At 44.3% G+C, this 255,418-nt stretch overlaps 7 protein-coding genes across 10 annotated transcripts in view; 3 read left to right on the top strand and 4 right to left on the bottom strand.

Moving 5' to 3' along the window:
* The window catches only part of EXOC2 (exocyst complex component 2), a 70,821-nt gene extending 35,689 nt beyond the window's left edge, over positions 1-35,132 (top strand). Inside the window, exons 11-25 of the mRNA XM_083749550.1 lie at positions 394-462; positions 1,130-1,287; positions 2,039-2,160; positions 2,676-2,737; positions 3,436-3,516; positions 3,821-3,880; positions 4,760-4,821; positions 6,338-6,404; positions 7,403-7,519; positions 10,687-10,828; positions 27,529-27,584; positions 28,345-28,467; positions 30,749-30,810; positions 32,439-32,498; positions 34,441-35,132. Of these exons, the coding sequence (XP_083605676.1) occupies positions 394-462; positions 1,130-1,287; positions 2,039-2,160; positions 2,676-2,737; positions 3,436-3,516; positions 3,821-3,880; positions 4,760-4,821; positions 6,338-6,404; positions 7,403-7,519; positions 10,687-10,828; positions 27,529-27,584; positions 28,345-28,467; positions 30,749-30,810; positions 32,439-32,498; positions 34,441-34,534 (1,335 nt within the window). The 3' untranslated portion in view covers positions 34,535-35,132. The remainder of the gene's footprint in view (positions 1-393; positions 463-1,129; positions 1,288-2,038; positions 2,161-2,675; positions 2,738-3,435; positions 3,517-3,820; positions 3,881-4,759; positions 4,822-6,337; positions 6,405-7,402; positions 7,520-10,686; positions 10,829-27,528; positions 27,585-28,344; positions 28,468-30,748; positions 30,811-32,438; positions 32,499-34,440) is intronic.
* A 14,918-nt stretch (positions 35,133-50,050) lies between these two features.
* Positions 50,051-78,001, bottom strand: IRF4 (interferon regulatory factor 4). 2 transcript variants are annotated; one of them, XM_083747356.1, is made up of 9 exons: positions 77,874-78,001; positions 70,553-70,826; positions 65,668-65,854; positions 65,154-65,242; positions 63,612-63,753; positions 59,897-60,004; positions 58,100-58,453; positions 56,481-56,593; positions 50,051-53,942 (listed from the first exon to the last, which is right to left on the bottom strand). In XM_083747356.1, exons 2-9 carry the CDS (start codon positions 70,784-70,786, stop codon positions 53,799-53,801), a joined length of 1,371 nt encoding a protein of 456 aa, XP_083603482.1. In that variant the 5' UTR covers positions 70,787-70,826; positions 77,874-78,001; the 3' UTR covers positions 50,051-53,798. The 2 variants fall into 2 exon arrangements, with proteins under 2 accessions (XP_083603482.1, XP_083603481.1); XM_083747355.1 differs by lacking the exon at positions 77,874-78,001 and having other exon boundaries at positions 59,897-60,007; positions 70,553-70,899.
* A 34,639-nt stretch (positions 78,002-112,640) lies between these two features.
* On the bottom strand, positions 112,641-185,185 carry DUSP22 (dual specificity phosphatase 22; the record flags this gene model as incomplete). Of its 3 annotated transcripts, none has more annotated exons than XM_083747396.1 (7): positions 112,641-114,239; positions 121,300-121,471; positions 122,516-122,590; positions 129,532-129,581; positions 138,601-138,683; positions 146,175-146,208; positions 184,712-185,185. In XM_083747396.1, 7 exons carry the CDS (start codon positions 185,183-185,185, stop codon positions 114,051-114,053), a joined length of 1,077 nt encoding a protein of 358 aa, XP_083603522.1. In that variant the 3' UTR covers positions 112,641-114,050. The 3 variants fall into 3 exon arrangements, with proteins under 3 accessions (XP_083603522.1, XP_083603523.1, XP_083603524.1); XM_083747397.1 differs by lacking the exon at positions 184,712-185,185 and adding an exon at positions 152,078-152,515; XM_083747398.1 differs by lacking the exons at positions 112,641-114,239; positions 121,300-121,471; positions 122,516-122,590; ... (1 more) ...; positions 138,601-138,683; positions 146,175-146,208 and adding exons at positions 182,361-182,574; positions 183,717-183,802.
* On the top strand, positions 185,078-211,017 carry RIPK1 (receptor interacting serine/threonine kinase 1). Its single transcript, XM_083747266.1, has 12 exons — positions 185,078-185,211; positions 190,378-190,580; positions 192,951-193,104; positions 194,068-194,205; positions 195,789-196,017; positions 196,355-196,504; positions 196,913-196,989; positions 198,909-198,999; positions 201,100-201,714; positions 204,117-204,185; positions 205,661-205,807; positions 210,504-211,017. The coding sequence occupies exons 2-12, from the start codon at positions 190,429-190,431 to the stop codon at positions 210,797-210,799; spliced, it is 2,118 nt and encodes a 705-aa protein (XP_083603392.1). The 5' UTR covers positions 185,078-185,211; positions 190,378-190,428; the 3' UTR covers positions 210,800-211,017.
* Positions 211,018-215,386: 4,369 nt separating this feature from the next.
* BPHL (biphenyl hydrolase like) lies at positions 215,387-229,892 on the top strand. The gene is made up of 7 exons (XM_083747427.1): positions 215,387-215,555; positions 217,364-217,467; positions 219,934-220,100; positions 222,671-222,824; positions 225,421-225,552; positions 228,335-228,458; positions 229,505-229,892. Exons 1-7 carry the CDS (start codon positions 215,440-215,442, stop codon positions 229,590-229,592), a joined length of 885 nt encoding a protein of 294 aa, XP_083603553.1. The 5' UTR covers positions 215,387-215,439; the 3' UTR covers positions 229,593-229,892.
* Positions 229,893-229,990: 98 nt separating this feature from the next.
* On the bottom strand, positions 229,991-235,466 carry LOC310848352 (tubulin beta-1 chain-like). The gene is made up of 4 exons (XM_083747368.1): positions 235,246-235,466; positions 234,363-234,471; positions 232,772-232,882; positions 229,991-232,229 (listed from the first exon to the last, which is right to left on the bottom strand). Exons 1-4 carry the CDS (start codon positions 235,300-235,302, stop codon positions 231,169-231,171), a joined length of 1,338 nt encoding a protein of 445 aa, XP_083603494.1. The 5' UTR covers positions 235,303-235,466; the 3' UTR covers positions 229,991-231,168.
* Positions 235,467-239,808: 4,342 nt separating this feature from the next.
* On the bottom strand, positions 239,809-245,861 carry LOC310848351 (tubulin beta-1 chain-like). Its single transcript, XM_083747367.1, has 4 exons — positions 245,654-245,861; positions 244,752-244,860; positions 243,577-243,687; positions 239,809-242,783 (listed from the first exon to the last, which is right to left on the bottom strand). Exons 1-4 carry the CDS (start codon positions 245,708-245,710, stop codon positions 241,723-241,725), a joined length of 1,338 nt encoding a protein of 445 aa, XP_083603493.1. The 5' UTR covers positions 245,711-245,861; the 3' UTR covers positions 239,809-241,722.
* Between the last annotated feature and the right edge of the window lie 9,557 nt (positions 245,862-255,418).

Genomic DNA, 255,418 nt, shown 5'->3' with positions numbered 1-255,418 from the left:
CAACTTCTAGGAGACATTTGAAGGCAGTCCTGTATTGGGAGGTTTTAAATGCTTGATGTTTTTATTAGGTTTTTAGATATGCTGTAAGTTGCCCAGAGTGGCTGTGGAAACCCAGTCAGATGTATAATAAAATTGCTACAGCTTCTACTACACTACTACATTAGTCTTCTTTGATTTATTAATTTGCGAAAGTTTTCTGGCATGTTGATATGTTTGATCTAAGCATGAATTTTCTACTGTTTCTTAAACTAATCAGACTTTGTCTATTAAGAATTAACCTGAACATATAACATTACTAGGATAGAATTCATAGACCTGCTGATTTGTTCCGGGTGAATGTTTGCAATGGCTATCAGCCGTAGTATCTCTGTTGTTGTTTTTCTGTTTCCCAAGACTGCCGAAAAATCAGGCCAAATGGAAAGATCAAAGAAGAACGCTAGACAAAGGCAGAATGATTTCAAGGTAAGTAGGTGTGCAGCCACCCAAAGTGGAAGGGTGTAAAACCTTTGAAGACCAGCAGAGCTTTATTTTTAATAATATTTTGTAATGGGATGGCCTAATAAGACATACAGTCCTCCGTGCACTCAAACTGCTACCACCCGATCAAGAAGATACTGGCTTTAAAGCTCTATGAGCTCTCCATCCTTACTGGGCCTAGCACCATGCTTCAACCATTTGTTTGCCCTTCAGATAGCTGGTGCAGTTAGGCAGGGCAGGAATTGGCTCTCTCTGACGTGGCAGATCTGCAGTAGATTCTCTGGACATTCGCATATTATACACATAATAGCCTTTCCATTGTCTATTTATTGCACGTTAGGTATAAGTTAAATAAAACTGGAGGAGAGGATGGAATGAGCAGGAGATACCCCAGTTATGGTCTGTTGTTGTTTTAGTTGATATAAGCATTGAATTAGAAATAAGTAGAATAATTTAGCAGTTAGCTCACCATGAATGTCTCCCTTGTTCTCTTTTAATGGCAGTGGTACTGATCTGAGAGTGCTGGAACTGAGTTCCAGTGAGTTCCGCCTGAAAAAAGCCCTGGTCTTATGAATTAACTGGTTACATAAAACACAACTTGTTACACATGTTCCGGTGTTTATCCACGAAATGTTTCCTTTTCCTGTTGTAGATGATGATTCAGCAAGTGATGAAGTCCCTGGTCAAACTGATCCGTGGTGCTTTGCTTCCATTCAGCCTTGGAGAAAGTGAACTGAGAGAATATGGTGGCTGGGAGATGAAATCTGAACTTTCTGGCCAATGGTTACCTCATGTCATCCAGACAGTTAGGTAAGTACTGTGGTAACTCAGTAGAACACCTGTGTGCATTGGGATAAGTGGCATGGGGTTAAGCTTCAGTAAGCTCTGCTCTCTGACCCAGTCGTGGGTCCTGTGTGAAGCCAAACAATTGGGAGTCATGGTGGTATGACAGCTTGGCCCTGATCCAGATCAACAACCCAGGGAAATGGATGGCTGAGACACGGAGAGCAAAGGCAAGAAGGTGTAAGCAGTATTTAAGCAGTGCAACTATCCAGGTGTCCGCTCAGTACCTTTACTGGAGTAGATTGTTGACAAATAGTATTTATAGAAATTATGGCAAGTGGGAAGCACTCAAAAGATGGAATCAGGCATCAGCTTGTTAGCTGGGGGTTGGGGAGAAGATGGCTTACAGCGTTGCCTAGCAACCGTGATTAAAAAAATAAAACAAAACCAGAGTGTGTTATCAAAGCATCAATATTGTCCCCTCTAGGCTTCTTGGGACCATGTAGTGACACACACACACACACAAATAGGAGAAAATATTTATTTATTTGGAATGCTTAAGTATTAGTTTATAGCTCTTAAAAGTTCTTCAAGTGATTCTACCCAAACAGGAATGGAAATTGTTACATCCATATGAAACCAGGGTGGAATCTACACACATATAAAAACGCTATGAAAATGCTTTTTAAAAAAAGTTTAAAAAGTTAAAAAAAGACTCCCCTTAGCATCTGAACTACATCAAAAACTATAACTTCACATTCTTTCCCTCATTTTCCAGGCTTAGTTATGAATCTCTTGCTGCGCTTGAAATACCAAATGATATGCTTCAGATCATCCAGGATCTTATTTTGGATCTCAGAGTTCGTTGTATAATGATCACATTACAGCATACAGCTGAAGGTAGTAAAATACACTTTTTTATCTGTCTTGTTGGGTGTATATCAACACGAGTGTCCTTCAATCCTCTTTGTGATTTTTACCTTCATATATGTCAAGCGTACCATTCAATGCTCTTATTTTCAAGTGTTTTAGTAAACTGGGTGTATGGCTGTGTCATATTAAAAGTAAAAATGACAATTCAGCAAAGGGTTACAGGTATTGGTCTTCACAACAGTCATTTTCATTCTTGTGGCTTCAATATGCTGCATTAGTGTTTTATCATAAAACAACTATTTCATACATAATCTCTGTGACACAGCATGCTTTATATCCAACCTGTTACATGCCTATAATTAGGTGACTTGCCTTGCTGTAAGCATGTTTGGTGCGTAATAAAGCTGCTGCTGTCTTTTTAAGGTACCAGTGGCAATGTATTTGGATGACAAATCACTACAGTGATACAGAGAGGGCTTTCCTCATTTTTAAATTTTTTAAAATAGAAAAATAACCATCTAAAAACTTGTCTCCTTTTGCAGATGTAAAGAGATTAGCTGAAAAAGAAGACTGGGTGGTGGACAATGAAGGCTTAACCAGTTTGGTGGGTATGCTGCTATGTCTTTAGGCATCTGTATTGAATGATGGATTTTGTAGTCTAAGTCCAACTCCCTGCTCACTATGAAACTGGCTGGGGGGTCTTGGGCCCAGTCTTCATTTCAGCCTAATATACTTCAGTGGGTGAGTTATGAGGATATAGTAGCTTAACTCCATGCATGAGTTGCTGGTGAAAAGTAGCCTCATTTCTTCTTACTCTTCTGTGAAAATCCCACCCTTTTCTATCCCCTCATATCAGTGAAAACTGATAGATGCCCTAGTCATCTTGTCCTGATAAGCCAGGATCAATGTTAGCAAATGCAATTACATTTATTTGAATTTATACATATATCAGTATATGGAGAGCTAGTAAAATATCAGACTAGGATCAAGTTCCCACTCAGTCTTGAAGCTTGCTGTGTTACTATTTCTCAGCCTGCGATTTGTTAAGGAGAGAGGAGAGCCCTGTATTGTTAACTGAATAGATAAGGTATTTTTAATAATGAGATTGCAACATTGACTTCCAATTAACATGGCACTATAGCTGTTACACAATATAACAAACATATAAATCCCAGTATGGTCTGACTGGACATTGAGAGCGGGAGCTTTAAATAGATGGTTGATTGGAAACCAGGACTGTTCCATTGCAGTCATGATTTCTAGGTTTCAGAAGTAATTTCTTGTTTATTCTCTACCTTTTAGCCATCCCAGTTTGAGCAGTGTATTGTGCATTCTCTGCAGTCACTTAAAGGTGTCCTGGACTGCAAACCTGGAGAGACCAGCGTAAGTCATGTCAGGTTGTGTTTGGGGAAATTCAAGGGTATGAATAGCATGATGGACACTGAAATCATCTCAACCTATTACGTGTATAGAACAATAATCTGTTCCTGCCTGTGCATTTTCTTCATTCTAACGTAATAACCAGGAATGGCATGAGAAAGAGCGAAGAGGAAGTTCTAAGTCTGGCCTTAAGATTTTACTGTTCTACTCTAGCACCATAATATGCTGTCCTCATTTTTTTGTCTTATTAATTTAAAAGGTTTTTCCCCTGCTTGCTTTTTTCAGTTACCATTTTCTGTTTCTTTAGGTTTTTCAGCATCCAAAAATACAGGAAGAGGTGTGCCGACTGAGCACTGATATTATGCAGGTAATCTAAATGTGTGGCTTAAGGCAGTTCTCTAAGCAGTAAATGTGTGTCTGTTGAATTCTACATACTTGAGAAATCGAGGAGAGCATTTGCTTTTCATACAGTTAGCATATAGTCTAATTCTGTTAGGGGTGGGTTAGAGGGTTCAAGAGTAGGTAGCTCAGAATGTGAACTCTTCCCTCTCAAATATGAGTTTGTGTTGTGCAATGCTCCCTTAGAGCTAGTCCTGACTCAGAATTGCATGCACCCTGCCTCTTGCATGTACAACTGGAGATCATGAGTAAGAGGGAGGCCTGGCTGCAAATGACCAAGCCATGTAGCTGAACAGAGGGGTCTGAACTGAGGCCTGCAGGTTTGAGAGAGGGAGGAGTTCACATTTCAAATACACAACTACTTTGTGCAACCAAGAACAGTGTGGTGCTGTTTAAAACCTGCTTCAGGATTAAGCAACTTCTTCCACTGATTTCTTCCTGCAAGTCTATCCACTATCTGCATTTGGCTTATGAACAAAAGACAGAGCTGGGGTGTGTTTTCCTCATAATGTGGAGTTCCTGCTTTTAGCAACAGGCACAACTGAAACATGAAGAACTGCAACCATTGGTACAGGCATACACTTATTATAAAAGTGTGGGTTTGTTGTCATAGATTATACCTTCTATTAGTTTAATTTCAGCTCTCAAGTGGAGAGGTCTGAGTAATAAAATACAAAAACTGTGATGACACAGGACATTAAAATTTGGTTAAATTGGAGGTTGTGAGAGTGAAGGGGGGAAATGCTATGAATATGTGGTTTGAGAGTTTACCATTGGCTAATGATGTTCCTAACAATCAAAGTAGTGATGTTAAATAGTGATTTCCCCCTCTGTTCATCCTTCACAGGTATTCATTGACTTTCTGGAACAGCTAAGTACCAAGCCTGATAGTGATGTAGATAATACACAGTAAGTAAAATAATCTGCTCGTGGTCTTTTTGGCAGTAATCCATGTTCTACTTATTCCAAAGTTCAACAAGTGGTTTCTGGTTGTGTTACTGCAGGCTTCTTCACCCTCTGCCCTCCAGATGTTTTTGGCCTACAACTCCCATGATCCCTAGCTAGCAGGACCAGTGGTCAGGGATGATGGGAATTGTAGTCTCAAAACATCTGGAGGGCCGAGGTTGAGGAAGCCTGCATTACTGGTTGATGTGCATGCAAAGAGTAGAATACCATTTCCCCATGGAGAATGGTGCCATGCTTCTCATTAAGGGAAATCATCTGAGGCACAGTTCCTGCTCATTCCCTCATTGTCTCTCAACTGCCAACACTAAAGCATATCTATTCAGCAGCATCTTTAGCTCGTCTTAGTTTATTGGTATTCTTCCAATGTTCTGGTTCTTGTTTTTGGAGTTGTTTCTGTGTTGTTTTTTTTAATTTAGATATTATGTTTCTGAACAAACGACTTTAAAATGCTGGCTTAGGCCAGAGAAGGCAAACCTGTAGTCCTCCAGATTGTTATTGTATGACAACTTCCATCATTCATGGCTGTTGGCTATGCCAGCTGGAGAAAATGGCAATTTAAATCTGACATCTGCAGGGCCACATGTTTTCAGTACATGACTTAGGCCGAGATTGTTCATGAGCCGTTAACTCCAGAGGTCCCATTGTATTCCAGCCATACTCCAAAAGGTCTAAGTCAGGCATGTCCAAAGTCTGTTTCAGGGGGCCTAATCTGGCCCACCAGTCGATCTAATCCCCGTGGCAGTATATGTCCTGGGGTAAAATCCTAAAAGAAGCTCACCAACTTTGGGGTAAAATTGTAAAAAAAAAGCTCAACAACTTCAATCCTGAAAAAAGCAACAACCTTGGTCGGCCCTCACGCATGTTCACTTCATCAATTCCAGCCCTCCTTGAAAAAAGTTTGGGCATCCGTGGTCTAAGTGCATGTCCATAATACTGTTAAACAGAATCATTCCTTCCTTGGGAGCTGCAGTTCTGTGAGGGAGGTTAAGAATTCTTACAGACCATTCTCAGCACCTTTTCTGAACTACAGGTTCTTCTTTGTGGGATCTGTGCAGTCTCATATAGGGGGTATGTCTTTATATTTGAAATAAGGCCTAGCTCACTCCCCACCCACTGAAAGAGAGGGAACTGAAGATCCCTACAGATGCTGCCTGTATGACAGTGAAGAAAAAGAATTTGAACAGGAAGGTGAAAACCCATGCCCTTTGAGGTGTGGGAGCAGGCTTCCTACCAAAACCTTTTATCACCAAGCTCTCAAAAGTTCTTTAACGGCGCTTTGCATGGTCATAGATCCCATACTGCACAGATGACCACTTGGAACAACCGCAGTTACAAATAGGCAACCTGTTTCTCTTTGGGTTTAAGTAGCGAAAACCCAATTTGAGTTAGTAACATAGAGATACATTCTTAAGTATTTAGAACAAGTACTTCACCAGTAACTTCTTACAAAATCTTTCAGTCTTTCAGCTGATGTTTCATCTTCAGATCTATTTGGAAGTATCCATGAAGACTCCAGTTTGTCTTTGGTAAGTGTAACTTACCTTTACATACACATACGGACAGAGTAATCCAAATGATAGGAAGCTAGCATCATATGTGCCAGTGTGAATTATGCTGGTGTAACAAAAAGCTGCATCACAATCCAGAAATCAAAGTTGTTAAAATTAAAGCAAAGGAATACTTACTAGGAATCCATGTGAGTGGCATCGCTCTTACCTTTTCTGAGCCCTTCATTTATCTACTTAAATGTTGGTGTTGAGTCTGAATTGGTTACTGGCCTGAAGGTAGATTAAAAAAAAAAATCAGAATTCCACGTTTTTTCATATTGCTCCGAAGATCCAAAAGGAGTTCTCCATGTTATTAAATTTTCAGGTGCATTATTTCTCAGTCAGGTATTTGGGCATACATAGAACAAAAATCTAAATATGTATTTTTTTATCATTAAGTATGGCCTTGCGTGGGATCAAATAAATAAGGCTTTGTCCGGGTGGAAGCTCAATCTTGCTATTATGGACAGATTAGTTGCAATTAAGATGAAAGCCTATCAAAAATTATATTTATGTTCCAAACTCCCCTATTTAGACCTCTGGTAAACAGCTTCAGTTATGGCAAAGAGAGATTAGCAATACATTTTGAGGAGTTAAAAATGGCCTCTACCTTATGGAAGTGGTAGCCAAATAGCAATGATACAGAAACTCCACTGCCCAATCAAGGACAGGTAGGCAGTGTTGCAGCAAGAATCTCATGGTTGGGGACAATGCTGTATAACCAGACTTGCTGGTTCACCTATGCAAATAGGTTGGCAATTCATCTGAATACTGTGTTGTTTGCCCATATTAAGGTTACACTAGTCTTTCAGACAATTCTATTTTGAAGTCTCAGTATTGCCCCGTGGTCATAATTTGTAACCTTAGCGTGATTCCTGCCTTAGACAACAATTGCTTTCTTCTTAGCAAAATTGTTTCCCTGTGTGCCTCTCTTGTACCATTAATTCATTTTTTTGTTGAAATCTTCCTTGATTTAGGAGCGGAGACTTTTAATTGTGCTTAGCAACTGCTGCTATCTAGAACGTCACACTTTCCTAAATCTAGCTGAACACTTTGAGAAACATGGCTTCCAAGGAGCTGAAAAAATCACTCAAGTAAGTATTTGATCTCATTTCTTTCAGTCTCAGTTTTCAGTAGGCTCCCAAAATAAATTATAAATAAGATTAGCACCACTGAATAGAAATTTAATCTGCAATTGCTCAGAAGCACATATACTGTAGTTTGTACATCTTGTTCCTAAACTCTATTTTTTTGTTTTAATCTAGAGAATTTGGTTTTGTTGTTGTTTTTAACTTTCATTGTTACCAAGTTGTTTTTTGAAGTATTCAGTCAGATTTCATATCTGGGACTTACAACTTTAGATTTATTTATTTTTAAGTACAATAAATGCACTACAGTACATCCATAGTCTGGCATATTCCACATTGATAAAGAAATATGTAGATTGCCATAAGAACTGCCTTGCTAAATCAGAGCAAAATTTAATTTAGTCCGGTATTCAGTGACAGCAGTCACAATACCTTAGGAAACTCATACGTAGTGTATGCTGAGCACTGCCATTTACTGTGTGGCCTCAGCATCTGGTAATCAGAAGTATACATCTTCTGCACTTGGAGACTACATTGTCCTGAATTATAGCTGGAAGTTCCTGTAAGATTTGCTATCTGCGAATTTGTCCAATTCTTTGTAAAAAAAAATTGAATCAATGACTAGTGTTGCATCATTGTAGCAATTCCTTAAATACATTGCATGCTGTGTGAAAAGGTAAAGTTAGATGAGTTTCAGGCAAATGCACGTAAACCGGAGTCTCTAGCCACATCCCTGCAGAATGAAGCCAAAATGCTCTGTTGTAAACCGATCTGAAACTACAGGACTGATAAAAAGACACAGAAGCTGGTCAGGAAAATCTGTGTTGTTTCTGTAGATGGCAGCTGGACAGCAACCAGCCTGGAGACCTAAACTAGCAACCCTACTGCGGAAGCAGGTTGGACTTAGGATGCAAAGCCTACCAGCCTATTGGGGTCCAACTGTTGGGGTCCATCGGTTGATAAGCAACAGGCTAATGCAATAGAAAAAATGGGGTTAGAGAAATCTAGCCTACGGACTGGATTATGACATTTTCTTTTGCTTGTTCTGAACCTGCTGCTGGAAATGTATGTTAAGTGGATGCTTTTTTTGTTACTAATTGGATAAACCTCTTTTAATTTCTCTCCCCTTCCCCCCCTTTTTGCTCTAAATGAAAAAGGCTCAGCTTTTTGAGCTCATGATAGGGAAGGTGTCTGCATTCATGTTCATCCGTTTATCAAATTTCTATGAACAATTTTAGTCAGTGGTACATAGTTGTAATAGTTTTTTGTGGCATTAAAAAATTCCAAAGGTATATAAAACATTTTTAAAAAAATATTACAGGTAAACTCCACAGCCAAGTGCTGGTGTTTTGCTTCTTAACAAAGAAGAGAAATGTCAAAAGTGGGCGGGAGATGATGTCTCATTGTTCTGACTTTTTGTAAATTGATAACTTTTTAATCTCTAATATTTTGACTTATTAGGACTATACACTTAGTTTCTTTCGCAGAAGTGTGCATACTTTTCATAGTAAGTCTGTTTGACATTTTCTAGGACACAACACAGGTGTATTTATGGTGGCTATATTTTTGTAAAATACATTTGTCAGGGAACTGCCATCGGAGAGTCAGGTGGTGGAAGGGCTCAAGGAGGCTAAGAGACCCTCAGATGCTGAGGAAGGAACCAGCAGGGGGAGAGGGAGAGTTCCTGCAGAAACTCAGGCGGAGGGATGGCTCCAAGATGCTTCCAGTGAGAACAGCGGGGAGGGCTCAGGACCTCCGCTGGGGACGCCCACTCCGCGCAGGAAACTGTCATGCAGAGAATCCAGACGTAGAGTTTCCATTAAGGAACTCTTATGTTGGCGTAAATTCCGGAAGCGTCCACTGACGGATTCTGCCAGCGATTGAGGGAGTCATGCTTTGAGGGCTCCCGTAAAGGCAGAGCTTTGAGACCTATGCAAAGCTCTGAGGGATTCATCTTTTACGCACAAGCAGCTCATTATCCCATCACAACATTCAACCATTCCTTTTCTTCAACCTTAACATTTGCCCTTCACTTGGGTAAGTCGAAGTTGCCCCCAACATGCAGCCAAGTAGCAAAACATACCTACCACCCATCCTTTTGCTCCACCCTGCTCACATGTACCATCACAGCTCTATTCTTGGAGCCTGTTCCAGCCCTTTGGAAATTAGATGTGCCAGAAAAATAACATAGTGCAGCACTATGGCACCTGCATGCAGAACTCTCTCCTTTTTTTTGAGCCCTAGTTCTCTGTGCTAAGGAAGAAAGACAGGGAATGTGCTGGCATGAGAGGCAAAATGCAACCATCCCATCAGTATTTATATTTGCCAGATCTCTATTGTATTTTACTACTCATAATTTGTACTGCTGCATGATTTTTAGCTATATTAGCCAAGTCTTACTTGTCCATTGGTTTGACTAATGTTGGTTAAAACCTAAATATCACTATCTATCCTGCAGTGTCCTTTTTGATAGAATCCTTTAATCTTTGCTCCTTTCACACTTACAAAGTCTGATGGCTAGTCTTTAGGACTCAAAATCATACCATATAGACATCTGTGATGTTACAATTTTGTTGTTACTTATTATTCCATTCTTGTTTCAGCACAGCTTCACCTGCATTGAATATAATAAGGCTTTGATGCACATCATCCATAAGTGCCCAGTCCAATATACTTTTAATTTTGCCCTTTGTTTGTCACAAATTTATTCCCGGTGCCTTCATGCTGGGGAAGTATTGGAGCCAATGTCCTCTGTTGTGCATTTTGAGAGCCTCCCTGTAAAAGGATTTCTTAGCTGTCCTTCATCTTACTACCAAATTCCTGGGTCTTCACTCAGTCAGGTTTCTATAAAAAGAAGAGAAATCAATAGGTAGAAGCTTTTCCGCATATCCTAGCAGGCAGGACAACATCTCAGTCCAAGTGAATGATTAAGGAATATATAATATTCTGGCTGGCAAAAAATACCATCCATCTGACTTTGAGGAATCTGCCAGCTTCTTATGAAGCTTCTTGGCTCTTTGTTCATTTTTAAAAACAGAAATATTGGCTTCCAAAATATACATTGTATAACATTATAAAAGTATTAGATGCCTGGCTTTCTTTTAGTAAATGAGAGGAGATTTACACACAATAATACTATTGTAAATAATCATATTTGTACCTTTTTGTTTTAGGTTAGCATGGACTCACTAAAAGAACTTGATCAACGACTGTTTGAAATGTACATTGAACTAAAGGCTGATCCGATAGTAGGCTCATTGGAACCTGGCATTTATGCAGGTTATTTTGATTGGAAAGACTGTCTTCCTCCAACAGGTAGGAATCTTTAAGCCTCTGAAACTGTAGTAGAAACAGATATGATTTAAAAAAAAATAAAATAAAATTAATTATACATCACTACTTAAAGCTTTTTTCCTTCAGTGGATCCATTGTATATAATTCTTAGAATGCTTTTCAAATAACCCATATAATTATAGCATCTTCTATCAGTGCTAATCTCTCTGAATTGTTGTTTTTGTTATCATCCACCTTCATTTTTCATACATTTTTGAATAGTTATGAAAAACAACTTTGCTGTTGTTTTTTTACAAATCCATTATATAAAATCTGGTCACTTGTGTATGATACCAGAATGCCATTGTGTAAGAAAATGTGTAAGAATAGCACTTTTAAGGGAAGCTTGACCTGACCCACTCCCTCAGATGATAAAAGAAACTTGTATAAACGTGTTTAGGTATAAAATATGTAATGGGTGTTATTTTCAGTATCATTATTTTTAAAGATCGCTATTCATCAAAGCATATATTTAACAAGCAAATTATCTGTGCCTACTTAGAACTGAGTTTCGTTTAAAAATATGAGCACTCAAGGATCTTAAAAGTTATTTAAAGTTTGGTACGTTGTAGTCTAGTGATAGCATCTCTGCCCAGTCTGGGCGCATGCTGAGGCATGCCTGAAGTTCCTGCAGCTACCACTTTGTGGCAGCAGGGAGCAGAGACTGTGAAGCAGGAACAGTGTAATGTGCCAGAACCAGCGTGCAACTTATGTGCAGTTTTGCCCACCGTGCTGATCCTGCTGTTGCCATAAACTTCAGGGATCCTGAAGGTTGCTACATTGGTGGATCTCTCAGTGCAGTTCCTCCTCTCACATTGTTAGCTAATGCCATTCTCAGTTTGCAGCGATATTTTTTAGGCTGCAGTTTTGTCCCCACTTACTTAGGAGTAAGCCCCATTGAGCAGAGCAAGAGTTTCTCCCAAGGAAACAGGCTGCATGTGTTATGAAACTGAGTGTTCCAGAGTGTCCAATAAGCATCTCTTTGGTCAAGATACTTTGGCCAACATTGATTTTAAGGCTTGCTGAGTACACATTGACTTCCTGCCTCAGACAGAGGAACCTATTGAGTGCTATCTGGCATTGCACAGGAGGCTTGCTACTGGAGATAGATTTTCCCTCCAAAATCTACATATGTGCATTGAGGCACATGTACACAGGACTCTTGAAACAACGTATCACTTTTTACCTCCTTTCTACATCCATTGTCCACACTAATTTTCAAGCATATTCAATGTAACATAGGTCCAGGTCTACAGGCATTTAAGTTGTGCTTTGCTGAAAGTAGTGGCAAGAGTCAAGATGTGTGAAGGTTTGTGTATGCATATGAACAGCTTGATTACTCAGTACTTTCGGACGTGCCGCTGCTGTCCTTGATCAAATGAAGTGTGGTACATCTGTATTTCACTTTCTGCAGTAGAGCTTCAGTGTTTGACCTAGATTAGATGGCATACTTAAATCTATAGCAAACTGTTGCTTGGCTAAGTAGGGCTTAGGAACTGTTGCCACAGATGGTACCATGGGCTGGGCGTTGGGAATAGACCAAGGAAACAGAAAATCAGATCCCTTCTCAGCTATGACACTTAGGGTTGTATTCAGTGAAACCATTGTGCTAGTGAAAGCCAGTACAATGATCCCCGCTAGTGTTACAGGATATTAACAGAACTGTTTTTCAAATACAAATTAATGTTAATTGTAAAAACAAATGAAGTCCTTATAGACACCAAAGTCTGAAAGACTTAAAGTAAAAGTGTTTATTACTTGAGACGTCTTCGGGGAAACCTTTTTTCTCTCTTTAGGATATTGCCCCTGTGTCTGCTGAAGTAGCTTTTACCTATGAAATTTTATGTCAGAAATGTATTAGTGTTTTAAAATACCACATAGCTATTCCCCCCCCCCCCCCGTTTTTTTACTTATAGACAGTTTTCAGATCGGTATACAAAATCAGATGCAATCAGGTATCGAGGGAATCAACATACTGGAAAGCAAAAGGGAGGGCAGAAGAATAGGGGTGAAAGTTGTCATACGGTTAGCAGGAGTTCTTGGACAGACTTATGTGAATATTTCAGTAAGTTGTAAGATGAGTTCATTCCAATAGTAAATTTGTGATCTGTGATAAGGAGTTGTTATTTCTCACTTGCCTATAATTACTAAGCACTGTGAGCAGATTAAGAACAAGACTGTCCCTGTCCTCTGGTTTTCAGTCTAAAAGTGAAGACCCCCAAAAGAAAAAGTAATGGAGACAAAAGAGAGAAACTTGGAAACTGGCATCAATCCTTTAAGTTGTGTAGGAATAACCAGCTTGATTCGAAATGGTTCAGAGAGGTGAGGATGGATGCAGTTGAGGGAGAGAAGGAGCCAAATGGCAGCTGATCAGTTGCCCTAGCAGAGTTGTCCTAGTTAATCTAGTAGGATCAGATTTGTGTCACCTTTTTCATAAAAAAATTGATGAGCAAGTTTGTTCCCCTTGGTGATGTTTGTCCCAGAGTCCCTTATGCACACATCGGTATGGTCATCGACTTCCAGTGACATGCCACTGTTGCTCTAACTGTTACCAAGAGATTTAGAATCAGAAATAATAATGTTGGTTAGTTGGTTGGTTGGTTTGTATACCCCATCCTTCTGAGTGGGTCGCCCCAGCCACTCTGGGCAGCTTCCCACAAAAATACAGTCTAGCAGCTGCATTCTGGTTTAATCGTAGTTTCCAAGTTACCTTCTACAAGGTAGCCCCATGTAGAACGCATTGCAGTCATCCTTGAATAATATGTGGTTTTGCTCTGACAGGCAACATACCCAGAGGTGCTAGGCAAGGGATGGCAAGATGGATGGTTTAGTGCCTGTCACTGAGCAAACACTTTGTTTTAGAAACTTGACACAACAGGCTACGTTGAACTTTACAACTCCTGTACCTGTCATTAAAATTGGGTTTACTGGGCATTTGAGCTTTCATTGCCACCAAATCTCATCCTTAAAAGGGTACCCCTTGCACCTTTCCACTGATAAGATTTCAGTGGACAGGAGAGTAGGATTTAATCCCGTTAATATAGAATTGCGTAGGGTTGCCATATTTCTAAAAGTGAAAATCCAGACAGAGTTGTTGAGGGTTTCTTTTTTGCATTTTTGAGGGGGGGTAGACCCTGCCACCTTCCCATAGCCTGCCTGATTTTGAGAAAGCAGTGTAAGGGCTCTTGGATGCTTCTGCAGCCCTGGCACTGCTTTTCCAATGCTCTGTGGAAGCCCTCAGAGGGAGGGTAGAGTCTGGAAAGCAGAGAAAGGCAGAGAATGGAAGAAGGAGGTGGATCCTGGCAGAGGGAAAGAGGGAAGGAAAGGAAGAGGGTCCAGAGGAGGGGGAGAGGGTACGGGGTGGGGATCCAGACAGGAGGCGGGAGGCAAAGGACTGAAAAAGCCATGCAATGGAGAGAGGCTGGGATGGGGGCAAGGGAGTGCAGCAGCAGAGAAAGCAAGGGCGAGCATCAGAAATCGCAGCAAGAGGAAAACACTTCAAAAGCAACTTAAAATTTGCACAAGTTTTGCCATCCCAGCATCCCTATGTATGTGGGATGCCATTATAATTTTCATTTTACAGACTGAGAACATGATAACTGGTGACTTGCCCAAGGCCACATGGGGTTGGTGCTGTATCCACAAGAGGGACAGAACCATAAATGGTTGAAACAGTTGTAGGTGTGGAGGAACCTAAGAACAAGTCTTTCTGCTCAGATCCATTTGGCACTGATTCTACTTAGGGCCAGCCAGTCAGTATGAGTCATGGTGGCTCAGGTGCACAGAGCAGTGGCATAACTATACCATTGGATGTGCAGCTTGCTAATGGCATGGGGCCAAGCAACCCTAGTACCCACAGAAAGGAAGTCTCACAAATCATATGAACATACTTGTAGTGCAAAGGGCATTGCTTTCTCCCAAACCAAGCTCCACTGCACTGCCATCTCAACAGTTTCTCAATATCCAGGATCAATAGTGGGCAAAGACAGTGAAATTTTGGTCTTATGGCAGTCCCCTGCACACAAAAAATATACTAGGCTTAACCACCATAACTCAGAAATTTTTGAGAGGTGATGAGTAAGAAAAGAAGACAGAATATAGTATTCTTTCATTTTGAGGTCATGTTTATTTGGAACTTAAGTTCCTTCTTTCATTATGTGTGCTAATATAATATTGGTTGTTTAAACCCTTCTATCTAAGATTTAAAATGTTGTGTAAATATATAACCCTTGCTTTTATTAACAGGCAGTTGCATGGGCCCAGGGATGTACAATTACCTTCCAGGTATTGACTAAACACTTCACCATGGTTTTTATTTTATATTATATTCTTTATTGAAAAACAAAAAGTACAAAATTACAAATGCACAGGGTAAGAAAAAACACAAAAAGAAGAAGAAACAAGAAATAGTACCCATGAAGAAAACAAAACAGAAAAAGATATTGTGTACCAAAAAAAGAGGGAAAATTGTTACTGTAGCTAACCAGACCTTAACCTAAAATGGTATTTATAAAAATGAATTCCAAATATAGTTAAATTTGTCCTTGGCAAATCTGTGTTTGTATGCAACTTGTTCATGTGTAGCGAGTTTGTACATATCTTCCGGTTCATCAATACCAGTCATTTTGCCATAGAAAGGACAGAGAGTCCATTCATATTGTCCCTTTGTTAGATTCCTTGTGTTGGGTATATAATTCGAAAGGGTGGTATGGGATGAAAAGAATAAAATGTACGGGTCAGATCCAGTATCATAGACTTCCCCTGTGCGATCTTGGTCCCCATATTTTCTCATTGCTTTCCACCCTGCCAGATAGAATAATAGTAGGGACGTGGGTGACACTGTGGTCTAAACCACTGAGCCTCATGGGCTTGACAATCAGAAGGTTGGCGATTTGAATCACTGCAACGAGGTGAGCTCCTGTTGCTCTGTCCCAGCTCCTGCCAACCTAGCAGTTCAAAAGCATGCCAGTGCAAGTAGATAAATAGGTACCACTGCGATGGGAAGGTAAACGGCATTTCCGTGCGCTCTGGCACTCGTCATGGTCCTCCGTGCGCCAGTAGCGGTTTAGTCGTGCTGGCTACATGACCCAGAAAGCTGTCTGTGGACAAACGCCAGCTCCCTCGGCCTGAAAGTGAGATGAGCGCCACAACCCCATAGTCGCCTTTGACTGGACTTAACAATCCATGGGTCGTTTACCTTTACCTTTTTACCTAATACAATAGTCCATGCAGCTCTTCTCCACCTCCCAGCTTGTGTGATGATTATGGTGCACAGAATCTGAAGACCTGCAGGCAAGTTGAGTCAAAAAGATTTTGTAGCAGAGGGGGGAGTATTGCACAGCTGCAAAACCTGATTGACCAGAGACAATAGCACCCTGGACTTCTGGGAAGCAGAGGTGAGATATAAATGCAAATAAATAAAATTAACAATTTACCTGTAGGCAATTACTTTTTTTCCTGGATGGGCTACCTTGAAGTGACTGCTAAGCTTGACATTTCCCCCCATAAATAAATAAAGAAATAAAATGAACTGTTTGAATCTTTGTATTGAAGCACAATCATAGCAGTGAACTCCTTTACTACATCAGAGTATTGTCAGGCACTCTTCAGTTTACAGAGTTAGGTTCACCAGTAAGTTAAACTATGAAAACTGTTTATTGGTGGGCAACAGGAAAAGAATTTGGTTTGTTTTGGGGGTTTTCCTCCCAACACGTGACTTTAGTAGCTTTCAACATAATGTTTTTCGATCCATAATTTTTTTGGTGGAGTTTTAGGTTTAAAAAAACCTTGGCTGGTGAATTGAATGTAAACCTTAGTCTGGAGCCAAGCTGTAATATTGGGAGATCGAATGATCCATTAACCAGTATAGCAGGGCCATTGTAATAGCAAACATTTCATTATTTTAAAATTTCTCTACACTCTGCTTAGCAATTTCAATTTAATGAAACACTTCACAATTTTATTAATGTTTGGATGAGATTAGAGCTCTGGACTTGTTCTGTAGCTTGGAGTGATTCAGAATTATTAAACCCTTAACTTTGAACTGTGAAAAATCTTCAGCTTTCCAGTTCTTTACTTCATTCATAAGGTTAGATAAGTTCCAAATGTTGAATTTTGAGCTGAGTGCCATAGCTCACACTAAAAAAACAAATCACTTTCCATTCTGCCACTCTCCCAAGTATATAAGATTATGGTTCATTTTGATGATGATTCTTTGGAAGTAGAAAATGAAGCGTGAACTGCTAAAAACATTTAAAGGTGTGTACTAGAAAAGTTTTGTAGTTTCCCTCTGAGTGGAGTAAATAGGAAGCTACTTAGAAACCATGTAGCACATAGTGTGTAAAAGTATCCCATTTTTATCAAAGTTTGCCAGTTCAAGCCTTCTAAACTGCAGTTTTGTCTTATTACCTTGTGGCATTTAATTAATTGTTTGCATCTCATTGGGCTCGCTATTAAAATCTTCAAACACATTGAGAGATGACATTCTTTTCAGGAAGCATAATATCTGAACATGCATAATGAGATCTTAATAGGCTGCCAATGTTTTCGCAGACTTTAATGCATGCAGCAGTCTTGAGACAAGGATGGGTGTTACAATTTGACTGCAAACTGAGGCTGCAATCCTAATCCTACTTACCTGGGAGTAAGCCTCATTTAATTCAATAGTAAACCTGGGTAAACCTGATTAGTATTGTGCTGTAAATAACTGAACCCATTAATGCACACAGAACACATAAACTCCCATGGCCCAGTTCTCTCTTCCCCGAGATTCCTTGCACATGTGATTCCATGCAGACAATCTCCTTTGGACTGGAAATACATGTGTGCGCTCTTGAGATTGAGCCACTGCAGTTGAATTTCTGTGATCCCACACACCACATACGTCCTTTCTGTGTGGGACAATCTATTGGGCACATATATATTCCATTTGTGCTTGTGGTGCAGCTTATTATGCAGAAAGTATGTACATGTATTTGCTTGCTTCCATTCCTGGCCCCCATGATCTTCCCATTACTTTTCTGAAATAGAAGAGTAAATAGAGTTTTGACATATACTCATATATGTGTCTGTTGTACTGTATACTTTACATGCAGTGGCAGAGTGTTTGACATTGTGCATATGGAATTCACAATTTCATCAGCACAAACAGTATCCTTGGCACTGTCTGCATTACTTTGTTTCACAACAGGTATATACCATGCGATTGTGAGCAAATCTGTAGGCAGTTTGCAGAAATTCGAAGTGGTTTACAAAAGTCCACCTTTAAAAAAAAAATCCCTAATTCATGTTTGTTCAGATCTCGGGATGTCCGAAGCCTTCATTCTATGTTTGAAATACCTCTATGCACCTAATACCTAGAAACCCACTGTTTTTTAATGAATCCAGTTCTGCTCCTGTACCAGGAACTGATCTTTTAACATTTGTGTTGCGTCTACACACACACAGTCCTGAGTGTTCAGCAGCGGTAGCATGTATTTGGTTATGAGATGCCTATGAGAACCCCAGGGCATGAGAGGAATAGCCCTCACCAACAATTGCTTCTGAGCAACTAGCATTCAGAGGCCTCCTCCTCTGATCCTGGACCAGTAACCATTGATGATCTTATCCCCCCAGAAATTCCTGCAATACTCTTTTAAGGCTGTCTAAGTTGGGTGACCCTCACTACCTGGTGTGGTAGGAAATTTCATAGTTTAATTATGCCCTATATGAATAAGTGTTTCCTTCTGTCTGTTCTGAATCACAGCATCCAGTGCAGCGGTGTGGTTTGAGCTAGTACTGGGAAGACCAGGGTTCAAGTCAATTAGGAGCCTCACTGGGTGACATTAGGCTGAGAGATAGTGACTGGCCTAACCTGCTTCACTGGGCTGTTGTGAGAATTAAAGAGAGACAAGGAACCATGTGTGGCATGCCAGCTTGAACTCCTTGGTCCATTTGCCCCTTTGGGTCTATGTCTGCTAATGTTAGGGAGATTAATTTGAAAGTGGTCCACCACAGGTTTTGAACCCTGATCTGACTACCACAAATTGTAGTAGCTATTTCCCCCTTATGCTAGCAGGCTTATATGGTACAAGGAACATACTGGCAGATGTAACTGTGTACACAAGTTCTGGAAGCAGATTGTAACAGAAATTAGTATTATTATTGGCACACAGGTAACCTTGAACCCCAAGTTATATCTTTTAGTGGGGTGAGAGAGCTGAAAATAATGCCAAATATATTTCACATTGGGCAACTAATGTGCCCCTTTGGTTTCAGATAGCACATGGGTAGACAATAGCCTGAGACACAAATTTTCACGTCTACGGCCATACTACCCTGAACACGCCCAATCTCGTCTGATCTCGGAAGCTAAGCAGGGTCAGGCCTGGTTAGTACTTGGATGGGAGACACAAATTTTCACAACCTTCTAGCGCATGGGTAGGCAAACTGAGGCCTGATCTGGCCCAATTGCCTTCTCAATCCAGCCCACAGACAGTCTGGGAATCAACGTATTTTTACATGAGTAGAATATGTGCTTTTATTTAAAATGTATCTCTGGGTTATTTGTGGGGATAGGAATTTGTTCATTTCCCCCCCAAAAAATATAGTCCAGCCCCCCCTACAAGGTCTGAGGGACAGTGGACTGGCCCCCTGCTGAAAAAGTTTGCTGACCCCTGATCTAGCAGCTGTGGTGGCTCATTTACCAGAAGTAATGTATTTAGCATTAACTCGGAAAGTGTATTCTCAAAGTGTATACTCCTTATAGGCTTAGTTTGGTCAGAATCAAGAACAGTCATACCTTGGAAGTCAAACAGAATCTGTTACGGAAGTCCGTTCAACTTCTAAAACGTTCGAAAACCAAATTGCGGCTTCTGATTGGCTGCAGGAAGGGCATTCTCTGGGGCAGTGCCCAAGTTGTGGAACCCCCGACAGAAGTGTATCTGCCAACTTCACTTTACTGTTTTGGGTGAATGATGAAGACACACCTCTTTACTCTGGTCTTTGGCACTTGAGATGTATATTTTTAAAACCCGCCCTACTTTTGCAATTGTGATTTGTCTTAAACTGTTTTTAATGTTGCTGTTTTAATTGTAACTTGTTCTAGGACCTTAGGTTGAAGGGTGGATAATGGTGTTGTTGTTATGTAACAGATGAAAACCTAGGCTGCTTGAGGATTCTCATTTTTCACAGACAACTCGTAATACAATAAAAGAGACAGAATGGTTGCCCAGTTAGCCAGCTATTCTGACTTGGTTGCCTATATTGAATTTTCCAATTTTTTTGCCCCAAACCCAATGCACTATAGCCCTTGTCTCTCATCAAAGGTTTTGGCATTTTTATGGCCATGCAAGGAGAAGACAAGTATTTCAGAGAGAATTAGGCTTCTGTAATCTCCATCACATTCCAGGCATTTTCCCCCAGATGAAGTCCTTTTTCAGATCAATGGATTCATTTTCTTATTTTTCTAAAAAGTAATATTCATAATGTTTGAGTGACAACCAAACTAAATTCATAAACATTGCATATCTCTAAGCCCATTCTTCATTTGCAAAATTGCTGTCATTTCATCTTGTAAAGGCTATGACAGGTTATTATTATGGCAACAGCTAACAGCTTTATGGATTTATAAGCACCTATCACTTTTCAGCTAGTTTGTGTATTGAAGATTTTCATAAATTTTTTTATAAAATCATAGTGATGGGAGGGTTTGGAGAAAATAACACCTTGCACCCAGTGGATGGTTTATGTTCATAAAAAGAAATAGTGGATTAAATGCCCAAACACTAAAGCATTATTTTTTGTTTTGTTTTGGTGGGTGGTACCTTTTTTAAAATAAAAAGTGGGTTTAAATTAAGATGTACCTATTATTGATATGTTTATGAATAAGCACTCTGCTTATAGAGTGGTGTTGTAAAGTGGATATTTAAGTAACTTAGTTTGTCTCTTTCAAACCAATGAAGACTGCTGATAGCATTAAAAAAATTGAATAGAGGCACCAGATTGGGGGAAAGAGGCATAGTTAAGCTCTTTGCATCTTCCATAGAGGTGTATATCAAGAGAGATGGGTCCTCCAGCTCCTCTTGCACCCATTCCCAGATTAAACCATGCCAGTGGCTTAGCCGGTGGTAGAAGTCAGCCAGCAACCTGCATCTCATATGGTTTGCACTTGGGTGTCTACTTGAGAAAGCAATTCCTGCTATTGAAATGTTGCTTGCGCTCACAAAATCAGAGTGTTAGATCCAGCCTACGTGTGTGGGTAAAATTCCTCCCACAGGACTTGTGCTGGCAGAAGCGGGAAGTTGGTTTTTACTGGCTTTCCCTACATTTCCTGTCGGAGGACCATCCAGAACTTTGTGACGGGTGGTGCTGGGGGTTTGGGAACTCTGCTGGAACTTGGTAGCTTTTTGTGCAAAGTAGGTACCTTTCTGCTTTGAGGAGAGCAATGAAAACCCCCTTTTTTAAAAAAAGCTCAAAGCAAGGAGAGAGAAAAGAACCCCAGGATATTTATAGCAACTGTTTTCTTCAAGTTATTTTTGTCAGGTTACAACTACGTTAGAATTAAGGAGTTAAAAACAGGAAATGTGATTAAAGTGGTGGGTAGTCCCTCCAAAGACTTTCCAGAGCTGGCCTACATGTTCACATTTTATTTTTCTAGCTACTATGATATCAAAGCAAAGTGATGCAGAGCATCTTGAGATCCTGCTATGATCAGTGGAGGAATGTTTCCATTAAAAGCAGGAAATGGCTCATAGAAGAAAATACTTCCTTCCTCATGCAGATGATCACCATTCACTTCCAGTAAATGTTTTAAGCAAACTGTAACCTCTTCATTCTGGATTTCTGTGCATGTTGTTCAGGTTCTAAATTACAGTCAGGGTCAACCTAAACATGGCCACTCTAAATCTGTTTTTTTCCTTTGCTCTTGGAAAGTTTATTCTCTTGAAGAGGAACAAAATTATAATCAAGGGTCTGTGAGCATAAATATGGAAGGCAGTGGCCTTACATTGCAATTATTAGTTTTATTCATGTGGCACCAGTTTACAAATAATTGGCATATTCATAAAATCCCGATTTTGATTGTTCCATTTTCCAAGAAATTTAAAGAAACCCTTTTAAGGTTTTATAGTGCGGTCTTTCAGCCGAAGACGTCAGTGAGGTTAGTATCACAGCCTCAGATTTGACAAACTGCTTCCTCTTTGACTTCCAGAGGCTGTACCAGTTGAAATTGTTGACACTTCAGAAAATCACATGTTCTTACTCTTTACTTGATTGGAACATGCTTGGTCCTTGTTCTCACAATCATTACCATGGATTTGAATCAGCACCCCATATGTTAAATGCTGAAGTGCACTTGATCATTCAATATCCTTTCAATGTGTGTTTAGAGACATTTCTCCAACTTCCTCTTAATCCTTGGCTGATCCAGCATTGGTTGGCAAGAGTACCACAAATTTGCAAGGGTGTCCCAGTCCGTTCCAAGCATGGGGAACTGTTTAGTGAGGTCTCTTTTGTGCCCCCATTGTGCAGGAAAGCACAGGGAAGACCTGCACATTGCAGTTTTCTAGCAGCTGGTTAAAGCTAGAATGATTGCACAGTCACTGACATGATCAGGGTTATCCTCCAAGCGTTCTTTGGAGTAGTCTATTCTCTTTTGCCTTTGCTCAGCATTGCAGTGAAAGATACGGTCCTGGGGCAGATCCTGCCTTCAGTCCCCACCAGGCAAGACCAAATGCCCCTGGAAACGTGACCTTGTTGAAGCCCATGCACCCTTACCAGCACATCCCAGTGTGGTTTAGAATGAGCTGCTGCTTTGTCTTTGTATATATTTCAAAGAACTCCTGCTGTTCCTCTTCAATAGTCAATGTAGAATTACTGCATGGATTCCTCCGCAAGGAAGATTCTTGCAAAGCCATGGAGCATGCAGTCATGCTGGCTACAGGCCAGCACCAAGCAGGAATAAATCATTTTTTAAATAAAACACCCTTTAAAAAAACAACAGAGCATTAGCTTTGCACCCAAAATGGATTTATGGCCAGATCTGGGTCAGGTCAGTTGTTCCCCAGGTCAGCCCTGGTCATGGCCCTGATGTCTACAAATAATAAATGCTAGACTGGGAGACCCAGAAAGTCAGCACAGGCATACAGTCAGTGCCCATGGCAGAGGAGAATGCTGTTGTACTCAGGTCGTGCCTGCAGACATCCCATAGACATCTCCTTGGCCGCTGTGGGAACAGGATGCTGGGTGAGGTGGGCATTGATTTGATCCTGCAGGGCTGTTCTTTCAACCGTTGGGATTTAATCTGATTTTGCTAAAACCTGCATATGTATAGTTCAGTTTTGCTTGTGGCTGGATCAGGAGGCTGGCTGGTTGAGAAAAGGGTTCTGGATAGTTGAACGTTAGCCTGAACCTACAGGACCATTCTAATGTAATGCCATGCTACCTGCCCAGCCAGTAGTGTGGTATCTTAGTGAAGAATCAGGTGTGTTTTCCCCCCTTCTCTCTCTATCTCATCCATTTTCCTACTCAGTCGAATACAGCAGTCTGTTTTGTGTGTCCCTGGGGAATTTCCCAGTCAGACTTCTACCTTCTGCTAAACGAGTCAGCAGGCATGTGGGTGGGGACAGTTCTGTCAAATACCATGACATCAGATCTGCTGCCTATGTCTGTCTTTGCATTTAGAAGGTTATGGTTTTTATAACTTGCACCTTCATCAGAAATACCTTGTTCATCACCGACTGACAAAAAAAACCCACTTGATTTACAAGGCTTCCTTTTCTTTTAAGGCAGCTAGAAAGACTTGATAGAAACCCATGTCACAAAGCACAATAGTCACAGGTTTTTTCACTGACCTGCACATTAATTGGGAGTGGTATTCAACTATGTTTTACTCAGAACAAATCTGTTGAATTTGATCTTAGTCATCTTCATTCATCACCATGGGGTCTACTCTGAGGAAATAGCACCCTTTCTGCACCTTAAGGTGTGTTGCCTCCACCTCCGTTTATTTTCTTCTTTTCTTTCGTTGGGGGCGGGGAATGGAAAGACTCATTTTCACAGCATAATGTGATCACTGCTCCTCTTTGATGAACTGGGGAAATGGCAAGGAAAGAAGTACTCCAACTGAAGGCCATACCTAGGAGCAACTTGGTGCGGCATTCCTCACACATCTTATCAAATTTGGCAGGCCTCCACCTGTAAGAAGTAAGCCATCACATGAAATTGACAAGATGGCTTTAGAGCTCTTAGGGCCATGAAGAGTAGTGTGACAATAATATGCACCACAGAAAGTACCTTAAGAGGTACTGTGATGCCACAAAAAACCCTCTCACTTTCCTCCTCCATTTCAGCTCTGGAAGGGACTTCTGCTTGGAACCCATCATCCCCAGCTCATGGGGTCTTTGTGCTCCCAGCAGTGTGGTATTCCAGTTTTATGGGTGGTGCTAAAAAAACACACACCCTGCCACATGTATGATGTGCATTTCATGAGCTGTATATATGGGACAGATTTGGACCGCACAAATTTGACATAGACTTTCCTCAGAGAAATGTTGGAGGGTATGGTGACGCTCATGCCATGGGCTGGGGACAGAAGGCCATAAAGTGAACCAGGCTTCTGAGACTAGTTGAAAGAGAATTGGAGAAGGTTTTTATTTTTCCCTTCAGAAGCACACAGCTCCCAGCCAGACTAGGATAGTGAATGCAGAAAGGGCTCTTCTGCTCCTGAAGCATCCATAACTCAGTGCGTTTGAATAAAACATAAGTCTTTTGCAAATTGGCAAGCAGTGCTATTTCACTTTTCAAAGTGGTTTGAGGGGTTTTGGTCTTGGATGTGTGGGTAAACTACGGATCTCTTGTCAAAGGGAAGTGCAGGTTGCACTTCCTAATTCAGCCAGCGTTGTTCATCATATCTTCAGACTGGGCAAACCTCAAAGAGCTTAACATACAGGGAAATTGAGTTGAAAAGGAATTCTTGCTTTTCCTGCTCTCTTGGCAGCATTTAACTCCGTTCTTTGCGCTCTTTGTTCTGGAGGGGGTTATAGCGTTTGAAGTTCATGCCCTCTTTGAATTCATCCCAGGTTTCTGTTAGATGTGTTTTGGCATTTGAAGGTGGTAATTTGCTGGAATTATTAGAGGAAAAGTTCTTACACTCCCAGACTGCCTCCAATAGTCCCATGCTTCGGATGGGGGCTGCAAGAGAAACTTTAATTAACCTTCTAACATAAATCCGTCTCACCCAATAACCCATTTCTGATACCTCAGAGCACAGCGAAGAACACAAAACTTGAGAGAGCATTCCTTCCCTGTGCCCTAACCAGGTACTCACTTCAAATAATAAAACATCCAGCCTTTTATGCAATGTGATTTTGTTCCTACAACTATTCTGTGGAGCCTACTTCAGATTTTTACTCATTTCTTAGTTCTTTATCAGCACAAAATGGTCTTCCAGGCTTAGCTTAAATCATAGTACTGTACCATTGTGCCTATGGGAGTACATTGGGGTTTCTTTACCATGGTTAAACAATAGGTTTTGTTGCAGTTAAAGATAATATAATGAACACCTGTAACTATGTGTTTGCGCAGTCAGGAGCCTCCAGCATATAAAATGCTTTTTAAAATAAGAAGGCAGAAAGGATGCTGTCTGAGCCTGGCATCAGACCCATTGGGTGCAGCATGCTTGCGCCAAGCTGGGTGCTGAAGACAGGCCTGTTGTTTTCTACTGCTCTGAAGTGCAGAGTGTTTGAGGACCAGGACATTCGCAAGGAAACCAAAATGCTTGTTTACAAAGCTATTGTACTACCAACCTTACTGTATGCTTGTGAAACATGGACCAAACACCATCTCCAACTTCTTGAAAGATTCCATCAATGGTGTCTCCGAAAAATCTTACACATCACTTGGGAAGATAGGCCAACTAATATCAGTGTACTGGATGAAGCAAAGATCACCAGTGTTGAAGTAATGATTCTTCAACATCAACTTCATTGGACTGGTCATGTTGTGCGGGTGCCTGATTATCGTCTTCCAAAGCAACTAACTACTCTATTCCAAACTTAAAAATGGAAAGCGTAATGCTGGTGGTCAGCAAAAGTAAGTTTAAAGACTGTCTCAAAGCAAATCTAAAAAAAATGTAGTATAAACACCGACAACTGGGAAATACTGGCCTGCAAGCGCTCCAGTTGGAGAACAGCCTTTACCAAAGGTGCCATGTACTTTGAAGACACTCGAACTCAGAACACAAGGGAGAAACGTGCTAAGAGAAAGGCACACACCGTGATCAACTCCCGCCCGGAAACCAATGTCCCCACTGTGGAAGGACGTGTGGGTCCAGAATTGGCCTCCACAGTCACTTACGGACTCATTGCTAAAACCATGTTTATGGAAGACAATCTTACTCAGCTACAAGTGATCGCCAAAGAAGAAGAAGAAGTTGGGGTCTCTCAGGGTGTGGCACCAGTGATTTTGGCTCTTAAAAATATATTTCATCTTTTTTTTATTTTGATTTAGTTTACTCAGACAACCAGATGAAAGACTGGTTATGAAATGTTTATCAGAGAAGGTCCTATATATTACTAAGTTCATGTCTAGATCAGCTAGTTGACTGTGTTACCTAAATGGAACAAATAGTACAATATTCTTGCTTCTCTTCCTTGTCAATTGTGCTCTGTATTTGAACAGGTCATATGACTATAATTAAAGACTAACTGATTCACAGTTCATCTTAGTTTCTGCTTTCCCCAGAATAATATCTTTCCGTTCTATTTATAAGCCATCACTGACGTTATTGTAGCACGTTTTATTTTTCTCATTCTAAACTTGGCTTATATCCCTGCATTGTAAAGAACCATTTGAATGCTAAACAAACCCATGCGCTCTCAATGCATTTCACCAAACTCAGTTTAAAATATTCACAACAGAGCTACAGAAATATATGTACAGTATAAGCAAATGTGAATAAATATATTTACTATGTTAACACACACATCCTGTTTGTTTCAATATTTTATTTATTTATAAAACAGATTGCCTGTCTTTAGAAAGCTCAAAGTGGTTTATAAGCTTTTTCTTTATATTTATTGGTAACAAGTAAAATATTGGTTCTGTTGAAATAAATGCTGAAAATTTAATAGCCTTTCTTTTTAGCTTGATTTCACTGTACTTAGTGCCACAAGATTTTTGGGCTGTTTGATTGCAGTTGTCTGCTCAGCCTTTGTCATGAGTTACATTTGAAGCCACCAGCACAGAAATGAGATGCTTGTTATTGCCAGTGATTTCTGCAATCCTGTTTTCCAAGCTCATATTTCTCTTTAATAACGGCAAGATCTATTTAATAAGACAATCACAGATGAAAGCTGCCTTTTATTGAATAGTATTTAAAAGAATGACCAAAAAAGCAACAATAACCACCCCTTGATGCTATTTTGAAGAGGAGGGAACAAGGGATGCCAGACGAGACTAGGAACTTCTGGCTTCTTTAACCTTTTGTGTAAGGAAATGTGCCTTTCTCCATTTCACTTTCAAAAAGGAAATAGATTTTAGTGGTGTGGTTGGGAGAAGTTTTCATTTTCTGTATGCTGGTATCATAGTCAACGTTGTACCTGTTACAGGATAAAAAGGCCTTCATGGCATGTCAAGTGATATTTCAGCATAACAGAATGAAAATCACCAACTATTTTGTTGTATTATTTTTTTTAAAATTACAGGTGTCAGGAACTATCTGAAGGAAGCCTTAGTTCACATCATTGCTGTGCATGCCGAGGTAAGGCTCTTTCAGACTATCTATGATGAGTGTTGATGTGTTCAAACCAAAACATATCAGTGGAACTGGAAGTTCAAGAAAAGCAGGCCTTTTTCAGTGCCAGAAAATCGTTCCAAATAAATATTAGCCTGGACTATGCTCTGTTGGTATTCAGTTTGTGACTTGTGAGCAGGCCCTGGCCTTTGGTGGGCTTTGACAGTAGCACTTCAACCATATTTTAGAGAGAGTTGGAAGAAGAAGGCCTGATCTGGATAGAATAGGAGCACTCCTTTTTGAGACTGGCATGACACTGGTCATTGCAAGTGCTCACTTTCCTTTTTTAAATACCTATTTTGGATCACTTATGGTTGGCATGTATTAGGCTGCTTCTACATGACCTGTTCATTGAGCGTTTATCCCAACTTGTTTGCAGGGAGACCAGATGCCGATGACAATTTAACAAGCATTCCTTCTTATTTGTGCGGAGGTTGGATGGTGCGGTGTCAAAGCAAGGGTTAATCCCACACTTTCCAGGGCATTTCTCCATCACTTTCCTTACAGCAAAAAAAAAGTCTTTTAGGGAAGTTGGTTTGTTGCAAAAGACCTCCCAAGCAGCTATAATCATGCAACACAAATTTGCCACTATGCGATTGAGTCCCATCCAAACATGGGTGCACCTTTAGACAGGAGAAAAGGTCTTAATGCTGGCAAGGCTTTCAGAGGGAAAAAGCAATTCCAGCTTTTTGTATTATGTTGTATTATTTTAATTTGAAATCTGCAGGTATTTGCCATCTCTAAACAGCTCGTACCCCGAGTGCTGTCGAGGATTGTCGAAGCAGTCGCCGAAGAACTCAGCAGGCTAATGCAGTGTGTTTCATCCTTCAGCAGAAATGGTGCTTTGCAGGTAACTCAATTCTACGAGTGGCGAGCAAGGCGGGGGGGGATGTAGCTTTTTTAACACAGTTAAGACCTGTTCAGATGTTTGTATATTATATCCGTGGAGGGGGCACTCCCTCTACCCCCAACCAACCTGCACTGAGCAAGAAGTTCAGAAGGAGGTTGTAAGTTGGGGTTGTCATACGTCCATACATGTCTGGGATTCCAATGATGGAATTAGCGTCTGGGGGAATTTCGGGAAATCGGCAAAATGTCAGGATTTTTGCGTTCGGATTTGTACTTCTTGAAATACGGCAACCCTATTGTAAGTGCATTTAGCTGAACATGGTTACAGTCCTTTTCACAATCTGAAACCCTGCTTGATTTGCAACCACAGATTAACCACAGGTTAACTGTGTGCAGCTGAACACACACCACTCCTTTAAGACCTTTTCTTGCTAAGTGGAAAGGTCAGGAGTTTGAGGAGGTGTGGGCAGCCTCCATCCCCTGCACAGATACAAGGATCTCACCTAGACATCTTCACATCCCCACCAGTTGGGAATTCCAAAAATTATTTCGGGGTAGCCATGACAGTTAAACTGCTATGAAATGAATGCACATTTGCAGTACATGTAAATAGACATGTCTTAGAAGCCTGCAACGAGCAAGTCAATGCAAAAATGAACAAGTGTAGTCTCCAGGATGGAAGGGTGCTGTAGATTCATTTCTGAAGAAGTATTGGTGTGTCTGACACCCACACAGAGTTACTGCATTGTGACGTGCAAATTATTGTTTTTCTAAGTGTATCAAACCATGTCAGACTGCCTGGGGAGATGGAACTCTTTCTATGATCAAATTTTGCTCTCTAACAATTTGGATTCATTTGTGAAATTCAAAGAATATTTAGCTAAATATTGTGATATAAATAGAAAATTCTTGGAAGTAACAAATAGGCTTAGGGGTAGAATAAGAATATGTGATAGCAAATATTAAGGATTAGAATATCAATAAAGGAGAAGAGATTAGTAAATGAAAGGAGTTAATTTTATTAGAAATATGAACTTGGAGAACTGTTATACAGGAGATATAATGAAATTCAGTTAGAGGGGACTCGAGGAAGTCAGTTATCAATGTGATGAGAGTTGGATATTTGAAGAGATATTCTTTTTTGTGTGTATTTGGTTTGTTGTAGTGTGGTGTGTTTTTCTTTGTTGTGTGCTTTGTTATGTTATTTTTGTGATAAATGTTGAAAATCAATTTTAAAAATTGGAGAGAGAAAAACAATTTGGATTCATTTAGTCAGAGCTCAACTTTCTCTGTTTTCTTGATTCGCTCACATCCCAAGGAAGTTAGGAATCTAAACATTTTTAATAGCATATTGCAAGTTGCGGAGAAGATAGTGAAGCCAACCTCCTTCTTACTTCATGGGCTCCAATAGAACTAGACTATCTAGCTGGAAGAATATAGCAGTGTGGTATTTGCTGATACTTTTAGTTTAACAGTAAGCGCTTAAGCGCACCACAGTTTGTCACCTTTTGTAATTACATTACACATGGTTTGGATATGGAAGAGGACTATGCAAGATCCCACCCACTTTTGACTCTGGCCCCGCCCACCACTGGCATGAACCTACTATAGGTATATAAGGCAATTTATCCCTTCATCCTTCCCCAACCTAGTGCTCTTCTGATGTGCTAGACTACAACATTCATTAGTCCCAGCCAGTGATGGTCAGGGATGATGGGATTTGTAGTCCAAAAACATCTAGAGGATGAAGAAGACTGACATAAATGAACTTCTTAAAATCACTGAATGTAAAGCACGTGAAGGGGAGCCTTTTGTTCTTGCTACTGTTCAGCAGCCAGAAAGTAGTGGGGGAGGGAGAGAACAAGATGCATATTGACAGACTTCACCCTTTTGCACTTCCTTCCTCTTTGGTGGCACTGTATATTAAGAGACCAGAACCTCCCTGGTAAGAATAAATGCTAGCACTTTCCAGGACTTTTACTTTACATTTACCGGGTGGGGGTGGGGGACTTTAAGAAACTATATTTGCGAACTTTTCCTGATAGTCAGATTTGGTTTAATTCATTTCCAGAAGTTCCCAGATCTCCTGTTGGCTTTACAGCTGTTTCAGGACTGATGTTTCCAGCACAGGAAACAAATTTTCGGTGAAGTTCTCTTAACTTTTTGCCTCCTTCTGCTGCACCAGCAACAACATTGTTTTGCTTATGCAGGCAAACCTTGTGAAATCAGATTCTGAAGCTATAAATACTCTGGCTTTACGTTTGAACATTTATGTCCTTTAGGCCCGGCTTGAAATCTGTGCACTGAGAGATGCAGTGGCTGTGTTCCTCACATCTGAAAGCAAGTAAGTGCAAAAGTTGGAGGTTCAGCAAATGTGCACAAAGGTAACATGAGCCTATGCTGTTGTATTATCACCTCCTGAGTAGCATAGAAGAGGAAGAAGAGTTTGGATTTGATATCCCGCTTTATCACTACCGGCGGAAAGGTAAACAGCGTTTCTGTGCACTGCTCTGGTTCACCAGAAGCGGCTTAGTCATGCTGGCCACATGACCTGGAAGCTGTACACCGGCTCCCACGGCCAATAAAGCGAGATGAGCGCGGCAACCCAGAGTCGGTCACAACTGGACCTAATGGTCAGGGGTCCCTTTACCCTTTACCTTAAGGAGTCTCAAAGCAGCTAACATTCTCCTTTCCCTTCCTCCCTCCCAACAAACATTCTGTGAGATGAGTAAGGCTGAGAGACTTCAAAAAAGTGGGACTAGCTCAAGGTCACCCAGCAGCTGCACGTGGAGGAGCAGAGACGCGAACCCGGTTCACCAGATTACGAGTCTACTGCTCTTAACCACTACACCACACTACACACTAACAACAAGGGTTGAGCCTCTTCCTGGGTAGCAGACAGGCTTCTTGAAGCAATGACATCACCCTTGGGGAGAGGTTCCCCCTTGCCACATGAGCCACTCTCACTAGGCAAGATTTTTGAGAACTCCCAACCAAGGGATCCCCAATCAGTCATCTGCTTCATTTAGAGATTACACAGATGCTCTTGGTCCAGAGGAGTTAGGCTCTAGCTGAGCTCTATCATTCCTTTTCTTTTTCGTTGATTGCTACCACACATTAGCAAAGCAATGGGAACTGCAATTTTGAACCAATTGTGAGGTCTTGTTGGTTAGGTAGAGTTCCTGGAATTGAAGTTTCTTGTCCAGGCAGCTGCTCCTCTTCTGCAGCAGAACCACAAATTACACTGTGCTAAGGGCTATAGTTTCAGGCAACGCACATAGACTGTTCGTAGCTGAGTTTTGTATAATTTTGAAAGTGTGTTACCTTTTACCCTGCTCTACAAATTAAAAATTACTTGGCATTAGCTGAAACAGTCGGCAGTATGGTTCCTATTAGGCTCCCTTTCCCACACATCCATCAAGAACAGGAACGAGAGAGCCTGTGCGTTCATTTGTTTTGACCAGTTGGGTGCAACTGTTATGAACTCTTCTCTCCCATGAAAGCAGGAGCCTTAACATAGCGCCTTCCTGGTTCTTTCTGTGAAGGACCCCTGCATGTTATTAAAATAATAATAATAATCTGTCATTTATTAAAAGGATTAGATGTGGAGGAATTAATAGAGAGCAGCTAGTTTTCAAAGCAAATAGAGAAAAGGCTTCATAATAAAAATAACAAATGAAACAGGGAGCGGGAAACAGCTAAAGTTTTAAGCGAAATGCAGTCTCATGCATGCACACATCTGCATTTGTACATGTGCACTGAATGCTAGCTACACGCTGGAAAGTGTTGTAAATTGAGGCATTTTATTGTGATGTTAATTTTAGAGTGTAAATGCTTGTATTGTGGAAATGCATAACTATACAACAGGCATAATCGAAAAAACGAGTCTATGCTTAAAGCATGGATATAGGTTGGGAATAAAAAGGTCATTGTAGATCTGAGATACAATCAGTGTGTGTTTTAATGTTACAGCTCAAGCTTTAAGCAAGCTTTGGAAGCCTTGCCACAGCTGTCAAGTGGTGGAGATAAAAAGTAAGTTCATAAGTTAGAAAATGTGTTCAATGAACAGTAGGATGGTTAAAATGTTCCATGATGATAAATGATATTTCATAAGGTTGGTTCAAGAAGTAACCACCTTGCTGGTGGTTAAAGTGGTGATGTCTTCTCTTATGACCCTTTTCTGCACACACGTTCAATACTATCGTGATGCCGTTCGTCTTTGAATGCAATCTGTGAGGCAACTTAGTCGAGGGCAGAGTGGGAAAACTGGAGACCTGGAGAGCTACATTTGGGCCTCAGGCTTAACATCCGCCACTCCTGACCTGCTAATTTAGTTCAGCACCACACAAGCAGTATCAGGAATATGATCTTGTCCTTCCCACATCCGAACGCGACACCCTGTCCTTTTAACCAAACTGCCACCAAAAAGCCCGTATCTTTTTAAATTTTCCCGTTGCTCCTAAGTGATGCCAAGAGGGAAGTTTCCTTTTAGATGCTGGGAGGTCAACACACTTACATTTCCAGATGTAACTTTGGGATTTGGTTTGCCTCCAGCAGCTTCAGTGCTGAACTTCAAGCAGCAATTGGCATACAAAATTGCTTGAGTTTCTTCCATAACGCAGCTGGCAAACTTAAGGGTTATATTCCCTCTTCCTTATTATTTGCCCTCATACACTGCTGTTGCATCTGCAAGCTCGCTGCACACTTCTTGTAATGAATTCACATTTATGGAATGATTTAGACCTGTTCGTGTTGCCAGTGACATATTATATTTAATATTGACTTATTAAGTATTTGCCTGTGTGTGGCTGCCCTGCTAGTACCTTTTCCTGCAGGGTGTTATTGAGGAAGTAGATACTGACATGTTTATGTCTTTTTCTTGCTGGCCCTGGCACAGATTATACAGCTGTGGAATTTACTGCCGCTATTAAATGCTGCGTTTTTTTCAAAAGGAAATTGGTGGTGGCTGCCTAACGACTAGCTCAACCTTTTTTTAAATACAAAATTATGTGGTTTCTTCCCTTTTCTTTCCTAGAGTTTTGAGGGTTTTATTGATCCTTTAAAAAATGCACACACAATTGTGCACGCGCGCGCACACACACAAATTATGCTTACCACCTAAAGGCTTGGCTTTATCATAGGTATCTGGCAATCTGAGAATGTTTATTGAATCTTTGATTTAACTAATGAGTAAACATTGCAATCAAAGAGAAAGGAGCCCAAACAACAGGGTTTCAGTTTCTGGTTGTGCCACACAGTGAGGTTATGTAGGCTAATCCCATTGTCTGTCTGAATTTCCTCAAGCTGTTGCAACTTCAAACACACACACACATGCTAAAAAGATCTGTGAGCCTGCAAAACGAGACATAAGTTCTATGACAGGAATGGGGAATATGTGGCATTCCAAATGGACCACAGTTCCCATCATCCCTGACCATCAACTTATGCTGCCTAGGGCTGATAGGAGTTGGAGTCCAACAATATCTGGAGGACACAGGGTCTGCACCACTCATTGTGATTCACTTCAGTGTAAGAATCAAGGACACTATTTAAGAACCCAGAAAAAGCAGCCATTTTGCCCAAGTTTCAAACCATGGGTTATACTATACTATGGGAGAGGGGGGTTTCCATTTTATTGTGAACACATCAGAAAACAGGTTATTGAACCTTGCTATGAGTCTTCTCCCATCGAGAAAACTGTGTGTGTATGTCCCATGAAACTAAACTAGCACTCCTAGTAAGCATACATAGCAGATTAGACATATTCTTATATGTGTGTATGCAATGCATTGCGTTCTTTACTATTTAAATTTATACTTCATACTCCAAAGGAGCCCACGGGCAGCAATTTGTGACACAATGTATTTCTGTTTCTACCTTAATTCCCCCTGTGTATGAAGTTTGTTGGTTCTGTTCATGACCAAAATACTGCGCAAGCCAGTCAAAACCTTAAAAGCATTTTCCTTTCGAACAGGTTGCTAGAAGAGCTACTGAATACATTCAAGTGTAGCATGCAGCTGCAGCTCACCTGCTTTCAAGCTTCTTCTTCCACAATGGTGAAGACATAAGGCAACTCTGAAATGTAATCGCGTTAGGAAAAGGAAACAGTATCAGTCCCAATAACTGCTTTTTCTTCTCTATGTGCTACTGTATTTTAGTTGCCAACAAGTAACTATGTTGGTCCATTTGTGTCCCTTGAATCCGAACTCCAGAGGTTAAAAAGATTTGCCAGCCTTTCATTGCCAGAAAGAATGCCTAACAGAAGCTTTTGTAGTTGGGGGTTTGTCTTGAAAATATGCCAATTGCAATTTTCTGTATGGTAATTTACCACAGCACATGTGTTTGGCCAGCCAATTATCCTATCAAACAATGAGAATTTTCCAGCTTCCCCGTGTTTCTAATTAACTACAGAAATGTGGTAAAATTCTCCAGTTTATTGACTTACCAGGTGACGACATGCAGATTGTGGTTGTCATCTATATTCACCAACAGTCCTCTCGGTTTTACTTACCCCATTTGCCAGCTTTGTAATGATCTGTTTCAACCAGAGAACATGCTGCGACTTTTATGTCAGCAAATGATCAAACAGCTTTATTACCCAGGAGTTGGAGGACCAAGAATGTACTGAAATGTTACTGTCTAATAAATATAAGTGTGTACTCGTGATTGAATGTGTGTTAAAGTTAGATGGCGGGAGTAAAACACACGCACACTCGCATAGACACTTATTTTTCCGAAGTTAAAAATATGGACGAAACTCCAGAGGCTCAGTATGGAGGTTACACATCTTCCACAAACTACAGCGTTGCTTTCAGGCCTGGATGATACCGAACCATTTGCCAGAACCCACCGGGTTGAGGCAGCTGCTAGCCTCTCCCTCACACTTAATTCATGAGCAGTGGTGGCTCTATAATGGGTTAGGGCGCTGGGCCTTTGCTTGGTTTCCCCATTCAGTTACATTCTGGAGAGTTAGGCACCATTTTGCATGAGTCAAGCTTACCAGGCAGAGGAGACTGTGGAGCTGTAACTGGATAGGAGAGCCAAGCAGTAAGGGTGTACCTAGTTTTTCACACATGGCTTCTCCATTTTTGGCTCTCACTTTTTTGTTAAATAAGCCACAACACAGTGTAGTATGTCGTGTTGTTGTTCATCTGAGATTGTATTTACCTAATTTCAAGACCTTCTAAGCCAGGCATAGGCAAACTTGGCCCTCCAGATGTTTTGGGACTACAACTCCCATCATCCCTAGCTAACAGGACCAGTGGTCAGGGATGATGGGAATTGTAGTCTCAAAACAGCTGGAGGGCCGAGTTTGCCTATGCCTGATTCTAAGCAGTAGGTGATTATTACCATATTGGCCCGAATATAAGCCGCACCTGCAAATAAGCCGGTGGCTCAGAGGTTTGTGAGCCGCGGTCAGGACGGGCGCCATTGTCCCATATCCCCAACGGCCCTTGTGTTGTAAGGTTACACATATAAGCTGCACTTTAACTTTTCACAGTAGGAATGGATAGGGGAGTACAGCTTATTTTCAGGCCAATACGGTATGTAAAATCATGAGATTCAAAGAATTTCATGAAATTGTGGCAATCACACAGGGTCCCCGGACGTTTCACCATCTATTGATCCCTGTGCCACCACTTTATTTCTCGCTGCCACCACCCAGGCCCTACCTGGTACAATACTGAGCCCAGTCAGAGTTAAATTGGAACATAAACTTCTGTTTATTTATTGCAGTTTAACAAGCGTGTGGTTTCATAAACGGTATCAGTCAGTTACAATCATGGGATGCCTATCCAGACCTATATCTTCTGCTACCTGCTCTCACTAACTAAACCACCTCTCAGATATTTACTTGTCTTCCTAGCCCCTAACTGTACCTGACTTAGCTTATTTCGCTACACGAACTCAACCTACCCACAGACTCTATCCCAATTCACTCCCACTCCAACCAACCACCCAACTCCCAATGAACTTTCCCCTTACGCCCCTCCCAGAGCTGGTTTTATAGTCCCTCTGACTCCACCCCCTGGGTTCTGATTGGGTAACCTGTTTAACTATTTCACCTTCAGCACACTCCTATGTTACCATCACAGGTGTACTTTCTTTTCCCCATGACTCTACCTTGCATTTCTGCCCACCATCCAGAATGAGAAATGGAGAAGGCAGCTGTTTCCTCTCATTACCTACACCACCCCTGGCATAAAGTTCTGCAGGTGTGTCAGGGGAACAAAGGGCTTTGGATCTGGTGGATCGTGTCCCTAACACATCCAGTCCTCCCCTCCCCTGCCTCAGAACATCTACACCAACAGTCCTCTCCAGAAAGGTAAGTGTCATCCCACAAGCAGAGCTCCCTCTCTGGCATAAGAGCAGCAGCACTTGCACTACTTCCTGAAGTGCTTCCGCTGGCTGCCTGGGTTGGGGAGGCTCATAGCTTGAAGCCAAGAAAATCCCCAACACCTCTTCCCCACAATGATAGTCTATTGGCAACAGTTATATTGTAGTATAAGGGTGCCCTACATGCAGATTCACAACAACCAAAGCCTGTCGGTTACTGGCAGCCTAGTTGATGGGAAATAACATTACAGTGCACCCGAAAGACTGAAAAGAACTCTAATTTTACTCATCTTTTTGAATGGTATGATTCACAGTCCTGGAAAAGGTCCTTGAGATCATTAAGTCCATCTTCTGCCCTAAAACAGCATCCTGCACACACGACTCCTATATTAAGCATGATTGCTCTCATCATGCCATCTCACAACATGGATTTTCTCCTAGTTTTATTAACACTAGAGATGATTAAACGCATGTTAGGTCAGATTCATACTGTAAGTGAAGTCCTAAATGTTAAGTACTAAAAAGTGACAGAATCATTCAATCCTTTTCTGTGGATTTGTCTGATTGCGTCCTGCGAACAAAACTATAAATAGTTCACACATTCCTTTTATGTGCTTTTAACAGTAAGGCCAGAAACAGAGCTGCCTCTATTAGTCTTTTCTTATCCCAGTCCTAAAATGTAGCTATCTAATTCCTCCTCTATTCCCAAATTTCAAAAGCAAGTTATGAGAGTGTGTGTGTGTGTGTTAGTTTCTGGAGTACTTTAGAGTCTGCCAATTTTTTTTTAAAAAGGGGCTAATAATGGATTTGTTGCTGACAAACTTGTATGTCAGGGCAGAGCTTGAAAAGTTCATTTTTAAAAGGAACTTGTTCAAGTTCAGTGCATTCAAAGAAGAACTAGTTCCAGTTCATTTTTGTCCATTTACAAAACAAACAAGTTTGTTCAGTTCAAGTTCAACCTTTTGGCAAAAGATTTTCAGCGTCCCAAATACAACAAGGAGTATAAAATATACTTAAGACAAAGAAAACACCAAAACACACAGGGAAAGGTGAGTTTATTTTTCTTCACAATTGCTATATTTTAGCTTCAAGGCCCAAATACAAGTCAAAAGCATAACAAACACTCATAAGAGAATGAAGTTGAAGATGAATTAGAAATCGTTCTGCCCCCAAGTGATATTAATTCAAGTTCCATTCACCTGGCAATTGTGGAACCTACTTTCAGGGGTAGTTTTGAAGTTTTTCAATGGATCCAGTGAACCTTGTTAAACTGAACTCAGTCATTCCATGCGCTGGTCAGGGGTGGGGAACCTGTAGCCCTCCAGATGTTGGCCTAACAGCTCCTATAATTCTTGACCATTGACCATGCTGGTTGAGGCTGATAGGAGCTGGAGTTCAACAACATCTGGAGGGCCACAGGTTCCCCATCCCTGATATATATGTCAAGATGTGCACCAACACAAATCATAAAATACGACAAACGTTTTAATTGGTTCAGAAGAATGTAATTAATTCACAAAATACATGCAGTACACTTATCAGCAAGAATGTAGTCAGTTCTTTAATTACCGTATATTTTCGCTCCATAAGGCGCACCTGACCATAAGACGCACCTAGTTTTTAGAGAGGGAATTCAAGAAAACAAATATTCTTTAAAGGGAGCGCTGAGCAGAGCCTGTATGCATCCCAGGCTCTGCTCAGCGCTCCCTTTCACGAGCCGCGTGGAGTGTGTGTGTGGCTCTTGGGGGCTTTTCCCACCTGCCTCCCCCCTGCATTCGCTCCATAAGACGCACACACATTTCCCCTTACTTTTTAGGAGGGAAAAAGTGAGTCTTATGGAGCGAAAAATACGGTATACTTTGTTCAACAAGAAGGGAGTCCTATAACAGATCCAGTTTCATAATAAATCATCAATTTTTGGTGAGCTTACAAACCTCTGTTCTCTGTACTTACCCTATTTTTGCTATCATGGTACACCTTTGGTCTGGTGGCCTTTGGACTGATCCATCATGGTAGTTCTTAGGCAGGCCGAGAAATTTGATTCATGGGAGATGTGGCTATCAATGCCTACTGGTTGTGATGACTATATTCTACTTCTAGTTACTGCATAATAAAATGGGAGAGGATTTGTGGTCTTTATAATTTTTGCTTGTTGGGCATCTGGTTGGCCACTATAGAAAACACAATGCTGGGTTGAATAGCCCTCTAATTTTCATCTTCTATTCCATTCTATTTTCATCTTCTATTTCTACTTCATTGAATTCTGGGCATTATCATTTTCTGGCACCTCAGCACTTTGTCTAAACTGGAATATCTATGATACCGTGGCCTAGTCTGTGGCTTTTGGAGTTTACGTGAAGCATGTTTTTAAAAAGGTTAAGGAGGTCACTTGCCTTTTACCTGAACTCCTACAAAAACGAGCAAGAGTTGCAGAATGACTCCTTGGATTCTCCCCCTTTGAGGGGGAGAAGGTGTGTTGTTCAGCAGCCAATTGTGAACAAAAAAATCCTAGTTTAGGCCGATAATAATGGGGAGTGATCACAAAGAGGCTGGATTGTAGGCAGCTAGAGACATGAACTCTGTATTTCTCTGGCTCTCAAACAGCTGGTTTATAGGAATATTAATCATATTTTGCTGTGTGTTTTCAGTGTGGGCTTTTACATTAAAGCAAACCACATGACACATTGCATAAGGGGATATTTAGAAAAATGTCATTCTTGATCTGGCAATCTATGCAAGAGCATATGTGGTTAAAAAAAAATAATAACACAGCAGGAGGTGTCTTCAGGCACATCTGGAGTAATATTGATGGTGAGACTTTGCATCAGTTTTTGTGCATTGCATTATCAATATGTAATGCGAGAAAGGTTATGGAGTCCAAATCCTAATAAAACGCTCCTCAACCATGTGAAAGATCATTGCTGTGTGATTTGTAAACTCTTGTAACCTTTAGCCATTAAATGATTAAGTGGATTGTCCCTAGTAGCCCTCAAGAGTTTGCAGATAAGAAGCATTCTCAGAGCATTTCTATGAAACCTAGATCAGAATTAGAAGGAGTCATTCCAGGAAACTGGTATTTATTTATTTTTAAGTCATAAACACTTCCAGTACATTTGGCAGACATATTTAAAGAAGGAAATTCACGTCCCATTTGACACTGAGAGTGAATGTTATTTCCCTGTTAACTGGATGGTGTGCCTGATTATTGACATGTCCATCAGCCGAGCTCTTCACACGTGAAGGAAACCCAAAAGCTACATGCCACTTTTCCAGCACTTGATGGCCAAGAGATCTAGGCTGCACTTCACATAAAGCAGGTATACTCTACCCATGTCAAGTATGGTTGGTTGGGAACATTTTACAGCTCTGAGGGCCACACCGCCTCATGGGGGAACTTCCAACAGACTCACGGCAGATGTGTCTCCAGTCGTATGATAGAGTACATTTCAGGTTCACAAAAGCCAGTGGTTTCTACATGCCTCTGTCATGGACTGGTTGGACGCAGAGGAATGGTGGGAGCAACCAGTTGGGGAACACCTAATGGAAGAAAGCTCTGAGCCCAGGTATTGGTGGTGGGATGAATGGTCAGAGGGAGAAGCCTGGGAGGAGGAGGTGTCAGAAGCTGAGGAGGTAACAGGATTTAGTGAGTAGGGAGAGTCTGTGGCAGATGTCCATAAGCAGGAGGGGAGGGAGGCCAAGAGGCAGAGATGAATCAGGCTGGTGAAGAAGCCAGGATATCTCCCCTCCTACTGCGACATTCTCCCCTCCTGCCTGGTCTCCCAAGACCTGAAGAGGGAGGAGCCGAGACAAGTGCATCAGCACAGTCTCCAATTGCTTGGGAAGGATCCAGAAGAGGAGGCAGGTAGCCGTGGGAAGGCGGGGGCCTTTAGTCTCCACAACTGCCTCATAGGGGGAAGACTTACCAAGAAAAGATGTTGGCTCCTTGGGCCTGCACTCCTGAGCAGAGCTTGTTTCTTCTAATAAAGAGTTAACTTCATTTACTCAGTGTGATTTATTGCAGGCCCACTCCTGACTCCCACACATTCATCTGACCCCCATCCAGGCAACCAACAGGCTTCTTCAGAGTTCAAGGATGCAAGCCAGTCAGGCAAAAGCACTCAAGGAGGGTATGGAGAAGCACCACTGAGGGGTGTGGCTTAAGGAGAGGCCTGGAGGCCAGGTAGGAAGGCTTCAAACGCCACATTTGCCCCCAGACTGGAGGTTCCTCATTCCTGGTGTGTGCACTGTGAGGGCTAACCTTGTTCTAAGCCCCATATCCCAAGGTGTACACATAATGAAGATTCTTGCAGAAGTCTAGTTTTCTTTGGGTTATTGAAAGACCACAGTCTTCCTCTGATAACCAGACTTCCCACTGCGGACTCACAGTAACATGGCAGTATGGTCTATCTACCTAAGCTGCTTGCTGCTTATCACTCAGGTTTCCTACTATAAAGCCTTCGCCACAATTGTGTACCAAAGCTTTGAAGAAATTTGGGTCTTGGTTTTGAGCAGTGCTTTTTTCTAGAAAAATAGGTGCTGGTACTCACCATATAGTTATTACAGTAAGTGCCACACATTTTAGCAACTAAAAAAAGAGGGGCCAGTACTGTGTATTGTTGAGTACCCTCTGGAGAGAGAGAAAACTAGTTTTGAGACTTAAAAACCTGTTGCTGAAATTGGAGAAGGGAAAGTGGCTGTGGGTTCTCCCAGGGGGGAAGAGAAGAGGATTTGGTGAGAAGAGATATTTCAGTGGTTTGGGGATGATTAACTTTTGATCTCTGCTCTCTTATAAAAGGGAAACCCTTCTCCCATGAATGTACTGTTTTCATGAACCAAGTCGCTTAATTTTGACCAGTGAACAGATGCTGTTCTTGAAGCAGTAATGGTATCGTTGCATAATTTGGGTGCAAATAACCATTGTACATCAACAGATTCTTCCTCTGTTGCATGGTTGGTTTATAGCTAGCTTATGCAATCAGCAGAAGGCAGTAGTAATACCTGCCCTAGACTATATAATTTATGACTGCAGGTTTTTTATTTATTTATTGACAACTATTTCATTAAAAACAACAAAAATACATTAAACCATACTGTAAAAACAAGTTAAAAACTGACGTCAATTAACCATTGTGGAAAGATGTGTTCTTAATTGCCTGCATTAAAAAAACACACGCATATTCAGCCGGCATTGAAAAAGTCAAAACGGAAGGCACCTGCTGGATCTGTTAGCAGAGTATTCTACAGGACTGAGCCAGTGACACTAAAGGCTCAATTCCTTGTTGTCCTCAGTCAGTAGAGCATGTGACTCTTAATGTCAAGGTTGTGGGTTTGAGCCCCACAATGGGAGCTATAGCACCACAGTACCAATACAGCCCAGTTTAGGGTGCTTCCTGGAGTATCTCCCAGGAGTTTCCGGGTTTGGGTGGGGAGTTCAGGTGGCCCTGGACTCAAGAATCTGTTGTGACAATCCATGCAAAGTTGGGTGTCTGGGTACAGAGATGAGGAATAACGAAACTCAGACAAACCTAGCAAATGAATGACCTTTTATCTACAGTGGAAAAATTAACATCCTCAGTCAAGGACCACAGAACTTGAGTAACGGGGTAGTCAGACCTCTGTCGTCTAATACCTTGTCGGCTTAAGCTTCTGCTTCAGCCACTGACTTGCAAGCTGCATTTCATATTTTATTTCACCTCCTGTTGGCGCCCATTTCCAGGAGACAATACGTTGGTTTCATTTATCGGTCGTTTCATGATGCTTGCTTTTCCCTGAGTCTAGAAACCGAGAGCATCAGTTCAGTCCTAGATGGGCAAACTCCCATGCCCTAAGACTGTGAGAAGAAATCATCTCCTGCAGCCTTTCATATAAGCCTATGAAATTGGGTGTAGAGAACATCTCAGCTAGACTTGTGAGGGGAGTCAACCTCTGTTACATGCTCACCTAAAATGTCACATTTTGAAATGTCACCCCTTTCCCTTTCGTGGCATCCTAATGACCAGGTAGTACAACTCTCTGGGTGAAAGGCCAGGACTATCCACATAGTGGCTGCCTACACAGACAATTCAGACCACAGGCAGAGAGCAAGTTTTTGTAGGAGATTCCTGTGCAGCAGATGACTAAAGCAAGAGAGCCAAGCCATACTCTGGAGCAAGAAGAAAAGAAAAATAGGCACTGAGAAAAAGTATTTCATTCATTTCACTTGTGATTTGTGTACCACCTTTCTATATTGCTTTACCCAACGCTGTTTACAGCAACAAAATACACAACGAAGGACCCACACAAAAAATGTAACTTTAGAATGAATGACATATCCAACAAAGTAATAATCAATAATCTATTAGTATATAATAGTACACAATGAAATTAACTCTCAAAACATCAGCAAGTAAGAATTAAACTCACCCTTAACACTTACAATCAATATCTACTAAACTATGATCAATAAAAATAACCGCAAGTCACAATGCATAAAATACCACAACACACACAAAACCATGTAAATGGATCAAATTGAGAAAGAAAGAGACACAACTTGGGGGAAAAAAATTAAGCCCTGAAATGGGTTCATGTTTTTTGATTCTTTTGAAGGACTGAATTTTCAAAAGATGAGAGTTGGGCTAAGATCTAGGAAGATTTGTGCCCACACAACAATGAAGCTCCCTGGGTTAGCTGGGGCCACTCGCTGTCTCTCAGCCTATTCTACCTCACAGGTTTGCTGGAAGAATAAAAGGGGGGAAATCAGGTGTGTGGGATATAAATGAAATAAATAAAACAACAGTGAGTCTTAGCCAAATTCATGGAGGATAAAGCTATCAGTGGCCACTGGGATGGACCTGGGATACTGCAGTGGGTGGAGCAAGAGACCCTTCATTGCAGGGTTGTGGGTTTGAACCCCACGTTGGGCAAAAGATTCATGAATTGCAGGGAGTTGGACTAGTTGTCCCTCGTAACCCCTTCCAACTTTAGAATTCTGTGATTTTTAGCTCTATGATAATCTTGCTGACTATATGCTTGCCCAAGAAACAGAGGCAGCATGCCAGAGGATGCCAGTTGCTGGCCAACAGCAGGAGAGTGCTTTTGGCCTTGTGTCCTCCTTGCAGGCTTCCCAAGATGACTGGATTGTGGACTAGGCAAGCTTTACGCCGGCTCCCTCGGCCAGTAAAGCGAGATGAGTGCCGCAACTCCAGAGTCAGCCACGACTGGACTTAATGGTCAGTTACCTTTACCTTTAAGCTCCATTGAACTGAATAGGAGTAAGAGAATATGAGTAACAGAGAAAAAGACAGTGTGGAGGGTAGCTAATAAAGAACGTGACATCTCTGGTCCTCACTTTCTTTATAACAGCATGAATAATACTAATTATTAGAGATAAGATGCTATCAGACTTTCATATCAGTTTATGTCGCATTAGACATGTATAGGTTCTCTGGAAGTGACGTAATTCATTTGCTCAGTTATTACAGAGAATCCTGGAGGCGTCACTGTCAAAGCACTGAGTTCAATAGTTTAAGTACATCTGGTGAGCAAAAATAAAATCGTTCACCTTCTGCTAAGATAATAATAATTATTCCAGCCATCTGACTGGGTTGCCCCAGCCCCTCTGGGCGGCTCCCAACAGAATCTTAAAAACACCAAACATTAAAAACTTCCTGAAAAGCGATGTCTTCAAGTAGTAGTAGTAGTAGTAGTAGTAGTAGTAGTAGTAATATATTTATACCCCACCCATCTGGATGTGTTTCCCCAGCCACTCTGGGTGGCTTCCAGCAAAATATTAAAAATACAATAAAACATCAAACATTCAAAACTTCCCTAAATTGGGTTGCCTTCAGATGTCTTCTAAAACTCAGATAGTTGTTTATTTCCTGGAAATCTGATGGGAGGGCGTTCCACAGGGCGGCTGCAACTACCGAAATGGAGAGGCATTTCTAATATTCTCAAAATTCAAAATGGCGTCCGAAAGGCTAAGTAGTTGGGAGTACTTGTAAACAATGTAGTAACTTGGCTTCTACACCTTGTACACAGGGGTGGCTATTCTTCCTGACAGATGCTTCTTCTCCAATGCATGCTTCCTTTGCCTGTGGATTGGGACCAATACCAATAAATAAACACTTAAAGGGGGCCTCACAAGTTATTTTGATGCACGGGGTGGGGTAATTTCTCAACAGGGCCATTCTGTACATGAAGAGGTCTGAGGCAGCTGCCTCAGGAGCAGAGGCAAAGTGTGGAGGGCCAGGGAGGCATGACCCCGGGTGCAAATTTCTGAGAGAGTGTAACTAGGCACTCCCAGGACAGGCTCCCTCACTGAAGCTGGAGCTGCAGGGAGGCAAGCTGCATTTGGCCCAGCCCTTTGGGACTTTGGCAGCAGTGGCACCTCCTTCACCTCATGGCCACTGAGAGGAAGTGAGTGGGAGGGCAGCAGCAGCACCCACCGAGGATGGAGGAAGGAAGTGGAAGGTGGAAAAACACTGCCGGAGCTATGTGCATTGCCTAAAGCACCTTGCTGGAAGGACAGGAAGGCGAGGCAACACAGCGGCACACCTGGCTTCGCATTTCTCTGTCTTATCTCTGCTTCCAGGTCAGGGCTAGTTTTCAAGGAGAGACTCCCTTGATTAGATGTGGGCTGGTGAAAGGACTGACCACTGCCCAGTCCACCAGAGGGGAGCAACACTTGCTCCGTCCCGGAAGCCAGCAACCCATGCTACACCACTGCCGAGGAAACAGAATCCAAGGGAAGTAGTGGTGGTTGCTTCTGGGTTCCCCATGAGCCCTGTGAGATGTCTTAGAGGCCTCTCACGTCCTTCCCAAGGCCCCGGTAAGTGAGGCGTTCTACCTCACTCACTGGGGTCTCAGGAAGCTCGTGCGAGGCCTCTGGGCATGTCCGCAAGACGTCGTGGTGCTCTTGCAAGATCTTGCCAGAAGCCACTGGCCAACCCCCTCAGGCAGAGAGACAGGACAAGGCCACTCCTGTCACTCAAATGTCACTCTCTTCGTTTTTTTTTTTCATTTTCATTTCGTCTTGATGCCTTAATCTGGATGCTTGGGTATCGGTGGAAGTTTCATTTGCAGAGGGAAGAAAAAGACTTGATTGCAACAGAAACATTATATCTGAGAGACAGCAAAAGCTATCCAAGGGGAAAGGTGACACGAAATGAAAATGAACTGACAAGTGGGTTTTCCTTGACTGTAAACCCCCCATTTCTGCTTTAAAAGACAAACTATCTATGGAGGTTTTGATATGAAAAGAAGAAATCCACCTCAACATTATTAAAATGTGTCCGGCACCTTAATTGTATGTAGGCTTTCCTCATGTGCTGAAGAATCACTTCTATTATCAATTGCTTTGAATGCTGTATTTTATTATTGCTGTAATCCTGCTTGGGACTGTTTGGTAAGGGTGAAGTGTGGAATGAGCAAGTTACACCAGAGTATCTTCAGCTGAGCTGGGTTTGAGCCAGGAATCCTAAACTGCTCAAGCCAGCAGATCTTGCCATAGGAATGACCCCTTAGTCTCTCTTTTATATATATATATGCAGTGCTTTTTCCCAGGGCGTACTCAAGGGTACATAGTACCGGCACATCTTTTTGTTGTTGTTAAAAAGTGTGACATTTACCGTAACAACTTCATGGTGAGTACTGGCACCTATTTTTTTTTTAGGAAAAAAACTAAAACTGTTTTGTGGTTGGTGTTTTTAAGAAAATGATTAGGTCATTGGACCTATCAGGAATCTCTCTCTGGTGTTATGTTTGTTTGTTTGTCTGGAGTATCTTCTTTGTCTCTCCCCTTGGGGAAAACCCTCTGTGGATACCCATGTTTGTGGGCGGGGAATCAGGGATATGATCTTTCAGCCTTCCTTTTGTCGAAACTTGTGAAAGCCAAACCAGTAAGACTTTCTTTCTATGTGTTAAAAGACCATATGTTATTCTTTGGATTGGGTGAACTGCCTTCGTTGCGACCTCAAAGGAAGATCAAGGCAACTATTCCATTTGCTCTGCAAATTAATTAGCAGCTCTGTAAAGGTAAAGGGACCCCTGACCATTAGGTCCAGTCGTGACCGACTCTGGGGTTGCGGCACTCATCTCGCTTTATTGGCCGAGGGAACCAGCGTACAGCTTCTGGGTCATGTGGCCAGCATGACTAAGCCACTTCTGGCGAACCAGAGCAGTGCATGGAAACGCCATTTACCTTCCCGCTGGAGTGGTACCTATTTATCTACTTGCACTTTGACGTGCTTTTGAACTGCTAGGTTAGCAGCAGCAGAGACCGAGCAACGGGAACTCACCCCGTCGCGGGGATTCGAACCGCGACCTTCTGGTTGGCAAGCCCAAGATGCTCTGGTTTAGACCACAGTGCCACCCGCATCCCTAGCAGCTCTGTAGGAACTGCTAAAAAATTATTTTGCACCACCACCACCCCCGGTAGAACTGGATCCTATCATCATAATTTCACCTCTGTTCCCACACTTGTATAATCTGTGTTACAGTTAGACATACTGCATACTGTGATTTTTAGGTTTCTTTCAAATCCACAGGACTTTCAGTGGGTGAGGGGAATTGTGACCCATGATCAAGTTCTCAACAAAGCATAAAAAGGAGAAACATAAACTGATGTGAGGAGGAGGAGGAGGAATTTAAACCTGGTTCCTGAGAGTTTACACTGGAAATGGGAAAACACTTAAGGAATAATGCCTTCCACATGGCGATAGCCACTATAATTAAGTTATTTTAAGTTCTCATCTTTGCCTTCTAAAACAAAGTGACAAGCTGTTGATGGCAAGTTATAGATAAACATCAGTTTCGTTACAGAAGTGGGTTTTTTTTAATTTTTTTAAAATGCTGCTGTTATCCTCACTGTTCTTATTGGTTTGGCTTTTTCCTTTATGTTCTGCATAAGGAACACATGCATTTTATAAATGAACAAGCTATGCAGCTTGAGAGTGAAGCCTTTTGCTTTTAACACAGCTCTCAGAGAAATCAATGAGATGGAGGAAAATTGAGCCGATTGGTTTCTCATTCAAAAAGGAAGTTGATATTTACCGTAGCTACAGGCCGCCGTCAATCTAACTAGTAATCTGTGGGTGGTGGTTTTCTTTTCCTGAAAGCTGTTTTATGAGGTGTTTCCCCACCTCCATGCCAGTGACAAATGCTGATGTAAACAGCATAGATCTGCCAATTTGAAAGGCCACTGAATCCTCTGTTCTTTCCATAAATCTGTCGAAACATAGGGGCTCATAACCTAAAGCCCCTGCAGGAGCTACAACATACCAGTCAAAGTTAAAAACTTCAAGTTCCATATATTTCAATGGGAGAATTAAATACCTACTTAATACTCTCCCACTGAAATCAAACTTTGGCTGGACAGTGTCTGAGGTTTTCAGCAATAGATCCATCACAGATTAATTGGACACATCCTAGAATTGGACACAGTATTCCAGGTATGGTCTGATCAAGGGAAAGAACATATTCTTTCTTGGGTCATACCACACCTGGAATACTGTGTCCAATTCTGGGCACCACAATTTAGGAAGGATGTTGACAAGAGGAGTATGTAGAGGAGGGCAACTAAGGTGATCAGGGGTCCGGAAACCAAGCCTTATGAGGAACAGTTGAAGGAGATGTTTAGGAAAAGAGGACACCGAGAGGAGATATGATAGCCATCTTCAGATATCTCAAAGGTTGTCACATGGAAGAGGGAGCAAGATTTTCTCCTGCTCTTGAGGGTAGGGCTCAAACCAATGGCTTCAAGTTACAAGAAAGGAGATTCTGAATAAACACCAGGAAGAGCTTTCTGGCAGTAAGAGTTGTTCGACAGCGGAATGGTCTCCCTTGGGAGGTTGTGGACTCTCCTTCCTTGGAGGTTTCTCAGCGGAGGTCAGCTGGCCACCTGTCATGGATGCTTTAGCTGAGATTCCTGCATGGCAGGGGGTTGGACTAGATGGCCCTTGGGGTCCCTTCCAACTCTACAATTCTGTTTTATGCATGTTTTCTCAGAAGTAAGCCCCTATTATCTTTAATGGAGCTTATCCCCAGGTACATAGGTTTGAAGACTTACAGTGCAATCCCATACGTTTACGACAAAGCCCTATTGAATTAGATGAGGTGGAGTCCAAGAGAAGTGTATATGATTGCTATGTGGTGGGAGTGTGTGTATATTAAACAATTTTGGAGTGACATTCAAGATGCTTAAAATATCATGTAAAAAACAATAATAGAGGTGTACCTCTTAGGAATTATATCTACTGACATTTCTGCCGCTAGGTAAAAAGTTTTCTTATATGCAACCGTTGTGGCCATAATGATTATAGCAAAAAAATGGAAGGGAGAAAAAAACTCCCTCAATAAGAGAATGGCAAATAAGATTTTGTGAATATATAGAATCAGCAAGACTTACAGCAGTGGTAATAGGCCAATCAGACCAAAAACTGATAGAGGAGTGGACCTGCGTGAAGGAATACATCAAAAAATATTGTTCTGGTATTAATATATCAATATATCAATATGCAATGAATGAAACTTATAGAGTAAAAAAATTAATAATATTGATAACACAGTCAAAATAAGAAAAGAAACAAAGGAAGGCACATATAGGTGGAGGGAAGTCAAAATTTATGTCTGTATGTTTAGTTTGTATGTTTGTTTTCTCTTTTGTAATCTAAGTTGAGAGGTGTACGTATCTATGTATAATAAGTGTGTTTAGTGTTCTGGTTTGTGTTTGTAAGTATTGCATTTATCAATAAAAGTAAAAAGAAGTAAAAGAGAGAAGTAAAAAAGAAGAAGAAGAGAGAGATAAGTGTATATGATTGCATAAAACAATGGAATTTGCCACCGCAATATATAGTAATGACTACCAACCTGGATGGCTTTAAAATGGGTTTAGACAAATTCATGGAGGGTAAGGCTAGGCTACTAGCTGTGATGGTTCTGTAACTAGCTCTGGTAGCCAAGGCAATATGCCCCTGAACCTCAGCTGCAAGTGGGAAGAATGCTGCTTCATTCATACCCTTCATTCATGTCTTAGCTGGTCTCTGGGAGAATTGGATGCTAGATTAGATGGTCTTTCTGTCTTATCTAGCAGGAATCTACTTACATTCTTATGAGCTGCTAGAAGACTTGAGATAAGATTTCAATAGCAGGAAGAAAGTAGACCTCAAGAGGATATAAAGCAGAATTTGAACAGAAACAGGAAGTTCTTCAGAAGCCCCGCCCCCTTCAGTCATTGATGTGTTTGAAAGCAACACTGGGAAAGAGACTAAAAATTCATCACTTTATTTTACAATATTACATTTCAAACAATGTCTCAAAAATCCAGCTTTCTTTTTTCACAATTATTAGTACATTTATAGCTCTGTTCTGCTACTAGCCAATACAGTGGTACCTCGGTTTACGAACTTAATCCATTCCGGAAGTCCGTTCTTAAAGCGAAACTGTTTTTAAACTGAGGCGCGCTTTCCCTAATGAGGCCTCCTGCCGCCAGAGCCCTTCCACTGTTCAGATTCCAAGATAAAAGTTCTCAAACCAAGACACTATTTCCGGTTTTGCAGAGTTTGTAAACCAAATCGTTCTTAAACCGGACTGTTCTTAAACCAAGGTACCACTGTATTCATAATCAACTTGATCCAGTATTTCTATCTGTTCTATTATAACCTTCCTCGGCAGCTCCTGCAGAAACTAGACAAAAATAAAAGCTTGAAACTAAATACTCTGAGCACACCTGTGATCCCAAATACTTAAAAGGAAGTTTCGTTTAAGAGCTATGGAACTTGCTTAAAAAAGAAATGTGGTTAGAAATTGTAAACACTGCACCTCAAAACAATACAGAAGGCATGATCCAACAAAACCCAAATAATTTTGAGATTTAAGCTTTTGCTTAAGGGCAAACTCAACATTACACAGAAAGGTCTGTTACATCAGCCTGACCTCTTTTAATTGGCAAGCAACTTCAAATTGATGAGCAGATTTTGAACCGAGGGTGGGTGAATGGAAACAGAGCTTCTCATCCCTTTTTTTGACATCACTTTTTCTGCTCAAAATTCCTTCTCCCCAGTGGCTTTTCTCCCCAATGTGTTTCCACATAGAAGCAGGGCACATATGTGGAAGAGTGTGGGTAGGGCAGTTGGAAAAGGGTGGTTTTGAACAAAATAGTAAGCAGAAAATGGATTCCTTGGCTCAAAACTGCAGTCTTCCAAAGTTCATTTGTATTTATATACAAACAAATATTGCAGCCCATTGAAATAATACAGGCATCACTTTTCTGGATTCTGGAACACAGCTATTTGCATATATCACATTTGCCAAAGCCATTTCCAACTGTGGTTTCCGTACCTTTCCCCAAAAAGTATTGGCAATCCTAAAACAAATTGCTAACGTTGAGCTTCCTTCCAATGCTAAAAATACCCCATAAGATAAGACACTGCAAAAACTCAATTTGCATAAATGAATCAGTAGGAAAAAAGCACTCCCTTCTGCCTTGGATATTCAAAACACAATTTGGTTCTTGGTAACCTTTGCAACTCCTTATAGTGAAGACTAGGCTGTATACAGAAATATCTTGGAAATCCAAATTACTGCTCATTCTTCCCATAGCTCAGGCCTGAGTTCCTATGTCTGTAAAAGTCATTTGAAAGATGTACTGGACAGCAAACTGAACGCTACTAGTTCAGTTGGCCATCTTTCCCATTTTTAAAAAGAACCCTCTTAAAAAACAGCAGGAGTGTCCATTCAGTTGAAAGTTGGCTCAGTTCCTTATTTGTAGGAGAAAAAACGCACACACAAAATGCTCATGCTATGGAAACCTGTATGCCACCTTAGATAAAAGTGTTCGAATCCAGTCTGAAGTAGTTCACAGCACGCACCAGCATTTTCCATTTATATATACATTTATTCCACAGTTGCCACTGAAGTGCTTTTTGTACCACTTGGAAATATCTTCCATTCAAATCAATAGGACTGTCCTCCAAGTAATGAATTATGAACCAGTGTGCTATAAACATAGATCTCACACGGCCTTGTTTGAGAAAAAGATGTAGTCACCAAGCCTTTGAAAACTAAACACAAGCCGCATTTCATAACTGGAATTCAGAAATAACATTTCTTTATACAACCAACAAAATAAAGGGGAGGGGGTTGCAAGCAAAAAAAAAAAAAAGGTCTGTTACACATGAGAGAGAGAAAAAGAGAGAGAGAATGTGCTTGTTCGCTGAATGGATCAACACCACAAATGTATATGCCTGAATATAACCAAACAGCTATGCAGCGCCTATCAATTTTTCAAGCTGAATAAGATTACAGTAATAGTACAGTCATACGCATGTTTACTCAGAAGTAAGTCCCGCAATGTCAATGGACCCAACTCTGTAGTAAGCATAGTAAGGATTGCAGCCTAAATACATCAGGAAAAAATGTGCCAGGTGACGGGACTAGCTATTTAGGAGAAGAAAATGGATATTATATCCCAAGGCATCATGCATCTTTAAGATGTATAAATTCGGGGTGTGGGGGGGTTAAAACATGGGTCTTCTGCCAATTGTATAAAAATATACAATTTGTCCCTGATTAGAAATTCAAGTAGAACACATTTTTAATTTTAATACTTCAATGCAGGAAAAAACACACACCTACAAATAGTTTTTAAGGAAGGAAGGGATCTTGATGACTATTTCCTATGATTCATTAGAATATGCTGCTTTGATACCGACATGTCTGATCAAGCAAATAACCAATAACCTGAAATTTCAGTCCTTCCTTTACTTTTAAAATTAAAATAGTGATGGAAAGAAAAACAACATGGAGGTAAGGGTGGGAAGTCAAAACATTAAGGAAATGTGTGTTGATTTGTGTTTTTTGTGTTTTGTTTTTTGAAATTCAATAAATTTTAATATTAAAAAAGGAAATCACTTGTGGCCACTTAGTTACTTATGTAACCGGAGCACTTAACTCTGTCCTGAATGAGTACCAACGTCTGTCAACATTATCACTCAGAAGAAATAATTCTGACAATAAAGTCAATTGTGAATTTGTCCAAAAACTGTTTTGAGTGCTTAGATGGCTCAAATTAAACTATAGTGCGCTTGTGAGTTCACAATCGGTTTGTATATAGATTTACACTGATTCATCTTAAATCCTGTGCAAACACGTGTTTCACTCTTTGGTAATTGTTTTTTAAAATGCCTGAGGCTGCAGGACTATACATACGTACCCTGGGAGCAAGTACTACTGAACTCTCAGTAGGCATGTATAAGATTGCACAGCAAATCCAGCAGTTACTGGAAAGAAGCTTTGACTGCTTACTAAGCATTAAATGAGCTTTATGAAAATGACATATAATGGCATAAATAACATAGCATGATAATAAAACATTTATCCTAGGAATAATCCTGATGCAGAGTGTGTTGCACATGTCCATTTTTCAAAAGAGCGCCAATATACATTTTTTAAAAATGTGAAAAAATGTCAGAAATTATAGTTCTTAAAAAAAACCAACCATACACCTGTACATTGCAACTTTCTTTAAAGACTATATAGATGTTTTTGAAATAGTATACTTATAAAAATTACAGAATAATTCCATTTCATTGAATAATGTGCTTTTGAGTACCCCTTTATATCTTAAGTAAGCTGCTGCTTCGGTCTAGGAATTCTTGCCCTGAGATGTCTAATCAAATAAATAATTAAGAGTCTGAAATAAGTTCAAGTCATCTATAAGACACTGCCTCCCTTTAAGAAAATGTAAACATAGGAAGTATTTTGTCAGTTTCCACCGCTAACCCCAGTGTTAGAATCTGAGGTACAGCAATCCAAAAAAAGGAGGGAGGAGAGCATATGTCCATTGTAATATATTTTTAGGCTTGACCGCAACCATTCTTTGAACTTAATTGTTGTTGTTGTTCATTTCCCAGGGGAAATCCAAGCATTTACTTATAACACGTAGCTGTGAACCAACGATTCTTGCATTAGGCATAACATCCAACACGATGCTTCAAGGCACCGATTTTCACATGCTTATTCTGGAACAGAGGAATGATGGAGAGCTCGATGGTAGTCTTCTGAACTGGTGACTTGTTCTGGTATATCATAGCCTCTTAGAAAAGGTCCGGTGTTTTGCTGTGCAAAGTAGTATAGCTGCCTTGCAAACATGGGCTCAACCTTAACAGATAGAAAGGTTAATGGGACACATAGCCAGATGGTCTGATTCATTCATATTGAATATATATATATTAATCATAACAAGTCAACGGAGTTCCACATTAGAAAGCATTTCATTTGTGTTCTATCTAGTTTTGTCAATTCCAATGGACTTGCTGAAGATACTGAAGTTTATCAGCACATGCTTCTTTCCAGTAGCAATCATATACAGTGGTACCTCGGGTTACATACGCTTCAGTGTCCTTACAGCTAACGCCTTTCATCCTCCTTTATTTAGGGCTATTTAGCCTATAATTCACAAAGGTGTTAAGCCAGAACATCAGTGCAGCAGTCTCCTAAATGACTTAATTAGGTTGTGAATCAGGTTGTTAATTATAAACAACTGTATATCCAGAAGAATTAGCTGCACAAGATCACATTATTTGACCAAGGTAATCTTGGAGAAATAAGATAATCTATGTTTTGAGCTTCAGCGTAAGTTGTTTCGAAGTACACGTAATACCTGCAATTTTCATATGAGTTACAGTGGTACCTTGGGTTACAGACGCTTCAGGTTACAGACACTTCAGGTTACAGACGCTTCAGGTTACAGACTCTGCTAACCCAGAAATAGTACCTCAGGTTAAGAACTTTGCCTCAGGATGAGAACAGAAATTGTACGACGGCGGCAGCGGGAGGCCCCATTAGCTAAAGTGGTGCTTCAGGTTAAGAACAGTTTCAGGTTAAGAACGGACCTCCGGAACGAATTAAGTATGTAACCAGAGGTACCACTGTACATACATACTAGGAACAAGGCCCACAGAAATCAGCAGGACTTGTTTCTAAGAAACAGGCATGGCGCTGTTCAGCATTCTACTACAGTTTCATGTACACAGAAGCCTATACACATGTGCAAGTGCAGGCTTCAGAACATACCAGGTCTGAGATCCTTTATGTGTCTTGGACTAACATTGACCTGAAACATCTACTGCCTACAGTGAACGACGACAAAAATATATTTTCCCTTGCTGAAAATGGTCTTTCTAAAAGTATGGAGCTCCTGCAGAGCCCTGGAGATAGCAAAAACTCCACACAGGCATACAAAGGTAGTGGTAGGGGTGTTTGAAATGTTATTCCTCTTCACTATGTGAATTGCCTACTTGATCAGTTGCAATAAGAGCTAAATCTTCCTTACATTGTCAACTTTTACAGTTGATAGTTGCAGCAGAAATTGTAAAAAAGAGAGAGAAAAGACCCGCAACCAAACATAGGGTGGTATATGCTTAAATCTACGAGTAAAATTATTTCTACCCACAATGGGATTTCCCCACTCCTTCCCCTGCACATGCCCTGCACCCCCCCCCAAATCTGCTCCAGAGAGAACAGATTTAGGGGGCAAAGGGGGGAGGATGGGGGGAGTCCCGTTGTGCAGGCAGAAGTAAATCCACTCATGCAAGGAGTCACTCAGCGCTACATTGACACACAGCTTTCAGGACAAAGTTACAGTGGTACCTCGGGTTAAGAACATAATTCGTTCTGGAGGTCTGTTCTTAACCTGAAACTGTTCTTAAACTGAGGTACCACTTTAGCTAATGGGGCCTCCCACTGCCGCCGTGCAATTTCTGTTCCCATCCTGAAGCAAAGTTCTTAACCTGAGGTACTATTTCTGGGTTAGCGGAGTCTGTAACCTGAAGCGTCTGTAACCTGAAGCACCTGTAACCCAAAGTACCACTGTAACTCATATGAAAATTGCAGGTATTACGTGTACTTCGAAACAACTTACGCTGAAGCTCAAAACATAGATTATCTTATTTCTCCAAGATTACCTTGGTCAAATAATGTGATCTTGTGCAGCTAATTCTTCTGCTGAGTGTTTATTAGTATTGTTTATAATAGAATGCACAATTAACAACCTGATTCACAACCTAATTAAGCCATTTAGGAGACTGGTGCACTGATGTTCTGGCTTAACAGCTTTGTGAATTATAGGCTAAATAGCTCTAAATAAAGGAGGACGAAAGGTGTTAGCTGTAAGGACACAGAATGCATGGAGCACTTGGTAAGTGGGAGGAGGGAATCACTATGGAAGTAAGGGGTGAGATTTCCACTCAACCACTTTGCTCAAAGCATCATTTATTACAGCTTTGTAGAATGCTATAAAAACAGCAACATGGCACAAACAATTGGTGGTAAGCCAGAAAGCCCCCTTTTTATAGTTCATGTCTAGTTTATTTAGCGGTATTGAAATAAACTGTGATTTCCAATTTCAGAATATTTGAATTATTGTAACGTTTGGCTTAAATCAGAAGTGTAATCACAGATGTGAATCAATCAGAAACTGGTGTTGCATATTTCCAGGCGATTATCATACTTAAGGAAGTTTCAGTTATACCGTACTGCCTAGCTGTAAGAGTGGTGATTTACATTTCATTTCAATGCTATTTTTCAACTTTATTAGAATATATTGGATTACCTTAATTCACTTTAAGCATTCACCTTACCCCCTTTAATATATTTGCATGCCCCTAGTTTCAAGCAAATCAAATTGTTTATACTTACATGGGCTGTAATTTGTTTTCTTTGCCTTTGTGGATCTGGAAACTCTTCACCGAAACACAACACAATCTGGAATCTAGGCAACGGCCGCCCATGGTGGGCAAATACTTGTAATTCTGGAAAGCCAACAGAAAATACTCAAGCTATTATGTAGGACTAAACTTCAGAGCTATGGCAGAAAAACAAATATCATGGAAAATCAGCCTATATTACTGATCAAAAGATTCTGTGGCAATGAGGATGGCAAAAGACCTAACAAAATCTAGAATCCAAATCAGTACATATCTGCAACATCCTACCCAGCAATGTTAAAAATTGTAAACTTCCCTGGTTTTCCAGCTTTCTGATCAGCTACATAAGCGTAACAAAATTTCTCTCAATTTAGCAGGACATTACTGTTTCCAGTTTATTGAGTGCTTCCAGGTATGCTACGGTTTTCTGTATTTACCCTCAAGCTGGGATAAACCAGAACTGGCTAGCTTTCAGCAAAGACCCCAGATTTTAGAGGAGAACCTCTAAAATATGTATGGAGAAGACACAAGTCTCCCACATGCCTTTAGCGGAGTTACAATTTATTATTTTTTCACTCAAAATTGTATAACTGGGAGTTTATGGGGATTTTATAATAAGGACAACTGGAATCCAAAAAGGCAAATCTATAAAATGGTGCTTCCATTAAAAAAACACCCCACTAAATAATCTGTTTAAAATACTACACTTTCAAATTTGCTGGAGATAAGAAATGTTCATTTCAGTCCAGTTGTTTCTATATCCAGTCCACATATCACAGTCTCTAATTAAGCAGATGTGTTTATATTAGCCCATTTGATCTCACCGAAGTAAAACCTGAAGCTGCACAATCTTATATCAATGTTATTTTCATTGCAAAACAGCCAGTGTTGTTCATACCAAAAGTTACACATTACTGTATAACTGTGTTAGCACCCTGGACACCAAAGACTAAAGGAGCATTTAAAAACGCAGATAAGAAAAGGAAAAAAAACCTTCAGAAATGTTACACCAAAAAAAATGTGTGTGAGGAGCATTATTAGCCAACAGTAAGACAACTGGTGAGTTGACATTATATTTCTCAAGTGAAGGCTAATTAGAATTTTTTAACAAATTAGGTAATATTTCAGCTCATGCTATGGTGCTGGAGAAGACTCTTGAGAGTCCCATGGACTGCAAGATGATCAAACACATCCATTCTTATGGAAATCAGCCCTGAGTGCTCACTGGAAGGACAGATCCTGAAGCTGAGGCTCCAATACTTTGGCACCTCATGAGAAGAGAAGACTCCCTGGAAAAGACCCTGATGTTGGGAAAGATGGAGGGCACAAGGAGAAGGGGACAACAAAGGACGAGATGGTTGGACAGTGTTCTCAAAGCTACAAACATGAGTCTGACTAAACTGCGGGAGGCAGTGGAAGACAGGAGTGCCTGGCGTGCTCTGGTCCATGGGGTCACGAAGAGTCGGACACGACTAAATGACTAAACAACAACAACATGGTCAAATAGAGGGAATGTGCATCCAACCCCTTCTGAAACCCACTGCTATGACAAATGAAGAAGCTCGCATCACACAACCTACAAGGATGCATTTATGACTGTAACATACATACCTGACAAAAACTGCTGAGTATCAAAAAGTTTGCATGTCTGCTCCCTTTCCAATTTGTTAGGCCTGTCGTTGCAAAATGCCAGAGGACCATCCCAATAGATCCTGCTTTGGCAAAGTCTCTTAGCATAGAGTCCGTCAGGTGTCATCCAGAGTATTACTCCCCTTTCCAGGTGGCTTAAGGATTTTTCAGTTATTTTCCTCTGGTTGTGATCTTCTGGATAAGGGAAAAGAACTTGGTCCAGCCCGCTGACCTCATAACTTTGGCCATGAGATATTCTGCACCCCTCAGGACTTGAAGTAGTGACTTCTTTCACAAGAGTTTCGTGGTAATATAGACAGATGTGCAATCGACAATCTGAAAGCATATTTATGCAAAATTGTTGTTAACCGTTGGACACCAGACAATGGCATGTCATGTAACGTCTACGAGGAAGCTAAGAAGCATTGAGGTTGAGTTACACATAGCATCTCAGAGGTGTGGCTTCAAACCACTTTTCAGTGGCAGACTTTGAACCTGAGAATGCATATGCAATTTTAAAACCACTTGCTAGGAAATTAAGCACAGTGGGACTTAAACATGTGTAAGATTGTGCCACACGGCAGATTAGCTGGGGAAATGCTGGTTGTGAGGGTATTGGCATAGTGATTCCTATGATTCACTGAGTTGAGCTATGCAGTAGCCTTGCTTGTTGGCCAAGTCAAATTGCAGGCTACTTGATAACTGACAGGTAGCTGTTCCATGGGGGTTTTTTTGGTGGTGGAGCATTGGAACAAGTAATAAATATGGCTGCTGTGCTGTAGGTACGTGCAGCAAGAGCTATAGTTAGTGAAATCAGCCACCCTTACACCAAGATAACACATCTACAAACACGCCACTAAAAATAACTTTGTGCAAATGCTTAAGCGGTACGGAATTCTTGTCAACATGTTGCTTAAGCGGTACGGAATTCTTGTCAACATGTACATTAATGGGAATTGACTAGTAGTTGTGCATGAACATCAGTCATAATGTACACTCACATGACAGCATGGAGAATGTTTACCAAACAATCAACAGGGAATGTTACAGCCGACAGAGTCGTTGCCAAATGATTTTTGGGGAAATTAACTGATCAGTTGTACTTTAATGCCTGGTTGATGTGCAACACCTCCACATATGTTTCAATGATCACCTGGGCAATCCACATAGTCCCCGACAGGATAATTTTGTTTATTTAAATATTTATATGCAGCTCTTCAGTGGGACTTCCATAGCAGTTTTCAAAAATAATATAAAATATTTAACAACCAACTAAAGAGAGGAAAATATATTCAAGTGTCTGTGATAATCCTTTGCTTAACACTGAAAGGATAACACGGTTGGTGCTAGACAGGTCATCCTTGGGAGAGAACTCCACAGATAGGAACTTCTATTGAGGAGGAGCTCTCTCTGGTTGCCTCCTGTTTTGACTGGCCAATAAACATACCACCTAATTGACTTTGGCCACCATTTTCCAACATCATTTGGAACCCACGCACATTCACTAGGCACTGCACAAAATTCCTTGTTCATGTTGTCTGTGAACATTCTCCACACTTCATATATTTGTGCACAACCGACATTAATGCACACCCTGTATTCACCTTACATTTTTTAAAACCAAATCAGAGAACCAAACATTGATGGAAATTTCACAGTTATCCTCTCATTTGAGCTCACGGGGAAAGGGTGTGTGTGTGTGTGAAACTTATCTGGAAAGTTATGAGAGGGCTCTCATGAATTCAATGTTACTTGCCAGTTGTTGAATTATTTATATACCTGACAATGGAAGAGCTTCACCAGACCTTATGCTCGGCTCTATTGGGATCCCAGGAGTCTGTGCCTCGGGTGGCGCACAAGCGTAAAAGGTCCCAGTTACCTGACAACCTGCTTTCACAAACAAAAAGTTTCTGTTCACAAACTATGTTGCCAAGTGGTCCAAAATCCATTGAAGGCTTTCTCCCTCCAGTCTGAGAAATTCACCTTCCATTTCGACCTGAACACGTTTTGTTTGTTTGTTTATATGCTGTCTTTCAGCATATAAACAGGTAGTTTATGAAAACCTTGGCAGATGCTTCCCTTCTCCTGGACTCTGGATGTTTCGGCTGAGTTTGGAGGGCCTTGTGCTGGCTGCAGAGATGGATCCCTTGGTGCTTCTGTACTTCCTCACACTAAGTGGTACCTCATGGATGCTTTAAACTAGCGGTTCTCAATCTGTGGATCCCCAGATGTTGTTGGACTACAACTCCCATCACCCCTGAGCTCTGGCCTTGCTAGCTAGGGGTGATGGGAGTTGTAGTTCAACAACATCTGGGGACCCACAGGTTGAGAAAGGCTGCTTTAAACCATTGTATGACTCCAGAAGGGGCATGGCACTGGGATTGACTTCAAGGGCTTATTTTCTAGTAAATGTGTTCAGTATTTCGCTCCTCCAAGGTGCTCAAAGTGGCACATGTGGTTCTATCCATTTTATTATCATAAAAACCTCATGGGGCAGTAGTGCCAACTTGGGACCCAGACTGTGGGTGCCCAGCGCATGCATGCTGTGACATCATAATGTGACGCTGTGATGCCGTACCGCAATGCAATGTTATGGCGCATGTGCGTTCTGCTGCCGCAGTGGCGACTGGACCAGGGCTTGCACCTTTGTCGCAGGGCCTCTATTGGGGCCTGCTGCAACAGTAGTCGCACTGTGGAAGCAGAGCACAGGGCCAGTCGCTGCTGCAGTGCCACAGCACCAGAGGCAAGGCAGCAGGCGGCATGGGGCAGAGGCTGGGCACCCACAGCACAAAAAAAAAAATTGTGGGTGTCTAGGCCCCAGTGGCCCCCTGGAATTGGCAGGACTGCTATGAGGCAGGCCAAGCTGGGAGATAGTGACTGGTCCAACGTCACCCAGTAAATTTTCTGGTACAATGGGAATTTGAACCTGGGTCACTCTGATCCTAGTTCAGCCCTCTAATTACTACATCGCACAGGCTTGTAGCCTTAGAGTGAAGGCAGATTTAACATTTATACAGCACTGGGAGCAGTATGGAATGCTTTCACTAGATTGCATCCAAATCTACCGTATTTTTCGCTCTATAAGATGCACTTTTACCCTCCTAAAAAGTAAGGGGAAATGTGTGTGCGTCTTATGGAGCGAATGCAGGCTGTGCGGCTATCCCAGAAGCCGGAACAGTGAGAGGGATCGCTGTGCAGCACTCCCTCTTGCTGTTCTAGCTTCTGGCTTAGCCCCTCAGTCCCTTCCCCCACCTCCCGGAAAAGCCCACAAGAGCCGTGCTCCCTTTAAAGAGCCACGCGGAGCATGTATGCGGCTCTTGGGGGCTTTTTCCCTAGGAGGGAGAAGAGCAGTCCATCAGTGACAGGCTGCCTTTCTCCCTCCTCGGGGAAAAGCCTGCAATTGCCACACACATGCTCCACGTGGCTCGTGAAAGGGAGCGCTGAGCAGAGCCTGGGATGCATACAGGCTCTGCTCAGCGCTCCCTTTAAAGAATTCCCCCCCTTGCATTCCCCCTCTAAAAACTAGGTGTGTCTTATGGTCAGGTGCATCTTATGGGGCGAAAAATACGGTACTTGCCCCTCTCAGGCTAAGCGCTTGAAAAAGAAAAAGAAAAGCAAGAATGCCCAGTTGTACAAGTTTAAAACTAAAACCTACTTTGCATAGGATCAGCTGGCTTTGTGATGTCACAGAGCTAGGAAACCCTCAAGGCAATCGGCTTTAATGATTCATGGTAATGATCGAAAGAGATGCAAAAGCATCTAAGTGATAAACTCTCCCACAGAAATCAATAGGACTTAGAGAAGTGGTTGACTTGGGGGTGTATCATCGTGCCTTAAATATCTGTTCATTTATAATGTATCTTTGTATTGTGTTGAAATCAGCCAGATTCACTCATGGGCTAGTAGGTGCAAGAGGGAAGCCAACAATTAATAAAGCAATATGCTTTTATTTGACAGGCTTCACTGAACACATTCCATGTTTATGAAGCTCTTGGAGCAGCGATTGCCAATTTTGGAAACCTGAGTAATAGGCATTGGCACCACACTGCAACCACACAGGCAGCTGGCATAGTTCATTTGGTACAGCATGAAACTCTTAATAAAAGGGCCATGGGTTCGAGCCTGACGCTGGGCAAAAGATTCCAGCATTGCAGGGAGTTGAACTAGAGGACCCTCACGGTCCCTTCCAGCTCCACAGTTCTATGATTCTATGCACACCCCATAGCCATGCAAATATACATGCCCCACAACCATCCATTCACAACCCCATCTGCCCTCCAACACTTTGGCTTGGAACAGTGTTTCATCCTTTTTTCAAGCTTAATTTGTTTTTGGGAAGGGGAGGGGTGTCATCTTCCTGGAGAGTGCGGCTGAGCAGGAACTGGTTAACCCACTCCAGGAAGTTATCTCTCTCTCTCTCTCTCTCTCTCTCACACACACACACACACATACACACACACACACACACACACACACACACACACACAGAGGCAATTAAGCTTAGGGAAAGCCTTCTATTATAGTACTTTATTTTATTTTTAAAAAAACTAATTGCAGGAGGGGGAGGGGGATTTTTTTGGGTTGCAACAGGAAGGAAAGAAGTCTTCTTTCAGGCCTGACTACAACGGGTGTGGTGTGAGGAGGGGTTACTGTGGCCACCAGGAAAAGCTTCGGCAGGCACGTGTGTGCTTGCATGTGCCATGTTGGTGACCCCACTATGTAGAAGAGGGGTGCCAACCTGGCTAAAATACTGGAGGATACAGTACATAATTGATCACATGATGTGGTGCACACACGCCATTTGAATGGCAATGCCCATGAAATCTGGAGGGCCCTGGCCTCCTGAAATATTTTATTTTGGGGAGTCAAAAAGACCTCAGCCCCTAGGGGTTGGCTCTTATGCTGCAGAATAACATCAGTTTTGTCAACACTGAAAAGCTTTCATTATGTGCACCATCAGAAATAGGCCCATTTGACTTACCTACTTTGCCTCGTCCGTTATTCTGAATCTTCAAAGTAAAACCACTCCACACCCCTGTGGAGATTGCACCGTTTTCTTATACTGAGTGCTCATTGTAATGGAACCTTAGAACATGCTCCAAAGTTAACCCTTCTGCAAGTCCAATTGATTTCAGTGAGAGGGAGCTTGCATGTGCTTGCCTATCCCTTAAAGGTTTTAAAGTGCTTACTTTTGGCTGCCTGATCTCATTCATACCATTGTACTTTCTTCTAACAGTGGAATGCATATATAGAGTTTTCCCACTTTCCAAGGCTTCCCCATTCATTTCAACGAAGAGGGGATGTTTACATACACAAAGTGCTGGATATACTGAGCAGTGTCTTCTAATTAAATGAATGAGGAAATCCACTTTACTCAGGAGCACCTTGTTCACAACCCCATGGACACAGCCACTGGGTCAGGAACCACAACTTCTTTCACCATTTAAATAACCACCAGATACAGCTCTGTCTAAAAACACAGGAATCTTCTTACCGTTCTGACATGCTGGGCTTTGCCAATGGTGGTTGCGAGCTGCAAAAGGAACACTTGCACACTGGTAGGAGATATCGGGGTGTGACTGCTCTGGCATATAGTCCCTCCAATTACGGTCATGAGACACCATGTAGCTTGGCACCTGCATGTTTAACGAAATATTACATAATGTGGTGTTGTTTTTTAATGCATTTTTTAAAAAAGGTTTTCCATCGCAGTTCTAAGAAGGAGAAAGAAAACACATCAGCAAAGTATGTCAATTCACAATGCCATTTGCAAAAAGCAGGTATGTGTGGCCAAAAAAAATAACAAAAGAGGATGAGAGAGGCATTGACAGATCTTATACGGCATGCAAGTCAGGCAAACAGCTCTGAGTAGGGGTCCAAGATCTCAGAATAGTTGTGATCCTTACAACTTCAGACAAAAGTAATGTTCTCATATGCTGCAGGAGAAGAAAGGTCCTCTGACCAATGAGCTCTCAAAGCAGCTGTGTGGTCCTTCCAGTGCTGTCAAACCAGTTACTTAGCCATGAATAAAGTGTGTAGGGTCAGGCTATGGTGTCCCACACATCACATAATGGTTTTAAGGTAAAGGGACCCCTGACTGTTAGGTCCAGTCGCAGACGACTCTGGGGTAGTAGCGCTCATCTCGCTTTACTGGCCGAGAGAGATGGCGTACAGCTTCCGGGTCATGTGGCCAGCATGACTAAGCCGCTTCTGGTGAACCAGAGCAGCACATGGAAACGTCATTTACCTTCCCGCCGGAGCGATACCTATTTATCTACTTGCACTTTGATGTGCTTTCAAACTGCTAGGTTGGCAGGAGCAGGGACCGAGCAACGGGATGTCACCCTGTCACGGGGATTCAATCCACCAACCTTCTGATCAGCAAACCCTTGGCTCTGTGGTTTAACCCACAGCGCCACCCGTGTCCCCATATAATGGTTTTAGTTATAGTCAATTGCAGACAGAATCTTCAGCTTTCCCACCCGGACTACATCCCATCCTCAAAATGTCCAAACACAAAATGCTCTCCAGAGTCTTGCACAGTGTTCTCTCCAAAACCTGCTACCAGAGATTATTTGAGTACAGGTGCCAGGGGGTAGAACATGGGACTCTATGCACACCAAAGATGTTTCACCACCGATCCTTAGGTTCGCCCCTGCAAATAATGAAGATACAGCACCCAAGGTCCCCTTGGAAGAGGAAGCGCACACAAAACTGATGCATTGGTGCAAAGCCAGCATTGTTAATTAAATTTTTTAAAATGACATTTACAGGGGGGTGTAAATATTTGAAATTTATGAAGATGAATACTTGGACTGCAAATGATGAAACATATATGAAATGTAACAAGAGCTAATAGTATGGATTCAACAACAAAAAAAGGATCACAGAAACACCTATGAACTCTTTGAGAACATTCTTTAAGTTGTAGTTGTACTCTTTGCTACTCTTTTTCAATCTCACACTAGATCAAGGAATGAAATAGCAATGGTATCAGTACATCTTCATCATTTGACATCAAAGCTCAAATACATACCTGAGGTGGTAGTGCAGAGTAAGACGAGTTCATGGTGTAAGTATTATTCATAATCATTTGGGGATCTTCCATGCTAAGCTGTTTTGCTCCTGTGTATATAAAACAGGGAGATTTACGCATGCGTATCTTGAAGAACCTTGTGAGAAAAGTAGCTTGCACATTAAAAATGACATTGTTATTGCTTCAGTCTACTTCATAGCCACGAAGTTTGTTGGTACGCTTTACAGATAGGGAATAAATCTAGAAATCTGTCACTGGAAAACTTTATCAGGATAAAAGACAACATACATGCAAATCACCCGAATTGTATAATTTATTTGCTTACAGAATCAGGCAGAACTGCATCAGTTATTTGAACCCCTAGGTGCTTCTATTGTAAACCTATATAAACAAGCATTAGATTTTTAATTCACCAAACTTCATTGCTTAAAGTAATTATAGCGCTGTTGTATATCCCCACCCTACCCCAGCACCATCTCAATAAATGGGATTGTTTTGTATAATGCAAGCTTACCTTTCTTTGCTCCTTCTGGTACTATTCTGTACACTTTATAGGGGTCTGATATGTCCAGCTGGCTCCTTTCAACGAGCTCTTCAAAGTCATTGCTCTTGTTCAAAGCACACCGCAGTCTTGTTTTCCAGGTGGGGGGATCTGGCTTATCGATGCCTTCTCTGAACTTCCCTTTAAACAGAGCCCAAGCCTGGAAATATTGACGGTGGTTAACATCTTGTTTTTAAAAACTCCTTTAAACATACCTATACTCAACAATATAAATGGCACACTGCGTGTGTTCATTGTGGAAGTTCTCTGATGGGACTATCACTAGCTTTCCCCCTGCCACTATAGGATTTTCACTTCCCTAGTCATAGTTCAGATACAAACCAAAGTGCACAGTGCAATTTTTCAGGACCCAGCGGAGAAGACTGCAGTAAAAGAACTAGATGTCGTTCTAGATTCATAGTAGATACTTCAGTTCTACAGGAAGTATATAGACCCTGTGCCATTCGCAAAGGCTCTGTGCTATTTAATTCACTGCAAAACAGCATGGAGTAGCCACAACATGTTTTATTTCTTCACTTATGAATTAGACAGTTTCTATCCTGCCATTCCTCCAGTATGGAGCACAGGGCAGCTTAGAACAATAGTGCATAAAATGTGTGTGTGTGTGTAATTTTTATATGATAAAAATGCAATCCATTGAAGGATCTGTAATGCTGCATCACAATTCTGAATTTGCATGAAGTCATGGTGGGATAGCTTGGAGGGACACTGAGAGGGGGGAAAGCAATTTTAAACAGTGGCATTGTATAAGGATACTTTGGAATATTTGAGGAATCCGGGTCCTTTGTCTCTCTTGCCTGATGCAGCTGAGGAATGGAAGACGGAGAAGTTTGAATACAGCATGAAAGGAGAAACACTGAAAGTAAGGAAAGGTGGGAGCTTTAAACAACAGCAGATGTTTCAGTAAAGCATGGATGGAGGAATACTGAGAGGAACAAAGTAGTGATTTTAAAGAAAGGCAAAAGCAGAGCAAGCAGGTGGGGGAGGAAGACAATGTGAGGGAGGAAGTAGTAGAAGAAAAAGAGAAGAGTTTAAGGAAAAGACAAACCCTTTGGGAGAACTATTAGATTATAATTAAACGAGTGGATATAAGATTGTAAACAAGATGATAATTTGCTTGAAAAAACTTTTTAACAATGTAAGTGGGAGCAGGAGACATGAGGAAGTCCAAACAAGTTATGAAATTTTGTGTATGATATAAGCAATGTTGTTTGTTATTTATGCTTTTTTCTTATAAAAATCTTAATAAATATTTATATAAAAAAGAAATGAAAAAGAGAAGAGTTTGGATTTGATATCCCGCTTTATCACTACCCTAAGGAGTCTCACAGCGGCTAACATTCTCCTTTCCCTTCCTCCCCCACAACAAACACTCTGTGAGGTGAGTGGGGCTGAGAGACTTCAGAGAAGTGTGACTAGCCCAAGGTCACCCAGCACCTGCATGTGGAGGAGCGGAGACGCAAACCCGGTTCCCCAGATTACGAGACTACCACTCTTAACCACTACACCACACTGGCATTTTAAAGCAATATTTGAGTACAGTAATAAGGGAATTTGGAAAGGCTCTGTTGTGTTTTCTTTTTGCTGTTATCTTTTGTGTTGTACCCATCTCTGCTATTTCTTCTTGTTAAAATTTGTTTGTTTTTTTAAAAAAATACCCTCACTGTTACTCCATCCCTGCTTTACTGTTGTTGTTTAAAATCACCATTTTCCTCTCAGTTTTTATAGACTCCCCACTTTACTCAAACTTCTGCCACTGTTTAAAACAGCCACTTTTTCCCCTTTCAGTGTATCTCCCTTCTTGCTGTACTCAAACTTCTCCCTCTTCCATTCTTCAGCTGCTTCATGTGAGAGAAAGAAAGAACACAGAGCCCTGTGCAAAGCGAGTGTAGAATAGGAGAGAGGAAGCGTGAAAATGGAGTGCTCTGTGCGCAAGGAAGAGTTGAGAAAAGTAAGGAGGGTGGTGGCAGGGAAAAGGAAGTAAAGGTGATAGCTGGGTTGCAGATGGAGGGTACGAGAGGCATGGGAATGGGGTTGAAGATGTAAGTACGGTCATTAAAAGTCTGCAGAATAGGAGGCGGTAGCTTCGTAACTGGGCAGAAGACGAAAAGGGTGCTTAGTAGTTGCAATGTGTGGGAGGAGGATACAGAATGTTACCATGCAAGTGGTTTGTGTGCAAGAGGAGCGTGTTACACAAAAGGAAGGGGAGGTGAAGGCATGGGGAGAAGGTGAAAATGGGTGCAAAGCGGGACTTCAGAATAGAAGACAGAAGTGAGTTTGGGAAGGTGAAAAAGTGAGCATGATGTGAGAAGCTCAAAGAGGTTAATGAGGGAATGGCAGGCAGTTTGCAAGTGGAGAAAGCAGGGGTGCAGCATTATAATACAGTGGTACCTCGGGTTAAGTACTTAATTGGTTCCAGAGGTCCGTTCTTAACCTGAAACTGTTCTTAACCTGAAGCACCACTTTAGCTACTGGGGCCTCCTGCTGCTACCGCACCGCCGGAGCACAATTTCTGTTCTTATCCTGAAGCAAAGTAGTCCTGAAGCACTATTTCTGGGTTAGCGGAGTCTGTAACCTGAAGCGTATGTAACCTGAAGTGTATGTAACCTGAGGTACCACTGTACATATATAAATCAGGCTGCAGTTAACCACCTATAAGCCTTCCTGTTTTTATTTGTGTATTTATTAATACATTTTTATCCCGCCTTGTTTCTCCAAGGAGCTCAAGGACACAGTCCTCCCCGTCTCTGTATTATCTTCACAACTACCCTGTGAGGTAGGTTGGACGGAGAGAGTGTGATTGGCCCAAAGTCGCCCAGTTAAGTTTCAGGCCTGAGCAGAGATGCAAACCCGTGTCTAGTCCAGCGCTCTAACCACTATACCACACTGCCTCTCAGAAAGATGTCAGAGATTCTATGCAGACAGAAGGAATGGCGGATTTTTTTAGGACCTTAGGTATTTTAACCAAAGTCAGACTCATTGGTCCATCTGTTGTCTCCCCCAGCCCTACTTTGAGGTGTCAGAGATCAAACCGGGGACCTTCTGCATGCAAAGTAGATGCTTTACCACTCAGCTACGGTCTCTCTGACTATATATAAAATAATAATGCAGCTATGGCGGCAAATGCGGTCCCAGCTTCTTCTAGTCTTCTCATTCTATGTGGCTCAGAGTTCAATAAGAGCCCTGCTTGCAGACAGCACAGGATGGGAGCAAGGATATAAAGCCACTCAATCTTTCATAATTGGGATGTGGAATCTGTGACCCTTTGGGTGTGCTGTACTCCAGTTGCCATCAGACCTAGTCAGCATACCGTGGTACCTCGGGTTAAGCACTTAATTCATTCTGGAGGTCCGTTATTAACCTGAAACTGTTCTTAACCAGAGGTACCACTTTAGCTAATGGGGCCTCCCACTGCCGCCGTGCGATTTCTGTTCTCATCCTGAAGCAAAGTTCTTAACCTGAGGTACTATTTCTGGGTTAGCGGAGTCTGTAACCTGAAGCGTCTGTAACCCGAGGTACCACTGTATTCAGGAATTCTGAACTCTTGTTTCGTATCATGCTGAGGTGGAAATAACTTCTGCCAAGTCCAGTCTAGTCACTGGAATCTGCCGGTAGCTAAAAGGTAAAAACTATTTTCAAGTCAAGAGGTGGCTTTTTAAAAAGCCAAGTCACAGTATGAGTTCAGTACACGAAGCTAAGAAAGCCATACGAACATTTAACATTAAGGCTGAGTAATCAAGGAGGCAAGGCGTTGCTTGTAGATTCAACCAGTAGCGTAAATGGTTCCTTTTTAAAATGAGTTACTATTAACAGTAATTAGCTACATTCATTTTAGCAGAAATGGAAGAGTGTTGCTCCAGGTAATGCTATTCAATAACAATCAACTGGAAGGAGTTTTAGAAAGGAAGTCTTGCTAAACAGTTATTATGGTGCTTGCTGAAGTTTAATGACAAAGGCTGCAATCCTGTTCAAAATTGTACACAAGTTCCATTGATACAGAATGCAAGTTTGTGCAACTCGGAGCATCATTGCAGCCATAAAGAGTCACGCCTTGGGGTAGTTAATCAAATAAGGAAGAGGGAATCGTGGAACATGGAAGGACTCTTTCAAGTGTGACAGGAAAGCAGCTTGGCTGGCAGTTTAATTCAGAAGCATCTAGGATGCTAGCTGGGTAGAAAAGATAATTCCGTCATTGATTGGTGATCATTTGATTTCTCTCTTAAAGTCGGAGAAAAGAAGTGCCCTAAAATAAAATGACCCTCCTAATTCCATTGTCCAGCAATTCTAATAGGGGAAGTCCAATCTACCTCTTGGTTTCTTCAGTCTACACACAGTTTAGGGAACATCAAGTATTTCTTTAACTAGTCACAGTAGAGCCTCTACTGCTAGGGAAAATGTACTTTCACTTGTTACAGGCTATAGGTTACAGAAGGACCCTGTGCCTTTGTGGAATTTGCCAGTGAGGCTGAAAGTGGACAGAGGGTGGAGTTGGACCAATGAGATCTAGGTTCATATCCCAGATCAGCCAGGAAGTTCACTGAGTGGCCTCAGTCAAACCTGTCTTCCAGTCCGATCTACCTTGCAGACTGTTGACAAGATAAAATAGCCAATTCCATGTACGTTACCCAGTGGTCCTAACTGCACCTGACCCTAAATCTGGAACCAGTTCCACTTAAAAGCACGGGCCATTTCCAAGTAAATGCACACTTTGCTTCTAATGGGAGACTGGAGCCAAACTTGCGCAAGGAAATGCAAACAGCCCCTTTGCCTCTGGCTGAGATCCAAGCCACTGGATCGCGAAATCTGGCGCGCGCCTGAACTGGGGCCAACCCCTTACCTTGAAAAGAGCGGCGTCCTCCTCTCGGTTGTAGTCCTGCTTGCCCGCGTGCTTCCAGGGGATGCGGAAGATGCTCTTCTCGTCGTTCTCCCACACCAGGCCTGGGTACTTGCCGCTGTCAATCTGCTCGATCAGCCACTGGCGGAGTTTCCCGTTGCCGCAGCTCACCGAGCTCATCCCGCCGCCGCCGCCTTCGCTGGTGCTGTGGATGCCGCGCTCGCCCTCCAGGTTCATGCCACGCGCCCAGCCGACGTCGCCCGCTCCGGCGCCTCCCCTGCCGACAGGAGGGAGAAGGGTCACGTGCCACGCGCCAGACACACGCGCGCGCGCGCTTCAGCGCCTCTGGGCTCTCCTTTCTCTCTAGCCCACAGAACGCGCCATTCCGCAAGTTTAGCGGGAGAAGCGCGAACTTCTTCTCCACACCCACCTTTTACTAGCGGGCAAGCGAAGGTCGGGGGCGCCGATGTCCACCACGGCTGGCTCCCAAGCACCCACCTAATTTCCCATGAAGGGGCCGGGCAACCACAAATTTCGGTGCCAGGACCACCATGCACACTTCACGGCGTCCACGGTCGCGGGGTCAAATTATCACTGCTGGTATCCAGAGTGAGAGAGAGAGAGAGACCCGTTCGCGAGGAAGCAGAGAGACCGTTCGCTCGTTTGGCGCCAACGCAGAGTAGCCCCTGCCTATGCCGCGTCTTCCTCACGCGCACCTCCTCTCCTCGCAAACACCTCAGAGTGGCCCCTGAGGAGAGCCACAAAATGGTGTCGCCCTCCCCGCCAGGGAAGAAGGACAAGGGGCATAGAAGGGGTGTCTGCTGCCCCTGAGGAACCTGCCGGCCGAAGCCGTCGCCTCACCTTCGCGTTTTTCCACCCCTCCCCTTCCGCCCTCCTGGTCACACTTCGCCCTGACCGGCTCTTCCTCGGAGCACACGCCGAATTATCTTTCTGTGTGTGCCTGCTTCGTTTTGTGCACTCCTCCCCCCTCAGAGCCGTCTTTGGTGGTGTTTTTCCCCTGACAGGCAACCCACATGGCCCAAAGCCGCGCCTCACCCAGCTCCCACTTCCCTGTCGCCTTCCCTCTCCTGCAGACGCTCATCCGTTCCCGCTTCCTTCCTCTATTCTGGGCTTCCTCGCGGCTGGCACGAGCTGGACCTCTCCTCATACTCACAGAAGCCCCTTCCACTCTCTCCCCGGCCGCCGTCCTTCTCTCTCTCGCTCGCTCCCTCCTTCCTCTCTCTGTTCAAACCCCCCGCCAAGGCCTTTCCCCCTTTGCTTTCCCACCCACGCCGCGGACTCTCCGCAGGAAACTCCTCACAGTCGCTCGCCAACGCGGCTGGCCCTGTTACCGTCATTCCCGCCCTCGCGCCCCGGCCCAGAGAAGGCCGAGAGGGGACTGGGCTCCGAGCAGCCGCTTCGCCCTCGTGACACATTTCCTCTCATCCGCCCAAGAAGCGCTGCCTCACAAACCCGCGGCCGCCCCGGCTCGGCGGGACTCCCGCCCGCGCGGCACGAGGGGCGCCCGCCGATCCAGAACGCGGGGGATGGCGCTGCGCCAGTGGCCAGACGCGCCGCCTCCGCCGCGGCTCTTGAGCGCGTTTTCTCGGGCCAGTCCTAGGAAAAGGTGCCCCGGCGAGGATCGCGGCGTGCGTTGGCGCAGCTGCGCTCAAACAGTACTATTTGGCCCCGCGCCGACTTGGAAGCAGTCAAACGCTTATATATAAAACACTCAGCGCTATGCTCTGGGCTCCCACGGGGTGCGAGGCCACTGGCGCCCCCTTGGGGGCGCGATTTCCGAGTAAACGTGCATAGGATCGGCCTGCTCCAGCCCAATCCTGCGCCTATTTATTCGGCAGTAAGTGGCGCGCAGGGTTTGTTTGAGCAGCTCCCTAGTAAATGTGTGTAGGATCGCAGCCTGCGAGTCAGTGTCTTCGAGTTTCGCGGGCACAGCTGTCAACTTTTCCCTTTTCTTGCGAGGAATCCTATTCGGAATAAGGGAATTTCCCTTAAAAAAGGGGGAAAGTTGACAGCTCTGTTCGCGGGGCTTCCGAGTAAACCTAGAATCCAAGAGTTGGAAGGGACCTTGAGGATCATCTAGTCCAACCCCCTGCGATCTAGTCCAACCCCCAGCTGTCCCTTACCCGCGATCTTGGTATGATCAGCACCATGCTCTAACCAAACGGAGCTACCCAGTGGTAAGAGGATCGCGCGGCTAGGCTGCTACTGCCGGACATCTTCCAGCCACGCTGAAAATCGATGGGAGTTGTTTCGACATTGAAATACATTGTGGGTGGTATGTAACCAAGTCAAGGCAGGATCTGCGGAAATTCTGGTGCTGCGATTGAAGACATCAAGCCTTTGCTACTGCCCTTAAGCAACGAGGTCTTCCCGCCCCAAAGCAGGTTTTCGCCCATAGAGATCAACGGTAAGCAAGCACACCTGCACAAATTCTACATTAACGAATATCCCAAAGGGCGATTACCGAAGCAAAGCCTTGTCGGGGCAGAGAAGGTGCTTTGAAAAGCCACACATGCACATCTCCCCCTCCCAAAAAAAAACACAACAAGACGATCGGTATGTATATAAACATTATTTACACCAAAACACAAGCATACTTACTGAACCACGAAGGTAAGCACTATAAATAAACGCTGCGCACACCGCAGTGCTTACGTGTGGGCCGCAGGAGACTTAAGGCGCAACCCCAGACTCACTTTCAGTGCCATTGGACTCAATGGGGCTTCCTTCTGGAACTGCACTGCTGGTGGAGGGTGCAATGCCTTACAGAGATCGGCGGCTACATTTAATGATCTACATCCAAATAAATATTATTACCAACGGGTGGGTGCTGCCTTCCTATAGGGAAGCAGAGGTGGTTGAAGTTTAAAAAGGGAATATAGACTGTATAGTAAAAGTGAATGTATTATATTAAGTAGAGGCATTCATTGAATTGGAATAAATGGGTAATCATAGACCCCCGGCGGAGGCAGGATTGCATTTGCTTGCATCCATCACTTGCTCTCGCTTTCCCTTCACTCTTGTCCTCCCCCCCCCCCCCCCGTCGAAATTTCGACGGGAAGCTCCCGGCAAAGCGCCTGGACAGGGGTTCATGCCCTTCTATAAACTAAAATCTCGTAGGCTGAAATGAATGTGAGCTGCAGGGCTAGTTATGCGCTAAGTATCATCTGGTCTCCCGCTTCTTCCATTCGCCAGGACCTTTTCCCGGGAGACCTGGCTCTTGCTGCGCCCCCCACCCCACCCCCAAAACAAGAATCACCTTCTCTTCATCCCTGCATTGCAGGGGGGGCTAGATGGCCTTTGAGTTCCCTTCCAACTCTTCCATGATTCTATGAACTGTTTGCTTTCCCTCTCCAAACGGTGGCCATTCCCACGAGATGACCGAGACCCGCATATACTTTCTCCCTCCCTCGCATCCTTCCTTGAGCTTTGCACAACCCACATTCTGCTTTCAGAGAACCTGAGCCCCCAAATTCGGGGGGGGGGTGTCTTTCCTTTTTCTGTCCTCCTCTTCAAAGTTGGCCAAAAAAAAAAAAGTTGTTGAAATTCAACAGCTGCCTCGGTTGGTCTCAGAATATACTTTGGTTCTCTTGTGCTGTGGGCAAAGTTTGTGCTGGACCTGAAGTCCTAGTCAAGCCTTAAACTGCTCCCGTTCCGCTTTCAACCTTAGAATCACAGAATTGTAGAGCTGGGGACCCCAGAGAGATATCTAGTCCAGCCCCTTGCAAATGCAGGAATCTTTCCGAACTCGAACCCACGACCCTGAGATGGAGAGTTCGGTGCTCTAACGACTGAGCTGTCTCAGTCACTTCTGTTGCTTGTTCTGCCGTGGCCCAGGAGGCTGCGGTCTACATGGCTGCCTCCTGCGAACCAACACACCCAACACACCTTTTTAATATGTTTCTCAGAAGACTTGGGGGGGGGGGGGTCAGTCGACTGCACCCATTCGTTAGGCATAGAGTAGAACCTGAGAGTAAGCCGTGCGGGATCAGACCCAAAGTCGGCACGGTATCCTGCCTCCCACAACAGCTATCCACACACTTACAGGAAGCACAAAAGGAAGGCATGAATGCAACGAGGAAAGGGCCATAGATCAGTGGAAGTGTGCGCAGAATCACAGAATTGTAGAGTTGGAAGGGACCTCGGGGTCATCTAGTCCAACCCCCCAGGAATGCATGATTACCAGTTCGAATCCCCTGGTAAGATGCAAAAGAACCCCGCCTAAAACAATGAGGAGGGGAGGAGCGATCTACCTCCGGTTGGTAGAGCATTGAGACTCTTCATCTCAGGGATCGTGGGTTTGAGCCCCACTCGGGGTGAAATGTGCCTGCATTGCAACGGGTTGGACTAGATGATCCTCGCTCGGGGTCCCTCCCAACGCTGCAATCCTGAGATTATGTGACTTGTGCTATTGGGAGCTGGAGTCCAGCAAGATCCGGATCGTGCCCCAGTGAGTTAGATGGGCTACTGCTCTGACTCGGTATAAGCCAACTTCCTAGAAACCTCCCCTGCTGCTCGCCCTCTTGCAGCCAGATACACTGCCTCTGATCCCGGAGGCTCTATCTAGCTTTAGGAGAGGGTAGCTAAATGAGTACCTGCCTTCCTGCCTTCATATCACCGTAACATACATTGCCTATAGGTTCTCCCAGCAATGGCTTCAGTTACCTTCCTCTAGGGTTCATCCACCCCACATGGCAGCTCACCTGTGCTCTCTGTGCGAATGGGTCTGGGGGCTGTAGGGACACCGCCCCTTCTAACAAATTTCCCCCTTTTCCAGCTGTGCGAGAACCCTACCGATGTCTTAATCATCTGAAGCAATCAAGAGAAATATAGATATATCTGAATACTATTTACCCACCCACCACTGCTGCTAATCTAAAGAGCATGATTAGCTTAATAGGAGAGTAAATAGGAAGGTCCTCAAAGTTTAGGTTACCAGGGTCTTAAATGCAGAGTCTGGGAATCAAAGGATAGTTCTGGAATCACTTGATCTCCATTAAGATCGGGCAGCAGAGTCGAAGTCTGTCCTAGCAGAGACAAAAACCTCCTAGCACCTCCGAGGTGAGCTCTTAGGATGAAGGGAGGTATATAAATTTAATAAATAAAAACAAAATAATTTTTAGAATTTGTCCTCGTGAGTTTTCCTGGGCCAGAAAGCAGCTCTGGTCCAGGGAAGCTCGCGATGACCAATCACACTTGTTCCCATCTAATGCATCACCAAGTTGATTTTTTTAAAAAAGCGCTTCCTAAAGACTGCAGCATCAGAAGAGAAACTGTCCCCTACAGACACCAGTAGCAGGCTTTTCCTTACGGAATTGGTCTAAACTTGCAGCAAGCTTTGGGGGAGCACATCATTTTCCTTTCCCGTCCGGTTGGAGAGCTCTGTGCGGTTCGAAAACTTGCTTAATATAATAGAGCCAACTCTATATGCTAAAGGGATTTTTAGATCCATGCGGCTGCGCCGGAGACCAAACCTGCGGAAACTAAAACTGCAGAACTGAACATACTTGCAAGGCGGTAAGTCCCACTGAACTCAGTGTGGCTCACTCTGGAGTAAACATGCTTAGGGGCAGTGTCAACGTGCAGGCGTATTTATTCTGAAGTAAAACCCCTCTGTGCTTGGTGGGGCTTACTTTCGAGTAAGTGCGCGCTGGGCTACAGTCGTGAAGTGGAATCCTCTGCACATTATGCACTGCTGGGAAGGGTAAATGGGTGTTACTCCTTCGTGTGTTTAGGATTGTAATCTTAGCTGCTCCCTCTTTCTAAGTGAAGTGTATAGCTAGGGTCAGAGGAAAGAGTATCTTTGCAGAATATTTGCACAAACAGGGCTGAAGTCTCCTAGCTGAAGTCTGCGGGGGCGCTTCCAGACGGTCGCTATTTTCGGGTGGGACTCGATCACATCCTGGCAAAGTCAGCTTACAGGGCATTTTTCGGGGTAAGGAAAGAGGCAGCCAAATGCGCTGGACAGTAACAATTGTTATACGACGGAACGTCGTATAACCTCCCCGTCGATCAATCGGAATGGACTAGGCTCGATAACCCGAGCCTCGCGAAAGAACGTGGCTCTCGGGTTGCGCTCAGAAATAAAAGAAATATCACCCGGAGCTTTAACTTCTGCAGCCTGCAGCAGTTGTGGGGTGAGAAACCTCGCTTAGGCAGGCCATAACCGAAAGGACTAGGAATCGGGTGGGTAGTAATTTGCTTCCCAAAAACTTCGCTCGCCTCCCTCCTTTTTACAGAACAGACCAAAAAGAAAGAGGGAAACGACAGGCCAGGAGCCACATCTTTAACCACCTTTCTTCCTGTCTCGGCACAGAAGAAGTCTCAGCCACGTGATTCGGCATCACCTCTTCTTGGGCCAGGATCAGACCCATATCTCTCTCCCGCACCTGCCCGCCACGCCACGCGGTCTCCCCGGAGTACTACGAAATGCACTTCATTCATAAAAGACGACGAACGCGATCTCGACTAGCAGAGATAAGGGAAGCGGAGCGGAGCCGCCGGAAGGGGTAGAAAAGCGATTCAACTTGCAAAAAGGGCTGCGAGAGGGAGAGGAGACGATGCTTTAGAACAAGCTCTGGAAGAGGATCCACAGGCCAGTTAAGCCCTCACACCTCCGAGATGAACTCGAGAGGCGGGGGTGGGGATTGCTTGGCAAATGGTCCGTATCCTGAACCCGTCGCTATATGGCCTTCCGATCATCACCTATGGCTGCAATAATCTTATCCAGATGGAGAGAAGTCCTACGGGATTCAAGGGGGCGAGGGCAGGACTGCGCTTTGCAGCCACGCACTGGTACCCATAGCTCAGTTGGTGGAGCACCAGACTCTTTAGGGTCGTGGGTTCGAGCCTCAACTTGGGTAGAAGGTTCCTGCGTTGCAGGGCAGGGTTTAGACTAGTTGACTCTGGTCTCTTTTAACTCTACGATTCTATGAATTCGTTCCCGGTTTACTCTCGTCACCACCGCGGCTGCCCGCGTTAAAGAGTCGACTGGCTTAAGATCACCAGGAGGGCTCGGAATTCGAACTCGGCTCCCTCAAGTCCAAACTCCAGGACTTCTTTGCTTTGCTTTGCCTCGCTCTCCGATGAGTCAACTCAGTTTTAACACAGGCTGAGGGTCCCCATGTGCCAGATCTATAGCGCACCTGAAGGCGGTCAAAAAGACCTCACTCCAGAGCGGGATGTCTGGAGCACGTTTACTCCGAATTAAGTCCCATTGGACACGGAACTGGCTCCCTCTCCATCATCAACTGTCCCCGCCCGCCACCCCCTGAATGAAAAGAGGGCGCTTTGGCAAACTTACCTCTCTCTCTCTCTCTTTCCTCCCTTGCGGAGGGCGAGCGCAGAGCCTTTACTCCAAATGATTTTGGAGACGTGGAGAGGGTGGGGGGGGGGAGCGAGAGAGAAATCAGATTTCAAACCGGAATAAACTGAGCCGCGAGAGGGAAAGGGGAACTCTCTTTTATGACCCAAGCGGAGAGCCTGAGGAGAGGGCGGGGCTTTAGGGGGCGGGGCTTGACAGCGGGATGAATGCTGGATGCGTCCCGTTAGAGGGCGTTTCAGCATCAGAGAAGATGCGCAGAAGAAGACGAAGGGCTCCCTCCATACATCCCCGCGTTTCCTAAACGAGATTTGCCAGGGACTCCCACGCCACCCTTTCCCTGGAAGCCCTAACCCTTCAAACCCCCGACGGCGGGTTCACACGTGCTTAGTTCACCCCACCGCGACTGTTGCGTCTCAGATGCTGACTTGTCTGGCTAAGGACCGGCCAGCGCAGAAAGAACTTCGGGTGGATTCTGTTCACACATCCAACCGCTACTCGCATCGTGTATGCTCAGGAATCCGCTGCAGAGGAACCCATTACACGTGAACGTGTGAACCGGCCCCAATGGTGTGTTGCCCCAATGCCAGGGGCCCCCTCCTCCTGCCTTGACTGTTTGACTTCCCATGTCCCAGGGCTGAACAGGTGACAAGCCTAGAGAACACGGTTGCCACTCTCCTTTAGAACCAAAGAGCAAGTTACATTAGAGAAAGAAAGAAAGAAAGAAAGAAAGAAAGAAAGAAAGAAAGAAAGAAAGAAAGAAAGAAAGAAAACGAAAGGAAGAAGAAGTGGGCGCTTTTATTTTGAGCAAAAAGTAGCGGCACGCCAGGTTTCTGTGGGAAATCTCCCCTCTCCCCTCTCCCCTGCCTGAAACTTTGGGGCAGCCGAAGGACTTGTACTCCTTCTGCATTAACAGATCTGTGGCATTTCTGTCCATCCGTCCCCCGCCCTCCGGATCCGACCCACAAACATGCCACGAAACCGCGAGGAGCAATCACGTTTCTATTCAACTCCATTCCCTTTCGTCCGCCCAGTTTGACCCGAGTTCTAGAGGAAGCTTCTGTTGTTTTGAAAAACGCTTCTTCTAGACAGAGAGATATCTGGTTTCCATCAAAGGGCGAAAGTGTTCACCAAAGAGCCCTCGACAAAACCTTTCGTGTTTCATTTAAGGAAAGCCTAGGGGCTTTCTTCTTCTTAATTTTCAGAACTGGATGACAACTTGAACTGAGAACAGCGTCACCTTATGCTGGGTTTGAGTCTCTGCAAAGGTGGGAGCATGATGCCACCACCCTGCTTATGTTCCAGATTGAGGAAACACGCAGCGTTGACCAATTGGCTGTATGTATCAGCAGCCTTGGGGGACCTGTGACCCTTCAGATGCTGCTGGAATAGAATAGCCTCCATCGCTGACCATTGCATGGAAGCTGGTGCCCAGCAACATTGGAAGAGCCACTCAGGTCCAAAAAACCATCTGTGCAGCCTTGCAACTCCAGAATTACAGGGGAAGACCCCACACCCCTTCATCTGCATGTATGCAAAGCTAGACCCATCAACTGACACTTTTTTCTTTTTCCGTTTGCTTGTCAAGCCAGTCACCAACTTTCCCAAGGTGGTCCTTTTGAAATCAGGCAGGACTGCGCAAAAGAGAAGCAGGAAGATGCGGTTCATCGGTGCCGCTGACCGTTTTAGGGGACATCTAAAAGTCATCGGGTGGCGCTGTGGGTTAAACCACAGAGCCTAGGACTTGCCAATCAGAAGGTTGGTGGTTCGAATCCCCATGATGGGGTGAGCTCCCATTGCTTGGTCCCTTCTCCTGCCAACCTAGCAGTTCGAAAGCACATTAAAGTGCAAGTAGATAAATAGGGAAGGTAAACGGCGTTTCCGTGCGCTGCTCTGGTTCGCCAGAAGCGGCTTAGTCATGCTGGCCACATGACCCGGAAGCTGTACGCCGGCTCCCTTGGCCAATAAAGCAAGATGAGCGCCGCAACCCCAGAGTCATCCATGACTGGACCTAATGGTCAGGGGTCCCTTTACCTTTACCTATAAGTCATGCACACCCTAGGACGACTTGGGAGCGAGCTGAGGAGCATGCTGAAGTAGCTAGCCAGGTCTCCCTGATGAGTGGCCCTTGTTTTAAGGGCCGAGGCCTACTTCTAGATACCCAAAGTAGTAATGCAAGAAAACAATGGCTCTGAGCATGTAAAGAGTGCACTTCTCCCTAACCCCTGTGGAAGCAGTGTCCACACATATTCAGGAGTCAATTGCAATGTTCTTCTGGACATCATTGAGGATCTATCAGACCCAGAGGACACTCTCCTTATCTCTCTCCACCCCTGCCTTGCTCTCCTTGCTTTCTGTGCTCTTTGAAGCATTACAGTGATACCTCGGGTTACATACGCTTCAGGTTACAGACTCTGCTAACCCAGAAATAGTACCTCAGGTTAAGAACTTTGCTTCAGGATGAGAACAGAAATTGTACGATGGCGGCAGCAGGAGGCCCCATTAGCTTAACAGTTTCAGGTTAAGAAAGGAATTCCAGAATGAATTAAGTACTTAACCCGAGGTACTGTATCATCATAACCCATTGTATCACCATCATTATTATCATGACCACTATAATAATTTTTTATTATTATTATTATTATTATTATTATTATTATTATTATTATTATTATTATTAACCTGCCCTTCACTCCAAGGTCCCAGGGAAGGTTACAACAAGAATTAAACAATTCAATGAACTTCACTCCTATTGTTCTACCAGTCTTGTCCATCTGAAGATAAGAGATCTCAGGTGGCACAAGGGGTCAGTGAGTCTGGCTGTTAACCGGAAGGTTGCTGGTTCAAGCCCACCCAGGCATGGCTGTGAGCAAGATTCCTGCTTCGAAGCGGGTTGGACTAGATGACCATTGGGGTCCTGATTCCAACTCTACAGTTCTAGGATTCTAAGGTCTCTTGCGCCTCAAAAATATTCAGCCCCTTCTCCCTTGCTGCGCTTAATGCTTGGAGTTGCCTCCCAGAGCACTTCCTTCAAATGCTTTCTCAAGGCTTACTTGTTTCTGTCCACTTGCTGCTATAGGTAAGCCTGGAACCAAACCAAAGCATGGACAACTGAAACAACTTCACATTCTTTCCCTCTTGAGCTTAATAATAATAATAATAATAATAATAATAATATATTATTTATATCCCGCCCATCTGGCTGGGCCTCCCCAGCCACTCTGGGCAGCTTCCAACAGAATATTAAAATACAATAACCTATTAAACATTAAAAGCTTCCCTAAACAGGGTTGCCTTCAGAGGTCTTCTAAAAGTTGGATAGTTGTTTATTTCCTTGACATCTGATGGGAGGGTGCTCCACAGGGCAGGCGCCATCACTGAGAAGGCCCTCTGCCTGGTTCCCTGTAACTTCACTTCTCGCAGTGAGGGAACCACCAGAAGGCTCTCAGAGCTGGACCTCAGTGTCCGGGCTGGATGGTGGGGGTGGAGACACTCCTTCAGATATACTGGACTGAGGCCGTTTAGGGCTTTAAAGGTCAACACCAACACTTTGAATTGTGCTTGGAAATGTACTGGGAGCCAGTGTAGGTCTATCAAGACCGGTATTATATAGTCTCTCTCTCTCCCCCCCTTCCTTTGCCCCGACAACCCATGTCAAAGTTTCATTATAGGCTCCTTGTGAGGAGTTTCCATATACTGAGTCAAACTATAGTAAACTCTGGTTACAAACTTAATTCGTTCCAGAGGTCCGTTCTTAACCTGAAACTGTTCTTAACCTGAGGTACCACTTTAGCTAATGGGGCCTCCCGCTGTCACCACACCGCCAGCGCATGATTTCTGTTCTCATCCTGAGGTAAAGTTCTTAACTGGAGGTACTATTTCCAGGTTAGCGGAGTCTGTAACCCAAAGTGTTTGTAACCCAAGGTACCACTGTATTTGTATTATGTAAGCTGGCTACCAACGGATCTCCAGGATTACAGACCAGGATCTCTCCCTGTCCTGTCTGGAGATGTCAGGGATCTCCCCCCACTGAGCCAGCATTGAGAGCCCCACCATTGAGAGCAAATGTGTCTCACTCACCTTCCTCAACTTGTAGCCTACAAAGCTCAGGCCTCTTGGGCAGCCCTAAACAAGAGCATTCTTAAGTGAGGTTGGCATATACTGCAACATTTTATTGCAATTGCCCCCAGTTATAGCACCGAATGACCATTCAAATGCACTTGTTGAAAATGGAAGGGGGCAGTTCACACAGTCAGATGTGGGTCTCAAGTGTTAAGAAATGAAGCAGCAGGAAATCAAGAGATACCGTGGATCTGTGAATGGCCTCACAACCGATTCCTGGGTTCAAACTGAGATAATTAGAGCAAATAGCTGTGGGTTAAACCACAGAGACTAGGACTTGCTGATCAGAAGGTCGGTGGTTTGAATCCCTGTGACGGGGTGAGCTCCCATTGCTTGGTCCCTGCTCCTGCCAACCTAGCAGTTTGAAAGCACATCAAAGTGCAAGTAGATAAATAGGTACCGCTCCGGCGGGAAAGTAAACGGCGTTTCTGTGCGCTGCTCTGGTTTGCCAGAAGCGGCTTAGTCATGCTGATCGCATGACCCGGAAGCTGTACGCCAGCTCCTTCGGCCAATAAAGCAAGATGAGCGCTGTAACCCCAGAGTCGGTCACGACTGGACCTAATGGTCAGGGGTCCCTTTACCTTTACCTATACTTAGGATGTGCCAGGATGCTTCCAGTCAATTACCTTTTGTAATCAGAGCATTCTCAATTTCCAACATTTTGAATATTAGAAGCGCAAGAAAAGATGCAGAATATATTAAGAAACCCGTCAAAGAAGATGAAATTAGGTAAGATGGAACCTTAAAAGCAACTGTATGCAATTTGGGTTATAAAAATTGACGTTGGGTGAGCAGGAAGTCACTAGTTTTGCTGTATTGGAATATAACCGTTGAGTAACAAATGTAACTTTCAATATGGAAGAAGAATAAAATATTATTATTTAAAAATATTAGAAATATTCTGCCCTCCCCTCCATTTTTAAGCTATTCATACCAATTTTACCTTGCTTGTGAATCCCCTCGGCATATTGCCATTTCTGGGAAACAGTTACTTTACAAAAAAGAGAGAGAGAGGAGAGAGAAAATCTAGCACAGACAAACTATCCTGAGTAAGAACAGATGTAAAACAGAGTGTACTAATAGTGCTATCCTACGAATGCCTACTCTGAAGCAAGTCTTATTAAGTTCAATGGGACTTACTCCCAGGGAAATTATTAAAGGACCTAAATTTTCAGCCTTTCAGGAAAGGTAGGAGGATGAACTCTGTACACAGGAAGGCCCATTTCGCTTTCTCGTAACCACTTTGCTACTCTGTTAACCACTGGTGTTTTTACACTTCTTTTGAAGTCGCTCTGAGCATTTGCCAGAAATAGTTATTGTTTCTTCTAAACTCAAGGCCTTTGAGTGTGTGACTGCTAGGGGGAAGAGGAGCCTAGTCTGTCCTTTAGCCTTTCTCTCTCTCAGCTAAGCCACAGGCAGAAATTCAGCAGGTGTCACTTTCCCTATCTCTACAAGGGGGAACCACACCTGTTGAGTCAATACCTGTCTCACAGCTCTTAAAATTGCTCCGGCCAGAATTAAAACTGCAAACCCGATTTCCAGGCTCAGGAGAGCCTCAGGATGACATATTTATATAGAATTTGTTCTGATTTGCTTGCACAAAATTTACCCAGGAGTCAGACTATGTCCAGTCCAGCATTGGTTATAATATGATTGCAGGGAGACTATATGACAATGAACATCCTGCATTAATCCCAATTTGCTTGTGAGGTGTTTAACCATTTGTTCCTTCCACACTTTTCAGTGTGGCCACTTCCAGACAACCTGTTCACTGAGCATTTCTCCCAATCTGTTTGCAGGAAGATTAGGTAAAGGTAAAAGGTAAAGGACCCCTGGATGGTTAAGTCCAGTCAAAGGCGACTATGAGGTTGCGGCGCTCATCTCACTTTCAGGCCGAGGGAGCCGGTGTTTGTCCAAAGACAGCTTTCCAGGTCATGTGGCCAGCATAACTAGACCGCTTCTGGTGCAATGAGACACTGTGGCGGAAGCCAAAGCGCACGGAAATGCTGTTTACCTTCCCACCACAGCAGTACCTATTTATCTACTTGCACTGGTGTGCTTTCAACTGCTAGGTTGGCAGGAGCTGGAACAGAGCAACAGGAGCTCACCCAGTCATGGGGATTCGAACCACCAACCTTTTGATCAGCAAGTCCAAGAGGCTCAGTGGTTTAGATCACTGCCACTGGCAGAGGAATGGGGGGCGGGCAGGGGGAGCACACTGCCCCTGGCACCATCGGGGAAGGGGGGGTACCATCGCGGCTGCCCCTCTGGACATGTGCCATGCGCACCCCTGCTGCACCGGGTGCCACACCCCCACGGATGGTGTGCCACACCCCAGGACGCATGCCATGCCCCCGCGGATGGCACATCACACCCCCAAGACACCCCCCACACCCCCTGGGATGTGTGCCAGCTACGCCCCTGCCCGCTCTCCACCCCCAGTGTCAGAACATGCAGCTTCGCCACTGGCCACAGTGCCTCCCGCGTCCCTATAGGGAGATTAGATGACATTGGCTATTCAACGAGTATTCACATTCTGTCTTGTTTGTGGGAAGGTTAGGTGACATTGCAAGAACACAAAAGTTATCTCACATTTCCCAGTGCGTTTCCTTGTCACAGAAAGTCCTACAATTCGGGGAAAGCAGGTCTGTTGTGCAAGAATCAGAGAATCATACAGATGGAAGGGACCCTGAGGATCATCTAGTCCATCATCTGTGCACAACCCAGCAAATTTTAGGCACTTTAGAAAATTATTGTTATTAGAATTGATAATACCTATTATGATAAAATTGTACTTGTAATTCCATTTGAACTGTGTCTTCTTCATGGTTCAGCACCGAGTTATGCAGATGTAACTTGAATCCCTGGTTATCAAAAAGGCTTAGGGTGGTATTTTGTGTTTTTTTAGATATATTTTAATTTTATGTTGTGAACTGCCCTGAGATCTACAGGTACAGGGTGGTATACAAATTTTAATATAAACAAACAAACAAACAAACAAACAAAGGGACAATACTGGTACTGAGGACAAGGGCTTCTTGGGCCATTTTTCAATGGCTTTTACCGTATTTTTCGCTCTATAAGATGCACCTAGTTCTTGGAGGAGGAAAACAAGAAAGAAGCAGTATAAAGTAACGGGTAGATTAAGTACAGTGAGATTAGTTGGAAGTCAGTTTTAAATTTATTCTATATCAGTTTTATAATTGTGTTCAGTATCAGGAGTATATAGGATGATAACTATATTAATCTTCTTGTATATTATAGTGTGGTGGTTTGTTTGATTCTTCTGTTATTTGTTTGTTTGTTTGTTTACTTTTATGTATGTCTGTTCTTTCATAAATGTATTTATTTTATATTAATAAAGATATATTTTTTAAAAATGAAATGCAAGAGAGAGAGAAATGTATTGATTTGGTTGTTGGCTGGTCGGCATCCATCCGTCTCGAGAGACAAAGGCGTGTGCACCCAAGGGTGAAGTCAAACCACTGAAAAAAGAAATTAGCACAGCAACGAAGGGAGTGGGTGGTGTTACATTCATAAAGAATAAGTGTAGAGCCTAGCCCATGAAGAAGGAAGTCTGGGTTTATAAGGGACCACTGTATTTGTCCCAACACTTTACAGAAAATGATGAGTCACTGTTCTCAACAGCTCTTTGGGAAACGGCACGTTCACACAGAAGCTGCAAAGCAAGAAGGGCCATAGCTGTGTCATAATTTCGTGTCATCATTAATGCCAGGGAGCACAGAATCCATTAGATTAGCATTTGAAATGATTTAAATAAGAAAACTTCAAATTTTAATAAGCATCTTCACATTTCTTAAATATTTTCATTGGAACACAGGGTACTAAAACACATTTTACAAAAAAAAAAACAACACCCACATTTAATTTTAATCTTTAAAAAATTCTTTATTTCTTAATTGAATTTATATACTGCCCGATCCCCAGTGGTCTCGGGGCGGTTCACAAAAGATCACAATATATAAAATCAAAAATCCCCCCCAAATGAGCCACAATTTAGAAGGGTATTGGATGTCAGTCAGGTCAACCGAAGGCCTGGTTAAAAAGGAATGTTTTTGCCTGGCACTTAAACATGTACAATGAAGGTGCCAGGCGAACTTCCCTAGGGAGAGCATTCCACAGATGGGGAGCCACTGCAGAGAAGGCCCCGTTCTCGGGTTGCCACCCTCCGGACCTAATCTCCATATGTGTATAAAGGTCCTGGGCTGTTCAGATGACAAGGCACATGCACACACACACCCCTCAGCCTCACCGATGTGGTCCAAAGGAAAGCAGAGCAATACGTTTGGCACCAGCTTGGCTGCAGAAGTTGCCGGAAGGAGACGTGCAAAGAACCATCCAACCCTCTTAGGGACTCCGCTCTGGATTTATGTAGGGCTTACCCCCTGAGCCAGGCATAGGCAAACTCTGGCCCTCCAGATGTTTGGGACTACAAATCCCATCATCCCTAGCTAACAGGAGCAGTGGTCAGAGATGATGGGAATTGTAGTCCCAAACATCTGGAGGGACAGTTTGCCTATGCCTACCCTGAGCCTTTTCTCCTCCCAAAGGTAGAAGAGGTTTAGGATCAGAGTTTCACTTCTCTTAGATGGGCTAGCTTCTCAGGTGGATGAGCTCCACCCAAAGGTGGATTTTGGGCAATCAAAATTTGCCAAAGCCCCTGCTTCTCATGCTCCGTTCTACAGCATTGTTGTGGTGCCACCTACCAGTCGTAATACCTTAAAACCGCCTGTTCCCCTTCTGCCCCTCGCTTCCCCTTGCACCTTATTGACCCGTCAACCTGCTATTGGTCTTGTCTGCTCAATCTGCCTGTCTTCCTATGCCAGGGATGTCTATTGATTTAATGGCTCTCTAATATGATACATGGGATGCGGGTGGCACTGTGGGTTAAACCTCAGCGCCTAGGACTTGCTGATCTCATGGTCGGCGGTTCGAATCCCCACGCCGGGGTGCGCTCCCGTCGTTCGGTCCCAGCGCCTGCCAACCTAGCAGTTCGAAAGCACCCCCGGGTGCAAGTAGATAAATAGGGACCGCTTACCAGCGGGAAGGTAAATGGTGTTCCGTGTGCTGCGCTGGCTCGCCAGATGCAGCTTGTCACGCTGGCCACGTGACCCGGAAGTGTCTGTGGACAGCGCTGGCTCCCGGCCTATAGAGTGAGATGAGCGCACAACCCTAGAGTCTGGCAAGACTGGCCTGTACGGGCAGGGGTACCTTTACCTTTACCTAAGATGATACATGGGACGCGGGTGGCGCTGTGGGTTAAACCACAGAGCCTAGGACTTGCCAATCAGAAGGTCAGTGGTTCGAATCCCCGTGACGGGGTGAGCTCCCGTTGCTTGGTCCCTGCTCCTGCCCACCTAGCAGTTCGAAAGCACGTCAAAGTGCAAGTTGATAAATAGGTACCGCTCCGGCGGGAAGGTAAACGGCGTTTCCGTGCGCTGCTCTGGTTCGCCAGAAGCAGCTTAGTCATGCTGGCCACATGACCTGGAAGCTGTACACCGGCTCCCTCACCCAATAAAGCGAGATGAGTGCCGCAACCCCAGAGTCAGCCACCGCTGGACCAAATGGTCAGGGGTCCCTTTACCTTTAATATGATACATGCTTAAGTGGGGTGGTGGTGGGGTGGTTAAGCTTATAGATTTTATGGCTCCCTTCAGATGTGACTGCTCCTTCATAAGCCATTTAAGTTAGGAAGGCATAATTTTGGTTTGTGGTTGAGCAAAGGTGGGGGAAGGCAGGTTTGCGTGATAGCAAAGTCCTTATATCTGCACATGACAGTTATCGAGAGGCAGAGGGACCTCTTGGGTTGTGGCGAAGGTGTGACTTAAGCTGAGGACTTCCTTGCTCACACCCTCAGTCACTGTTCAGTACTAGCTCCCCTCTGTGAGAGATGCTGTTCCCCCAATACTGTGCAGGGATTCTCCACCTAGCCTCAAACACCTACTAAGTTCTCAGGGGTTGATGGAAGTTCTTGAGCTGCAACAGAGGGTCCTACATACATTTATTTGCACCTGCAGGCTGTGTACATGTAGAGTTATAGCTTTTCTTTTTTTTTACAACCTTGTGTTTCTGTAGCTTAGTTTAGATGAACATTTGCCTAAAAACAAAGGAATGAACTCCCATTTCCAAGTCCCGAAATCAATAAAGCGATTTTTGTATATATGACTGTATAATGTATTATGTAATATGCATGGCATGTATTACAATACAGGAAAAAATAGAGCTTATACTTGTATTATTATTATTAGTTTAATTTTAGCATAATTGTTTCTTGCTTTGTTTTTACTTTTATTATTTGTTAAGTTATTGTATAGTTTGTAATTTGCTTTATCTAATGCTGTATTGTTTTTAACACTCGATTGGGAGCCACCCTGAGTGGCTGGGGAAACTCAGCCAGATGGTCGGGGTATAAATAGTAAATTATTATTATTATTATTATTATTATTATTATTATTATTATTATTATTATTATTATTTATATACAATGTTTTGTACACTGTACAAGGTGTATCAGTTCTTATTGCATAAATTAATTTGAGGTTGCAAGCACCATAAACTTTCCACATTTAGTTGATTGCACATTCTACACAGTGATGATTTCTTGGTATCTGGAGAATGGATGGCTCCTGCTTTAGGAAGATTTAGGAAGTTCCAGGCAGCTGTAAACATTCTAAACAGTTCCATAAAGTTTTTAAAAGTGCTAATACTTATGAGTAGTAATGTTACATATACAGTGATTTCAGCTTTTCATTTCAAGGTGACCTTTTTTCACAAATGAAAAGAATTAGTCCCCTTTTCAGTGTTTCTAAGCAAAAGTTCATCCCTTTATGACACAATAAATCTCTTTTTTTAAGCCAATAAGTTATAACTCTAGCATACACACTGTGCATTCAAGGCACATAGCTTCCCCCAAAGAATCCTGGAAACTGTAGTTTCTTAAGGAGGCTGGGACTTGTAGTTCTGTAATTCCTGGTGTTATTTGGGGGACGCCATGGGCTTTAAATGTACAGTGTGTACACATGCTAAAGTTTTTTTACGTGCTGACTCACTGTTTTTATTTGCTGACTCACCTGTCACTTTTTAATTTTATTTTAAATTGTTGTGTTGTTGCACCTTGAGGCACATGTGGAAGGTGGGGAAAAGATTCCTAAAGCAATATAAAAACACATGTTTTAAGGAGCATAGAATAGCCATGAGCATACTATGACCAAAATTTGATCTTGCATCAGTTATGACAAATATTGTTTGACAAGCACTTCCTGTCACCATGGTCTATACTCTTCCTTCTGTGCAGGCTCTTTCCGGGAGCCTTTTATACAATCCTGGCAGGGAAGCTGTGCTACTGAGCAGGTGAGGAGAGATGGGCAAATCTTTCAATTTCAGTTTCTCTCATTTATCTAGTCTTAAGTTCAGTTCTTGACATTTACACACCAGCAGGCTCTTCTTGTGTTCTTAAATCATACCCCACCAATGCTGGGCAGATGAAAGGGCCCTCTTAATTGATCTGAGCCAATAGGCAGCTTCAGGCACAGATCTACACTACAAACCTTACAGATACAGTGGTACCTCGGGTTACATACGCTTCAGGTTACAGACTCTGCTAGCCCATAAATAGTACCTTGGGTTGAGAACAGAAATCGTGTGGTGGCGGCACAGTGGCAGCAGGAGGCCCCATTAGCTAAAGTGGTACCTCAGGTTAAGAACAGTTTCAGGTTAAGAATGGACCTCCGGAACGAATGAAGTACTTAACCCAAGGTAAGGTAAAGGTAAAGGTAAAGGTACCCCTGCCCGTACGGGCCAGTCTTGCCAGACTCTGGGGTTGTGCGCCCATCTCACTCAAGAGTCCAGGGGCCAGCGCTGTCCGGAGACACTTCCGGGTCACGTGGCCAGCGTGACAAAGCTGCATCTGGCGAGCCAGAGCCGCACACGGAAACACCGTTTACCTTCCCGCTGGTAAGCGGTTCCTATTTATCTACTTGCACCCGGAGGTGCTTTTGAACTGCTAGGTTGGCAGGCGCTGGGACCGAGCAGCGGGAGCGCACCCCGCCGCAGGGATTCGAACCACCGACCTTTTGATCGGCAAGTCCTAGGCGCTGAGGCTTTAACCCACAGCGCCACCTGCGTCCCTTAACCCAAGGTACCACTGTACTAATTTAGATACGAATTTAGATACTAATTTATCCATCAAACTAGTTTATCAGCCACAGCTTTGCCCAAAGAAGCTCGTAGTTTGGTGAAGGTGCAGAGAATGATTGGTTAGCTTTTGCCTGCTTCTCAGATATGGGCGACCTGTAATCTTCCAGGTATTGCAGCCATGCCCTTCCTAGAATTCAGTACTGGGAAGGCAGATTCATTGCTGAACTTTTTGGAGTTTGTGGTGAAAAACTCTCACTGATCTCATATGTGTCACTTTCAAGCCTCTCTCGTTGCTATGCATGTGTGAAAGATGCAGAAATGTAGCCTGAAGTGTTATGGCCTCTTGGGTTCCCCTCGTTGATAGATGGGCTGCCTGCATGGGTGTATGGGGAGGGGTAGTAGGGAAGGAGCTGTACCTCTGGTGGGGGACACATTGTGCTCCTTCTGGTGTAGTTTGTCCACCTTGAGATCCCAACCCACACTCAGCTCTCACCTGTGGCTCCTAGAAGTTGTCAGCATGTGACAGCGGCCACATCCAGGGAAAGACTTCGACTCGCCAGCTGAAGCAGGCGAGAGTAGTAGAAACCGAGAAATTCACGGAACCGAGAAATTGCACAAACCAAATGAAATACCGTGAAAATCCCTGAAACGAGAAGTAATCGACTAGAAATGTTATCTTATGGAAATAAACTAATTAATAAAAATCAAAAAGTTTAAGGAGAAAATTAGAAAAACCTAAAATTGAACAAGGCCTTAACGGGATACTGGCTACAAACCTCGTTTCACCGAACTATTCAGTTTCCTCAGAAGGAAATAGAGAAATCATAAACCTTAAATGACCAAAATTCAAAAAAAAGGGGGTAAAACTCCCCAAAATTCTGAAGTATTATAATCCTAGCTCAACCTAGGTGAAGCAAAGTGCAGTAATAAAGGATTGAGGACTCAAAGGTACAGTTTCTGATTTCTCTATTTCCTTAAACTTTTTGATTTTTATTATTTAGTTTATTTCCATAAGGTAACATTTCTAGTCAATTACTTCTCGTTTCAGGGATTTTCACGGTATTTCATTTGGTTTGAAGCAGGTGAGGGTAGTCAATGGGCCTCAAACCCTTGGTGAGTTAGGGACTTACCGTATTTTTTGCTCTATAAGACTCACTTTTTCCCTCCTAAAAAGTAAGGGGAAATGTGTGTGCATCTTATGGAGCGAATGCAGGCTGCGCAGCTATCCCAGAAGCCAGAACAGCAAGAGGGATTGCTGCTTTCACTGCGCAGCGATCCCTCTTGCTGTTCTGGCTTCTGAGATTCAGAATATTTTTTTTCTTGTTTTCCTCCTCCAAAAACTAGGTGTGTCTTGTGGTCTGGTGCGTCTTATAGAGCGAAAAATACGGTACTTCCTTTGCATGCAAAGACAGACTCCAGAGGATTGAGGCGACGAGACCAATAGTGGGTCCAACAGTCAATAAGGCAGTTTCTGCATGTGCTGTAGGGCGAAAGGAGGGGCAGATGGGGCACAGTTTTAAGGTAGCACAACTGGTAGGAGGCTCCACAACAATGCTGTAGAACGCAGCACGGGAAGCAGGGGGGTTGGCAAATGTTAGAGTCGCAAGGGGCGCCACTGAAATTTGATTGCCCAATTTGATTGCCCAAAGTCCACCGTTGGATGGAGCTCATCAACCTGGGCCTATCTAGGAGAAGGAAGACTATGATCCTAAACCTCTTCTGCCTTCCAGAACACCACTGGGAGGAGAAAAGGCTCAGGAGCAAACCCTACACAAATCTGGAGTGGAGTCTTGATGGCGCCTTGTATGCTTCCATCCAGCAACTCCTGCAGCCAAGCTGGTGCCAAATGTATTGCTTTCCTTTTCTTTGGACAACATCAGCAGGCTGGGGGCCAGGATCATGTAGTTTGGGTAGCCTAGGACTTCCATACCCACTGTCCAAGCTTGCACCCCGGAGTGGTCACTTCAGTGCTGCTAACACAGTGAAAACAACAGAGGAAGCAGCAGTTACGAGTTACCGGTCTTCAGCCACAGCAGGCACTGTGATTCTCCAGCAGTTTAGCTTCACCCCCAGAGGCACACTCCATTGTCTCTTGAGACATGTGGATGTCAACAACAACAAAAATTATTTAGGCATGTAACGTGGGCATATCAGATGTGGCCTTTTATATCCAATCCATATTGTTTGTAGAGCTACAGATTTCCTCTTGCATGCTTTCCATGGGGAGAAGGGGATACTTGTGGCCCTACAGATATTGCAGGACTCCAAACTTCCATCAGCCCCAGACACTTTCTTGCAAACATCTGTTGCTCTGCTTTCCTTTGGACCACATCAGTGAGACTGAGGGGGGCAGGGTCTTGCCGTCTGGGCAGCCCAGGACCTCCACACACACTGCCCAGGCTTACACCCCAGGAAGGTAACTTTGGTGCTGCTAACACAATAGTTTGACTTCACTCCTGGAGGTGCACTCCATTGTCTCTCGAGACAGATAGATGGCAACACGATGGGTTGTGGAAAGGAGGATTTAAAATTACATTTAATCAACTTTTGCACAATTATAATGTTTTCAGGGTCAGTTGTAAATGGATGCATTCTGTTTGCATCCATTCTGACTGTATCCTTTTAGTTCTTCATCTACCCCCATTCCCCACCCCCATAAGATTGTACACATTTGGGAACCTGCAAATAGGCACATTTTAAACTCTCCTCCCTGTATCTCTGTGGCCCCGAGAGCAGACATAGTGCAGCTGCTTACGCAATTTGTTTTTCAAATTTTTCCACTCTCATTTGTGGCCCTTGCTATTCCTGCACCACTCTCTGGCCTTTTCATTTCTTTCAAATGAACAGTATGTGCACCATTGCAGGCACAGATAGTAATAAAGGAAACAAAAGATGGCGGTGAAATTGAGAATTTCCCCCCAAGTTTGTCAGTTTCATCATTGACTAGAAAGGTATTGGTGAAAACTCCCAGTTTCACCAGGGGATGGGAACATGAATGAAATGTTGAGAAAATGAAAGACTGCATGCACTGTCAAGACATTCATCAACCACAACACGAGAGGACCGCAGCTGTATCGAGTAGTAAGTCAGTGCAGAGCAGGATCTGGGGCAGTTAAGCAAGAAGGTATCTTGTTGTGCATTAGCTGGAGAGAGTGCGTGACTGTACTGAATTCAGTGAAAGCAAAATTTTGTGAATGGTGGTGTTGTAACATAAAACAGAGGTGGGGAGAATCCCTGTGATCATAAAAGACCTGAAAATGTTGGTGTGATTTCAACCTGGTGGTTCTTAGTTCATTTAGATGTTTGTAATGTGAAGAGGTAGTCAATGATGGCTACAATGCTTATTCACATCATAGATGCCTGGCCTTCTCCTTTCTGCAAACAATTTCTGCAAACAGAAATAACACAAGGAAAGTTCAACACCATGTGCCCATATCTGGAAGACCAGCTAACTTATCCTGATAGGGGCTGGACTACATTAAGGTTGAGGACAAGATGGTTGGACAGTGTTCTGGAAGCTACAAACATGAGTCTGACCAAACTACAGGAGGCAGTGGAAGACAGGAGTGCCCGGTGTGCTCTGGTCCATGGGGTCACGAAGAGTCGGACACGACTAAACGACTAAACAACAACAACATTAAGGTTACCAGATTTTTTCCAATGAATCTGGGGACACTTTTTTTTTTAATTGATACAGCAAGAAAAAAGAAAAAAACACAAATACCAAATTACACACAGGAATAACCATAGACACATAATCTTCTTAGCAAACAATAAAACATATATTGGTCTTAACACTAAAGACCCAACCTCCCGTCTATTCCATATTTCGATTTCATATTATTGCCAATACACACTTTTATGATAATTAAACTTTTTCTTAATATATCTAATTTCTTATATCTACCTTGCAACTATTACTGAAGTTCCTCGAATGCTGCAACAGAATTTAAACTACTATATTTATTTTTCAGATATTCTTTGAAAACCTCCCATTTTGAAACAAATTCCTCTTTTGATTTATTCTTTATTTTTTCTGATAGACCATCTAATTTGGCATATTCTGTCAGCTTTTGGATCCAATCTTGTATAGAGGGGATTTCATTACTCTTCCATTTTGCCGCGATCAGAACTCTTGCTGCCACTGTCGCATATAAAAAGATACCCTTCCTCTTTTGCGGAATATCCAAATCTGTTATTCCCAGGAGGTAGGCCTCTGGTTTTTTATTGAAAGAGATCTTTAGCATTTTTTGCAGTTCTGCATGGATACTCTGAATCTGGGGACACTTTTCAACTTCCTACTAAATAGACAGATTTTGTCAGGGGACTGAATTGTAAATCTGGGGACTGTCCCCAGGAAATGGGGACGTCTGGTAACCATAGACTACATGGACTTTGGTCTGGTTCCAGCAAGGTATTTATTATCAAAGAGCATGTATTAAGGGTTCCTTAATAGTTAGGTGATCTTGCAAATGCATTATTGCTTTGCGAATTTGTAAGACATTGGTTGGCTGTGTATGGAGGTCCTGGGCTGCTGAAATGACAAGACCCCCTCTTGATCTCGCTGATGTGCTCCAAAGGAAAGGAAAGCAATATGTTTGGCACCAGCTTGGCTGCAGGATTTGCCGGCAGGAGATGTATAAGGTGCCATCAAACCATTTTAGGGACTCGGCTCCAGATTTGTGTATGGTTTGCTCCTTCTCCAACAAGGCAGCAGACGTTGAGGATCAGAGTTTTCCTTCTCCTTGTCTGCTTTCCAGGCAGACAAGCCCCCACCTGCCCCTCACTTCCCTCCACAGCACATGCAGACACTGCTGTCTTGACAGTTGGACCCACTACAGTGATACCTCGAGTTAAGAAATTAATTCGTTCTGGAGGTCGGTCCTTAACCTGAAACCGTTCTTAACCTGAAGCACTACTTTAGCTAATGGGGCCTCCCGCTGCCGCCTCGCCACCGCCGTGCAATTTCTCTTCTCATCCTGAAGCAAAGTTCTTAACCCGCGGTACTATTTCTGGGTTAGCAGAGTCTGTAATCTGAAGTGTCTGTAACCTGAAGCATCTGTAAGCCGAGGTACCACTGTATTGGTCTTCTCCGCTCAAAGATTCAGTGTTTCTGTTCGTTTCAATGGGACCTTTTTAAGCAATGCAAATTGCAGCCCCTCTTCCTCAGAGTCAGGCCCACCTAGAGATGTAAATTTTCTGGATTTTTATAAAGTCATTGGGGGGGGCAGACACACACCTGAGTTTTATCCCAGGGAGGGGGAGGCATTGAGGGGGTACGGCATATATTGCAAAAACGAAGAAGTAAGTGAAATATTTCTCTTTAGCTCTCTTTACATTTCCAAAATCGCTTTGTTAATTTAGGAACATAAAATGCATTCTGCATAACTTGGTTTACTATGGAGTTGTCATGTTTGGTATGTTAAAATTACAGTTTGTTCAGATAATAATTACAAACGGGATTTCTTCTTCAAAGTTTTTGTTACACATGGAGCTGAAAGCTGCAGAACTGTTAGGAAACTAGCATCTCTTTGGTTTTGCCACTTTTGAGGAGCAGGCAAAAACAAAGAAAGCTGAAACCATCAACATTGTAGTAAAACATATTATTATTTATTCTGAAAATTATTGTGACTCCTCCAGTCCTCCACAGCACCGAGCAGAGATAAATACTCATTTCCATAGAAAGAGCTGAGAAAAAGAGGGGCGGAGGAACAAAACACTATATGAAATGGAATCAACCTCTTTTTCTAAGGTATCACTGTGTTTCTGTTTCTTCCTGTTTGTAATCATATTTATCATGGACTTCTAAAAACTGAAGGCTTGCCCAGATTGAAACAAGCTTCTACACTTTCATATGTCAGTTTGTTTCTTGATTTGCTGTGAGTATTTCCAGGCATGGACCAGTTTCTTTCACATGCTGCAGAAGATGGAGGAATTTGAAGTAGATAAGAAGCAAGAGGTGTCTTGTTTTCTTTTTGTTTTGGAGATATACTCAAAAAAGCTAAACAATTTTGCCTCCCCCCCAAAAAAATAAATTTTCTTTTGCCGGATTTTCACTTTTTGAAATATGGCAACCCTAGCTGTGCAAAAGCTTTGCTGTCACATTGCAGGAGGGATATACAGTGGTACCTCGGGTTAGAGACGCTTCAGGTTACAGACTCCGCTAACCCAGAAATAGTACCTTGGGTTAAGAACTTTGCTTTAGGATCAGAACAGAAATCATGCTCCGGCGGCACGGCAGCAGCAGGAGGCCCCATTAGCTAGAATGGTGCTTCAGGTTAAGAACAGTTTCAGGTTAAGAACGGACCTCCAGAACAAATTAAGTTCTTAACCAGAGGTACCACTGTACTTGGCAAAATCCCAGACCAAATTCCTTGGTCAAATATGCAAAGATGTTTTATACCATGGGTGTTGCAAACGGGATGGGGTATCCCCCCCCCAATCAAGTAAAACAATAGAAATACTTAAGTAACTGACCAATTACTTTGGTTCTGCCCTCCCAACAAAAGTCCTTTCCCTGCCCCGACCAAGCCCTACCTCCTTCTAACAAAAATCCATGTTCTATACCCTGCAACATTTGAAAGTACCTTTCCAGCTATAATAATAATAATAATAATAATAATAATAATAATAATAATAATAAATTATTTATACTGCGTCCATCTGGCTGGGTTTCCCCAGCCACTCTGGGCAGCTCCCAACAGAATATTAAAAATACGATAAAACATCGAACGTTAAAACCTTCCCTAAACAGGGCTGCCTTCAGATGTAGAAGAGTTTGGATTTGATATCCCGCCTTTCACACCCCTTCAGGAGTCTCAAAGCGGCTAACAATCTCCTTTCCCTTCCTCCCCCACAACAAACACTCTGTGAGGTGAGTGGGGCCGAGAGACTTCAGAGAAGTGTGACAAGGAGCGGAGACGCGAACCCGGTTCCCCAGATTACGTGACTACCTCTCTTAACCACTACACCACACTGGCTCTCATGTCTTCTAAGTGTGCTGCTTGCTTCGTAATTTCGTCAAATGTAGATGCTGCGTTATCATCACTTACACTTCTGCCTTTGAATCCTAGATCTGGCGAATTTGCAACACCATTAAGTGGATGGCAACAGCAGCAGCAGCAACAACAACAACAACAATAATTATGGAATAGGATGCACCTATTTTCATCGAAGAAATGTTGGAGAGTGTGAACTAAGCCAGCAAAAGGGAGGCCCCATGCAAATATGACATCCTTCTTCCTTCCCTCCAGACCATGTCAGGGCCCTCCAAAAGGCAGAAATGCATCTTGCTCAGTGTACAACTCAGGGCTTGCTTGTAGTCAGTATACAGAAATTATAATGACCTGACTTAAATAAAAGTTTCAGAAATCATTTCGGGGGACTAAATATAGGAACACCTTGTCTTAAGTGTTCTGATCATCTTTCTAAAATACAATTTCATAAGTCTTTCTTCTTCTTCAGGTTTTTTGGGGGGGGAGAAAGGCTTTGGGGCAAAATGGGGGAAGTCCCCCCACATCTGTCTTTTCCTGTTTGAGCCTTTACATCTTTAGGCCCACCCACACAGGATCAAAGGGTTATGGTCCATCTGGCATCCCCCCAAATCTGGCCTCAAGGTCCCAACCTTGTTGTTTTTCTTTTTTCTTTTTTTAAACCAAGCCAACAAAGCACAGACCTATGTGACTAACATCAGGTGTCATTTGCCTTTGGTCACTAGTTCATGGGACAGATTTGGGCTCCCATTAAAGGATACATATATATAGGGATGCGGGTGGCGCTGTGGGTTAAACCACAGAGCCTAGGACTTGCCGATAAGAAGGTCCGCGGTTCGAATCCCCGCGACGGGGTGAGCTCCCGATGCTCGGTCCCTGCTCCTGCCAACCTAGCAGTTCAAAAGCATGTCAAAGTGCAAGTAGATGAATAGGTACCACTCCGGCAGGAAGGTAAACAGCGTTTCAGTGTGCTGCTCTGGTTCGCCAGAAGCGGCTTAGTCATGCTGGCTACATGACCTGGAAGCTGTACACTGGCTCCCTTGGCCAATAAAGCGAGATGAGCAACCCCAGAGTCAGCCACGACTGGACCTAATGGTCAGGGGTCCCTTTACATACACACATACACACACACACACACACACACACACAGTATTGTGCATCTCTTTTGTATGATTCTGAGGCATCAACTGTCACCATCAAGTCGTGGTATTACCACCTCCGTTATTGGTTAATGGTCTGAATCTCCCTCTGATCTAAGCAGCTATTTCAGTATGAAGAGTTCCCGGAAGATGTCAAATTCACATAGAAAACAGAAATTAGCCCAGAGCTGATTGGAGTGGGTGGTGTTACATTCATAAAGGATTACTGTAGAGCATAGCTCCTGAAGAAGCCCATAGTCTAGGCAAGGCTTGATTAAGACCATAAGTACTTAAAAGAGTTTGGTGCCCCCATATATATCTAATTTGAAATATAAACAATGATAAAATTTCATTTTTCGAAATGAAATAAAACCTACAGTGAGGTGGAAAACAATGTTTATTTTTCTATACTTCCACTTTATTGGAAAAAATTCCCCTGCTTTTTCCAATTGCAAAGTCTTTTATCAGACCCTCAAAACTAATCTTACGTAACACATCTGCTTCTATCCTTAGTAGAGATCAGGCATTAAGCCTGCCTTGTTGAATGGTTGTTCTGTTGGGATTGACAGTTTACATAAAATCACAATCAATTATGGTAATTGAAATACATTCTAAAATCAATTCATTCTAAAATCAATTCAGAATCAAATTCATGGCAACTGTTGGGCTAGAGTTGTATGAAGATTACAGAAGGACTGTGCCCTGGCCAAAGGCCTGGCAGAACAGCTCTGTCTTGCAGGCCCTACGGAAAGATGTCAAGTCCTGCAGAACCCTAGTCTCTTGTGACAGAGCGTTCCACCAGATCGGCGCCAATTTATTGGTACATATTCATTTCCATGGTTTGCTATTCAGAAATGTCTTTAAATACTTCTTTCTAGAGTTCACTAGATTCAATTGTAGCCACAACCATGAAGTTATTGGCTGGTCTCAGGCAAATCATAATTTGTCAACCCATTGCTTTTTAGTTTTTAATAGCTTTTTGGTAGTTTATATTGAATCTTCATTGTTTTATTCATTTTGTGAGCAACTTACGTTTTGGGCTGGCTGTATAAATTCAGTTAAGAGTAAATAAATATATCCTAGTATGACTGAGGGGTTTTTTGTTAAAACTTTTTTCTGTGACCTGTTTCCACATTAACACCCAACAGATTTTTGCAGATGTATCCTAGACAGCACTAGAATTGCCAACTGTTACTAGTCCTTCTTCCATGTAGAAATTACTCAGGTGACACTTTTCTCACTCGCTGCCAGGAAAAGCTTTGCCTGCTTCATGTTCCCATGTTTTGAAATGCATAGAATCAGGATCAATAACAACCAGTGGGTCTCATAACAAAAGGTGGCCATAGAGTATTATTGGTCTAGATACCACGTTCTATTCTCTCTCCCACAAATGCAACAATTATGATACAAGAAAAAGTAATAATCAGTATTCTGTGGGCACTAAATATGCTCAATCTTCATTGGACTATACTGGTGGGGGTCCCCGCTTTAGGGTTTCCCCCCCTCTTTTTTTTTTTTTTAAAAAAAAGCACATTAGCAAACCTTGGGGTTTTCCTGAGTGTACAGACACCCTCCTTCTGCGTGGGCAGTGCTGTTTTGGTTACATAAGGCCCAGTGCTAAGAAAATTAAGGGTTGTTTTTTTTGTTAGTCTACAATACTGTGGAATCCTAAACATTGTGACCATGTAATGAGAAAAGTTCTGTTGTTTTAAAATTAAATAACAAGGGAGGGAGTGCCATTAACAGATAATGAATGGAGTAAATTATAATCTTCATGGATATAGCTTGGGGGAAATTGAGCCTGGGGTTTTTCCAGCCAGCTTGGATAGCAATATGCAGCGTCCTTCTAGTTTTGTGACAAGTTCAACAAGTATTTTTAGATAACGAAAAGCCAACTTGTGACCCAGATAATATGAAGCCGTTGAGCTGGAGGTGTGAGGGGTGATTTCTGGACACAGTTGCGTCTCAGGGTAATACACAAGTCATAACAAGCTGTCACAGGATCATGACAATGGACTAGTTCATATATTACACATGTAGGCTTAACATCAAATACATATGTAGCAGTCAGCTACAGCCAATCCCAGCTTTCTGATAACTGGGTGTCTATAATGCATATGTTTTTAAACATACATCATTTGGAGTGGGGGGAGACATGCTCTTTTAATAAACCATAGAGTTATATCTTTAAAGGTAACATTTTTTAAAAAACCCACAAAGGGAACAATGTTGCAAAAGCAATCTGGACGCATCACTCAGATCAAACTGGATTTTAAAACATGTGCATCATTGGTTTACCTGGGATGCGGGTGGCACTGTGGGTTAAACCACAAAGCCTAGGCCTTGCCGATCAGAAGGTTGGCAGTTCGAATCCCCACGATGGGGTGAGCTCCCATTGCTCGGTCCCTGCTCCTGCCAACCTAGCAGTTCGAAAGCACATCAAAGTGCAAGTAGATAAATAGGTGCCGCTCTGGCAGAAAGGTAAATGGCATTTCTGTGCACTGCTCTGGTTTCGCCAGAAGTGGCTTAGTCATGCTGGCCACATGACCCGGAAGCTATCTGCGGACAACCACTGGCTCCCTCAGCCTATAGAGCAAGATGAGCGCCGCAACCCCAGAGTCGTCCACGACTGGACCTAACGGTCAGGGGTCCCTTTTCCTTTACCTTTATCATTGGTTTACACTCCCATGCCATTTTCTAGAGAACAGAAGTACCTCCCAGCAAACTCAGCAGAACATCTGAGCCAACATTTCGGGGGAGATAAGAAACCTTCGTCTTTGGTGTCACCATGCAAAGCTCTCCCATTTTTTCTTGGGGTGGGGGAACAACACAAGGGAATTATGTAGTTTAAAAGCTGCTGGTTTAAACACATGCAGGTGGTCCAGCAAAGACATTTCATTTGTTTCCACCTCTGTTAGGAACATAGGAAGCAGCCTTATATCAAGTCAGAGCAGCGGTTCATCTACTCAGTATTTTCACTGCTTGGTAGCAACTCTCTGTTTCAGATATTTTCTCAGGTGTGCCTGGAGATGACAGGGACAGAACGTCTTCCACGCAGAAGATATGAGGAGTCCCAGAAAACTCCACAGAGTTGTTGCTATGCCACAGTCTCAAATTTCGGCAAAAGGACCTTTTAGCACATGGCATCTGATCCTATGCCTCCTTGCTCTGAATTCAGTGAAAGAAACATACATCAGGTTGCAGCCTTAAAGAGGAACACACAGAGCATCGAAAATCTGGCACCCCGTATCCCCCGTGAAAGACCTTTTGCTGTTTTAGAAAATAGTTGGAAGATCAGTAACTTGGCCTGCTCCACTCAACGATGAAATTATGAACAGGTTCTGAAGAAGATTGCGAATTTTGTCTGACAGTTAATGGTGACCCACAATTTCCCCCCCTCCAACAAGCAGCTGCAACGGCTGTTGACAGCTGATGGAATCTCAACTGCATCTCGCTAAAGCCCAGAGAGAATCGCCTTCCTCTCTTCTTCATGAAAAAAAAAAGTGCCCCTAAATGCCTGACTGCTCACCGTGAACAGGAAGGAGACTCGAAAGGTTGAGCTCCCAGCATGGCTGAGTGCTTTGCTTTTAATTGCTTTAAATGATATGCTTACAGGGTGTGTTGTTTTTTTTAAATGCAGAGAGTAACAACAACAAAAGTGGACTATGCACATATAGCCAAAGTAAAGTGAAAAAGGAGTCAAGAGAGGGGCATTGCATCTGAGTCACAAAAAGTGGGAGCTGTCAATCAATTGACTGAGAATTGAAATGGAGAGGAGACAATGTGCTTTTGCAACACTTTGGTAATGTTGTAGCAATGGTAATGTGCTAGATCCGGCATAGGCAAACTTGGACCTCCAGATGTTTTGGGACTGCAACTCCCATCATCCCTAGCTAACAGGACCAGTGGTCAGGGATGATGGGAGTTGTAGTCCCAAAACACCTGGAGGGCTGAATTTGCCTATGCCTGGGCTAGATAGTAATCCAGCTATATGCTGGATGATTTTAATTGCATTTTTACAGGCATGCCATGGACTACCTGAATGAAACTTGCTGACCACTGGTGATCCACAGGCGACATTTTGAGGACCCCTGCCCTAAGTCATTTCCTGAAATTTCTCTGAGCACTTGGGGATTCTATTAGCAATGCCAAAAAGGCTTTAAAAATGTGTATTTAAAAAAAATGGGTATTTTTTTTATTCAATAAAAAGAAAATGCATAAGCTACTTTTCCCAAAAGGTTCACAGATAAAAGTATAGATAAAACATGGCTAAAATCCTCAAGCCAATTGAAAAAGCAAATATACCGAAAAGCAAATATACCAAAATAAGCATTTAAAAAATGCTTGAGGATAAGTTACTCAAGTTACTTGAGGATAAGTTATTTTAAACCTGAGGGGTTTTCTGCATACTCGATCAAGTCCCTGATTGTCGGTTAATGCCAACACATCAAGCTGCTGTTAACGGCACAGCTACAGAAATAGGCTGAATATTTGGCAATCTTGATGCCATTTACAACAGGGTTCCTGTACCATTGACAGCTGCGTCGAAGTGGGAATTTCCTCAGGTGCACCCCTGCATGACAGACTGCACCTGCCAGTTCTTTTTCTCTCCACTGCAGTAACTTGGCATCTGGTTGCTTTATATTAAACTTTAATACCAAGGCTGTAATCCACAGCTTTTAATGTTCCTAACATTTTTACTGACCCTTGCCCCTGGGCCTTAAATACGTGCACACACAGCACACAAACTTTTCAGGCAACACTCTCCATGGCAGGAAATGTTGTGCCTGGTTCATTTTTGCCTGGGGGCACTCTCTCTTAGATGCAGAAGCAGGCTCAAGGTAGAAGGTGGCAGCTCTTACACTTCTCTGCAAAATAGAGGTGAAACTTGAAAAATTAGAATATCATGGAAAAGCTCATTTATTTCAGTAATTCAACTTAAAAGCTGAAACTAATATATGAGATAGACTCATGACATGTAAAGCGAGATATGCCAAGCCTTTATTTGTTATAATTGTGATGATCATGGTGTACAGCTGATGAAAACCCAAATCAACAATCTCAGAAAATTAGCATATTAAATGAAATCAGCAAAACAAGGATTGCAAATAGAGCAATATTGGACCTCTGAGAAGTAGAAGCATATCTCGCTTTGCATGTCATGAGTCTATCTCATATATTAGTTTCATCTTTTAAGTTGAATTACTGAAATAAATGAACTTTTCCACGATATTCTAATTTTTTGAGTTTCAACTGTAGATATTCTGTCTTGCTTCCAAAATCATGGAAAGCTAAAAACAAAAAACACAGTGTTCCCATAACAACAATGACACCTGGTGCCTAGGGACAGCAGACGAAAAAGCTTTCAAAAAAACAGGGGGAATATTCAGGCCAAGGCCTTTTTTTAAAAAAAGCAGAGTTTTTGTTTTTGTTTTATTGGCATCCTAAATCAAGGAAGAGACTGAATGTGGTGAAGCTCAGTCAGAGGAGCATTCCACAAGTAGCTCTCAGTGCAGAGAAATCTTTGTCCATGGTAGCTACCCATGAGGCAGACTTGAGGGACCCAGAGCCAAACTTCCCAGGTTGAACAACACATACAGGAAGGGAAAGAGGGGAAATGGTAGTCCTTAAGGTAAAGGTAAAGGTAAAGGACTCCTGGACGGTTAAGTCCAGTCAAATTCGACAATGGGGTGCATTGCTCCTTTCCACTTCCAGGCCGAGGGAGCTGGCGTTTGTCCACAGACAGCTGTTCTGGGTCATGCGGCCAGCATGACTAAACTGCTTCTGGCATATGGGTCACTGTGATGAGTGCCAGAGTGCACGTAAACACCGTTTACCTTCCTGCCACAGCAGTACCTATTTATCTACTTGCGCTGGTATGCTTTCAAATGGCTAGGTTGGCAAGAGCTGGGACAGAGCAACAGGAGCTCTGTCCGTCACACAGATTCGAACTGCCGATCAGCAAGCCCAAGAGGCTTGGTGGTTTAGACCACAGCGCCACCCGTGTCCCCAGTTCTTAAAGTACTGTAATAGTTGGGAGGCAAACACCATACTCGATCATCATCATCATCATCAACTTTATTGCAGTAGCCAAAAGCCATGGCATCATTCACAAAGGGAACGAAAAGAAAAACAACAATAACCATAAAAACATCAGGCACTGTAAATACAATAAACCACGGTCACGTCTCCTATAAATTATTTGTTGCGTACGATAGAATAGCAGGGGGTCTCAGATAGAATGTTGTAGAGTTATGTTTTTAATATTTTGTTGGAAGCCACCCAGAGCGGCTGGGGCAATGCAATCAGGTGGGGAGCATATAAATAATAAAATATGAATCATCATTATCATCATCATCTGATGCAGCCCTGGATCTTCACATGAGCATAGACCCACCCACTTCTTCCATTGCCTGTTACAATATGCATACCAAGGATTACCTGGTACTGAAGCAAGAGGGGTAAGTAACACTCCCATAGTATTTCCCTGGCATATTGGACCATTGCATGTGAAGCAGAGTTATTGGACTAGATCAGATGGAGCAATCCAAAAGACCACAACCACATGAAGCTCCCGCATTTGGTTTTGTCCTGCCTTAGGGTCCTGGGTATAACTGGAGACTCAGTGGCGTTGGTTCTCAGATGGCATAAGACTTGAAAGGTGTTGTTGCTAGCTAGATCACCGTCTAGGCCAGTGGTGGAGAACCAGGCATTCTGGGTAAATCACACCCACTTTCCCTGCACCTAAAATCACACATGATGTCTGCAGCAGGAAACTTCAAGTTGTGGCTTAAAATGAAGTAAGATCAGGAATGGACTCTCCTCATTCTCCCTTTGAATCAAAAGTCAGCTCTTTTAAAATTCAGAGCTATGGGAACTCATAATCTGCCTGGAATCTACTCTCCCCTCTTATTTAAACCAAGGCTAGGCAGGCTATAGACATGTGAAATCTACTTGCTGTTGGTTTTCTTACTAGAACCCCAGTTGCAATAGACATACACTTATAATTAACAAAGAGGATTTTGCAGCTAGGAATTAGTTTTCAGTGCCACAGCTCACAGACCTTTTGCACAAAAGTCCACCATGGGTTAGCTTTCTTCCATTCAGCAACCAAATTTTGGTAAATGGAAGTATTTTTGTTGCTGCTGTTGTTAAACGATTGGGCGGCAGAAAAACCTTGCCGATCCACTGCAAATCACAAGTGGATTCCAATCTACCTCCTGCCAACCTCTTATCTAAGAAATCACAGACAGCAGGTAGCTGAGATGTCCAAATCGCACGAGGTATCCAGTCCCTTCTGTACATCAACATTGACTTTTGGATTGGAGAGGAATCATGCTCCACGTACAACTGCCACTGGTGGGAAAATCAGGGCGCCTTTTGCCTTCCTCTATAACACATAACTTGCCTGGCTGGCTTCCGTGTTTCTAAGCTGCTTTTGAAAGCTCCTTCCTGTAATCTTCCTACTCTGCTTCTGGCACACTGCGGTGGGGAATGACACAGTGGGTGGCTGTTTAGAGGGTGGCTAATCCTGCCTTTGAACTAGGACTTTGGATAGCAATGTGATGATGCCAGTTTTCTATAATTGTCTAATTGACTCCCAAATCAGATCAGCCTGATGTCCACTGAGTAGCTTTCATGATACATGCTGGAAGTCGTTCCACAATGGATGCAGGGTAAATGCATTGTTGGATGATGGAGTATAGTTGTGCATTACAGTGGTACCTCGGGTTACAGTTGCTTCAGGTTACAGACTCCGCTAACTCAGAAAGAGTACCCCGGGTTAAGAACTTTGCTTCAGGATGAGAACAGAAATCACGTGGTGGCAGCAGCAGGAGGCTCCATTAGCTATAGTGGTACCTCAGGTTAAGAACAGACCTCCAGAAGAAATTAAGTTCTAAACCCGTGGTACCACTGTACAGAGTTGGACAGGCAGCTAACCAAGTATTTACCAAAGTTGTTCCCTGGCTGAAGGCCTTTTTGATAGGGCGTCATTACACATACACACATCTCAGCAAGCTTCATCTCCAGAACAGGAGTTCATTTCCTTTTCCCAAGTCAGACTGTGGGTCTGTCCAGCTCAATGCTGTCCAGTGTTCTCCAGATTGGGGTCTTTCCCAGACCTACCTGGAGATGCCAGGAGCTGTCCCTGGGACTTTCTGTGTGCAGAGTTTGTGTGGCACAGCAGTCATCCCCTACTGGAAACAATAACCTGTTGCTTAGATTATTGGCTGAAGCGATGAAAGAGATAAGAATATAGTGGTACCTCAGGTTACAGACGCTTCAGGTTACAGACTCCACTAACCCAGAAATAGTACCTTGAGTTAAGAACTTTGCTTCAGGATGAGAACAGAAATCATGTGGTGGCGGCGTGGCAGCAGCAGGAGGCCCCATTAGCTAAAGTGGTACCTCAGGTTAAGAACAGTTTCAGGTTAAGAACGGACCTCCAGAATGAATTAAGCTCTAAACCGGAGGTACCATAGTATTTCTCTTCTGCTTGTCCATGCCTGAGCACAGAGTTGGCCTCTGAACATCAAGGGAGACCAGATGCAAATGAGGACAAGACTCTTCTACCTATGCCAGGGGACGAAAGAGGGGAATTTCACAGCAGCTGCAGTTCCACCTGCTCACATGGTGAACTGCGTTGACCTAATTTCCCTTTGCCACACAACTATTAGCAAGCTGCAAGGCAAGCCATGCCATCTTTTGCAGCTGGTTGTCTTAAGCTTTCCCACGGCCCATTTCCCCCTCATATGTAAAAGTCTCAAGGTGCCAACTTTTATTGGCTCCTGCTCCTCTTCCTAACAGTGGCATTATCTTTCCAGACATTAGGAGGTGATAACGCTAAATAAATCCAGTGCTGTGAAAAGCCCCCCACTCTACCCATTTCTGCCAGGGACACTGCTGTTAAAATTGGAAGACCATAGGTCATTTGGCAGCCCTAGTTAGGTCAGAATGAATGCCAAAAGACAGCTGCTCTCTGATCCTAAACAGATAAGGTACCTGGAAATAAATCCTGATTTTGGTATAATCCATGTAACATGTATTGAGGATTACTAACTTGATTATCTTTTTTTTTTTTTTAAATAACTTATTGATACTTATTCAAAGAGATACAAAAATACACACCCATTACAAAGTATCTTTTTAATAATACACTGAGATAAAACAGCTACTTAGTCTAAAAGAGAACAAAGTCAGGAGGAAGAAAAGACAAGGAAAGGAGAAACCTGAAGAATGAGGAAGGAGAGAAAAGAGAAAGAAAGAAAAAACTAAAGAAGGATAAAGAACGTGTGTGTGTGTGTGTGTCTATTTACTACCTTAATTTCCCAACTCTAAACACAGAATGATTTAAACAACAACCATCACCCATCCATAACAACTAATGTGTACAAAGGATAATGATAAATAGCTCTCCACTAGAGATATTTATTAAAAATTCTAAGCAGCCCTTCACTCAAAAGGATTCCAAGTTAATAATAATAATAATAATAATAATAATAATAATAATAATAATAATAATGTGCAATAAATGCAAAAGACCAAAACCAAAGAGCAGACCAAAATGCAAATGTATGCCCCTTTCCACCTGCCTGGGCAAATAAGACTTAACCTGGCAGCTCTTATTGTCCTTCAGTCTAGAGTCATCCAGAAGAGGCTATTGAAAGCAACAGCCACTGGGGGGCCTTCATAAGCTTTCACAGGGGGAAAAAAAGTGAAGCCAACTTTACAGTGCTACTTGCAAGGTTTAGGGAAGTTTTGCTGCTGTATACAGTAGCATCTTCAAAGCAGGTAGTGTTTTTCCCTGAACTGCGACTGTGGTGCAAGGAGCAGACAGACAAATCTAGATTCCAGACAGATAAGGAGACTGAATGCACCTCCAGCCCTAACAGGTGGGAAAATCAAACAAAGCAATTAATACTGAAAGCAAATTGGAAGTGAAGGTGCAATCCCTCTTAAATCGAATACTTAAGGAGCAAGGGGAGGGGAAGGAATAAGAATGTGAAGATGAAGGAGAAGATCATTTAATATTAATTACACTTCTACTCTCCTGCCAACCTAGCAGTTCGAAAGCACACCAAAGTAGATAAATAGGTACTGCTCCGGCGGGAAGGTAAACGCGATTCCGTGCGCTGCTCTGGTTCGCCAGAAGCAGCTTAGTCATGCTGGCCACATGACCCGGAAGCTGTATGCTGGCTCCCTCGGCCAATAAAGCGAGATGAGCGGCGGTCAGGGGCCCCTTTACCTTACACTTCTACCCACATCTTCCTGAAAGGATTTCTTTCCCCTTCAATTTATCCTCACAACAACCCTGTAAGGTTGCTTAGGCGGATAGATCGTGAGTGGCTCAAACTCACCCAGGGAGCTCCGTGGCTTAGCTGGGACTTGAACCTGGGTGTTCTTAGACCTGTCCTTCAGGCTAACACTACACTTGACTTTCCTGATGGGCACCTTCTTCCCTGCATAACCTGATCAAAATGCTATTCACTCCCTCTCATAATCAGTGGCAAAAATGCCCCAGCATACCAAAAAATGTTTGATAGATATATTTGTTTTCCCTTTTGGTTCACAGTCAGCCCCTCCAGGCTCCTCTAACATCCTAACATCCTAGCAGAAAAACAACGGAAAGCATCAAGATTCAATAAAACAACAACAGAGCCACACAGATAACAAATGCAAGCTCAAGATTAATACAGCTAGTAGTGACTCTGAATGCTCCTGCACTCTCTCTCTCTCTCTCTCTCTCTCTCTCTCTCTCTCTCTCTCACACACACACACACACACACATCCACACACACACCCATGGATGCCAAGCATCAAAAATATGGTATTGTAAAGGTTTTTCCCACCCACTTTCTGAACAAAGAGCTGGCCTTCCAGAGAGATGTGCTGTAACTTTCTAGGTGTTGTTCTACAGGGATGCTGACAGTGCAATCCTAAAACTTCTCCACTCAGAGTAAGTCCCATTGGGTTCAAAGGGACTTACTCCCAGGTAAGTGGGGCGAGAACTGCAGCCCTAATCTCTAAGATAGGGGTCAGCAAACTTTTCCAGCAGGGGGCCGGTCCACTGTCCCTCAGACCTTGTGGAAGGCTGGACTAGATTTTTTTTTGGGGGGGGGGGAGGAACAAATTGCTATGCCCCATAAATAACCCAAATATGCATTTTAAATAAAATCACACATTCTACTCATGTAAAAACACCAGGCAGGCCCCACAAATAACTCAGAGATGCATTTTAAATAAAAGGACACATTCTACTCATGTAAAAACATACTGATTCCCGGACTGTCCACAGGCCGGATTTAGAAAGCGATTGGGCCGCATCCGGCCCCCAGGCCTTAGTTTGCCTACCCATGCTCTAAGAGCAGCAACATACATAGCAAGGCCTCTAACAGCAACACCAGAGTTTAGAATCAGAAGTTGTAAACACAGGCATGGTCCAGTCTCTTAAAATCACTTTTAAAGTTCTGTCGGTTTTTATTGGAGACACAAGTGCAGCATGGCAAATATGCCAGTGTTAACTGAAAAAGACATTTCATTACCTTGTGCTTTCATTTCATCTAGGCCAGCATGATCCTTATTCGTATTAGGGTGTATGGATATCCCATGAGCCTCAGCAACATCCAGCCATTCAGCTGCTTTGAGCCACAGCCATGAAATGTGACAGAACCAGAGAGCTGTCTTCTTTCTGAGACAACCAGAGAGGGGGAAGTGTGGGATTTTTGAATGCCGGTCTTTGGTGGCCAATGACTGTGATCTTTCTTTTCCCCTCATGTTATCATTACATCCAAGGATGACAATTATGGTCATCTACATATCTCAAATGACTGGTTGTCCTCACTCCTGTCTGAATCATCAACTCTTGGGTTTTTTCCTTCTCACTTTCTTTTATCAGTCAGGGATGGTTTGTCACAAAGGGTGGCTGGGCCTTCAGACCAAATGGAAATATGGGTTTCTACGAACACAAAACCCCATTCCTGTTAAGTACTAGGGCCTGCATTTTCAAGAAGACATGTTCAACCTCTGTATTAATGTTCAGTTGTTTTGATTTGAGGGCCTATACAACATTTGCCAACCTGGTGCCCTCCATATCTTTTTGAACAGCTCCTGTCAGACACCAACAGCACATGTACACAAGTATGTAGCCGACTACATTTTTACTTAGAGTAGACCCATTGAAATGGAGCTCAGTTACTCATCTGGATTTCAGTAGGTCTACTCTGGTGTGGACTAGCCATGGATATAACCCCAGGAGAGGCACTGAGTCTGTTCAGATTTTAAAAAGCTGCCTATAGAAAGCGGAGCATGTTTATCAAGTAGTGTCAGTACCACCAAAACTAGCTCTCTTCTTGATATGCCCTGAGGTCTCACCTGCCTGCACTCATGCCTCTCTTCTGCTTGCTTGGTCCACCTCAGGCATAGGCAAACTCGGCCCTCCAGATGCTTTGGGACTACAACTCCCATCATCCCTAGCTAACAGGACCAGTGGTCAGGGATGATGGGAGTTGTAGTCCCAAAACATCTGGAGGGCCGAGTTTGCCTATGCCTGGTCCACCTCATCTCTTCAGCTTGTTTCCTAGCAACCCTGGTGGGAGAGGTTGTAGGCTTGTCAGGACATGAGCCTGTGAATTCTTTTAAGAGAGCATCACACCCAATGAAAACAAGCCAAGTGGCCAAGGCAGCAAGCCACGATGAGTGTGCAATAGGTGACACAAAAATCACGATCTGATAATGCCCCCAGATACTTGCTTTTCAGAAATGAAAGAAGGCATTTCAAATCTGCCTTTTCGTTGTTGCTAAATCAATAACCACACCACAGCCACTTCCAGATATGCTGTAACAATCAAGAGAAGCTGCACCAGGAGGTCAGGTATACAGTCAGTCTCCTTCTGTGATCAGCCCATGATGCCAAACACCCAATGGGAGGTTAATAATAATAATAATAATAATAATATATTATTTATACCCATCTGGCTGGGTTTCCCCACTCATTAGATCCCAGTATTTAATAATCTACTGTAGTGATAGCTAGCATGGTACCCTCCAGATGTTGTGAACGACAGCTGTGATCACCCCTGACTGTTGGCCATGTTGTTCAGTGCTGATGGGAGTTGCAACATATAAAATCTTACTCCTGATCTAGCGAGAAAGAGTGAGCCAAGGGAGTAGCACGTTTTCACATGCAAAGCTTATTTTGCAAATGTATTTGTACTTACAAGCCCACGCTTCCATGAGTGGTCCCAAGGTGGGTTACCAAAAAAAAAAGCACAAAATAAAAATGAACGAGCATAAAGGTAGAGGCTAGGCATTTGCAATAAAGCCCAAAGGGTTTTATCCACATGGGAAAATAGTTTGAAGCAAGATTCACTGTACGCTGCCTTGAACTTAGTTCAGATTTTGATTCTGCCATGAACTAATTTTGGAGGGACCCTTTTTGCTTTATTATATGCTTTTATACTTTACTGGTAGGCCTTATGACGAATTGCAAGAGGCTTGTTTAATTTCATGGTATATTTATTAATGAAATATTTCCATCAACCTATTTTTTATTATTTAAATTTGGTTATATTTTGTAACGTAGTGAATTCTGGGCATCGTTTGGTGCTGAAGACAGGATGGGAGTGAACTTGCTTTGTGTGTCTTAACCAAACTCTCTTCTCCCTATTATTCACCCTCCCCATCTACAATACAGTACAAAATACCTTGTTTGGCATTCATCCTTCCTTGTTCTGTGGCTGTAAGGTAAAGTACTTAAAGCCCATTGAGTACTAAAGTGCTACAAGTGTGACCAGCAACAAGAGGTTGCCATATGGAGTGCTCCGATTCAGGATTTTAGGCAACCACACCCTTTTCCAGGCATATGAAGAATTGGGGCACATCCACACCAATGGCTTCCCCCAAAGAATCATGGGAACTGTAGTTTGTTAGGGGTACCTCCAGGATTCTATGGCCTGTCCTAAGCACATAGTGTCATTGTGCTCTTGAAATTGCTATCAGGCTATAGGACATTGATTTTACTCCTCCTGCTACCACTGCTTCAGGCAACCAGTATTCTAAGCATTTGATCTGCAATACTTTAAAGAAATTCTAGCCCTAACAATCTTGGGAGGGGGTTCCCCACTTCTTAATTTTAGTGGGGCATTTTTTACTGCCATGATGAATCCAGATGGCTCGTTTCCCCTGTAGATAAGACACAGCTCACAAATCCAATTGTCTTCTGGGAGTTTGTCCAGATTCCATAACACACTCAGGTTGGTTGATCATTCAATGGCATCACCAACAACTGATGTCAACCGCAGTCATTCTTATCCAGAAAAATGCAATGAGATAACACTGGCTTTTTTTATTTAGAAAAAGACTGGAGCTTTTATTGAATATATGCCATTGGGGAGGGCAATTAAAGATGGAACTCCATCAAGCTAATATACAAGAAACCTTTTTTCAGTAGTACTGTGAGAATAACATTCGGAACTTTAATTCAGCACAACAGCCATTGTATCTTTAGTTTCTCTCTATATATACATCTTGCAATATACTTTCAGATCCCTCCAAAATATAAAAATATTTTGAGTGAACAACTTCTCTGAGGTGAAAGCCATGACAATAAATACTGATGAGGTTAGTTGCGATACTTCTGCTTCACTCTAGAGCAAAATATATAACTTTATTAGCCATACATTCCAAGATAATTTAAGAAGGGATATAGACAAGAAGAGACAACCATGAACACTGCCAGAGCTTTGTCCCCTGATGGGACTGTAGCATTTCCCTGTCGCTGAAGAGAGCAGCTGGTTTTTTTACATTGGAAAATGGCTTGCCTCTTCAGCCAAGGGGCTTCCTGCAGCAAAACCAGAGCTCAAGGTGAGCACAAAGGCCTCCGTGAAATGCACTGCCCTTATTTGGACCACTACGTGCCAAAAGAACCAGAAACTTTGAAAAGTGCAGCTGTGCCTAACCCTGGTTATACAGACAACCTGAAGAACACGCGAGGGATACATAGAAAACAATTTGGCATCTCGACAGTTAGAATGTGGCATCCTCTTTATACAGCCACTGGGAAGAAAGCGGGGCTTGGGGCCCACATAATGGAAGCCAATGTCAACCTGCAAGTGTGGTGCCAAGTTGGGAATTCTGGAGTCCTGCTCCTCATATCTCAGAGATGTGCCTACTAAGAAAACGTAAGGCATCTCATCATGGAGCCAACACATACAAAACAAGCCCTCTTTGTGCATGTGCAGGAGGGCATCAAAGGTGCTCTGTCTAGTGACTGGCTGAATTCAGACACCATGATTAAACTACGGTTTATTGTGACGGAAATGAGTCTAGGAGGGCCTTGGCTTCACGTGTTTCCTCCCTCCCCTCTCTAGCACATCCACAAGGAGTTTTTTTACTTCTGTTTTTGATTAACTACCGTTCGTTGTGTCCTCTAAACTTGGGCATATCCATGCCAATAGTTGGACATAGTTAATCTTAACTATCGTTTTCCGAAACAATCCAACGTCAAGCCATGGTTTATGAAGCTGTCTTGTTTCAACAAGCCGTAGTTATGACGAGCCACAATTTAGGGTTCAGACACAAGCGAAACTGTGGTTAATCTAAAACCTCCATTCTCTGTGTGGTTGTGCGGGGAGGAGAGGAGGGGAAATGCGTGAGTCCCAGACATACTTAGGCTCATTCCAACCATGATGATTTATCATGTTGTCCAAATGAAGCCACGGAAAAGCAACGCATGAGTGTCTTAGTTGCTGCTACTGAGGAGCAGGCATTGACAAGGAGGCCACTGATGCAAAGGTATCATTCCACTGCCTTCCAGAAGTACTTGGCTGCGCTGCTGTTGCTGCAGCTGCATGCGCCTTGAACTTCTGCAGAAGATCTTGGGCTTCTTGCTTGTCTGGCAATGGGCTTTCTCCATACTCAGCCCTGAGCCACTCTCTGACCTGGAGGGACGAAACAAAGAAAAGGCAAAGAAAAACATTGAAACACAGCATGATATAAAAAGGGCTTGAGCGGCTTTAAATGTTTTAGGTAGTTTTAAAATTGATTTGGAAATGATTACAGATCTCAGGGAGGGATGCTGGATTTATGTTTAAGCTAAACAAGCAATAGCTTAGGACCCCACTCTCTTGGGGGCCCCAAAAAAATTTAAAGGGAAAAAAATATAAGATAAAAAACAAATAAAATAAAACATACAGCAACAGTGTTTTGTGTTGTGTAGGCTCCTATGATGTAAGTAATGGGCCCTGCCTGCTAGCCTGCTCCCTAAAATATCACTGGTTTGCTCATTTCTATGTATAGGGGTGCCTAAATTCTGCATGTGCAAATGGCTTTAGATACCTATTAAATCCATAAATTACCATACAGCATATATTCAACACGAAAAACAGCGAGAATTTCTTGCTGACAAAGGACAGCTGGACATATAAAGGGCCCCATTACCTTAGGGCCTCATCAAACCTTAATCCGGCCCTGGATGCATGTGGCCCTCAGCTTTGTTTCATGAACCCCTTGGCCTAATGTCAAAAAGCCCTCTGTGAGTGGCCATTCAGACCTCTAGTAAGGGCAATATCATCCACTGTTGGATGAGGAGGAAAGAGGAGGCAGCACAAAAAGAGAGCGAGGAAAAGGGGTAGCCCTGCCCACTTTCAGCTCTGGCCCCTCCCACCTGTCCTTTGCCCCACCCACTGTTCACATGTGGCCCCCTGAGAGATCTTCTCCAAGTGGATATGGCCCTTGATTGAAAAAAGGCAACCTCTGTTCTGCCTAGTAGACTTAAGCTATAGGAAGGAAGATTTAAAAGAGAATTCTTAACAGTATATACAGGCAGTGGCGAAGCGTGTCTTCAAGGTGCAGAGGGGTGGAGGGCATGGGCATGCTGACGGGGAGTACATGGAGGGCATGAGGAGGACGCAGAAGGGCAAGCCTGCATCCATAAAATCAGTCTGACTGGGCTGATTTTAAGGGTGCATGCCTGTTGCATCCTGCTAACGCCCTGACAGCCCCACACTGCTTTGAGAGGCTGGGATGAGTGATCGTACTCACAAAGCAGTGTGGGGCTAGCAGGGGTGGTATGAGGAGCAAAATGCACCCCACAAACCTGCGCCGCAGCAACAACCCCCTTGTGCTGCCTATGCCACGCCACTGTGTACAGGTGAACTGTGGAACCAATTGTTGTTGTTTAGTCGTTTAGTCATGTCCGACTTCGTGACCCCATGGACCAGAGCACGCCAGGCACTCCTGTCTTCCACTGCCTCCCACAGTTTGGTCAAACTCATGCTGGTAGCTTCGAGAACAACCATCTCATCCTCTGTCGTCCCCTCCTCCTTGTGCCCTCCATCTTTCCCAACATCAGGGTCTTTTCCAGGAAGTCTTCTCTTCTCATGATGCGACCAAAGTATTGGGGTGTCTTCTTTTCTCATGAGGTGGCCAAAGTATTGGAGCCTCTGCTTCAGGATCTGTCCTTCCAGTGAGCACTCAGGGCTCATTTCCTTGAGGATGGAGAGGTTTGATCTTCTTGCAGTCCATGGGACTCTCAAGAGTCTCCTCCAGCACCATAATTCAAAAGCATCAATTCTTCGGCGATCAGCCTTCTTTACGGTCCAGCTGTCACTTCCATACGTCACTACTGGGAAAACCATAGCTTTAACTATATGGACCTTTGTCGGCATTTTTTTCTAATTGGATTGAAGCTGGTTTGAGGGGCGAAACACACACACCGAAAAGCAGTATTTTTGTAGGAACCCGTGGATCAATATGGAGTGGAGGGTGTGAAGGAAACAGTAAGGTGAATATATCCTGGCTCTGGATTTCCTGCATCAAGCAGGGACTTGGGCCAGATGTCCCCCTGCCATTGGGTATATATATATTTAAAAAAAAAATAATTTATGATTGGCTAAATAGGCCTTCAATTAATCAGGAGGCACTTTGAAAACATAAAAAACCACTCTTTAAAATACAAGTACCTATACTAGAAAAATATTTAAAGGGTATAAAAAGAACAATATGGGAAGCAGCACTTAAAATGGAGGCATCTTGTCCTGTGAAAAAATAAATGTGGAGGTGGAAGTTTGCTTTAGCTCTTCTGGGAAAGAAGCGAACTGAAAATTTGCATTCAAAACTGGATCGTCAATACAGAATTCTTTTTAAAAACCACTATATACCTAAGCGATTTTAATCTAGGTAATTGGAATTTGAATAAAATATGATTTTTATCTAGTTGATTTGAATCTATGCAAAGAAAACAAAAAAATCCACCTCTCGGTCCTTTTTTAATGCAAGCCTTCCCCCCCCCCCTTACACAAAAACATTATGGAGTGTCTGTCTGTCTGATATGTTGCAAAAATGGTATACCTAGGCTATGCAAAGATGTAATATGACATTAGATGCTATTCGAAAGGTCAAAAGTTTGGGGAGAGATCTTTCCCGGAACTACCAGAGGCTGTTTTCAGAAAGAAATCTAAGTACAATTCGTGGTTATCTGACGCAAGTTTACATTGCCCCAGTGCTATTTTTCTAGAAAAAGAGGTGCCAGAACGCACCATGAACGACTCCCATGTTTCCTTATAATTTCAATGGCACCCATCAGAGAGGTGCAGGAACTGAGGTCCAGCAAGTTCCAGCTGAAATAAAGCCCTGATCATCCCCAACATATTAAAGCCCTGTTATCTTCCAGAAGGGATGGGACAAATTTCCATCTGAAATCCTGAAGAGCTGCTCTCCATCACTGTTGATAAAGCTGAGCTAGATGCAGGGCTTTTCTATAGCAGGAACTTGGCGGAACTGTGTTCCCTTACCTTTAAAAAATTAAATAGTTTTTTGTTTGTGGGTGGGGACGGGGGGGCGGAGTCTGGAACAGATATACACCCAATGCCTGAACCAGAAATCCACCTCTATCTGTAATCAATAAAGCTGTGGCTATTTCTAATTCAGATCATTGTCTGCTTGAGTTTATTAATCACATCTTACATTTAGCCACTGCCAGGGTGGGGTGGGGCTGTGGCACTGTGACTTGGGCCCACAATAAAGAAACATACAAACTTTGTGGTGAGGGCCTTCTGGCGGTTCCCTCACTGTGAGAAGCAAAGCTACAGGGAACCAGGCAGAGTGGCCTTCTTGGTAGTGGCGCCCGCCCTGTGGAACGCCCTCCCATCAGATGTCAAAGAAATAAACTACCTGACATTTAGAAAACATCTGAAGGCAGCCCTGTTCAGGGAAGTTTTAATGTGTGACATCTTAGTGTATTTTTAATCTTTGTTGGAAGCCGCCCAGAGTGGCTGGGGAAACCAGCCAGATGGACGGGTTACAAATAATTAATAATAATAATAATCATTATTCCCCACTCCCCCCCCCCCCCGAAGAAAAGTACTGACTAGATCAATTAGTAGTCTAGCTTGGTATGAAGAGCTTCCTAGTTCAGTGTGGCTCACTCCCTAACACAGGCATCCCCAACCTTTGGCCCTCCAGATGTTTTGGACTACAATACCCATCATCCCTGACCACCTGTCTTGTTAGCTAGGGATCATGGGAGTTGTAGGCCAAAACATCTGGAGGGCTGCAAGTTGGGGGTGCCTACCCTAGCAAGTGTGTTTAGGATTGCAGCAGCTTATAATATTTATACATTGAATAGAAAGGGAATATACAAATGGCAGAGTGGCAGGAGTGCCAACTATGAAGGTGCATAAAGGATGAAGGCAGCAGCATCTCTCCCCAACTTTTCTCATACTAGGATAGTCAACCCAGTAGTAGCAGCAGCAGTTTTCTGGTTGTGGGAGGTGGACACAAGCCTGGCAGTAATGTGGTCTTTAAATAAAACAAACAGGAAATAGTTTCCCTCGGGGGACATGGAAGGGACAGCCGGCAACCTTTGAAAGGGGGAAAATATCATATTAAAAATATTTGTGAAATGGCTAAACATAGCTGAGAGAGAGAAATAACCTTAGCCAAAGGAGGTTTCTTTTTCTGCTCCTTTGAAAAGGCTCATGTAGCAGAAAAAAGGAGTGCTTACCCTAATGGGTAACTAAGGGAGGGAGGTACAATTAAATAAAGGAATTTAAGTCAATTTATTTCCCTGGGATCTCATTCCAGATGTTATTGAGAGCCAGCTCCCATCATGCCTGACTCCTGGTCATGATATCTGGGGCGGATGGGAGTTGGGAGTCCAACAAGAGTTGGAGGCAGCCATATTGGCTACTCTGAGCACGACCATCCTTAAAGCGAAACGAACATTAAACGCCTCAGACTGCACTAAGTGAAGAGGAGAGATGGATAGCACCTCACTCATCCTTGGCAGCTACATTATTTTGAGGTGTCACATGACTTGAAGGGGCAGGGGAAAGCAGGGATCAGGGCCGCAATGCACATTTCCTATAGAGACCCACTGAGCTGAGAAGGATTCATTGCTTAGAGCTCCATGCTGTTAGCAGTCAACATCAAAACTGCCCATTTCTTGGCAACAGATACATAACACAGAGCATAGGGGCCAACTCCTAGGGGCAAAAGTCCACCCGATAAAGTATTGGAGGGTCCCACCGCAAAGTTGATGGCCATTGCCCATCAAGTGTCATGTCATGTGCAAGTGTCATGTCATGTGATTATGTGGAGTGGGGCTTACCTCCCCAGCCCAATATTTTATTTCACTTGGCACCCCTGATTCAAAGAGAGAAATGTACAGATCCCATACATACAGTGCTTTTTTTCTTTAAAAATGTTTAGGTAGTGGTAGTCTCATTTTCCTACTCATACTGAAATACTACCCCTCAATGAGGCCAAACTTAGATTCACAAAATGTTTAGGGGTATGCATACCCCTGCGTCCCCGTCCCCCCCGAAAAAAGCACTGCATACATATATAGCAGGGATGAGGAACATGATCTGGTCTGCAAGCCAGGTTACTTCCCCTAACCTTCACAGGCCATGTTTGACAGGTAGGCAATCACCTGTTGTTCCAATGACATCAGGGGATGCAATGTGTTCCACAAGATGGCATTTTCAAAGAGGCTCAGCAAGATCCACCAATCAGATGATTGTTTCATCTTTACTTGAGAGCCTCTTTCAAAGTGCTATACAGTGGTACCTTGGGTTAAGTACTTAATTTGTTCTGGAGGTCTGTTCTTAACCTGAAACTGTTCTTAACCTGAAGCACCACTTTAGCTAATAGGGCCTCCTTCTGCTGCCACGCCGCCGGAGCACAATTTCTGTTCTCATCCTGAAGCAAAGTTCTTAACCCGAGGTACTATTTCTGGGTTAGCGGAGTCTGTAACCTGAAGCATATGTAACCTGAAGCGTATGTAACCCGAGGTACTGGGAACTGATCCACCTGCCACCCCACTTTTGGCCCAGGCAGGTTTTCACCTTCACTATATATATGATGGCAGGTGGACATGGCACCCCTGCCATATGGGCAAGATGGATGGAGCAGCCCCTAATAATAATAATATTATTATTATTATTATTATTATTATTATTATTATTTATACCCGCCCATCTGGCTGAGTTTCCCCAGCCACTCTGGGGAATATATTTGTAGGAATATATTTTTGCAAGATACTATGTGCTTTCCTATGAAAGCTGCAGACTCTTCTCCTACATGGAATTGGGGGGGGAGGAAAGGGGGGAAAAACAGCACGAAATGCCAAACCCAAATACATGCTATGATCTCCCTAAACACCATTTGCATAATGCAAGGACAATCCATCATTTCAAGTCAAAACTTTATCGGATCAGAAATGACTGTGAGGGTTCAAATTAAGGAGGGAGACAACCAGGCTGGAAAGTCCCTCTGTGGTGTAAAGTCAGTTTATTTCCATGGACTCTACTCCTCCATAGCTTGGGAATGGTAAGCCTTTGAGATGAAACAAATATTCAGAACTGAATAATACATTCATGTTATATGCAGCAGCCGATTCAGAGCTACCAAGCATGTTCTAACAAAGCCAGTTTGCCTCTCCTTTAAAAGATAAGGGGCTAAACAGACTTTACAAATGCACTGAGCTGCCCAAAATGTACTAACGAAGGCATCATATATTAGAGGACATTTGACATGTCAGATCCATGCTGCCATCCAGGAAGGCCTTGGGGGCAGAGGTCCACAGCCCCACTCAGCAGAAAAAGCAGGATGGCCCCCAAACACAGGAAGAAAGACTTACCACACTGTGAAGTGAACTACATTGGTACCTCGGGTTAAGTACTTAATTCGTTCCGGAGGTCCGTTCTTAACCTGAAACTGTTCTTAACCTGAAGCACCACTTTAGCTAATGGGGCCTCCTGCTGCTGCTGCGTCGCCGGAGCACAATTTCTGTTCTCATCCTGAAGCAAAGTTCTTAATCTGAGGTACTATTTCTGGGTTAGCAGAGTCTGTAACCTGAAGCATATGTAATCTGAAGCATATGTATCCCCAGGTACCACGATAATACACATTCCCATTCTTCTGGGGTAGTCCCCACCCTGCGCTCAGCTCCCACCTGTGGCTCCTAGAAGCTGTCAGCATGTGACAGCAGCCACACCCCAAGAAATGGTTTTGATTGGCCAAGTGAGGGTAGCTGATGGGTCTCAAATGCTTGGCAGCTTTGGGACTTCCTCTGCATGCAAAGACAGGCTCCGGTGATTTGAGCAGACAAGACCAGTAGTAGGTCCAATGGTCAAGAAGACAGTTTCTGCGTGTGCCATAGAGGGAAGTGAGGGGCAGTTGGGGCTCATCAACCTGGGAAGGTAGCCCATCTAGGAGAAGGTAAACACTGATCCTCAACCTCTGCTGCCTTGCGGGATATCTTCAGGACAAGGCTAAGGAGTAAATCCAGAGTGGAGTCCCTAAGATGGTTGGATGAGGCCTTTTAGACCTCCTTCCAGCAACTCCTGCAGCCAAGCTGCTGCTAAATGTCTTGCTCTGGCCACAACCCACTGCCGGCAAGTGGCCCCAGAAGGCTACCAAAGAGAGGGAACATACCCCTCAGGTTAAGAGAATTTCCTCAACCTTGATTCTTGCATGGAGTCCTTACGTACTTACATGAGCAAGCTCAGTTTTCTCAAACTCTTCCAGCTGCCGTTGGAAGCCTGCATTCGGGTTGGCGCACGATCTCGACGCTCGCACTACCGACAGCGCATCCTCCCAGCCGAGATCAGTGATGGTCATTATGTAGGCCACAACCAAGGTGGCACTCCTGGAAACGCCGGCAAGGCTGCATTGCCAAGCAGGTGTGGACAAGTGTTTAAAAAAAACACCAAACAAACCATGCAAAATAATGATGATTCTCATTCGGCAAGTGTATAAATTTCAAGTTTCAAAGCAAGGCATACTTCCCAAAGCAGTGCAGTGCTGAACATGATGGCAATATTCAAAAATACGAGCATTTGCGGAAAATGCTCGGTCCTGTATACCTGAAGGAGCGTCTCCACCCCCATTGTTCAGCCTGGACACTGAGGTCCAGCGCTGAGGGCCTTCTGGCGGTTCCCTCATTGCGAGAAGTGAGGTTACAGGGAACCAGGCTGAGGGCCTTCTTGGTAGTGGCGCCTGCCCTGTGGAACACCCTCCCAGCAGATGTCAAGGCTATAAACAACTATTTTACTTTTAAAAGACAACTGAAGGCAGCCCTGTTTAGGGAAGTTTTTAATGTCTGATGCTGTATTGTTTTAAATATTCAGTTGGAAGCCATGCAGAGTGGCTGGGGAAACCCAGCCAGATGGGCAGGGTATAAATAATAAATTGTTGTTGTTGTTGTTGTTACAGAAATGCACCACAAGCTTATACCAGTTTAGTGGGCATGAGTTCCCGCTAAGATTTCTGGGAATTGTAGTTTGGTAAAGATGCCCTGCCCTCAATGAACCTTATTTCTAAAGACATTGCACCAGCAAGCAATCTAAAATGGGCAACTTCATGCCTTCAGCAGCATAGATGCTCCATGCAACTTGGAACAATGCACAGCTGGAATGCAGTATAGCATGCACACACACAATCAGGCTTCACCGACACTGGGGGCAATCTGGTGGGTATAGCCCGGCTCTCAATGCCACACTTTTTTCTGGACCCATGAAACTAATAACAAAAATGGGCCTATTGCCTCTCTCCAGTACAATAAGCAGCAAGGGGAAGCGGCAACGCTTCAGAGACACATTTGCTTCCCCCAATCTTCAGGAGCGGAAGGCAGGATCATGACTGAGACTGGAAAGGCTGAGAAACAAAAAGGAATAATCACATGTAGAATAGTCTTAAATGAAATACGTACCAGTGAACAAGGCAGCTCTGACCTCCAAGCCGGCATTCATGGATAAATTCAATGCTTTCTTTGAAGTGTCTGACCCTTAAAAATTAGACGTAGACTTGATTTAGTCCCAGTTAAGCTAAGGGATTTCTTATTCCTCTGTCCCACTGATTTGCCATCTGAAAGAGGTTTGCAGTATTGCCCAATGCTCTATTTTAGAGAGACATGGTTGCCTTTGCAGCCAAATATTTGGACAGCAATGCAACATACTGAGTAACACCAACTTAGTGGGTTTCTGGGGACAAGGGCAAAGGCATTCTTGTTCTCCCAGGCGTGTGGAACTTGATGTGGTTTGATTTGTGGCCTGTTCTTGCTTTTCATCTTTTCGTTGGGCGGGGAAGGACATCCCCCTTGTTACTGAAGGAGCCTCTCTACCCCCATCGCTCAGCCCAAACACTGAGCTCTAGTTCCAAGGGCCTTCTGGTGGTTCCCTTTTTGCAAGAAATGAAGTTACAGGGAAACAGGGAAAGGGCCTTCTCAGTAGTGACACCCACCCTGCGAAACACCCTCACATCAGATGTCAAGGAGATGAATAACTAAGCTTTAGAAGACATCTGAAGGCAGCCTTGTATAGGGAAGCTTTTTAATGTGTAATGTTTTCTTATGTTTTTATAAATGTAGTGCCATCTCAAACTCTCCATGTATGATGGCTACCTTGCCAGTGATTATCACAAGGAAATTGAGGTAGCAAGCATCCTCCACCCTCACTTCTTTTCCCCAAATTCCCTGGCCTCCCACTTTTTGCAGCCAGTAAATTGGGTGGTGACATGTGGCTGTACGCACACACAGTGTGGTCCAGATGTATGAATAACACCAAGCAGCTCAGTGGTTAGCAGCACACTCTGTGCACCAGGACCCCTTGGTCCAACTCACAACTCCTTGGGCTTGATCAAATCTCAGCCCAGTCATGAAGCCTATGGGTAACCTTAGGCAAGCTACAGCCACAGCTGTCAACTGTAATAGAGAGATATTTCATTTATTTATTACATTTATATACCACCTTTGTCTTCCAAGGACCTTAATGTGGTGTCCTAGTCTACTTTATACAGCTGTTGTAAGGATGGGTGGGATAATGGGTGATAAAATATTAGGATTTAGTGCTCCCCTCCCCTTCCCCAAACCGTAACCACAGTGGTACTTCAGGTTAAGTACTTAATTTGTTCCGGAGGTCCATTCTGAACCTGAAACTGTTCTTAACCTGAAGCACCACTTTAGCTAATGGGGCCTCCCGCTGCTGCTGCACCGCAAGAGCACGATTTCTGTTCTCATCCTGAAGCAAAGTTCTTAACCTGGAGCACTATTTCTGGGTTAGCGGAGTCTGTAACCTGAAGCGTATGTAACCTGAAGCGTATGTAACCTGAGGTACCACTGTATAACGTTAGTAGCTCATTTGAAGCAGCTGCTCCACGGTTGGGGACACTTCACCACCACCCACAGCACAGTCTGAAATAAACATTTGTACCCAACGCAGAAGAAATCCCCACAATCATTCTCAGAGTGTAAACTTCCTAAATCTTACATCTGCAAGGCTAGAGTCTTCCCACCCACCCCAAGCCTTTCAGCTCTGGCAGCACGGCCTTGGGAAATTACAACCCCTTTTGTGGGGTTTATCTTCAGCTTAGACAACAATGTGTTGAGAGAAGGTACACATCATGGAGGATAAGTCTATCAGTGGCTACTAGCCACAATGGGCATGTTCCATCTCCACTGCTAGTGGCACTATGCCAGGCATAGGCAAACTTGGCCCTCCAGCTGTTTTGGGACTACAACTCCCATCATCCCTAGCTAACCAGTGGTCAGGGATGATGGGAATTGTAGTCTCAAAACATATGGAGGGCCAAGTTTGCCTATGCCTGCACTATGCCTTTGACTACTACTTGCTGGAAATCACCGGTGGAGAGAGTGCTGTAGCAATCAGGTTCTGCTGACTGGCTTCCCATGGGCATACAGTTGGCTGCTGTGAGAACAGGATGCTAAACTACAAGGGCCTTTGGGGCTGACCCAGCAGGGCTCTTTGAATTTGTTCTTACTGGTGCAGCAGGTCTTACAGCTATTAAGAACCCATCTTCTCACTCTTGCCATTTTGTAGCGCCACTAGATGCTTGGGCCCTTCCTAGTGGCATAGCGTGGTTTGCCAGTACCCAGGACCACTCGGAAGGGGTGGCTGGGAGGGAGATGCATGGCGTACACATGCATATTCAATGGCCTAAGGGTGTCCATGTCACCCGGGAGATTGCAGCCGCAGAGATAATAAAGAAGAGTCATTACGTTGTCCGGAGAGGCAACTTCCTGGTTCGTTTTCAAAAGAGCCCAGCTATATTGAGGCAGCACTGGGTGTTGAAATCTCACACATCCTAACAAGGTCATGCCCGGGGCAACCGCTGCTGTGGCCCACCCGAGGCAAAGCGAGAGCCACAGGGGAATAAATGGAAGGCCCAGGGAAATCCAGAGCACAGGAGATCTGGGTCTTGGTTACTTAAATTGGGAAAGCTACCAGATCACACATACACAAAGGCATCTACTAGTATAGTCACGGTAACCCACAGTGAGCGGCAGTGTCTCAAGGGAACTCACTGAACCGAACAGCCAGGAGGGGAAGCCTGTAACTCAGCGGTTAGGTTCATGTTTTGCATGCAGAAGGTACCAGGTTCTGCTGGGGGATTCCTCTTTGAAAACTGGTGAGCCAGTGCCAGTCAGCACAGATAATCCTGGCCTAGATGGACTTAACAGTCTGCCTTGGAAGAAGGCAGCTCCTATGCCCCCATCTTGCCCTTTCGCCCAGTGACAGCGCCAAGTGCACATCTGGTTTCTGGGAAAGAGCTGCCTGCTGGTAGCTCGTTCAACAACCAGTTCAGCAGGCCGGAAGCGCGACTCATTAGGAAACAGGGATCACACTGGGGGCTTTTTCCATGCTCACCATTTATAGTGGTCTGGCAGCTGTTTGATCCAACGTTTTCAAGAGTGAATTTGTAGCTGCCCTGGCTGACCTTAGGTCACACATTGCCATTATTAGACTGCGAGTGCGGGGTTTTCCTTTCCACACTAATGGCGGGTTGTGCCCAAGTTGAGAAATGTTCCGTGTCCGTTAGTCACACCCCTTGTGTACTTTTGTGCTCCTCCAGCCCAGTACACACTGGAGTTAGAAGCATGCTTCCTTTGGGTATATATGTGTTTAATGCTCAACACCCCTGTATGTAATAATAATTATAATTTTATTTATACCCCACCCTTCCTGGTTCAGGAAACCAGGCTCAGGGCGGCTAACAACAAGGTAAAAATATTTAATTGATGCTACAAAAAAAACCCAGCATAAAATACGGTATAAAGCGTATAAAATCAAAAATCAATTTAAGGGGGAAATCCATCCAATAAACATTAGATGATCACCAGGGCTAGCTGGCTAAATTAGTCCCACTTGGGCCAGCGAGGAGACCAGGGGAGAACCAGCTGTGGGATCCCAGAGTGGGTGATCTTCACAGAAAGGGGAGGGGGGAAGGAAGGGGAACAAAAGATCAGGCCAGGTTCAAATTGAAAGCCAGGCGGAATAGCTCTGTCTTACAGGCCCTGCAGAAGGAAGTTAAATCCTGAAGGGCCCTGGTCTCATGGGACAGAGCATTCCACCAGGTCAGAACCATCACTGAGAAGGCCCTGGCCCTGGTGGAGGATAATTTAACTTCCTTAGGGCCCAGGACCTCTAAACTATGATTATTCGTGGACCTTAAGGTCCTCTGCGGGGCATACCAGGAAATTAGAAAAACGTTTGGGCCTGAGCTATGGAAAACCTGGCTACTGTGATGAAATTTTGTCTGTAGCTAATGACTGCTGTCGTGGGCAGAACTTTGAGTCAGGACCATCATCTTTCTCTCTCTGCCATCTCTTTTCTTTGAGCTGAGATCACAGACCGCTTGCACAGGTCAAAGGGGAAGGGGTGCAAGACAGGCGTCTCCCAAACCACACCCAACAACCCCTCCTGCACAGAAACTGGGACCATGATCGTGCACATGCCACACAAATGGAAATAACAAGGTTACCTCACTGCAAGAAGCTAAGCTGCAGGGAACCAGGCAGAGGGCCTTCTTGGTAGTGGTGCCCGCCCTGTGGATCGCCCTCCCATCAGATGTCAAGGAAATAAACAACTTTACGACTTTTAGAAGACATCTGAAGACAGCCCTGTTCAGGGAAGTTTTTAATGTGTGACATTTTAATGTATTTTTAATCTTCGTTGGAAGCTGCCCAGAGTGGCTGGGGAAACCCAGCCAGATGGGTGGGGTACAAATAATAAATTACTATTACTATTCCGGATCTCTCCCCAAAGTTTGATTTTTTAAATTATTTTTTTTTCAATAGAAAGAAATTGATTTTTTGAGTTTATTGTTCTGGAACCATGCCATTTAAAACAAAAAACAGAAAAACCCCAGCAACTATATCACTATAAATAGTAAGTTTGGAAAGGCCCTTAGACTAGGGGTCAGCAAACTTTTTCAGCAGGGAGCCAATCCACTGTCCCTCAGACCTTGTGGGGGGCCGGACTAGATTTTGAAAAAAAGAAGAACGAATTCCTATGCCCCACAAATAACCCAGAGATGCATTTTAAATAAAAGGGCACATTCTACTCATGTAAAAACACGCTGATTCATGGACTGTCCATGGTCCGGATCTGGCCCCCAGGCCATAGTTTGCCTACGCATTCCTTAGACTCACAACTTTCCAACATTTTGATTCACCTTGGGGGTGGGGTGCCACATAATTCACTTCAGGGTGGTAGCTTTTCAAGACATCCAAATGCACCTGAATTCATTGAATCTGTAGCTGGAAACTCTTCCAATGGTACAAAAACATCACATCTTGTTTTTTGCTTCAAATTATTATTATTTTAAGTCTCTTAACTAATAGATAAAAAGTCTTAACTAGTCTAACATACAGATGACCCAAGAGGAACTGCAAAAAGGCTTAACACAGAGATAACCCAAGAGGAACTGCAGAAACCACCAGCAACGAGGAATATCCTAAAGAACCCAACATGGTATTTGACGTCCCAGTGAGCAGCTGATTGTCGCGTCTCTAAAGCGCTGCATCACTCATTGTCATTGTAATGCCAAGTGATTGAACAGGAGGAGTTCCTGCCAACCTGTTATATTTAGCCCGAGGTGGGGGATAGATTTAGGGGACAGAGGATCTGGTCTGCTGGCCTGATCCAGTTCCCTAAGCCACATTAGAACCCTTGGGAACCACCAGTAAACACTGATGAAAATATTCCATGTACCAAGCACCAGCGGAGTATGGCACTGTATCTTCAGATCAGCAGATATAGGGAGTGTCAATTTTGGGCTCTCTCAATACTGTTACAACTCTGTGAGGCTCTATGGGCATAAATGGAACGATATTAGAAACAGCACTGTGGAAAGAGAAAAGGTGCTCAAATATTGCTCCCCAGATCAGTATTCCCAAAATGAGCTGAAATAATCAATCAACTCGTTTTTCAAGATACTTGGGATCTCTCTGTTGCACCAGAGAAGCAAATCTACTAAAAATATCTCTCGAAAGCATCAGGCCAAAGAGGCAGTGCTTTGATCTGAGAGAAAAAGGCAGCGCTGCGTTTCCTTCCGTAGGCACCAGGCAGGCCCTTTGAAACTACTTTTGTTTCTCTATAAAACAAATTATCAGGAAGTGACTGAAACCCCCCTCCCTCCTCACCTCCCATACACATAAACAGTGAAGACGAGAAGAAAAACTTGGTTCCTGTCCAAGTGTTCTTGTAAAGTTGATGCAATTACAGTGGCACCTCGGGTTAAGAACTTAATTCCTTCTGGAGGTCTGTTCTTAACCTGAGGTACCACTTTAGCTAATGGGGCCTCCTGCTGCCGCCACACCGCTGCTGTGCAATTTCTGTTCTCATCCTGAGGTAAAGTTCTTAACCCAAGGGGCTACTTCTGGGTTAGCGGAGTCTGTAACCTGAAGCGTCTGTAACCTGAAGCATATGTAACCCGAGGTACCACTGTAATCTTCAGAGTAAAGGTAGCCCAAAGCCCGTTTGCATGGTCAACCCAACCTGAGAACTGGCAACTCCCCAGCCAGCTATTGTGGCCTGCGAGGTGCATGACAATCTCTCCTCTCCTCTCCTCCCCATCCCAATTCTTGCATTTCTAGGTAGGAGGCAACAAAAGAAAGAAAGGGGTTTTTAGAACATTTGGCTGCATTTGGCTTGGTGCACCTCCAGTTGTACAGACCTGTTTTAGGAGACTGTAGCCAGGCTCACAGATAGCATGTTTCCGATTCCCATTATCTACCACTTTTCTATCCTGGCATAACTCTTCCAGGAGGACTGATTCCTTTTATCCTCCCAACCACATTAGGGCTGCCATACATCTGGAATTCCCAGACACAGCCGGGATTCGGCCCTCGTAAACAGCGTTCGGGTGGAAATCACTGAAATGTCCAGGAAAATCCAGACATACGGCAACACGTCCGAAGTGTACATTTTGGCAAACTTCCTTAAAAATAGCTCAAAACTTCTTTTCTGTTTTTGAGATTTTGGCCAAAAAATTTAAAAAGCTCAACAACTTTTGTGTTTTTGAAATATGGCAGATAAGGAGACATCAACTTGCTCAAAGCTACCTAGGAAACCTAATGGCACAGATAGACATTTGAACCCAGATCTCCCGAGTCAAAGTGTCCACCATTACACCTATCTCTCACCAGTAACAGGACTTTTAGACATAGGGCTGTATCCAGCAAACTTCTATGCAGAGTAGAGCCAACAAAATGAAGGGACACAAACCAGCCCATTAACTTAAGAGGAACTATTCTGTGTAGGATTAGCACAGAATACCGCCACCTGTTGCATGTAAAAATAAAAAGGAAAATGGAGTTGTTAAGAAGTCAAAGATATTTACACATCCAAGAGGGAGGCATTCCATATCAAACAGTACCGGGTCTATAGTTCACTTGTCTAGTGTTGCCATTTTTAAAAAAATACTTACAAATTTTGTGAGGGCGAATCTGCAGCAGGAATGCACAGATACTTCACTCCCTGCATAAAAAAAATATAAATATATCAAGGAAGAGAAAGTGCACACACATTCAAAGACTGTCTTCTTTCACTTGGTGGTGCTCCCAGGAAGCCATTTTAAGACCTGGTTTCATCGGCGCACGATCACAAACCACCACGTACCCAGACGTCAAAGTGAATCTTGGCGGTGGAAACATTACCTCCAGCCCTTCTGTTGCATTTGTCATTTTAACATGTCTTGTTTGTCCTGCAATGCTATAAATTGCTAATGTGCTATTTTACACAACTTACCGCTTTCTTAAAATGAATGTAGATTAAGTAAGTGTGCATTCAATGTTGGTTGGGGAAGGCTGTTACTATTTGCAGTGCTATATTGAATTAGTTAAATAAGTAATGGAAAGCAAAGAGTAACGGTGTAGCACGGGTATTACTTTTTAATAGATGTTTTCGTTCTCAAGATTATTACAGTGCTGAGCTGAATGAAGCCTTCTCTCCCCACAATAAAACGTATTCTTAATCAGTCCTCACCAAAATAATTCAATCTCAGACAGAGTTAGAAGTGGGCGTCTCGGTAGAAAGAGACAGAGAAACCTAAGCTAAAAATTGTTTCACTATTTCCATTCTACTGATTTCATAATGGGAAATTAAAAGAAACTTTATTGGATGTTAAATGACAATATGAATTAAAATGTAAAATACAATCAAGGTAACCAATTGTATCTGTAAATGAATATAGACAAACAACAAGACGTGTACATACAGAAAAAATTATTTGTATATAGACACTGTAGAGATAAAGTTGAAAGAAGAAGAACAATATACAAAATCAATAAAGACAATGCGAAAAACTTAGAGACGACATTAAAAAGCCAGAAGAAGGAAGGAGGGAAGTCAACTCATAGGAGTAAATGTAAATGTAAAGTAATGTGTATATGTATAGTATGTAATCATAAAATCAATAAAGATTATCTTCAAAAAAAAATTGCTTCACTAGATACGTATAACTCATGGAAGGGTCTCATCTAGTCCAACATTTCAACAGCAGCCAGTCAGACAACATTGAAACTTCAAAAGCTGGGCACAAAGGTGATACTCCCTCCCTCACTGGAAGCCAACTTAAAGACAGACCTTTGATCAATCTTATAGACTCATAGAACTGTAGAGCTGGAAGGGACCATCTTGCTAAGTGTTGCGTTTATAGAATGACATCTCTCTACAGCATCCTTCCTTGGTATCCTCCAAATAAATTGGACTACAACTCCCATGAGCACCAGGCAGTACAATCAAAAACGTATGGGGGGCACCAGGTTGGGGAAGGGTGCTCTAGGGCAGGGGCAGCCAAGATGCTGGCTTCCAGATGTTGTTGGATTCTCGGTTCCATCAGCCCCATCCAGCATGGCATGGGACGATGGGAACAGTAGTCCATCAACATCTGGAGGGCACTAGGATGCTCCAAGGCCAGGGTAGCCAACATGGTGCCCTCCGAATGTACAGTGGTACCTCAGGTTAAGAACTTAATTCATTCTGGAGGTCCGTTCTTAACCTGAAACTGTTCTTAACCTGAAGCACCACTGTAGCTAATAGGGCCTCCCACCGCCGCAGCACAATTTCTGTTCTCATCCTGAAGCAAAGTTCTTAACCCGAGGTACTATTTCTGGGTTAGCAGAGTCTGTAACCTCAAGCGTCTTAACCTGAGGTACCACTGTAGATGAATTACAACTTTCATCAAGCCTAAGCTTTGGCCATGCTGGCTGGGGGCTGATGGGAGTTGCGAGTCAAACATCATAAGGAGAGGACTACAATGGCCCTAGGGTTCCTTACGGTGGTTTCCTCCAAACCCACATAGAGATTCATCTCCTCCTGCTTCCAAAGCATATGCTCTCCTGCAAAACGCTCGCCTTCCCCTTCTCATTTGTTCCTTGTTTTGTGTGTGGGATTCCACCACATGCAGGTCGCACAATAGCTTGGGCAACAAATCCATTCCCCTTGCCCACAAAACTAGATTTCTCTGCAATGAGGCTGGTGCTGGAGAAATGCATTGGAAACTACAAGGTAACAACTACTTGATGGGACGTCATGTAACCTGCCTGCGAACAAATGGACAGTGGGTACCACGTGAGCCCCCCACAAACTCTGTGCAAACACATCAGAATCAATGTTCACAAGTCACCTGGAAGCGGCTTCAGTGTTGCACAGCTTCAGAACAAGAAGATAACTTTCAGTTAGCATTGCCGCTGATGGAGCCAGTAAGAAATCCTCGTAAGAACAGCCCTGCCTTTGCACTTATAGCACACGGCTGAGCTCAATACTTAAAGTCTACGTTTATTTTAGCTATGAATGCTAAACCTGCCCTACTGCTTCAATCTAAATGCCACTGCTTAAAAACAAGATTTGCAAGAATTGTCCCCCCCCCCTTTTCCATGCTTCATTAATTGAAAATTGTATAACAGAAATTATCATTAGATGTTGAAGACAGCATAAGAAGTAACAAAAGAAAAAAATTCTACAGTCGTTCGTTCCTCAGTTATTTTCTTTTTACATCTTTTTGCAATTGATTTCAACGTAACCTCCGATCTTCCCATTATGTTCCCAGATTATATTTATCGGATGAGCACTTAACTTTATTTTCTCCATGTTGTTTGACTTACTTTAAGTCTTCTAATATTATCCTATTCACCCACAGAAGTTCAATCAATATCTGCCAACTTATTAATATTTTGACAATGTTCTTTTACATAAACTCTCTATATGTCCCACTCTCTGATAAATTTTTCATCTGTAACTTCTCGTAACCTCACTGATAGTCTTGCAAGTTCAGCATACTCTCTGTATTTCGATGGGATATCTTTTCTCTTCCAGCCTTTTACAATTAAAATTCTGGCAGCAACTGTAACATACATAAAGACTCTCCTAAACTTTTTGGGAATTTCATTACCCATAATTCCTAGCAGGAAGGCTTCCGAATTTTTTGGGAAGGAGCATTTGAACATTTTCTTCTGCCTGTTATAAATCATTTTCCAGAACTGTCTAATCTTTTTACAGTTCCACCACATGTGGATCCATGTGCCTTCAGCCTCCCTGATTTGCAAGGATTGTTACACACACACACACACACACACACACACACACGATGTGTTCAATATTGCAGGGCTTATTTTGCAGTCGTAGTTGAGCAAAGGCAGAATCCTTCCTGTGCACACCCTCATGCAAGCTGTCTAAGAATTGTCCAAAATGACCTCCAATTGTCAACAAGCTACTTTTCTAGTGCATATATTCTTTCTATCTATCATCTATCTATCTATCTATCTATCTATCTATCTATCATCTATCTATCTATCTACCTATTTTTGATATGTATACATTACATTCAACAACAACAAACTTTGCTGCTTATTATGCAAGCAGACTTCATCGGGGGCTTTGTGGCTAAGTGTGGACGACTAAAGGAAATCTGACTGCAAGAGAAAAGGGGAAACGACAGCCACCAGTGTAACTGATTCAAGGTGCAGATAATATCAAAGGCAAGGCTGGTGAATACATGGCAGTGGGGTGAATGGAAGACCCGGCCGATTCCAGCTGGTCTTTGAATCACATCCCCTGCAGGTCCAATTGCAATGATTCTGTGGTGTTGTGAACAACTTTATCCAATCTGCATTGAATTTCACAATATAAAGAGCAGGATAGATGCATAAAAATTGGGTTACTTACGTATGGTGAGGGAAGCAGCAACAAACATAGTTACCAGGCATGAGCAGTTTCATGCAAATTCCCAATTTTGTGTAGGTATCTTCTAAGTAGCGCCGTAAAAAAAAAATCTGTCTTATCACAGGTCATCATGACAAGAGCCTCACCCTGAAATTTACTACATCAGGGTTGCATACCCCACAACTGTCCCAGAAAAACAGGGACATGCATTTTTTTCCTGCGAGAGCATGGTGGATATTTTGGGAACCATGGTCTCATGTGATTTTGGGGTGTCCTCTCACCCCCAAAAAACACAATCTCACACATTTGGGGGCACTATGCCTGAAAAAAGCTTGGGGGGGCATGATCTTGTGTGGTGCCCAAAAATGCACTTTTTCGGTGCAGTGTCCAAAAAAGTGCTTTCTTTGGGACTGCAAAGGTCACATGACTCACGTGGGAGTGCGGCCCCGGAATATGGTGTTCTCATTTTTCCTGATGTCATGTTGGAGGGTATGGGGTTGCTGGCATAATATCTAGAGTGGGACATCAACCAACAAAACCCAAAAGTCAGTCAAAATACAACTAGGCCAATTTCTCCAAATTCCAGTGCCTTCGAAAAGGCGTGCATTGGAAGCCAATAAATTCATTTTCCTCTCAGTTTTCTATTTCATCAGACAAGAGTAACCACAAAGAGAAGCTTTTTTATTTCTCTTTAGGCCCTGAAAGTCAAGCGAACTGTTAAACCGATACAAAGGGAGAGTTAACAAAACTAGCGCAAGTATTCAGATTTCAAGATTGTCATAGCTGGAAGAAGCAAGAGTTCAGCTCTGCAGAATGTCTGATATTCGCTCTTATTACTCTAACAGCCATCATGCTGGTACCAGGTCAAGATGCTGGAAAATTCTGATGCTAGGTAAATTGCCTCACCAGGGCTTTGCCCAGATAAAAACTACTCACTCAATTTTACATTTTAAAGAAAAGCTGTCATCAAATTTTACAAATATTTCAGATTTTCCATGTATTCATTTTCAGTTAACAGGAAAATCATGACAGTATTTTAAGCTAGTTAACATATTTGCTCATGAAACCCACAATGAGTTCTACATTTATACAGAAAATACAAATAAAAATTGTGTAAAGAAAATGCTTTAAAATTTCTAGGGCATGGAACTGAATAGCTGGCTATCTCTTTAGAAAGGTATTTTAGCCTCTGTTTTAACACTCTAGAGAATCGACAACAATTTGAAAATTCTGCTTCACAATTTTGTTAGCCACATAACACCACTTCTGATTCTGAAGGAATTCAGTAATTGTTGTTGTTTTTAACTAAGTCCCAATTCTTGTTCATTTAAAAGAATAAAGAATGAGCAAACACAGAATAGTAAGATCAAAATCTCCAGAATTTACAATAGCAACTTGCATTCAATTGCTATAAATGAATCTGAACAACAGATTTTTTAAAAAATCTTTACTTTCAAAGAAACTTAAATGAAACAGATGTCCACATTAAAGATCATTAAATGAATTGTTTCATTCTTAGATACACATTCTCAGCGAAAAGAATACTTATTCAAGTTCTTTAAGCTAGTAATCCAAGTACTCTAAATTTGTGGTGAAAGAAGAAAATGTAACCATCTACTTTTAAGTACATTCTATCAGTTACACGCTGTTCAAACAAATTTAGGATCAAATATTTAATTCCCCTGATCTAACACCAATCTCCCGTTTGAAAGTTTGCTTTGAGACTTCAGAAACTTCGAAACTTTGGATGCCTGTCTTCTGAGAGACTTATGAATCATCATCTTTTTTAAATGGAAAGGGCAATAACCAATCAGGACTTTTGAGCTGTCCTAAATGACCACAAATTTCTAGGCTGAAATTAAGCAGTTTAAAAAGAAAGAAAGAAATGCCTTATTTTTGGCACTGAACTTCTCGGTATTTAAATTTATGTAAACCTTTCAACGACAGCTTCCAAGAAACACTTTAAGAGCCAAAAACAAAACCCCGGGGCACCTCATTTTGAAGGAAGATGCAAATAAAAACCCTCAAACACCTGGCAAGTTCTTTCAGGTTAGCCCAGAAAAAAAACCCCATGTGTTATTTTGACTTGCCACATCAACAGAGGAGGGGTGGACATACCTCTTTCGAATGAGAGGCATTTCATCAAAACGGCTTAATTAGGAAACAGTTGGTTTCTCAAGGTTTTCTCGAACACAACAAGAGGTTATCAAGAGTTCTGCCCAGTACAGCTAAAGAACCGCTTCGAGGGAGAAGGGGGGAAAAAAACCCCAGTAATTTGTTTATTTGTCCTTTCAGTTGCTTTAAGGAGCACTCACCCAAGTACAGTACAAATGCTCATGACTCATTTTATTATTGAAAATATTCAAAGGTTTCAGCAATAAGCAAAGCCATTTCACCGTTATTTTATCGTTGAAATATTTGTTGAAATCTCATGAGGGAAACAGGCTGTGCAAAATTCAAATACAAGAAGGCAACCAACTAAGGTGGATTGTGCAAATGTTTCCGAACTCAAGAGACTAACCGACCAGGACAGGTTCCATTCCACCACTAATAAAAGTGGTCATTGAATCTTAAGATTGAATTTGCTTCAGAAATGCCCTGACCATCATTGAGCGTGGTTCCTATTGACATCGCCTTACAAAAACAGATCCTCATGCAACTGAAACACTGGTGTTGAGAACCAAAATATAAGAAACATTAAAACTCCAATGGTAAACTCTTGAACTAAAACTTCTTCAGGTGAAGTCAAAATGATCATTTCAAGTAAACCTAATGCTTCTCTGAAGAGATCAGTGGAACCCGGGCTTTCCCTAGATTCCAAGCAATTGCTTTCAGATCATGATTGTGTTTGATTCTTTAACGCTATGAGGGCACAGACTACAGAAGAGGCAGGGGGGTCCTGCCCTCAGCTTGGAGAATAAGAATTAAAATTCAAATGTGCTTAGTAACAGGGAAACTGATCAACCCATCAAATGAAATCCGACAGTGCTTCACACATAGAAAAATCTCAAAGCAGAGAAACATTTTATTAGCCTGATAGCCTGTACTATGAAACCTCTGAATCTTAAAAGCCACAAATTTGACAGTAAATTGATAAAACAGATCGAGGTGTGATGAAATTTACAGCACCATTCCCCGAAGAATTGCAACTGTGAAGAGGTCAACTGAATCCTGTGACTAAAGAAAAATAAAATTGCCTCCCAGATTTCTTCAGTCAATTGATAAAGCATTAAGAGTGAACAATCATCCCTATTATAACCTGGGACAAATCCAAGTCAATGTCTTATTGACTATTTTTTTTGAAGATATACATGCACAACTCGTGTGAAACTATCCTGCTAGAAGCATATAGGTGGAATGGTGTTATTTTTTCTTAGCAGAGTTTCCCCCATCAGTAAATTGTGAACTTACTGTGGAAATTTACCCTGTAAACTCTGACAGACATGTTAGTCAGGGTGCCCTTGTGCCTTTAAATTTGGATCTTCTTAAAAGTGTGCACCCACATCTAAAAAGAAGAGATGACAACTCCCACTGATTTTTAAGCTCAGTGCTATCCAAATCAATCCATCTGTACTATACAGTTAAAGAAGTATCTTGCCAGCCATGACTTCCTCTAAAGAATCCTTTTTAGGGTGCTGAGTGTAGGAGATTCCTATTCCTCTCACAGAGCTACAATTTCCAGAGTAGTTTAACAATCAACTCCTCTTCCCAGGGAACTATAAGAACTCTGGCTCTGACCATGGAATTGGTGTTGGGGGGGGGGGGTTCTCCTAACAACTACCAGCACCCTTAAACTAAAAATCCTAGGATTCTGTAAGGGAAGCCAGGGCTGTTTAACATGACATGGTACTGCTTTAAATGCATAGTGCAAATGGAGTCTTTGTCGCCGATCACAGAAAATTCAACTTTCCAAGTGGATGGCAATATAGTCAAGAAAGAATAAACCCAGCCCATTAAGCTCGCCAAATCTGTTACACACCAAATAACCACAGTGTGACCTAGACTTTCAAACTGAGCAAACTTTCTTGCTGGCGGGGTGTGTGTGTGTTTAAATTGTGATATTATGCTCTTGGCTGTAAATTTCAACCTTTCTGAATGTTGCCATCCAAAGACAGGCCTCTCCACCCCCCTTGCAAGCAAGCAAGATGGATTATCACAGCCCAAGGATCCTAACCCAAGTCCTGTGAAAACAGATGGGGGAGAGAGCTTCTGCATCATCCGTTGTCCAGGATATTGCTCAGCCATCAAACAATTGCTCCAATTCAGCACTAAAGATTGGGTTTCCCCTGGGGAAAAGAGTGGAGACAAGGGGAAGTCTGAATGAACCCATAGATTGTTTCCCAGCTGAACCTGGAAAGTAGGCAAGCAAACTGTGAGGGCAACTGGGAGCTTCGCCCTGCTCCTGACCAGGATCCTGAAGCTGCCCAGGAGCAGTGGAGCAGTATAGATTTGGAACGGTGGTTTGCAGATGGGCATAGTTCGGAAGACAAAAGTTGGGGCGAACTGGGAGGTGGACAGCAAGGTGAAGAAGAACTGGAAGAGAGAGATCTAACAGACTCTCTCTGGCTGGAAAGTGTCCAGCCTATCAGTCCAAGGTCACATAGAAAAGATAAGGTGGCGATACAAAAACGGGGGGGGGGGGGTTGCGAGATCAGGTTCCAAGACAGAAGTGACTGGGGGGAAGTGCTGTGATCATTGAAGACTCTTTAATAATAATAATAATAATAATAATAATAATAATAGTAAATTATTTATATCCAGCCCTCCCCAGCCAAAGCCGGGCTCAGAGCAGCTAACAACAGTAAAAATAACACAGTTTACATAAAATCACAATCAATTAATTGAAATACATTCTAAAATCAACTCATTCTAAAATCAACTCAGAGTCAAATTAATGGCAACCATTGGGCTAGAGTTCTATGAGGATTGCAGAAGGAGAGAGGGTGTCAGACTGTGCCTTGGCCAAAGGCCTGGTGGAACAGTTCCGTCTTGCAGGCTCTGCGGAAAAATGTCAAGTCCCACAGGGCCCTAGTCTCTTGTGACAGAGCGTTCCACCAGATTGGGGCCACTGCCGAAAAAGCCCTGGCTCTGGCAAGGGACTCTTTTCGCTTTGTCCTGCTTATCTACAGCCAACGGTGGGGGGGGAGGGGAGGAAGCCAAGTCCCCAGAGCCTGACAGATCAGGTGAAAGCCAGGTGACAGTGCCCACGATGCACTGACCATTGTACGAGGCAAGTTTAAAACACCATGATGGAGTAATGTAACGGGGAGTTTAAGAGAAGGCTGTGGCGAGGGAAGCGATGATGGCTCAAGCTGTACCAGCTTTCTTCCCTTACCTCCAGCATGGGCCTGGCGCTGTCATGGATCGAAAGAATGTGTGTTATGTTGTTCTTTTTCAGCTGTTCGGTGTCACGAGCATCTGTGGAAAAGGAGACCAGGGAGGAAAAGCCATTAGCACAGTCAGCCATATTTAACTCAATTATCAAGTACCACCACAAAAAGCATAACTTTGAAATGTGCTCCTCTCCCTATTAGCAGTGGATTGCTGAGCTACAAAGAAGAGAAGCTTTCCTGAGCATCAGCTGCTACACAGAAGCACTGACTGGCTACTTAATGGTCTTAAGAGAGCCAGTGTGGTGTAGTGGTTAAGAGCAGTAGACTCGTAATCTGGGGAACCGGGTTCGCTTCCCCGCTCCTCCACATGCAGCTGCTGGGTGACCTTGGGCCAGTCACACTTCTCTGAAGTCTCTCAGCCTCACTCACCTCACAGAGTGTTTGTTGTGGGGGAGGAAGGGAAAGGAGATTGTTAGCTGCTTTGAGACTCCTTCCGGTAGTGATAAACCGGGATATCAAATCCAAACTCCTCTTCTTCTTCTTCTGTCAGCAACAACAGTGTGCTGTGCTGACTAGAGTGCTGGGAGTAAGATGGCAGAGACCCGGGTTCAAATCACCACTCAGGAATGAAGTTCTCAGCCTAACCTACCTCACTGGGGTGTTGTGGGGAGAGAACAATGGGTGCCGACTTGAACTCCTTAAAGGGATGGGAAGATATAAATGCTATAAATGGATTGTGCTGGGTGAGTTCTTTTTTGGGGGAAGTCAATGGCTCTTTTACAACCAGACATACATGATCACGAGAATTGTCACCGTATCACAAATTGGCTCAGGCACCTTTAAAAGTTGCATAATAGCTCAAAATTCAGCAGTCACAATCTTTGTCACCATTCACAGCATCTCCATGCTGGGGGGGGGGGGGAGACAGGGAAAAGCTTTTGAACACATAAAATGGAGAAGGATGTTTTCTGAAGAAGGGAAAATCCCTGGCATCTCCCATTATAAACCACGAGCCCCAAAAGCAGTTCATTCAATGGAAAGTGCTGCTCTGTAGATGTTCAGTTAATCTTCTTAATCATTTAAATAAACAATTCATGTCACAATGAGGAGAATAGAGGGGGGCGGAATCTAGATTTATCACCAATTACGACCTCAAAAGTTGGACATTAGACGTCAAAGTAAATGGAGGGGGGGAGTGAATTCTAGACCAGTGGCACTGACTCCTGGTTCATTTCCAGGCTCAATTCAAGGTACTGATTTTACATTTTAAGTCCTAAATGCACCCACCTCTCCAGCTACTGAGCTCTCCCCCAGAGGACCTGGTGGGAATCTCTCCTAACTTCACACACAAAAAAAGGCCATGGGTTGTTTAATTAAGACTTTATAGGTCAAAACCTAGAAATATACCCATGCTGTGACGCGGGTGGCGCTGTGGTCTAAACCACTGAGCCTAGGGCTTGCTGATCAGAAGGTCGGCAGTTCAAATCCCCGCGACGGGGTGAGCTCCCATTGCTCGGTCCCTGCTCCTGCCAACCTAGCAGTTCAAAAGCACATCAAAGTGCAAGTAGATAAATAGGTACCACTCAGGCGGGAAAGTAAACGCCGTTTCCGTGCGCTGCTCTGGTTCGCCAGAAGCGGCTTAGTCATGCTGGCCACATGACCTGGAAGCTGTACGCCGGCTCACTCGGCCAATAAAGCGAGATGAGTGCCGCAACCCCAGAGTCAGCCATAACCGGACCTAATGGTCCGGAGTCCCTTTACCTTTAAAGGGAAGAAAGGTATTGCTAGCCTCCTATATACCGTACCATAAAACGACACCCAAAATACATGCATTGAAGATTTCCTGCAGGAAAGAATTCATGGGCAATAAGACTATCAGTGGCTACTAACCCTGTTGGATACCTCTACTGTTTGGACACAGATGCTTCTGAAAACCATTTGCTGGGAACGAAGAGAGTCCTCCTCGTTGTTTTTTTAAATATATATTTTAGTAAAGATTTCTTGGTTTACAAAAGTATGTGCAATGTCCCTTTTTCCAACTTACATTTTCTACAGATCAGTTTCATTTGTTGAGACATTTGTGTTACATTAGGACGAAAAGGGGGAAAGAGGTGGAGGGGGGACTGTTGATTGGGGGTGGTGTCCGGTGGCAATGCTTGTGTTCTACTTAGTGTATGTGTGAGGCTTTGTGTCAGTGTCACTTGAGCGAGTTCTCTTTACTATTCGCTTGTATTCCTTTGGTGGTGAAAGCGGCTGGCCTAGGGTGTGGTTGGTTGTCTTTGATTGGGTCTAGTGAAATCTGCTTTTGTGTGTGAGTGGGGTGTGGATCAGGTTAGCCAGACTGATTTGAATGCTGTCGGCGGGTTCTTGTCATTATCTTGTTGGGCTGTGTATGTGATAAAGGGAAACCAAAGCAGAGTGAAGGCGTCTTCTTCTATTTGTCCCCGTGTCAGTTTCAGTTTGTTGGCGAGTTTTCCCCATACTATTTGGTACCATTGGTCTATGCTTACTCCTGACAGGTCTCTCCAGTGTCTAGCTATGATGCTTCTGGCAGATGAGAGTAGGTGGTTTATGAGCTCTTTGTGTTATGAGTGGGCATTATTGTCTTGGAAGATGTTGAATAGGGCCAGTTCTGGGGTGACTTCTAACACTTGCTTAGTTATTTTACATATTTCTTGTATGAATGATGTCCAGAAGAGTTGGATTTTGGGACATTCCCACCACATGTGGAGGTATATGCCTGAGAGTCCTCATTGCAATAACAACAACAACAACAACAACAACAATAATAATAATAATAATAATAATAATAATATTGTGGGCTTCGCTGCTGGACTAGATGGGCCACTGATCCAACAGGACCTTATGTTCTTATTTATTCATTTATTTGTATATTTTCTTACACTTGTACCATACCTTTCTTCTGCATGGAAACCCAAGTCAACATACACATAGGCTCTAAATGGTGGTGACCCACTGAGGCACTGACCAGACCAAGGCCTGGTGACCTTCAGCAAGGCAGTGACCTCATGTGCTTGCATACCATACCCGGAAATCTACAAATCTTGCCTAGGTTCTAGCGACACTCAACATTTGAAGTACACATTGGTGTTTTGAGTAGATGTATGCTCCTCTCCTACCTAGCAAATATCAACTTTGGATTTGTGGGCAGCTTGGATTTACAGTCTATGGAAAGCACAGATAGAACCATGGCTTGGTTGTAGGGCATGTGCTTTGCATGCTCCCAAGGACCCATGTTCAACTCCCGGCTCCTGTAGGCAGGGCTCTGAAAGACTCCTGTCTGAATGCAACCAAGAAGAGCTATCATCAGTCAGCACAGAGTCTAGACTGTGTAGACTGTTCTGAGCTAGATGGGAAATGCTCTGACTCAGTAAGGCGCTGGCAGGTTTTTAATGTAACAAAGCTTTGTTTTGTTTTGTTGCTGTGTTATTTGGTGGCCTTGAGGTAGGTGGAGGAGCATGTTATGAGTAGATTCCAGCTTCATGTGGAGAGACCAGAAGAAACCAACTCTCTCATCTTTCTACCCCTTTAGATATCTTCAAATATCTAAAGAGCTGTCACACATAGGATGGAGCAAGCTTGCTTTCTCCTGGTCCCAAACCAATGGATCCAAGTTACAAGGAAAGAGATTGTGACTAAACAACAGGAAGAACTTTCTGACGATAAGAGCTGGTTGCCACATCTTGGAGGGGAGCGCCACCAGTGACAGGGTCTTTTCCCCCTCATGGTGCCCTGACTATAGAACGCCCTCCCCAAACACGTTCACTCGAGGCCTACTTTGTTTTGAAGTTTTGTGACTTATATACATGCTACAGAATATGCCATTTTTACATCTCATAGAATAAATTTTAGAACATTTATCCATTCAAGATTTCCCTAATGTCAGTTGGACACTGCCTAAGGATAAACGTGATCCAGACTTGAAGTATCAGTAATTCCAGTGGAACATTGAGGGAGCCAATAGCTGGGGTGAGGAGTTGCGAGCTTCAAATGCACTAGTCTGTTCCTTCCAAACAAGAAAACCGTAAAAACCATGGCAGTTAAAAAGGGGCCTTTCAAATGTAGCCATCTTACATTTTAAGTCCAGAACAACCAAGACAAGAGGAGAGAGTTATTTAGAAATTGGCCTGTGGCTTTCCACTTAGCATGCCGAAACACAACCAATTGTAGATCTTATTGCTGAATTGGGAAGAGTTCCCAGCAGTCGTCCTGGTGAACTAACGGGCAGCTTGCTGAAGGATTAAACTGCCGCAGCTTAACCACCAGCATTTATATATCGCCTCCATAGAAACAGTGGACAACACTTCACAGGCCAACTGATGCAGCAGCCAGCAGAGGTTGCAAGTCAGAAAAGCTGCACAGCTCGAAGTCGGTGGTTAAGTGCTGACTCACTCTGCAATATCAGCCAGCTTCTCTTTGCCTCGACTCAATCACAGAGGGAGAAATCTAAAAAGAACCAAATTGGGAAACAGATACCAGGTCTCGGTTTCGCCGCACTGGGTGTATTCAACCTTTAGCCACCAAGGTCTCGGTGTTACAGCCGACGAACCTCAGATCAGTTTGTACGTTTGTTTCTCACAAACGCAAAACCACACCACCGTGTTATTTAATCCACATTTACTTACCTTCTTCCCATGTTCACCAGTTTTATTCTTTATCCACCATTTAATCGTTTATTTACATTGACCAAATGACACATTTTTGTCAACTGCCAAAGCACTGAACCAATAAAGGGGCTAAGCTTTTAGTCAAACCTGATAAAAACATAGTGCTGTCAAGGTTACACAACTAAGCCTCTTTGGTTTGAGGCCTGTTTTTGGAACTGTAGAACGATCCTTTTCAGGTATGAACTTAAGCAGTGCTACTCTCCCAAGGTGTGGCTTGGGATGCAGTTGGCAACAGTGTCTAACCCTGCCATTTCTTCCTTGCCGCCCATCCAGACTTTAGGTAAAGGTAAAGGGACAATTAAGTCCAGTCGCGAACGACTCTGGGGTTGCGGCGCTCATCTCGCTTTACAGGCCAAGGGAGCCAGTGTTTGTCCGCTTCTGCAGACAGTTTTTCCAGGTCATGTGGCCAGCATGACCTGGAAAAACTGAGAGAAGTGAAGAGAAGAGAAACCAGAGAAGTACATGGAAACACCATTTACGTTACCTTCCCGCCAGAGCGGTACCTATTTATCTACTTACACTTTGCCGTGCTTTCAAACTGCTAGGTTGGCAGGAGCTGGGACCAAACAACAGGAGCTCACCCCGTTGCGGGGATTCGAACCGCCGACCTTTCGATCGGCAAGCCCAAGCTGCACAGTGGTTTAACCCATAGCACCACCCGCGCCATCCGGTCTTTACCTGTTTGAAAATGCCATTACTCTGCCACGAGGCTGAAACTGTACCATGGCCCAATGTAACTTTAGAGCAAAAAAGAAGTACTGTACTGTATGTCGACATAGGATTTGCCATCGTCATCTCGTTTTCCCTTAAAATGATTGTGGGCAGAGGTGAAAAGGGAAAGCCTCTCAATCCCTCACTTTTAAAAATTAAAATCTCTACTGACGCACAGTCTGGCACTGGTGTTGGTGCAAATATTCCAACATTAGTCACATGTCATACTAAACTACATGAATTGCATGAACAAATCTGGGAAAGGAGGCTGGAAGTTTACCATTACATCTAAATTTAAACTGAGCTTAATCTGAATAATGGATTATTGAATAGTTTAATGAAACAAGCCAACTCCGTAAACTGCAATCTGAAGTTGGTTTGTTTCAGGAAACTGGAGTCAAGTCTTGCCACAGTTTGTTGAAGTTTGGCCAATACATAAACTGTGGTTAATTGAAAACAGAAGTAAAAACTTCCAAACTTCTGCACTGCAGGGGGTTGGGCAAGATGACCCTTGGGTTCCCTTCCACTCTACAGTTCTATGATCCTTACAGATCATGCTTGAGCTATGTGGCCCATGCAGGGGAGAGGGTGGCGCTGTGGTCTAAACCACTGAGCCTCTTGGGCTTGCCGATCGGAAGGTCAGCGGTTCGAATCCCTGCAACGGGGTGAGCTCCCATTGCTCTCTCCCAGCTCCTGCCAACCTAGCTGTTCGAAAGCACACCAGTTCAAGTAGATAAATAGGTACCACTGCAGCAGGAATGTAAACGGCATTTCCACGCACTCTAGCACTTGTCATGGTGACCCGTTGCGCCAGAAGCAGTTTAATCCTGCTGGCCACATGACCCAGAAAGCTGTCTGTGGACAAGCGCCGGCTCCCTCAGCCTGAAAGCGAGATGAGCGCCACAACTTCATAGTCGCCTTTGACAGGACTTAACCATCCAGGAGTCCCTTACCTTATACTTCTGTGGCACCAGATGCTGAGCTTGCCCCTAGAGTACCATTTCACATACTACTATGTCTCAGACTTACAGCATGGGCCTCATTCATCAATTCCTCAGCTAATGTCTACAAAGGCTGTGTTGAGCTGAGGAAAGCAGGGTAGCTGAAGACCAAAATGAGTAGGTAGCAGTGATGGAACAGATGTGGGGAACTCTCTTTCCTGCAGCTCCCTCTCTTCAGGCAATGGGAACTAGCATCAGACTTACCACTCAGCAAAGCTTCTTCATATTATTCTGTGAGAACCTGCTGAACTCTGTCCCATGACCATTTTTATTTTCTTTAATTGGGCAAACCCGAATTTGCCTTCCTCAGATTTTGGAGTGTGCACCATGCTAGCTTCAAATACAAGACTCTATGGGCTGTGGCAATGTACTCTGCACCAAAGGGGAAGGAGTAGGCAGATACCCCACTTGAAAGCTTAGTGGTGATGATCACAAAACCAGACAGGTTTAGGTAGAGACTTGTGTCTCTTTCACATAAGCAACTGTAGGCCAGGGGCAAGAAGAAGAAGAAGAGTTTGGATTTGATATCCCACTTTATCACTACCCTAAGGAGTCTCAAAGCGGCTAACATTCTCCTTTCCCTTCCACCCCCACAACAAACACTCTGTGAGGTGAGTGAGGCTGAAAGACTTCAGAGAGAAGTGTGACTGGCCCAAGGTCACCCAGCAGCTGCATGTGGAGGAGCGGAGACGCGAACCTAGTTCCCCAGATTACGAATCCACCGCTCTTAACCACCACACCACACTGGCTGTCAAGGAACCTGTGGTTTTTGATGGCTTTTATTAGAATACAATTCCCATCAGCCATGACATCAGCCAAGGTAGCTCGGCCTGATGGTTAGTCCAACAGTAACAGGAGGTTCACAGGTTTCCTACTCCTGCCTTAGAAGAACCATCCAAAGTTTGGGAGAGACAAAGTAAAAGTAAAATTCCTGACATTCCTGTTCAGCCTTTTTTTAGGAAGCCCTCCCCCCCCCCCAAATAGTGATACGATACATCCAGGTTTTCCCTGACATTTTGCCAATTCAGCAAATCCCCCCATGCCATTTTTACACCCAAAAACCAGGACATGCCAGGAATTTTCCTGACGTATGGCAAGCTGTCACACACAGAGAGACACAAAGTTTGGAAGCAAAATGTGGTTGGGCACTATGACTGCTAATGACACTGAACTTACCTTTAAAATTTCCAAGGAACAAGCCAGGAAGAATCTGTGAGACAGAAAGAAATATAATATCAAATGTACATCTCTTGTGGTAACATGATCTGACGCAGTTCAATTTGCATACAGAATGGAACATAACACTGTTTATATCTGCAGAGTCTGGCAACATGGTAAGGGCAGCGTGTTTTTCCTTCCAATCTTCCCCACTTCACTTTGAAGCTTTTTTCTTTTTAGTTTCAGGGTCCCGTAGCTTAACAGCAGTTTAATAAAGGCGGGAGGGGACCAGTAAAAGAAACCTAAACCACTATTTCTCAAACTCGCATCTCCAGGGATTTTTTGGGATTACAATTCCCATCATCCCTGACCACTGGTCCTGCTAGCTAGGGATGATGGAAGTTGTAGTTTGAAAACAGCTAGGAAACCCTGCTCTAAACTAAGAATCTATCACTCATTTTACACCAAAAATACTGTAACTTTACTTAAATCAGTAATGGGAATGGCTTGATTTGAAGCTATCTCTGAACTCAGGGCTGGTCCTCAATTGTCCCTTAGATGGTTTCTGACTTCTTTTGAAGTGTCCTGAACTTAATGACATTACATCTTGATACAGTGATACCTTAGGTTAAGTACTTCATTCGTTCCGGAGGTCCGTTCTTAACCTGAAACTGTTTTTAACCTGAAGCACCACTTTAGCTAATGGGGCCTCCTGCTGCCACTGCACCACCGCAGTGCTTCTCATCCTAAAGCAAAGTTCTTAACCCGAGGTACTATTTCTGGGTTAGCGGACTCTGTAACCTGAAGCGTATGTAACCTGAAGCGTATGTAACCTGAGGTACCACTGTATAAAGTTGTAGCCATTGGTTTATGTGTCCTTCAGCATGGGTCTTCATCACCATCCACAATCTATCTCTTACACATTTAGAATTAGAGGAAGGAGCAGACACTGGCAGTCCAAGGACCATATCTGAACCTTGAGGGTTTCACTAGGTCTCTATTTAGAAACTTAAGAGGCAAAAGACATGAGGAGATTGTGGCTGTGGAAACAGGACTGGAGATTATGGGAGACGGGGCAACTCTCCATGCCCTCTTCATTATATGGCCATCATATATATTGATAGCCAGAAATTTTGGGGTGGACTATGTGTATCCATGGTATGATTTTCAGCCCAGATCTGCTATTAGCTCCCAGCTACGTGGTATCTGCTGGACAAGGGGAGCTATTTGTGTACGGTGGCTTTTGTGGCAAGGGATCTCCAGCCCTCCCACCATTTTGTAGAGGTGAGGAGGGCACCAAGAGGGTTTGAAGTAACAACCACATGCAAACGAACAGCTCCTGGCCTATAAAGCAGCTCCAATGTCAGATTAGGGTGGTTTTGGTTTGCCCTATTTAAATAGCTGCCAGGGAAGGAGGACACAGAGAGAGAGAGAGAACGCACAGCATGTGAAAGAGGAGAAGCTGGTTAAATCTTCTGCCCCATGCTGCAGCTCTGATGAATATATCCCTCCCCTAAGGTGCCATGGCCATTAGTAGCATCCCCCATATGACTAAATGGGTCACTCGAAGCCGCTTGACAGCCAGGGCTGACCAGTACCTCATTTTCTATCATTCCCAAGTCCTGAACGAAATCCAAACTCAAAGCAAGCAAATGCAAAAGACTGTAAGGCACATGGATTGAGCGTGGCAAGAGGTTATATATCAAAAGCCTGCCAGCTTGAACAAATAATGTGCTCAAGATTTATCCGGCCTCTCATACTCTTTGGCAGACCAGCCTTCTTGTGACAATGACACAGAAAGGGGGGGGGCAGGAAACTTGCTCATCGTTTTAGGAATGTACACAGGCTGATTATCAGAGGTATGACAATGGCAAGGAACATGCAACTTGACATTTTTTTTTAAATAGGCCAGCACCAAGAGGCACATGCCAGTTAAAGTCACAGGAAGCTTTTCCACGCCCTGTTTCACCAGAGAACCATGACAGACAGAACAATGCAAGCCTCGTACATTGCTTGCCTCTGTCTGAAGGGACCTGCAGGTACTACATGACCAGCATATGTGTCAAGTCATAGTCCACATGTGTGGACTAGGGTGCCATTCCCTTTTCCCACCACAGTTGCCATTCCTCTCACCACAACACTTCTTAGGGCAGGCGGGCCTTTGCACAAGGACCAGGCCGCATCACAGTCCTGAGGGATCATTCAACCAGTAGAGGATGAGACTCTTAATCTCATGTTGGGTGAAAGATTCAGGCATTGCAGTTATGCTAGATGATCCTCGTGGTCTCTTCCAACTCTACAATTCTACAGCCATGATAAATGAGGCTGCACTCTCGTTAATATCCCTGACCATTGGCCATGCTGGCTACGACTGATGGGAACTGAAGTCCAACAACATCTGGAGTGTCTCAATTTTCCTGTTCACGATCTATATTCTTATAGATTTGGAGGAGACCCCCCAAACCCTAGAAATTAAGAAATTGAAGGATTTTAATTATTTGAGGTGTGAAGAGAGAAACAAACTGCAGATGAATTCCTGGGCTAGCCTGTGCAAAATGACCTGACCAAGCTAGGGCCATTAAGACCAAGCTAGGGCCATTAAGAAACAAATTAGGGCCATTGAGGGCCATGGGCAATGCAAGAGAACTGTCCTTCCCCCTCTCCCCACCTGAGGAGGGGACAGAGACAGGGGTTGGAAGGTTGCCAAGGTAACTGGGTCTGAGGTGAAAGGAAAAGTCTTGAGCAATGATTGCTGGGGGAAAGAAGAGGGAAGGAAGACTAGGATCCATCTTGGGCAGGCTGGCTGCTGGCTGGCTGGCTTGAAATGACCATGCTGTAAGATCTGGACTCCCTCCTTGCAGACTGAAGGTGTAAATAGGTGAATAAACCATATTTCTTAAAGCTGCAACAGTCTCCGCTGTGTCTGGAACCCCATGGGCTCTTGCCACCGCTCGGCAGACAGAGGGGGACGCACCCAACTTTTGTAACAATATCATGGCACATCAGATCCCAGAGGAGAGAATTACGGTTCAGCAGTAAAGCACAAGCTTTCTATTCCAAAGGTGCCAAGGTCAATCCCTCACAACTCCAAGAAGGGCCGGAAGAGACTCCTGCGTGAACCCCTGGAAACCTTGCTACTGGTTCCATGTGGACAAGAGCAGTGGTCTGACTCGGAACAAAGCATCTTCGATGACTTGCCAAAGTTACTGAGGCAGATCCCCGCCCCCAGGGAGCTTACAAGATGAAACAGACAGTGGGGGGAAACCGAAGGCGCAAAGGGTGGGAGAGACCACAGTGTGTGAGAGGAAGAATGTGAGCAAATGCTGCCGATTCCGCTTCAGGGAGGTTCCAGCAGCAGGCGAGCGACTGAACGCAGCATTATAGACGGGTCAGGCAATGGGCAGGAGCAAACAATAGCCAGATGATCCAATTGTGGCAACAGCAGCTGTCAGCAATCTCTGGGGGTTGCCTTTTGTCAGAAACATTAAGGAAGCGAGTAAGCCTGTCTGGCTTACGAACAAAGGGCTGCGGTGTTTTTGGAAAAATTCAAGTAATCCACTGCTGGCCGATTTCTCTTGCCTACACCATACATGGTTACGGGAAAAGGCTACACTCCGTTTACCAACTAAGGGCATTGATACCAACAGGCCTGGTCATCTCCAGGGGTGCGTGGCTTTGCAGTTAGCCTCTGAGCTTCTTGCGACAAGTCATTACAGCCCCATCACGGTAATTACGGATGAAAAAGATGGCCAAAAGCAGCTCGCAAGCCCACTCACTCAGCAGCCGCTTCCTCTTCTAATTGCACACTTATGACCCCAGCTACAGCCAAACTTGCCTGCTGCTGTTGGGGCCAAGATCTAGCCCGGTAAATCAAAGTACAAGGTGGGTGGGACTCTTCATGGGCACGCCCACCTTTCCTACTTAGCCCCGCCCACACACTTGGCCAGAGGATCCTATCAATCTATGCGAAGGAAGCCTTTTATGTAAGCTGCATTAAAGGCCATCTCCAAGTACCTTAAATAATAATAAGAGAATTAGAGCCCTAAACCATCTTACACGGATGCTTCATTGTGATGGATAGGACTTCCACTTCCACTATGTTCTAAGTAACTCCAGCAGAGTAGTAGACAATATGCTTTGTACAGAAACAGCCCCAGATTCAAACCCTAGTATCTCCAGAAATGGCCGGGAAATATTCATGTCAGGAACACTGGAAAGCCACTGCCTTTGGGTCCCTAGATGTTGCTGGACTACAACTCCCACCATTCCTAGCCAACCTGGCCAATGGTCAGAGATGGTGGAAGTTGCAGTTCAAGAACATCTGGGAACCCAAGGTGAGAAAGGCTGGTGTAGATAATACGAAGCAGGGTAGACCGATGATCTGACTTAGAACAATAAAATTGTAGCATTGGAAGGGACCACAAGAGTCATGCAGGAATCTTTTGCCCAGCATGAGGCTCAAACCCACGACCCTGAGATTAAGAGCCTCCTACTCGACCAACTGAGCTCCTGATATAAGGCAGCTTCCTTTGTCCTCCTTTTTATTAAGAGAGACATCATAGTGTATCAGGAGGTGGGCATGAAGCATTTCATCCAACTTCTTGTCAGGCAGACATAGCCAAGTCTGGCCAAAGTGTTCTGCTTCTTTCCTCTTCTCCCACGTTGAAACTATCCACCTTCCTTTTTTCAGCCTCTCACTTTGAAATACGGGCATCACTCCTTGGTAAACTGTGGCATCAGGAAGCCATGGGTAGCAGCACCAAGCCATCACACACTGAACGCCACCAACTTCCAACACAATACGTATCAGCGGGGGCAGCTGGGATGCACACACATGCAAACCTCCAGCCCGTGTGGAAATGTGCAAGCCCAGGATCTCATCATCATTACTTTTTTTAATATAAACCAAGGATGGGGAATCTGTGACCCTCCAGCTCCCATCAATCCTGACCACTGGCCAAATGCTAGTCCATTCCTGCATTGCAGGGGGTTGGACGGGATGATCTTTCCAGCTCTACAATTCTATGATTCTATACTGTAAAGCTAACACCACCCTTCTTATGGCCAAAGGAGAAGGCGACTGCAAGAGGCTCCTCTCGCGATTTAAAGAGCATGCACGAGCTGGCCGAGGAGGAACCCAGCTGCAAGTTCTTCGACTAACCGGAGCGTTTCCGCCTGCCTATGCAAAAGACATAAGGCGCCTCCAGGAAACGAGCCGTGAAAATAGCACACTATGTGCGGTGGTGGTGGAGGAGGAGGAGGTTGATGGTGGCAAGGCTGGCGCAGATCCAGCCACGCGAATTATGAGGCGTTTGCTTCCCCCACTATTGGGGACTCGAGGTGAGAGGCAAGGCACGAGCTTGCCCAACTGTGTAAGGCTTCTGTCCTACACAGGCTCACAAAAGCTGCCTACGCACATGATGATGCGTGTGCCCAGAAGGAAGTCCCGCTGGCACCTTACCCTCTCCTCCCCAGCAGCAAACAAACTTGCAGCCTCAAGTCTCAGAGATTGACCTCGATGCGGCTTACTTCCGAGTAAACAACCGGGGGCGGGGGAGGTCGGGATGCACGTGCGGACGGCACTGGCCCCACCCGCGCGGGGGGGGGGCAGAGAGGGGGCAAACCCAGCCTCCCATTTCTTCAAGCGCCTTCGTTTGCCTGCCAGCCAGCCACCACCACCACCACCGCAAAAGCAGTCGCTTGTTGCCATTCAGTATCCAGAAAGTTCCCCTTAAAGGAAGCGTCGCTTTTAACGCCCTATTTCCCACGGATCAAAACAAGCATCGAGTGGGTGGCTTAGTTTGGGCTGGAATCCTCTCTATTTGTTTCTTCACTGGATCGTTTCTGAAACCTCGCGCGCGAACGCATTTAAAAAAAAAAAAACAACCCAGAACCAAAACAAAATAAGCAGCGTTTTTTACCTTGTTCATCCCATTCCCCATGGCTCTAAGCGGTCTGAAACTTTAGCACCAGAGACTGGAAGCAGCCCAGTTGGTGGGACGCCGCAAATAATAAAATAAAATAAAAATGCGCGATGGGCAGAGGAGGAAGTATTTACTCCGTGGTGAATGGGAAATTGGGTAAACGGGGTGGTTGTGTTGTTATTTTGCTGCGCAGCTCGCCAGCATCTCCCCCCCCCCCCCGCCCGCAAAACTGTCTGCCAGCCCGGGACTTTCCTCCTAGGCGTCTTATGATCGGAGGTTTTTCCGCCCGGCCGCCCCTGGACTCGGCTGGAATCGGAGAAGCAGCTCAGCTTGAACTAGTTGCGAGGTCGCCCTTGCCAGGAATTGCGTCTAGCTCCGGCCCTCCTTGCCTTCAACCACTCCCACGTGCGGTTGAAATCCAGGCGCCGAGCGAGCTTCCCCCCCATCTCGCCGACAGCGACTCTGGGGCTCGTAGTTTTCACGCTAACCCAGCGCCGGGCTAAGCCGCGGCTCGAAGACTACAACTCCCGGCATGCGCTGCGCCAAGCACGGGCTCCGCCCTTTCGCACGCGTAGCGGAGCGTGAGCTTTCATTCCTGGAAGGATGAGTAAGCGGCGTCTGGGGCTTCTAGGCGAACTGTGGGCGTGGACGTTCAGTTTCTGAGCAGGGGCAGCCCAATTCCGCGACTTATTTCTCTTGCATATAAAATATTTCTATTTTTTGCCGTTCATGCAAATCAGCACTTTGTCAGAAAAGAGTTCAAGCCCTCGTTACAGGATCTTTTTTTTGCTTCCAGTAAATGGCTACATTGGAACATTGTTTACCACGACGTGTATTTCGATGTTCCAGTTATAGCAAAGTTTTCGGACGCTGGAGATAAGCAGGAGTTGTTTTGTGGGCGTGTCGAAGGTAGTGTTATCGGCTGTGGTGTGTGCCGTGTTTTCATCCCATCCGTTTTTGCAAATTCGGCCTCCATCCATTGCCCTCAAAACCCCTGTGGTTGTTTTTTACCAGAAGCCAGCCTGGGGATTTCTGCATTCAGTTTTTAATCCATCACAACCTACTCAGCTTTAGTGCAATGGAATCCTATGCATGTTTACACCCACTTAAATTGTTGTTGTTGTTTAGTCGTTTAGTCGTGTCCGACTCTTCGTGACCCCATGGACCAGAGCACACCAGGCACTCCTGTTTTCCACTGCCTCCCGCAGTTTGGTACCCAGTTAAATACTCCCTTTAAAAAAGAAAAGAGAAGTGGAGCTTAAATGTAAAGGTAATGGGACCCCTGACCATTAGGTCCAGACGTGGCCAACTCTGAGGTTGCGGTGCTCATCTCACTTTATTGGCCGAGGGAGCCGGTGTACAGCTTCCAGGTCATGTGGCCAGTTTACCTTCCCGCCGGAGCGATACCTATTTATCTACTTGCACTTTGACGTGCTTTCGAACTGCTCCATTGGCAGCAGCAGGGACCGAGCAACAGGGAGCTCACCGTGTTGCAGGGATTCGAACTGCCGACCTTCTGATTGGCAAGTCCTAGGCTCTGTGGTTTAACCCACAGCCCAGGTAAAAGGGTCATAGAGCTACAAGCTTTAAGAACTTTTTGTGTCTCCTACAATAGCTAATGGTTTTCTGGTGCTTTGGGACCTAAAAAGTTAGAGAAACAAGCTTGAAACAGCTGCACGTTAAAAAAAAAGAATAAATTTAAAACCCAAATATAGTTTACAGCAGGGGTGCGGAACCTGTGACTCTCCAGATGTTGTTGAACTACAACTCTCATCATCCCTGTCTGTTGGCCATGCTGACTGGGGCTGATGGGAGTTGGAGTGCGGCAGCTGGAGAGCCAAAACTTTATGGAACTGCACTATTTAAAAGCCATTCTTATAGTTGACAAGCCTTTTTGTTTAGAAGCATCTGCAGTTGCTAGTAACTTAAACAGACCACACCTCCTCCCTATCCTTTATTCTGTTTGCAATAGCCTGTTAGAACATTGATGAAAGGGACCAGGAATCAACATACCAGCAAAGTATGACACTGGTCTGACAGGTCACAAGCAGATTCCACTCCGACGGAGCAAAGTCACCTATGGTCAGGCTTGGAACTGTGTTTGGAAAACTGGAATGGTTTTCCCCAAAACTTGGTTTATTCTGAGACAAGCTGGATCTAATGGCATCCCTGTGAATATATACCTCGTTGAAATTACATATCTTCTCACTCCTGCTTGTTTGCCAGAAGACAGAATAACAGAGTTAAAAGTCAACTCCAAGTGCAGTGTTGGAAATCCAGGACATTAGTGGTGCTATGGAAAAATGCATATATCCCTGTGCAGCTGATTCACAGATATAGCAGGGGGCCTGTTACCTTAATGGAGGATACCTCCCACCATTACTGAAGCAACAAGGGAGTTAGAGAGAGAAAGGAATGACTTGACCCCCTTTTCCAGCTTTGATTCACATCCAAGCCAGAGAATAATTTATAGGGCTGGAATGTTTGTCTTGCAAGCTTTATAATCTGCTAAGATTCCTTTTTTGAAGCCAGGAAATAAGATTCATAGCATCTCAAGAGGAATCCTGCTCATATTCCATCAAAGAAATAGGACATAATTAAGATGTTACTCCAATACAGTGGTACCTTGGGTTACAGATGCTTCAGGTTACAAACTCCGCTAACCCAGAAATAGTACCTCTGGTTAAGAACTTTGCTTCATGATGAGAACAGAAATCGCGCTCAGGCAGCGTGGCAGCAGCGGGAGGCAAAGTGGTGCTTCAGGTTAAGAACAGTTTCAGGTTAAGAACGGATCTCCAGAACGAATTAAGTTCTTAACCCGAGGTACCACTGTATTAGGTGCTAATTTATCATGTTTGTATCTCCAAGCTGTATTGTTTCATTTAGGCTTTGAGACAATTGGCTGCACAATGAGCTTCTGCTAGAATTTTCACATCAAAATCCCAAGGACTCTTACAACTGCAGCATGTATATAGTTCAGTGGGCACTCATGATTGTGATAGTATGGAGAAAATAGATATCTTGGACCAGGGGTCTGGATTTTGTACATTAAAAAACCCACTCAGGAAGCCCTATGGTCATTCCGATTTAATGCCATATACTAAATGAGCCACACTTCTCTCCCAGCCCAAAGGGATGGCTGGGATTAGGTACAGCCCACCAGGCAAAATAGTGTCATCCTTCAGTAATCTGTCATACAGTGATAAGAATAAGGCATTCCTCCAGCAACACAAAAGGGCATTGTAGCTAATTTTGCACAGCTGAGAATAATGGAAATAAAAAGCCAAAAATACTTTGTTGGTTAACTTCCATATCTTTTGCTTGTATGTGTATGCCTATTTATAGCAAGGAAAGGGACCAGGTGACTTTCCTGATGTAGTTGGACCACAGCTATCATCACCCCTGGCTGAGGCCAAAGGTAGCTAGAGTTCAGCAACATCTGGAAAACCACAGGTTCATTACCCCATTCTCAAAAGCCCAAGTCCCTTAAAAAATGAAGAATACTCAGGGTTCCCTTTTGCAATCTGAAGGATAGTTCTGCACGTTATTGGCCTTTGTTCAAATGCAGCAAAGGTCCTAACCAGATGCAGGAAAGGGTAGTACTAGAATGACACTTGTTGCAAATCTCTGCCTTCATAAATTGGGCAGAAGGAAAAAGGAAGGTCGGTCAAGCCCGGGACCTGTTGAAGGAGGAAGGGCGCCTTCATCCCATTGTTATTGTGACTGTATAGACGGCATGGTCTGTGTGAAGTTCCCAAAGCTTCCTGTGGCCTACATTGTGGATGGGAAGTGACAGGCAAACAATGACACACTCCCACCTTTGGGACCACAAAATGCATAAACCTCAGCCAGTTCCTCTGTGTCCAGATTCTGTCATTGCATGGCACATTTCTACGAAATGGAAGCTGAATGGGCTGAATGGACGAGGGAGGTTTTTGTGCAACTGTCCTGCTTCATCCAAAAATTGATTTCAGGGTAGATAAAATAATTTAAAATCAAGAATTGCAAAATAAAGCATTACCAACAATCCCCTAAAGATAAGAGTTAAAAACCATTCAGTCAGCTAGAAATGCCCTAATGTAAAACGCTGAGGCAAAAGGGGTTTAATCTGATTCTGGAAATAATATGTTGTCAGTGCCAGATCTTACCTCAGAGCAGGCTATTATTATTATTATTATTATTATTATTATTATTATACCCCACCCATTTGAACCTCCATGATGCACTTCATCTAATGATGGAACATGAGGAAAGGAACCCAAAATATAATAGTCTTTGCCACAGCTTTCCACTGGAAACTGTCATCCTCAGCGAAGTCATTTCACTAGCAAACAAATCACTTGACCAAATATTTCTGTAAATAAAAGCAAGCAGCCACTCCAGGAAATTTCACAATATCCTTTTATATTATTGTTGTTGTTATTTCACCTGCTGTGATGGTTCCTTTATTTGTCACTGTCGCACAGAAAATGAAACTTATCTTAATCTGCTTGAATATCTGGGCAGTGCAGTAATGTAGAGAGACAATTTCATATTTAGGAGCTTTTCCACTGCTGAGTAATTTTACTGTTTAATATAAACTGATAGTATCTGGCCAAATATTCGGGGGGGGGGGGTAAGTCACTATAGAAATGAAGGTAGGTTTCCTGTGTTGGTTGGAGTATTTTGCCAAAATGTCTTGTCGTAGTTTCAGAGCTGAAACCATATCAAACCATTTTCAGAGTTTCACTGTTTCTTCTGGCGTCGTGAAGCAGGTGTGTTTCACCGGCTTAGTCAGCTGTGCATCTCAACATGATTTTCAGCACAGAACCAGTCAACAGTATCCTCTAACTCAAAATTGCATATACAGGAGGACGTCTCAAAATGTACGATGACAAAGTGACTTGTATTGCAAAGCTGGAAAGGCAAAAACTCACCATCCCCTAATTGGTGGTCTGAAGACCTTCTGCCCTTTCTACTTTTAAACATGTGGCTTATAATGATCCATATTTAGATACCTGTTTGGACATATGGACTGCATAAGTCCTGTTGGGTGCAATGAAGTTTAGGTAAAGGTAAAGGGACCTCTGACCATTAGGTCCAGTTGTGGCTGACTCTGGGGTTGCGGTGCTCATCTTGCTTTACTGGCCGAGGGAGCCGGCATACAGCTTCCGGGTCATGTGGCCAGCATGACTAAGCTGCTTCTGGAGAACCAGAGCAGCACACAGAAACGCTGTTTACCTTCCCGCTGCTTTCGAACTGCTAGGTTGGCAGGAGCAGGGACCGAGCAACAGGAGCTCACTCTGTTGGGGGGATTCGAACTGCCAACCTTCTGATCGGCAAGCCCTAGGCTCTGTGGTTTAACCCACAGCACCACTCGCGTCCCAATGCAGTGAGGTTTACTTCCAGGTAAATTAGTATATCAGGTTCTACAACATCTGGAAAGCCAAAGGTTTCCCACACATGAAGTATAGAATTGGAGTATGATTGTAACAGAAGTGTGTAGATACAAATACATATAGGCAACAATGAGTCCTGTGGCATCTTCAAGACTAAACAAATTTGTTATGCTATAAGCTTTCGTGGACATTTTATGCAACAATGTATTTGCTGTTGTGTGTGTTTTTACTTTTTCTTTGCCACAATATATTTGTTACTTTTTAAAGTGCTGCAAGACTCTTCCTTGTTTTTGCAACACAGCTCCCTCTCGATACAATATGTGCATTCCTCTGACTGTTTCCAAATGTGGTGGATGTTGACATTCATAGGTGTTAATAATCTCAGATGAGCTTCGTGGATTTGCTTCTATATTCCCACACCAGAGAATATTAACAAGCACATTATAAGAGGCTGCCAACCCCAAACTGCACATGAGTTACTCTTTGGCATTCATAGTTTGAAGTCCAACACAGGATGCATATTATGGTTTGTTCTCAGTGAACCAAATTACAGTTTAGTGGAACTACGTGAATGTGTGGCTCCCAGAGAGAAGCTTGCAGCCACTCTGCACCTCCCTGGTCCTTTATGTTCCTGCACCACACTGAGCTAAGCCAAGGTTTGGCTTAATGCAGGGATGGGGAACTTTTGGCCCTCCTGAGAGTTGTTGGACTACAACTCCCATCAACCTTGACTATTGGCCATACTGGCGAGGGCTGATGGGAGAGGTGGTCCAGAAACATCTGGAGGTTCAAAGGTTCCCCACTCCTGGCTTAGTAGGAGTTCTCTCCTTACTGAACACAAACTGATCAAACACAGGCATAGATGCAAGGGAGCCAGTACAGTCAGGGATGATGGGAGTTGTAGTTCCATAACATCTGGAAAACACCACATTAGCACATTGCCAGAGCACCCCAGTGCTACAGTGCCACAAAAGTAGGAACACACCCCATAATGTGTGTGTGTGTGTGTGTTATGAAAAATTGCAGGATTTCAGCAGGAAGCTATGGGCCATGTGTGGCGTATTAATCATGCCACATATGCCTCCTGAAATATCCTCGGAGTTGAGTGTTGATTTCATACTCTATATTTTAGCTCATGGTAAACAATGGGTGAGTGGCTTTCCCCAAAAACTTCTGGCTATATATATATTATTTACACAATGGGTCCTGTGTGATTGGCTGATTCAGCTCCCCTCCTGGAGCCTGATTGGACTGTTCCTGCAAGTCAATCAGGTTGCTGATTCACTTCCTCCTGGAGCCAGATTGGGTGGTTCCTATAGACCAATCAGGTTGCTGCCTTCTAGGATCCTACCTGCCTATTGTTCTAGGATCCAAGCTCAGTACATAACACCTCCCTAGAAAGTTTTAAGTTCACAGATCATCTTGACCAGGCATAGGCAAACTCAACCCTCCAGATGTTTTGAGACTACAATTCCCATAATCCCTGACCACTGGTCCTGTTAGCTAGGGATGATGGGAGTTGTAGTTCCAAAACATCTGGAGGGCGGAGTTGAGTGCACTTTAAAAGACTCATCCAGTGGTGCCCCCAGCTCTTTTCCTCCTGAGGTGTATCAGAGGTGCTTTAAGGCCTTAGCTTTTGAGAATCAGCTGGGAAAGGCACATTAAAGGACAGCCAAAGTGATCAGGTGGCTTCTCTAACAAAGAATGCTGGGACTTTTTAGTTGTTAGGCCAAGGAACACGTACACGAATGCGTATACTTGCGCAACGTGTTCATCAAAATGCAGATATTTGTGAAAATAACAGATTCTGTTAGAGGAAATGGCATGTGAAAATGCATATATCAGGCAAAAGTGTGTTAAAATGTAGATGTTCAGGGAAATTTGCACCAATTTGCCGGTGAATTTTCATGCGGTTTTAACAATAATAAATGAACTAGCGAAGATGTGAACCTAAGACTGGAAAAATAAGAAACCGAGAGGAACTGAAATTGACAGGTACATCCATTCTCTGCGCCTCAGATGGCATTGATGAAGATTCCAGGTTTCAGGGAAAGAGTGGGCGAGCGCATAACTGCAGCGTGCTTTATGCTTTCTGTTCTGCTAAAAGTCTGTCACCTTCCTAGAGACTTCGCTCTTTGGTCTTGAGTAGCTCACCACAGGATAGCGATATGAAAGCCCCTAATTCAAGGCCCAGCTATTACTGACAGCTTATTGCTTCCATTTTGATCATGTTTTAAATTTGTCGTTTTGGTTTCATAAGATCATGCACTCACGTTTTTCCTGGTTTGGTCCACTGATGAGGTGGCAGAACGTTACTCTAGTTGCATTGTGCACAATCCGTTGAAACGTGATAGATATGATGTCATGGACTGACTGGACAGACTACTGTTGTAGATTTAAGAAATATGGTTTATTCAGCTATTTATACCTTCAGTCTGCAAGGAGAGAGTCCAGATCTTGCAGCATGGTCATTTCGAGAGGGGCTTATACCCCACAGCAGTGCAGCCTTGAAGTCCAATGCAATTCTCCTAGCCAGCCTGCAGCCAGCCTGCCCAAGATGGATCCAAGTCTCTTCCTTTTCCTTCTCCCCAGCAACGCTTGCTCAAAACTCTTTTCCTGTCACCTCAAGCACAGTTACCCTGGCAACCTTCCAAACTCTCAGTTTCTGTTCACACCTGAAGGCAAGGTGGGGAGGACAGTTCTCTTGCATTGCCAGTGACCAATGGCCCTGTATTGTTTCTACCTTGGCCAGGTTGCTTTGCCTAGGGTAGCCCAGGAATTCCTCTGCAGCTTGTATTTCTCTCTTCACATCCCAAATAATCAAAATCCTACCCTTATTCATTTCTATGGTTTTGCCCCCACCCTGGGTCTATAACAATATGTACAGGAGACAAGAGCTTTGAAGCTTTCATTTCTGCTGCATTGTTACTTTCATTTATGCATTTATTTAAAGTTGTGCATAAATGCTCAAGGAGCATAGTGGGGTATTACATACCTTCCAACACTTCTCCGATGAAAATAGGGACGTCCTATTCCATAATAATATTTTTACTATTTATACCCCACCCATCTAACTGGGTTGCCCCAGCCACTCTGGGTGGCTTCCAACATATTAAAAAACATAATTAAATGTTGTTATTTAGTCGTTTAGTCGTGTCCAACTCTTCATGACCCCATGGACCAGAGCACACCAGGCACTCCTGTCGTCCATTGCCTTCCGCAGTTTGGTCAAACTCATGTTCGTAGCTTCGAGAACACTGTCCAACCTTCTCGTTCTCTGTCGTCCCCTTCTCCTTGTGCCCTCAATCTTTCCCAACATCAGGGGCTTTTCCATGGAATCTTCTCTTCTCATGAGGTGGCCAAAGTCTTGGAGCCTCAGCTTCAGGATCTGTCCTTCCAGTGAGCACTCAGGGCTGATTTCCTTAAGGATGGATAGGTTTGATCTTTTTGCAGTCCATGGGACTCTCAAGAGTCTCCTCCAGCACCAAAATTCAAAAGCAATCAATTAAACATTACACTTTTTTAAAAGAACAACAACAACTTCCCCATTCAGGTCTGCCCTCAGATGCTTCAGGGGTTGGATAACTCCATACCCTCCAGCATTACTCGGATGAAAATAGGGACCTCATTCCATACCCTCTGACATTTCTTCAATGAAAATAAGGATGTCCTAAGGAAAAGCAGGACATTCTAGGATCAAACCAAAAAGTGGGACAGCTTCTGTAAATCTGGGACTGGTGTCTGGAATTAATATATAGCAGTGCTTCCAAAGAGCACTGTTGAAAATTCTTGCTTTTCTCTCAAATTATACCCACTGTAGAACAAAATAGGGTTACTGCAAAAGTTTTTGTAGCCACATGGCCATTTTTGCAGAGGTCTTGTGCACTGTGGTCTCATCATTGGGGACTCCCCCCCCCCTTTTGTGACTACACCTGAATCTCCCCTGACAGGGGAGTTCCCCACAGTACAGGGGACTCACTCAGAAGCACATGCAAACAGCATTTGTCTTAAGAACTCCCAAGAGAGGCTGAAGTGAACACTGTGTGGAGGAGGAAGAATGAAACTCTTTCAAGCCATCCTTTTATACTAGGCCATTAGTTGTTATAAAGATTTTGTGCTCTGAGAGAAAAACCACTTGAAGAATTTGTGAAGTAAAAGGAGTTTGACACACTGGAATCTCCCTTCCTGGCTCTTTCTCGATGGGAGACGTTTTCTCTCACGCCAAGTGCAGATGTACTTCACTTCCATGGTAACTTTTCCTTCATGCAAGTTGTGGGGATGGGGCTGAGCTAAATTAGGACCACAGCAGTGGGCTAAACTCCCCTACCATCCCTCCAGGGTCCCAATCCAGATTGGGTTCCCTCAGCTGGCTATTTCTGGAAGAAAAACCATGCACTAACATGATCAACACCGTGTAAAGGGCATACTAAATATATGTATGGAATTTACTTCTAGGTAAATTGGAACTAGGGGCACGGGTGGCGCTGTGGGTTAAACCACAGAGCCTAGGGCTTGCCGATCAGAAGGTCGGCAGTTCAAATCCCCGGGACGGGGTGAGCTCCCATTGCTCGGTCCCTGCCAACCTAGCAGTTCGAAAGCACGTCAAAGTGGAAGTAGATAAATAGGTACCGCTCCGGCGGGAAGGTAAACGGCGTTTCCGTGCGCTGCTCTGGTTCGCCAGAAGCAGCTTAGTCATGCTGGCCACATGACCCCTCAGCCAATAAAGTGAGATGAGTGCCACAACCTTTACCTTTACCTTTAAATTGGAACTAAGGCTATCTTGAGATACTATGTTTATCTCATGCTTGTTTTGGCCTGCTCTGGACCAAGGACTTCAAGTTACAAGAAAGGAGGTTCTGACTAAACACTCAGAAAAAAACTTTCTGAGAGTAAGAGCTGATTGGAAGTGGAACCAACTCTCATGAGAGGTTGTGGACTCTCCTTCTTTGGAAGTTTTTAAGCAGAGGTTGGATGGTCATCTGTCATGGATGCTTTTCCTGCATTCCAGGGGGGCTGGACTGGATGACTCTATGGTCCCTTCCAGCTCAAAGATTCTATGATTCGTGGCAAAGCAGCATTAAAGTCACATACCACATTTCACAGATACTATCCATTTGTTGCTAATAATTGGCACTGTAATCCTTTTAATCTGGTAGAAAAATCATGACTGTTGATTTCACTTATAGGATACAGCCTAATATGTGAAATCCACTAATAAACTGTGCAGTAATGCTACATTACAGGATACAATGTTAGGGTTTCTTTGTGTGTGGCTTGGACAGTAATTTGGATTGAACCAACTCTGATCATGGGTGTAGCCAGGGGGGTTGCAGGGGGAACAGCTGCCCCCCAAAATCAAGTAAATAAATAAAAATACTTAACTAACTGATCAATTGCATCACAGATAACTCGATTCTGCCTCCCTGACAAAAAAACCCTGCCCCGCCTCCCTAAAATAAATCCTGGCTACGCCCATGACCCTGATACTGAATTTCCAGGTTTCGTGTGGACCAAAATACTAAGATGCATTCCTGCAGTTTTTTGTCAACCTAATGTGGAGACACAGATATCATTGGACTACAACTTCCATCAGCTGAGCTGGCTGGGGCTGATGGGAGTTGTACACAGCATTGCCACATTGGCAATTCCTGTCTTCCTGAGATGGCATAGACTTGGTTCCGGGCTTATATGAATCATCACTCCCTGCAGATATGGACAAAGAGGGGGGGGAAGCTATCCCCATAGGCCACTGGAAGGTACAGATTCTCTGATACAGACAGGCACACACGCTACTACCATATGTTCCTTTTCACCTGGTTCGTTTTTAAAAATAAGTAAGTGTTTGACTTCTAACTAGCATACACACGTGAAGTAAAGGTTTAGTGTTCCAAGACAAAGGAAGGGTAGAAGAGACGGGAAGAGTTAAAGGAGTATTGAACCAGAAAATATTTGGAGAATGGAGAATAAGGATTATATAAGATCATATTGTGCCAACCACACCATATTAGCAGAACTTGAGTGCTACTTGTAAACACAACAAATACCGTTTGTGGAGTAGACAGGAACAATATTAAAGGATATAAAGCTGTGCGAAAAAACAATGACAATATAAACAGCACAATGAGAGTGATTGGAAGACTCGTTTTGTCATAAGTCTTTTTTATTTAAGTGTTTAATTAAGCATTAATTAGGAAGATTAAGAGTTTTTTTCTGTACGTAAATTTGCTTTTTCTTCTTTCTTTTTTTCTGTATTCTTTTCTTTTTTCTTAATTGTTTTTTCTTTAATTTTCTTTTTGTAGTATGAGATTGTAAATTCTTTGTATGTGTGTGATTTAAATTAATAAAGGTTATTTAAAAGAGAAAAAAAGAAAAAGAAAAAGAAAGGAGGGGTAGAATTATGCTAACAGGAGGGGGGGCACCAGTTGAGAGAGAAAGCATGAGAAAGATGGTTCAAAATGAAAAGAAAAGCCTGAAGGAAGTTGCTGAATGGGGGAAAGCCCCAAAGTAACGGTCATGCTGCCCGTGACCAGGCAGCAAACTCTACAAACCAAGGGCCAGGAAAGAGGGGAAATAGTGGTCACACACACAATACGAGTTTGGCTACTGAGACCCACAAGGTGGAAGGAGCACTGAAGCCAACAAGGAGGAGGTTCTCGAGGTCCCAGCTTCTCAAAGGAATATACAGTGGTACCTCGGGTTAAGTACTTAATTCGTTCCGGAGGTCTGTGCTTAACCTGAAACTGTTCTTAACCTGAAGCACCACTATAGCTAATGGGGCCTCCTGCTGCCGCCGTGCCGCCGGAGCAAGATTTTTGTTCTCAACTTGAAGCAAAGTTCTTAACCTGAAGCACTATTTCTGGGTTAGCAGAGTCTGTAACCTGAAGCGTATGTAACCTGAAGTGTATGTAACCCGAGGTACCACTGTACTGATTCAAGTTGCCAGAGTAAACTATAATCTCCTGCTAAATTGTGATTCTGTCAGTCAGAATGCCTCCATTACTGAGGGCCCAGCCATTTTGAAACTCCAGAAACTTGCACGCCATCTCAAATTGACCTTTTCCTGTTAGGATAAGCTTAGCTCTCAGGCTTGGAGCCGATTGTGGTAGAGCACAAAGTTGGCATTCATAAGGTCCCAGATTCAATCCCTGACACATCCTCTCTGGAAAGACAAAACATTCCCTCAGAAAAACCACTCTGGGTGTTTCCAGACGGTTGCTGTTTTCAAATGGGATTCAATCACATGCTGTCCAATCCAGGATGAGATATACTCGGAGTCGAGTGTGGATTTCATGCTCTTTATTCAGCTCATAGTAGTGAGGAATGTAAGTTCCCCCGAAATGTCTGCTTTCTATACATTATTTACACAATGGGCCCCACATGATTGGCTAATTCCGGGATTCTCCTGTAGGCCAATCAGGTTGCGGATTCACTTCCACCTGAAGATGGATTGGGTGGCTCCTGCGGACCAATCAGACTGCTGCATTCTGGATCCTATTGTTCTAGGACCAATCAGACTGATGCATTAGATCCAGTCGTGGCCGACTCTAGGGTTGCAGCGCTCATCTCGCTTTATTAGCCGAGGGAGCCAGCGCACAGGTCATGTGGCCAGCATGACTAAGCCACTTCTGGCGAACCAGAGCAGTGCACAGAAACGCCGTTTACCTTCCCGCCGGAGCGGTACTTATTTACTTGCATTTGACATGCTTTCAGACTGCCATGTGGGCAGGAGCAGGGACCGAGCAACAGGAGCTCACCCCATCACAGGGATTCGAACCACCGACCTGATCGGCAAGCCCTAGGCTCTGTGGTTTAGATCACAGCACCACCCGCATCTCCACTTTTCCTTAGGATGTCCCTATTTTCCTCAGAGAGATGTTGGAGAGTATGGAGTTATCTGACCCCTGAGCCATCTGAAGACAGCCCTGTATACTGTTAAAAAAAGAGAAAAGTTTCATGTTTTATTATGTTTTTATATGCTCAGTGGAAGGACAGATCGTGAAGCTGAGGCTCCAATACTTTGGCCACCTCATGAGAAGAGAAGACTCCCTGGATAAACCCTGATGTTGGGAAAGATGGAGGGCACAAGGAGAAGGGGACGACAGAGAATGAGATGGTTGGACAGTGTTCTCGAAGCTACCAGCATGAGTTTGACCAAACTGTGGGAGGCAGTGGAAGACAGAAGTGCCTGGCGTGCTCTGGTCCATGGGGTCATGAAGAGTCGGACACGACTAAACGACTAAACAACAACAATGTTTTTATATATGTTGCAAGCCACCCATAGAGGCTGGGGCAACTCAGTCAGATAGTAAAATTATTATTATGGAATGGGATATGGTAATTATTATTATTTTCATTGGAGAAATGTTGGAAACAGGGTGTGGCAAGCAGCAGCAAGGAGGCCCCATTAGCTAAAGTGGTGCTTCAGGTTAAGAACAGTTTCAGGTTAAGAACGGACCTCCGGAACAAATTAAGTACTTAACCCGAGGTACCAATGTAACTTTCTTTTTTCCTGTTTCTTCAAACAGCATTGTGTAAAGCATGATATTTTTTCCTCATCCCACGAGTGTCTAGCACATAAAATTTCCTCCCCCAGTTCTCTTTTCTCGTCCCCTCTTGCGCTTTCTATTCTCCATATTCTCCTCCTTTCACAGATGTGTAGTGATTCACCCCATCTTCTGTTAACTTCACCCCATGCCTGTCATGTGACATTCTGTTGTTCACCTCAACCCAAGGTTCTGCCTGACAGACTGAAGGCAGAGGCTGGGGACAGTGACAAGAATGTGGAAACATTACTGAAGGACATCTTTTTGAATATGCTAGATCACACTGTCTTGCAGCATAATATTAAATGTAATATCTTCTTATGCAGAATGAGTTTGGTTTATAACCATGTGGAAAGTGAAGGACTCGAAAGAACAATATTACTCCTGTAGTGAGAAAGCCATCTTTACTGAAAAAATAACATTTTCACTAAGGACTTTAGCCATTATTATTGTTGCTGTTGCATATTTACTCAAACCACAATCTGAGATGCTGGATTTGCTCTTTATTTTCTTTAGGCTGTGCTACTTGTTTACACTTCCACACTCTGAAAATCAGTTCTTCCAGAGCACCTGTATCATGGACGTATTATAATTTTAAATTCAGAAAACGGTTATCAGGAGTTCGGAAAACACTGCCTTGTGCACGAAGTACTGTTGATATCACTCATATTGTACTCAGCAGGGAAACCTCTCTGAGAAGAAAGGAGATCTCAGGCACATTGAAACTAAACGGTGAAGAATGAAAGTACCAGCTGCGTTGTAATAACAATAAAAAATAAATCTGCCCCTTTTCTCTCTTTCTCTCTCTCACTGAAGCCTACTTATTTCATGGGTTATGGATAATCAAGAGGATACAGCAAAAGAGAGAGATGAGGGTGAAGTGTGCATTTTCTCCTTGCAACAAGAAAGTTGTAGGAAAAAATTTAAAGTATATTTTAAAAAGTACTGTAAAATTAATGAATGTTAGAAAGATGCTGGAATGAACCTACATGGTCTTAGCAGAAAGGTTATAAAGAATTAAGTTAAAATGGATGGTTAATGGGTTAAAGTGTAAAATTTAAGGTTAAATTGCGTTAAGATAAATTATGGAATAAAATCTGAGAAAGAGGGAAAGGACTTGCTGAAACAATTATGAATTAAGAATACAAAAAGGGAGGCGTGAGGAAGTCATGGAAATAAGTAAATGAAAGACAAAGATATGAAAATATTGGATGTTATTGTTTTTAAATGTTATTGTTTAACTGTATTGTTTTTGGGTTTTCTCTTTTTTCTTTTTCTTTTTTTCTCTCTTTTTTAGCATTGTATTTTCCTGTATTTTTGATTATTATTGTCTGTTTTTCTTTCTTTGTAATTGTTAAACTTTAATAAATATCTTTTTTTAAAAAAAAAAAGAAAGTTGTAGGGCAGTCAAAGGTGCGGGGGCGGGCGGAGAAGAGCATCTTTAGCGGTGGCACTGTCCAAGTATCTGAACATCTTATTTCTCATCACCTTCTGTTATGTACTGAGTTGAAGAGGATCCAAAAAGCAGCAGTCTGATTGGTCCTAGAACAACAGGGTCCAGAATGCAGCAGTCTGATTGGTCCTAGAACAATAGGGTCCAGAATGCAGCAGTCTGATTGGTCCTAGAACAATTGGTCCACAGGAGCCACCCAATCCAGCTCCAGCTGGAAGAGAATCCGCAACCTGATTGGCCTGCAGGAGAATCCCAGAATAATTTCACCCTCATTTCATGTACACAGGGGCAGCTGAGCCAATACAGCAACTGGGACAATGCTCCACCAACCTCAGTCTGCCCTGCTTGCCTTTTTCCCCACAAGCATGGCACTGGTGGGCAGCTTCTTCCTCTTTGTAGATCTTGGAGAAGTCAGCAGGGAGGAGAGGGGTGGGACAAAACCAGAGTTAGTCGCCCTTGCCTGTGATTGGCTCTGGCTCCACCTACTCTTGGGCTCCTTGCCTTTCGCCCAACCGGTCCCAACAGGCTCCAGAATGAGCATTGGCACACAGGTCAAATGTCTACATTTGAATCTATAGAGAAAAATGGGCCCAAGTGAATTTTATGCAATTCTGCCCTCTTTTTGAGGTAATGTGAAAATGGCCATGAGCAGGCAGTGAAAACAGGAGGGGGAGGAGAGGATATAGGCCAGGAAACTCCAAGCATTGGTAGAGAAAACCCTGTGTGAGTTTGGTCCTCTACCCCTGATGGTCTTCTCCACTGTTGCTGGCATCCATCTTTTTTGGGAGCTAATAATAATAATAATAATATTTTATTATTTATACCCTGCCCATCTGGCTGGGTTTCCCATTTGGGCGGCTTCCAACAAAACAGTAAAATACAATAACCTATTAAACATTAAAAGCTTCCCTAAACAGGGCTGCCTTCAGATGTCTTCTAAAAGTTTGGTACAGGTTAAGTACTTAATTCGTTCCGGAGGTCCGTACTTAACCTTAAACTGTTCTTAACCTGAAGCACCACTTTAGCTAATGGGGCCTTCTGCTGCCGCTGTGCCGCCGGAGCACGATTTCTGTTCTCATCCTGAAGCAAAGTTCTTAACCTGAAGCACTATTTCAGAGTTAGCGGAGTCTGTAACCTGAAGCGTATGTAACCTGAAGCATATGTAACCCGAGGTACCAACTGTAGTTATTTTTCTCTCTGACATCTGGTGGGAGGGCGTTCCACAGGGCGGGTGCCACTACTGAGATGGCCCTCTGCCTGGTTCCCTGTAACTTGGCTTCTCGCAGCGAGGAAACCGCTAGAAGGCCCTCGGCGCTGGAAGAGGGTAAAGTCAAACTGTTGGAGAGCACCTGCTGTGGCTGTAGAGACCGATAGAGGAGAGACATGTTATATTGCAGGTGGGGTAGATGAAGGCATCCAGTTCTGCTGCTACCATGACATTTCTTCTCTCTGCACTCCTCCAGAGGCAAATTTGGGGAGCAGCAGCAACCCACGCCAGCACCCGGGGTGGACCAAAATTGTTGGGCTTTGTTTAGGAAGCGAACAGCAGCCACCATGATGACGCACTACAGACTCCCTCCCCCCCCCCACCCCCCCGGCTAACTATGCTACTGTGAGGAGATGCTACAGGGCGGGCCCCACAACAATGATGTACTACGGGAGGTGAGAGGCAGGGGCACCGAATTGTGATTTTGCACTGGGAGCTGATGAAACTTGAAAGCCCAAAGTCCAACACTCTTCTCAGCGGTCATTTCCCCATTCTGATGAGATGCACTGTATTCAGATTTAAATTTAGAATTGCATCTATACAGAAGCCATATATAACTGAGTATATTGAAACTTTAGGCAAAGCCATGCCTCTCCTTTTTCATTCCCCATGAGACATATACACACACACCCCTACCTACTACTAACAATGACAACTACCTGCCTTTCCTCAAGGAATTCAAGATACCATATGTGCTTCTCTTTCTCTGCACTTTCTCCTCACAAAAACTCTTTTGAGAGATGTTAGCTGGCAGGTGGTTAAGCTGAGAGGTGGGGACTGCCCCAAGAGCACAGCAGGGATATGAAACCTGGTCACATTTACGCCATGTGTTTAAAGCCACTTTGGTACCACTTTGAATAGTCACGGCTTCCCTCAAAGAATTCTGGGAGCTGTAGTTTGTTAAGGGAGCTGACAGTTGTTAAGAGACCCCTATTCCCCTCACACAGCTACAGTTCCCAGAGTTCCCTGTGAAGAAAATGGACTGTTGATCCACTCTTGGGACTTTGCAATCATTGTCATAATTAATATGGATACATCCATATACAGTGGACACAGGTTGCGGACGTGATCCGTGCAGGAGCCATGGTCGCAACCCACAGTGCCGCATCTGCGCATGCGCGGGTCACAATTCGGTGCTTCTGTACATACGCAAAGGACAATTTAGTGCTTCTGCGCATGCGCGAGACCAAAACCTGGAAGTAACCCGTTCTGGTAGTTCCGGATTTGGCGCGGTGCGCAGCTGGAAAACACGCAACCTGACATGTCTGTAACCCGAGGTATGACTGTAGTGCCCATACAGCAAAGTTCTCTGGGAGGTTTACATAAACCATAAAGTACATTTTGAAACACACACATTCAAACAAAGTCAAAATGAATCAGAACAGCAGAAAATCCCAGCCAGAAAAGACCTAAACCAAAACCAGTGTAAACCTCTGCAAGGGGGAACCTGCTGCAAAACTGGTAGCACCCAATAGATTGTGATCTGGGGAGCAATTCCAAAGCAAGATCTGCCAGGATGAATAGGTTAGGATCCAGCAGGTCTCCGGCTGAGCTGGGAGATTCCTAACACAGCCTGGCTAAACCAGCATAACTCCTTCATCCTCAGTTTAGCTGGAGACGTGTATCTCACCTATCCTGGTGGTGCTTATCTGGTGTAAGCCCTGAAAAGGGTGTGTGAAGGGGATCCTATGCCCCTTCAGCTAGGTCACATGACCTGGCAACCCAGCGTTAGTTAAGCCAGCAAAAAGGGTGGTGCAGACACCTGCTTCTTGGGAGAAAAGCAATGACAAACCTAGACAGCATCTTAAAAAGCAGAGACATCACCTTGCCAACAAAGGTCCGTATAGTTAAAGCTATGGTTTTCCCAGTAGTGATGTATGGAAGTGAGAGCTGGACCATAAAGAAGGCTGATCGCTGAAGAATTGATGCTTTTGAATTATGGTGTTGGAGGAGACTCTTGAGAGTCCCATGGACTGCAAGAAGATCAAACCTCTCCATTCTGAAGGAAATCAGCCCTGAGTGCTCACAGGAAGGACAGATCGTGAAGCTGAGGCTCCAATACTTTGGCCACCTCATGAGAAGAGAAGACTCCCTGGAAAAGACCCTGATGTTGGGAAAGATGGAGGGCACAAGGAGAAGGGGACGACAGAGGACGAGATGGTTGGACAGCGTTCTTGAAGCTACCAGCATGAGTTTGACCAAACTGCGGGAGGCAGTGGAAGACAGGAGTGCCTGGCGTGCTCTGGTCCATGGGGTCACGAAAAGTCGGACACGACTAAATGACTAAACAACAACAAGAAGAAGCATTGTTTAAAAGCCTTGTTTGATCTCTGCCAAGCGTAGGCCAGCTCAGCCAGCGCTAGCCCACTGCTGAATGAAGTTTGGATCTGCTATAACTTTACACCAGTTTAACTTCTTAGCACCAGCTTGCTTTATGCTAGCTACTGGCGCACAGGGTTGCTCTCATAAACATTTGAGCAGCTCCAAGTTGGGGGCCACCTCTCCAGCCCCAAGGGGACCCTAAATCTCCTGCCAACTCACCAAGCTCTTTTCCCTTGGGGGAAAATCATGACAGAGCAGTTTAAATTTGTAACATAGATATGCCTGAACTGCAACAGAGAATATTTTTAAAATATATACCGTAAATTGAAGGTGTGTTGAACTGATAAAGCAATCCATTATTTTTTTCCTTCTTACTAGATGAGAAAGGGTTCTCCCACCCACATGCAAAGGGAAAGGGCACATAATTCCTCTCAACAAGGAGGAATTGTACACACACAAACTGTTTTCTTCTTCTTTCTTCTTTTATAAATGCCTGTTGCTTGGCTACATAGCTACCCCTGGTGGCCCATGTTTTAGTAGTAAAGTGGTGCCTGAATATAAAACAGAGATTCAGGGGTGGTGTTTTTTTGTTTGCTTGTTTGCTTGTTTTAAAAAACACCAAGCTACTTGTCGTGAGAGGCAACCAGAGACAGGGGTGCCAACTTGAATAAAATATTGGGAGGGCCATTTGAATCAACTTGGGGAGAGGCAGCCCCCTCAAATATTTTATTGGGGAGGCTGAAGACCCCACAGCTCCTAAGAGTTAGCTCCTATGACCAGATACCTGCAATAAAGTATAGTCATGAGAATTGCTCTTAAACTTCAAAATTTAGTATACTGTCGCCAGTTATTCAAATCATTAACTAAAGAAAACTGAATCATGGCAGATGAAGATGATGGACTTTTCGGAACTAGCTGACCTGACTGAAAGAATCCGCGACCAGAAAGAAGAGGAATACCAAGAAGACTGGAAGAAATTTAACGACTATCTGAATAAATATTGTAATATAAAAAATTAGAAATTACTTGAAAGCACCAAATAGGCCTAGGACTAAATTGGGATTTAAAAATAAGTAGGATTTACAGGGGTAAGAAAAGTGAGTAAATTAGATTACAATTGGAAATATTTTTGTTTAATAATGATATTGGAAAGCTGTTACATACAGGTACAAGGAAACTCAGAAGGGAGGGAATAGGGGAAGTCAATAAGGGATTCCCCATTCTTGAAAAAAAACTACCGTCTTTTTCGCTCTATAACACGCACCCGACCATAACACGCACGTAATTTTTAGAGGAGGAAAATCCGTAGGCATGCCACCCGTAGGCATTCCCTCCATAACACACACAGACATTTCCCCTTACTTTCTAGGAGGAAAAAAGTGAGTGTTATGGTGCGAAAAATACAGTATTCAAATCTCAACAGGTGCAATCAGGTTCTGTCCCAGCAACAATCATATGCAATAAAAAACTGAGTCAATAGCAACCACTTTTTCTTCCCAGGTGGCTTTTAATAGATGTTCTTTCCACTGTTTCGGTGACCTTTTGTAGTGAAAGGTCCAGGGGGGCATAGCAACCCATTGTTCTTTTAGCAACAGCTCTTTCTCTTCCGTCTCCAGCTGCAAGCCACCTTGAGAGGGGGCACGGCTGGAGACTGAAGACACCTTAGGCTCATCACATCTACTTTGATTTTGACTAGAACCCTGCTGAGAGCCTCCTGCCTCTCTCCACCTGACTCAGGGCAGGGCCTGACAGCTTTTATAAGGAGTGTTGCTGTTGCTCAGAGAGGGCTTCTTCTCTGCTTTTAAGTTCCTTTTTATATCCTTTTAAATCGGGGTTTTTTTTTAAAAAAAAAAGTTTTAACTGTTTTTAACTGGGTTGTAAGGGCACTTGGTGGGATGTGGCTGGGAGTAGAAGAGCGGGGGAAAGCAGGGGGAGGCCCAGTTACAGTGGTTCTGGGTAGGGGGAGGCTGTCAGGAGTTCAGCCTGCACTCGAGTAGGACCCTGGCAGAGACACATGCCCATCTGGCATGTTCTCTCCCTCCTGGTCGATAGTTTGGGAGCTTCATAAGCTTTCTTCAGCCCGAACATCACAGCAACTGATGCCAACAGACATCGGCACACTTAGGGATCCGCAGAGTTTGCGCATCATGCGTGACAGAAACTCAGCAACTCAGTATTTTGGCTAATCTACTTTCTTTACATATAAACACATACAGAGCACTGCAACGTGGCTCCCTCTCTCTCTAGCATCAGACAGCAAAGAGAAAAAGAACAAAGGACAATAGCCCCACTTCACGGAACACAGTAACACAAATATCCTGTCTCCATCACTTCCCACTCTGTGGAGTCAAAACATACACAGGAGCAGGAATTCTAACAGAGGCATGGTGTGGGAGGAGGAGCAGGCCATATAAGGGGCACACACGGCACAGGTAGTTAGTGACAGTGCCGTGTGCCAGCCCCTCCTCCATCCTGTGGAATTGTGATTCTCATATCAGCCAGCTCTCGGGTTTGCAACTGCTGCTGTTGAATGCCAGGTCGGCTCAGAATAAAATCTCCCTCATCCATGATCTGATTATGGATGAGGAGGCTGATCTGGCATGCATCACTGAAACCTGGGTGGGTGAACTGGGTGGAGTTGGTCTCACCCAGCTGTGCCCACCAGGGTACAGGCCAGACTTGAGGGTCAGGGAGGGGAAGTTGCTGTGGTCCATAGAGATTGTCTCTCTCTCTCCAGGTTCTCTGTCCCGTCAGGGGGGAATCTAGTGTGTGTGTTCCTGGCACTTGGCAGTCGGGACAGATTAGGGATTGTGCTGGTTTACTGGCTGCCTCACTCCCCAGCAGTCTCACCACCTGAGCTGGTCTCGGAGGAAACGTTGAGGACTCCCAGACTGTTGGTTCTGGGAGACTCCAACATCCATGCTGAAGCAGCTGGCTCTGGGGCGGCTCAGGACTGTTAGGATATAGTTGCATTCCACCTTTAGAACAGGCATGTGGAGTTGTTGTATGTCACATGTCTGTTTACTTCCAGCACAGTCTGCTGGGAACTTCCGTTGTATATAGCTTTTGCCTATGCTGCTGTTTGCTTGGACACGAAGGGAAGCAGACATGTTTTTCCTTTCTTCCTGCTGCTGAATAAAATGCTGTAAATATGCTTACATATGCCTCTGTCCACCACTTCCGTTGTGAAGAGTTATTCACTCTGCTGATTAGAGCATGCTCAAGTTTCTGAAGGCTTCTGAAGTGATGAGTCGCTGATTGATGCTGTTCCAAGGGAGACCGGAGTTCGCCCGGCAGCTGGCTGGTGGGCTGGAGCCAGCTGGGGGCCTGCAAATTGCCCCCAATCCCTGGACGCATCCCAACAAGGACTTCATGGCTCCCATGACAACGATGGGGCTGTCCCAACATGTCATCAGCCCAACACACATGGCAGGCCACACTCTGGACCTTGTTTTCTTGACTGAACAGGAAGAGGGTGATCTGAACATTGACATCAGTCCCTTGTCATGATCAGATCACTTGCTGTTGAGATTTAGGCTGCCAGTCCCTTTTCCCCTCCACAGAGGCGGGGGACCTTGTAGGAAGGTCCACATTCGGAGGCTGATGGATCCAGTGGCATTCCAAACAGCTATGGGGGTTTTCTGGCTGATATGACTGGCACCCCTGTCAAAGCCCTGGCCCACCTCTGGAACCCTGAGTGGCTCAAGCTATTGACACAATCGCCCCTGAGTGCCCTCTCCCACTTTGTGGAGCCCGTTTGGGCCCCTGGTATACTCCAGAACTTAGGGCGAGGAAACAAGCTGAGAGAAGCCTTGAACCCTCTCTGCTCAACGCCCCTTCAGTGAAGCGGCAGGAGAAACGGAGCCCCTTCCATTTCTGCTCCTGCTTGGCTGAGGGGGCGCTGTGCAGCTCTTCCTCTCTGCTGAAGCCAGGAGAGTCTTGCTCTCCTGGCTTCAGCAAAAGGAACCTGAAGCCTCCGGAGCGCAGTGGGAACTCGTGCTGAGCTCCGAAGGCTTCAGGCAGCTATCCCTGAAGCCTGGAGAGTGAGAGGGATCGGTGCGCACCGACCCCTCTCGCTCTCCAGGCTTCAGCGAAAGGAATGCAAAGCCTCTGGAGCACGGAGGGAGCACTCCCTCTGCGCTTCAGAGGCTTCACGTTGCTATTGCTGAAGCCAAGGAACCTGCATTCGCTCCATAGGATGCACACACATTTCCCCTTAATTTTTGGAGGGGGGAAAGTGTGTCCTATAGAGCGAAAAATACGGTACTGTCAGGACTGCCGCTAGGTCCCAGCTCACAGAGGACCAACGCCCAGTGGATATTATATACAAAAGTCTTTATTGAAGTTTAGTTTCCATTTCCAAGCTCTGGGCGCGCAGGCCCACGTCTTAACGCTAGACCGGCTAAGTCCCCTCTGACTCACTGCTCCACCCACACCAGTTTAAGATTCTAGCCCGGCTCCACCTCTTGCGCTGCTCTTTCCTGCGTTGGGTCCTTCTGCCCTCTGGGGTTCCCTCCTTCCTGGACTCCTCTGACGCGGAGCCTCCTGAGTCTTGCCCCTCCCTCCGGCGGGCTTTAGGACCTGGCTCCCTTCCCGGGCTCCCCGCTGTGCCGCGCTCCTGTACATTTGAACTTGGCACGCGCGCCCAGCCGGTGACTTTCCTTCTGACCGTTTCCCCGCTTCCTGATGTGGGTGTTGCCAAACCTGACTCCTCTCCTCCCTCTGGTGGTGAGGACACTGGTCCCAACTCCTGGGACTCCCCCTCCCCACTGCGCTCTGGTGGAGACGCTGGCCCTGATCTCCAGCTGCTGTTCAGGGACTCCCCGCTGGCCCCTCCCTCTTGAGGTTTCTCCCTTGGAATCTCCCTTGCTCTGGCCACCGGCGCTCCCTTCTGTGAGTCCTCCGATTCGCTAGAGAGGCTTGTGGAATAACTCTGGCCACTGTCACTGCCTGCGCCCCCCTCGTACTCCTCCTCCTCACTCTCCATTTGCTCCCCCTCCTGTGTCTCTCCTTCTGAACCCCTGACAGGTACTTAATTCGTTCTGGAGGTCTGTTCTTAACCTGAAACTGTTCTTAACCTGAAGCACCACTTTAGCTAATGGGGCCTCCCACTACCGCTGCACCGCCAGAGCACGATTTCTGTTCTCATCCTGAAGCAAAGTTCTTAACCTGAGGTACTATTTCTGGGTTAGCGGAGTCTGTATCCTGAAGCGTATGTAACCCAAGGTACCACTGTACTTTGCATCTTTAGTATGTCGCTCTTGATGGGGTTACACTTCCTCTGAAGAAGCAGGTTCATAGCTTGGGGGTACTCCTGGATCCTTTGCTGTTGCTTGAGGCTCAGGTGGCCTCAGTGGCCCTGAGTACCCTCCATCAACTTCAGCTAGTAGCCCAGCTAGGCCCCTACTGGGACAGGGATAGGCTAACTACTGTTGTCTATGCTCTGGTAACCTCAAGGTTAGATTACTGCAATGCGTTATACGTAGGGCTGCCTCTGAAGACGGTTCAGAAACTTCAGCTAGTGCAGAATTCAGCGGCCAAGTTGCTCACCGGAGCAAGACGGTTTGAGCATATTACACCGATCCTCACCTGACTGCACTGGCTACCAATTAGTTTCTGGGCCCAATTCAAAGTGCTGGTTTTGATCTTTAAAGCCTTAAAGGGCTCAGGACCACAATACCTCAAGGACTGCATCTTTCCATATGAACTTACCTGTCCTCTGAGATCATCTTCTGAGGCCCTCCTTCATGTGCCTCCTCCTTGAGAGGGCTGGAGGGTGGCAACACAAGAACAGGGCCTTCTCTGCAGTGGCTCCCTGTCTGTGGAATGATCTCCCCAGGGAAGTTCACCTAGGGCTTTCATTATACACCTTTAGGCACCAGGCAAAAATGTTCCTTTTAAACTAGGCCTTTGGTTGATCTGATTGACATCCTGTGCCCTTTTAAAATGTGGGGTTTTGCTATTGGGTGGTTGTTTTTATTTTGATTATGTATTTTGTGGTTTTATATTTTGATTTTATTCTGTGAACCACCCTGAGACCTCTGGGTATAGGGCAGTAGAGTGGTACCTTGAGTTAAGTATTTAATCCGTTCCGGAGATCCGTTCTTAACCTGAAACTGTTCTTAACCTGAAGCACCACTTTAGCTAATGGGGCCTCCTGCTGCTGCCGCGCCACCGGAACACAATTTCTGTTCTCATCCTGAAGCAAAGTTCTTAACCCGAGGTACTATTTCTGGGTCAGCGGAGTCTGTAACCTGAAGCGTATGTAACCTGAAGTGTATGTAACCCAAGGTACTATTGTATATAAATTAAATAAAATAAAATAGTAAAATAAAATAAAATCTACCAACCAGAGCTCAATGCACAAAGACATACAGAGAGAATTAAAAGCACAAATAAACTCCGAGCACATTCTTTGAGGGGAGGATTTATTTATTTATTACATGTATCTCCCACTTTTCCTCCAAGGAAGTGAATGGGGTGCACATGGTTCAGTGCTTTCCATTTTGCCCTCACAACAACCCTGTGAGGTAGGCTAGGCTGAAAAATTGTGGCAAGGAATGCAAGGAAGCAACAATTTATGTCTCATCTTCTCCACTTTACAGATGATTCCCTGCCTGGTGTGGCTTTTTCTACACACCGTGAATGACCAGCTGAATAGCTATTTACTACAAGACTGAAATAATCCTGTCCCACATGGAATTTGGCCCCCCTGGTTCGGAAGAACATGTTTACATTGTCTGTGTGTGTGTGTGCATTTCTCTCCACGCTTTTGCTCATGATTTCCCAACCCTAATTTTTGCCACCAAGTTCCTCTTGCGACTGACCTCAGAATTGAAGACGAAAAGCCACATACACCCATCTTCTTGCTTCCTTTTCCTCTGTTACTCAACTCTCTTGCTAATTCAGCAAGAGAAAGAAAAATTCTGAGGAAAAATAGTAAGAATAGCTAGGTAATCAGTTGTGTGTGCCCACAAATATTGTGACTTGCTGATGTGTTGTGTGGAAAGAACCTGTGATTACTGGTGCTTTGTGTGTCCTTTAAACGAAAAGGCGCCCATTTTCTTTTAAGCATCCACAGTTCTTCCATTAAGAGATATCATCTCTTTTATGATTCTTGTGTAAATGAGTCTGCTCACACCCACACTATACGTTTAAAGCATGTGGCTTCCTAAAAAATAATCATGACAACTGTAGTTTATCTCTCACAGAGCATTAATTCCTGGCACCCTTAACACACTAGTTTCCAGGATTCTATAAAGTCGTTTGTTTGTCTGTCTGCAAGTATATTTATTTGTTCCTAAGATGTTCAGATACCTCCTGAGATAATGCCACCAAACTTGGCACAAGGGTTTCTGAGGTAGGGGTAGCACTCTTCGTTAATTTTTGGAAGATGGCTGCCATTTTGAATCAAGATGGCAGGCTGAAACATGACTTTGGTGTCGGTTCACTTCTTTTTTGTCATAAGTCCAGCCACTACTTGAGATGTCATCACCAAACTTGGCACCGGGGTTCTCAAGCTGAAGCAGCAGACGTTGTCACCATTTGGACACCAGGCTTCATTTTGAATCAAGATGGCAGATCAAAACATCACTTTGGAATCATTAAGTCTGTGAGGGGAAAACTGCAAAGCCCAGAATTTCTTGAGGGAAAGAATGTTGTTTCAAATGTGCTTTCAGTATATATAGTGTGTGCGCAGCCATGGTCTCCCTTCAATTCATGGAGACAAAGAAAAATGTGGACATTTATTTATAGAGATCTTTCGTCTTAATGAGTATTTGCTATGTGCACAAGACTTTTAACGTGACCCATTGAAACAGTTGTTTTATTCTTTAGCAGTTTATGTGTTAATATATCAACACTGTCAAGCTGCTGATTATATTTTTAAAAAGGAACACTTTCAAATCAATTTCTTTCATATAGCCACCAGGCGGCACTAGGCAAATATATGGTCTACATGCCTGCCAAGAGTTGAGGCATTTTATACACACACACACACGTTGTTGTTGTTTAGTCGTGTCCGACTTTTCATGACCTCATGGACCAGAGCACGCCGGCAAGCCACTCCAGTATCCCTGCCAAGAAAATTCCACACATACACATATTTGCAAAGATCTCAAGGCCTTTCCCTGTACAGTGGTACCTCAGGTTACATACGCTTCAGGTTACATACGCTTCAGGTTACAGACTCTGCTAACCCAGAAATAGTGCTTCAGGTTAAGAACTTTGCTTCAGGATGAGAACAGAAATCGGGCTCCGGCGGCGCAGCAGCAGCAGGAGGCCCCATTAGCTAAAGTGGTGCTTCAGATTAAGAACAGTTTCAGGTTAAGAACGGACCTCCGGAACGAATTAAGTACTTAACCCGAGGTACCACTGTATACATACATACATGCTGTGGTTGCACTGCCCGTACAACTGCCTGCTCTTAGCGAAGAGGCTGAGCACAGCTCATACTCACTTAAAGTTGACTGTTCCCATACAAATTATCTGTGGAGACTTCCTGCTCACTGACATCCAGACAAATGAGTGATCAAACCATTCTTTTTCCAGACATTACTTCTTCCATTCTTTTAGGTGGCTCATTTATTCTGAATTGCAATTTTCAAAAAAAGAATAACAGACGAGCCGCAGAAACCCAGCTGGGGTAGGTCACTATTTAGCACCTTCTTAAAAGAATTATAACGTAGCTTAGGAGTGCAGCACCTAAGAGGACTCGAACTCCTGTCAACTTGCTGATATGGTCCAAAGCAAAGCAGAGCACTGCATTATTGCACCAGCTTGGCTGCAGGAGCTGCCAGAGGGAGGTGTGCAAGGACACGGCATCAGTAAACTCTTTATTCAAGGTAACACGGTCAGCTCAGGAGGCCAGGCCTCGTGAGCACAGCAACACTTCCCAGGAGAACTTGCCCCAACGAGGCAGTTGGGAGGACTGAAGGTCCCTCGCCTTCCCACTCATCTCTGATTCTTGGTCCCGCTCCTCTCCAGCCTCTGATTGTATTCAAATGAAAGAGTAAGCAGCGATATCTGTTATATTCTGTGGCCTATGAAGGGTAATGGCTGTATAAATGTGGTACCTCTAGCACGAGAGCAACACCAGACCACAGCATTTACTGCCTGATGTGGAACAGCATATGGTGCTCCTTTTCCTGATGCCAAGCTTTTTCGGCACCTAATAATAATCATAATAATTTATTATTTATACCCCGCCCATCTGGCTGGGTTTCCCCAGCCACTCTGGGCAACTTCCAACAGAATATTAAAATACAATAACCTATTAAACATTAAAAGCTTCCCTAAACAGGGCTGCCTTCAGATGTCTTCTAAAAGTCTGGTAGTTGTTCTTCTCTTTGACATCTGGTGGGAGGGAGTTCCACAGGGCAGATGCCACTACCGAGAAGGCCCTCTGCCTGGTTCCCTGTAACTTGGCGTCTCGTAGTGAGGGAACCACCAGAAGGCCCTCAGCACTGGACCTCAGTGTCCAGGCAGAACGATGTGGGTGGAGACACTCCTTCAGGTACAAAATACCCCACAAATTTCTCTCCCTGGGAACTGAAACATAACACTAATAAACTGAATAATAATTTGCTGCTTTTTTCAAAAAAAAAAAAAAAAAACACCCTCCCATATCAGCTGCCTGAGGAGGCTGCCTCCCTCTGCCTAATGGGAGAGCTGGCCCTGTTCCAGGCCTCAGGCCTGACTTCTCAACTACTATGCATTGGTGTAACTTGTCTTGGAAGATGTCTCCATCCACCTGGCACGGTACCCAGCAACAGGAATAAAGCTACCTGGCAGGCCTCAGCATGTGTAGCCAACTCTGCTCATGATTGGACACCATTTCCCTTGCCCATAGCAAAGAGTGACTAAAACATTGGCTGGTTTGGCTGCTGCCACTCAGCTGACATTTAGAAGGAAGATTTGACGAGCAAAAAGTCAGCATCCCTTTGTGTTTCTAAATATGTCCATCCTTGTGATGTTCTACAAGGCCCTGACCATTGGAGGCTGCACTCCTATAAGTAGTATTACTTAGTATTAATACTACAGCTTAGTATTAATATCACAGAGAAAAAATATTATCCTTTTGTTATTGTTGTTGTTTCCATTGACTTCATTATTCCTCCCCATCTGCTCTGTCTTCATACACTGGGAATGACTGAAAGGGGATAGAATCAGAGGCCTGGTTTCATGCACTGACGACCATGCAAACCATTCCTATTTTTAAATCTGTGAACCCATTTCCTTGACTTCAAGACTGATCTAGTGCTGGAAAATCAGTTATTCTGTTCCAGTGAAGGAAAGCAGTGGGGATTTGGTTCTGTGGCACACACAGTAGGTGATTCTGCTTGACTAATCTATTATAGAGTTAGTCTGAGCTTATCTAGTTCATGTTCATTTTGTGGCATATCAAATAAATACCTTAAGTCTCCTGTGCCAAACGACAATAAACATACTTCCAATTCTGTGTGAGAAGATTTTTTTGTCTCCATTCATGCTTAAGTAACTAGTAAGCATCGTAACGTAAGAGGAGAAATGACTATTAATTGAAATGCAATCACAAGGGTGCCTGATTAGGGGTTCAGCTATGTGATCTTGAATGTCGTACGTTAACTGTTCTATCCTGTTTCCCCTTTGTTTTTGTTTAAACCAATTCATTAACCAAGAATATATATATTGACCACTAACAATGAACAATATGTTGTAGATATTACTGCAAATTTATTATGCTATTTTTTGTGATATAAAAATAACATGAGAAGACTTGGTCTATATATTTGTATCATTTATTATTCCTATGAACCTTGTTTATTTGTTGTTGTTTAGTCGTTTAGTCGTGTTCGACTCTTCATGACCCCATGGACCAGAGCACGCCAGGCACTCCTGTCTTCCACTGCCTCCTGCAGTTTATAAAACCTAATAAAAAGATATTAAAAAAGAAGTGGCAGCATTGCTGCCTTGAGTATAGGCATCATTCAAACATTAAAATGAAACAAACACTAAAAACCACAAAACAAACAACAGATTCCATGAAATAATCCGAAGGAGCTTTGTGTTTTAATGTATTTATGCAAATGAAGCAGAAGATATGAACCTTGGATTGGATTTTCTACAGATGGAAAAGTCCCTTTTATTTTTATTTTATTTCCTTCTCCCCCCATCCTTTCTTCTCTTCCTTCCCCCCTTTTTCCTTTCTTTGGTGCCCTCTGCTCTGGACCATTACAGTGGTACCTAACTTAATTCGTTCCGGAGGTCCATTCTTAACCTGAAGCTGTTCTTAACCTGAGGTACCACTTTAGCTAACGGGGCCTCCCATTTTAAAATGCAAAACTAGGAAGTAAAGCATGGACAAGGAACCTGTAGTACTACATGTTGCTACTGATTTCAACTCTCATCAACCCCAGCCACTGGCCTGGTACAGTGTTCTCCATTGCAAGGTGCACTGCATGACTTTTGTGTTGCAGCACATAACAGCCTATCATTTAGTTATTAAACATGATCTATCTACATCTCAGGAGACTCCGGTGCTGCAAGCAGGCCTGGAAGAAAATAAAGCACATTATTAGAAGAGTGTGATGATGGAAGGAGCCCTATCTACTCACTCGGAACAGTTTTTGTTGTCTATGCAATTCACTTCCAGGGAAGCGTAAACTGGCCCCATTTCATATATGTATAATTTTTATTATTATTATTTTGTTTTACACTTTCAAGTACTCATTTTTACATCCTTAAGATATCAGTGACTTCCCTTCTCTTTCCATGGTTCATTTTACATATCATGAATCCTTGCATATTTTACAAAAACTATACCATTCAGTATTCCATTATTATATCCATCAAAAATTATTTACACTGTTGAATTTATCTTAATGCTGCCAGCGTTTTCAGCTGCACACAATTATTCCCCATATATTCAATGAACGTTTTCCAGTCTTCTCTAAACGTATGTTCTTCTTGTTCTCTTATTCTATATGTTAAGTCTGCAAGCTGCACATATTCTGTCAACCCTTAGTTGCTATTCTTCTTTGGCTGGGATCCCACTCGTTTTCCAACTGGCCCCATTTCTAACTGATTTTCAGCAGGCATCTTTTCTGTCTCAGTTTAAAAGATTTTAAATAAGAGGTTGAGGGATCAAACCTATTGGTTTTGAAGATCTAGTTTAATGTAGCTTATTGCTTAAACTTTGCAATTTGGTTTTTGTTCATCAGCTTAGGTAAAGGTAAAGGGACCCCTGACCATTAGGTCCAGTCGTGGCCGACTCTGGGGTTGCGGCGCTCATCTCGCTTTATTGGCCGAGGGAGCCAGTGTACAGCTTCCGGGTCATGTGGCCAGCATGACTAAGCCGCTTCTGGCAAACCAGAGCAGAGCACAGAAACACCGTTTACCTTCCCACCGGAACGGTACCTATTTATCTACTTGCACTTTGACGTGCTTTCGAACTGCTAGGTTGGGAGGAGCAGGGACCGAGCAACGGGAGCTCACCCAGTCGTGGGGATTCAAACCGCCAACCTTCTGATCGGCAAGTCCTAAGCTCTGTGGTTTAACCCACAGTGCCACCCGTGTCCCTCTTAATTGGGGACTCTTAATTGGGGTGAAAAGGCAGTTTACAAACAATTTGGTTAGAAGAAAAAGAAAACAAACTTGGTTTAAACTTTCTGTGCTAGAATGGGCTTACACTTACCTTTTGCTCACTCTTTCTATGCACAGGTGCCCAGTTAAAAGCTCTTCCTCAGATTGTGTAGTTTTTTTTCTGCCCCTGAGGTTTGCCTGCAAAAACCCGCTCTTTAGTGCTCAGCTGGAGCAAACATCAATTTGGGTTTTCCGTGGATTGTTGTTTGCTCTGATTCCACTTCAAAGAGTGGGTTTTTGCGGGGAAAGGACAGCAAAAAAATAAAAGAGGGAAGGAAAGTTAAGCATGGCTAAGTCTGGAGAATTCCTTAAATCACATTGAAACAGGAAGCACAAACTCAAGATGGTTGGTTGGCATCCGTCTGTCTCAGGAGACAAGGGAGGAGCACGCCAGGAAATTAAGCAGAGGCTATGCAATCTTCGTGTTCGCCAGAAGATGCCACCCTTGCTCTTCACATTGTCAAGTGAAACAAAACTACGCCCCCTAAAAAATGCAAAGGGGGGGGGGAGAGTCTAACCCCTGTACAGCACAGGCGCTTAATGGAGCTACCCTGTTAGGCTGGATCTTAAATCCATTCCAGCTCAGCCACATGACCTGGCAAACAGGCATAAATTAAGCTGGCAGAAAGGGTGGTGTAATTCACAAACACTATTCGGCCAGGCAATTCTATACCCAAGATGCTGGTGCAACGTCAAGGGAAGCTGAAGTACACCCGATCCAAACTCCACTCTGGATCAGGGCTACCACTACTACTACTGAAGGTGTTGGCTTAAGCCTGGCGTCCCTTTCTGCCCAAATAGACTCCATTTATTTCCTCTTAGTTGCGTCGTTATTAGGATCCCACACAGCTAAAGAACCCAAGAATGTGAAACGAGCCTGCTAGACCAGGCCAAGGGCCCATCAAGTCCAGTATCCTGTTCTCACGGTGGTGCCTGTGGGAAACCAGGGAGCAGGATCTGAGCACAAGAGCATCTCTGCCCTTCTGTGGCATCCAGCAAGTGAGACGCAGCAGTATCTCCAGCCGCGCACAGTCCTTCTTCTCTTACCTTCCTTCGTGTTCGTCCTCTCCCTTTCAGCAGCTCTCGACGCCACCCATTTCCGCACTGGAATCTCTCTTCGGAGATCCCGCCCCGAGGGGAGATCCGAAAGCCTCGCTGCTCGCCCCGCCTGCGGAGAAGAGAAGCCTGGATCATAGGTTGGGAAGGGCTTGCGTGCGCTTTTAACACCGCCTGACTCCGCCCCGGCAAAGTTCGCCGAAAGAGGAAGAAAAGCGCCAGGCGCGCTCCAGACAGTGGGTGGCCCCTTTCGGGAGCAGGAGGAAAAGAGGAAAGAGAAGAAAGCGAGGGGATCGCTACCCGTGGGGCGCAGCGTACATTATCTGGGGATCTCTCCTGCTCGGGGAGAGGAGACGGTGGAGAGGGATCTGGTCCCTTCCCCGCTGCGCGACGATCTTTTTGGAGCCGAGGAGGTGGTGCCCCCACTAGCGCGGGCGGGCCGCTTCCAGGTTTCCCCCTCGGCATCCCTGCAGAGAGAAAGACTCGCCCGGGTAGGTTTTCCTTAGGATCGAACTTGTGGGAAACTGCCTCCGGCCACCTGCTTCCTTCCCGTTGCGCTCGAGGGAAGCGAGAGGGGGAAGGGGAGGCGCGCAGGAAAATGAAACTAAGTTTGTGCCTCTGTGAGGCGCGCGCGTAAACTTCATCCGGCAGCCTTTCTCAACCTGTGGGTCCCCAGATGTTGTTGAACTCCCATCACCCCTAGCTAGCAAGGCCAGAGCTCAGGGATGATGGGAGTTGTAGTCCAACAACATCTGGGGACCCACAGGTTGAGAACCTCTGCGCCCTGGTGAAGTCCATGATTTGAAGAGGCTGCTCGCTGAATGAGGGTGGAGTGACTGATGGTGGTGGGAACTCCTTCCCATTATTAGTCACCACCCGGGTCCTAAGCTAAGTGCTTCCCTCTGTGTATTGTGTGGCTAGGAGTGCAGCTGGGTGCCTTCTTGGGTTTGGCTCAAAAGTTTTAACCAGCCCAATCTTGGTCTGCTTTTGCGGATGTGGAGTTGGAGAGGGGTTTGGGCATGAGGGGGATGAAATCCACTTACCGGAAGACTTAGGCCCCTCCAAACTCGTATTTTGCTGCACTTAATAACAACTTTCTTCTTTGGCGATCACTCCTAGCCAAGTAAGATTGTCTTCCATAAACACAGTTTGAACAGTGAGTCCGTAAGTGACTGTGGAGGCCAATTCTGGATCCACACGTCCTTCCACAGTGGGGACATAGGTTTCTGGATGAGAGTTGATCATGGTGATGGTTTACCAAGTCTGTCTTCCTCTTAGCACATTTCCCCCCTTCATCCTGAGTTTGAGCATCTTCAATACCCATGACACCTTTGGTAAAGGTTGTTCTTCAATTGGAGCGCTCACAGGCCAGTGTTTCCCAGTTGTCGGTGTTTATACTACTTTTTTTGGATTTGCCTTGACAGAGTCTTTGAACCGCTTTTGTTGACCACCAGCAACACACTTACCATTTTAAAGCTTGGAATAGAGTAGTTGCTTTGGAAGACGATAATCAGGCACCCGCACAATACAACCAGTCCAACGAAGTTGATGTTGAAGAATCATTCCTTCAACATTGGTGATATTTGCTTCTTCCAGCACACTGGCGTTAGTTGGCCTGTCTTCCCAGGTGATATGTACATTTTTTCGAAGACACTGTTGATGGAATCATTCAAGGAGTTGGAGATGGCATTTCTAAGTGGTCCATGTTTCACAAGCATACAGTATGGTCGGTAGTAAACAAGCATTTGTAAACAAACATTTTGGTTTCCCTGCGAAAGTCCCGTTCCTCAAACACTCTGCACTTCAGTTGTGAAAAAGCTGCCTTTGAATCTAGTTTTTTAAATGCCTTTTTGTACCAAGGCATGTCAGTGGATAGGGGAGGAGGAGGCTGTGAAATGATTGATTCCTACAATTTCCATAATCCCAGAATTTCTTGCCTATTTTTCACCTTGCCCATCCTTGGTTGTCCTGTTCCTGTTTGCTTAACAAAAGGCTGAAAAACAAAAGGGTGAAAAATGTGTGATAGTGGGCACTTAACTGAACCTAAGCATATCTGCCTTTAAATCACTTTACTATTGTGTGGATGGATCCAGGGGCTGGATATCCTGTACTTTTGTTGTTGTTTAGTCGTTTAGTCATGTCCGACTCTTTGTGACCCCATGGACCAGAGCACGCCAGGCACTCCTGTCTTCCACTGCCTCCCACAGTTTGGTCAAACTCATGCTGGTAGCTTCAAGAACACTGTCCAACCATCTCGTCCTCTGTCGTCCCCTTCTCCTTGTGCCCTCCATCTTTCCCAACATCAGGGTCTTTTCCAGGGAGTCTTCTCTTCTCATGAGGTGGCCAAAGTATTAGAGCCTCAGCTTCAAGATGTGTCCTTCCAGTGAGCACTCAGGGCTGATTTCCTTCAGAATGGATAGGTTTGAACTTCTTGCAGTCCATGGGACTCTCAAGAGTCTCCTCCAGCACCATAATTCAAAAACCCTGTACTTGGCAGTCTTATTTGTGCATGTGTTAGGTCAGATGTAGGTGGATTCAATTGGACACGCACCAGTCCAAGTGCCTGGCTGATTTCTAACACTGAGTGCAAGGTTCTCTTCCTTCCCATTTTATCCTCACAGCCAATTCCGTGAGGTAGGTTAAGTTGAGACTGTGACCAGCCCAGGGTCACCCAGTGAGTTTCATGGCTGAGCAGGGATTTGAATCCTGGTCGCCCAGGTCCTAGCCCAACGCTCTAACCACTATGCAGCACAGTCTCTCTTTTGAGAGGCAAGCTGGTCCTGCATGTGCTTTCCGTTCTTCTCCAAAAACCTTCCCCTATCCCCCTGAAGATGAGGAATCTGAGACCAGGACCATGATGTCTGCTTCTGTTCTATTTGCTACAACAGAATTCTTTTCCCCCAACCTGATTTCAGTAGCAGGGAGGTGAGCTTGCAGGAGCCGGAGGAGGCCTCGGGGGGTGCAAGTGCACCCAGTGGGTACCAAGATGGTGACCCATATAAGGCAGATTCTTTATGTTTCTCAACTCTTGTTGCAACTCTTGTTGCTACTACTTCTATTGCTCAGGCTACAATGCTGTACATTGTTGCCTGGGAGTAAATCCCATTGACTTTTTTCCTGTATGCCCCAAAAGGGTTTTGCAACAATAGTTGAGGAACATAAGAATCTGCCTTATATGGAGCAAGACCACTGGTCCCCCTGAGATTAAGAGTCTCATGCTCTACTGACTGAGCTATCCTGTTGGCTGGGAAAATATGAGCTTTCCCCAACCCAACAGGGTAAAGAACATGCATACCTTGTGAGCTAAAAAGCAGCTAAAAAATACTGCAAATTAAAAGTAAAGATAAAGGTAAAGGGACCCTTGACCATTAGGTCCAGTTGTGACCGACTCTGGGGTTGCGGCGTTCATCTCGTTTTATTGGCAGTGGGAGCCGGCGTACAGCTTCCGGGTCATGTGGCCAGCATGACGAACCAGAGCATGACGAACCAGAACCAGAGCAGCGCACGGAAATGCCGTTTACCTTCCCGCCAGAGTGGTACCTATTTATCTACTTGCACTTTCACGTGCTTTCGAACTGCTAGGTTGGCAGGAGCAGGGACTGAGCAATGGGAGCTCACCCCATTGCGGGGATTCGAACCGCCGACCTTCTGATCGGCAAGTCCTAGGCTCTGTGGTTTAACTCACAGCGCCACCCACGTCCCTTAAATTAAAAGTAGAGTTGCCATATTTCAAAAAGTGAAAATCCGGACACGAAAGTTGCTGAGTTGTTTTGTTTGTTTGTTTGGAAAATCTCCACAAAAAGAAGTTTCTGAGCTACCATATTTTAAAGAAAATTCACCCCTAAAATCTACACTTCTGACATAGGTTGCCATACGCCCAGGTTTCCCCTGACATTCCGTCCGGACGCTATTTCTGACAGATGAATCCCAGAAATATGGCAGCCCTAAAAGAAAACATTAAACAGTAATACATTAAAACAGCTAAGCAGCCAGAGAAAAATGGGAATTAAAACTAGACCCATGAAACCCCAAATCCTCCTACTTCCCAAAGTGGCATTCAGCTGAAATGGGGACTAAATGCTTCATATTAGGCTTAGCAACATGTTTGTGTGTTTGTGTGTGTGAAGCCCATGACATTCCCCCCCCCCAAAGCCCTCCCCCCAGAGCTCCACTTCCCAGCAACCTTTGAGAAAACACAGTTTCCAGGATCCTTTGGGGAAAATCATGTGTTTTAAATGTATGGTATGTACACAGGCTCCGTGTGACTGGCACAGAGGCGCTGTTGGCAATGCCAACCTGTTAAGAATTATAACTTGCCAATAATTGTCCTAGATAGACCAATGCCATTTATCCTGTTACCTTGAGGCTGGACCCCCCTCCCCAATTATTATTATTATTATTACAATTCAGCCATAGGAACCAATGTAGTAATAGAGCAGACCCATTAATTTAAGTCCATTGTTTTCAGTGGGTCTACTCTCAGTGAAATCTACTCCAATACCACTCGTTAGATCCTGTATATATTTTTTTAATGTCTTAATTACCTCATACAATAAGGCTCAGCAACCTGGAACACTAATATGAAACCAAAATTTTAAAACACAGCAGTATACAAATGATTCATATTAACAATCAAGTTTAGAAGAAAGAAAGAAAGAAAGAAAGAAAGAAAGAAAGAAAGAAAGAAAGAAAGAAAGAAAGAAAGCTGATTTTGGCAATGATGTAGTCAATTTAATTATTTAAAGAGAGTTAATCACTATCTTTAAATGTTTAGATTATACTCTGGTATAAGGTTCCTACCAGAGTGGACTGACGGACTAAACTATTGGACTATGCAGAGATGGCAAAAATGACTGGGAAAATCAGAAACCAGGAGGATCAAAACTTCAACAAAAAATGGGAAAAATTTATATTATATTTGAATGACTACTGTAAACATTTGAACTCTTTGGCAGGTCTTAAATAACTCTTGTAATGTTACATAGACTTTGGGTACAATGGAGGACTGAAAAATTAGGAGGATTTATAGTATGCAGTTGAAAAAGTTTACTAAAGAACCCCCAGAGGGGAGGAGGGAAGTCTAGAGATTCAGAAGAATCTTGTGTAATTTTTATTATTTGTGATTTTGAGTGCGAATGAATTTGTAAAACCAAATAAAAAACATTTTACAAAAAAACTATGTTTAGTTTATATAACATAGAAAAAAATGTTTAAAAACCTGGGAACATAGAAGTCTTTTGTCTGCCATTAAGGTGGGTGACAACCTGGCCTCTTAATGGAGACAACTTCTCAAACAGGAAGCCATCATTAAAAATCCCCTCCCCTTGTAGACACCCTCCATTTTTTATAATATAGACTCTCAAGAGAAGGTTCTTCATGAATTTTCCCTACTACTCCACAAGATGTCCCATACCGACCAGACCAAAAGCAGCATGAAGGACGCTGCTTGTTACCTGTGCTCACTTACCTGAGAGTAAACCACCTTGAACACTCTGGGATTGATTTCTGACTAAACATGCATAGGATTGCGCTCTTCGTGCCATCCTTGGGTCTTTGGTAGGTCTCCACAGCTTTCTTTGTGGCCTTTTGGCCATCGTGTCCTGTAGCGGTGGAAATACAGACCGCACAATGCCTTCTCTTCTGTTTTCACATTGTAGGCCCTGGGATTTCTCTCTACGAATTGCTGGAGCGCCCCACGAGCCGCAAACATGTCCTTGGATGACATTCAGATGAATTCGGAGGACTTTTTGCAAAAAGAGCAGCTGGATGCCGGCGGATTTGGAATGGTTTCGCTGTGTTACCACAAGAGGCATGGGCTTGTGGTGCTGAAAACGGTGTACACAGGGCCTCAGCGCACAGAGTAAGTTGGTTAGAGGGAGATCCTTTGCAGACAAGAGAGAGCAGTGTAGAGCTACCTACCACTGAGCTCCTGCCAGTTTCTTTTCTTTTTTAAATTAGTTTTATTAAATATTTTGTTGTTGCTTAGTCGTTTAGTCGTATCTGACGCTTCGTGACCCCATGGACCAGAGCATGCCAGGCACTCCTGTCTTCCACTGCCTCCCGCAGTTTGGTCAAACTCATGCTGGTAGCTTCGAGAACACTCTCCAACCATCTCGTCCTCTGTCATCCCCTTCTCCTTGTGCCCTCCATCTTTCCCAACATCAGGGTCTTTTCCAGGGAGTCTTCTCTTCTCATGAGGTGGCCAAAGTATTGGAGCCTCAGCTTCAGGATCTGTCCTTCCAGTGAGCACTCAGGGCTGGTTTCCTTAAGAATTGATAGGTTATTAAATATTACAAGGTAAATAGAAAAGGAAAATCAAAACAAAATCCATACATAACAATATAAACACAATCGTCTACATATTTACCAGATACAGACTAAAGAAGAAAAAAGACAAAAAGATAAAAGAAAAGAAAAAAAGAAAGGGAAAAAAATAAAAAATTACTTTCCATAATCAGTAATACCAAATTTATACTTTAAACATTACATTATCAAAATCCTAGTTAAAATATTATAAAAGACTTCCACCGCATTCACCGCACGTCTCTTAATTTTTAGTTCACCTTTACATCTGTTCTTTAGTCACTTCCTTTCCTTAAGTTCTTTCATAGTCCATCAAATCTTTATATTCTTCACAAGGTTAGTCTAAGCACAACCAAACTTTCATATTTGAGCCCTGCTTGTGTAAATATTCATTTAGACAATTCCATTGTCTCTGTACCATAATTTTGGATTTGTGCCTTATTAAGTCCGGCTCCTACCGGTTTCTGATTGGATAGGCTCCTCCCTCAACTTTTCCAGGGTTTTGCTTGCCTAGAGATCTGTGTGGCGAGAACAAAAGACGAGCCCGACTAGATCAAACCAAATGACCGTTATCACCAGTCAGATGCTTGTAGGAAGTCCACAGGCAGCTCACAAAGGCAATGACTGTCTCCCACTCTTATTTCCCAGCTTCAACAATTAAAGCTTCCTTCAGGCCAGCCTTTCTCAACCTGTGAGTCCCCAGATGTTGTTGGACTACAACTCCCATCACCCCTAGCTAGCAAGGCCAGAGCTCAGGGATGATGGGAGTTGTAGTCCAACAACATCTGGGGACCCACAGGTTGAGAACCGCTGCTTTAGGCTCACATCACCCATCCCCAGAGAAGGCTGCCTTCTAGTTAGCCTAGATGGCACCTCTGCTCCAGATCTGATTGGAAACTCGACAGATCAGAGCTATAGCTCAGTCGGTAGAGCATGAGACTGTTAATCTCAGGGTTGTGGGTTCAAGTCCCCCATTGGGCAAAAGATTCCCGCATTGCAAGGGGTTGGACTAGATGACCCTTGGTTCATAGAATCATAGAGTTGGAAGGGATCCTGGGGATCATCTAGTGCATCTAGTGTTCCTTATGGGGATCGAACCTGCAGCCTTGGTGTTATCCGCTCTAACCAGCTGAGCTATCCAGCTTGCATTCTATGAAATCATTCTCTGTAGGACTCCTTGCTATAGCAATGGTCCTTATCTGATGGTGGCTGTAGCAGCACACTGGGCAGCTGGGTGTGGGCGAGGCTGCCATTTCTCACAATGCCTTGGGGCAACCCATTGATGGGGCATTGTGGGAAATTAAAATAGTGTCTTTAGCAGACCCAACTGGCCGACACAAATGCCAGTGGGGGATTAAAAAGGGGCCCTGGGCCAGGCATCAGTGTGGGTCCTGGGAGTTGCCCAAGCATGCTACTCGGCGCTAGGCCTGACTAGATTATGTGTCATTAGATCATTCGGCCACTCCTGGTGTGACAGCTTAGCAGACCTACCTGCCATTTTGCCACCTTGCCACTCTAAAAGAAAACCACCTGTGTGTTAAGAGTTGAAGAGTGTCTCCAATTTTACTTCATATTTTTAAAATGCATTATCCCGCTGTTATAAATTTGGGAAGCACTAGCCTGCAGTTCCCAGCCAGAACGCTATGCAAATGACTGAATGAATAATTAGTCATAACGATGCTAACTAATCACCACTCAGACACAAGGCAGGATTTCACCCATCAAGGCAGTTGCCATTTCAATCACAGATTATGCTGCAGATTGAGCTATGCAGGTTTGGCTCATCATTTTGGAGAGTTCAAGTGAAGAAGTTGACATTTCTGCCTGTCACCTTGAAATGTCTTGCCGGAAGCTTTAGTCTGTAGCTCTACTCCCTTCTTGGCAGTCATGCACACTTGTAATCCCATAGTACCTGTTTTCCCCCTAGATGTAACACGTCCCTTCTTGAAGAAGGCAAGATTATGCTCAGACTTAACCATGACCGTGTGGTGAAGCTACTAGGCATCATTTTGGAAGATGGCAACTACTCCCTGGTGATGGAATATGTACGCAAAGGAAACCTGATGTCCGTACTAAAGGCAGTGAGTAGAGATTGATACACTGGGAAGAAGCCAGGTGGTAATTTTTGAGATTGTACCACAACCTCGGGAAATGGTATTCAAATGTTGTCGGTCATCTTGGGTCTGTTTCCATCAACATCTTTTTTGTCCATTCCAGTGAAAATGTTTTCATCATTGGTTTGGACCTGGATCAGGTCTAAGACGTGCTAATAGTGAATGTTAGGGACACACTAGCACTGGGCTCTGAAGCTCATAAATGTGAGTGTTTGCTCTGTATGGGGGGATCATGATTTCTGCACCAGCGAACCTCCTGTTCATAATTTGCACTGCAAAAGGGAGCAGTCTTGCATTGCTCCCGAGATCCAGATTTCCAAAGTATTGGGAAGGTTTGGGCCAGATAGTAATAAGCTTATATAATATGTTTAAGCTTCTGTCTGGCAGTGGGTTAGTGCCAATCCCTATTGCCATCTAGAATCTGTGCATCATAATGATGAGTAGTTGGTTATCTGTTAATATTTCTCATCAGCAAATAGATGCCACCCTGATTTTCTAAAATGTGCATCTCCAGATCTGCTGAATTGCAACTGGATTCTAGCCTCAGTGAGGAGGAGCCTTGTTGCTTCTTTGAAAAGCAAAGATAATTGGAAGGAGCACTAGTTGGGTATACTTTATTCAAACTCCTTTAGCAACCATGGTTCGTAAGGCTTAATATCTATTCCTGATGGATGTTCGTTCAACAGAGGACTGAATAAGTCAGTGCTCTTTTAAAGATTTTAGCTGGTATTCAATTATGTTTAACCCGAAGTATACCCGCTGAAATTAATGAGCATGGCTAAGTTCAGTCCATTGATTTTGATAGGTCTAACGTGAGTAAAACTTAATTGAATACCACTGCTTTTCATTTTTAAAAAAGGCGGCAGCTTGATCATGGCAGGTATAACTCAGCATATATACTAATATTCTGCTGTTTTTGCTTTATTGCAGACCTCTATTCCTTTGTCCGTGAAAGGGTGCTTCATCCTAGAGATCATTGAAGGAATGCTTTACTTAACTGAACAGGGCTTAGTTCACAAGGACCTAAAACCAGAAAATATCCTTGTAGACGAGGACTTTCATATTAAGGTACCATTAGCACATAATTCCTGGATGGGTGACATGTCAGTCTTAGGGCTGAACCAGATGTGGGCATGATTTATAGCAGAACCTGCCTGTTTGGCAAACCGTGGTTTTGTGTGACTGCAAATGTGCTGGCTCCCAGGGAGATCGCAGCCACGTTGCTTCTCTCCTGGTCCTTGTAGTTCAGTGTAATGTGGCAACTAAGGCAAGGTATGGCTTTGCATGTTGTCTGAACCCAGGATTGTTGTTCTGCTCTCTCTTCCTTAACCAGGATCTGCAGCCAAGGTTTGTAAAGTGTGTGCAATCTGTTCCAGAAGCCAGTATGTTTACACGGTTGCAGTAAGCTAACCAGGCTTTTGCCTGCTATGCACATGTGGATGAGAAGGAAAACACACAGTTTCCCAGTGTTTTGCATTCCCTTCCTGGTATAGCAGGCCAAGAATGGCTAAAGCACATGCTTTTCTGAATGTTCAGATTGGTTCCCTCCATTTGACCTGGGTAACTTAAAAACACTATATTTAATTAAATAACAAATTACTTTGGGAAGCATTTGATGTTGCACCAAGCATGTCGACTGCAAATTGTCCTCGGCTGGAATATCCCCTAATGGGCACTGAACTTTAAGAAGGTGACTGGGAGCGGCAGCCGAGGCCATATAACACCGGTCTTGAAAGACCTACACTGGCTCCCAGTACGTTTCCGAGCACAATTCAAAGTGTTGGTGTTGACCTTTAAAGCCCTAAACAGCCTCGGCCCAGTAGACCTGAAGGAGCGTCTCCACCCCCATCGTTCTGCCCGGACACTGAGGTCCAGCGCCGAGGGCCTTCTGGCGGTTCCCTCACTACAAGAAGCCAAGTTACAGGGAACCAGGCAGAGGGCCTTCTCGGTAGTGGCACCTGCCCTGTGGAACACCCTCCCACCAGATGTCAAAGAGAAAAATAACTACCAAACTTTAGAAGACATCTGAAGGCAGCCCTGTTTAGGGAAGCTTTTAATGTTTAATAGGTTATTGTATTTTAGTGTTCTGTTGGAAGCCACCCAGAGCGGCTGGGAAAACCCAGCCAGATGGGTGGGGTATAAATAATAATAATAATAATAATAATAATAATAATAATAATAATAATGTTGTTTTGTTGTTGTTGTTGTTTAGACAAACTGAAATGGGGTTAGAGAAAGGCAACAAAGCATTAAGAAAAACAAGTCCTATGTGGAATGGTTTGAAAGAACTGGGCATGTTTAGCCTGGAAAAGAGAAGACGGAGTGTGGGGACATCATAGGCAAATGCGTGTTCTCTGCTGCAGACTGAGGTTGATTTAGTGGGCTTAAGATACAGGCAGGTAAATTTTGGTTGAGCGTTAAGTCAAACTTCTTGAACAGCTGTGACAATGGAACCAATGACCTAGAGGGGTGGTGGGCTCTCCCTTTAAGTAGAAGGTGGATAGTCCATCTATAGTGAATGTTCTAGCTCTGGATTTCCTGTGCCAAGCAGGAAGTTGGAGAAGACGGCCTGCGAGGGTCTCATCAGCTGTGTGCTGGTGTGATCTCAGTTGGACCTTGCTCCTGTAATGGTTCTCCATCCTTTCCTGCAGATAGCAGACCTTGGCGTGGCCCGCTTCAAAAGCTGGAGCAGGCTGACCAAAGAGGAGAGCATCCGGAAGATGAAAATCAACTGCAGCTCGAAGAGCAACGCCGGCACCCTTTTTTACATGGCCCCAGAACACTTGGCATCAGTTAACACCACGCCTGTGGAAAAATCAGACGTGTACAGCTTTGGCATAGTATTATGGGCCATCTTTGCCAACAAAGAACCCTATGAGAGTAAGTGTGATCAAATAACTCTGCTTGCTGAAGTGTTTTTAGCTGCATACGGTTACAGTGGTACCTCGGGTTAAGTACTTAATTCGTTCTGGAGGTCTGTTCTTAACCTGAAACTGTTCTTAACCTGAGGTACCACTTTAGCTAATGGGGCCTCCTGCTGCCACCAGAGCACGATTTCTGTTCTTATCCTGAAGCAAAGTTCTTAACCTGAGGTAATATTTCTGGGTTAGTGGAGTCTGTAACCTGAAGCGTATGTAACCTGAAGCGTATGTAACCCGAGGTACCACTGTATTTTTTTTATTAATAAAACCTGTTCAATTCCTCTCTCCCCCACCAGATGCTATGACTGACGCGCAAATATACTTCTGCATCATGAATGGGGACAGGCCTCTCATAGAGGAGATTGAAGAAAGTTGCCCAGGAGAGATCATTACACTAATGAAACAATCTTGGAGTCAAAAGCCGGAGGAACGGCCAACTTTTGCAGGTAGTGAGAGGGCATTTTTGCTGAAGTGGGTCTGGCATTATCTGAGTGCAAGAGGAAGGTAGCCTTAAGGTCATGCGGAATATTCAAGATGTTTTTAGTTTTTGGCTGGGTCTATAGGTGCAGTGGGATGAGGAACAGCAAAGAGGTAACCCTGCACTCCTTATAGGTGCCAAATCTATGGGGAAGTATGTGAGGACGGGCCCCACCCAATCTGTACGTTTAAATTTTGCACCCCCAACAATTTTGCGCCCGGGGCAACCACCGCTGTGCCCTCCTGCTATGCTATGCCACTGCCATGTCACTTCTTACTTGCCTTTATAAAAGACAGCATAAGAACAGTCTCTTCTGTTTTTCAGTGAGACCGCTTTGGGGTTTTTCTTTTACTAATTGACTAATCCTTTACTACAGAAATCAATTTGACGTACAAGCCATTTTATCAGCAGAACTTTGAAAAGGATGTTGAAGATGACTTGAGAAAGTTAAAAGTAAGTTTTTGAAACATTTATGGCTGAAAAAAGGAAAGGGGGTGAGAATCACTGGTGGAAGTTGTAGAGAAACAGAGTCCAGCTATTAGGTAGAAGAAATTTCCTGAAAGTAAGAGCTGTCAGACAGCTGAGCAATCTCCTTCACTGGAATCATTGAAGCAGAGATTGTCAGGGACGCTGTCGCTGCATCTGCATTGTAGATCCTGCAATAATCAGAGGGGTGTACTAAATGACTTCCTCAGTCCCTTCCAATTCTATCCCTAAAAGCATACAAAATCATAAGAAGAGCTGCTGGATCAACCCAGTGGAACACCCTCCCACCAAATGTCAAGGAGATAAATAGCCATACAACTTTTAGAAGACATATGAAGGCAGTCCTATATAGGGAATATTTTTAAGGTTTGATGTTTTATTATCTCTTTATATCTGTTGGAAGCCATCCAGAGTGCCTATGGCAACCCAGTCAGATGGGCAGGGTATAATAATAATAATAATAATAATAATAATAATAATAATAATAATAATAAAGGACCCCTGACTGTTAAGTCTAGTCACAACGACTCTGGCGTTGCAGCGCTCATCTCGCTTTACTGGCCGAGGGAGCCGGCGTTTGTCCACAGACAGTTTTTCCAGGTCATGTGGCCAGCATAACTAAGCCGCTTCTGGCGAAACCAGAGCAGTGCACAGAAACGCCGTTTACCTTCCCGCCAGAGCGGTACCTATTTATCTACTTGCACTTTGCCATGCTTTCGAACTGCTAGGTGGACAGAGGCTGGGACCGAGCAACAGGAGCTCACCCCGTTGAGGGGATCCAAACTGCCGACCTTCTGATCAGCAAGCCCTAGGCTCAGTGGTTTAGACCACAGCACCACCCGCGAACTTGTAATAATAATAATGTTGCCCAAATGCCTGTGTCAGGCTTCAGGGAATCTGATCCCCCTCCCTCACGGCAGGCTTCCAGTAATGAAAATACAAGAAGCTCTTACCAAGGTATTTTATTCAATAGTCACAGAGAGAGATGCAGGATGCTGTCTCTAGGATAATGGCGTTGCTCTCAGTAATCTCCTCCCCCCTTTTACTCTCAGTCGTCAGCAGCTCCACCCCTTTATACGGTGGCTGCGTGAGGACCTTTGTCTATTCGCTTTCTGTTCTCCCACTTTAACAGCCCTCCTCGTTCTAGGAGAAGGGGGGTGGGTCGGGAATGCTTTCTAATGATAATGTGTCAACCAGCTGTCCTGACTCTTCTGCTCCTCCTTCCTCTCCTTCCATTATCTCCCAGCTTTGTCCTTCTTCTGTCTCGGAGTCATGACCTTCTGCAAACCACCGTTGTAAGTCTATACTGTCCTCCCTCCTCTTCTCGGGAAGGTTCAGAAGAATGGGGGGTGGCCTTCACCATTCCTCTTCAGTCCAATCCCTGACAGCCTGTGAGAAACATTACTGTCTCCAGATGTGGAGACACAGCATAGTCATCATGGCTATAGCCTTGCCCTCCATGACTTTGTCCACTCCTCTTTTAAAGTCATCCAAACTGGTGGCCACCGTTGCCTCCTGTGGAAGTGGGTTCCATGCTTGAACTATACATTGCTTGAAGAATGACTTTTATCTGCCATGGCTATTTCAACGTTCAGCTTCATTGGGTGTCCACAAATTCTAGTGTTAGGAGAGAAGCAGCAGTGGGGCTGCTCCCTCGGTCTCTCTCTGACATTCTCACATTAACCAGAGTGTCTGAAATGGGAAAGCCTACATGTGTAAACCTCTAGACATGTAGGTTTCCCTGTGCGACAGGGTTGCTGACATCCTTAGTCATACAATCTAGCAGGATTTTCCTTGATGGGCACCCTAAGCAACATTGCCCTAGAGGTTCTAGGTTCTTCCAGTGATTCAATCAGGTATTTAGTTGCTCTTGTTCTCTGTGACAGGAAAAGTACCCTGAGCCAACGGAACTTGTAAAAAGGATGCAGTCTCTCCAAGTGGATGCTGTGGCAGAACCACCAAGCAATGGTCGGACGGGTAATTCATTTCAGTTGCTTAAGAGTTCGTTCTTTTGCATCCCACATTTGGGGCAACTGCAGCACATTTCTTTATGATAACAAGGACACCCATTAAAAACACACACACATTCAAAGCCAAAGTACAGCGCAGATCACCGTCTCAGTGCTGATTAGGGCCAGCGCAGATTACAGTTTTAGTCTCTACTTTGTAAATAAATCATATCAGAGCTGGAGATTTTGTCTGGACTCTGGTTTATGACTCAGATCAGAGTATGTTTATATTTTATGATAGCGTCACAGAAATGATGAAGTCAGTTTGGGGTGGAAAATTCATCATCCCCTCTGTTTCTCATTTTTTGGGCAAGGGAGGCCCACACAGACAAACAGACAGTGCCTGGTGAAATCCCATAGCGTGGAAACAGCAGGGGCTGAGCAGGATTTCCACAACAACAAGAAGCCAAGAACCATTCACACTTCCAAAAGCCATTATTATTGCCGTCTATATTCAGAGTCTATAGCTACCAAAAGGCTCTTGACCTTTGGGTATTAGGCTGTAACGCACAGCCTGATGTGTAGCAGCCGCCAAAGGAAACCTGCCAGCAGGCCTCAGGGTGGATCAATACAAAAGGCCTCTTTGGGCCATCCTGTTGGGTTGGGATAAGAACAAAGACCACACCTACTTTTTACTTTGGGGGATTTCTGCTTGCCGGAAAGATGAGGTAGAATAGTAACCTCTTCTCTTCCTGTTAATACTGGAAGTGGTGTTTTTTAAAATGTTTGCTGGCAGTTATTTATGCTGATTACTTGTTCAACCTGAGCTTCTGAATAGTCAGAATAGAGCAGGGCTGGGTGGTACCTGGTTTTCAGCATCGCAATACACTGATATATCACATTGACATTTTAGTGTATTTTTGGTCTTTGTTGGAAGCCACCCAGAGTGGCTGGGGAAACCCAGCCAGATGGGCGGGGTACAAATAAGTTGTTGTTGTTGTCGTCATCTGAAGTAAGGATGGAGCTATGTACAGACATTAACTGCCTTCACGGTTTTTCCTGCATCATGATTTCTGCATAGTGCGCAAGCACACACACATCCTGATTGTGATATATTGCCAGGTCTATGAAACCAACATCATGATATGGACTTCAAACCAGTTTGGGACAATATATCAATACACTGCTCAGCCTAGAATAGGGTGGTGGTGTGAACACACTTAATTCTTCCAATTGGAGAGAGCATTTAGTATTCCTTTGTTTTTCTAGGCTTCTACCCCCCACCCCCAAGTGTGTTGAGTGGAAGTTTAGTGAGAGCACTTTCTATAATCTTCTGGTTTTGGAAGACTTCCTTCTAGTTCTCTCTGGTTATGATTTTGAAGTATGATACCTTCACTTACCGCTTGCTGGGCCATGGAAAATGGCAGGCGATGCTAGAACTTCATGCCAGAGCACAGTGGTGCAGCAATACAGCAGTTTATGGCATCTCCCAGATGACAGCAAGTTAGGCTGACTGTATAAGACAATGTTTTGTGGAAGAGGACCAATATTTGTTTTATTAAAGCATAGCAACCCAACGAGCTTTTCATGCTTACAGCACAATTCAGTGCAAATCTACGCAGAAGTAAGTCCCATTGAGATCCAAGGTGAGAGTGTAGGATAGGTCAGGGAAAGCTGTGACCCTCCCTATGCTACTTTACTGATGACAATTGTAGTCCAACAGTATTTGGAGACCCATAGGCCTGGATAGTCCCTGGATGCAGCCTTGATCTCATAGCAGTAGAGTCTCACCAAGCTGCTAGAACATGGATAGGCAAACTAAGGCCCAGGGGCTGGATCTGGCCCTATCACCTTCTAAATCTGGCCCGCGGACAGTCTGGGAATCAGTGTGTTTTTACATGAGTAGAATGTGTCCTTTTATTTAAAATGCATCTCTGGGTTATTTGTGGGGCATAGGAATTTGTTCATTTTTTTCCCCTTCAGAATTTAGTCTGCCCCCCCCCAAGGTCTGAGGGACAGTGGACCAGCCCCCTGCTGAAAAAGTTTGCTGTCCCCTGTGCTAGAACATTGCAATGAAATCTCTGCAGAACGATCAATCCTCTTAGGCCTCTCCCTTTCTGCCCTGCAGATCTACCTGGCTCCCTTCACAGCTCTCCATGTCCTGCGGCCAGCAACACCGTAGACGAAGCCATGTTTGCGGCTTGCCCGGTGAATGAACCTGTGGAGAGCTGCGAAACGTCCTTGGATCCTCCGGTGACCTTGGAGCGGAAACTGCAGGACGAGCTGAACTACCACGTGCATGGCAGCAGGATGGACAAGGCGGAAGGCCGTTCCATGTCGTACAGCGCCGAAATACTGGAGCAGGAGAGGAGGAGGAAGGTGTCTCACGACCCGTATGCAAAGGCGACTGCTGCCCGCCCGATGCAGGAGTCGCACCTGAGGCCTGAAAAGGTCGAGCCTGGCGCCCGTCATAGCAACACCACTGTGGACCCATACAGTCGTCAGTGGAAACCACCGTCGACCAGAGCTACTCTGGAAAGGGAAAATAATAGCCGGCTGAATCCAGTTAGGCACTATGGGCCCGGACCTGCAAATCTCAGAGCATCTCTAAGCCCAGAAGATCTCTATGGATCAGCCAATCCCTTTAGCTTCAATAAACCTCCCGTACCTGAATCTGGTGTAGATCGTCAATCTAACCCATTCAGACCTTACTATTTTGGCAAAAGCTTCAGTACAGAAACTGGTAAGTGAACTGATTGAGGGTCTTCTTCTTGTTCCTTCAGGGAGAAAGAGCACACATGCCTAAGACCAGCAGTAAAATGGCTCTTCTTCACTACCTTCTATGAATAAAAGCTGTCCCATTTTTTTATGAGCCAGTCTTTCGTCCCATCCTACTAACCCTGGGCAGCTAAAATGTAATAGCATTTCAAAATCTGGTGAGCTTTACTATGCATATTTATATTTATGCCTTTTATTAAATTTTCATCCTGCCCTCCCTTCAAGGAGCTTGCGGAAAACAGTTCTCTCCACTCTCATACCATTTCATTTCACAACCTTCTGAGGTTGGCTGAAATGAATATTTGTCTGAGGTCACCCAATGAGCAGCACTGACTGGGGGGCTTTGTGGAATGGAATCACTTTTGTCCAGGCATCTGAATTGTGAAATACTGTTTGTGGTGCAGTTTCTACAGAGAGCATTAGCGCTGCTGTTTGTTGTGCTGTATTTTATTTGTATTCTTTTCTCATGACTGTCGTGTTTCATTATCAATGTTGTAAGCTGTGCTCCATTTTGGGATATCCATCTATACATAAGGGATACTCCAGCACCCTAAAAACTGGGTGGTGGCCCTTTCGTGCCATTGTACTAAAAGGGCTTTTGATCCGGTGGAATCACCTCAGAAGACGAAAGAAGGTTTTTGCCAATCCCCTTTGCCCAGCAATCCCCAGTGTGCTTTGGAAACCTGTTCTGGAGCAGTTTTGTTTGTTTGTTTGTTTGTAATTAGATCTCTTAACCTGCCCTTCAACAATAATTCTGTGGGTTACAACAATAAAATATGCAATTATAAAACAAATAAAAGCATTAGAACCATAAAACAAACGCAAGCAAGCGTTTTGAAGGAGAATCGGCAAAAACTCCCTTGACCTCTCTTTGTCGGCATTTGCCTCCTCTAGTGTAAGAGCACTAGGAGTGCTGGTTGGAATATCATTCTGTACTGCACTGGCTGTGGGCTGAATAGAAATTGGTAACTTAATTATATTGATCAATTGCAGCGATATGCTACCTTTTGGGCAAGGCGCCTCAGGCGGTTTATTAACAAGGGGTGCCAAACTTCCTGAGGAGCTGATGGTGCTAGCTCCCTTGCCTGGTGTTTTCCCTCAGGGTACACACATCCCAAGGAGCTCAAGGAAAGGTGGGTTTCGGTTGGTCCCAACTCTGCAGGAACTTTCTGGCTCGTCAGCATTGTGGGCTGCAAATATGGCTCTGTGACAGTCAGCAAGTACAGCACTGGAAGCTTAGACTGTCTATCTGGAAGGACTTCATTCTGTCAGAAGTCAGTGTGGTCTTCTGAAAAGTACTGGGGCTTGATGTCCTCACCTCTCCCTTCTGGCAGCTTCTGCTCTCCCAAGACCACCACTTTCTATTGTGAAATATCCACCTATTGAAATTCCCTCATCTACATTAATGATGCAGGAGCTCTGTTGCACCTGGGTAGGTTTTTGTCTGAGTAGGTTTTTGCACTGTCAAGAGTCCAGTTTACCTGAAGGAGCATCTTCACCCCCATCGTTCTGCCCAGACACTGAGGTCCAGCGCCAATGGCCGTCTGGCAGTTCCCTCGCTGTGAGAAGCCAAGTTACAGGGAAACAGGCAGAGAGCCTTCTCTTTTTAAAAAAAAAATAATAATTTTTATTAATTTTCCAACATAAGTTTGTACAAAATTTAACATCCAATTCTCACCAGCTGCTTCTTTTGGACTTCCATCAGCATGTCTGACAATTCTCCGTATTATCACATTTTCTCACATTTCTCAGTGTAATATTGCACTATATCATTATTTACCTTATCATATTATTTATACAATATTTCTACCGTTACTTCTCACAAAGCTTCTTGAAAACTTACAAACGTTAACTGTTCATCACATATATGTTTGATATATTCTGTAAATTTATTCCAGTCCTCAGTGAATCTCTGATCTCGTCTGTTCCGAATCCTCCCTGTTAATTTGTCCAATTCTGCATATTCCATCAATTTCATTCTCCATTCTTCGATTGTGGGCATTTCTTCTTGTTTCCATTTCTGGGCCATCAAAATCCTAGCTGCTGTTACCAGGCAGAGGGCCTTCTCGGTAGTGACACCCGCCCTGTGGAACGCCCTCCCACCAAGATGTCAAAGAGAAAAACAACTACCAGACTTTTAGAAGACATCTGAAGGCAGCCCTGTTTAGGGAAGCTTTCAATGTTTAATAGACTATTGTATTTTAAGATCTTGTTGGAAGCCACGCAGAGTGGCTGGGGAAACCCAGCCAGATGGGTGGGGTATAAATAATTTATTATTATTATTATTATTATTATTATTATTATTATTATTATTATATGTTTCAAGAGCAGTGGTGCGGTTTTGACACAATTTGCATACCTCTTTAGATCCAGAGGAATCGACCTCTTTTATGAAGACGAACTTCGCCCATACACCTATACACAAACAGAATTCAGGTAAAAAACTCTAGTTATTTCTTGATATGAGCAGTATGATCTCAACATGAGCGGCATGAGCGGTCCGGACTCTTTAAGGCTATAATACCATTTGGTAGCTCTAAAGCAGAAGTAAGGAAGCTCCCAATCCCTGGGCCAGTCTTGGCCTACACGGCCATTTCCCTCCAATCATATCCAGCTGTCCATCAGCTGATGTCACACGTGAAATGAACTGATCGATCAGGGTGGGTGGGATCCAGTTCTGCCTTGGCTGAGTGTGCCTATTCCCAGCAGCCAAATTTGTAGGATTTAACCCTGCTTTCCCATGGTTTATTTGGCACACTAGTTGGATTTTTGGAGGGGTCCAAGGTGCAAACAGCATAGACTACGTTAGGTTGCAGAACTGGCCCCTTGCAATCTGCTCCTTCCACAAGGAGAGAGTTTGAGATTCCCTTTTGTGGTGCTGTTCCCTTTCAAAATGAAAAAAACAACAACACAGAGTTTTGGAGATCCAGAAACAGCCGCTTGCTTGATCTCAACAAGATACAGTCACATTCACTGAACGAAGTCTCAAAATGCATTATCTATTTGACTCCAAAGACTTAATTCTCGCAACATTTTTGAAACACTGTTGATATAGAACAGCGATGTCCAACCGGTCGACCGCGATTGACAGAGTAGATCTCCTGGAGATCGCGGGAAACTTTTAGTCCCTGCGAATAAAAAAACAGTTGAATGAATGTCTCGGGCCCCCGCTGTGTACGTTTGATTGTGTTGGCATTTACTGCAAGCGATTTATGGCATTCACCCCCAAAAAGCTGAACAACTCTGGACTCTCCTCCTAAAAAAAAAAAGCCAGATCACTGCCAGTTTGTTTAAACTGGGAGTAGATCGCAGTCTCTTGAGAGCTGGAAGTGCCTGATATAGAAGTGTCAACATGTTTTCTCTTTGGGGAGTTTGTTGTCTCGTCCTACTGATCTGACTGACACAAGCTTTCAAAGGTTTGCTATGATTTTAACTCTTATCAAAGAACTATTGGAGCAGCCTGGCTGGCTCAGTTGGTTAGAGCACGGTGCTGATAATGGCAGGTCACAGATTCGATTTCTGTATGGGACAGCTGCATATTCCTGCATTGCAGGGGGTTGGACTAGATGATCCTCAGGGTCCCTTCCAACTCTACAATTCTATCATTCCATGATTAACTATACCAGACACCAACCTGAGAAATAAACCTGGTTGTGTAAATATGCCCTTGTAACATAAATTCTAAGAGCAGGAACCATTCTTTCCTTGATGTGAAACTACCCAACAGATAAGTGCAGCGTTCAAATAATGCATTTTTGCCATTTTACTATTTCCATCGTAAAATTAACATGTGTCAACACACTGGTCAGTAATTTATCCCCCTGTACTGTCCCTGTGCTCATTTTGCTTGTGTGTAGTTTTATACTTCCTTTATTAAACAGGTGTTTTTTTAAAAATTGTCTTACATACAGGAGAACCTGCAAGCTACAATATATATAATAGTAGTGCAATTCAGATAGGCTCTCACAACTTCTTAACCATTAAACAAAAACCTCAACAAATATGTACTATGCTGGAAAATACTCATTATAATCCTGCAGATTACCAGAAACTGTTTGGTAAGTACTGAAGTTAAAACTTTTTTCTTCCTTAAAGAAATAGTTCTTGCTTTCAAAGCCATACATTTTCCTTTGAAACTCTGTTCAGGATATGTACAGTGGTACCTCGTGTTACAAACGCTTCAGGTTACATACGCTTCAGGTTACAGACTCTGTTAACCCAGAAACAGTGCTTTAGGTTAAGAACTTTGCTTCAGGATGAGAACAGAAATCGTGCTCTGGCAGCACAGCAGCAGCAGGAGGCCCCATTAGCTAAAGTGGTGCTTCAGGTTAAGAACAGTTTCAGGTTCAGTACGGACCTCCAGAACGAATTAAGTACTTAACCTGAGGTACCACTGTAGTTAGGATTGAATAGAACTGAAAACATCTACCAAGGAAAGATACAACATGCTCAAACTGAGGTCCAGCTCTGAGGGCCTTCTGGCAGTTCCCTCCTTGCAAGAAGTGAGCTTACAGGGAACCAAGCAGAGGGCCTTCTCTGTAGTGGCTCCTGCCCTGTGGAACGCTCTCCTTTCCGATATCAAATAGTTAAACAACTACATGACTTTTCATAGAAATCTAAAAGGAGCCCTGTTTGGGGAAGTTTTTAATGTTTGATGTTTTCCCCCCTCCCTTTCTTCCCTCTGTATTTTGTTGGAAGCCACCCAGAGGGGCTGGGGTATAAGAAATAAATTAGTAGTAGTAGTAGTAAAAAAAATATTAATCTGTCGAAACAGAGGTGCTAGTGATCTCCACAAAACACGGACTTTGCAGTCAGATTTTGGGATTCTGACCCTGAAGATTCTGGCCTTCTAGTTTGTATCCCTTAGTAGTAGTACAGTGGTACCTCGGTTTAAGAACAGTCCTGTTTACAAATGATTCGGTTTATGAACTCCACAAAACCGGAAGTAGTGTCCCAGTTTGCGAACTTTGCCTTGGTCTAAGAACGGAATCCAAATGGTGGAAGGGCATTGGCGGTGGGAGGCCTCATCAGGGAAAGTGCACCTTGGTTTAAGAACAGTTTCGGTTTAAGAACGGACTTCCGGAACAGATTAAGTTCGTAAACCGAGGTACCACTGTAGTACTAATAGTACTGTTATTAATACTATGGCTGCTACTAGTAGTAACAAAAATATGAATCTGTAGAAACAGAGATGTTAGTGATCTCCACAAAACACGGACTTTGCAGTCAGATTTCGGGATTCTGACCCTGAAGATTCTGGTCTTCTAGCTTGGATCCCTTAATGCCACTGTTGGCAACTAGCTGCCTCTTAGGTTGTGATGCACAGTGATGCTATTGTTGCTGCATGCTAGAGCTTCTCTTCCTTTCCTTCTCTCTCCCCCACCCCACACTTTCATAAATAAGTGCCCCACTTCAATAGGAAAAAACTATTTTCCCCAGTTGTTTGTGTGTTTCTTTAAAGTGTAGCAAATCATGGGTTTCCAGTATGACTTTGCTAACCTATTGCTAATTAGTGAGAGCTAGTACGGTGTGGTGAAGTGGACACAGCGTTGGGGTGGATCGAATCCTGGATGCCTGGATTCAAATGCCTGCTCAGCCATGAAAATGGGCAAAGTCAAGCTTAGCCCACCTCACAAGGTCATTGTGAGAACACCATGATTACTCCATGTGGGCCACCCGGCACTTCTCAGAGGCAGGGAAGGATAAAGGTAAAGGTAAAGGGACCCCTGACCATTAGGTCCAGTCGTGGCCGACTCTGGGGTTGCGGCGCTCATCTTGCTTTATTGGCCGAGGGAGCCGGTGTACAGCTTCCGGGTCATGTGGCCAGCATGACTAAGCTACTTCTGGCGAACCAGAGCAGCACACGGAAACGCCGCTTACCTTCCCGCCGAAGCGGTACCTACTTATCTACTTGCACTTTGACGTGCTTTCGAACTGCTAGGTTGGCAGGAGCAGGGACCGAGCAACAGGCACTCGCCCCATCATGAGGATTTGAACCGCCAACCTTCTGATTGGTAAGCCCTAGGCTCTGTGGTTTAACCCACAGCGCCACCCGTGTACAAACATGGTAAACAATAAATTAGGTACAGTGGTACCTCGCAAGACGAATGCCTCGCAAGACGAAAAACGCGCAAGACGAAAGGATTTTTCGTTTTTTGAGGTGCTTCGCAAGACGATTTTCCCTATGGGCTTGCTTCGCAAGACGAAACGTCTTGTGAGTTTGTTTCCATTTTCTTAAAACCGTTAATACCAGGGTGCATCTGTGCTTCGCAAGACGAAAAATCCGCAAGACGAAGAAACTCGCAGAACGAATTAATTTCGTCTTGCGAGGCACCACTGTATGTTCACACACACATTCATTAAAAACACATATGGGGGGGGGGGCTTCTGTGCAACAGAGCTTGCCCTGCTCTCTGAAATACTCACACCCCACCAGTCTAGAACAAGAGGGGGAGCTGGGTGGAGGCAACTGGGAAGGGCCCACAATTTTGAGGGGCCTTCTCTGAGATATGAGCATAGACAGGATTTATGTTGGGGGGGGGGGGAGATACCCACCTGTCATCATCCTCTGTGAAATTGCTCAGCCACAGTTGTTTAAATTCCTTTCTTTGACCCCAAGTGCTCAGAAAAATCTGGCAAAAACTACAATTTCTACGTTTAGTTTTTTTATTTATTTACTTGGCTTATGGGCAGCAGCTGCCCCTTATCTAACCCATGCTCTGAGTCAGCCCCCCCCCAGCAGAGGCAAAGGGGGGTCCTTTGGCAAAGATTATTGAATTGGGTCCTCCATTTCTCATTTGTCCTGGGCCTATTACCAGCTTTGCACAGCTCTGCTAGTCACTCACAGTACATTGCATATCGATATACATATCTGCCTATTCAGGGCTCAGTTAAAGTAATCTGCTGAAATTGTCCAGTTTATCTCTCATGACTTGGATTACTTGTACAGTGGTACCTCGGTTGTCGAATGTAATCTGTTCCGGAAGACTGTTCGACTTCTGAAACATTCAACAACCGAGGCGCAATGGGCAGTCGGCAAATTCCATTGAGAAAAATGGAGAAACGCGCCTCAAAAGCCATTCGGCTTCTGAGGCACGTTCAAAAATGGAAGAATTCACTTCTGGGTTTTCGGCATTCGGGTTCTGAATTGCATTCGGCATTCGGCTTCCAAGATGTTCAAAAACTGAGGTTCCACTGTACCTTTAAGTATTTAGGCCCCTTTATGAATTCATTAAGGGACGCAGGTGGTGCTGTGGGTTAAACCACAGAGCCTAGGACTTGCCAATCAAAAGGTTGGCGGTTCGAATCCCACAACGGTGAGCTCGGCCCCTGCTCCTGCCAACCTAGCAGTTCGAAAGCATGTCAAAGTGCAAGTAGATAAATAGGTACCACTCCGTCAGGAAGGTAAACGGCATTTCCGTGCACTGCTCTGGTTCGCCAGAAGCGGCTTAGTCATGCTGGCCACATGACCCGGAAGCTGTACTCCGGCTCCCTCAGCCAGTAAAGCAAGATGAGCGCCGCAACCCCAGAGTCAGTCACAACTGGACCTAATGGTCAGGGGTCCCTTTACCTTTACCTATGAATTCATTACACAAAAAGGGGTGCCGTGAGTACAAGAGGGAGCAGTAGAATACCTAGTGGCTTCCGCCACAACATTGCATGAATTCCCTGCAACCCCCTTTGATGTTGATACATAAAGTACGGACATCTGCAAGTGGAAAGTCTTCTGCACAAAAGACTGTGAGGCTTCCATGGGATCAGGAATACTGTACCACTGTGGTTTATGATCCCATGGAAGTCTACACAGGTGGGCTGCTAAAAAGGGGGGGGCAGAAAAGTAACTCTGCACATGCTTTGTGGCCTTGCAATGCAGTCTTGTGGCATTTTCAGACAATTCTGACTAGCTCAGAATTCACACTCAAATGGAGGTTCCATGGTGAATATATTGACATAGGGATGCGGGTGGCGCTGTGGTCTGAACCACTGAGCCTCTTGGGCTTTCTGACTGGAAGGTCGGCAGTTCGAATCCCCATGACTACGTTGCTCTGTCCCAGCTCCTGCCAACCTAGCAGTACGAAAGCATACCAGCACAAGTAGATAAATAGGTACCATTGCAGTGGGAAGGTAAACGGTGTTTCCGTGCGCTCTAGTTTCCGTCACGGTGTTCTGTTGTGCCAGAAGTGGTTTAGTCCTCCTGGCCACATGACCCACAAAGCTGTCTGTGGACAAATGCCTGCTCCCTCGGCCTAAAAGCAAGATGAGTGCTGCAATCCCGTAGTCGCCTTTGACTGGGCTTAATCGTCCAGGGGTCCTTTACTTTATATATATTTGTATATATATTGGCATGCACTCAGAGCCCTGTATTCAATGTTAGCAGCAGGGTTGGCCTGCCTGCCCCCTCACACCCATGTTTCTCATGCAAGATGGAGTTTGTCAGGATCTTCCTATTGTCTCCGAGAACAAAAGAAACAGTGTTCCTGATATGAATTTGGAGAACTGCTAAACAGATGATATAATGAAATTCAGTTAGAGGGGATTCAAGGAAGTCAGTTATCAATGTAATGAAATTAGGATTTGGAAGTGATAGTTCTTTTTTATGTGTTTTTCTTTGTTTTTGTGCATTGTAGTGTTTTTCTTTTCTCTTTGTTTCTTTTTATGTGATAAGTGTGAAAACCAGTAAAAAAAATTGAAAGGAAAGAAACGGTGTTCCGTCGCCAAAGCACTAAAGAATCATTTTCCTTTTGTCGCCACCAGAGAACACTGCTCTCGTTTCGGAAGTGCAACTGAACCTCGTGAGAGAAAATATGGGGAAGAAGTGGAAACCCACGGCGCGGCAGCTGGGCTTCAGCGACCCTGATCTGGAGGAAATTGACCATGACTATGAGCGGGATGGCTTAAAGGAAAAAGTTTATCAAATGTTTCAGAGGTGGCTGATGAAGGAAGGGAGCAAAGGAGCGACGGTGGGAAAGCTGGCCAGAGCTCTCTTTGCTAGCCAGAGGATAGATCTCCTTGCCAAAATAAAGCAGGAGTCAGAAATGAGTAACAAATGAGAGTCATAAACCAGCATGAACTACTTTGCTGGGGAAAGTATGGACATTTTGCTTTGCAGTATCTTGATTGATATTATGAATGGTCTGGTGCTGCTTGTATAGAATTTGCTGTCAAATGAATGTATTTGTATAATTTTAATTAAAAAAAATCCAATATAAATGGACGCAAGACTGCTCTAGCTTTATTGTAAATAATAAAATATTATCAGATACAAAAACTGAAAGCATATATCAATCTTGAGTCACTCACTACTAGCATATAGCAGAAGAGTTTGGATTTGATATCCCGCTTTATCACTACCCGAAGGAGTCTCAAAGCGGCTAACATTCTCCTTTCCCTTCCTCCCCCACAACAAACACTCTGTGAGGTGAGTGGGGCTGAGAGACTTCAGAGAAGCATGAAGAGCCCAAGGTCACCCAGCAGCTGCATGTGGAGGAGCAGGGAAGCAAACCCAGTTCACCAGATTACAAGTCTATCACTCTTCACCACTACACCACACTGGCTCTCAGTAAGAACCAAGCAAGGAAAGACTGGGGAAAACTGCACTTTCTAGCAATGCCACTGCCGTTGCTCTTCTTTTTTAAATTAGTTTTTATTTAAGTTTTGTTTGTTTGTTACAAAACAGATAATCTCCTTGACATCTGATAGGAGGGTGTACCACAGGACGGGTGCCACTGCCAAGAAGGCCCTCTGCCTGGTTCCCTGTAGCCTCACTTATCGCAGTGAGGGAACCACCAGAAGGACCTCAGAGCTGGATCTGAAAAACAGGGGTTGAGATGCTCCTTCAGCCACTGATCTGCCACTCAATCCTGTACATGGGATTTCATCCTAAGGAACTGTGCACAGGATTTCAGACTAGGTCTGGCTAATCATTGTAGCGCAATGTTATGGCTATTGTTTGGGACTGTGTTGTTTTGGATTGGGCTAGTCCCATTCTGTCTTTGATACTAACAGCATGGAGATTAGTCAGCACACTATGAACAGCCCAGTTTTATGGATGTCAGACTCACCACACCATATATATGTACCAGGGACATGGGTGGTGCTGTGGTCTAAATCACTGAGCCTCTTGGGCTTGTCAATTAGAAGGTTGGCAGTTCGAATCCCCACAATGGGGTGAGGTCCCGTTGCTCTGTCCCAGCTCATGCCAACCTAGCAGTTTGAAAGCACACCAGTGAGAGTAGATAAATAGGTATCACTGTGGTGGGAAGGTAAATGGCATTTTTGTGTGCTCTGGTTTCCATCACAGTGTTCCGTTGCACCAGAAGTGATTTAGTCCTGTTGGCCACATGACCCGGAAAGCTGTCTGTGGACAAACACCAGCTCCCTCTGCCTGAAAGCAAGATAGTCGCTTTTAACTGCACTTTTCTGTCCAGGGGTCTTTTACCTTTACCTAGATATGTGCAATACTTGAATAACAAATTCATATTTTGTCAAAGCCTTCCAGTTCAGATCTAGCTTGGCATGGCCTCAGAAGGGAAGGATTACAGAACAGTAGAATGATTTGTATTGGTAGTGTTTTTGGTCACACGTCGGGTGAATTATATGTAGTTAAAAGGACCAGGCATGTGAAAACATTCCAGATGTAGCATACCCAATATCTTAACCATGGTTATGAGGCTGCAAGGGGACCACAGGACTTCCTCTTCCCTTTTCCCTGGAATCCGCATGTGCAACCTTAGCTGCAGCTTTTATGTTACATCAGTATGAACAGCAACCACAGTTAACTCCCATGAAGTTCCCTGATAGCTATGGAAGCAGCCTCAAATCCTGATTTCGCATTGTGGTTAAGAAAGAACCTCAGTGACAGGAGAAACTGGAGCCAAGGGAACTAGCGCATAATCCCATGCCTCCTAATCTTTTACTGTGTAAGATATACATACTTTGGGACCCACTCTGGTAGTGACTGCCATTTGTTTTAAGCTGTTTTATCTACATTGTTACCATCCTGGGACTTGGGGAGAATTATTATTTACTGGAAACTGTTTTTTTAGAACTGCTCCTTGTTTTTAGCTGCTGTTGGTTTCATGTGCTAGTTTGTTTCATTTTTAGGTTTCATTTTGCCTCTTAAAATGTATCAGCATGACTTATTTTGTGTTGTGTAGACTTTGTGAAAGCTGCCCTGTGTATTTTTGTAGAAAACAGGGTATAAAAATGTTATTATCATCATTAGCACAGTTAACAAATTGTAAGAACAAGTTAGTGTGGTAGTTAATAATAATAATAATAATAATAATAATAATAATAATAATTATTATTATTATTATTATTATTATTATTATTATTTATATCCTGCCCTCCCCAGCCAAAGCTGGGCTCAGAGCGGCTAACAACAATAAAAACAGCACAGTTTACATAAAATCACAATCAATTAATTAAAATACATTCTCAAATCAATTCAGAATCAAATTAATGGCAACCATTGGGCTAGAGTTCTATGAGGATTACAGAAGGAGGGGGTCAGACTGTCCCTTGGCCAAAGGCCTGGCGGAACAGCTCTGTCTTACAGGCCCTGTGGAAAGATGTCAAGTCCCGCAGGGCCCTAGTCTCTTGTGACAGAGCGTTCCACCAGATTGGGGCCACAGCCGAAAAAGCCCTGGCTCTGGTTGAGGCCAGCCTAGGGTGCCAGACCAGGGCTGTGGAGACCCAGATTCAAATTTCCACTCAGCCAAGAAGTAGACTGAGCGAGCTTGGGCTACTCGCAGGGTTGCTAGGAAGTGGGAAGGATCGCCTTGTGCCCCTTGGAGAAAAGGAGGCCTAGGAATGCAATGAAGACATAAATATAAAGAGCTCCACTGGATAACGTGCAGGAAGTTGAGCATGCCCTTTCCAACAGTATCCGGGGAACCAGTCCTCTAGCACGCCTCTCACACAGTCATACCTGGGGTTAAATATGCTTCAAGTTGAGCGTTTTCAGGTTACGCTCCGCGGCGACCCAGAAGTAATGGAACACGTTACTTCCAGGTTCTGCTGCTCGCGCATGCGCAGACGCTCAAAATGACATCACGCACATGTGCAGAAGTGGCAAAACGTGACCCGTGCATGCGCAGACGCCTCTTACGTTCTACTCAGGATGCGAATGGGGCTCCGGAACGGATCCCGTTCGCATCCAGAGGTACCACTATACAATGGTACCTTGGGTTACAGAAGCTTCAGGTTACAGACTCCGCTAACCCAGGAGTAGTACCTCAGGTTAAGAACTTTGCTTCAGGATGAGAACAGAAATCGTGGGGTGGTGGGGCGGCGGCAGCGGGAGGCCCCATTAGATAAAGTGGTGCTTCAGGTTAAGAACAGTTTCAGGTGAAGAACGGACCTCCAGAATGAATTAAGTACTTAACCTGACGTACCACTGTATTGTGATAAACTGCACCTGAACATTGAGGCTCCATTCAACTTGTCCTGGCTGACACAGCCCCCAATGAGTTCTCTCCCCCCACCCCGAATCTAGCTAATCTCTTTTTCCAAGCTTTTCTTTTCACATGCAGGGGAAGTCCCTATCTCACCAAGGGTTTGAACCCCATCATCGGCTACCCTCCCCTGGTTTAGCCAGCCAGTCAAAACCCTTCCTGGGGTGCGGCTGCTTTCGCATGTCAGGAGCGACGGGTGAGAGCAAAGTGCAAGGTGGGGGGGGGGGACCAAAAGGAGCATGATGTGTTTCCCCACCACCACCAGAGGTACTACCCCTCCAACACTCCACACGCTGGCCTTCAATTGCAATTAGAATCAGAATTATAGTCGGGATGGGGTACCGCAAGGGTCATCTAGTCCAACCCCCTGCAATGCAGGAACAAAGAATCGGATTAAAAAAATGAAAGGGATAAAAAAAAGTGGGGGGGGCATAAACGAAACAATTTAAATCAGGGCCGGATTTAGATTTGATGAGGCCCTAAGCTACTGAAGGTAATGGGGCCCTTTATATGTCCAGCTGTCCTCTGTCAACAAGAGGTTGTCCATGTTTCTTGTGTTGAATATATGCTATATGGTAATTTATGGACCTAAAGGGTTGCGGCACTGATCTCGCTTTATTGGCTGAGGGAGCCGGCATACAGCTTCCGGGTCATGTGGCCAGTGTGACTAAGCCGCTTCTGGCAAACCAGAGCAGCGCATGGAAACGCCGTTTACCTTCCCGCTGGAGCGGTACCTATTTATCTACTTGCACTTTGACGCGCTTTCAAACTGCTAGGCTGGCAGGAGCAGGGACCGAGCAACGGGAGCTCACCCCGTCGCAGGGATTCGAACTGCCGACCTTGTGATCGGCAAGTCTTAGGCTCTGTGGTTTAACCCACAGTGCCACCCGCGTCCCTATATGCTATATATGCTATATGGTAATTTATGGACCTAATAGGTATCTAAGCCATTTGCACATAACAAAATCTATTTTTTTCCTTTAATTTTTTTGGAAATTGCTTAGCTTGTAGGTCTGATTAAAAGCCAAAACTAAACCAAAACCCTCCGCACGCCAAATGGGTCGCCTCAGCCTGCCTAATAACGATAGGGCCGGCCCTGCTTCTCCTGCCCGGCCTGAGCTTGGTTGTGAAATCGGCGCCTGTTAACCCTTCGAGGATCCGCCGCTCGGTCCCCGGTGCTTCCCTTGGGAAGGCGAAGGCGGAGCCACCGCGCTGCAGAACCAGAAAGGGCCATGGCTCGGCCGGGAAGCGGAGGGCTGTTGCTGCGGCGCCTTCTCTCGCAGCTCTCCCGCTCCGCGCAGTGGGGAGCGACGCTGCGGGTCTCCCAGGCGCCGGCTGCTTCCTACGGGTAAATTCCCTGTTGAGACGGGGCGGACAGACGAGGCGGGGGAGGCTCTGCAGCCTCAGCGACTTAGAGACGGGAAGGCGGGGGAGGGATTGTGCGCGCGCGCGCGCGCGCAGTCGGTGGCTTCCGACGGCCCCGGGACGGTGGGCAGAACGTTAAGGACGGGGAGGAGACGCGTGCGTGTCTAACGTGGAATGTTAGAGAGCATTGCGCGCAGCCCAGTGGTTCCCAAACTTTTTTTCTCTGGGCCACACTTTCTGCATAAAGATTTGCTCGCGCCACACCGAAATGATTTTTAAATTTAATTTAATTTTATATTAATATTTGTTTGTTTGTTAGATAAGAAATACATCGGAAAACAAAGAGAAATAACTCCTAGCCATGAATAAATAAAAAAATACTTGCCGATAGCTCGGTTCTGCACCCCCTAACATAAATCCTGGCCGCGCCCAGTGCACGGCTGCTTTTATCACATGATCACGGGACATCTAGAAAGTACCATTTGAAAACAGCACAGTTGCACATTTGAAATAGCACAGTGGGAGAAGAACAGGAATCCTTCCCAAAATTTGATTATAAGCAAGCACCATATGCACCATAAGTAACTGAACGAGAGCTGTGAGCTTGCAGTATTGCAATTGTTGCAACCCTGCGATTCGGTTTTCCTTCCCAAATAAACACATAAAGCTGGATCAGTTGCTGGTATCACACTTCCCCGCTCCCCAGACCAATGTCTAGATTAGTGGATCCATTATCTTTTTGTGCCTTTGTTAGTCATTAACTCAACAGATTGGTTTCCAGCTACATAGAAGCAAAACAGCAGATACTGACTAAAAGAAGGGAATTGGGGGAAGCAAGGCCATGCTGAGCATCTTATTGGAAGCTCAGGAGAATATTATGCATTCTGGGTTCCATTCCTTAAAGAAGTATGACTCCAGAACAGGAGAGTTGGAGTCCAACATTTATCTGTCAGGGGAGCCTGACAGAACCCTGGGAGCGATGTTTTAAACTCAGATCAAATGAGGCTGAAGGATTTGGTTTACAAATGTCGCAGTAACGCACTGCTGTTCCTCATCTTTTGTAGAGTAAAGTCATACCTCGGGTTGTGCGATTTCGGGTTGCACACCGGGCCGAAATCGGAAGTACCAGAACGGGTTACTTCCAGGTTTCAGCGCTTGCGCATGTGCAGAAGCACCGAATCCTGACCCGCGCGTGCGCAGACGCGGGGGTTGTGGGTTGCAAATGCTGCAGGCTGCGAACGTGCCTCTCGCACGGATCACATTTGCAACCTGAGAATCCACTGTACCCAGATTTTAAGTCAACAATCCCAGCAGTTAAATCTGTTCTGGAGTTCTCCTCTGACCCCCTCTGAAGCAGATTTGGGGGGGATGCACAAAGAAAGGAGAGGGGAGTCCACTGCACAAAGAAAAATCCTTGTACTTACAGAACCATTTTGCTGGATAGCAGCACCCTGAGTTTCCATACGGGAGGATGCTTCATTTGTTTAATTCCCAGCAGCTGAAGGCCCATCCTCCTTCAAAAGCTGGCAAAACACTGAGTAAATCTTTCACAGTCTGCTAAAAGAACAGCCTCAGAGCACAATTCTGTTTTTCTAATTTTTGGCAACTTCACTCCTATCACACAGGACAAAAAATTCCTTCCGTACCTAAAGTGCAAACAACCGCACATTATCCTTCTTTCACTAACAGCATCAGTCTTAACAGTAAGACTGGGCAGTCTGATCCTCCAATTCAGGTGTTAAAAAGCTAAAATGTTATTTGTTTTTTTGGGGGGGCTAATATTTCCTCTAGCACTTCAGTAACCTCAGCTAAAGTCGAAGTGAATGGCGTCCATCTACATTATCAGCAAACGGGAAGTGGAAGCCATGCTGTACTGCTTCTCCCTGGAATGTTAGGTTTGGATCTTTTTGTCTTACATCTTTGGTCTTTGTCTTATGTTTGTGGTCTTTCTCGGTGATGTTCTTTTCCTCGATAAGACATATATACACAAGAACCAGGCTTACTCATACCATTCACACTCTTATAGAGTGGCAATGATTTTTTAAAAATCTTGTAAGGAGCTAAGAACAACTCAGTCCACCAACTTTTTCTCACAGTGGTCACCCAGACCAGCTGGACCCAAGTACAACTTTCCCCACTTTTGATTCACAGTCATCCTGCCTTAGACAGTGGAGATTGAGCATAGACATCATACAGAAGTAATCCATTTTGTAGCTAAGATATAAGGCGCCTTCTGTGCCACTTATTTAATTCAGGAGTGTTCACGGACTTCTACATGTTTGTTTACCTAAAAAGGTAAAGGTACCCCTGCCCGTACGGGCCAGTCTTGACAGACTCTGGGGTTGTGCGCCCATCTCACTCAAGAGGCCAGGGGCCAGCGCTGTCCAGAGACACTTCCGGGTCACGTGGCCAGCGTGACATCGTGGCCAGCGTGACATCGCTGCTCTGGCGAGCCAGAGCCGCACACGGAAACGCCGTTTACCTTCCCGCTGGTAAGCGGTCCCTATTTATCTACTTGCACCCGGAGGTGCTTTCGAACAGCTAGGTTGGCAAGCACTGGGACCGAGCAGCGGGAGCGCACCCCGCCGCAGGGATTCGAACCGCCGACCTTTCGATCGGCAAGTCCTAGGCGCTGAGGCTTTAACCCACAGCGCCACCTGCGTCCCACTGTTTGTTTACCTATTTAGGCCAAATATGCAGTTTTTAAGAATGTAGAACTAGAACTGGATTTGAAAGAGGCATTGCTTGCCTGGGTGTAGAGACGTTTTCCTTGCCTCTGGTCAAACAGGTGTTTTCAAGGATGCCAAAGGTGAAAAGAGGATGACAGGTGTGCAGGTGAGGAGCAGCACCCCTTAATTCCAAGCTGCTTTCAATTCTCCGCAAAAGCTATTGCCTCATCTCTTATTTCAACATAGAGAGGGTTAGACAAAGGCATAGAAGAGAAGGCTTTTGATGGTTGTTAGTCATGAAAGCTAAGGACCCAAAGCTAAGGTGGCACTGTGGGTTAAACCACAGAGCCTCGGACTTGCCGATCAGAAGGTCGGCGGTTTGAATCCCTGCGACGGGATGAGCTCCCGTTGCTCAGTCCCTGCTCCTGCCAACCTAGCAGTTCGAAAGCACATCAAAGTGCAAGTAGATAAATAGGTACCGGGCAGGAAGGTAAACGGTGTTTCCATGTGCTGCTCTGATTCGCCAGAAGTGGCTTAGTTATTCTGGCTGCATGACCCGGAAGCTGTCTGCAGACAAATGCCGGCTCTCTCGGCCAATAAAGCAAGATGAGTGCCGTAACCCCAGAGTTGGTCACGATTGGACCTAATGGTCAGGGGTCCCTTTACCTTTACCTTAGTCATGAAAGCTATTGCTCTGCCCCCACAGTTAGAGACCCTAAGGCTTCTGTGCTGAGAACCACAGGAGGGGAGAGGCCTCTTGTACTTGGGTCCTCAATGTGAGCATCCCATGGGCATCTGATTGCCCCATATGAGAACAAGATGTTGGCTGTGATGGGCCATTGGGCTCTTCTTATGTTCTTATGCACATATCCCACCATGTGGTTTGGTGATGAGAGTTATCACGCAAGCTACACCTGTTGACTTTCCCCCTTCTCCGCAACTGTCAAATGAGTCCTGACCTCTCTTGCACCAAGACACTACAGTGTAACCAAGAACAATTCTTAGAACAAGTCTGGTGCATTGGACGACATTTCCCTGGTCAAAAGGTGTCCTCATACCATTGATTGTAAGCATATGGGGCATAGATATTAAGTACAGTGGTACCTCGGATTACAAACACCTCGGGTTACAAACACTTCGGGTTACAAACACTTTGGGTTACAGACTCCGCTAACCCAGAAGTAGTGCCTCGGGTTAAGAACTTTGCTTCAGGATGAGAACAGAAATCACGCTCTGGTGGCACAGCAGCAGCAGGAGGCCCCATTAGCTAAAGTGGTACCTCAGGTTAAGAACGGTTTCGGATTAAGAACGGACCTCCGGAACAAATTAAGTTCGTAACCAGAGTACCACTGTAAATATAGCTGTTGGGGCTTAATTTCCAATTGCTCATCATTGTAAGAGAGTATCTGTGACTGTGGTCAGTAGTTGTAGGATATTATGACAGATTGAGCAGAGAAAGAAAGACACAAAGTTGGTTTATTGGGTGGTACCCATAAGGCAGTTTCCTTTTAAACTTAAAATGTGCATACCAGTGCTATTTTTCTGGAAAAAGAGGTGCCAGAACTCATCATTGTTCTCTTATAATGGCAATGGCGCCCACCTGAGAGGTGCTGGAACTGAGTTCCGGCTGAAAACAGCCCTGGGCATAACGATTGTCTGATTTGGTGCAATTATTTCACCTATTTTTTGTAGGGAGTGGCCAGACCGATTTTGGACCACAGCTGAAGTCGATGAACAAGCAGCAATTCACACTAGTAGCCTGGGATCCTCGCGGGTATGGAAAGTCAATCCCCCCACTTCGAGATTTCCCTGAAGATTTTTTTGAAAGAGATGCAAAAGATGCTGTGGACTTGATGCAGGTAAATTTGTCCTTCTAAGGCAGTGTTTCCCAACCTTGTGCCTCCAGCTGTTTTTGAACTACACCTCCCATCATCCCTGACTAGCAAGTTCAGTGGCAAGGGATGGTGGGAATTGTAGTCCAAAAACAGCTGGAGGCACAAGGTTGGGAAACACTGTTCTAAGGAACACTCTTTGGAGAACTGAAGTGTTCCTTCCCTGGGATTGTAGAATGTTAGTTGTGGGAGTAAACACAGCAAGCAAAATTTTTATTTTTTTGAGCCTCAGAGTTTGTGGCTCAGAAACTATGAAAATGATTAACTGTTTAGTAGCAGGATACCTCTGTTGCAGGGACGCGGGTGGCGCTGTGGGTTAAACCACAGAGCCTCGGACTTGCCGAACAGAAGTCCGGCGGTTTGAATCCCCACGACGGGGTGAGCTCCCATTGCTCAGTCCCTGCTCCTGCCCACCTAGCAGTTCGAAAGCATGTCAAAGTGCAAATAGATCAATAGGTACCGCTCCTGCGGGAAGGTAAATGGCGTTTCCATGCGCTGCTCTGGTTTGCCAGAAGTGGCTTAGTCATGCTGGCCACATGACCCGGAAGCTGTACGCCGGCTCCCTCGGCCAATAAAGAGAGATGAGTGCCGCAACCCCAGAGTCAGTCACGACTGGACCTAATGGTCAGGGGTCCCTTTACCTTTACCTTTACCTCTGTTGCAGGATACCTCTGCCTCATTTTTTACTTTAGCAACCTATTCCTTTCAAAGACTATTTAGCTTAATTCCTTTTTTAAAAAACTCACCATATAGCCTATTCAAACACAAAAACAAGTGTAAGGTATTCACACCCAAACTGCATGCCACTAAAACTTTTGGTTCATTTGCATGTAATTGAAGGAAACAACTTAAAGGGGTACATGGTAGGGGGTGCCGAATCTTTTTCTCTCATAGCTCTTAACAGCCAGGCTTACTTCTGGAGAAAAACACCTGGAGAAACACAAAGAGGATTGAGAAGAGAGAAAATGAGGACCAAATGGGTTGGCCTAAATGGTTAAGGCAAATAATTTTAGCTCTACAATCTGGTGACCCAATTAATCTCCCCTCCACCTCCAGAATGAGCATAGTTCTTGCCCTAGCATGTGACAATGAACCCTCAGAGGATGTTCTAGTAGCCTTCATACACACCTACCATCATGGTTTGGCACCAACCATCATAACTGAAGTGGCAGCCTCTCTGTGCTTCGCAGAAGCATCTATCAAGATTGGCACCCTATGAGGCAAGATGTATGGGCTACTCTCACTCAAAGCACAAGGGGATGGCTGTCATCCCTACTCTATTTTAATTTTACAAAGGTTTGGATATTACATTAGATCACGGTTTCCCAAATTTGGCTCTCCAGCTGTTTTGGACTATAGCTCCCATCATCCTTCCCCCCCCCCATTTTTTTATTGATTTTCCACATATATGACAAAAATAAAATAAATAAATAAACACATTACCACACAATAAACTAAACACAAAGAAAATTTGTTTCTTCAAATCTAATTCTTGTTACATTGATAACTGACTTCCTCATATCCCCTCTAACTGAATTTCATTGTATCACCTGTGTAACAGTTCTCCAAAATCATATTTCTAATAAAATTAACTTTCATTTACTATCTTCTTCTCTTTTATTAATATTCTAGTCATTAATATTTAGTACCACAAATTCTTATTCTACCCCTAAGCCTATTTATTACTTCCAAGAATTTTCTATTTATCTTATATTACAATATTTAGCTAAATATTCTTTAAATTTCTTCCAATCCTCATGTATCTCCTCTTCTTTCTGGTCGCAGATTCTTCCAGTCAGGTCAGCCAGCTCCAAAAAGTCTAACATCTTCATCTGCCGTTCTTCTATTGTTGGTATCTCTTGCGAGTTCCAATTTTTGGCTAATAAAAGTCTTGCCGCTATAGTGACATACAAAAACAGTCTAACATCTTTTCTGGGAAGTTCCAATCCTATTATTCCAAGCAGAAAGGCTTCTAGTTTCTTAATAAATGTATTTTTCAACATTTTTTTCAACTCATTATAAATCTTTCCCCAGAAGTCTTTCACCTTAGGACATGTCTACAGCTCCCATCATCCTTATCTAGCAGGACCAGCAGTCAGGGATGGTAGGCATTGTAGTCCGAAAACAGCTGGAGCTCAAGTTTGGGAAACACTGCTTTAGATGATCTGGAAGAAGGGAGCTGCCTACCCTACTTGTAGGTTGTCAGGATACAGTACGGGAGTGGCTAATCTGTGACCCTCCAGATATTGCTGGACTACAACTCCCATCTTTCCTGACCATTGGCCATTCTGGCTGAGCTGGTGGGTGCTCAAGACCATCAACATCTGAAGGGCCACAAGGTAGCAGCCCCTAATCTAGCAAACCTCCAGTACCATAGGTGAAATTAAGTAGGTGCAACATAGCCAAACTCCCACCACTTGTAAATTCCCTTGATTTCGGTGGGGAAGGGTTGCTTCTGAAGAGACTTGTGTCTTCAGGTAAAGCCATCCAGATGTAAAAATCAGTTATTTCCAGTTTGTTTCCCTCTACTAAACAAGGCACTGAAGTTTAAGAAGTTCTCCTTGCTGGGATGGAGTGACGGTGGAATAACAGCACTCATTGCTGCTGCAAAGAATCCAACTCTTATCCACAAAATGGTGGTTTGGGGAGCCAATCCCAGCGTTTCAGAGGAGGACGTGAAACTTTACAATGGTATGTATCAGATGAATGTAGAAAGGGTACGTTGAAGTTTTTCTTTAATTTTCTTTTCTAAACAACCATAAACATTTCAAAAATTGAAGTAATGTAAGCTTGAAGAATTCACGATTCAACTATATTCGTAGCTGTCAGAAAGGAGGCTTGTTTACTAGATGTGAAACTTAATGCTCCAATATAATAAAAATGCATTACACTGAAAATATTATAATGGTCTATTATACGAAAATCTTTTCCCACTGTACTCATAATATATGTGAGGAGAAAATGGATTATCCACCTTTTCAGCTCCCTACAATACTTGCTGTTTTCCCATTAAATAGTTAACGATAAATCAGAAAAATATTGCTTTGCACCAGTTGAATAAGCAGCAAATAGAATTAAAAGCCTTCTTGAATCAAATATCATGGATTGTGGTTACAAAAAGGAGAATAAATTGTTTTAAGGAACAGTTGAATTGCTCTTGAACAGAAATGGGGGGGGGGCAGGGAGCTGCTATAATTAACAACCCTGCAGAAAAAGAATTCAATTTAAAACTAAACATTTGCACATTTTGCTGCTACATGAAAAAAAAACTCTGTAAAAACTTAAATGTGAGAGCTTCTAGCAGTGAGATGAGATCTTAGGATACTGCTGTATTGTTGCTGGTGCTTTTAGCTTATTCATAAACGACCAAGCTGAGCAGTGAGGCAGCCAATATGCTAATGACATCCAATTATTTGGGGTAGTAAAGACAAAAAAAAAAAAAGGATTGCAAAGAGCTCGAACTGTATTTATCCCAAATGGATGAATGGATGAGAAAATGCCAAGTGCAGCTCAGAGAAAGGGTCAAGTGAAATACTGTGGAACAAAATATCCTAACTTCACATTACGCCATACGTCCAGAAATTCCAGGACATGTCCTCTATTGGGGGAGTGTACATGGCCACCTGGAGGGAAATTTACGTTTTAAATTTAAAGCAAATGTCTGGGATTTAAAAAATAAAAACACGGGTGGCTCTGATTCAAGCTCTAGCGCAGCTCGTGTTCTGCTGCAGCCATGAGTGGTTTGGGCTTGGCAGCAGCAGACACTGTGGTGGCTATTGGGTGAATGCCCCCCAAAATCTCAATAACTATTTATGTCTGGATTTTTACCAACCCTACATTATATACTGGTGGGGCCCGAGCTATCAGTTACTGACCAAGAAAGGGATTGAAGGATGTGAGGGAAAGCTCAGTTTAAATGCTGATCCTAAGTGCTGTTCGCAAAAGAGATTGAAAATGCTGTTACCAATGCCTTTATACCCACCATAGTGCAGACAGCCTTGGAATACTGTGTACCGTTCTAGTTACTGAAGTGAAGATAGGATACAGTAGAGTTGGAAAAAGTGCAGTCAAAATGATTAGGAGTGGGGCTAAATCCAGTCCATTCTGGGGAAAGGTTATGGTGTTTGGTGCCTTTTAGGCCTAGAAAAAAAGGTGAGTAATGGGGGCATAATAAATATGTATTAAAATTATCTGGAGAAAGTGAGTAGAAGTTCTCACTCTCTCTCAAAATACTAGAATGGAGCTGGATTGTGTGAATCAATTTGCATTGACCCTGCCCATTGCTGGCATGAAGCTCTGAAAAGTTAGCCATGGAAGGGCATTGAGGCCCTTAGGCTGCAAAAGGTTGCCCACTCCCCCATAATAAGACAGGATTTTGATACTTCTTTTAATATACACATTTCCGCCTGGAGGCGGTTGGAGGATGGATGGCGGCTAACAGATTGAGGTTGAATCCTGACAAGACAGAAGTACTGTTTTTGGGGGACAGGGGGCGGGCTGGTGTGGAGGACTCTCTGGTCCTGAATGGGGTAACTGTGCCCCTGAAGGACCAGGTGCGCAGCCTGGGAGTCATTTTGGACTCACAGCTGTCCATGGAGGCGCAGGTCAATTCTGCATCCAGGGCGGCTGTCTACCAGCTCCATCTGGTATGCAGGCTGAGACCCTACCTGCCCGCGGACTGTCTCACCAGAGTGGTGCATGCTCTAGTTATCTCCCGCTTGGACTACTGCAATGCACTCTACATGGGGCTACTTTTGAAGGTGACCCGGAAACTGCAATTAATCCAGAATGCGGCAGCTTGAATGGTGACTGGGACTGGCCGCCGGGACCACATAACACCGGTCCTGAGAGATCTGCATTGGCTCCCAGTACATTTCTGAGCACAATTCAAAGTGTTGGCGCTGACCTTTAAAGCCCTAAATGGCCTCGGTCCTGTATACCTGAAGGAGCATCTCCACCCCCATCCACACTGAGATCCAGCGCCAAGGGCCTTCTGGCGGTTTCCTCATTGCGAGAAGTGAGGTTACAGGGAATCAGACAGAGGGCCTTCTCGGTAGTGGCGCCTACCCTGTGGAGTACCCTCCCTTCAGATGTGAAGGAAATAAGCAGTTATCCTATCTTTAAAAGACATCTGAAGGCAGCCCTGTTTAGGAAAGTTTTTAATATTTAATGCTGTACTGTTTTTAACATTTGATTGGGAGCCGCCCAGAGTGCCTGGGGAAACTCAGCCAGATGGGTGGGGTATAAATAATAAATTATTATTATTATTTCATTCCCTTGTCCGCAGCTATCCGTGATGTTTCAAAATGGAGTGAAAGAGCCAGGCAGCCAATGGAAGAAATGTATGGCCATGATTACTTTAGCAAAACCTGCGCAGCCTGGGTGGATGGAATCTCCCAGTTTGCACAAAAGCCAAATGGTAAGAAATCTGCAGCTAAAAAGAGATAGAGAGGCCAGCAATGATAAGCTTTAGGTCTCCGCCCTGTTTTGTTGCATTTCACTTCACTATTGTCCATCGTTGTATCTCAGAATCATCTTTATCCACAAACTTTCTTCCCAGGAGTCTGCCAGCATTTAAAAATTAACGTTGACTTTGTGAGATTAGAGGGAAAAGGTGGGATACAAATGCAATCATTTAAAAATAACAATTATTACAATGGGTCAGATTTAACTAATTCCTTCCATTAGCGGAAGGCTACACAAGGACTTCCATTAGCACAATGGAGGCTTGCCTTCTCTTCCCTCATGATCCCAATTCCCAAATTGGCTTGCAGGGTCAGGAAAAACCCCAGAGCGGCACTGAGGAGTGGGCAGAATGTCCTGTCAGAGCTGAAATGTTTGTACTGATTCACCTCAGCAGACATTGAACTCCTCCCATAGATTATAGCTGCGTTCCACCAAGTGACTACGCTTCAGGTTACATATGCTTCAGGTTACAGACTCTGCTAACCCAGAAATAGTACCTCGGGTTAAGAACTTTGCTTCAGGATGAGAACAGAAATCGTGCTCCGGTGGCACGGCAGCAGCAGGAGTCCCCATTAGCTAAAGTGGTGCTTCAGGTTAAGAACAGTTTCAGGTTAAGAACGGAACTCCGGAATGAATTAAGTACTTAACCCGAGGTACCGCTGTATTTAGATCAGAGCTGAGGCGCTCCCTTTAGCAGCTATGAATGAACTTCCCCTCACAATTCTGTGTTCCTTTGGGATGTGGGCGGCACTGTTGTCTAAACCCCCGAGCCTCTTGGGCTTGCCGATCGAAAGGTCGGCAGTTTGAATCCCCGCGACGGGGTGAGCTCCCGTTTCTTGGTCCCTGCTCCTGCCAACCGAGCAGTTCGAAAGCACGTCAGTGCAAGTAGATAAATATGTACGGGAAGGTAAACGGCGTTTCTGTGAGCTGCTCTGGCTTTCATCCTGGTGTCCCATTACACCAGTGGTGGTTTAGTCCTGCTGGCCACATGACCCGGAAAGCTGTCTGTGGGCAAACACCGGCTCCCTTGGGCTGAAAATGAGATGAGCACTGGACCCCATAGTCTCCTTTGACTGGACTTAACCATCCAGGGGTCCTTTACCTTCTACCTTTTGACACAGGGCTGCCATGGGATAAACTTTTCAAGTGCAGACTGTTTCTCCAGCTGTCATTGTACCTTCCTTGTCATATGGAATTTGTTTTTTACTGGTAGCAGTTGGTTGGAAAAGCACCATGCTACCTGCAAGGCGGAAGAAGCTTCTGAGCCACTGAGAGTAGGAATTGCAGGGGTGTGTGTGTGTAGATTTGGATTGGCAATCCACCTGCAAATGAGGAACTGCCATTTGAACAGTTCTGCAACCTTGAAATAACCGTCATGCTAGCCAGATCCGTACATTTTGCTCGTGGTTCTGCTTTTCTAAGTAAGCAAGCCTGTTGGAACGTCTCGCAGGGGAAATGACACGCTGCCTAATTGCACACAAGGTATTTCTGCTTTTCTACTCCACCTTTCAGAAAAAAAATTAACATTCCCTGCTTACCCTTCTCTGCTTAAGTCAATCATTGCCAGTCTTAGTTTAAAAAAGCAATCATCGTTCGAGGCTAATTTCAAGGAGCTTTTTTAAAAAACAAAGTTGTTTTTTTAAAAAAGCTTTCTGAATGCTAATGGCTGTTCAGTACATCAAGGACAAAGCGGTTGAATCACTTGGAGGGCACAGAATGGGATGGCTGCAATCTCCTACCCACATATTCTGGGAGCAGCCCACAATGAACTCAGTGAGACTGACTTCTGGGTAGACCTAGAGCTGCATTATTACTATCCCAGTTCCAGCTGGCGAGAAGTAGAGTGGCATATCAGCCACCGCATCCCAGGTTCTGACAACCAGGAGAGAAGAGGGGGAAATAAAAATTTTGCTGTACCAGTTCCAGGCTGGCCTAGCCAAAGGATGTGAGAATTGGTTCCTTTGGGGAATCTGCAAACCTGACACCATTTCTGGCCTTTCTGCCGGCTACCACTTAATGCTTTCCATTAAGACCCACACCCACCCCACTAACAGATTTCCACCTTCACCATAGTCTAACACACACACCCCAGCAATGCAGATCAGGAGATTAGGGCTACTCAGATTATTAGCCACTGTTTAATTTCTGATGACACTTTCTCAGTGTTCCCAGGCCTTAAACTCCTGTAATGTTGTCCTTTCTTTGTAAACCTGTATATGGTATCAGGGTGCCGTATAGGTCACAGAACTCAGTAAATTGGGTTATTTGGAACCTAATTTATTTTGTGTGTGCAGAACACAAAACATCCTGCCTGCATTAGCTGAGTCGACATATTTAACTCAAGATTTATAAGTGCCGACACTTGTGATGAGGAATAAAAGCAAACTGCCCACAAAAGCAGAATAAAATTCTGACACATATTTTTAAGTAGAAATATCAGGTTGTCTTAAGAATTCAGAACTAGATGCTGAGAGAAGGGGGAAGAAAACCCTGGCAATTTTGTCTGAATCAGAGAGACTGGCACTCATGGAATTGCTCCCATTATAATCCCTGTTGCTGATCCAGTTTCTCCTAAACCATTTTTTTTGCAGCCAGAAGAATCAACTATTTCACTTCCTTTGCAAGGAGGAAGGAGGTGGTGTTAGCATCACATTTCCCCAGTGAAGCATATTACCATTTCAAAGTAAATAAATAAGGAAATTATCTTGACATTTTTTTCCACTTCCCATCCCCAGGCAGTATCTGTCAGTCTTTGCTGCCTCATATTCACTGCCCAACGTTAATAATCCACGGAGAAAAAGATCCCTTGGTTCCACGCTTTCACCCTGAATATCTTCACAAGCATATCAAGGGTTCACAGTAAGTCTGTTTTTCTCGGGGAGGTGGGCAGGAGAAACTAAAGCTAAAAATTATGTGAACAGATTAAAAAGCTTCTTCAGTTGCTCAGGCCACTTTGCAGGCTTCTGCAATCATTGGAAAGAATGCTTCCAGCCACAATATTGTAGAAATACTCACAAGCAGACAGATCCATCCCATAGGAAAGATTTGTGCACAGTAGATGCAATTTGTGAACGCAAGTAGAAAGAGCAACTTGAACAAACCAGCACAAAATTCATTTCGCAATTTTCCGCAATTCAGCAAAGCGTCTGGGGTCAGTAACTTGAGATGAAAACTCAAGGACCTGCTTCCAAAATTAGACACTGGCATTAGGAAGTTAGAAACTGTTAGCAACAGTTTCAAAACTCTAAATGCTGCAAGTCTTTAATGGAACATGGTACAATGGGGGCAATCTATACTGTAGCAGCTACAAAATAGCTGTCTTGAATGCTCTGCATTGAATAGCGCAGTGATGTTGTCAGAGTTCAAATGAACCACCTTGCTAAAACAATCCTTAAGGGATTATTTTTTAAAATCCAGTAATTTTGTAGAGATAGCAAGACAACGAAGACTGCGAGCTTAAGTTTCACTGAAACTTGTTTCCAAATTTGCCCACGTCGGACAGGCACTTAAGCCTGACAATTCAGTGCTTGCTTTGAATGTTGAAATGGCCACAGCAGCTCATAACACTTTGCTATGATATGACTCCTCTGCAGTCATGTCCTGCAGATTATGTTGCTTCTTTTCATAGAGACTTTTTTATATTAGACATGTCCATTTGAAAAAGATGAGCATGGACTGGGAAATAATTATAGCATGCTCAAAGTCAGACACCTCCATGAATGTCCATAAATTATGACACAGATGCTTTGAGATATCAATTCCAAATATGAAAATACAAATCTTTCTAGCAAGCTGGCTTCTTGCATGCACTTGGGCAGAGTGTAGGTTTAAGTAATAAATGCTTGCCGTGTTTCCTGTACACCTGGAATTTATCCAGTGTTTTTTTGTGTGTTTTTTTGTTTCAGGTTGCATTTGATGCCAGAAGGAAAACATAATTTGCACCTACGCTTTGCAGACGAATTTAACCGAGTGGTGGAAAAGTTTCTTCTATGAAATGTTGCCAGTTGTTACTGAACCACCCTGAGATCTATGGGTATAGAGCAGTGTAGAAATTCAATAAATAATAATTGATAAGCAGCAGTTTCTTTGCTGTTCCTACCCATGGGGCGGACAGGACGATAAGTCCACTTTAATCAGCTTCATCTGGTATGGGGGAGAGAAAGGGAATCAAATTTCTTCCTGTTATTGCACCAAAGTTGTAACATGCTTCTCATGTCAACAGTTTGGCTGTATCTTAACCTTTCGGGGTTTTTACACTTAAATGAGCATTAAAATCTGCCTTTTAGCTATTAAGGACTGCTCGTTTTTCTTAGCAACTTTAAAAGGAACATTAAGGAAGTACATTAGTTTTAAAAGATGTACAATATGATCTATCTTGAAGAAAACAGTCATTATTCAGAGCACATGCCTTTATAGAGTCCTCAATATTTAACACCACACAAAACCATTGAACAGTTTGAGTTCATGACAGATTCTTAATGTTTACACAAAAATGCCACAAAAAACGTGCTTTATCACTGCTATCAGAATCCATGCCTGCTCTATTTGCAGTCTTCTTGCTGCTTCCCCCCCCTCATTTTCAAGCTTTTTATTCTCTTAAAATGGAAAGGTTAAAAAGCCAGCTTTTTTTTAGGGAACATGGGACATACGTCATTGAGCAATTAATACCCCAAATATAATCTAACTATGGAACTGAAGATAAACTATACAACTCAGTGGCAAACTCCTCCCTCTGAAGAAAAAGTTATCCATGAATCAGTCATGATTTAAGTATCTGCATACTTTGAGGTATGCAGCGCAACAACCGCAATTAAAATTTAAACTGTCGAACATCTAACACACAATTCAGGTTGCAAATTTCTATACTGTGCATTGTGGCAATACAAGGACATTTTTTGAGGGCAGGGAATATCCAAAATTAGCTGAGTATACACCTCTAGAATTTGGTAGAGCGTCCTTCTCCAACTAGGCCTAGTGGTGGTGTAATCCAAAACAGCTAGAAGGGCCAGGTTAGGGGAAGCTGCTGTATGAATTTCTTCTCTTTCATGCTTGCAAAATGTGAAGAGGTGTTGTCAGGTTGTTCCTCAATGGCCTTCCAAACTACTATTTCTAGATTCCTGAATTTTCAAAATGGCTTGTGTAGTTAGCTTCCTTGTCTATGGGGCAGCTGAGAAGTCTATTTCAGATAACGTTTGATATAGGTAACCTCTGCAAAAATTTATAACAATTATAAATTTATATAAATTTATAATTTTTATAAAACAGCTGCAGTACAATGGTGTGATCAATAGATTTCCCAGTTGGCTGAACGACAACAGTTGTCTTAATAAGGAAGTAAATATATTTTTAAGGGTAAAGTTTACAAAGTTCATTTTTCGCTTCATAGGACCCATTTTTCATTAGTATGGTGAAATGTTTTCACGACCTATAAAAGTGCTTCCAAATCAAAGGGTTTGGGCAATGAGGGAAATCAACAGTGAAAGCACCAAGTTGAACTGAAAAAGCATGCAGCAGCAGCAGAGCTGAACAGACTGTGCCCCAAATCACTTGCCCCTAAACCACCACCATCCTAAGCCTCGTCCTCCTCGCCTTCCTCCTCAAACTCTCCTTGCTCGTCCGCTGTGGCGTCTTGATATTGCTGGTATTCGGAGACCAGGTCGTTCATGTTGCTCTCGGCCTCTGTGAACTCCATCTCATCCATGCCCTCTCCGGTGTACCAGTGCAGGAAGGCCTTTCGGCGGAACATGGCCGTGAACTGCTCGGAGATCCTCTTGAACAGCTCCTGGATGGCCGTGCTGTTGCCAATGAAGGTGGCGGACATCTTGAGGCCTCGCGGAGGGATGTCGCACACGGCCGTCTTCACGTTGTTGGGGATCCACTCGACAAAGTAGCTGCTGTTCTTGTTCTGGACGTTGAGCATCTGCTCGTCCACTTCCTTCATGGACATTCTGCCTCGGAAAATGGCCGCCACCGTCAGGTAGCGCCCGTGGCGCGGGTCACAGGCCGCCATCATGTTCTTGGAATCAAACAATTGCTGGGTGAGCTCTGGCACCGACACGGCCCGGTACTGCTGGCTTCCGCGGCTCGTGAGGGGAGCAAAGCCGGGCATGAAGAAGTGCAGGCGAGGGAAGGGCACCATGTTAACCGCCAGCTTGCGGAGGTCGGCATTCAGTTGGCCAGGGAACCGCAGGCAGGTGGTGACGCCACTCATGGTGGCCGACACCAAGTGGTTGAGGTCCCCATATGTCGGAGTCGTGAGCTTGAGTGTGCGGAAGCAGATATCATACAAGGCCTCATTGTCAATACAGAAGGTTTCATCCGTGTTCTCCACCAGCTGGTGAACGGACAGCGTGGCATTGTAGGGCTCCACCACTGTGTCCGACACCTTAGGGGATGGCATCACACTGAACGTGTTCATGATCCGGTCAGGATACTCCTCCCGAATCTTGCTGATGAGGAGTGTTCCCATCCCAGAGCCTGTGCCACCGCCCAGGGAATGGGTCAACTGGAAGCCCTGCAAGCAGTCGCAGCTCTCTGACTCCTTCCTTACCACATCCAGCACAGAGTCCACCAGCTCAGCTCCCTCCGTGTAGTGGCCCTTGGCCCAGTTATTCCCAGCACCACTCTGGCCTAGAAGCAGAAAGAGAAGGATACAGAAACAAATTGGCAACTATTGATTTCTATCTGCTAATGGCATCATGATCTGGTCCAACTGTTCCTCTTATAAGCCATGTCCAGACCCAGACTACAAAACCGGTTTACTTTCCTCTGGTTTTCAATTATAGTCTTTAAAGACCCAGCTCTGAAAAAGTACATTGAATATCTTGAGCTTTCGTACCTTTGGCAATTTGAAGGGTAGGGGATGATGAAACTCAGAGGAAGGACAGATCATTCTACCATATCACCTACTGCGTATACCTGGAGATGTGCCACCTTTCTGCCAACTGGCATATCTAGCCTTGCCCTTGTTTCAGTACATGATCAAAAGTTGCAGGGAGAATGTATAGGATTAGTCAAACATTCCTCATAGCTGAATTCAAGTGGCTTCTGGGACAGGCAGAAGAGTCAGCTGTTTTGCATAAGGATGAGATCTGCAGAACATTTGGAATGACAAGATACATTGCGCTCCTGTCAAGAAGGGAGACTACAATCACCAAAAGAATATTACATACCAAAGACAAAATTGTCAGGCCGAAAGATCTGGCCGAATGGTCCAGACCGGACCGAATCCATTGTGCCAGGCTCCAAGTCCACCAGGACGGCACGGGGGACATACTTGTTGCCTGCAGGGAGAACAAAAGAAAGATTTATGGATGCAGTGACCTTGTTAAATTATCTGCAGTCTACTGTGCTCTTGGCAACCCTCAGCGTTACTCAGAAAAGAATTTTATATCAAGTAGCAGCACTTATTGTGAACAGATTTTCAATGGCAACTGCTGTCAACCGCTATTCTCTAAGGTATTTAGTCAGCAAAATCAACCGTACAAAGAAAGCAGGTTTCTGGCATCAGCTTCAGAAAACAGGCCTTAATCATGCTCTAGCCTCGGTTATGCCTTTACATAGCGACACCTTTGTACAAGCCCAGAGGAAAGAAAGCATCGTTCTCCCCTCGTCTGTCACGTCTTTCACATCACCCACTATCCAGTCCTTTTAACTTGAGATGCACCTGCTCTACCACTGAACTGGTCCCTCCCCATTGCCCACCCAGCTGAGTTGTGGCCCATCAGCTGTTACCGCAATCCCCTTTGAAGTCAGTCAGGGGTCTTATTACGTATCCAAGCACAATTCAAAGTGTTGGTGCTGACCTTTAAAGCCCCAAACAGCCTTGGCCCAGTATACCTGAAGGAGCGTCTCCAGCCCCATTGTTCAACCTGGACACTGAGGTTCAGCTCCGAGGGCCTTCTGGCAGTTCTCTCCCTGCGAGAAGTGAGGTTGCAGGTAACCAGACAGAGGGCCTTCACGGTGGTGCCCTCCCTGTGGAATGCCCTCCCATCAGATGTCAAGGAAATAAGCAACTATCTGATGTAAGACACCTGAAAGCAGCCCTGTTTAGGGAAAGTTTTTAATATTTCATCTTTTGCCATGTCTTTAATGTTCTGCTGGGAGGCGCCCAGAGTGGCTGGGGAAATACAGCCATATGGGCGGGGTATAATAAATTATTATTATCACCCGACACCTGGTGATTGGCAGGTGGTACGTCCTGCTCACCTGTCAAGGTTGGCCTGTGTGTGTGTGGTGTGTGTGTGTGTGTGTGTGTGCGTGCACATGTGTGCATAGACCACAGCAGCCAGAGCCACTTCCCCACGTGTACTTCATAGGTACCCATGGAAAATTTTGTTTGCGAAGTTTTATTATTACAAGGTTATTTATTTTCAATTACAGAAATCATAAATAACCTTTGACATCCAGAAACAACAATGTCAATGTTTCCCCTCCCAAGCAAATAACCCTGTGTTTGAAAACACATAATCAGGGAGCTTCTGGCAGGCAGGCAGGCAGGCTGCATCTTAGAACAAAGAAATTCTTTTTACTCCCCTCACACAGAAGGAAATTCTTCTAAGGTGGGGCTAGACACAAAAATGGGAAGAACATCTGTTTATAAAAATAAAAAAGGCTCTTTGCAAGAACTGCGTATTTATCTGCAGATTTAATTAGTTGGAAGCCGTGCAATCTATCAATCAAGATTTCTGTAAATGGGCAAGAGACTTATTTCCGGAGGCAGCTAGAAGCACTTCCTTAAAAAGACAAGCACTCCATTTTTACCGGCAGCTTCATTGTAGTAGACGTTGATCCTCTCAAGCTGCAGGTCACTGTCTCCATGGTAGCTGCCTGTCGGGTCAATGCCGTGCTCGTCACTGATGACCTCCCAGAACTGAAATGGGAATTTTGCAGAGTGATTTAGCAAGTGCGACGAGGAAGCATGACTAAACACGTGCAGCTGCCGCGGCCACACCTTAGCCACCATACTGCAAGCACATGATCCTCTGCGCCATGACGAGACAGATTCCCTTCACACAAAGCAATGCCAACAGGGCATAAGAAGGCAGGATTGTTAAATTTCACGGATGGACATACTGGTGGGGGAAGAGGGGAGGGACTTGTTTAACAAAGAAAGAAGCCAATTGGTTTCCGGCTTTGCACCATCACGCTGCTCCAAATAAAGGCTGCATCCTCTGCAGAGGGGCGAGGCAACCTAAAAGCTTATCGTTATAACTGGATTGCTGCTAGTTCTAACACTGTGTGAGTCAGATCTGGCCCCGATGGAAAGCGAAGGCCTTTATTGTTCCCCGCAAGATCTGCCTTATCTGCAGGGTAAAATGGTCTGTGTATCCGAGGCTTGCGAAAGAGGAGGCGCACCGTAGACATAACCCCGGGGAGGGTTTTCCTAGTGCTCTGCCCCCTCCCCAATCCTTCAGCTTAATTCTTACGTGGCGATTAATGCCTTTCATTGGAGACGCAAGAGTGGCTGGGGGAAATACTAAATTTTTTATTTATTTTATTATTATTATTATTATTATTATTATTATTATTATTATTATTATTATTCTAAGAAAAGGAAACGACACGGCTGGTCCCCACACACTCGGCTCTTACCAACAATAGATCCCCCCCACCAGATTCCCTTGCCCCCGCTTTCCCATGATACCTTGGCTCCAATCTGATTCCCGCACTGGCCGGCTTGCATGTGCACGATCTCCCGCATGGCTGCGACTTTGTTTCAGGCGATCACCCGCTTGCTACCTTCCGGAAAGAGAAAGCTGCGCCTTCCACTCTAGAAGACGACAGAAGCAGAAAACAAGGGCGCGCCTCCCTCCTCCCCCGAGGGCTCCTTTATAGCGGGAGCGCGTGGCTCCGCCCCTTCCCGGCCGGGCGCAGGGCGGGGCTAAAGGCACCTAGAAGCCTCCTTGTCTCTCGCTCACGCCTCCGCTGCTCGCGCCCGAGGGAGGGAGGGAGGGAGGGGACGGGGCGGCGGCGGCCTGCATTTGACCGACCTCGCCCCGCGCACGCAAGCTGGTGGTATATTAGGGGCGACCCTAATATTGCAAAGCGGGTCCTCGCTGTGCCGGCTTTTGGTCTTTTCAGCGGGGTTTTATTTTTGCACCTGCCTGCAGCAGACACCATTTTGATCCGCTCTAAGGTTTTCTTTTCCCCCGATCCGAAAGCAGATAGACTGTTGTGGGCCCGGGAGCTCAATCTAAGGGTTGCGTTTTTCTGCTGCGGTCAGAAATCTCCGATTTTTCCCTCCCCCACCCAGCCCTTTCACATCCTGCTTCACCCAATGCGTGGGCATCGCCGACTATAAAGGAATGTGGGATCGTTAAGAAACGACTCACGCTGCTGGGGAAATGCCTAGCTGCTGGTTCATACTACTCTGATGAAAGAGTGAGAAAAGAGCAGGCTGTGGAGTAGGAAAAGCAGCAGTTTCCCCGATAACTTGAGGGGGATTTGGTTGATAAGTGCAGGGCACACAGTCTCCAAGTCCCTTTATAAGCGATTTCTTTCATATCCCAGAATTCGCTCCTATCTGTGAGGAGGAAGGGAGTTGGCAACCTTGACCAGGAAGTTTGAGACTTCGCCTGCCTACATTTCAATGCAGTTGTGGAAGCAATGACGAAATCAGGCTCCCATAGCCTTCCTCTTCTGTGTCAAGTCTTCCATCCAAGAAACTATCATTAGGATTGTAGACCCCCCTTTTTTTTTACTAATGTGGGGTAATTGGTCTTTTCACCTTTGGTTGTGACTGAGTGGGACTCTCAGTGGGGAGTTTTGCGCCCAGAGAGTAACATGTCTAGGGACTAGTAGAGATTTTGGAACACACTTGTTGTATGACTGCCTTGCTTTTTTGTTGTGTAACGTGCTTTCTCCCCATTGCCATTGTTTCTTCCTTCCCTCTCTCATACTCTTAGTTCCATGCAGGTGTGAGCAGAGTGCTAGTTCATGTGCATCTATGATCATGGCCATTTCTAGCACTGTGTGGAGATGCAGCATATTCCTTGGGGCCTCTGGACAGAACATGGTGTTATGTGTTTGTGAGGACCAGATTCCCCTAAATTCCTGGGTCCAGTAAATGTTAAAAAATAAGCCGGGCCAGTTTCCTGATCAGGTAATCGCCTGGGAGATGAGCCATTTAGAGAACAAAGGGAAGGTAACGAGCCATTAGGGAAGCAAAAAGAGGGAGCTCTATGTCAGAAGGCAAATAGAAAGGGCCCCTCCTTCAACTCAGAGTGAATTTGAAGACAAAGCCGGAGTTTGAAGTAGAGTTTGAGAGCTGGCTTTGATGTGAGCGAGAAACTGGATAAAAAATAGCAAGCAGAGAGTCAGGGAGCCGTGGCTGATTTCTGCTTGAATCCAAGGCTGCAGCTATGGGAGAAGCAAGACCCTTCTGTGTGTTAATCATATGCTCAGGTTGTATATATGTGTAAATAAAGGTGTGGGAATGTTGAGGAAAGTAGGAGAGGATATATTGATTAAGTATTATCCCTCCTCACACACGCTAATGAGTAAGCAGCAGAGCACATTCCCTTGCAGGTTGCTGGAAGCAAGTTGATGATTTGTTAGAACTATTTAAGTTAAGCAGTCCAGTCTGGCTTGTCCAGCCTGGATTGTTCCTGACAATTTTTCCCTTTTATTTCCCTCCTAAAATAACAAAATGACAGTCTTGTTTAGAAGAGTAAAGTTTACTTACATTCAGTTCACAGTAGTATTCTGAAGGCAGGCTTTATCTTGTGGTTACAGTTACATTTGTAGAGAAAAGCAGTCTGAGCTAGGCCTCAGACTTTCTACCTTGTGGCTTCCATCCTCTGTAAGGATGAGCCATGTGCTGGCTAAGAGCCAGAAGAAGAGTCCAAAAGGAGAAATGGGGGGAAAGGGAAGATGGCTGCATGACTAGCCCTTTTCTAGGGTCTGCTAGGGTCACGCCAATCTACCTGGTCACACTTGGGGGCGGGGCTCCAAAGCAGGTATGACAGGAAGTCCTCCCTGTCTGGAGCAACATTCTTCTGTGTGTCCACTCTAGGCAACAGGAAATGTTGTAGTTGACGGCTTCAGTGATGATACATCCCACAAAAGACACCACAGTCTCTGCTGTGCCTCATTTCCAGTAAGAAACCTGGACTCTGGAGAAGCGTCTGAAATCCCTGGACTCTCACACCTCTTGGCGATTGGGGTGATGGGCAACAGTACTTAGCTGCATTTCTTCTTTTTCTTGGCTATTTATGATTCTGTCAGCCAACATGCCTAGTTTAAGAGCTCAAAGAGGCATATTTAAAGGGTTGTACATATAAGTCATATCGCCTTGGTTTTACTTACCACATCTGCTTTCTCTTTAAAAATATTTTTTATTGAAAGTTTATTTTCCACAATTATGCTTTCTCTAATAAAATAATGCAATCATTGGCTTCCCTTCTTCAGCTCCCATGGTTCTTTTAAGTTTCGCATCATTACTGCATATCCTATTCTAACCATCTAAATCGCGCCCCCCACTTTAAATATTACCTCAGCATGATTTTTACTGTTGAATTTACCTCAATCCTGCTAGCGTTTTCACTTGTTTACAGTTATTTCCCCATAATTCTCCTATTCTGCTGGTTAGACCCACTGGTTCTGTATACTCCCATCATCTTGAACTGCCATTCTTCCTCCTTTGGATCTTCTCCCACCCTCCATTTTATCCCATCTGCTTTTTCGCTTTCTAATTCCCTGCATTTTCAAACTTAAATTACAAAAAATGGAAACATACCTCTCTGTGTTTATTTTAAGGCCATGGAGTCCTGTTGAACAACAAACTATTTTAGTGCTTATAGAGAGCGCTCTTTAATGAGCTGTTCGATTTTAATGATTTGTTACTTTTTGTTTGCTGAAATTGCCAGGAGATGAAAGGTTCCTTTGAGAGATCAACCAGATGTCCCTTCTGCCCAAGAGACCATACCTTGAAAGCCAGCTTATATTTTTGCAGCTCTCGCTTGGTGTTGTGTGCAACTTTATTCCCCGTGTGTACCAAGGCACAATCACCTCATTGCATCTACCAAGGAAAGGCTATGCACATCAGCTTTCTTTGAAGACACCCACACTTAAATGTCTGAACATCAGGGACACACACAGAGATGTGGCGCCGCAGCACCATTCCACATTTGGTGCCTCATTGCGCGATGCATGCAAGGTTAATGTTCCTGAGATCCGTGGGCATCCATGAGGCGGCAAGGCATCTTCCTCCACAAAAATCATAACCCCCTTCGTTAAGAAAAAGAGCAAGTTTTTAGCATGTGTTGTGAGAAACTAACCTACTCCCACCTTCTAGGCTTTCAGCATTCTATTTCCAAGTTGTTCATAAACTAAGCTCTTCTAAAACCAAGGTACCACTGTATTGCTTAGTTCTTAAGAATGGAGTACTAAACCAGGGGAAACGTGTCATAGTTTTTTGTTACTACTTATGTATTTTATATTTCACTCTGGCCCTCCTGATGGTTGAAAGAGGGCAAAATGTTTATATTCAAAATGTTTTCCCAGGGATGATGAAATGTGGTACTTTGAAGGAAAAGATAAGGACCTGAGGAGATGGAGCAGTGGTTCTTGACTGTGTATCACCTAGAGTGATCCCGTGTAGACTGGTTGAAAAGATCAGCATGAACACTGGCACTCAGTTTCATAGATTGCAGGTGTGAGGCCTGTTGATCACAGGATTCCAAACATGGCATCTCTTTAGATTAGAAACACTTTAAGGGAATTGGGGCAAGGGGAACCTAACTCCTACTGATGCTTCAGATTAAAATACCCCATTAAAAGTGGTGCTACTGCTCTCTCTCCCCCGCATTTTACAAAGTTGATTTCCTTTAAAAGATGTTCAGTAAACGTGTGCATGTCACCAGGGCTTCAGATGCTGGGCTTGACAGAGCTAAAGAGTCGTAGAACTGGAGGACTTGGAAGGGAGGCAAAGGGTTATCTAGTCCAAGCCCCTGCAATGCAGGAAGCACAGCTAAAGAATCCCAGACATCTTCCTCGCAAGGGAGCTATTGGGATGAGAATTCAAGTTCTGGGGTAAAAAAACTGAATAGATTTTAGGAATAAATAACCCAGCAGAGTTTGGTCAGCCATCTCCAAACAACCCACACAAGGTGAAGTAAGATGTTTTTGTTATGTTTAGGGGTATTAGCATTGATATATATATATTTCAGGGGGCTTGGGAGTGTTTAGCTGCTTTAAAGAACAAGCATAGGCCAAAAGGGCTAGTTTATTAACCCTCATTTAGAAAGCTTTGTTTCAGTCCTTTACTACCATGTTTTCCAAATTCCACCCTGAATAAGGCATTGGTTCATTTAGTACAGGGTTTCCCAAACATGGATCACCAGTTGTTTTTGGTCTAGCTAGGGATAATGGGAGTTGTAGTCCAAGAGCATCTGAAGACCCAAGTTTGGGAAACACTTCCCACCCACACCCATTATTCCTTAGGGCAGGCATGTCCAACTGGTCCATTACGGGGAATCCCTGGTCGATCGCGTGATCCTGATTGATCGCCCCCCCCCCCAAAAAAAGCTCAACAACTTTGTTTAATCCAATGGGTAGATCATTGCCAGTTTAATAGTGGGAGTACATCACAGTCTCTTGGAAGTTGGACATGCCTGCCCCAGGGAATGCAGAAAAATAGGTTCCTATCCCAGTCCTAGGAAGGTGGTAAAGGAACCCATGTCTTTCTTTCTTTCTTTTTACCCTGCAGCAGCAGAACAGCATGAAGGAAAACTCTTGTCTGTGGAGAGTAAAAGGACAGATCTCGACTCTTCCTCGGTTCCACACATTGTCTCAACAAATTATATTCTCAGCAGCCACTCCTCCAAGGTTCCAGGTGCATGTAGTGATCTGAAGGACAACCTCAAGTCTTACCATCACTGGCCGCAATCTTCTGCGTTCTCATGAAGCTTCAGAGGCACAGGCCCAATCTTGTTTTCCTGTAATTATGATAATCATTTACCATACCTTCAAGAAATTGGTTTTAGGCTGAGGTCTTGACTCTCCTCTTTGAAGATGAGTGTGATTAGGATATTTTTATATGTATAAAAAAACTTGAGTAAATTAATTACAAAAGAAAACAATTCCTCACTAATGAACATGGAGTGCAGTTCCTAAATTGAGTAGTGTTAGACCAGTTACTTAGACACCACCTCTATTGAGGGACCATCTGCAGGAAAACTGAAATTTGTGGTGTAATTCTTGTTGCATCACTTAGGGGTAGAGTAGCAACTTACTTTCAATGGACAATAGTATTCCTTAATGTCCGGTCAATTTGGGCTTCAGACCTATTACGACTCTGTTGAAAACATGTTTCTTGCCATTGTCTTCAGAGTATACTCCAGCTTCCTTAACTAGGGATGTGGATTCTGTGAGCTTCTAAGTGATGTTGGACTAAAACTCCCACTCGCCATTCTCCCTGCGGCTGATGGGAGTTGGAGTCCAACAACATCTGGAAGACCACAGGTCCCTCGTCACTCAATTAGGAAATGCACCAAGAAGCCTGACAATCAACATTATCTTTTAACATAGTGTTAGCACCCCAAGGAGAGCATAATGATCTGAATATTTTACAAATTGTGTAGAGGTGTTCTCAGGTTGTTCCTCAATGGGATCCAAACTACCATTTCTAGATTCCTGAATTTTCAATATGGAATGTGTAGTTAGCTTCCTTGTCTATGGAGCAGCAGAGAAGTCTTTATTTCAGATCAATTATGATATAAGTAACCTCTGCAAAAATTTATAATAATTATAAATTTATATAAGTTTACAATGTATATAAATTTATAATTTTTATAAAACAGCTGCAGTACAATGGTGTGATCAATAGCTTTACACATACAGCTGAAGGACAACAGTTGTCTAAACAAGGAAGGACGTATATTCTTAGAGGGGAAAAGTTACAAAGTTTACTTTCAGCCCCAATTTAAAGTGTGGAGAGCACCCACTTTTCATTATTATGTTGAAATGTTTTCACGACCTATAAAAGTGCTTCCAAATCAAAGGGTTTGGGCAATGAGGAAAATCAACAGTGAAAGCACCAAGTTGAACTGAAAAAGCATGCAGCAGCAGCAGAGCTGAACAGACTGTGCCCCAAATCACTTGCCCCTAAACCACCACCATCCTAAGCCTCGTCCTCCTCGCCTTCCTCCTCAAACTCTCCTTGCTCGTCCGCTGTGGCGTCTTGATATTGCTGGTATTCGGAGACCAGGTCGTTCATGTTGCTCTCGGCCTCTGTGAACTCCATCTCATCCATGCCCTCTCCGGTGTACCAGTGCAGGAAGGCCTTTCGGCGGAACATGGCCGTGAACTGCTCGGAGATCCTCTTGAACAGCTCCTGGATGGCCGTGCTGTTGCCAATGAAGGTGGCGGACATCTTGAGGCCTCGCGGAGGGATGTCGCACACGGCCGTCTTCACGTTGTTGGGGATCCACTCGACAAAGTAGCTGCTGTTCTTGTTCTGGACGTTGAGCATCTGCTCGTCCACTTCCTTCATGGACATTCTGCCTCGGAAAATGGCCGCCACCGTCAGGTAGCGCCCGTGGCGCGGGTCACAGGCCGCCATCATGTTCTTGGAATCAAACAATTGCTGGGTGAGCTCTGGCACCGACACGGCCCGGTACTGCTGGCTTCCGCGGCTCGTGAGGGGAGCAAAGCCGGGCATGAAGAAGTGCAGGCGAGGGAAGGGCACCATGTTAACCGCCAGCTTGCGGAGGTCGGCATTCAGTTGGCCAGGGAACCGCAGGCAGGTGGTGACGCCACTCATGGTGGCCGACACCAAGTGGTTGAGGTCCCCATATGTCGGAGTCGTGAGCTTGAGTGTGCGGAAGCAGATATCGTACAAGGCCTCATTGTCAATACAGTAGGTTTCATCCGTGTTCTCCACCAGCTGGTGGACGGACAGCGTGGCATTGTAGGGCTCCACCACTGTGTCCGACACCTTAGGGGACGGCATCACACTGAACGTGTTCATGATCCGGTCGGGATACTCCTCCCGAATCTTGCTGATGAGGAGCGTCCCCAGTCCGGAGCCCGTGCCACCTCCCAGGGAATGAGTCAACTGGAAGCCCTGCAAGCAGTCACAGTTCTCCGACTCCTTCCTTACCACATCCAGCACAGAGTCCACCAGCTCAGCTCCCTCCGTGTAGTGGCCCTTGGCCCAGTTATTCCCAGCACCACTCTGGCCTAGAAGCAAAAAGACAAGGATACAGAAACAAATTGGCAACTATTGATTTCTATCTGCTAATGGCATCGTGATTTGGTCCAAATGTTCCTCTTATAAGCCATGTCCAGACCCAGACTACAAAACTGGTTTACTTTCCTCTGGTTCTCAGGATGTAAACAGGATCCCTTTCGGAGCCCCGTTCGCATCCTAAAGCAAATGTAACAAGCAATGGGTCTGCATGTAGTGTTTTGCCGCTTCTGCGCATGACGTCATTTTGAGCGTCTGCGCATGCACGAGCGGCGAAACCAGAAGTAACATGCCCCGTTACTTCTGGGTTGCTGCGGAGCACAACACGAACGCGCTCAACCTGAAGCACATTCAAACCGAGGTATGACTGTATAGTGTTTAAAGACCCAGCTCCGAAAAAGTACATTGGATCAAGTATCATGAGCTATCGTACCTTTGGCAATTTGAGGGGAGGAGATGATTAAATTGGCTCAGAGGAAGGAGAGATTGTTGTACCACACCACCTATTGCGTATACCTGGAGATCTGCCACCTGGCATATCTAGCCTTGCCCTTGTTTCAGTACATGATCAAATGTTACAGGGAGAATGTATAGGATTAGTGAAACATTCCTCATAGTTGAATTCAAGTGTCTCCCAGGACAGGCAGAAGTCAGATGTTTTGCATAGGGATAATATTCGCAGAACATTTGGAATGGATAGGTATGAGCAATCCAGCAGCTGCTTCAAGATACTTTATGTACCTGTCAAGAACAGAGACTATAGTCACCGAAAAAAATATTACATACCAAAGACGAAATTGTCAGGCCGAAAGATCTGTCCAAATGGTCCAGACCGGACAGAATCCATTGTGCCAGGCTCCAAGTCCACAAGGATGGCACGGGGGACATACTTGTTGCCTGCAGGGAGAACAAAAGATGACCTCATTAAATTATCTGCAGTCTGCTGGGCTCCTGGCAAGCCGCAGCGTTACTCAGGAAAGAATTTTATATCTCAACCCAACGTGCTGCTTTTGCACATGCATGCATGGCAAAACCCAGAAAAAATACTTCCAGGTCTGCCGTGTTCGTATCCTGAAAGATACGCAACCAGAGGTGTGGTTATGTAGAGGTAGCAGTGTATCTTTTAGAAGACATCTGAAGGCAACCCTGTTTAGTAAAGTTTTTAATATTTGATCTTTAACCATGTTTTTAATGTTCTGCTGAAAGCCGTCCAGAGTGGCTGGGGAAATACAGCCAGATGGGTGGGGTATAATAAATTATTATTATGATCACCTGACATCCGGTGATTGGCAGGTGGTACGTCCTGCTCACCTGTCAAGGTTGGCCTGTGTGTGCGTGTACATGTGTGTACCACAGCAGCCAGAGTCATTTCCCTGCCTGTACTTCATAGGTACCCATGGAAAGTTTTGTCTGCAAAGTTTTATTATTACAAGGTTATTCATTTTCAATTACAGAAATCATAAATAACCTTTGAAATCCAGAAGCAACAATTTCAGTGTCATCCCCACCCCCGCAAAAAACCTGTTTTCATTACTTTAATACCTTTTCAGTCCCCACCCCAGACAAATGAAGATAAATTTTAAATACTTTAATACAACCCCAGTTTACTGGCCAGGTGTGCATTTTTCTTCTTATACCCAAGTCTGTATTTTTAGTTTGAAAACACATAATTAGGGAGCTTCTGGCAGGCAGGCAGGCTGCATCTTAGAACAAAGAAATTCTTTTTACTCCCCTCACACAGAAGCAGATTCTTCTAAGGTGGGGCTAGACACAAAAATGGGAAGAACATCTGTTTATAAAAATAAAAAAGGCTCTTTGCAAGAACTGCGTATTTATCTGCAGATTTAATTAGTTGGAAGCCGTGCAATCTATCAATCAAGATTTCTGTAAATGGGCAAGGGACTTCATATCCGGAGGCTGCTAGAAGCACTTCCTTAAAAAGACACGGGCTCCATTTTTACCGGCAGCTTCATTGTAGTAGACGTTGATCCTCTCAAGCTGCAGGTCACTGTCTCCATGGTAGCTGCCTGTCGGGTCAATGCCGTGCTCGTCGCTGATGACCTCCCAGAACTGAAACGGGAATTTTGCAGAGCGATTTAGCAAGTGCGACGAGGAAGCATGACTAAACACGTGCAGCTGCCGCGGCCACACCTTAGCCACCATACTGCAAGCACATGATCCTCTGCGCCATGACGAGACAGATTCCCTTCACACAAAGCAATGCCAACAGGGCATAAGAAGGCAGGATGTTAGATTTCACGGATGGACATACTGGTGGGGGAAGAGGGGAGGAACTTGTTTAACAAAGAACGAAGCCAATTGGCTTCCGGCTTTGCACCATTACGCACGCACCCAACCAGCTTGAACGCTGCTCCAAATCCAGACTGCATCCTCTGCAGAGGGGCGAGGCAACCTAAAAGCTTGCCGTTATAACTGGATTACTGCTAGTTCTAACACTGTGTGAGACGGATCTGGCCCCGACCAAAAGCGAAGGCCTTTATTGTTTCCCGCAAGATCTGCCCTATGTTGCGACAGGCAAAGATGGTCGTCGCATCCGAGGCTTTACGAAAGAGGAGACGCATCGTGGACGCACAGCTGTCAACTTTTCCCTTTTCTTGCGAGGAATCCTATTCGGAATAAGGGAATTTCCCTTTAAAAAGGGGGGGAATGTTGACAGCTACGCGTAAACATAAATCCGGGGATATTTTTCCTAGTGCTCTGCCCCCCCCCCCAATCCTTCAGCTTAATTCTTAGGTGGCGATTAATGCTTTTCATCGGAGACGCAAGAAAAGGAAACGACACGGCTGGTCTCCACAATAGATCCTCCCCACCAGATTCCCTCGCCCTCGCTTTCCCATGATACCTTGGCTCCAATCTGATTCCCGCACTGGCCGGCTTGCATGTGCACGATCTCCCGCATGGCTGCGACTTCGTTTCAGGCGATCACCCGCTTGCTGCCTTCCGGAAAGAGAAAACTGCGACTTGCTCTCTCGACAACAACAGCAGCAGGAAACAAGGGCGCGCCTCCCTCCTCCCCCGAGGGCTCTTTTATAGCGGGAGCGCGTGGCTCCGCCCCTTCCCTTCCCTTGCCCTCCTCGTCTCTCGCCCGAGGGGCGGAGAGGAGAAAGTTCACTCCTCCGCTGCTCACGCCCGAGGGAGGGAGGGAGGGAGGGACGGACGGAGGGGGCGGGGCGGCGGCCTGGATTTGACCGGCCCCGCCCCGCGCACGGAAGCAGGTGGTATCTTAGGGGCGACCCTAATATTGCAAAGCGGGTCCTCGCTGTGCCGGCTTTTGGTCCTTTCAGCGGGGTTTTATTTTTGCACCTGCCTGCAGCAGACACCATTTTGATCCGCTCTAAGGTTTTCTTTTCCCCCGATCCAAAAGCAGATAGACTGTTGTGGGGCCGGGAGCTCAGTCTAAGGGTTGCGTTTTTCTGCTGTGGTCAGAAATCTCCGATTATCCCCTTCCCTACCCAGCCTTTTCACATCATGTTGTTGTTGTTTAGTCGTGCCCGACAGCAGACTGTGCTGATCCCTGGAGTAGGAGAAGCAGCTGTTTTCCTGATAACTTGAGGGGCATTTGGCTGACAAGTGCAGGGCACACAGTCTGCAAGTCCCTTTATAAGCGATTTTTTTAATATCCCAGAATTTCCTCCTATCTGTGAGGAGGAAGGGGGGGTAACCTTGACCGGGTAGTTTGAGACAACCTGCCTACCTTTCAATGCAGTTGTGGAAGCAATGACGTAATCAGGCTCCCATAGGCTTCCTCTTCTGTGTCAAGACTTGCATCCAAGAAACTATCATTAGGATTTCAGCCCCCTTTTTCTGTTTATGAAATATACCTGGGGTAGCGTAGTGATTGCATGCTTTTTATGGCAGCTGGTAAAACAGTGAGTGAGTTCCCTCCCCACAACCTCTGGGCTTATATACAGTATTTACACAATGGGTCCCATCTGATTGGCTGATTCTGCTTCCCTCCTGGAGCCTGATTGGGCTGCTCCTGCAGGCCAATCACATTGTTGCCTATTGTTCTAGGATCCAAGCTTAGTACATAACACCCCTCCCCTCTAAGTTTCCATCATGCGCAGGTGGTTAGCATTCGTAGTCGTAGAGGTATGCCGGTCACCTACATATGCGCTGTGGTCTGGGATGTCCCTCTGACTCTTGTTCTGGGGCTGGCTGCTGCAACAGGGCTCTTTGCTCGGGTTCCATCGGTCCACACAGTCGTGGTTCTGGTTCCTGTGGGCGCTCGGCCTCGGGGGTCACCCTTGGGCTAACTAGTTCTGCCTCCCTTGCCTGCTCCTCCAGCTCTACAGGCCTCCCCTCCCAGCTGTCCCCTTGGGATTCCTCAGTCCAGCCCTCTTCCCAGTCCCCCCCCCCCGAATCATCGCCATAGCAGTGGCGGTGCCAGCTTTGCCCCCCCTCTGTTAGCACCTCATACAACATGGGGCTGGTCGCTCTGGTGACCGTGGTGGGTACCCATGCTGTGCCTGCCCCGAAGTACACTATGTCCTGGGGCCAGAAGGTCCAGGGGTCCCTACTTTTCCCCACTACTGCCTCATCCTGAGCCCTGTTGGGGTGAAGGCGGTCCAGTCTTGTTGTGAGACGCCAGCCCATGAATAGCTCCACTGGGCTTTGGCCAGTCGTTGTGCTGGGGGTGCTGGGCTGGGCTAGGAGAAATGCGGCTAGGCAGTGCTCCCAGTCCCCTTGCATTATGCGGCGGAGGGCATCCTTGGTGGTCTGCACCATGCGCTCTACTTGACCGTTGGTGACGGTGTGGAACATTGCTGATCATGTGTGGTAGATGGCGTTTTGTGCTGTGAAGGTCTGGAACTCCTCTGACGTGAACGCTGTTCTGTTACCCAAGACGAGGGTGTTGGGGAGCCCATGAGTCATGAACAGCCTACGTGGTACTCGGATGGCCATGGCCATAGGAGTGGATGGTACCAGGGCAACCTCCAGCCATTTGGAGTACAAGTCCACCACTACGAAGATAGATAATACTTTATTCGGCTATAAGCCCACAAGGTAAAACAAATCAATAGATAAAATAGCATTTTACAATCTAAAATATCAACTAAAATATTTCAACGCATAATCTCCTTCACATTAGCACCACTACGAAGAATGTCCTTCCCTGGAAGAGGCCATCAAAGTCCACATGCAGGTGGGACCACACTGCTTGGGCGGACTCCCAGGGTTGGACGGGGGCCCTGCGGATGTAGAAGTGGACGGTACCAGTGCGACTTCCAGCCATTTGGTGTAGGAGTCCACCACTATGAAGAATGTTTTCCCCTGAAAGGGGCCAGCGAAGTCCACATGCAGGCGTGACCATGGTGCTCGAGTGGACTCCCAGGACTGGACTGGGGCCCTTGGGGGATCTGGGCTCCCGGCAGGTCTGGCAGTATTTAACCCAGGCCTCTATCTCCCCATCAATCCCCAGCCACCACACACAACTCCTTGCAAGGGCCTTCATTCTCACTACCCCTGAGTGTGTTTCGTGTAGGGCTGTGAAGACCTTTTGGCTGGGGAACGACCATCCTGCTTCCCCATAACATGCACCCCTTGTGGGCCGACAGTTCGTGTTTGCAGGTTGTTTAGCCTGCGAATTCCAGCCCGGGGTTGCTACTGGACCATCCCCGCCACACCCAGTTCAAGACCTCGGAGATGACCCTAACCTTCGAGGAGTGGCGTGCTACTTCCGGTGGCTGAATGGGGCTGTTGGGAAGCTGTTCCAGGCTCATGACCTCTTGTGCGGGTGCTGGTTGGGGCCGGCCTCTGGTAATGGCAGCCTGCTGAGGGTGTTTGCATGGCCCATCGCCTTCCCAGGCCAGTGGATCTGTGTATACTGGTAGCCGGCAAGGAAAATCGACCACCTGAGGACATGAAGTGACAGTACTTGAGGGTCTGCTTCTCAAGGGCAAACAGGCTGAGCAGTGGATTGTGGTCAGTCGCCACGGTCCAGCTTGCCAAAAATCTTCGACCCTACCAGGGTGGTGAGGACATGGCTGATTTGTAGAGAAAAGCAGTCTGAGCTAGGCCTCAGACTTTCTACCTTGTGGCTTCCATCCTCTGTAAGGATGAGCCATGTGTTGGCTAAGAGCCAGAAGAGGAGTCCAAAAGGAGAAAATGGGGGGAAGGGAAGATGGCTGCATGACTAGCCCTTTTGTAGAGTCTGCTAGGGTCACGCCAATCTACCTGGTCACACACAGGGGGAGGTGGCTCCAGAGCAGGTATGACAGGAAGTCCTCCCTGTCTGGAGCAACATTCTCCTGTGTGTCCACTCTAGGCAACAGGAAATGTTGTAGCTGACGGCTTCAGTGATGATACATCCCACAAGAGACACCACAGTCTCTGCTGTGCCTCATTTCCAGTAGGACACCTGGACTCTGGAGAAGCATCTGAAACCCCTGGACTCTCACACCTCTTGGAGACTGGGGTGACAGGCAACAGTACTTAGCTGCATATCTTCTTCTTCTTGGATGTTTAGATTCTGTCAGCCAACATGCCTTGTTTAAGAGCTCAAAGAGGCATATTTAAAAGGTTGTGCATATAAGTCATATCACATATTCTATTCTAACCATCTATATCCCGCCCCCCTTTAAATATTACCTCAGCATGATTTTTACTGTTGAATTTACCTCAATCCTGCTAGCGTTTTCACTTGTTTACAATTATTTCCCCATAATTCTCCTATTCTGCTGGTTAGACCCACTAATTCTGCATACTCCCATCATCTTGAACTGCCATTCTTCCTCCTTTGGATCTTCTCCCACCCTCCATTTTATCCCATCTGCTTTCTAATTCCCTGCATTTTCAATAATTCCCTGCATTTTCTAATTCCCTGTTTTCTAATTTCCTGCATTTTCAAACTTAAAATGACAAAAATTGCAAACATACTCTGTGTGTTTATTTTAAGGCCATGGAGTCCTGTTGAACAACAAACTATTTTAGTCCTTATAGAGAGCTCTCTTTAATGAGCGGTTCGATTTTAATGATTTGTTACTTTTTGTTTGCTGAAATTGCCAGGAGATGAAAGGTTCCTTTGAGAGATCACCCAGAAGTCCCTTCTGCCCAAGAGACCATACCTTGAAAGCCAGCTTATATTTTTGCAGTTCTCGCTTGGTGTTGTGTGCAACTTTATTCCCCGTGTGTACCAAGGCACAATCACCTCATTGCATCTACCAAGGAAAGGCTATGCACATCAGCTTTCTTTGAAGACACCCACACTTAATGTCTGAACATCAGGGACACACACAGAGATATGGCGCCGCAGCACCATTCCACATTTGGTGCCTCATTGCGCGATGCATGCAAGGTTAATGTTCCTGAGATCCGTGGGCATCCATGAGGCGGCAAGGCATCTTCCTCCACAAAAATCGTAACCCCCTTCGTTAAGAAAAAGAGCAAGTTTTTAGCATGTGTTGTGAGAAACTAACCTGCTCCCACCTTTTAAGTCAATGAATGAAATCAGACAATGGCGAACACTTAGGAAAGATGATCCATCCAATTAAACAAGGCTAGAGTGAAACAGCTATTATCTACAGTTATGGTTTGCTATTAATCCTTTGCTGCAGGTTCTTTTTTGGGGGAAAAGTTATTCCTGCTGACCCATAGAAAACAGGTATACAGGATTTTAGTGCAGCTGTGCTTGGGGAGCAGCGTGTCAACTCAAAAACCAAAATGCAGCAGCAAAGACAGGAACATACAGTGGTACCTTGGTTTAAGAACAGCCCTGTTTATGAATGATTTGGTTTACAAACTCTGCAAAACCAGAAAGCGTCTTGGTTTGAGAACTTTACCTCGGTCTAAGAATGGAATCCGAACTGTGGAAGGGCACCGGCAGCGAGAGGCCTCATTAAGGAAAGCATGCCTTGGTTTAAGAATGGTTTTGATTTAAGAACGGACTTCCAGAATGGATTAAGTTGGTAAACCGAGGTACCACTGTACTATATTTCTAAGCCAGGTCTTTGAACTTGTTTTTTTTTACTCTGTCAACATTTTGGAACATTACTCTGTTTAAACCAAAGCAGACCAAGTCTGTTTCTATTATGTCGATATTTCCAAAGTCAGGACAGTGGCTGGAAGTGTGTGGGTTATATCCATCTTGCAAAGCAGCCCTGTTTTGTTCTACTCATGTTGCCGAAGCAAGTAGGTTGCATATGACAGCCCTGATGTGTAGTCTAATGTTTTTAACCTAGTGTTTGGTGGTGGTGGTGGGAATGGGGCGATTCTTTGGGAAACGCAGCATGTAGGCTATAAAGCCTTAAAAGACTCAGGACCGCAATACCTCAAGGACCGCCTCTTTCCATACGAACCTACCTGGACCCTGAGATCATCTTCTGATGTGTGCCCCCATCTTCAAGAGGTCTGGAGGGTGGCAACAGGAAAACGGGCCTTCTCTGCAGTGGCTCCCCATCTGTGGAATGCTCTCCCCAGGGACGTTCGCCTGGCGCCTTCACTATACACCTTTAGGTGCCAGCCAAACATTCCTTTTTAACCAGGCCTTTGGTTGATCTGATTGACATCCTATGCCCTTTTAAAATGTGTGGGTTTTTTGTGGCGGAGAGCTACTGGTTTGTTGTTTTTTTTATTATGCATTTTGTGGTTCTATATCTTGATTTTATTCTGTGAACCGTCCTGAGATCTCCAGGTATAGGGTGGTATATAAGTACAATAAAAAAATTAAAAAGTGAAGTTGTAGCAGCCGTGCAATTAATTAAGGGCTGGAGAAGGTGACGGCATCCAGGGGGAAAGCTGAGAGTTTCATCAGGGAGTGAAAAGACATTTGGATCTCAGATCCGGTCTTGAAAGACCTACATTGGCTCCCAGTATGTTTCCGAGCACAATTCAAAGTGTTGGTGTTGACCTTTAAAGCCCTAAACGGCCTCGGTCCAGTATACCTGAAGGAGCGTCTCCACCCCCATCATTCTGCCCAGACGCTGAGGTCCAGCGCCGAGGGCCTTCTGGCGGTTCCCTCATTGCGAGAAGCAAAGCTACAGGGAACCAGGCAGAGGGCCTTCTCGGTAGTGGTGCCCGCCCTGTGGAACGCCCTTCCAGCAGATGTCAAAGCGATAAACAACTACTTGACATTCAGAAGACATCTTAAGGCAGCCCTGTTCAGGGAAGTTTTTAACGTGTGATATTTTACTGTATTTTTGGTTTTTATGGAAGCCGCCCAGAGTGGCTGGGGAGGCCCAGGCAGATGGGCAGGGTATAAATAATAAATTATTATTATTATTATTATTATATTATTATCCACCAGCAGATGGACAGCAGGTCTATCCACTGAGAACCAGCAGATGGGTAGATGTGAAGTGCATGTTTCTCAGATGCCAAGTCTACCCAGGCTCCATCATTGCTCTGTCACCAGATACTCTAGACCTGTTATCTGATACTAGTAATGTTTATTTGGCGTAAGTTCACCCACAGAAAAAGGCCAGCAACTGCTCATGCACCCAGATACAAAACACAGTGAGATGATTTCTCATAAGAAGATTTCTCGTAGAAGGGCATTAGCAGCTTGTATAACAAAAATATGCACCCTTAAGCCCATTGAATTAAATGTCTCTAGGTATCACTTAACTCTTAAGAATGGAGTACAAAATCAGGGGAAACGTGTCATAGGTTGTTGTTTTTTGTTACTACTTATGTATTTCATATTTAGCTCCAGCCCTCCTGTTGTTGAAAGAGGGCAAAATGTTTATATTCAAAATGTTTTCCCAGGGACAATGAAATGTGGTATTTCAAAGGAAAAGATAATGACCTGAGGAGATGGTGCTGTGGTTTTTGGCTGTGTATCACCCAGAGCATGGGTAGGCAAACTAAGGCCTGGGGGCCGGATCCATCCCAATCGCCTTCTAAATCCGGTCCCGAATGGTCCGGGAATCAGCCTGTTTTTACATGAGTAGAATGTGTGATTTTATTTAAAATGCATCTCTGGGTTATGTGTGGGGCATAAGAATTCGTTCACCCCCCCCTTTAAAATATAGTCTGCCCCCCCACAAGGTCTGAAGGACAGTGGAGTGGCCCCCTGCTGAAAAAGTTTGCTGACCCCTGACCCAGAGTGATCCCTTGTTGGCTGTTGAGAGGATCAGCGTGAACACTGGTACACCCAGTTCTGTGGATTGCAGGTGTGGGGTCTGTTGATCATAGGATGCCACACATGCTGCTTAAACACGGATGGTGCTGTGGTCTGAACCACTGAGCCTCTTGGGCTTGCTGATCAGAAGGTTGGCAGTTTGAATCCCCACAACGGGGTGAGCTCCTGTTGCTCTGCCCCAGCTCCTGCCAGCCTAGCAGTCCGAAAGCATGCCAGTGCAAGTAGATAAATAGGTACCTCTGCGGTGGGAAGGTAAATGGCATTTCTGTGTGCTCTGACTTCCATCACGGTGTCCCGTTGCACCAGAAGCAGTTCATGCTGGCCACATGACCCAGAAAGCTGTCTGTGGACGAACGCCGGCTCCCTCGCCTGTAGCGAGATGAGCTCCACAACCCCATAGTCACCTTTGACCTGACTTAACTGTCCAGGGGTCCTTTACCTTTACCTTTTACCTGCCATACATGGTATCTCTTTAGATTAGAAACGCTTTAAGGGAATTGGGGCAAGGGGAACCTAACTCCTATACGGATGCTCCAGATTAAAATACCCCATAAAAAGTGGTGGATTTTACAAAGTTGATGTCCTTTAAAAGGAAGGTGTTCAGTAAACGTGTGCATGTCACCAGTGCTTCAGATGCTGGGCTTGACAGAGCTAAAGAGTCGTAGAACTGGAGGACTTGGAAGGGAGGCAAAGGGTTATCGAGTCCAACCCCCTGCAATGCAGGAAGCACAGCTAAAGAATCCCAGACATCTTCCTCGCAAGGGAGCTATTGGGATGAGAATTCAAGTTCTGGGGTAAAAAACTGAATAGATTTTAGGAATAAATAACTCCAAACAACCCACACAAGATGAAGTAAGATGTTTTTGTTATGGTCAGGGGTATTAGCATTGAAATGTATATATATATTTCAGGGGGCTTGGGAGTGTTTAGCTGCTTTAAAGAAGAACAAGCATAGGCCAAAAGGGCTAGTTTATTAACCCTCATTTAGAAAGCTTTGTTTCAGTCCTTTACTACCACATTTTCAAATTCTACCCTGAACAAAGCATTTGTTCATTTACTACAGGGTTTCCCAAACATGGATCGCCAGTTCTTTTTGTCATCATCATTCCTGACCACTGATTCTGGTAGCTAGGGATGATGGGAGTTGTAGTCCAAGAGCAACTGGAGACCCAAGTCTGGGAAACACTGCCCCCTCCCCCGCATTATTCCCTAGAATGCAGAAAAATAGGTTCCCGTCCCAGTCCTAGGAAGGTGGTAAAGGAAACCATGTTTTTCTTTCTCTTTTACCCTGCAGCAGCAGCACAGCATGAAGGAAAACTCCTCTCTGTGGAGAGCGAAAGGACAGATCTCGACTCTTCCTCGGTTAAACAGGCAGGTTCCACACACTGTCTCAGCAAATTATATTCTCAGCAGCCACTCCTCCAAGGTTTCAGGCGCATGTAGTGATCTGAAGGACAACCTCAAGTCTTACCATCACTGGCCGCAATCTTCTGCGTTCTCAGGAAGCTTCAGAGGCACAGGCCCAATCTTGTTTTTCTGTAATTATGATAATTATTTACCACACCTTCAAACAATTGGTTTTAGGCTGAGGTCTTGACTCTCCTCTTTGAAGATGAGTGTGATTAGGTTTTTTAAAAACTTGACTAAATTAATTGCAAAAAAACCCCAAAACAATTCCTCACTGCAATGAATATGAGTGCAATTCCTACATTGAGTAGTGGTAGACCAGTTACTTAGACACAACCTCTATTGAGGGACCATCTGCAGGAAAACTGAAATTTGTGGTGTAATTCATGTTGCATCACTTAGGGGTAGAGTAGCAACTTACTTTCAATGGACAACAGTATTCCTTAATGTCCGGTCAATTTGGGCTTCAGACCTATTACGACTCTGTTGAAAACATGTTTCTTGCCATTGTCTTCAGAGTATACTCCAGCTTCCTTAAATAAGGATGTGGATTCTGTGACCTTCCAAGTGATGTTGGACTAAAACTCCCACTCGCCATGCTCCCTGGGGCTGATGGGAGTTGGAGTCCAACAACATCTGGAAGACTAAAGGTCCCTCGTCGCTCAGTTAGGAAACGCACCAAGAAGCCTAAGGATGACAATCATCATCTTTTAAGATAGTGTTAGCACTATAAGGAGAGCGTAATCATCTAAATATATTACAAAAAAACATGCCTGTTTGTTCCTTGGTCAAATACTTTTCCAGTGTCAAATGTTAATTGGAAGAGTACCGTATTTTTGTCCTATAGAGCGCACCGGCCTATAGGATGCACCTCGTTTTTTGGGGGGGAAATGAATCTTAAAAAATTATTTCCCCCCCCCAGCTGCCGCCCCAAGCCTTGCGCACACCTGCCCGAAGCACGGGGCACCCTCCGGAGGGCTCCGTGTGCTTCAGGCTGCAGGCTGCCGCCCCAAGCCTCGCACGCTCGGCGGGACCTCCCGCCGAGTGCGCAAGACTTGCGGACACTCGTCCGAAGCACGGGGAGCCCTCCGGAGGGCTCCGTGTGCTTCGGGCGGCAGG

The sequence above is a fragment of the Podarcis gaigeae genome (assembly GCF_964106915.1).
Source record: "Podarcis gaigeae genome assembly, chromosome: 7".
In the NCBI taxonomy this organism is placed as follows: domain Eukaryota; kingdom Metazoa; phylum Chordata; class Lepidosauria; order Squamata; family Lacertidae; genus Podarcis; species Podarcis gaigeae.
Note: the sequence above shows the minus strand (reverse complement) of the source record. Positions and strands in the feature narration are given on the sequence as shown.

Bases quoted from the DNA above. Each gene is read 5' to 3' on its own strand.
- IRF4 (XM_083747355.1), bottom strand. From the start codon at position 70,786: ATGAACCTGGAGGGCGAGCGCGGCATCCACAGCACCAGCGAAGGCGGC. The intron at 56,594-58,099 runs GTATGTATGTTA...TTGGCTTTCCAG, and splicing joins TACTCAGCAGTTTTTGTCAG to AATTACAAGTATTTGCCCAC. The intron at 53,943-56,480 runs GTAAGTATAAAC...CTATCTGTTAAG, and splicing joins GAAAACAAATTACAGCCCAT to GTTGAGCCCATGTTTGCAAG.
- RIPK1 (XM_083747266.1), top strand. From the start codon at position 190,429: ATGTCCTTGGATGACATTCAGATGAATTCGGAGGACTTTTTGCAAAAA. The intron at 190,581-192,950 runs GTAAGTTGGTTA...TTTTCCCCCTAG, and splicing joins ACAGGGCCTCAGCGCACAGA to ATGTAACACGTCCCTTCTTG. The intron at 204,186-205,660 runs GTAAAAAACTCT...TCTTACATACAG, and splicing joins TATACACAAACAGAATTCAG to GAGAACCTGCAAGCTACAAT.
- BPHL (XM_083747427.1), top strand. From the start codon at position 215,440: ATGGCTCGGCCGGGAAGCGGAGGGCTGTTGCTGCGGCGCCTTCTCTCG. The intron at 222,825-225,420 runs GTATGTATCAGA...CCTTGTCCGCAG, and splicing joins GGACGTGAAACTTTACAATG to CTATCCGTGATGTTTCAAAA. The intron at 228,459-229,504 runs GTAAGTCTGTTT...TTTTTGTTTCAG, and splicing joins AAGCATATCAAGGGTTCACA to GTTGCATTTGATGCCAGAAG.
- LOC310848352 (XM_083747368.1), bottom strand. From the start codon at position 235,302: ATGCGGGAGATCGTGCACATGCAAGCCGGCCAGTGCGGGAATCAGATT. The intron at 234,472-235,245 runs GTATCATGGGAA...TTCCCATTTCAG, and splicing joins GGAATCAGATTGGAGCCAAG to TTCTGGGAGGTCATCAGTGA. The intron at 232,883-234,362 runs GTAAAAATGGAG...TTCTCCCTGCAG, and splicing joins CTACTACAATGAAGCTGCCG to GCAACAAGTATGTCCCCCGT.
- LOC310848351 (XM_083747367.1), bottom strand. From the start codon at position 245,710: ATGCGGGAGATCGTGCACATGCAAGCCGGCCAGTGCGGGAATCAGATT. The intron at 243,688-244,751 runs GTAAAAATGGAG...TTCTCCCTGCAG, and splicing joins CTACTACAATGAAGCTGCCG to GCAACAAGTATGTCCCCCGT. The intron at 242,784-243,576 runs GTATGTAATATT...TTTTGCTTCTAG, and splicing joins GCCTGACAATTTCGTCTTTG to GCCAGAGTGGTGCTGGGAAT.